The sequence below is a fragment of the Lepidochelys kempii genome, chromosome 6 (assembly GCF_965140265.1).
Source record: "Lepidochelys kempii isolate rLepKem1 chromosome 6, rLepKem1.hap2, whole genome shotgun sequence".
Lineage (NCBI taxonomy): Eukaryota > Metazoa > Chordata > Testudines > Cheloniidae > Lepidochelys > Lepidochelys kempii.
Window position 1 is genome coordinate 62,001,651 of NC_133261.1, and position 286,511 is coordinate 62,288,161.

General features: G+C 44.5%; 10 protein-coding genes across 29 annotated transcripts; 5 read left to right on the top strand and 5 right to left on the bottom strand.

The window, feature by feature from the left end:
- Positions 1-6,033: 6,033 nt before the first annotated feature.
- Positions 6,034-31,708, top strand: SLC39A13 (solute carrier family 39 member 13). Of its 3 annotated transcripts, XR_012159417.1 has the most exons (11): positions 6,034-6,195; positions 14,039-14,341; positions 14,917-15,030; positions 16,903-17,024; positions 19,124-19,276; positions 26,979-27,068; positions 27,755-27,805; positions 28,072-28,204; positions 28,319-28,418; positions 29,998-30,203; positions 30,861-31,708. XR_012159417.1 is itself a non-coding variant. In XM_073348312.1 (10 exons), the coding sequence occupies exons 2-10, from the start codon at positions 14,071-14,073 to the stop codon at positions 30,071-30,073; spliced, it is 1,110 nt and encodes a 369-aa protein (XP_073204413.1). In that variant the 5' UTR covers positions 6,034-6,195; positions 14,039-14,070; the 3' UTR covers positions 30,074-31,708. The 3 variants fall into 3 exon arrangements, 2 of the variants coding, with proteins under 2 accessions (XP_073204413.1, XP_073204414.1); XM_073348312.1 differs by having other exon boundaries at positions 29,998-31,708; XM_073348313.1 differs by lacking the exon at positions 6,034-6,195 and adding an exon at positions 8,554-9,742 and having other exon boundaries at positions 29,998-31,708.
- Positions 31,709-37,701: 5,993 nt separating this feature from the next.
- LOC140912921 (transmembrane protein 178B-like) lies at positions 37,702-58,426 on the top strand. Of its 2 annotated transcripts, XM_073348318.1 has the most exons (4): positions 37,702-38,560; positions 48,202-48,315; positions 50,591-50,728; positions 56,957-58,426. In XM_073348318.1, exons 1-4 carry the CDS (start codon positions 38,182-38,184, stop codon positions 57,199-57,201), a joined length of 876 nt encoding a protein of 291 aa, XP_073204419.1. In that variant the 5' UTR covers positions 37,702-38,181; the 3' UTR covers positions 57,202-58,426. The 2 variants fall into 2 exon arrangements, with proteins under 2 accessions (XP_073204419.1, XP_073204420.1); XM_073348319.1 differs by lacking the exon at positions 50,591-50,728.
- On the bottom strand, positions 50,096-78,488 carry PSMC3 (proteasome 26S subunit, ATPase 3). 3 transcript variants are annotated; one of them, XM_073348315.1, is made up of 12 exons: positions 78,230-78,488; positions 77,959-78,039; positions 66,341-66,466; positions 63,486-63,590; positions 62,712-62,774; positions 61,953-62,090; positions 61,366-61,509; positions 60,563-60,711; positions 59,920-60,016; positions 59,635-59,780; positions 59,358-59,439; positions 50,096-59,190 (listed from the first exon to the last, which is right to left on the bottom strand). In XM_073348315.1, exons 1-12 carry the CDS (start codon positions 78,254-78,256, stop codon positions 59,080-59,082), a joined length of 1,269 nt encoding a protein of 422 aa, XP_073204416.1. In that variant the 5' UTR covers positions 78,257-78,488; the 3' UTR covers positions 50,096-59,079. The 3 variants fall into 3 exon arrangements, with proteins under 3 accessions (XP_073204416.1, XP_073204418.1, XP_073204417.1); XM_073348317.1 differs by lacking the exon at positions 77,959-78,039; XM_073348316.1 differs by lacking the exons at positions 77,959-78,039; positions 78,230-78,488 and adding an exon at positions 75,296-75,387.
- A 185-nt stretch (positions 78,489-78,673) lies between these two features.
- On the bottom strand, positions 78,674-96,472 carry RAPSN (receptor associated protein of the synapse). Its single transcript, XM_073348320.1, has 9 exons — positions 95,450-96,472; positions 93,809-94,058; positions 90,648-90,986; positions 89,053-89,211; positions 88,576-88,674; positions 88,340-88,462; positions 81,351-81,404; positions 80,342-80,541; positions 78,674-79,743 (listed from the first exon to the last, which is right to left on the bottom strand). Exons 2-9 carry the CDS (start codon positions 94,022-94,024, stop codon positions 79,671-79,673), a joined length of 1,263 nt encoding a protein of 420 aa, XP_073204421.1. The 5' UTR covers positions 94,025-94,058; positions 95,450-96,472; the 3' UTR covers positions 78,674-79,670.
- A 4,178-nt stretch (positions 96,473-100,650) lies between these two features.
- CELF1 (CUGBP Elav-like family member 1) lies at positions 100,651-206,162 on the bottom strand. Of its 8 annotated transcripts, XM_073348329.1 has the most exons (15): positions 205,969-206,059; positions 179,910-179,950; positions 146,298-146,485; positions 143,771-143,853; positions 143,260-143,308; positions 130,364-130,498; positions 130,098-130,177; positions 129,620-129,781; positions 128,130-128,211; positions 122,382-122,510; positions 116,520-116,633; positions 116,112-116,312; positions 115,019-115,162; positions 109,966-110,134; positions 100,651-103,581 (listed from the first exon to the last, which is right to left on the bottom strand). In XM_073348329.1, the coding sequence occupies exons 3-14, from the start codon at positions 146,473-146,475 to the stop codon at positions 110,007-110,009; spliced, it is 1,485 nt and encodes a 494-aa protein (XP_073204430.1). In that variant the 5' UTR covers positions 146,476-146,485; positions 179,910-179,950; positions 205,969-206,059; the 3' UTR covers positions 100,651-103,581; positions 109,966-110,006. The 8 variants fall into 8 exon arrangements, with proteins under 8 accessions (XP_073204430.1, XP_073204424.1, XP_073204426.1 ...); XM_073348323.1 differs by lacking the exon at positions 179,910-179,950 and having other exon boundaries at positions 115,019-115,156; positions 205,969-206,162; XM_073348325.1 differs by lacking the exon at positions 179,910-179,950 and having other exon boundaries at positions 115,019-115,156; positions 116,520-116,630; positions 205,969-206,161.
- On the top strand, positions 205,968-212,594 carry PTPMT1 (protein tyrosine phosphatase mitochondrial 1). The gene is made up of 4 exons (XM_073348335.1): positions 205,968-206,523; positions 206,623-206,703; positions 209,284-209,475; positions 212,352-212,594. Exons 1-4 carry the CDS (start codon positions 206,353-206,355, stop codon positions 212,535-212,537), a joined length of 630 nt encoding a protein of 209 aa, XP_073204436.1. The 5' UTR covers positions 205,968-206,352; the 3' UTR covers positions 212,538-212,594.
- Positions 212,595-212,984: 390 nt separating this feature from the next.
- Positions 212,985-224,267, bottom strand: KBTBD4 (kelch repeat and BTB domain containing 4). 5 transcript variants are annotated; one of them, XM_073348330.1, is made up of 4 exons: positions 224,180-224,267; positions 219,732-220,352; positions 215,307-215,413; positions 212,985-214,711 (listed from the first exon to the last, which is right to left on the bottom strand). In XM_073348330.1, the coding sequence occupies exons 1-4, from the start codon at positions 224,196-224,198 to the stop codon at positions 213,851-213,853; spliced, it is 1,608 nt and encodes a 535-aa protein (XP_073204431.1). In that variant the 5' UTR covers positions 224,199-224,267; the 3' UTR covers positions 212,985-213,850. The 5 variants fall into 5 exon arrangements, with proteins under 5 accessions (XP_073204431.1, XP_073204434.1, XP_073204435.1 ...); XM_073348333.1 differs by lacking the exon at positions 224,180-224,267 and adding an exon at positions 224,048-224,131; XM_073348334.1 differs by lacking the exon at positions 224,180-224,267 and adding an exon at positions 223,573-223,745.
- A 105-nt stretch (positions 224,268-224,372) lies between these two features.
- NDUFS3 (NADH:ubiquinone oxidoreductase core subunit S3) lies at positions 224,373-237,181 on the top strand. 3 transcript variants are annotated; one of them, XM_073348339.1, is made up of 7 exons: positions 224,373-224,481; positions 226,402-226,470; positions 227,603-227,700; positions 228,027-228,176; positions 233,132-233,257; positions 235,872-235,991; positions 236,922-237,181. In XM_073348339.1, the coding sequence occupies exons 1-7, from the start codon at positions 224,439-224,441 to the stop codon at positions 237,087-237,089; spliced, it is 774 nt and encodes a 257-aa protein (XP_073204440.1). In that variant the 5' UTR covers positions 224,373-224,438; the 3' UTR covers positions 237,090-237,181. The 3 variants fall into 3 exon arrangements, with proteins under 3 accessions (XP_073204440.1, XP_073204441.1, XP_073204438.1); XM_073348337.1 differs by lacking the exon at positions 224,373-224,481 and adding an exon at positions 224,499-224,814; XM_073348340.1 differs by lacking the exons at positions 224,373-224,481; positions 233,132-233,257 and adding an exon at positions 224,495-224,814.
- A 5,241-nt stretch (positions 237,182-242,422) lies between these two features.
- Positions 242,423-250,529, top strand: FAM180B (family with sequence similarity 180 member B). Of its 2 annotated transcripts, none has more exons than XM_073348342.1 (4): positions 242,423-243,476; positions 243,705-244,001; positions 246,363-246,442; positions 249,322-250,529. In XM_073348342.1, the coding sequence occupies exons 2-4, from the start codon at positions 243,914-243,916 to the stop codon at positions 249,763-249,765; spliced, it is 612 nt and encodes a 203-aa protein (XP_073204443.1). In that variant the 5' UTR covers positions 242,423-243,476; positions 243,705-243,913; the 3' UTR covers positions 249,766-250,529. The 2 variants fall into 2 exon arrangements, with proteins under 2 accessions (XP_073204443.1, XP_073204442.1); XM_073348341.1 differs by having other exon boundaries at positions 243,890-244,001.
- Positions 250,530-253,122: 2,593 nt separating this feature from the next.
- Positions 253,123-276,813, bottom strand: C1QTNF4 (C1q and TNF related 4). Its single transcript, XM_073348336.1, has 2 exons — positions 276,623-276,813; positions 253,123-254,844 (listed from the first exon to the last, which is right to left on the bottom strand). The coding sequence occupies exon 2, from the start codon at positions 254,840-254,842 to the stop codon at positions 253,724-253,726; it is 1,119 nt and encodes a 372-aa protein (XP_073204437.1). The 5' UTR covers positions 254,843-254,844; positions 276,623-276,813; the 3' UTR covers positions 253,123-253,723.
- Positions 276,814-286,511: the final 9,698 nt, after the last annotated feature.

Here is a 286,511-nt window from a genome sequence, read left to right on the forward strand (position 1 = left end):
TTACACCAGCAGACAGTGATTTTGATTCTTTCTTTTATATCTCTAGAACTAGCCAAGTGATAAGAATACACCTAAATTCTTAAAGTACAGGCCTTTGCAGACAGGCCTGAATATCTTTATCCTAACAGCATTCAAGCAACATCTGTTCTTTATCTCTCTGTGTTATCCTCAGGAGAGTGATATCATTCATCTGGTCACCTGGTTGAAATAGGGGAATTTTATTAAGGGGACATTCAGAGGGGACATTCCTGCTGGGCTGTTTGCCTGTGGCTGAAAAGAAATCATCCCCTCTGTTAGGCATGCGGTTCGGGGAGGAGTGAAGCGATCATCCCAGAGAATTGGGTGTGTGTGTGTGTTGTGGGGGCAACCTTGTACCGAAAGCACATGTGCTATGTAATGTTAACAGCTTGGTTCACCGTGAAAGCATCTACCCATTATTCTCTAAAATGTGTCTTTTTAAATACTGCTCTCCCTTTTTTTCTTCCCGCAGCTGCAAATGTTTCCACACTCCCCCTATCATCTCCGTCGCAGAGGCTAGCACAGATAAGAAGGTGAAAAACACGCACTCGCGATGAAATGTTCTCTGAGGTCATGCAGTCCTCCCACACTGAAAGAGCTCAGCAGAATGTGTGGAGGCAAGCAATGTCAGAGTCCAGGAAAGCACAAAATGAACATGAGGACAGGAAGGACCTCGCGAAAGGAGAGGTGGCGGGAGCAAGATGATAGGTGGCAGCAGCATGATGAGAGGAGACAGGATGCCATGCTGAGGCTACTGGAGGATCAAACTGATATGCTCCAGCATATGGTTGAGCTGCAGGAAAGGCAGCAGGAGCACAGACCACCGCTGCAGCCCCTGTGTCATCAACTCCCCTCCTCCCCACGTTCCATAGCCTCCTCACCCAGACGCCTAAGAACGTGGGGGTGCGGGGGGACTCCTGGCACGCAACCACTCCACCTCAGGGGACTGCCCAAGCAACAGAAGGCTGGCACTCAATAAGTTTTGAAGTGCAGTGTGGCCTTGTCCTTCCCTCCTCCACCACCCCACCCGGTGCTTCCCTCCTCCCCGGCTAACTAGGCAGTTATCCCCCCATTTGTGTGATGAATTAATAAAGAATGCATGAATTTGAAACAACAATGACTTTATTGCCTCTGCAAGTGGTGATTGAGAGAGGTCGGTTGGCTTACAGGGAAGTAGAGTAAACCAAGGGGGCGGGTTTTCATCAAGGAGAAACTAACGGAACTGTCACACCGTAGCCTGGCCAGTCATGAAACTGGTTTTCAAAGCTTCTCTGATGCGCAGCATGCCCTGCTGTGCTCTTCTAACCGCCCTGGTGTCTCATTGCCTGTAATCAGTGGACAGGTGATTTGCCTCAACCTCTCACCACACCATAAATGTCCCCTTACTCTCACAGATATTGTGGAGCACACAGCAAGCAGTAATAACAATGGGAATATTGGTTTTGCTGAGGTCTAACCAAATCAGTAAACTGCACCAGCACACTTTTAAACATCCATGTGCACATTCTACCATCATTCTGCACTTGCTCAGCCTATAGTTGAACAGCTCCTTACTACTGTCCAGGGTGCCTGTGTATGGCTTCATGAGCCATGGCATTAAGGGGTAGGCTGGGTCCCCAAGGATAACTATAGGCATTTCAACATCCCCAATGGTTATTTTCCGGTCTGGAAAGTAAGTCACTTCCTGCAGGTGTTCAAAAAGACGAGAGTTCCTGAAGATGTGAGCATCACGTACCTTTCCCGGCCATCCCATATTGATGTTGTGAAACGTCCCTTGTGATCCACCAGTTCTTGCAGCACCATTGAAAAGTACCTCTTTCAGTTTATGTACTGGCTGCCAAGGTGGTCCGGTCCCAAGATAGGGATATGCGTTCCGTCTATCGCCCCACCACAGTTAGGGATTCCCATTGCAGCAAAGCCATCCACTATGACCTGCACATTTCCCAGAGTCACTACCCTTGATAGCAGCAGCTCAATGATTGTGTTGGCTACTTGGATCACAGCAGCCCCCACAGTAGATTTGCCCATTCCAAACTGATTCCTCACTGACCGGTAGCTGTCTGGCATTGCAAGCTTCCAGAGGGCTATCGCCACTCGCTTGTGAACTGTGAGGGCTGCTCTCATCTTGGTATTCCTGCGTTTCAGGACAGGGGAAAGCAAGTCACAAAGTTCCATGAAAGTGCCCTTCTGCATGCGAAAGTTTCACAGCCACTAGGAATCATCCCAGACCTGCAACACTATGCTGTCCCATGCAGCCTGTGCTTGTTTCCCGGGTCCAGAATTGGTGTTCCACGGCATGAGCCTGCCCCATTGCCACCAGGATGTCCAAATTGCCGGGGCCCGTTTTTTGACAGAAGTCTGTGTCCCTGTCCTCATTACTCTTGTCACCATGCTGCCATCACCTCCTCGCCTGCTTTTGCAGGTTCTGGTTCTGAACATATTGCAGGATAATGCATGAGGTGTTTACAATGCTCATAACTGCTGCGGTGATCTGAGCGGGCTCCATGTTTGCCGTGGTATGGCATCTGCAGGAGAGCAGAGTTGCAGCGGTAGTCGTGGCTGACGACAGATGCCACGAGAATAGATATTTATAGAGAACGACGAGAGGACTTGCGAGGTAGATTCATGAGAGCAGGAGAGCAGAGTTGCAGCAGGAGCCCATAACAGCCAACATGGAGAAATTCGCTCTTGAGACAAGAGTAGGAGAGCAGAGTTGCAGCGGAAGCGGTGGTTCGATGACAACTGTTAGCAGTCCTACTGCACTGCCTGCTGAAAGCAGTATGGCGTCCACACGGAAAAAAGGCACAAAACTATTGTCTGCCGTTCCTTTCACGGAGGAAGGGGCGACTGATGACATGTACCCAAAATCACCCGTGACAATGTTTTTGCCCCATCAGGCATTGGGAGCTTAACCCAGAATTCCAGTGGGCGGCAGAGACTGCAGGAACTGTGGGTTAGCTACCCACAGTGCAACGCTCTGAAAGTCAACGCTAGCCACGGTACTGTGGACGCACTCCGCCGACTTAATGTGCTTAGTGGGGACACACACAATCGACTGTATAAAATCACTTCCTAAAAATCGACTTCTAAATTCAACCTAATTTTGTAGTGTAGACATACCCTGAGTGTCATGTGGGGGCAGCTGGGCCAAGCCTTTCGAACACTGAATAACTATGAATCTTACTTTGAAATGAAATGCAAAACCCTCTTATTTGGGTTGGGTTTCTCACATAAATAAATCAATCTTATGTGTGTGAGTGGGAGACAGATATTATACTTGTAAAACAAAAGTATAAATTTGCAAGGCACTCACATAGAGTGAGGTGCATAGTATAAAGATATAAATAGTAGCTAAATTACACATGCTGCTGATGGTTGACTTCCCCCAGTTCCCAGGATTGGTTACGCTCACAGGCAGGAAATCGATGAGATAGGCATAAAAGGAATAGGAGTGAGAGAGTGGAGATGCCAGTCAGGACTGGCTATAGCCTTAGAAACTGAAAGTCTTCCTGAAAATTGCAGGGGTAGGGTGTATCCCCGGGGAAATTATACAGACTGCATTGAAAGATAAATTAGTACATTTGGGCAACTCTATCCCGATAACTTCAAACTAGCTGAGCTTGTATGAGGGAAAATCTCTGTCCTCTTGAGGCCTACTTTCCAGAGGTGCTGAGCACCTGTAGCTCCCAGAGCCTTTGGTGGGAGTTGGAGGTGCTCTTCACCTCTGAAAATCAGACCACTACTAAGGGGGGAGGGTTAAGCTAATGAAGCAGATAAAGATGTCTCAGTGGTAAATATGTGCTAGGATTTTCAAAAGCTTTTGTTAAGATTCCCCAAGATATCCCCTCCTCCTCATTCAGTCATCTTTAAAACTCACCCAAATCCTTGCGAGACCTTTGGATGATGAATCCCAAGAATGGCTCTAGTTATGATTTATTTGTACACTAGTATCATGCAGAGATCCTGCTCAGAATCAGGGCCTCATAGTGGTAGGTGCTATACATATGCCTAAAAGACCGTCCCAGTGCTTACAATCTATTTAGACAAGAGACACAAGCAAAGACAGAGATAGCACACAAGCAAACTGTGAAAAGCGCGTTTTATTAAGTTACATTTTTAAAATATATGCTTAACCCCCCCCCTCCATTGTCCAGGTGCCTCCACCATTTCTGCTCTGTTTCCACAGGGACAGATGCAAGCCAAAAAGTACCCAGCTGGTGTCGCTGTAACTGAAATTTGTAAAGATCTTTCCTGGCCCCACTTTCCTGAATACAGTAAGAATAATAAATTTTAAAAGAACCATCTGCATGGAACTTGTATACATGGGTTTGTATATATCCAGAGCTATAACTAGGCATTTTAGTGCTGAGGGCGAGCAAGCATATTTATGCCCCCTACCTTTTTTTCCATCATTTTTTGCCCCCATGGCTTTGAACCCTGGGCAGATGCCCTGCTCGCTCCACCCTGGTTACAGCCCTGCAACTCTGACACTTGCCTCCTTTGTATCTTGGGCAGATCATATGTTTTGGTGCCTCTGTTTTCCCTTATAGAAGAGAGAGATAATGATACTTACAGAGGATTGATGGGAGGTATAATTCACTGGTGAAGTGAAAGGCGTTATAAGAGTGCAAACTAGAGTAGTTCATCTCTCCAGAATGTGTACATGGGGAAAAAAGGGAAGTTCCCCCATGAACCAGACATCATGAGTTAGGAGCCCTTACAGAAAGCAATATAGCAGTGCTCTGCAATCATGATCTCTAAGGCCAGAGTTTATAGTGTAGTCACTACGGCATTTGGGACCTGTGCAGTAGTATCTATTTTATAAATATTTCAAATATGCCTCTCTGGAACTGAATTCTCCCCACCACTAAAATCAGACTTTAGTGGCTTTCAGACTGAGAATCCATCCTGCCTGCTAACACATGTCCAGCTGAACTGGGATCCACCACTGTAGCTGAACTCCAGCAGGGCCCCTCCTACTCTTGTCAGTAATCTGCCTGTCCCACCCTAGCCCATAGGAGCTGTGCTAAACTGTCTCTTCTGGGAGCTGAGGCATTCGCACCACTCATGTCCAGCAGGCATAAAAACCTCTTCTGATTTTGCCTGATGGATCAGTGTTTTGCTTCCAGGAAAGAAAGTGCAAGTTTTATGGTGAAAGCAATTTCCCTGTCTCCTAATTAATAACCACAGACCAAGGCCCACAGGCTGGGGAGGAGAACAGAGCTTAATTGAATTAAAAGGGGGTCCTAATGACTAGGGTCAAATTAGCCAGCATCACCTTTTCATCCTGGGGAACTGAAATGAAAGAGGATTTTTTATAGCAGGCTCTGGCTCCCACCATACACTCAGCCCTTTTAAAAACATCTCAGATAAAGTATGTTCTTCTTTTCCGCATTTAGTTGTCTGAAGTACAGAAAAGGTTGTTTGTGCGAGGCCTGGGAGCTTCAGTGTAGGCTGCAGTGCCATGTAGGCTCATTATTTATGAGCTGATGGAGGCACTGGGCAGCCAGTTGGTGACATCTGCAAGTGGCCTGTGGCAGAGAATTGAGAGTGGGGTGGGAGGCACTTGGAGATGGGTCAGCCTCAGGGCAGAGAACTCTGACCACCTCCTCCAGCCCTGGGAGTCTCTGAGCGCAGCAGCTCTAAGACAAGACAACAGTGATCAGGGCCGGACAAGGGCAACTTCCCCTGCAGGGGACAGCCATGGGGGCGCCGCTCACGGGGCTCCAGCGGGAAGTCAGGCGGTTTGTTGGGAGTCTCTCCAGCCCCCAGCAGTGTGGCCTCACTTGTGTTAGAACATTCTGCGCCTGCGCGAGTTTTTGCCGTACCGAAATAGCTCTGCGCCGGCGCGATCTGCCCCAGAACTTGCGACCGGAAGTTCACCGGAGTTCCTGTCCCCTATGCGGGTGGGGGGTGTAGCGGGAAGGAAGTGTGCTCGCCTCCGCTGTCCCCCAAGGGAGACGTGACGGGAAGCGTCCGTTGCCCCAGCGCTCCCCGTTGCTGGGAGGCCGGAAGTGTGCGCCGCGGAGCTCTGTCCGGGGGAGCAGTGACTCTGGTTCCGAGAGGGATGGGGCCGACGTGGCTGGTGCTGGGAGGCGGGGCTGAGGGGCCAGCCGGGGAGTCCCGAGCGGCGCCGCGGCTGGATGGCAGGGGCAGCCCGGAGCGCGCCGCCGCACGGTAAGTGGCCGCCCGCGGTGGGGAGCCGGCGGGACGCGGCGCTCCGCCGGGCTCCCCCCGCCCCTGGAGCCCGGGCCGGCGCCGATGCCCAGCGCCCCCACCCAGGGGAGGCGGGTCCCTGCGGCCGGGCCCAGCCGGCAATAGTGATGGTCCTCGCGGAGCCGAGAGACCGAGCTCCCGGGTAGGGACTGTCGGTGCAGCGCGGCCCCCGCGGCTGGGCTGACCGCGCCCGCTCGCTCCTGGCAGCCGCCTGGCACTGGCGGGACTCGCGGGACCTGCCCCGGCCCAGCCCGGGCCGCTGATCTGGTGTCCGGAGCCCCTGAGGGGCAGCGACGGGAGCCTGCTGCAGGAGAAGTTGCTTCCTAAGCCTGACTTGTGCCCAGCCCCAAGGGCTGGTGTCTCCGGCGCTGCGCGCCTGTCCACGGGCCTGCGGAGGTGCCCCTGGGCCGCAGTAACGTTAAACCCGCTTTTACACTCTGCCCAGCGCTTGGCCTCGGATGTCCGGGGGCAGTGAGTTTCACTGGCTAATTGGGTGTTGTGTAAAAATATTTCTTTTTTCCAGTTTTAAATTTGCTGCCCTTGGATTTCATTGGCTGTTATCTTGTTCCCGTGTTACAGGAGAAATGAACAGCACAGCCATACCTGATCTTGCTTCACTGCACCATTCAATATTTTATATGCCTCTTTCAAGAATCCTTTTTACTCATCTCCTTTTTACAGTAATAACTGTCTTTGGCTCTAATAATTTTCATCTTCCATGTCTATTTCTGCTATATCCTTTTGGAGATAGGGTGATGAGAGTGAAACAGTATTACAGGAAATGTATACCACTGATCTATAAATCAGCTCAAATGGCTTAAATCTGGCAAAGTTATAAACAACTGAAAACAGGTCTTAGAGTCAAAGGTATCACACAACTTAATCTATAGTGTGACTACCTTTGTCACATTTAATAATGGAAGTGAGCTGTAGCTCATGAAAGCTCATGCTCAAATAAATTGGTTAGTCTCTAAGGTGCCACAAGTACTCCTTTTCTTTTTGCAAATACAGACTAACACGGCTGTTACTCTGAAACCTAACATTTGCAGGATTTTCAGTACCATACTATCAATCAACTTGTTTGCTTTCTTCACTGCTGTTGTGCATTCACCTAGAGAACTTCATTGCACTGTGTATAGTGACAACACAGCTCTTTTCCCGGAGAGCTTTTATAATTTATAAATTTAATTTATAACCTAGTAAATTGTATGAGTTGATCAAATCATCCTTTCCGATGTGTATTACTTAGATGAAATTCAGTGCTGACAAATTCAGTCATTCATGGTAAGATTGCTATAGATCAGTGGTTCCCAAACTTTAACAACCCGTGAACCCCTTTCACTAAAATGTCAAGTCTTGTGAACCCCGTCCTAAAAATGAATATTTCCAGGGATATTCTCCCTTACCTCAGCATAAATTATAAAAGCAGATCTTGGAAATATAAAATGTGTTTTTATGACATGCTTATTACACACTATTTATTAATTATTATGTATCATTACAGTATTTTTATTACATTATGAAAACAGCAACACTCTTCCAAGATCTCACTTTTGTAGCTTGTATCAGTTTTGATTAAACCTGTTATAAGACAAGGCTCCTATCAGAGGTGCCAGTAGGAAAAAGAGGTGCGGGGGCACTGCTGGAAAAGTGGGGGGCCTGCAGGGGCCACCAGAAAAAAAGGGGAGGGACCTGGGGAGGGTGGTCGTGCTGACGTGGGGGCGGCATGTGACCCTCGTCGCCCCCCAGTACTGGTGCCTCTGGCTTCTATGTTTCATCAAGGAGTATCAGATGTGAAACAGCGTGAAGCCAACTCCGGTATTTAAGAAGCCAAAGAGTTCCTCCTATACAAGCATTCAGGTCTTGAGCAGTCCAGGCAAACAGTGCACATTACAACAAAGCTTAAACTTTTTCTTCATAATAATTTAAAAACAACACTAGCAGTCTATTTAATTTTAAAAACAGCAAAAAATATCCACCTCCCTTTCTATTTCATATAAGGAGTCTTGAAGTTTAAATCGCCTCAGTGTGATAGATATGCTTGCTTTGATATGCTTAGCTCTTGGAACTCCCCAAGGGCTGCTGGCCCCATGCTGCTCGGGGTCCCTATGGACAGCTCTGTCTGCCGTTAGGGAATTTTTTCCTGAGAACCCCCTGTAACATTTTGTGAACCCTCAGGGGTTCACGAACCACAGTTTGGGAACCACTGCTACAGATGTCTCTTCCTTTTAGATAAAAATTGTATCTTCAGGAATGCCATCTAGAGCCTTATGTTCTGAATATATTAGCTAATGTGTTCAAAATCTAGTTATAGTTGATTTTGAACACATTAGCTAATATATTGTAGGGTTTTTTTTTAATATGTGTTAGCTGGTGGAGAAAATCTAGTGGCGAGCTCATGATGATGCCTGTTTATGCTCTAAGATAAATGTTATGAAGGCTCTAAAATACTCTTGCTCCAGGGCCTGAGGCTGATTGCAGGGTTGGGTCAGGAAGAAATCACACCTATCCCTGGGGGGTGAGGTTGATTGCCAAGTTGGTTTGGGAAGACATTTTCCTGTCCTTTGGGGGATGAGGCTTATTGCTAGCCTGGGTGAGGTCAGGAAGAAATACCCCCACCTCAAGCTACTCTATGGTTCAGTTAGGCGTTTTTGTGGGTGGTTTCACCACATTTTCCTCTGAAGATTCCAGTATTGGTTGCAGTTAGAGATGAGATCCTGAATTTGCTGGACCTTGGACTTTTCTGTGTTATATCTTGTGTTCCTAAGCCTGCTACCCTTCTTAGCTGTATGTATGCAGCTTTTAGTTGTGGGTATTGTGATGTTCACATGTATGTATGCTTTGCAGAAGGAGATGCACTCCATAAAGAGAGATGCGGTTCTGAATAGAGCAAGATATTCTTATGTGAGAGATCCTAGGAAAAGGGAGAGTACTGTGAAGTGCTTTGGGCTTCTCAGAAATGGCATGTGGTTTAGAGGTAAACTCCTGAGAGAGAACAAACACTGGGGCAATTAACTGGAAATTGGAGAGCCTGGTAAACCTTGTCAGAAGTGTTGGGGTTTTCAGTAGGAATCCGGAGGTTACTGCAGGGCTGATGGAATGAGGCTTTGGGAGAATTTGCTGGCTGCTGTTTCCATTTCCTCTTTAGTGAAATAACTTTTCTGTTCTGAGCAGTGTTCCACTGTGGCTCCATGAACAGGCAATGGGCTTCCAGGGAAAATAACTATACAAGTTCTTTCCAAGCACATTTAAAGTGTCATCGTGATGGAACGTGGGCTTGTGCCAAAAAGCTGCTAAAGCCGCGTTGTCTGAAAGGGCAGAGCTACTGGCTGTGAGGGGGAGGAGGCAGGCGCAGAGTGAACTCACTGCCACGCACAGACCACTTGAGAGTTGTTTGGAGGTCTGGGATGAACTTTCCAGGTGCATTGCTTGAAAACAGCTTGCAGAAAGAACTAGAAGGCTTCTTCAGCTTCAGCAGGGGACTCCGGCAGTTTCAGGAGCATCTTGTGTAAATATTTGGTTTTATCTCTTCTTCCTTTCTCTGACTTGCAGTAGATTTTTATCTTGGTGTGAATCTGCATTTCTGGTTCTGTTTGCATTTTCATAGAGACTGCTGCAGACTTTGCTTGCTGTATAAGTGCCTGGGGAGGAGGCCAGACTCTAGGCTTGCACACTGGGAGGGGAAATGTGATTCATTTTCATGCTTTGAATTCAACACCCCACCACTGCCAGGAGTGAGTGAATGGCAAAATTTCCACCCCTCTTTTCATCTTTCACTTTCTGTTGTGGCATCTGTTATTCCTGTGCTGGGAATACTTTTAGCTAGTTCAGTCATATGCTCTACAGCTGTGATTGAAAGGGCTAAGCAGAGCTAACCCTCTTCAGTACTTGGATAGGAGACCTCCACAGAACATGTTGGTGTTACAGAGAGTGGTACTTATGATTGTGTAAAGGGCACTTTCTCCTTTAAGGTGGTCCTGACCCCAGTATGATGGGGTGCTGTGCTGTTGGAGCTACTGTCTTTCAAATTAAGTGTTTAAATGAAGCCCTGACCATTTGGGTCTGTTGCATATATTGAATCCATGATCCACTTTTCCACAGGAACAATACAGATCTGCTTTAAATCCCAGTACACCTGGTGCTTTTAAAATTCTGCCCCATTGTCTTGGAGCATCTGAGATCCTCTCTGTCTCTCTAATTGTTTATCTGGCTCCCATTGCTGTGGTAGCTGAGTGCCTATGATAGGGGAAAATCGCAAAACCAGAAATGTGATGTGAACCTGTGACTTTAATGACACCATGATATATCTTCCTCCATTCCCCTGAGCGCTTTGGTCTTAAGGCAGTGTGGGGTTCTGGCTGCCCACTTCGTTGCTTTTAGTGGTATATTTGAGATGACTGTTTAATCTGGCTTTCCCTGTAGGTAATGTGCATTTAGAGACTTCACAGGCATTGTCTGCTCAGAAGTCTATAGCAGTGGGATACAGAATCAAGGAGACTATGGAGCTATGAATAGCAAGCTGTAAAGCAGTGGGACTTGAGGCACTATAAACTGACAAATGCTGGGATTGCTCTAAGCATCTTTCTGGGCATGGAGGTAGATATGGGTCAATTGTTGCGTGCAATCCCTCACTGCTTTGTCATAAATTCCTAACAGCCACCATGTAAGGAGCTTGGAGGAATATGCGGGGGTGCCTGTGCTACCAGAAAAGGGACTTGAGAGCCATGGGCCTCTTCTGACTCACCTGGGAGGATGTATAACTTCCTTCTCTGGTTTTATTAAGAAGAACAAACCCTAAGTCTCAGACAGTTAATTGACATGAGTGGAAGTAAGAGAATCTGGTTCTGCTTCTGTTGTCCCTTAAGCAACTGACATCTCTTCTGGAGAAGCAATTCTAGTCTCCCTAGTCATCTGCCTAGACTTCTTTCTAGAGCAAATCCTGCTAAGAGATCCGCAGTCAGCTGCGATCCATGCTTTGAGCTTTTGGGATTTGCTATTTTCCCCTCATACTCCTGTCTCTAAACAGGATTTTTGTTGTTTAGGCTAAATGGAGCTTCAGGTATCCAATTTATTTGCCATTTGGTCTCGGGCAGATGCGGGACCCTCATTTTGGTGGTTCCAACCCAGTAGGGCCTCCCCTTGTGTGACATGAGCTGTGGTGGCAGCTTCTCTTCCAGCCTGATCTTCTGCTGTGGTTCAAATTGTGACAGTGCACACCCACAGGATAACAACTGTACAGCAGAAGTGGGAATGTAAGGGGTTAGGGCCTATTCCAATGTTCCTCATCCAAGACAACACAAACTTTGATGAAAGCAGTTGTTTTGTTAGGATTGTTCTTTGCCTTAGCTTAGGCCCTTCTGCTTAGTACTGGGGCCAGCCCAGAGCTCTGCTACTTGGGGTCTGCCCAGCATGGCTACTCTCTTGGTATAGGAAGCTATTATTTTCCAAGCTCTCACCCTGCCACTAAGGACACCAGTTTCCATTAGCATAGAATCAGACTGGAAAAGGTGCTGAACACTCTGGCAGTTTATAACAGGAAATACTGTAAATGCAGACTCCCTTGCAGTTGGTTTAGTAGAGAGAAGATTGTGCTCTATACTTCCCCTAACCTCTAGCTATTTCTGCCCTAATGTGTATGAAACCTTCAGCCCACTATGTACTCATGCAATGGGAGGATGCATAGTCAGATACTAGATGGTTAAGGGTTTCAGAGTAACAGCCATGTTAGTCTGTATTCGCAAAAAGAAAAGGAGGACTTGTGGCACCTTAGAGACTAACCAATTTATTTGAGCATAAGCTTTCGTCGGATGCATACTGTGGAAACTGCAGAAGACATTATATACACAGAGACCATGAAACAATACCTCCTCCCACCCCACTCTCCTGCTGGTAATAGCTTATCTAAAGTGATCACTCTCCTTACAATAAGAAAAGAAGTACTTGTGGCACCTTAGAGACTAACCAATTTATTTGAGCATGAGCTTTCGTGAGCTACAGCTCACTTCATTGGATGCATGCCGTGGAAACTGCATCAGACTTTCCTTACAATGTGTATGATAATCAAGTTGGGCCATTTCCAGCACAAATCCAGGTTTTCTCACCCTCCGCCCCCCCCCCAAACTCACTCTCCTGCTGGTAATAGCCCATCCAAAGTGACCACTCTCTTTACAATGTGTATGATAATCAAGGTGGGCCATTTCCAGCACAAATCCAGGTTTTCTCACCCCCCCCCCTCCAAAAACCACACACACAAACTCACTCTCCTGCTGGTAATAGCTTATCCAAAGTGACCACTCTCCCTACATAAAGCTTTCAGAACTCTCCCCTTTTTGGGAGGGTTCTCCAGGCCCCTTAGTTTTACAGTTGTTGTGCAGGGCTGTTGCTGAGAGAGACCTAGACTGTGTAAAGGAAGCCAGATGGCATGGAAGCGTCCCAGATGCATTCCATTGACAACAGGAGGTTTGCATCTACGCAACTGGGGTGGGAACCACATCTGACACAACTTCCTCTCTCTGTAGTCCTGTCATTAACACTTACCCCAAGCATTAGCCAGTGTCTGATCGCTGGGATGACTGTGAAGACCTGACAATTTGTCTGTCCTCAGGATACTAAGCAGAGTTTGTGGATTTTAGATGTGTTGTTTATAATCCTTTGATTCTGCTGGAGATAGTTGTGTTGCATAAATCTCCTCATTGTGATTGCTGAGGGCACTGACTGGAATTCCATCACCCATCACATGGCAAAGTGCTGGCATTTATGCCTGTAACAAGTGAACAATCTAATCTCTAATCTGATTCCCAGTGACACTCCTTGTCAGGGAGAACAGGGATTTTCAGAGTATTTATGAGATAGTTGGAAGGAGAACTTCTCCCTGAAAATTAATACGGTTCTCAGTCTCAAGAGGTTTGCTATCTGGAGATCAGCTATGATCAGAGAAGTTTTCATCCAACTGGCAGGCAGTTTGTTCTTGGAGCAGGACTTTGATCCAGCAGGACGTGAAGCCTTTTGGTCCCTCTCATTATAGCTACTGCGGCCCAGATGTACTAAAATTACTCCCCTTTAAAAGGTGAACTGCAGATAATTTTAAGAAAAGTGCCTCAACTGAGGGGTCTGAGAGCTTTTCTAGACCAGAAAAACTTGCTCCAGTACATTGATGTGCAGACCCCTAAAGTAGACACACTGCTTCAGTGCCACTTATTGCACTAATCTTCTAGCATGTCTCCATTGGGGATTTGCATTTGTGTAGTAACACTGATAGTGCAGTATGCCAGCCCTGCCCCCAAGTATAGAGAGAGCCTCTGCTCCAGTATATCCCTAAAATCACCTCATTACCTTTTTATCTTTATAGCTCCATTATACAAGGGCCTTGTTGGAGCCCACCTGGGACAGTGTATCCTATAGGGAGGAAACTTTGTCTAGGGGTGCAGTTTGAGCAGCAGAGACTCTGGAGAAACCAAGTGCTAAGGGGAGGTGCAGGAGGTTGGACTCCTTCCCATGGCAGGCGGAGACTGAGGGACCAAACAGGCATTTTCACATGTCAAATGATAGAGGATGTCCCTGTCCTCCAGTCAACTGCTCAAATCCGAGAAACTGAAACTAAGAAGAAACAGGAAGAGAAAAATATGGGTTCCCTGTGCAAAGGGGAATATATTTGGGAACCAAGCTACCCAGGAAGGGAATTGAAAGACAGAGGATATATGAGTTTGAGGCCATGATCCCCTCCAGAAGGGGACACAGACTCTGAGGGTTGAGCTAGGGGCCTTGCACTTTCTCTCAGAACTCAGCTTTTCCTCCTTCCTTTCAGAGATTGGCCAGCCAGGCTGAAGCTGCTCAGCGATGACAGGGCAAAGGTTTCTGCTTCATGGGACGCTTGCCTTGTTTCTGCTCAGCGTCCCCTGTGAAGCCCAGGAGCTCCCAGTGGGCAAGGCCACCACTGGTCCCAGTCCTCTGTGTGAGAAAGAGGCCGAGTCCTGGGGAACTTTGTTCAGTGGGGAACGACTGGATGCTTGGATCTTTTCTCTGATTGGCTCAGTTATGGTGGGGCTGAGTGGAGTCTTCCCCCTGCTGGTAGTTCCCCTTGAGACAGGAGCTGCCCTGCAATCAGAAGGTAAATCTTCTTTCTGGCTTTTTATTTCTGATGCCAGTCGTCTTCTCCCTCCCTCCCCCACAATAGGCAGTGACTGAATGGGGCAATGTTTGTATGCCTAACCCAGGAGCTGGGATCTTCCTGGTGCCCTGAAATGCAGGCACAGTCCACTCCTGTTATAAGATGGGTGACTTGTGCCATTCCTAAAAATGGGGCAAGTAGTCCCCTAGCTGAGTGTGGGGTTCTGGGACTTCAGGTGTAGAGCTCATACAAGGAGCATCCTCTAACTTGCATCCTGGGGTGGGGGGATGCTCACATCCTCCTCCACTTCCCTGGAGTACAGACTCCCGTCACCCAGGCCCCTTGAATGTACAGTTCATGCTCTGAGCCTCACTGCCAGGACACAGAGTTCTGAGGCACAACACCACCCACAGCTCGCTCAGGGCGATGAAGTGCCCTGGGGTCTGTGTCACACACAGTTCATTTCCCTCCTCGTGTTCCCTGGTAGTTCAAGCTGCAAGGCCTCCTGATTTGGGTGTCTCTCACAACTTGTCAGGAGTGGTCTGGGCTGTGATTGGCATTTGTTTGTTTTTCAGTGGGATCCAATCGTTTGAAGCAGCTGTTGAGTTTTGCAATTGGTGGGCTTCTGGGGAACGTATTTCTGCACCTCCTCCCTGAGGCTTGGGCCTACACCTGCAGCGCCACTGCAGGTAATACCTGGCGCTGTACTAATGCCCTGAGCACCAGAGCCAGCCCCAGGCACTGGCTGCTATGCTTTCTTGTGAATCTGCACCATGCTGCTTTTCTTAATGTTCCATCTCTCTGTGTAGGTGCCTGATGGGCTCTAGGGAACCTTTGCCTTTCTCCTGGTGCTGCTCCTGGAGCCGCTGTGAATCACTCCCCCTCCATTCCCTACCTTGGTACAACAGAGCCCAAATCTGCTGACCTCCTAGGCTGTGCCTGAGGAGAAGTGGTAGAAATTGACAATCCCTAGAGTTCTTGGGTGGGGAGGAAAGCAAGGTGCAGCTGGCAGAGTTCCAACTCTGCCAGAAAACTGAGCACCACGGCTGGGATGGCCCTGGTCTGCCCTGGGATAAAGCTTGGGACACAACTAGCATAGCCTCCTTCCGGTAGCTGTTTTCTAAAGGGCCCATGGAGACAAGTAATAAATTAGGTTTGCACATGGGCACACTAATGTCATGAGAAGCGGAGTGATGCTGAACCCTATAGGCCAGGGATCGGCAACCTTTGGCATGTAGCCCACCAGGGCCGGCCCTGTTTGTTTACTTGCTGTGCCTGCAGGTTCAGCTGATCGCGGCTCCCACTGGCAACAGTTCGCCATTTCAGGCCAATGGAGGCTGCGGGAAGCGGCGGCCAGCACACCCCTTGGCCCACGCCACTTCCTGCAGCACCTGTTGGCCTGGAGTGGCGAACCGTGGCCAGTGGGAGCTGCAATTGGCCGAACGTGCAGACGTGGCAGGTAAACAAATCAGCCCGGCCCGCTAGGGGGCTTACCCTGGTGGGCCATGTGCCAAAGGTTTCTGATCCCTGCTATAGGCGGTAGCTGCTCAGTAAGAAGAGAAACTTTTCCTGACTCTTCTGGGAACAGTGCTGCAGCGGGCCAGATTTTTGTCATCTCCCACCAAGGGCTGGATTCCCACTGATCTCTGCCTAAGGAATTGTGGAATCCATTCCTTCCTGAGAATGTAGGAGATAGAGGAACAGCCTGGATTTCTCATAATCTGCTATGTGGCACTTAAGTGGTAGAAATTCAGAATTCCTCTGCAAGGCTCTGTTTCTCCCCTGGTCCTTTCCACCTTCACTGCACAGGCAGGATCAGCAGAGCCCGGTGCCTTGGGCCCCCAGTGACTGCACTGTCTCTGCTGCAGCTTATTCACTTCTCTTGTTAGTCTTTTCTCTTGTCTTGAGCTTCCAGGTTTGCATGCCCCGCCTGGGTCACATTTCTAATGCTTTTGCCTGTCCTGTTCCTGGAGCAGTCTTTGCACCTGCAGTCAGGCCAAACAGATAAGGATCTGACAATCTCAGCCCTCATTGAAAGGAACATGTTGTAGCCTTGGGCTAATAACTTCCCCAGGTGTGGTGTGATGGGGAAGATCGGTATTTGGCTCAGCTTCCCAAAGCACAACCTTCATGTCTGTACGTGCTACTCACACAGGCTCAGATGCAGGATTTGTGCTGATACAAGCATCTTTGTAGCCTCCGGTAAGAGATTTCTGCCTTGCCCACCTTTACACAGTAATTTATGGAAGGGAGGCTTAGGAGCTGGGCTTAGAAGGCTCCTGAGAGTACTCAGGAGACATGATAGCCTCCATTGCTGGAGTATTGGAGATGTGAAGCCTAGTTTCTCCCTTGCCCTAGGTTGGATCAAGGATGAGTAGATGAAGCAAATGGGGTTTTCTGCAGGGTCTGTCTGTTCTGTGCTTCTCATAGGACTAAAGGAAATGCTTTCTGCCCTATATTCTTGTCTCAAGTCCCTCAGTCACAAGCTGCATTGTACTGGGGATGAGGCTTGTCATTCAGGAACTCCAACAATGCAAACAGAGATCTCTTTTGCTTTCTAGGAGGTGGGCAGAGCTTGCAGCAGCAGCAGCTTCTTGGCCTCTGGGTGATCATTGGCTTCCTGACCTTCCTGGTACTGGAGAAGATGTTCCTAGAGAGTGAGAAGCAAGAATGGCCCAGCACGGTGAGTGGGTGATGAAAGGGGAAAAGTTTCCATACAAATACTGCACTGTAACAGGGTACACACTGCTCCCCTCTGGATTCAGCCCCTTGGTCCCTCTCCTCCGTGAATCAGGGACACTCCAGTCTGGTGGAACATCCGTCGTCTTTATTCATGATCAGTTTCCCACCACCAGTTTCCAACTATATACAGGCTTTACAACTGCTTGGCCTAGCACAGGCCTGGACAGCAACAGACTTGAAGGCTCCTACTTCCTCTGAGCCTGGCCTCCCTCTCTTAGTTTCTGCCCCCACTTTCTCTCATTTCCTTCCAGCCTTATAGCTCCTGCTAATGAGGCTGGCAAGTGTGGTCAGTTACCAGGCAAATCCATTCTCCCTGATTGGAGCTGGAGTGGCAGGAGCTGATTAAGGGCTTCTCCAGCAGTACCCTGACACATGCACTAAACCCTATTACTCTCCCCTCCTGGTAGGCTCCTCAGGGGAACCTGGAGCTGTGATTTAACTCAAAGCGTGGTTTGGGAGGCCAGCAGTGCTGGGTGGAGACATGTGACTGGGCACTTGCTCCATTCTTCTGGAGTTGGGAAAGGAGACCTTTCATCTCCAAGCTAAGGTTTTGCCCTGTGGGTTTGGCAGGCATTTCTTGCCCCTGGGTTTTGGATTTTTTAAATTAAATCAGATTTATTTTTAAAAGGAAAAAATAAATCTGTTTAAAAAGAAATCTGAATGATATGTTAAGGCTTAAACTTATTATAGTTTCTTTAAAATATTTTAAATAAATATGCTGAATCCAAGAGTATATATCAAAAACTTTTTGAGTTAAAAGCTGCTTTTTTCTATAAAGAAAGAATCGGGGAAAACATATAACGTTTGAGGTCAAGCTTTATAAATATGGCACAACAGTAGTAAATAAGAAATATGTTCACCATTTTCTAATATATTAATTATGTACAATGAATAAGAATCTGAAAATATTATGTTACTACACACATTTATTTAAGCTAATATACCCTCGTAGCGAGCAAAAAAAATCTAGTGTAAAGGCTCTATTTAGTTGTAAATCACCATGTTTTAATGGTTATGTCAACCAATGAAAATGCACCTTTCTTTAGAAAATAACTGAAGTACAAATGGAAACATTGATTAAAACAGATTATTTAAATTGAGGCTTTCCTCTTGGTGACTGATTTAAATCCACCATGGTGAGAAGAAGAGGTTCCCTGGGGTAGTGGGAATTATCCTCACCACCACTCTGGGCCCTTTGACTATGGGATTGGGCTGGTCACAATGGACGGGTCTTGTGATTGGCTTCTTTATGTGACATAGTGGATGAGGCAGGAGTCACCTAGCAACAAAGGGACAAATGGTCATTCACAAAGGGATGAGAGGTCAGCTCCAAAACTATGCAAATGGAGCATAAAGTGGCAAGCCCTTGGCAATCTACAGACTTTCTGGGCGGCATCTGAACTGTGCTGGGCTTTTGTTAGTCCCATCCTTCTAAGTAAGAGAAAATGAGACCACGCACTGAAAAGAGTTTGCAAAGAACAGCTAAATGTGACCCGTAAACCTAAGTGAGTGTGTGGAGCTGATACACCTATCCTGTCTCCTAACTTTCTCCTTATTATGTGGTACTGTGGGGTCTGATGTCCCCCATTCCACGATATACAGCCTTGTTATAGAGTCCCATTATATTCTTTACACTGAGGACCAAATGTTGTTATTTTGATCCCTGGTCCAGTGCACTTTAGCAAACTTCACTGCTCCTGAAGAATTTATATTGGGTTTAGAGTGTTTCTAGCCCCAGCAGAGAGATTTGACATTAAAATAATGTCTTTCAGATTCCTTTCTTGCTTCCACAAGTGCATGTCAATTTTTAGCTCAGCTACTTAAATATATGAATCCCATTTCATAAACTTGAATAAAGCCACCCAGAAATCTATTCCATTTCTGAAGGCTGTGGTTACTAGATTTGAGGCCAAAAACACATTCTGTTTGGGCTTTAGGGAGGGAAGGATTAAGGATAAAGGGAGACTTTCTAGGCCCCTCTTCTAGTCACACTCACTGTTGGAGGTTAGAAGTGGTAACAGTTGTTTCTCTCTGATTCAGGGCAATAATTCCACAGCACCTTCCAGAGGGACTCCAAATGGAAACAGCTTCTCCCTGCAGAAAGTAGCAGGCAAAGTCCAAAGAGCAAAGACAAACATGGCTCAGTGTAATGGCTCCTCTCTCTCATCTCGCCCACCGGACCGAAGAATCAAGGTACATGATCAGCAAGCTGAACCCAGAGTGCAGAAGGAGGGAGTGCAGTGTCCTACACCGGCTCCCAGGTGAAATTGCCGTTATGCGTTGAGGAGGGAGAAGTTTGAAATTCAGCCAGAGTAGTGCAGGGCTTCTGCATTGAGGGTGGCTGAAAACCTGGTCTGGTATATTGTGGACAGAGCCATTCACAGAAAAATGTTGAAAGTTTAAGAGTGAATTGTTTAATTTAACCATATCTGAAACATCCAGGAGCAGACTGTACAACTCTTTCTAAAAATTCCGTACACAGTTACATCAGGGATGGAAAAGGGAAACTCTCAAAAGTCAGGAAAAGTCAGTTCCTTTGTCTTCACAACGATAACGCTCCTTGTGCATATGTTACCCCAGTGCTATCTTCAGTGAACTCATCAGACTGTCTCAAATAATAGTCTGAGAGCATGGGTTTTTTTGACTATCCTCTCATTATTTTCATTCTTTCATACCTGTGTTATTTTTAGTTTCTTTATTGACATACACTTTTTATGTGCTGATTTCTTTTTTCTTAACATCTGTACTGTAATAATTTAGCAATTTGGGGACTGAGGCAATTAACTACACAGCTAACTTAGCTTAGTGACTTTTGATGGTTTACGTATGAAAGAAAATTTTCACTCTTTTATTATTTGTGTTACATACACATCTATAGACTCCAGTCAAGGATCAGGACCCCATTGTGCTAGACACTGTACAAACAGTAAAAGAGCATATCTGCCTCAGAGCTTACAGTTTAAGTTTTTAAGGCAACATGCAACAAATGTTTGACTAACTTTAGAGAAGGAAGTGAGAGGGTAACCATAAGATGTGGTTACATGGGCTGGCTAGTTCACAACTTAATTACACTCAGTTAAAAGCTTCTTATAAACTCTTCCCTTTCCTCTTTTAATTCTGTTTCCTTTTATTTTAAATCTCTGCTTTTGTCTATTTCTTAATTTATTTTGCTGCTCTTTGTTATCCTTTAATATGTAGGATGCTATGTAAATCTAGTTTACTAAGTACTTTTCATGTTCGTGACTTTCACATGCTCTGGTGTGTGCACAGGTTGGAAGATACTACTTCAGTGTGTCTAAAGGTGAAGAAAAATTGTATGATGATGTGCCAATATTTTAAAGGAAATGGGATGACCCGGATATCTACAGGTTGATTAGCTTGGTATCAATCCCATGCAAAATCATAGAAAGGCTGATGTGAAACATAATCAGTAAAAACTTAAAAGATGGTAGCATAGTTAGTACCAGCCAACTTGGTTTTATGGAAACTAGGTCTTGTCAGCAAAACTTGATGTAATGTTTGATTATATCACAAGTTTTATTTATAAAAGTAACTGTGTCGATATAGTGTTCTTCTGTAAGGTATTTGACTAGTCCCAAATGGCATTCTGATAAAATTAGCAATATACAAAATTAATGTAGCCCATATTATATGGATTAAAACAGTTTAACTGATTGATCATAAAACGTAATTGTAAATGGGGAATTATCATCCAGTGGAAGTACAGTCCATCAGGGATCTATTCTCAGCTCATTGTTTAATATTTGTATCAATTATCTGAAAGAAAACATAAAATCATTGCTAGTAAATTTGCAGATGACACAAATTGGTGGAGCGGTAAATAATTATGAGGATAATTTAGTTATACAGATCAACCTGCATCACTAAGTAAGGTGGGCTTATTTGAACAGCCAAATGCAAGGTCGTACATCTAGGAACAAAGAGTGAGGGGTCACACTTAATAGATGGGGGACTGTATTATAGAAAGCAGTACTCAAGGGCCATGGTAGATAATAAATTAAAAATTAGCTTCTGTTGTGGTGCTGTTAAGAGGGTGAACACAGTCCTTGGATCTATAAGCGGGGGAATATCTAGTAGGAATAGGGAGGTGGTATTACCTCTGTATACAGCATTAGTGAGACCATAACTGAAATACTGTGTCCAGTTCTGGTGCCCAGACTTCAAAAAGAAGACTGAAAAATTGGACAGGGTTCATAAAAGAGCTACAGGAATTATATGAGATCTGAAAAATATGTCTTACAGTGAGAGACTAAAGACATTTAATCTCAGAGGAGGTTAATAGATTACTTGATCATGATCTGTCAGTACCTACATGATGAAGAGATTTCTGTTAGTGGATGGCTTTTTAATCTAGCCAAATGAGGCATAACGCAATCTGATGCTTGGAAACTAAAACTAGACAATTTAGGATTAGAAATAAGGCATAATTTTTAATGAGGTTAATTAACCATTGGAACAACTTACTTAAGGATGAGGTAGATTCTCTACCACTTGCAGTCTTTAAATCAAGACTGGATGTCTTTCTAAAAGATATTCTATAGCTCAAACATAAAGTGTGGGTTTGACACACAAATTATCAGGAAAGATTCTTTGTCATGTGTTACAGATGAGATGGTCGTAATAGTCCCTTCTGGCCTTAAAATCTGTGTGTATTGGTTTTGAGAGAGTCTGTGGTCATATTATGAAAGTCCTTGTTGTAGTAATGAGTATGCATAAGGGGGCAGTTAATGCTATATGTGCAACCTTAATTGTGGTGTTTCCTGACTTCTAAATCATATGATTTTAATGTTCTCCTTGTGAGACTTTTTTGTATGGAGTTCCTGTGGTGGTTTTATACGAGTTGTTTTTTGAAGAAAATACTGGCCAAAATGGGGAAAGTACCATAAAAGGGAGATTTGACTCTTCAGGACTCCAAAGCTCTGTAGGCCACAACAAATTGGCAGTAATGCATTTAAATCAGAACTGTAACACTTTATCTAACCACTGCCTATACAACCTCTTCCACCTTAGAAGCTATGTAGATGGGGAAGGTCCTTTACCCTGGCCAAGAGTATAACATGCACAGGAGGGGAACCCTAAGATGTGCAGGATGCCTTCCTCAATAGCTTTGCTCATGAAAAAGTCTTAGGAACACATCCCTCCTCTCCTTATCAGGCCCAGGGGCTGCTACTGATCTGCAGCAATATGTTCCAGTGCCTAGGTACAAGAGAACTACCATGAGCTGATAGTCTTTCTCCAGCTGCGCTCTTCATGAGCTTAGAGAATATCCTGTGGTGCAGTCTCCGGACGTAAGTGTCACAGGCTCATAACTGTCAAATCAAAACAAAGTTTCTTCAGAAAACCCTGGCTTCACTTCTCTTCAATGACAGTTTTCACCCGAGCCATTGACAAGAAAAAGTGGCCATGTTTTAATCATGGGAAGTGGATTTGTTTTCTCTGTTCGTATTTGCTGAGAAAGTGTTGTGTTTTTTTGTTTTCTTTTGTTTTGCTTAAACTTAAATGAATAATTACCACTCCCCTTTGGGCAAAGCCCAATCCTGGAAAATATTGGCTTGAAAAGGAGAAAAAACTTCAGACAGTTATCCATGACTGAAAATGGGATGAGAACAGAAAGTGATTTGCATTCATGATTCTCGAGACACTGCTGCATCCACCTGTTACAGTAATGCACATATGGAACTTGCTTTTGCCTGTTGGCTTTTTCTTTTTTTACACTCTCTTCTTGGCATCTGTGATTTTTCCTCTCTCTCCCACCCCCCCGCGCAGATTTTTCTAGTCTGTGTTTCTATTTTCTTTCCCAGGTAGTTCGTGGGGGTTGATTCTGCTTTTCTCCCATAATTACTTTTATTTTCTTGTTATGTTTGGTTACAGTTAACATGCAAAAACAATCCGTTTTAACCCTGTTTTCACATGCTCATCATTTTCTAAAACATTCATCTTCTGAGCTAAAATTTTTCCAGGCTTGATCTCTGCCCAAATAGGTGTTTCGGGGTTTTTTTTTTTTTTTTTTTATAAGTTTGAGCAAAATCACTTCAGCTAGCTTTGAAATTTGTGTGTTCCACTTTTACTGAAAATTCAACAGCAGAACTTTTAAACCTGGCTGGTAATTAGGCCTCATTATTAACTTCCTACCCCTTATTCTCACACTTAGTTCATATATGTACTGCTCAAAGTTCTGAATATTTGAAAAGACATACTGAGCATGAGTAGTAGAAAATGTCTCTAAATAATTTTTACTTGGAGAAACAAACTTCCTCGTTGCAGAAAACACTACCCGAGAACAGGTGACACTAACCACTTGCTCCCCCCATGGAAGTCTTCCCAGTCGCACACATGTTGAGGCTTGAAAAGCCCTGGGAAATATCCAAACCACCACCTGCAAATCAGATATGTGCCCATCTTGGTTGATGAGAGTCAAAGAACAGTAACTTTGCCCAATGCTAGCAGAAATGTCTGCTCAATGTCTCTTTCAGAGAAGTAAATGTGCCAGTCCTTTTGACAAGCAAAGTTGTTTGCTTGATCCTCAAAAAGCCAGCACTAAATGCAGAAAACCACTTGACCTCCCGTTCCTAGCAAAATTGTTCAAACCAAAAATAACTGCCGAACTCCAGCGTGTGACATCTGTGAATATCCTTGATGTTTCACAACCAGACTTCAGATCAGGACACAGTACAGACACTCCTCGTAGCACTGATGGGCAACCTCTTAGCAAAGGAGAGAGGTCATATCTCAGTGTTCATACTGCTTGTTATCTCTAACATTCAACACAGTTGACCATAAGTTACTGTTGACCTGCTTATATGATACAGCTGAAGTAGATAGCCCACCTCTACAGGACCCAGACAGTGGTGATAGGAATCTGTTCCTCTTCTCAAAAGAGTCTTCACCTACAGATTTCTTCAGGGATCTATCTTGTTCCCTCTCTTCTTAAATATGTACATAAGCTCACTTGGAGAGGTAGTGAGACACCATGGGTAGACTGCTAACTAACAGTACTCAGCTACATATCTAATATTCTACACACACAGCCAGTGCTATCACAGGGGTGTCCCAAGGGCAACAGGAGAGCAGCAGATTGAAATTCAATCCAGGGAGACTGAAGTGAAGCTGGTCAATAGGGGCAATGTTCTGAAGAATTAACTGGGTCACTGGCTTTTCCTTTCATCAAAGGCATCTTCACCCCATTCCTGTCAAGGTGGCATAAAGCCTCAGGGATTTGCTTGATTCATCAGTAACGCTGGATGTACAAGTAACTTCAGCTCTATGATATAACCACATTTGCTCCAACCCCTCAGACAGAGACAAACACCTACAAGATCTCTATCAAGTGTTCTTAGAACTACAGTACCCACCTGCTGAAGTGAAGAAACGGATTGACAGAGCCAGAAGAGTACACAGAAGTTACCTACTACAGGACAGGCCCAACAAAGAAAATAACAGAATGCCACTAGCCATCACCTTCAGCCCCCAACTAAAACCTGTCCAACGCATCATCAAGGATCTACAACCTATCCTGAAGGACGACCCATCACTCTCACAGATCTTGGGAGGCAGGCCAGTCCTTGCTTACAGACAGCCCCCCAACATGAAGCAAATACTCACCAGCAACCACACACCACACAACAGAACCACAAACCCAGGAACCTATCCTTGCAACAAAGCCCGTTACCAACTGTATCCACATATCTATTCAGGGGACACCATCATAGGGCCTAATCACATCAGCCACACTATCAGAGGCTCGTTCACCTGCACATCTACCAATGCGATATATGCCATCATGTGCCAGCAATGCCCCTCTGCCATGTACATTGGTCAAACTGGATAGTCTCTACATAAAAGAATAAATGGACACAAATCAGACGTCAAGAATTAGAACATTCAAACAACAGTCGGAGAACACTTCAATCTCTTTGGTCACTCGATTTATGGACCTAAAAATGGCAATTCTTCAACAAAAAAACTTCAAAAACAGACTCCAAGAGACTGCTGAATTGGAATTAATTGGCAAACTGGATACAATTAACTTAGGCTTGAATAAAGACTGGGAGTGGATGTGTCATTACACAAAGTAAAACTATTTCCCCATGTTTATTCCCCCCCTCCCCCCACCCCCCCATTTCTCAAACATTCTTGTCAACTGCTGGAAATGGCCCACCTTGATTGTCACTACAAAAGGTTTTTTTCCCCCCGCTCTCCTGCTGGTAATAGCTCACCTTACCTGATCACTCTCATTATAGTGTGTATGGTAACACCCATTGTTTCATGTTCTCTGTGTTTATAAATCTCCCTACTGTATTTTCCACTGAATGTATCCAGTGAAGTGAGCTGTAGCTCACAAAAGCTTATGCTCAAATAAATTTGTCCGTCTCTAAGGTGGCACAAGTCCTCCTTTTCTTTTTTCAGTGACCATAAATGCCTCATGCCTTCTTCAGCTTGTTAGAAGACATTGCCTTTTCCTTGGGCAAGGATTTGGACGCAGCAATCCACATAGTGATCAGTCTCCTCCAAAGTGTATTACCATTAACTCTGTGTCTGGTCTTGAAGGCAGAAGTAATGCAGAGGCCCTGTTTTATGCATAATTTAGCTGTCAGACTCAACAGGCTGGGCCACCATCACCTCATGCTCCTGTCCTTCTTCTAACTCTTAATCTGCCTCCATTGCCAATTCAAGGCCTTGGTCCTGATCTTCAAAGCCAGCAATGGATCAGATCCCATCTACACCAGTGACTGCATCTCCATCCATGACCCACCAAGGCAACCGTACTCCTTTAGGATTATACAACTCAAAGTACATGAGAGCAAGAGATAGTGCTCAGTCAAGTGGGTTCAGCTATGGAATGAGCTTCCAAAAGATTTAGACTAATCTAGAGCCTGATCACCTTCGCGCATGCCTTTCCTGTGATAACGTTTTCCCACTAGCGAGATTGAGATGCCTTAAGTGGTTTCCTAGAACCACAAAAGCGCAGAAGACTCCATGAAGTCCACTAGAGACATTGCTATGTAAATCGAATTAATTTGTGCAGAACTTAAATACTATAGTGGTGGGCACTATAGAAAACCCTAAAAAAGAGATGGAGACAAGCCAGTGTGGGGGCAGCAGGTGGGCACTTGCTTGTAGTTGTTCAGAAGTGTTTATCAGTATATGTCAATAGGCGGCAGCCAACCTTAAAGTAGGTCCATCAGAATTGAAATTGACTTCTTTAGGGGCTGTTAGCACTTTCCTTTGATTGGTTTCTTGTTCTTTAAGAAAAAAATCTGCAAAATTCTTGTTTTTAATGTTTTTAATATTTAATGCAATAGTTAAAGTTTTTAAGCCACAAAAAGTAAATTTCAGCTTCCACCAGCAGCATTAGCTCTGCTGCTTTGTACCTCCCATGTCTTGCATGGGAGACATTTGACAAGTTGTATATTAAACTATGCAATTGACTAGAAAACAGACTCTATTTATATTAGAACCCAGTCACTTATGCAAATTTGTGGGCACCATCTGAAATCTGTTGTTGCTTTACAATTGGATTTATTCCTCCAGACTGCCTTCCTGCTCTTCCCTTTCTCTAGTAAGCTTCTTTCTCTTCTTTCTTCTCTCCCTGTCTTTAGAGCTCTTTCTAGGCTTGTACCTCTCTTCCCCTTCCCCACTAAACTGGAATTCTCAACCCTAAGGCTCCCTCTGTCTGCACTAAAGCTGAATGTGGCAATACAGTGTCCTGTCTGAAGCACAGACATGGGGTTTAAGCCATTGACCAGCCCTGCCCCACCATGATTCACCTGCTCTTAGAGTAGGTAATTGCTCGTTGGCTGTACCTGATGCTTCCCCCTACCCTGAACCTCATCAAATTCCCTCACTCATGAATGCCTCTGACTTCCCTCTGCAGATCAGTGGATACCTTAACCTGTTGGCCAATACCATTGATAACTTCACACATGGCCTGGCGGTGGCAGCCAGCTTCCTGGTTAGCAGAAAGGTAAGGTTTGTGCTGCACCCACCTGCCAAACTGGAGATCAGGGGGAACCCTTCTCTCAGCTGTAGTGTGTGCCTGCCTGCCAAGTAAAGGACTTGGGGATCCCTTCCCCAAGGGGTAGCTGCCAAGATAGTGTTGTGCTGGAGAAAACAACAGGGAGCAGCCCTGCTTGGGACATAACTTTTCTGGCTCTAATGTTTCAGATCTGGGAGACCCTTGGCCCTGCACTAGGCATGCATGGGCCAGGTAGTTATCTCATATGTCTCTATAGCAGGGGTTGGCAACCTTTCAGAAGTGGTGTGTCGAGTCTTCATTTATTCACTCGAATTTAAGGTTTCGCGTGCCAGTACTACATTTTAATGTTTTTAGAAGGTCTCTTTCTATAAGTCTGTAATATATAACTAAATTATTGTTGTATGTAAATAAGGTTTTTAAAATGTTTAAGAAGCTTCATTTAAAATGCAGAGCCCTCGGACCCGTGGCCAGGACCCGGGCAGTGTGAGAGCCACTGAAAATCCGCTCGCGTGCTGCCTTTGGCACACGTGCCATAGGTTGCCTACCCCTGCTCTATAGTGAGCACTTTACACAGGGCAGCCAGAGTCCATTCACTCCAGGGGTGGGAGGGCTGTAGTCTCTGCATCACTGAGCTTTGAGACCATTTCCTAATAGACTTTTCCCATCTTCTGCAGGTTGGGCTCCTAACCACTATGGCAATCCTACTGCACGAAATCCCACATGAGGTGAGAAGGGTCTGCAGCCTGCTGCCAGGGCAGCTGGGAAGTTAGGACCTGGTCTGAAGCAGAACAGCAGTGCTCTGTGTGCAGGAAGAGGGCTGGCGGGGTTACCTCTGCTCTGCATCATTCTTCCCTTTCCTTGGAGGATCTGCTCCCTGCCGAGTGTTGGTGTTCACCCATCATGTTCCTAGTCGTGCTATCTCCTTTGTTAATGCTGGTCTCTGTGTTCAGGAGAGTTAGGATCGATAACCACTGACTCTGATTTCCCATAGGTAGGAGATTTCGCCATCCTGCTCCGGGCTGGGTTTGACCGCTGGAGTGCAGCCAAGATGCAGCTTTCCACAGCTCTGGGGGGAATTCTAGGAACCTGCTTCGCAATCTGTTCTCAGTCGCCTAAAGGGACAGGTAAGGCTCACTGGGGCTGCATTGAGGAATGTGTCTGCTTGTGTGCCTACTTTCCTCTGTCTGTTCTCCTGTATCCCTTCTCATTACTAATGGTGATTTTCACTGCATGTGCAGGGGAAACCATAGCTTGGATTCTGCCATTCACCTCCGGGGGATTCCTGTACATTGCCTTGGTAAACGTTGTGCCTGACCTCCTAGAGGAGAAGAATCCCTGGTAAGTGGCTCCATCGTGGTTATTAGTATGCTGGTATGGCATTTCTGCTGTGGTGGTGGGAGAGAACATGGTGGTAAAGCCTCTGTTCCTGGGAGCAGGTGAGCACTTTCTCCCCAAATCCCGTGAGAGGTGAGATGGTATCTAGCAGAGTCTGCTATGCTGTGCCAGGTACTCAGGCTTCGGCCAAAAGCTATCTCTAATATAATGTGCTGGCTCCTGAGCATGTTAGATAGAACAGATTCAGTCTAGGCTGTTTAGCCAAGCGCCTGACCTAACGCTGTCCTCAGGGTATCTACTCCTTCCCCCATCCCTAATTCGGTGCTTTGCTGAATTGACATGGGGGGGTATAAAACAAGCAATCAATGCCAATTTGATACTGAATACTGATGGAATTCATCTGTTGACATGAATGCATTCAGCTCCCAGCAAAGCCAGTGTCACTTCCAATTATTTTTTAACCCTCTGATCTTTGAGAGTTTGCCACTTCAGGGATCTAGGGACCATTCTCTTTCAGAGGATTAGCAGGTTATTGTGACTTAAGATTTCTCAGTCACGTTCCATTATGATGGATTTTTAATTCTTCCCATTGCACTCTGCTCCCTAGAGTTATTAATTTCCCAACATTTGTTTTCCCAAAATATAGTCTTTTGTGCTGCTGCTGTTCGGTGACAAACCCCAAATCTCCATTCACTACTGTCATTCGTAGTACCCATCTTCCATAGAATGATCACTATATCCTTACCGCTTCGAGTAGCCAGCCTTGTCTCCTGTTAGAGTGGTTTCTCAGACCTCTCTCTGCCACACAGAAGGAAGTGTTGTGAATATCTTTCCTACTCCTGGAGGTGGCTCCCTTGCCCATGTGCATGTCCTCACTCAGACAACAGCCCCGGTCCGTGACCATTCTAGAGGGACAGAGTGCATAAGACAGTGGGGGTCAAACTTTTTTTTGCCTGAGGGCCACATTGGGGTTCTGAAACTGAATGGAGGGCCGGGTAGGGAAGGATGTGCCTCGCCAAACAGCCTGGTCCCCTCCCACTTCCTGCCCCCGCCTGCCCCCTTAGAACCCCCGACCCATCCAACCCCCCTGCTCCTTGTCCCATGACCGCCCCCTCCCGGAACCTTCCCGCCCCTAATTGCTTCCCCTGGGACCCACCCCCTATCCAACCCCCCCTGACTGCCCCAACCCCTATCCACACCCCTGCCCCCAGACAGGCTCCCCGGGACTCCCGTGCCTAACCAACCACCCTCTGACCCAACCCTCTCCCCGCCCCCTTACCATGCCTCTCAGAGCACCAGGACTGGCAGCCGTGCCGCCTGGTCAGAGCCAGCCACACTGCTGTGCTGCCTGCCAGGAGCTCGCAGCCCAGCCGCCCACAGCGCTAGCAGCATGGTGAGCTGAGGCTGCGGGGGAGGGGCCACAGCAGGGAATGGGCCGGGAGCTCAAGGGCCGGGCAGGATGGTCCCATGGGCCACAGTTTGCCCATCTCTGGCATATGAGATTGGACTCCTGAGTCCCTGTACTTGTGCAGATTGGGACTGGTTCCTGGCCCATTCTGACTCTCTCTCGTTTCTTCCCCAGGAACTCCCTGCAGCAGGTCCTTCTCCTGTGCACAGGCATTACAGTCATGGTGCTGCTCTCACTCACTACAGAATGACCTCCACTCAGACGACCTCATGCTGCCTCCCAGAGCTGCATTGACTTTGAGCTGTTACAAAGCAATAAGGAACACTAATGTAACTTCCTGTGTGTGCGCTTGTGGGTCCAGCTGCTAGTGAGAGAGGCAGGTGAGAAAAAGAGGGAGTCATTGGGGATGCTGGACTCCGTTCCCTGGCTCTTCTATCCCTGCTCTGTTAAAATCCCACAAACCAGGGCTTCCAATGTTGGTGTTTTATGGAGTGAAAGCTTTTGACGAGCAGAAATGAACCGAGAACCTGTTCCAAGAACAGACTGTGTCTCACCCTGGAGTAAGAACAAGTGTTGGAACTGCACATCTTAAGCTGCTGAGTGAATAGGACAAGATCCCTTTATCTGGCAAAGAAGGATTTACCTGCTAGTCCAGGCCCAGAGAGAAAACAATTCTCCAAAGCAGCAGCAAACCACCAACATTCCCCAGTGCAGCCTACCTAGCAGGAGCAAAGGTACTATCAAAACCACATAGTTAGATAGACGTGAGAAGGCCCCTTCCCACTCAGCCCTCATTTATCAGTAGAAAAAAGGGAAGGTGTCAGCCTGGACAGTCTGCCTCTCTGAGTTCCTCTGCCTTAGCTTTGAAATCAGGCCTAATACTTGAGGCAGGTTGGAACAGGAGGTTATATAGCTTAGCCTGAAAGCTTCTGCCTTTAACCTTAACTCCTCTGTTTAGAGAACCTATCCCCTCCCCTGTTCAATCAGCCTAGGTGCATATTTGAGAAATGGTCAGCAAATGTTTCCTGTCATCCCAGGTCATCAACTCACCTGTATCTGGGGGAAACCTGCTCAGTCACTGCCCCCCTCCTAAGGCCTCTCATCAGCAGGTGGAGAGTGAGCAGGGCTTGGACTCCGGCCGCCACCAGAGGAGGAATGGAGGAGAGAGAAAACGCTGACTGTATATAGAGAAAGGGCAGAGTAGAGAAGAAAACATCATGCGTGTGTGAAAGAGATGGCGAGGGGCAGTGTTTCTCAAGGACCAGTCCATGAGATCTCCCTGACACAGTTTAGGAAGGCAGCAAGCCAGTCCCTGGTAACAAAAAGGTTGAGAAACACTGGAAAGGGGAACCTGCTGGTGAGAAGGATGAAAAGTGAGTCTGAAATTACTGTGGCTGCAAAGCTGGGAGAAGGAATCTGAGTGTGACTGTGCCCTTGAGTTTAAGTCATGTGGTGTCTGGGATCCCATTTGATGGCAGTTTAACCGACTAGTAAAACTAAACCTAAAAATTCTTGGTTTTGGCTGACGGGGATTACCAACTCTGACAACCCCACCTCCTCTGGAATGTCAGAACTCCCTAAACATATGCACAATTGCTTAGGCCTTACCTATAGAAGAAAATTGTACCGATTTGAATTAAATCTGTTTAGAACCAATGTAGTTAATTTAATGCTACCTCCTTGTGTGAGGCACAAAATAAGAGTCCACAACAAGGTGTTCTGAATCCTTCCTATTCCATCAGACATCACATAGGATACAAATAAGCTCTGCCATTAACCAGGGGTTGCATCAGTTTAACTAAATCTGGCTCTAAATTGCTTTTGTTAAATAAATACAGCTTTCTTGTGTAGCTAGGGCCTTTTTGAAAAAGGCTGGCTCCCGCTGCTGTTCAGGACATTTAGAGCTCCAGTGAGTGGCCAGGTTGCTTAGGCAGTAACAAGCCAGAAGCGCGGCCTAGAGCAGGTTGTCCTCATTTCCTTTAGAGCTCTGAAAATTTTGACTATTTCCATGTGATAGCCTGAGAGCTTCTGCTTGCAACATTCTCTGCAGAAGGGCCAGTGACTAAAATCCCTGCAGCTTTCCTTACCTGTCCCTACATTACCAGCTAGACCTGTTGGAGCCATGAGGGAGGCTGTTTCAGTACAATGCTCTGTTTCCCCTGGAAAGTTGCCTTCCCATGACAGCTGCTTCCTATATCATCCAGCTGCTGTGAGCTCCAATCAAGCATTCACTCTCTTCTTTTCAGGCATCAGAGATGACCCCTAGCCCTAAAGTACTCAGAGGCGACAAGATACCAATTCCACCACAGTGTGGCTAGTTTACCTGGGGGTAGGAGCTACAAAACCTCTGATGTGGGAGCCTGGAAGAAGCAATGTACGCCCAGTAGTTCCCAAGAGTTTGTGTTAGGTGAAAATCAGGTTGGCATTTTTTAAGTTGAGGGCCTAGTGCATTGCAGGGCTTAGTGCCTGGGCCTTGGTGCTATTGCATCAGTGCTGGGTTTGGCTAAGAATGTAAACCACAGCAGGGATTCTGCTCAGTGTTCAGGAATGTGCAGTGGGTGACACTGAAGCATTAATCACGGAGCTGTGTCTTTTGGCTGGCAGCCCAAGCCTGGACTGAGTCTGCAGTTCCTGAGAAGCTGCACCCACAGGGGCAGCACAGGGCCTTGAAGAGCGATGATTAGCTGCTCCACTGCATGCTGTGGGAGGGAGGTTGTTAGCCACTCCACTACATTTGTCACTTTTGGAAATGCAGAAAGAATCCTATTTTCTAGCTCTATTTTTTCAGCTACTCTTGTGCATTTTCCCATTCATCTGTATTGATCTGATCTGCGTGGAGACAATAGAGATGAAATAAATGGTTTTGAGTGTGGGTTTGTTTTTCTTGGTATGGAAAGTATTTAAAACCATCCAATGCTCTCATCACCTGATAACCGCGTAGATGAGGGGGTTGACTCTTTCCAGGACTCCCCATCTTGCCCCTTCTGACCTGTCTTTGTTTGGGGAATAGAAGAAATTCCTCCATGAGCTTCTTGCTAAGCTTCTTGGCTCTTCTTACATTCACTGTTTGATGGGTTGCTGCAGGGCACCCCTGTCAGAGTGTGAGGAAAATTGGCTTGGCTTTAATTTTTAAGGAAGGTAAGTGATAATTGGGCCAGAAATGGAAACTCAGGTCACTTCTCTTAACTTTCTATGATTCTCTGGGCTGTGAGCTCAGATAGCAGCTGTCCTGGAGAGGGAGCAGAGACAACATGTACATGAAGCCAGCTATGGTCAAACCACATCCGTGCTAATCCCGGAGTTTCCCATGACAGCAGGCAGATCAGGTTGTTTAAAATACATAAGGTGCTTTCAGTAGCCAAAGCTTTAGGAATAGATCATGGAATAGGGCCTATGAGGAGCCAGGTATAGCTTGCTAACTGCAGGGATATTGCTTTGTGTTCCACTAGCAGTGGAGGAGAGAAGGAGCTGGAAGAGGGTATGGGGAAGAAACTGAGAGGAATTGATGTTGGATGTAGGTAATAAGACTGAGAGGTAGGGTGAGTCTTTAAATTGACTGGTTTAGGAAACACTAATTTTCTGGTCTTCTCTGGAGATTAGAAAGAGCTGCAGATTAAATCAAATGCAACATTTCCAATTCATTTTTAATTCTTGATGTGATTATGGCTTCTGACTTGGCAGGTGCAAAAACTTCTTCATTTGCAGAAGAATGTTAGTCCTGTAATTCCTCTTTACATCTTGTGACTCTAAGGTACTAACAAGAGTGTGGTCCCACCTGGACAACACAAACAACCATTAGAGAACCATGTTAAAACACAATTTAAAGAGGCTGCAACACAATTCCCCAAAACAGTTAGGTCTTGTCTACTGTGCCTGATGGAGCCATGGTATGAGGCAGTGACAGAAGAAGCAGGCTACCCAGTATGGTGGGGTTTATGCTGTGGATAGACCCTTACATTTTGCATTCTGGCTGTGAGCATGCACCTATATTGCCCAGGTTTAGCACAAGCAAGACAATGTCCGATACACACTTCCGTTCCTGAGAGCTGATTTCTAGCCTGAAGATTCATAAAGACCACTTTTTTTATTCAGGCAACTCAAGGATTGCCCAGAAAAGGGTTAAATTTCTCTTTCAGGCCTAGCAAACTGCTGAGTTTCTCCTGGATGCCAGGCTTGCAGAGACAAAGTCTGAACAACTAACTGGCTTTGAACAGTGATAAAGCTGCAGCTGGAGGAATAAGTCCCGTGAAAGAGCCAGGATCAGAAAAGATTTTGTGCCTCTGGAGAAGCTGTATTTAACTAAAACTGAGTCAAGTTAGCTTACTTCTCATTGCATACAATCAACGGGCTTTTTCTGCTGTTTAGGCCTTGTTCCACATTGAGGTGGTAGGGGTGGGGAGGAAGAATCATAAATGATCATAAATGCAGCTGTCCGTATTTTGTTGACTTAAAAAATCATGACGCTTTGTTCCTTAACTTTCTGAGTATTCTCAATGCAGCTCTTCACCATTGGGGTGCTTCTCAGAAGCCTGCCACCTTCTGGGAAGTTTTGACTCTTGGGGATGGGAACACCCATCTTTTCTTTGAGACATGGAATATTCCAGGTTAGGCTGTGTTAGGTGTGTGGATCCTGCACACCCTCACTTCCTTGCAGCCTGGAAAGCAGCAAGTCAGATCTACCTCTACATCCACTCTAGTCAGTTGGCCATTGTTTTTCCCCAGTTAGGGTTTTTCTCTTGATTGTTTTCTTAGCTCTGGCTCTGTAGTGTACTAAAATATAGGTTTAGAGGAAATTTTCCCTGTACTCTTCTCCCCACCACTATCTTATCTACTAAATATGGCAGAATCTGCAAAAAGGATGGGGTTCAAAGAATGACTCACTGGAGGCTCCAATTTTCTCATTTCCTACTAAAGCTAGGCTTGTGTAAAGTGAGCAACTCCATCCCAAGAGTGTGGATTTGTGCTGTGAATTGCCTAAAGAACTCAAATTACTGGTAAGTAACACTTCGAGTGAATTTTCTCATATCTTCTCCTTCCTTAAAGACTATACAATTCAGTTGAAAGTAATGAGCTGAAATGTTAGTTTAAAAGCACTTGTTGCTTTCAGTTTTGAACAGTTCTGTTCTTTTTACAGATACAGTGGGCTTTTACAAAAGTGATCACAGATGAAGTGAGGTAGGGTAGGTGCACTACACAAAAATGAGGAAGCTAGTTAAATGGAGAGTAAAATGAACAGTCACTAGCATGAAATGCCTGCCAGCTGTATGGAAACTATTTAAAAACACCATAATAGAGGTGCAAATTAAATGTTTACCCCCAAATTAAAAAACATAGAGGATCAAAACAATGCCACCATGGCTAAATAAGAGTAAAAGAAGCAGATAGAGGCAAAAAGGCATCCTTTAAAAATTGGAAGTCAGATCCTACTCAGGAGAATAGAAAGGAACATGAACTCTGGCAAGTCGAGAAAGGAGGCAGGCCAAAAAAGAATTTGTAGAACAACTAGCAAGATTCATAAACTAACAGCAAAAAAAATTTTTAGGACATCAGAAGCAGGAAGCCTGCCACTGGGTGATCGAGGTGCTTAAGAAAGACAAAGCTGTTGTAGAGATGCTAAATGAATTCTTTGCATCAGTCTCCACTGCAGAGGATGTGAGGGAGATTCCCACACCTGAGGCATTATTTTAAATGACCAATCTGAGAAGTTGTCCGAGATTAAGGAGTCAACAGAGGTGGTTTTGGAATAAATTGATAAACAGTAATAAGTCACCAGGACCAGATGGTATTCACTCAACACTTCTGAAGGAACTCAAACATTAAATTGCAGAACTACCAACTCTGGTATATAACTGATCACTTAAATCAGCTTCTGAACCAGATGATTGGAGGATAACTAATGTGATGCCAATTTTTAAACAAGGCTTCAGAGATGATCCTGACAATTACAGGTCAATAACCCTAACTTCAGTACCAGGCAAATTGGTTGAAACTGTATCTAATAATTATGTTTCTTACTACGTAAATGAACATGATTTTGTTGGGGAAGAGTCTACACAGCTTTTGTAAAGGGAAATCATGCTTCATCAATCTATTAGAATTCTTTGAGGTGGTCAACTAACTTCAACAAAGGTGATACAGTAGTGTATTTGGACTTTCAGGAAAGGTCTCTGACCAAAGGCTCTTAAGCACAATTAGCTGTCATGGAATAAGATGGAAGGCTCTCTCATGGATCAGTAACTGATTAAAAGAAAACAAAGGGTAGGAATAAGAGGTCAGTTTTCAGAATGGAGAGAGGTAAATAGTGATGATCCCCAGGGATCTGTACTGGGACCAGTACTGTTCATCATATTCATAAATGATCTGGAAAAAGGGGTAAACAGTGAGGTAGCAAAGTTTGCAGATGATGCAAAATTATTCAAGATAGGAAAATCCAAAGTAAACTGTGAAGAGTTCCAAAGGGATCTCTTAAAACTGGGTGAGGAATAAAATGGCAGATGAAATTCAATGATTATAAATGCAAAGTAATGCACACGGAAAACATAATCTGAAATATACATACAAAATGATGGGACTAAATTAGCTGTTTCATTCAAGAAAGAGATCTTGGTGTTTATTGTGGATAATTCTCTGAAAACTTCTACTCAATGGGCAGCGGTAGTTGAAAAAGCTAACAATGTTAAGAACGGCTTAGATAATAAGACAGTAAATATGATGATGGCACTATATAAATCCATGGTATGCCCACACCTGGAATACTGTGTGCAGTTCTGGTCACCCCATCTCAAAAAGATACATTAGAAATGGAAAAGGTATAGAGAAGGGCAACAAAAATGATTACATGTATGGAACAGCTTCTATGGGAGGAGAGATTAAGAAGATTGGGACTTTTCAGTTTGGAAAAGAGACAACAAAGGGAGGCTATGATAGAAGTCTATAAAATGATGAATGGTGTGGAGAAAGTGAATAAGGAAGTATTATTTATCCCAGGAGCCACCCAATGAAATAGGCAGCACATTTTAAAACACAAACTCAACTCCCAGTCTACCTGTAGAAGTGGTTGCTAGGGGATGTGAAGGCCAAAACTATAACCTGGATTCAAAAAAGAATTAGATAAGTTTATGAAGAATAGGTCCATCAGTGGCTATTACCCAAGTTAGTCAGGGATGCAACCCCATGCACTGGGTGGCCCTAGACTTCTGACTGTGAGATGCTGTGGCTGGATGTCAGAGGATGGATCACTTGATGGATTGCCCTGTTCTGTTCATTCCCTTTGAAGCATCTGTTATTGGCCACTGTTGGAAGATGGGATACTGGGCTAGATGGACCATTGGTCTGACCCTATAGGGCCAGTCATACACTATGTAGCATACAAGCTGGCTATACCCATCTGGTAAGGCCCTTCACTACAGACATGCAGTACCCCTATTCTAGATCTAAGTCCTCAGACAGATTTACAGATACCCTTCATGACTATCTTGTAGCACTTGTCTGTTCCGTTCATGGCTCTCTCCAGCTTCACTTGCCTATGATCATAGGATGGTACGGCAGAATGGCTATTCACTAGAGCCTGGGCTATCGCTAGTACCCTAAGGGGGATTTCAAACATGGTTCTCAAAGGGCTGCCCTTGTGCTCCCCTCTTAACTATCTAGTAGCCAAAGTCTGCTGGTGATGGAGCCCCAGAGACTTTTGTAGGTCCGTGTCTTGGGGTGGATCCTGTCGCTGGGTTTAACGTTGTCTTGCATGGAAAGAGTTACGTGGCCTGCATCGCCAGAGTATCTGGCTGTGCTCTGCTGTGGCCACTTGAATTTGGGCCAGCTGGAGAAAAGCACAGCCTGCGACGCCTGCAGCATTTCACACACGCTTTCCTGCCACAGGCAGCGGCAGATGGAAACACGTTTTCTTAAATTTCAGGGGCAGCGTTTCAGGAGGCGCAGACCGCGAGGAGGGAGGGCACGGCAGATGATGCCCAGTGATTCCCTTGGGGGGAGACCGTGTTTAGGGGCCTGCAGGCGGGAGGTACCCAAAGGCCGGGGCACTAACCGCCGTGGCCCCTCCGGCCCTGGGCCGCTCTCCCCGGCCTGCCGCTGGAGCAGAGTGCACGTTGCGCGCTTGCGAAGCGGCCTTTTGGCAGCCAGAGGTTCCCTGTCCCGCAGGCGCCGGACTTCGGTGGGGCGGGAACCCGGCTGTAGCCTCGCCCCGCCGGGGCCGCGCCGCCCGGGCCAGGCTTCCTCCGGGGCAGACGGGGCCGTGCCTTGCTCCGGGCGCCCTTTCAGCGTCCCTGGGGGGTGGGCGGCCGCCCGGCTGCCGGGGACGCGCTGCCGCCCGCCCAGCCGCTCCCCGCCCCCGGCGCGGGTAAGATGGCGGCCGCGGCTCAGGCGCTGAGCGGCTCGGGGCTGCTTTTGGCCGCCGCCGCCCTGGCCCTCCTGGCCGTGGCCATCGGCACCGACTCCTGGTACCAGACGGACGCGCGGCGGCACCGCGAGCGCTGCCGGGGCTTCGGCCACAAGCGCAGCGACCCGCCCGGCTCCATGTCGGCGCCCAGCCCGCACCTGCCGCTCCGCGCCCGCCCCCCGCGGGCCCTGCTGCCCGGCCACCCCCCGGCCTCGGTCCCGGCCCCGGCCGCCGCCGCCCTGGACTCGCACTGCGGCCGCCGCTTCAACTCCACCGTGTCCGGGCTCTGGAGGCGCTGCCACCGCAGGGGATACGAGCCAGACAGCGAGGAGCTCATCCGGACAGGTGCGGGGCTGCGAGCTGGGGGCGGAGTGAGGGGGCGCTCGGGGGAGGCTGGAGGGGGAGGCCGGTCGGAGGGGGCCTGACAAGCGGGTCCGGTGGGGGGGCAGTCCGGGGTGCTGGGGGGGTTCGCGGGGGGGCCCGAAACGGGGGTTGGGGGGCGGAGTGGGGGGCAGCTGGGGGCTCTGTCCAGTTGGGAGGAGCCCGCGCTGCCCTTTCCCTGGGCTGCCCCCTGCCGGTAACCGGGTCCCCTGTGGCTGAGCTGAGCATCTCCGGAGGCTGGAGCAGCCGCTGTCCGCGGTGCTGAGCCCTCCTCGCTCCCAGTTGAGCCTCAGGGAGCTGGCGCCGACCGGCCGAAAAGAGCCGTTGGGAAGGGCTGCGGGACTCTGTCGCCCACCCGGCGACCGGGGCTCCGCTGCCTGCTGGGCCGGGGCCGGTTCTGCCCCCTCAGCCTCCCACCTGGCTGCACCAGCTTCTGGTGTGGGGGTGGCAGCAGCGCCCAGCTGCTCTGGGTCCGTCTCTTTGGGGGCGGGGGGGGGGGGCAGGGAAGCAATGCCACTGCCTGGTGGATAGTGTAGCTCAGGCAGCCAAGGAATTGCAAGGGGATTTGACACCTTCCCTTGAAACTGGAAGGGAGCACTGGTGGCTCCAGGGGACGGAGCTCACAGCCCTGGCCAGGAGTCTGTGGGTGACTGTGGCTTTTCACAGCCAGGTAGCTTTAAAAGGTTGTTATATGTATGTTGGAAGACCGGGTGGCAGATGCCTACCCCATGTAGCACTGCTACAGCTGTGCTGTTGTCTTGGCCAGGCCTGGGTCTGATCAGGTTGCTTCCCTCCTTGTCATTGAAAACATTTAGGCAGCCCAATTTGGTCTGCAGGGCTTTTCCCAGTCTATTTTATAAAGTCCCCATCATTGGAACTAGTGCCATTGTCTCGAGGAGACCCTTCCATATATCCCCTGAAGGGATTTTTCCTGCCTCATAACAAACCTATGAATTTGCTTCATTGGGTCAGTATCTTTTTGGCAGGTAATGGCCAAGAAAAAGGTGAAATATTCCAGGCATGGTCTTATCTGAGCTGTAGAGAAAGGGGCTAGCCCCTCCTATTACATCATGTGAAACTTCCATGTATTTTAATAGGTATGTGCCCTCTCCCACTGCATGATCATCCCTCTGTTATGCCCCAATCTCTATGGTGGGGATAGAACTTTGATCCTGCTCCACCCGCACAGGCCCCTGCTAGGTGAGTTAAGATTATCCTTTAACAGGGCATATGACACACAGTTGAGCAATTGTTTGAACATTATAGTATTTTATTCTGATAGTGCAAACAGTGTGCTGTCTGACTTAGACAGGTATGAAGACAGCCCCTGTCCCAATGTGCTTACAATCCAGATAGACAATCTACAGAGAGTAGTTACGAGGTGGGATACAACAAAAATTCTGTTCTAAAGAGCATGATTTACTGACCCAAGAGAGATTTATTAACATGGATGAGTGAGGGGTTGGAGGAGAAGCTCTGTGACTTAGGCACAAAATGAAAATAAATAGCAAAAACCAAATGTTCCAGTAGTTTTTGATTGTGTCCTCCAGCTGTGGTTCAAGTCCCCATAGCCCCTGTACAACAGAAGATGGAATGACTCACTGTGGAGCTGGATTTCATCTCTGAATCCTCTCTAATGTGCAGCTGTGGCTCCTGTTCCTAGAAATGCCATTACAATATAAATTAGCTTCTTTCTCCATTTAATCTACCAGGATCCATTTTCATTTATATTTCCATGTTGATTTCATTCCACTAAAAGGCAGTTCATTAATTTCATTTTATTAATTGACCTTGCCATTTTAAAATGTCTACCTCTGTTTCTGCTTCCTATTGAACCATTCTGCTTCTACTGAAATTACTAGCATTTCCCTCCCTCAAAGTCCCCCCCCCACACTACTTCAAGTCTCACTGTATTGTTCTTTTTTTAAACCTTGCCAAGAGTCCATTCCCATCAGCCAGAAAAGTGCAGGGTTTTTTTGGCACAGGAGTGGTGGTTCTCTGTCTAGTGCTTGATCCACTCACCTCTTTACTCATGGAAGTAAAGTCATTCACATCTGTTAGTATTGCAGGATCATGGATTTAAATGGATCTGGCTCTTTTCTCACTGTTTCCTCCTCATTCCCTGCCTTGCTCACAGCCTCTCCCCACCCAACTTTCCTGTGGCTACAGTTTGTAACCAGCCTCTTCAAGTCAGTGGGGAGATGACTTTTCATTGTGCTCTTTGGTCAAGGACATTATTATGTTTGGGGAACTATAGGCAAACATTTTCCCTTGTTAGGATCTGCAGGTTGTTACAATTTATCATTGCAAGGCTCTCTTTCTCCTTGCTTTGCAACAAACCCAAATCTGAAACCTTAATGGGGACTACTAATTGATTCATGGAAAAAGAAGAAATTTCAGAGGCCCGCAGTGACAGAAGAATAAATGACCTTCTAAGATTTCAATAGATTTTCTAAAAAAATTATTAAGGAAGCAGTCTAGGAAGGGGGAAATCCATTGTTTCAATTCCTTATGGGCCTTTCTCAAGGTTTGAATAAACTAAGTTGACCCTGCCTTTATATCATTATTTACCTATTACTACTAAACAAAAACTGATAACAGAAATAGTGTCTGGTAATTTGGATGTAGTAACTTGCATTATTACATGGTAATATGATTTTTATAGAGACTTTCAAGCATCTCAACCTTTACAGATGAAAATTTCAGAACGTAAATGTACAATAAGGTAGAGAAGCTGAAAAATATCATGAGCAAAATTTAGCTGAGGAAATATTTAAACATAAGAGGGAATTATAATGGAGGATTGTTTTAAAATGCTTTTATTAAATGCCCCAAAACCCCACACTTTTTCAATCATGAAAAGATTTCTTGGATAAAAAAATTTCTGAGTAAGAGGGGAGGTGAAAGAAGCAATATAAAATAAAACAAATGGAGAACCTGATGGCAATGAGTGCCATCAGGAAATTGAGATAACTTCTCTTATCAGTTAAAGGGATCAGTGGAAAAAACCCCTATGGATAGCAGACTTAAAAGACACTAAGAAGTTACTTAAATATAATCTGGAACAAAAAAATCCTAGCAGTGGTATAGGACCATGTAAAAAGGACTGGGGCCTATTTTATAGCACCTTCCTTCTACCAGACCAGGCTTTGATCTTGCTGAACCAGCTCACTTCCTTAGTTAGTTCTGTCTGAGCTCTCTACAGGAATCCAGGGAAGCAATATCCATGAGTTAGTTTTATTTTAAGCCTTCTTACCAAACAAATCAAAACTTTGCAGGCTCTTTCCTCAAAGTCTGTGCAGGCTAACTGGTTGCTTCCCCAACTCTGACCCTCATGCTAGTAACTTCAGTAATTAAGTAATTTACTTGCCTCAGCAATAATGGACTCCACACAGTCTCCCTTCTGTCTATTTGGTCTCTGGAGCAATAGCTCTCTGCATTAGCCCCTGTAGCAGTGCACTGGGAGCACACGCCCTGTGGTCCCTCAGCTTTCTGGAAGATATTGCAGTTCTTTCCTCCATGTCCTACTCTTTTTCATGTGCAACAGGCAGGGCTAGTTAACTAGTTAGTTAGCTAGCTAGGTGCAGGCCTCTGACCCCAAAGGAATGGTACCCCTTATACTTTCACAGTCCCATATGAGAAAAGGAAGGTAAAATTATCAATCATCATACAGAAAAGGCAGTAGTAGAAAATAAATATTTTTTTTCTCTGTACTTAGAAATTAGCAGGAAGATGTAAGTGATATCATAAAGTGATAATGAAATACATACTATCCCATCAGTAACGAGGGAGAATGTTAAATAGCAACTGTTAAAGTTAAAACACTTTAAAATTTGCAGGACTGGATAACTTGCACCCAAGGCTATTAAAGGAATTGGGAGAGGAGCCCTGTGAACAATTAACGTTGATTTTTAACAAATCTTGGAACACAGAAGATTCCAGAGGACTGGAAAAGCCAGCATAGCGCCATCATTTTAAAAGGTTAAACAGGATTACCCAGGAACTTTAGGCCAGTTACCAGGACATAAATCTTAATCAAGATTGTGAGAGACTAATATGTGATGCAATCAGTAAAGAATTAAAAAATGGTAGGATGATTAATCCAAATAAACTTGGTTGTATGGAAAATGTGTCTTGTCAAAAACTTTTTATATATATATTTAAATTTTCGATGTTTTAGCCGTGGAATATCAAGCAAGACTAGGGGCTGGTATTTCCTCTGTATACAGTACTGTATTAGTGAATACTGTGTTTACTTCTGGTGTCAACACTTCAAAAAGGATGTTGAAAAACTGGAAGGGGTTCTGAAAAGAACTACAAAAATTATTTGAGATCTGGAAAACATGCTTTATAGTGAGAGACTAAACAAGCTTAATCTATTTAATTTATCCATGCGAGGGTTAAGAGGTGACTTGATCACAGTCTACAATTGTCTTCATAGGTAAGAGATTTGTGATAGTTAATGGCTCTTTATTCTAGCAGAAGGAGGCAGAACGTTATGCAATGGTTGAAAGCTGAAGCTAGAAAACCTGACTAGAAATAAGACACAATTGTTTAACAGTGAGAGCAATTAAACTTTGGAGTAATTTACCTAGGGATGTGGTGGATTCTCTAACACTTGCAGTCTTTAAATCTAGACTGCATATCTTTCTAAAACATATACCATAGCTTGACTAGAAGGTATGGGCTTGATGCAGAAATTATTAGATGAGGTTCTTTGTCCTATGTTATGTAGGTGGTCAGACTAGATTATCATAATGGTCCCTTTTGGCCTTAATATTTATAAACTTCAAATTCACCTTCAGGGAAACACTTCTTGAGATAGTATCTTCTGTTTCCACCCTACATTTTACAAGACTAGAGTAAATTTTAAACCCTAAGAGAGAAAGTAATGAACTTAACATTTTGAAACCAGATGCATATTGGATTTATATTCTAAAAACATTTAAACCGTCAGGTTTAAATAAAGAGCTGGTGCATCTTTGTTTTAATTAATGGAGTTTTAACCAATGAGTCCTTCGTTCAGATCCCTTGGGACATAAGTGATCAATAAAGCAAGCTATGCTCTTAAATTTTATATTTATATACTGAGATAAAAATGTAAAATTGCTTCTCATAGATATGTGATGGTACCATTATTCTTTACAGTAGTCTATCTAAAATAGGTTTTACCTTTGACAAACCCTGCCTAACTCAATGTAGGAGGTAAATCATAGAGTTTGTTTTTGGGTCTATATTGCAATATCTGTTTACTAATGTGACACTGATTTTTATAAGATTTGATTAATGTGGATGTTAGTTTTGTATAGAATTTCTAATTGTATAATTGTATTATAGCTAAGGCTACGTTTTAGTCACGGGTATTTTTAGTAAAAGTTACGGACAGGGCACGGGCAGTAAACAAAAATTCCTGGCCTGTGACCTGTCCATGACTTGTACTATATACCCCTGACTAAATCTTGGGTGTTCTGGGGCAAGGGGTGGCCCGCTGCTGCTCTCGGGCAAGGGGCAGATGCACTGGCCACTGGAGAAGTCACGTAGGTCCCAGAAAGTCACAGAATCTGTGACTTTGATGACCTCCATGACAGACTTGCAGCCTATATTATAGATTCCATAAAAACTCACACCAAGAAGCTAGATCTATAACAGGGGTGGCCAAACTGTGGCTTATGAGCTGCATGTGGGTCTTTTATCTTTAAAGTGCAGCTCTTGGAGTCCCCCACGCCATCCCCTTTCTCCACCTACTAGACTGGAGGGGGAAACTTGGGATCTCTGCCTGGTGGTGGGCTAGGGGCTTCTGCCCTGCAGGGAGGGGGGTCTTGAGGACTCAGCCCCATGGGGCACACCTGCTGGGGCTCCGGGCTTTAGCAGGAGCAGGGCTGAAGACCGAGCCTCGGTAGGTGCCATCTGCGGGGTTGAAGCCCTGCCAGGTGTGCCCTGGCTCTTGAGTTTCTGAAGATTGTCATATGCGGCTGAGAGGGTCAGTAACTTTGGCCACTCCTGATCTATAAGATGTACACACTGAAGATTCAACCCTCCCCTATAAAGTGTTTAGTATGGTAAATATTAATAATTGGATAGGTAATCAGTGATTCACGATGATTGGGATTACTTAGTTAATTAGATACCATGATGTGGAGGATGTGGCCTAAGTACTTAATTCAGAGCTGTACAAATCTTTTGTGAATGAGACCTGATCCCATTGAAGTCAATAAGAGTTAGATTGAGTTCTGGGAGTGGACAAGAGGCATCCATACAGCAAAATCCCCCATATTACCTCTCTGAATTAAGTCTTTATTAACAAAATTCAATTCTTGTTTCTCTGTCCTTGTTGATGAGAGCTGTATAAGGACTTAGAGAGGGAGCACACTCTGGAATCTCCCTCTTTAGTGTGGTTTTACAAATCTACGCACTCAGATTCAATTATAAAATAAATTAAAATCAATAGTCTTTTAGCATGTGGGAAATTGAGATCACCTCTCTCCCATCCCCTTCTCAATTTCTAAATATCCCCGGACTTAAGAGGGCCCCAGGTACTTGCCTTTTTTTCCTTGTGAAGTCTGTCCCTCCCCCAATACCCAGTGGAGCCTGGTCTGTGCTGAGAGGTTACTGTCCCAATGAATCTCATGAGAGAAGGAAATAATAAGAACATAAGATAAAAATGGCCAGACTGGGGTCAGACCAATGGTCCATCTAGCCTGGTATCCTGTCTATGACAGTGGTCAGTGCAAGATGCTTCAGAAGGAATGAACAGAACTGGGTATTTTAGAGTGATCCATCCCGTTATCCAGTCCCAGCAGTTAGGACACCGAGAGCATGGGATTTTATCCCTGACTGCCTTGGCTAATAACCATTGATGGATCTATCCTCCATGAACTTATCTAATACTTTTTTGAATCCAGTTATACTTTTGGCCTTCAACACCCTACTGCAACAAGTTTCACAGGTTGTCTGTGTTGTGTGAAGAAGTACCTTCTTTTGTTTGTTTTAAACCTGTTGCCTGTTAATTTCATTGGGTGACCCCGGCTTCTTGTGTTCTGTGAAGGGTAAATAACACTTCCCTATTCACTTTCTCCATAGCATTCATGATTTTATAGATCTCTTTATAGATCACATCCCCTTAGTCATCTCTTTTCTAAGATGAACAGTCCCAGTCTTTTTAATCTCTCCTTGTATGGAAGCTGTTTCATACCCTTCATCATTTTGGTTGCCTTTCTCTGCACCTTCTCCAATTCTAAAGATGATCAGAACTGCATGCAGTATTCAAGGTGTAGATGTACCATAGATTTATATAGCAGCTTTATGATATTTTCTGTCTTATTATATATCTCTTTCCTAATGGTTCCTAACATTGTTAGCGTTTTTGATTGCTGCTGCACAATGAGTGAATGTCTTAGAGAACTAGCCACAATGACTCCAAGATCTCTTTCATGAGAGGTAATATCTAATTTAGACCCCATCATTTTGTATGCATAGCTGGGAACATGTTTTCCAATTTGCATCACTTTGCACTTACCAGCATTGAACTTTATCTACCATTTTTGTCGCCCAGTCATCCAGTTTAGTGAGATCCCTTTTGTAATGTTTTGTAGTCAGCTTAGGACTTAACTATCTTGAGCAATTTTGTACTGTCTATGAATTTTGCCATTTCACTGTTCACCTCCTTTTCCAGCTCATTTAGGAATATGTTGAACAGCACTGGTTCTCACCACAGATTCTTGGGGACCCCACTATTTACCTCTCCATTGTGAAAACTGACCATTTATTCCTGTCCTTTTGTTTCTGGTCTTTCAACCGGTTATTGATCAATGAGAGGACCATCCCTATTATCCCATGACAGCTTAGTTTGCTTAAGAGCCTTTGGTGAGGGACCTTGCCAAAGGTTTTCTGAAAGTCCAAGTACATGATATGGTCTGGATTATCTTTGTCCACATGCTTGTTGACCCCTCTCTCAAAGAATTCTAATAGATTGGTGAGGCATGATTTCCCCTTAGAAAGCCACATTGACTCTTCCCCATCATATTATGTTTGTCTGTTCTTTACTATACTTTCAATCAATTTGCCTGGTACTGAAGTACACTTACCAGCCTGTTATTGCCAGGATTGCCTCAGGAGCCTTTTTTAAAAATCAGTGTCACATCTATCCTCCAGTCATCTGGTTCAGAGGCTGATTTAAGTGATAGGTTACATACCACAGTTAGTAGTTCTGCAATTTCATATTTGAGTTACTTCAGAACTCTGGGGTGAAGATCATCTGGCCTGGTGACTTATTTAATTTATCGACTTGTTCCAAAATCTCCTCTATTGGTACCTCAATTTGGCAGAGTTCCTCAGATTTGTCACCTAAAAGAATGGCTCATGTGTGGGGATCTCCCCTATATCCTCTGCAGTGAAGACTGATGCAAAAAATTAATTTAGTTTCTCTACAATGACCTTATTTTCCTTGTTTAGCACCTCAATTGTCCAGTGGCCCCACTGACTGTTTGGCAGGTTTCCTGATTCTGATGTATTTAAGTTTTGGGTTTTTTTGTTTTTGCTGTTTTTGTATGCTTATCTTCAAATTCTTTCTTGGTTTGCTTATTATACTTTCACACTTGTCTTGCCGGAATTAATGCTCCTTTCTATTTTCTTCACTAGGATTTGACTCCCAATTTTTACTGGATTCCTTTTTCCCTCTTTTACCCCGCTGTTTAGCCATCATGGCATTTTTTTGGTCCCCTGTTTTATTTATTTGTGGTATAGATATAATTTGAGCCTCTATTATGGTGTTTTTAAACAGTCTCCATGCTGTTTGCAGGCATTTCACTCTTCTGACTGTTCCTTTTTAATTTCTGCTTAACTAGCTTCCTCGTTTTTGTATAGTTCCCTTTTTTGAAGTTAAATGCTATTGTGGTGGGTTTCTTTGGAATTTTGCCTCCTACGAGGATGTTAAATTTTAATTACATTATGGTCACTGTTACCAAGTGGTTCAGCTAATATTCACCTTCTGGACCAGATACTGTGCTTCACATAGGACTAAATCAAGGATTGCCTCTCCCCTTATGGGATTCAGGACAAGCTGCTCCAAGAAGTAGTCATTAATGGTGTCTAAAATTTTTATTTCTACATCCCTTCCAGAGGTGGCATATACCCAGTCAATATGAGGATAGTTGAAATCTCCGATGATTACTGAATCTTCTGCTTTTGTAGCTCTCTCTAATCTCCCAGAGCATTTCACAACCACTGTTGCAAGGAGCTGAGCAGGACTGTTCCCTAGTATGCTTTTACAAGTGTTTTGTTCACTCCCAAGCAATGGGGCTGCCTTCTCCTTCAGTGACTATGCCACACTCACCCCCTCCCCTTTTAATCGCAGGTCACACTTTGTGCGCTCATCCCGAAACTCACTTACAGTCACAGTCCCTTTTTTGGTTACACTTGTTCTGTTGCTGTCCTATTCATTTGCTGGCTTGAGTTAGTGGGTTAATTTCGAACTAAGACCATCATGTGTCTGCCATGCTAGACTGGCAAACTCTGCTTCTTAGGACAACAGAGGGAAGGAGGCACTTCCTAAAGTCAAGCTAGGTACAGGGATTTCACTTGGACATTGATCTTTCTGTCTCTTTCAGGAGTTATTCAGCGCTGCACTGCTGTGAAGTACCATTACACCTCATCCTCTCTGCCACGCAACTTACCCATCAATATTACCAACATCATCCGGCAGGACGAGTGGCATGCTCTCCGTAAGTAATCCAGACTCTTACCAATGCCATGCACCCTTACTGAGCAGAGTACAAGCATATTCAGAATCTTTCATATCTAGGTCACTGCCATGACTTCAGTACCGAATGGGGCACTGATGCAGAGATCAGTGAATGGTATCTAGAGCTAAAATGAACCTTAATTAGGGAGGCTGGAGACAAGCAAATTATGTTAATAGAAAGTTAATAGAAAGTGACACAAGTGTAGAGGACATTTGGAGTGGCTAGTGCAGGGGCCATATAAATTGGCAATAATGGTGTAGATCTGCTAGGGTGTGATGGAAGTGTCAGTGCAGTTTATTGAATACCCTCTCAGCGGCTAGGTGTTGGTCAGACTCAACGCTGAAGCACAGATTAGTCAGGGTTATACACTTATTTGATTTGTACAGTGCCTGCCATGCTTTCTCTCTACATCCCAAATGGTGCATGACCTCTCCTCCCAGAAAGCATGCTAATTTTGACTTTTCCACAAGCTCATCCCTGCATGCTCCTGTTCATAGATTCATAGATACTAAGGTCAGAAGGGGCCATTATGATCATCTAGTCCGACCTCCTGCACAACGCAGGCCACAGAATCTCACCCACCGACTCTTGCAAAAAACCTCTCACCTATGTCTGAGCTATTGAAGTCCTCAAATTGTGGTTTAAAGACTTCAAGGAGCAGAGAATCCTCCAGCAAGTGACCCATGCCCCATGCTACAGAGGAAGGCGAAAAACCTCCAGGGCCTCTTCCAATCTGCCCTGGAGGAAAATTCCTTCCTGACCCCAAATATGGCGATCAGCTAAACCCTGAGCATATGGGCAAGATTCACCAGCCAGATACTACAGAAAATTCTTTCCTGGGTAACTTGGATCCCACCCCAAACCCCTCGCACCTGCCTGGTCACCTGCAACCCACCTGAAAGTGCTCCACTCTCTCTCCTTCCTCACCTACTTCCCCTATTTGTCCTATCCAAGTTCACCTTGCCTTCTGGGGTTCCCTTCCTGGACTCCTGAGGATAAGAGCTACTAGGCAACCCAGCTTCCTCTGCTGATTTCTACCCTTTTTTACTTACCAGCACAAACTTAGGTGACTTTTTATGCAATTAATCCAACATGACTGAGATCATGCTGTAGCCTCACACATCTGCATGTTCATAGAGGTGCTGCACATGGATGCTGTCACAAAGAACTATGGTTAGAGAGACATACAAGAAAATGCTATAGGGCTTGACAAGTCTGTAGGTGTTGGGCTCAGAACATCAGATTCCTACATTCTGGTCTAAATTTTGAAAAGTGGTTAGTGATTTTTGGTGTGCCCAAGTTGAGACGCATTAAAGGGGCCTGATTTTCAGCAAGTGCTGAGCATCAGTCCTATGAAAATAAAACCTTTTTAGAGTGATGCAAGTTGGGCTCCCAAACTCATTATCATTTTTTAAAAGGTAGCTCTCCGATCCAGCAAGATCAGAGACAAGTAGGTGTACTACAGTGAGGAAGAGAGGAGCTGAGCTCTAGATAGCATTACCCAGTGTCCCTGATGCCCCAATACACAGGGTACACCCCATCCATTTCCCCAGCCCCATTTGAGCTCAGGGAAAAGAGAAACTGCCAGGAGAAGCCAGCCAGAAACTGAGTTGACGGCAGCAGCAGAAAGAAGCAGGGTCCTCCACATGTTGAAGACACCAGTATCTGGATTTTTTTTTTTTTTTTACAGCTTTTACTATGGACGGTCTCTCCCCTGTTTTGATTAGCTGTTTGCTCCAATACTCTTCCTCCTGTTCCCTCAGTCTCTTCACCTCAGCCTCACTACACCTGCCCTCCATACTTTTCCCCATTTCCTTTACCCCCTCCTTTCAGTGTCTCCTTTCTTTTGCGTTGTGTCTCTGTCTAGCTAATCATCTCCCAACAACAACAAATAACCCTAGTGTAACAAAGCAACAAAAAGTTGTGGTTTTAACAGGTTTGCAAACCATCAGAATGTTTATGTTGTATCCCTTCTACCCATCACCCTCTGTCCAATTTGTCTCTTGCACTTCAGGACAGTGTGTAGTTCCCAGCACAAAGGGGCCCTGGTCACAGTGTGCCTAGACACTACTGTAATGCAAACAATTTCTTTCTAAGAGGGTGCAGTAAGGGAAGCCCCTCAGGGATACTAACTTTAGGGACAGTAGACCTAATAATCTCAATGGATTGTGTCTGTTCTCTCTCTCTCTGCTCCCCACAATCCTGTCTTGGTGTCTCCTTTGTTTCTTCCCCTCTTGCTCCTCTCTCTTCTCAGATCTGCGGAGAATGACAGCTGGTTTCATTGGCATGGCAGTCTCCATCATCCTGTTTGGCTGGATCATTGGTATGCTGGGCTGCTGTAAACAGCACGAGCTCATGCAATATGTGGCAGGGCTGCTCTTCCTCATGGGAGGTGAGAGTCTCTCTCTTCATTCTAATATCAAACTTTTGATAGAAAGCATTAGAGCCACATCCCAAGCAGATAGAAGTACAATCAGCCTCATCAGCAAACTGCACAAAGCCATTTATTAATGCAATAGTTGATGTAACAGAGGTTGAAATTTTAGACACACGTGGCAGGAGATGAGTCAGGGTTCTTCTTTGCACCTGTGTCAGTGTAGATCTCACTGTAGGCATGCATGCAAGATCAGAGGCTTCTGAGTAGCGGTGTCCATCAAGGCTGTGCATGTCCCCTGTACCACCTCGTGCTCCTGCGCGAGGGCATAAAGGGCGGGGCAGTAGTGACCCTCCCTCAGTTCCCTCTTGCTGCCCATGGAAGTGAGGCAGAATCTAGTGACTGCTTGACCCACTACACACTTCAGTCCATCTGGTGAAGAATTATGTCCCTATACTTTCTCTAAAGGACATTTTTTTTTTTAAATGGCAAATTGATATCTCTATGTACAGCAAGACAAGGGGCTTAGCGCCAAACACCGCACCTCATGGCAGAGTCCACTCTGGGTTCGAACCCTACCTATCCTGCAATGGGCTGATCTCCCTCAGGGACGGATACAGACGAGGCCTCTTCTGTCTAGGAGAGCTACCTCCTGAATAAGTGCTTTTTATGCAAGTCCTTCTCTGCCACGACCCACAAGTCCAGGGAAGTGGGACTCAAGCTACATTTGCTTGAGCAGTCCATTTGGGTCACTCTAGTTGTAACAGTCACCTCTGGGTCCAGAGTGAGGATGGATAAGCCAGCATTGACCAGTGCTCATTTAAGGACTTAATGCTTCGGGATGGGGCAGTGGAAAGTAGAGAACGCTGGCAGAGTCGGCGCTGAACACTTCAGTGTCAAGTAAGACCTCAGCATGGGCACCTCAACTGCAACAGTCCTGGCATTGATTAAATCAGCATGAACAACTCCAGCTCCCATACCAACTGCCCTGACTCAGGCAGCACAGCCAGCCCATGCCCACTCATAAATAGCATACCAACTTGTGTAGTTGGTCTGAGCATCCGTGTAACTCTGACTGAGGGGAGATCCCGGATGGAAGACAAGGGAATACCACTTCAAGGACAAAACTCCTAATCAATCATGCAGAACAAGAGACCCGGTTGCAGTGATGCTCAGCTCTGTCATGAGTAAGAGGCTCAGGTATTCTCCGGAGATATCCTTGTCACTCCCAGAGATGTTCCCAATACTGAAGAGATGGCTGGTACCAGCCTTGTACCATTACTGAGCATCACCCTGGAATGAGGTGAGAGATTCCTCCTCCCCATCACTGATGTAATTCTTCTTGCCAGCGTCGAGCAGAAAGTCTGGTCTCCTGTCATCAGAGAATGACCCAAGGAGGCTATCTAGGAGCGCAACCAGCAGGGAGTTGTCAGTAAGACCAATATGGCATGCCATACAGATATTGGCCACACTGGGCCAGCCAGCCCTAATGTGGCCAATATCTGTATGGCATGCCATATTGGTCTTACTGACAACTGTCCTCCCACATGTCAAGGAGCAGATCACCTTCCTGCACTCCATGCTCTCTGGCAGCTTTTTTGGCGGGCCAACCACACTAGAACCAGACATGGGCCCAAAGAAAAGGAGACTAGAGGAAAGCCCCCAGCATCCTCCAATGGCAGACAAGGCAGTAACACTATCATTTGCCTCAGCAATAGAAGACTTTAATACCTTCCAGGACTTCCTGTCCTGAATGGTAGAGACCTTGGACATTGAGGTTAAGTTCATGTAAAGAGTCTCACAAGCTCTTTGATATTCTGAGTGCGATGACCCTCGTCAACATCACTCTCCCTATTAATGAAAGGATCCCAGAACTGGCGAAAGAGCTATTGCAGACCCTGGCCACTCTTCCTCCCACCTCCAGGAGTGTGGAGAAAAAGGTATCAGGTGCTACCAAAAGGTTCTGAGCACTTCTGTGCTCACCCAAACCCAGGTTATTGGTCATCTGCAGTGTAAGAGAAATCAAAGCCTAAGAAGGGCACGCCTAAGAATAAAGACCCACAAAAGGCATCTTCATGAGGTGTTGCTTTGGGTGGTGAATTACCAAGTACAATTACTTCATGGGGGAAAGAATAGCAGGGATAACATGAAAGATCATCAAGAAGGAGCAGATGGTTCATGGGAACATTGCTGCAGGTAGCAATGGATGCCTCTGATACGACTGCAAGACTGATTGCTACAGCCCTCGCTACAAGACAGGTCTGCTGGCTCCAGGCACTGGGCATACCACAAGTAGTACAGGCCATGATAAAGGACCTGCCTTTCGAGGGAATGGCGCTCCTAAACTAGTGGACAGATGAAGTGCTCCACTTCCACAAGGATTCAAAGGCCTTGTTAAGGACCCTGGGATTTACACATCAGCCCCCTACAGAAACTCTTACAAATATGAACTCCACCAATGGCAGGGGAGGTTGTCTTACTTCTAGGGCCAACAGCTGGAATATCAGCCGCAGGGGATGCCCATCTTCCACCTCTTTGGCCAACCCAGCTTCCTCTGAGACAGCAGATTTGATGGGAGGGTTGAGAGACACAACGGTACTGATCTAAAGTCTATAACTACTTCAACTATTTTGCTCCATTCCAACAGGCCTGGGTGGTTGTCACAGGTAACAAAAGGCATTAGACAACATTGCCCAAGGCTACCCTGTATGGTTCTACTGACTACATTCTACCTTCCCCATCCGGTGACCTCTCTCATAAGAGCCTGTTAAAACAAAAATGACCTTGCTTCATCTGGGAACCATAACTGAGATACCCTAGGAATACGGATATTTCTTTATCCTGAAGAAGAGAAGGAGCAGTCCTATCCCAGGCCTGAGACAGATTCAGGATGGTAATATTTTTCTCCATCTCTGCAAGCAACGGACTGGTTCATGGCTCTCAACTTGCAGGATCTGTACTTCCATATCCCCATCCAGCTAGCACACAGGAAGTATCTAAGATTCACGGTGGGGTCAAACTATTACCAGTAGTAGGTGGTGCTGTTTGGACTCTCTGTGGCCTGAAAGTCTTCACAGAATGCCTAACAGTGGTAGCAGCACAGCTCAAAAGAAAAAGCATCCACATCTATCCTTACCTGGACAATTGGCTGATCAGTGGTGGATCTCAGCAGGAATCTGCAGCACAACTGAAGTTCATCATCCCTCTCCCTGTTCTCTCATCTGGGACCCCTAGGTATGTCTGCATGGCCCACTCCTTTTGGTGTAGAGTACCGACCCTACATGCCCTGCTACCGCAGTGCAGTGCAGGCGGTGAGACACTGCTTAGGAAAGTAGAGTAAGGACACGCCTAAACCCTATTGGTACATACCCTACGTGCCCAAGCAGTGCCTCCCTTGTCTATAGTGCTGTTTTTAGCAGTGTAGTGTCCTGCTGCCTTCATGTTCCTGGAGTCTTTCCCCACCACAGCGAAAGGCTCGAGCAGTGAGAAAAGACTCTGTCAGGGGAGGAAACGCTGCAGCAGTTCCCCATTGTTGGAGCCTTTCCCTGCTGCAGGGAGCTGCCAAAGCCTTTCCCCACTTTCTTCCCCCAGCCAGAGCCTTCAACTGGCACGTGTAGCTACACACCGCAGTGTGGATATAGCCTGCTTTTCACGGCTGCGTGTAGCTGCACATAGCCTATACACTGCTGCTAGTGATGTGCAGTGTAGATGTATCCCTGGTGAACTATGAAAAACAGTCTCTCCTCCCATCACAGACGATAGAGTTCGTAGGAGCCCTGATTCCAGTTTGGCGAGAGCATCCCTTCCTGAAGAAAAGTTCATGCCCCAGCAATCACTGGTGCTCAACTGCAACTGTATGAATGTGTCTGGGGCTGCTAGGCCACACTGCTTGGCAGACTTCACCTGCGACTGTTCTACCTTTGTCTCAGGTAGCTGTATTCCCCAACAAAACACCAGATGAACAAGAAGATGATGGTCTTACTGCAGGTTGTCACAGAACTGAGCTGCTGGAAGGAACCTGAAAAATGGGCTTGGAGGCGTTACCATTCTGAAACCCCCCCACCCACACCCCCCTTACTATTTTAATCGCACACACATCAGGTACAGATTGGAAAGCCCACTGGAACATCTACAAATGCAAGGAACTCAGGCTAGCCCACATGGCCTTTCTATCTGTTCTTCAAAAACTCTACAGTGCAGCTCCTAATGGATAACACCTTGTGATGCACTACATAAACAGGTAAGGAGGCATCTGCTTGGCTCCTCGCTGCCTGGAAGTCATCAGGCTCTAGCCCTGGAGCCAACAGGGATAACCCTAATGGGTTTTCACCTCGTGGATTTCTTAAGCAGAGAATCAGTAATCACTTAGGAATAGTTGTTTCATAAATTCCAAGACTAGAAGGGGACCATTGTCATCATCTAGTCTGACCTCCTGTATAACACAGGAGATAGACCTCTCCCAAACTGATTCCAAGCATGTAGCTTTAATCTTCCTTTAAAATGGTCCATGATGGAGTGTGGTGGAAGTCCCTCATTGATCTGATATTCCTATGTTGCACCTTCACTAAAAACCACAAAATGTGAAAATTGGTAGTTTAGGTCAATAACTAGGGTAAAGGGATTTCAAGCCATGTCAACCAAGGTTTCTGAGAAAAGATGGCCTGGAAAATGAGCTATTTTCCAGGATGCAAAAGTATTCAAACTTTTTTTTTCCCCTGTGAAGTGGCAAAAAAAGAAAGGCAGGAGACATGCAACATAGTTTACTAGCCTACCCTAGCTGAGAGATTGTGCACAGTGCAAAATTTAGTGGAATGAGATGAAGATTTGGCAAGCTCCAGCACGTTTAGCGCATTGCTAAATGTGGCAAAGGCAGAGCACTCTGCTTCCTTTACAAAAAAATAAATTCTAGTCTTTTACCTAGCAATGAGATCTTAACATAAAATCTGAACCCAAGAAGGCTGGTCAGTGGAGAGAATGAATGTTGGTTTGTAGCAAAAGGTTCATAAGAGGACATTTTACTTTGTACCTAAGTGAGGGAGAACAGGGGAAGCTCAAAAGGGCCAGATCTAGGCTACAAGTATTTCCTGAGCTGGGAGGCAGGGAGACTGCCCTAGTTGGAGGAGTCTGGGTATCTGCTCTCCTCTAGTCCATTGAGGGAACCGAGAAGGCCACTGTTGGTAGTTGAGTCCAAAACAAACAGTCCCCCTGGAGGCTGAGCGGCACAAAGCGCTCCACTTCCAAAACAGCAGCACAATGTTCTGGCTTCCCCGCATGAAGGTTGGCTGGCGTGAGAAGTGTCACTTTAACTCCTGGCTTTCCAACACTCTGGTTTAAATGACCTATCCAGGACATGCGTGGTGGATATAGCTACAAACTTAAATTTGTTGGTGCATAAATATTCAGCACAAATGTGTGCCAGGTGCTTTAATAGCAAAGGCTGCACCTTTACCAAGCCAAGAAAGGCTTCCCTTAAGCTCTCTGGAAATGGGTGAAAGAACAGCTGCAAGTTTACTATGGAGGCCTGCCTAGCTCTATTGAAAGTTTGGTGAGCTGAGAGGGTAAACAGCATGTTTGTAGAAATCTAGCTTCCCATTTCAGCTAAGGTCACTGACAGGAAATGAGTGAAGTTAGCAAAATACAGCAGAGAATGGGAGAAAATTAATCTGAAACAGCTCCTGGACAGTGGGGTATAGTTGAGACACGAGTGTAGGAGTGAGCATTAAGGCCATGTCTACACTAACTGCTGCTGCAATCAATGCAGTGGTGTTGATTTAGGGGGTCTGGTGAAGATCTGCTAAGTCAATAGCAGAGCACTCTCCCATCAACTGTGGTACTCCACCTCCTAGAGGAGTAAGGTAAGTCTGCAGGAGAACATCTCATGTAGACACTGCAGTAAGTTGATCTTAGCTACATCAACCTGAGTTACGTTATTCACATTACTTGAGTTATGTAACTTAGGTTGACTTACCATAGTAGTGTAGACAAGACCTAAGTTAGGCAGGTAAGTGTAATGGTGGGAGGGGAAGCTGACCTGAGCAGCTGGAAAATGAAATGCAGTGTAGTGGAGTTGTAGGCTGTGTTTTGGGTGTTTTTAAATCATTTTCTGTATGATTTCACTGTAAAGAATAAAAGCTCATCAAGAGGCTGAGGCTTGGGGAGGGAGGAAGGAAGGAAACTATGGATACAGCTGCATTGCTTTGCAGGCCTGGTCAAAGGCCTACTATTCTTTTTGCTTTCCTCCTGCAGGTACATGCTGTATCATCTCACTCTGTACCTGTGTGGCTGGGATTAATTTTGAGTTGTCTCGCTATCCTCGCTATGTCTATGGGCTGCCAGAGGATATCAGCCATGGCTACGGCTGGTCCATGTTCTGTGCCTGGGGAGGCCTAGGACTTACTCTTTTGGCTGGATTCCTCTGCACGCTGGCCCCCTCACTCAATGCCTCTCGTACTGCTGTACAGAAACCCCGACAGGAAAATGGAGCTGTGTGACCTTGAAGGGTGCAGGAGAAGAGACTCCAGCAAGCACAGCCTATGTAAAACTGGGTTAACAGCACCATGGACATTTCTGCCCCATTGCTGAGGGTGGTGCACACCTGTGGAACAAACTAGGGATGGTAAAGGTTTTTAGCCAAGTCCTGTGGTTCTCTTGCTACAAAATTTCTGTCAGACTCTGCAACAAGCTGGGGTTGACGTCTCAGTGATTTGCTCATTGATTTAAGAGGAGTTTCTTTTATATACAAGGGATTATCTCCTGTTTAGTTGAAACACTAACTGCAGCTCTTTTGTTCTAGTCCAGTTGTGGAGGATTCTTGTCCATTATAAATGTATAGCTGCAGAGTTTGTGTAATGCTGACCACCCTTCCAGCTGGCTTGGCCTCCAGCAGTTTGGCTCAGCCCTCCATTTTCCAAAAGAGCCTGGAGATCCAAATAATGGTTCAGGCAAAGGGCAATTCATCCATCCTCAGTATTGATAGATCTGCTGCTGGTGGCCACTACTGAACTTGCTTGGAAAGACAGCAGGAGTTAAACAAACCAGCCTTCCCCTTCTTCAGGGACGGGGGGAGTTGGTCCACTGCTCTCCACATCAGGCCCTTCCTGCAGTTGAAGTCAGTCACTTCTTTGCCAGTTAATACACATGACCCTAGGAGCTACAAGCAACATTCATTCACTGTGGAATTGTTCCACAAGGGGAGAGAGGTGCATTTCTGTGGCAGTGGTTTCAGCTCCTGGGATCAACCTCAAGGACCCAGCCTACCTGCAAGGAAAGAGCTCTCTGTGAAAAGAGTTGATAGCTTTTACTGTTGAGCTTAGAGGGAGACACGCTGCCACCAGGAAGATAGAGCAGTAACAGTAGTTTGTTGCAGTATTACCGGAAGATTTATTTTCCCCAGAAAGCTTGGCTTATGCTCCTTTCATACACTGGCCCTAGTTGTCCATGTGGGATATATCAGCTGTGCACAGTTCAGTTGATTCCATGTCCTGTAATCAGCACTAAGGCTAACTCAGGAACATGAGCCAAGCTACATGTAAAGTTTTCTTTCATACATACCTCCTGCTGCTCCCCCACGAGGTGCAGTGGGAGAGGGATGTGTTTCTCTAACGCAACTGAGTGGCATGTAAGATAAGCAGTGCTAAAGTCAGTATATTTATAAAGTGTCATTTTTAAATGGAGGCTGTGATTCTCAACTGGCATTAAAGTACTGAAAAACTTGAATGGCTTGATGAGTTATTTTGCAGAGCAGTAACTATTCACTCCACTTCAAGCTGTATACAATAGCCATATATTAACAGGTTGAGAAAGGGGTGCAACAGCCACCAAGAGGGAAGGATCCTGGGTGGAACTGGGAGCAAGAAGGTAAGAACATTCTTTTGCAAAGGAGAGGTAAAGAGGCTTGTGGTATGGGACAAGTACATGACCCTAACAAAAGACTGCTAAAGCTAGTGTAGCATTAGACAGGCTCTGCTTAGCTGTTTGCCTCCACTGGCTGTAGCAGTGAAAGAATTGTATATGTGTTGAGGACCTTGTTGCCCAATGGTTTATTTGGATTAAATATATTGTCACTCCTACTCCACAGCAAGTGGCTCTAAAACATAAGCAATTACTCCCACCCTAAGATGTAAGACTTCAAAGCCAATTTCACATTCATGGAGGGGATTAATTATTTTCCCTTCAAGCTGTAGCATTATGAACCTTATCTAGCCAAGAATGTTTTTTTTTTAAAGGAGGAAAAAAAAGCTTTATTTTTTTTCCAGCACATAATATGACCAAACAGTCCAGTCTTAACCATCCTCTGTTTAGTCCAGTCCTCTCGAATTCCAGCCTGTCCAATTCTGCCAAGGCCACAATACCTGATTGCAGTGTAGAGATTAGGCATAGTATTGCAGATTGGCTTTTTTCTTGGCCTGAACCTCCAGGATTCCTTCCATGTAGTCCTCATGGGTGAGCTCTGTGGCTCCACGCCGAAGTGCGATCATCCCCTACCCCAATGAGAGAGAGTAGTTAAGGGACTGAGGGCATGGGCTTGGCACCAGATCAACCTGTCGTAAATTACTCCATCCCACCCCAAGCTTGCCTCTTTTCACCTTCTTAACATCTACTGTGGAAGTCTGAGGGGGCAGGAAACAGGCTGTTAAGTGATACTCACCGCTTCCACACACACAGCCTTGCACTGTGCTCCATTGAAGTCATCTGTACAGCGAGCCAGCTCCTCGTAATTCACATCAGGGCTGCAACAGAGAAAAAACAAACCCATAAAACCCCACACTGCCATTCCACAGCAAGGTGTAAAGTGTCCTTAAATCACCCAGCATCAAGCTCTACACAGGGGAGGGAGCACCTCCAGCCTCAGGCTTAAGGAACAAAGATTTATGGTACACTTTCCATAATGGCCCTCAAGGAGCTGGGCTTCTCCTCTTTCATACCTGACGTTCATCTTGCGTGAATGGATCTGCATAATCCTAGCTCTGGCCTCCTCATTGGGCATCGGGAACTCAATCTTACGATCTAGGCGTCCAGACCGGAGCAGAGCAGGGTCCAGGATATCCACACGGTTAGTTGCAGCAATCACCTACAGAGAAGCAAGAATACCAGCCTAGCAGGATCCACCAGCTCTCTTGTGCCATGAGATCACCTTCCTCGGGAAGGGCTTGCAACCCCCCACTGGGGCTTGATAATACCAGGGCTGCCTCTTGAAGGGAGAGAGTTACCTTGACTTGTGTGTTGGGTTGGAATCCATCAAGTTGGTTCAGAAGCTCCAGCATGGTCCTCTGCACTTCCCGGTCACCAGCCTTCTCGCTGTCAAATCTGGAGAAGGAATACAGGAAACTGAGTCAACTCTGCTCATGCCTGTAACTCCCCCAGGTGCCCTCATACCACCTAGAATAACCCAACACCAGCCTCCCTCCCTCTCTTTCATGTTTTGGTCTTCCAAAATGTACATGGGCATCATTTGGGTCTCACTGGGCCCAAACCATTTGCATTCAAGCCAGAAATTAATTAATTTGGTTAATATGGTCTATGCCAGCATGGTAGGTGTTAATAGCATTAGTAGGTGCCCGCTAACAGTGTTGGCAGTATTGATTTGCCCTGAGGTAGAACCACTGTTTACTGGTAATAAAAAGGAGCCTTATCCTTGTGGCTCTCGCTGCCCAGCCCCAATAGCTGTGCAACAGACTGAGCTGGCAGGAAGGATCAAATTATTCATAAAGGAAACAAATAGGCTTTTGAAATGACCCCACCCATTAGATTGGGTTTACTGCACGCAGGTAGAGCCACATCCTAAAACTCCCCACCTACCCCATGATCCTGGGAGTTCACTCCAGTTCTTACAGCATGGCCTGCAGCTCTCACCTCTTGGTGCCAATGGCATCCAGCTCATCAATGAAGATGATAGAAGGAGCTTTCTCCTTGGCCAGTGCAAAGGCATCTCGCACCAGCTTGGCTCCATCTCCAATGAACATCTGTACCAACTGTGGGCCAGCCAGCTTCAGGAATGTTGCCTGGAGGGTAGAGAACAAGTCAGTTACACAGCTCCTTCGCCCACATTGCATCAACTCTCTGCTCCCTTCACAGCACAGGTTGGAGCCTATCACGCCTTACCCTAGAGCAGGGGTTCCCAAACTGTGGCACGAGGCATTTCTGGGGAGCATGCGGGAGAAACTACATAACGGTGGATTTTATTTTATTTATTGCATTTTCATAATAGGCTACTCAGCTGAAGCTTTAAAACTCTGTGGGAATTTGTTACCTAAAATACAGTAGTTAATTTACTTCAGATGTACCAATGAGAACACAGATCCACAGAGATGCTGACATCTAGCCTCCTCACCTCCAATCACCGGACAGTGCAGGTTCAGTTGCCCAGCAACTGTCCAGACTAACTGAGCTCATAACTTGGTCAGGGTTTTTTCCTGATGGTATATGTCACACTATATCTGTACTTGAGAGTGAAATATGGACAGATGGCTAAAGACAGGTAATGTTAAGAAGAAAACACAAAGTATCAGTGAGAAGAAGGCTAGGAGTACATTGTCAGCTGGTAGATCTGGAAGGGGGTACGCAATAAGTAAAGTTTGGGAACCTCTGCCCTAGGGGGATTCTGTTACTCAGATGACACCCTAGTGGGGCAGGTCTGTGCACTCAATCCCTCTTACCTTTGTCTGGGCAGCACATGCTCTAGCTAAGAGGGTCTTCCCTGTTCCAGGTGGCCCATACATGAGCACTCCTTTGGGGGGCTGGATACCCAGGTTTTCAAACTTTTCCTTATGATTCATTGGCAGGACAATGGCCTCCACCAGCTGCAAGAACAGAAAAACATTAAGAAAAGAAAACTTTTTCCATCAGAGTCTCTACCTCTGCTGCTAATCCAGCCCTGAAGCTAAATCCCTAACCTCCCATGCCGTGGATCTAGACTGCCTCAATTTCAAACTCAAATGCGGGGGGGGGGAGAAAAAAAAAATCTACCTGTAGGGATCATGTTATTCACAGACTGGACTCTAAGTACTTTTATGACCCCTATTACTCATAGTATCTGAGTGCCTCACAATCTTTAATGTATTTATCCTCACAACATGCCTATGAGGTAAGGAAGTGCTATTATCCTGACGATACATATGGGAATCAGAGACACAGAAAGACTAAGTGTCTTGTCCAAGGTCACACAGGAAGTCTGTGGAGGAGCAGAAAATTGAAAGTGGGATTCCCTGACTAACCACTAGACCATCCTTCCTCCGCTTGTCACCTCTTGGATCTGTTTATCCAGCCCACCGATGTCACTGTACTGCTCTGTGGGCCTCTCATCCACCTCCATGGCTTTCACTCGTGAATCATATTCAGTAGGTAGGGTCTCCAGGATCAAGTAAGAATCCTTGTTCACACCCTGCAAACACAAAGGCAATAACTTAGACTGAAGTTTTCGATAAAGGCCCTTTCAGGCAACAACTAAGGAAGATAGTTCACCTACAGATGACTCACCGGGTCAGGATATTATAGAGATAAATAGCTCATGCATCAGGACTCAATAAAAAAAAAAAAAAAAATTAATGATGCAGTTCTGCGACATGACAGGTTCTTAAGGCCTGGATGAGTTAAAAAGACTAGTAAGGCGTCTAGGCTTTAACTTGACATGATAAAGGCAAGGGGTTTATCAAGGTATTCAGGTGCCTAAAAATGCACATACACACCTAGTGGGATTTACAAAAACAACTAAACAGGTTATGTGCCTAAGTCCCATTGACTTAAATGGGAGTTAGGCATTTAACTGCATATTTAGGCACCTAAATGCCTTTGGAAATCTGGCCCAGTGTGCCTTGTCTACACTACTTTTCAAATGCATTAGTTAACACATGCTAATAACTCACCATTAAATCCTTGTCCAAACAAGGCCTTAGAAAAAATCTGCTTAGATCATTTCTTCATGAGAAAGTAATCCAGCCAAATACCAGATTCCCTGGTTAACACCATGTGATCAATATCTGACAGTTACATTGCAACCACTCACCACTAGGTCTCCAGGCTTTAGCTTCTCTGCATCAACTAACCCGATCACGGGCAGGAAATATGTCTGTGGGGAAGGAATCAATGTAAGCACAGCAACCAAACAGGGCTGGGCAAACTATGGCCTGTGGGCTGGATCCAGGCCCTCGGGACTTTGGATCCGGCCCTCAGGATTGCCACCTCTGTGGTGCCACGCTGCTCTGGGAAGCGGCCACACCATGTCCCTGCAGCCCCTGGGGGTGGAAGAGCAGAGAACTCCACACACTGCTCTTGCCTGTGGGTACCTCCCCCAAAGCTCCCATTGGCCAGGAACAGGTTACCGTGGCCAATGGGAGGTTCGGGGGAGGTACCCACAGGCAAGGGAAACTCCCAGAGCCCTCTGCGCCCCCTCGACTTCCCGGAGTGGAGCAACGTGGCTGGGGATGGGGACAGCAGCCTGCCCTGGCCCCAGTGTGCGCCGCTGCCACCCCGGAGCTGCTCTAGGTAAGTGGTGCCGGGCCGGAGGCTGAACCCCTCCTGCATCCTGCACCCCAACTCCCTCCCCTGAGCCCCCTGCCGCATCCCGCACCCCAAGTCCCTGCCCTGAGCCTCCTCATGCACCGCTCCTCTGCCCCAACCCCTTGCCCTGAGCCCCTTCCTGCACACTGCACCCCCTCCCACACCCCAACCCCCTGCCCTGCAAGCAATTTCCCCACCCAGATGTGGCCCTCGGACCAAAAAGTTTGCCCACCCCTGCCCTACTATCACTCCCCACATCTACACAAGTTCAGGCTCTCACCTGGCGTGTGGAGGTTTTAATCACAGCACACTTGCCCTTTCTCTGGGAATCCAGATCAATATTTGCTCCATCCTCTTCCTGGTCATTGGGGTCAACATCAAGTAGCTGAAGACCAGAAGAAAAGATATCATTAGAAACAGAATCAGGCCCATCTAACCATCCCACTCCTGGATGACATCTCAAGGCGTCGGATATTGGGTTCCTAGCTCAAAATCACACAAAGCAGTGGAAACTAAACATCCCACTGTCTACCATCATCCACCAATGGTAGGATTATGCCTGTAGTTAAATCCCCTGGGAGAATTTAGAGCTTCCTGAGTAGCAGAGCTCCCTGTCATAGCAACAAGGCAACAGCACAGGGGAAGGCACTGCAAAATCCTGGGGAACAGGAGTGGTGGCTGGTGGTGCTTAGCACCCTCCCCATTCCAGTATAACAAACCAATGCTAGTATCACATAAATTGGTTGAAACAATATTAAAGAATTATGAAACACTGAGAAAGACAGATAGCACAAACTAGCACAACTACTGGAAAAGAAAATTATGCCTCACTAATCTATTAGAATTCTTTAAGCATGTCAAAAAATTACAGATAAAGGAATACCAGATGATATAATTTATTTGGACTCTCAAAAGGCTTTGACAAAGTCACTCACAACAGTCTACTAAGGAAACTAAGTAGTTGGAGTGCAGGTCAAAATACTGTTGTGAATGAGAAAATGGCTAAAGGGACAGAATTGTAGTCTGGAGGAGTCCAAAAATCAGAAGACAAAAACATGAATTTAATCTGTCTTCGGGCATCTGACTCAGTTTTTTAACTGCAAGGGGCTGAAGTAATGGAGAAAACAGAAGAGCAGGAATAAATTATCAGATTCTTCACAGCAAAAGGTTAACAAGGAATCCACAAAGGTACCATACAAGGACCAGTTTTATTTAATATTGATCTGGAAAAGTAGGTGAGCAGAAAGGTGGCAAAATCCAAAGATAAAATTATAGAAGACTGCAAGGAACTTCAGAGAAACTTAAGGCTAGGTCAATGACATTCCCCTTCACAAAAAATTCACAAAAATTGTACTACCAACTATACACAGTTAAGTGATAACCTCCCTAAAGTGGATGCAGTTATACCAGTATAAAAATACTTATATTATTATAGCTTATTTCCATAAGAGAAGGGGAATAAGGTATATCAGGATATGTCTAACTAGAAACATAGCAGCATAGTACAGTTGCTACTCCTCAGGGCGTTATACGCCAAAAATTTAAAAATTCAGCAAAATTTGTCAAATAAATGTGGAAGCTCCAGCATGACACTGAGGAGCATAGGCCATTGGCTTCACAGAGGTGGGAGATCACTGTGCAGCTCTCACCCCCAGCAGTGAGGCTGCACATAACCCTGACACAGTGCAAGGACCAGGCCTGCCACAGAAACACCCCAGGGCCCTGCCACTCCGTGGCAGTGCACCAGGTGTGGGCAGGCAGGCTCAGCAAGGCAGGATCCAAGTGTGGAGGGGCTGAGTGTGGGGGGATCCAGGTGTGGGTTGAGAGGGTTCTGTGCAGGGCAAACTCGGTGCGGGATCTGGTGGGGGGGGGGGGGGATCTGGATAAATAGGGGCTTGCTGTGGGGTTCTGGTTGCAATGGTAATGGGACTCTGCAGGGAGGTCCAGGTGAAGGTGGTTGGGGCTAAACTAGGGGGTGGGGGGGGGCTCAATGGGGAGTAGGGTTTGTTGGGGTGGTCCAGAGTGCGGGGGGCAAGGGGGGGGGGATGAGGCTTGGTGGGAGGGTCTGGGTATGAAGGTCTGGATGCATGGGGGTTGGACAGATGGGGGGGGCAGCTCCAGGTACAGGGATCCCTCCCGCTGCAGCTGAGTGCAGGAAGCAGGGGAGTGGGGGGAAGAAGAAGAGGTTAAGGTGTTTCCAGAGCTTCCTGCAGCTAGGGGAGAAATCTGGGGGTGGGTCTGACCTGGCCCCAGATGCCATTCAGGAGAAAGGGAAGTCACGTCCTCCCCAGCCCAACCGGGACTAGCAGCTGAGTCCAGCACAAGGTAGGAGCCACCAGCTGGGTCTTCCCCAGACCCCACCCCCCCCGTCCCGTGCCCTGGGCACCCAAAACATACTGCTGGGGAGGAGCGCATGACTGCTCTTTTGGCTTCCCTTGGCTTCCCTGTCAGAAAGTCATTTTTCTGCGGGGAAGCAAACAAATCTGTGGGGATATAAATTCTGTGCATGCGCAGTGGCGCAGAACTCGCCCAGGAGTAAGCTGCGTCGCTGTAGTGCTTCAGCGTAGACAACTGCTGCAACAATAGAAGGAATTTGTCTGTTGCTGCAGTAAATCTACCTCCGAGAGGCAATAGGTAGGGTTGACTGAAGACCTAGTGCGGTTTGACCTAGTGCGGTTTGACCTAGTGCGGTTTACACCATGGCTTAGGTTGGCTTAACGACATCTCTCGGGCTGAATTTTTCACACCCTTGAGGGATGTAGCTTGGTTAACCTAACTTCCTAGTGTAAGCCAGCCCTCAGTATAATCACTTTTATACTGAGGGAATTGCACCTGGTACCACAAACTATTTCAGTTGAAAAATTACACCCCTAATCAAAATAGTTAAATCAATACAAAAAGCGTGTGTAGACCAGGCCTTACACATCAGTATCTGCTAACTGTTTCCATTTTACAGATTGAGAAACAAAAGGAGGAAGTCACTGGTCCCAACTCACATGGATTCACTACATACAGTCCTCTGCTCCAGCCACTGACCCCCTGCCTCCAATTAGCGAAGGCACCTTTTAAAGTTAAAAGCTGTGCTCCCAATAGGGTATCACGCCTAACATTATTCCAAAAGGGCACAACACTCACCTCGATGACATTGGAAACGAGGTAAGGCAGGGTTTTGTTCACTTTGATCTTCTCACTGTTCTCTTTGATCTTATCTTTCATGGCCTGCAGCTCATGGGTAACTCTCAGCACCTCGCTCTTCATTATCTGAAATCAGCACAAGTTAGGAATGTGCTAACATTAGCAGAACAAAGCAACAAATACATACATGCATCACACAATCAGAAGATCAGAATGAATCCCACGAGGCAGTTTGGAAGAAGGAGGGGAAAATGTTAGCCTAATCTGTTTTGCCCTAAGTAGTGTGACTTTAGGGATTGAGGTATACATCAGTGCCCCAAAAATCATTTCCTCCTGATGCCATCTGAAGAATTCTAAAACTATTCAGGAATTTGAATTCCTTCTCACGGGAGGAGGAGACTTTGTTTTGGAAGAATCGTTTTCAGATCTTAACTCTCATCAGTTGGCACATTCAAGCACCACACTTGTTCCTGCATTTAGGGATTAGAGAATTTGCAAATCACTTTTAAAACAGCTTCCGGATGCTGGAAAAGGTTAATGTTGAGAAGCCTGGATCATCAGTCCTGCCTCTTGCACAAAACTCTTTGAAGGCAACTCAGATCTCAGTGAGTGCATAAAAATTGGAAAAAATGCTTAAAATAAAGATTAATACAACTTTGGTTTGGATTGTAGCTAACAAAATAATCAAATTCTGCCTTGCTATCTATAGTGTGGTCTTATCTGCTCACTTTCTGCCCCCAGAGGAAGAGGCTCCTATCCCTGGAAAACACCATGATATCGACTAATCTCTCCAAGGGAGATTCTACTTAGATCTGAATTAACTGATTTCTATCCAATGGCAAACTCATGCTTCCCTCAAATTCACCGTCTTTCACCTCTCAGGGAAAGGAAGTTTCCTTTGACATTTCTACCGTTCAGAGCACAACAGTGCTCGACATCAATGATAATTTTTAGGGCGATCAAGCAATTAAAAAGTTATTCGTAATTAATCATACTGTTAATAATAGAATACATTTACGTATTTGTGGATGTTTTCTACGTTTTTCAAATATACTGATTTCAATTACAGACTACAAAGCGTACAGTGCTCACTTTATATTTATTTTTGATTACAAGTTTTTGTACTGTAAAAAAACAAATAGTATTTTTCAATTCACCTAATACAAATACTGTAATGCAATCTCTTTATCATGAAAATTGAACTTACAAATGTAGAATTATGTACAAAAAAAACTGAATCCAAAAATTAAACAATGTAAAATTTTACAGCCTGCAAGTCCACTCAGTCCTACTTCTTGTTCAGCCAATCGCTCAAACAAGTTTGTTTACATTTTCAGGAGGTAATGCTGCCCGCCTCTTGTTTACAATGTTACCTGAAAGTGAGAACAGGTGTTCTGATGGCACTGTTGTAGCCAGTGTCGCAAGATATTTATGTGCCAGATGTGCTAAAGGTTCATATGTCCCTTCACACTTCAACCACCATTTGAGTGGACATGCGTCCATACTGATGGCAGGTTCTGCTCAAAAACTATCCAAAGCAGTGCGGACCAAGACATGTTCATTTTCATTATCTCAGTCAGATGCCACCAGCAGAAGGTTGATTTTCTTTTTTGGCAGTTCAGGTTCTGTAGTTTCCACATCAGAGTGTTGCTCTTTTAAGACTTCTGAAAGCATGCTCCACACCTCGTCCCTCTCAGATTTTGGAAGGCACTTCAGAATTTTAAACCTTGGGTTGAGTGCAGTAGCTATCTTTAGAAATCTCACATTGGTACCTTCTTTGCGTTTTGTCAAATCTGCAGTGAAAGTGTCCTTAAAACGAACATGTGCTGGGTCATCACCCGAGACTGCTATAACATGAAATATATGGCAGATTGCGGGTAAAACAGAGCAGGGACATACGATTCTCCCCCAAGGAGTTCAGTCACAAATTTAATTAACACATTTTTTTAATAAGCGTCATCAGCATGTCCTCTGGAATGGTGGCCAAAGCATGAAGGGGCATATGAACGTTTAGCATATCTGGCACGTAAATACCTAATAATGCTGCTACAAAGTGCCATGCAAATGCCTGTTCTCACTGTCCGCTGACATTATAAAGAAGAAGAGGGCAGCATTATCTCCTGTAAATACAAACAAACTTGTTTGTCTGAGTGATTGGCTGAACAAGAAGTAGGACTGAGTGGACTTGTAGGCTCTGAAGTTTTACATTGTTTTGTTTTTGAGTACAGTTATGTAACAAAAAAAATCTACATTTGTAAATTGCACTTTCACAACGAAGAGATTGCACTACAGTACTTGTATGAGGTGAATTGAAAAATACTATTTCTTTTCTCATTTTTACTGTGCAAATATTTGTAATAAAAAGTACACAATTTGATTTCAATTACAACACAAAATACAATGTATGTGAAATGTAGAAAAACATCCAAAATATTTAAAAATACCAACTGAAATTTAAACAGTGTGATTAAAATTATGATTAATTGTGATTAATTTTTTGAATTGTGATTTTTTTTTGAGTTAACCGCATGAGTTAACTGCCATTAATTGACAGCCCTAATCATTTTCTAACACTGTAGGATTATGCTACAGTGAATCTACAGAAATTTGCTTATGACATGATACAAGCATAGGTGCTGGAACTAGAGGCGCTGCCGCGCCCACTGGCTTGTAGTGGTTTCCATCATACACAGGGTTTAGTTTGGTTCAGTGGCTCTCAGCACCCTCACTATACGAACTGTTTCAGCACCCATGGAAACAAGCACCTGGAGACATGATTTAGAGAAATATTAAAAGAAACAGTAGGGTGGATAAATTTTTTTTTATTTTGTTATTTAAGTTATAGTAAGTTTTCTTTTTTTAAATAAACCTGTTTAAAATGAAATCTGAATTTAAACACAAAATGTGTTAGACTTAAATTTATTATAATCTCTTTAAATATTTAAATAAAAATTAAATATGCTGACTCCACGAGCCTCTACCAAAAACTTTGCATTGAAAGGCTGGTTCTCTAGATATAGAAAGAATCAGAGGAAAAACATCTAACTTTTGAGATAAAAATTTATAAATATGGCACAGTAGGTCATATACTGTATTAAGATCCTGTGGGGGACCCAGGAACTGTATTACTGAGAACAAGAGAGTCGCAAAGTCATCACAGGCATTGGAATCTGGTCTCTCACTGCAGGAGACACAGTCATGTATCCTTATCAGGATCATCACTTTGCCCACCTGAATGGTCTCAGACTCCTATTTTATAGCTTCTTCCTACCTGATTTCTGATTGCCTCAGTTCTCAAATTAGAAATATCTGACTCCATCCACCATGGAAACTTACTCTCCAGCTCATTGAAAGACACTGACTGATCTACCCAGTAAATAATAGCGCTTGCTTCTGGATGATTCTGGACACGTCAAGTAACTGTTTCCTTCAATATCTACTAGACAGATACAAACAGAAATCCATTAATTTCTCAACTGCCTCCATCTTTGTGGTTAAATAAAAAAAAATATCAGTGTAAAAGGCATGTGAGTTATATGAGCAGAAGTCTTGGTCTGTTGCTAGTTCTTTTGTTTTTCAGAGGTAGGGGAGTTATGTAACAAGGAAGGAGCAGCAGCATGTGCAACCAGAGAGGAGCAACCTGGTGTCAGAGCAAGAGGCTGTGGTAAGAAAAGACAACATTCTTCAGAGTAAAGGAGTACTTGTAGCACCTCAGAAACTAACAAATTATCGGATGCATTCGATGAAGTGAGCTGTAGCTCACGAAAGCTCATGCTCAAATAAATTGGTTAGTCTCTAAGGTGCCACAAGTCCTCCTTTTCTTTTTGCAAATACAGACTAACACGGCTGCTACTCTGAAACCTGTCAGTCTTCAGAGTGTGGCCTCTAGTGTTGATTTCAACACCTGAGAACTGGAGGAAAAAACTGCCATGGCTGCAGGTCATAAAAAAGACCCTATTTGGGAATGTTTTCAAGAAATTACTGTACCTCTGGGTAAAAAAGGAATATGTGCCAAGTGTAAACAGTGCAACAAAGAAATACAAGGCTGCTTGTCAGAGTGAAACATGAAAAATGCTCCTCAAAAGGCAGTGACTTTGAAGATGATGTGGACATGTCTGAACTATCTGTATCAACCTGTTAGTAATCTTATTTTTGCATAATTCTTACGGCTTGCCTACTGTGTCTTACTATGCTAATAAATGATAACAGACTATGATAATAAGTGTGTGTTTTGGGGGTATTGCTTATGATTGTCAAAATGTTTGTGTTTAAAATATAATTGGTATGTTAGTTTGTTGTGGGAATATTTATCAATTACATTTTACTGTTATTGCTGGACTTCTGAAATGATTTTTTTTATTGCTCAATATAATAAAATATCCTAGCTGGAGATTTCCCATTTAGAAGTCATGTTTTATTAGGCATTTATGAGTTTTAACATTTAAAAATGTAGGTCCCCCCCAAAGCTGTTGGGTATGTTGCTAGGACACAAGAGTTTAAATAGATTTAAATTATCCTTATGATTTTATAATAAAAATATCATTTTAACAGTGGTACAAACAGATGCAGGAGGAGGAATCTTTCATTTACAATCTCTTTTTTTTAAAGCAGTACACTGAGTAATACTCAATGATTAAAAGTGACTTTTTTTTTTTTAAAAAACCACACACACCATTTTGTTTCAGGAGCCAGCTTAGATGTATGGTGTTATGAACATCCAACATCTGCAATGTCTAATATTTCATAGCAAGAGATGTTAAGAGTAACAAGAAGGGTTTCTTCAGGTATGTTAGCAACAAGAAGAAAGTCAAGGAAAGTGTGGGCCCCTTACTGAATGAGGAAGGCAACCTAGTGACAGAGGATGTGGAAAAAGCCAATGTACTCAATGCTTTTTTTGCCTCTGTCTTCATGAATAAGGTCAGCTCCCAGACTACGGCACTGTGCAGCACAGCATGGAAAGGAAGCGACCAGCCCTCTGTGGAGAAAGAAGTGGTTCGGGACTATTTAGAAAAGCTGGACGAGCACAAGTCCATGGGGCCAGATGCGCTGCATCCGAGAGTGCTAAAGGAGTTGGCAGATGAGATTGCAGAGTCATTGGCCACGATCTTTGAAAACTCATGGCGATCGGGGGAGGTCCCGGACGACTGGAAAAAGGCTAATGTAGTGCCCATCTTTAAAAAAGGGAAGGAGGAGGATCTGGGGAACACCACGCCAGTCAGCCTCACCTCAGTCCCTGGAAAAAAATCATGGAGCAGGTCCTCAAGGAATCAATTCTGAAGCACTTAGAGGAGAGGAAAGTGATCAGGAACAGTCAGCATGGATTCACCAACAGCAAGTCATGCCTGACTAATCTAATTGCCTTCTATGACGAGATAACTGGCTCTGTGGATGAGGGAAAAGCAGTGGATGTGTTGTTCTTTGACTTTAGCAAAGCTTTTGATACAGTCTCCCACAGTATTCTTGCCAGCAAGTTAAAGAAGTATGTGCTGGATGAATGGACTGTAAGGTGGACAGAAAGCTGGCTAGATCGTCGGGCTCAACGGGTAGTGATCAATGGCTCCTTGTCTAGTTGGCAGCCGATATCAAGCGGAGTGCCCCAAGGGTCGGTCCTGGGGCCGGTTTTGTTCAGTATCTTCATTAAAGATCTGGAGGATGGTGTGGACTGCACCCTCAGCAAGTTTGCAGATGACACTAAACTGGGAGGAGTGGTAGATACGCTGGAGGGTAGGGACAGGATACAGAGGGACCTAGGCAAATTAGAGGATTGGGCCAAAAGAAATCTGATGTGGTTCAACAAGGACAAGTGCAGAGTCATGCTCTTAGGACGGAAGAATCCCATGCACTGCTACAGACTAGGGACCGAATGGCTAGGCAGCAGTTCTGCAGAAGAGGACCTAGGGGTTACAGTGGACGAGAAGCTGGATAAGAGTCAACAGTGTGCCCTTGTTGCCAAGAAGGCTAACGGCATTTTGAGCTGTATAAGTAGGGGCACTGCCAGCAGATTGAGGGACGTGATCATTCCTCTCTATTTGACATTGGTGAGGCCTCATCTGGAGTACTGTGTCCAGTTTGGGGCTCCACACTACAAGGATGTGGAAAAACTGGCAAGTATCCAGCAGAGGGCAACAAAAATGATTAGGGGACTGGAACACATCACTTATGAGGAGAGGCTGAGGGAACTGCAGAAGAGAAGAATGAGGGGGGATTGGATAGCTGCTTTCAACTACCGGAAAGGGGGTTCCAAAGAGGATGGCTCTAGACTGTTCTCAGTGGTAGCAGATGACTTGGATATTAGGAAAAACTTTTTCCACTAGGAGGGTGGTGAAGCACTGGGATGGGTTACCTAGGGAGGTGGTGGTATCGCCTTCCTTTGAGGTTTTTAAGGTCAGGCTTGACAAAGCCCTAGTTGGGATGATTTAGTTGGGGATTGGTCCTGCTTTGAGCAGGGGGTTGGACTAGATGACCTCCTCCCAACCCTGATATTCTATGATATGCGACCAAACATATGTCAGACAGTAAATTACCAACATAATCATCCAGTAAAACCATGGATAAGTTTGTAATCAGAACCAGCAAATTCCAGCAGAGCGCCATAGATTGCTCAGTTGATTTATGCAACAAGTTCTCCCTTTCATCTTGTTTAGAACAAACATTTCACCGACATGGTTCAATCATTACAGCCAAGCTACACTCCACTTGGCACAGCAGACATTGCTAGATAGTAGCTGGATACAGTGTATGAGAAGGAAACTGAACAGTGTACAAGATGATATTGATGGAAAATTTGTTAATCTGAGTCTTGATAGGTGGAACAATGGGCACAATAATCCAGTAATATGTGCTTGTGACACAGAAGATAGGGCTTACTATTTTACAGAAACAACTGATACATCAGGAAATCCCCCTACCCACAATACAACAGAATACATAAAAGAAATAGCAGTAAAAGCTATAACAAACTGTGAACAAAAATTCAAGTGTCAAGTGCATAGCTTTGTCACACGCAATGCGGCAAACGTATCAAAAATGAGAAAAAACATAGAAGAAAATAATGCAGAGAACCTGAAACTTATAACATATGGGTGAGGTGTTCATTTGATTAATCTTTTAACCGAAGACTTAAAAGTACAACTCCAGGAGTAAAGGAAAATAATGCTGAAATTGCAAAATACTTCTGTAACAATCATTTTGCCTCAGCATCACTGAAGACAACAGGAGGGTACAAACCAATTCTCCCCGAAGATGTATAATGGTATTCAGTGGTTGATTGTTTCAGCCTATTTATTAAGAACTGGCCTATTCTGATGACAATTTGTGAAGATAATCATGACAGAGATGGAACTACCACAGCCAAAGTAGTCAACATTGGACTAAGGAGAAATGTAGAAGATATGCTGAATACACTAAACCTATTTCCATAGTCATGGAAAAAGTCAGAAAGATTGCTGCTGTATTGATGATGCTGTTGAAAAATTGAAAAAACTTCAAGAGACTGAAGACAGAAATACCCTGCAACAAAGTTAAACTACAGGCAATACCGAAGTGGACTGATCAAGCACTTACTCCACCTCATTTTCTCACTAATATTCTCAAACCAAAGTACCAGGTTAGAGGCCTAACTGCGGAAGAAGATGCTGCTATGACACATGCATCTAATAATCACCCATTAATCAGGCCAACATAATAAATTGCAGGGTTGGAGGTGAACCATTCAAGCAGTGCATGTTTGCTAATATTTTAAAGAAGTGGTGGAAGTCTAGAATTGGTGGAAGTCTAGCTAAGCACATGAAACAAGTGTTTTTGAACTGCTAAACCAGCTTTTGACAGCAGTAGCCTCTTCTGAAGGCACAGAAAGAATATTTTCTCCATTTGGACTAATTAGTTTAAAATAGAGTAATTGACTAAGAACTGAAAAAGCAGGAAAAGTTGTCTTGCTCTTCCAGCATCTGAATAAAAACAAGGAGGGAGGGGATGAGATCTACTAGTAACTTGGGAGACTGTCATCTCATATTCAAGAGACATAAGAGAGTAGGAACTTAAGCTCCAATCACATTCTCTTAGACATATTTGAAATTTTTTCCAGGCGGACCTGAAATAATCAGTTTAATTCACTGACTACATTTAATCCCTCTTGTTCCTAGTTGTAAATATGAAACACATTTTGATCAGAGACATTTGTGCATCCAAAATATTTAAGGTTGCTTTCTTTCATAAAAATAAATGTTATATGATGTTTTTGCATGTTTACTTAAATTCCAGTTACCATCTGGATGCAACATGACAAAACATAAGCATAATATCTAGTAAATAAGCATCATTCACCATTTTCTAATATACTGGAAGTGTACAATTGATAAGAATCTGAAAATAATAAATGTATATAGTCACAGTGTACCTTTCTAGTTAGCAAAAAGATGCAGTAAGTCTAGTGTAAAGGCTCTGCTCAGTTGTAAATCAACATTTTAATGGTTATACCAACGAAGGAAACTGCAACTTTATTTAGAAAATAACTAAAGTACAAATGGAAAAGTTTATTAAAATTGATTATTTTAATTGAGGTTTTCCACTTGGAGATTTAAACTGCCTTGATTTAAATCAATCCACCCTGGAAAATGGTATGCTGAGCATTTTGTGTAAGAGAAGTAAGGGCTCGATGGAGAGGTTTCTGCCACCTTAACATTGGTGGCAATATTCTGATACACAGAGGACTGTTTAAGCTCCTCTTTACTCTGTTCCACAATATAAGCACAAGGGACACCAAAATTAAAAGTGGCAAAGTTCAAATGGATAAGAGGAAATGCAATCAAAATCAGAATTAATCTGCAGAACTTGAAATATCAGGAGGCACATTGGAGGCATATGGGGGCATGTTGTTTTATAGGTTTTGAAAGAGAATTTGACATTTATTTCAACATTCCTAGCACTTCACAGTCACAACAGTTGTGCTAAAGATACAAGGACTCTTCGTCCACGTGTTTTAGTGCACATATTGATCAGCACTTCGGGTCTGGAACAAGCATCTCCCCCCTGTGGTACAGTAGGGCACATCTAGGAGCACTAAGCAGGCTTTTATGACTTCTTCTGAAGCACAGGAAACAAAGGATAGGAATAAATGATCAGTTTTTACAATGGAGAAAGATAAATAGTGGGGTTCCCGCAGGATCTATACTGGGACCTGTGCTTTTCAACATATTCATAAATGACCAAGAAAAGGAGGTGAACAGTGAGATGGTAAAATTGGCAGACAATATAAAATTACTCAAGATAGTTAAGTCCAAAGCCAACTGTGAAGAGTTACAAAGGGATCTCACTAAACTGGATGACAAAATGATTAAATTCCATGTTGATAAGAAATAAATAATCCCAACTATACATACAAAATGATGGGGTCTAAATTAGTTGATACCACCCAAGAAAGAGATCTCTGAGTCATTATGGATAGTTTCCTGAACACATCTACACAATTTACAGGGACAGTCTAAAAAGCTAACAGAGTGACAGGAATCATTAGAAATGGGATAGATAATTAAACAGTAAATATTATAATTCCACTATAAAAATCCATGGTATTCCCACACCTTGAATACTGAGTGCAGATCTGGTCATCCCATAAAATACATTTAGAACATGTTGTAGAGAGGGTAACAAAAATGATTAGGGGGATGGACAGCTTCCATATGAGAAGAGATTAAAATGACGGGACTGTTCACCTTAGAGAAGAGACTACTAAGGGGAGGGAGGCAATATGATAAAGGTTTATAAATTCATCAATGCTATGGAGAAAATGAATAGGGAAATGTTATTTACCCCTTCATATAGCACAAGAACTAAGGGTCACCCGGTGAAATTAATAGGCAGCAGGTTTAAAACAAACAAAAGGAAATACTTCTTCACAAAATACAGAGTCAGCCTGTGGAACTCATTGAAAAAAAGAATTAGACAAATTCATAATTGCTATTAGCCAAAATGGTCACAGATGCAACCCCATGCTCTCGGTTGTCCCTAAACCTCCCACTGCCAAAAGCTTGGACTGAATCTCAGGGGCTGGACCACTTGAAATTACCCTGTCCTGTTCACTTCCTTAGAAGTCCCTTATACTGGCCACTGTCAGAGTAAGATACTGGTCTAGATAGACCATGGGTTTGACCCAGTATGGCCATTTTTATGTTCTAATTCAAGCTGCTACTGCAAATGAAATACTGAACTGGAACAGCAGTCCCCAACCTGACAATGGGGCTGAGGCCAGCAGCTTGGAGTGGAGCTGAGGCCAGCAGCTTGGTCCCCAAGCCGGAAGGCATGATGCCAGCAGCTGAGAGGCGCTTCCTCCCTGTCCCCTGCGGGGGCTGGCCCAGGCTCCCCCAAACATTCCCACCCCACAGTTTAAGGGCCTTTGAACTAGAAGAACTACAGCCTTTTCAAACCCCTTGAACTACGACAAACTCCTCAACAATGTCTCCACTTTTTATCTCCCTCAGCACTCAAAGTCTTTTTACTTTGCTGTTCTCAACTAACTATATCCTATGTGGTACACTCATCTCTGCACCTAGAATCTGCTCAGAGTCCTTTTTGAAAATGTACTTCTTCCAAAATGGTCTACAAGCCCAGGCCTTCCTCCCAAGTGTCAGCAAAATACTAGAAGATAATATTTTAAAATTCTAAACAACATTAATAGCATTAGCAACCCACCTGCTAATTCCCCCTGCCACAGTTCCTCACTTGCTTACTATCCATTTATATCTTATAATTTCCAGGGACTTTGTGAAGTACCAAGTGGGGAGAGCAACAATTTGCTTCTAATGAATACAATTCCCACGTCATCATTTCATTATAAAACAACATAAATTCAGTCCTGGCTCTGGGTCTCCCAATACATCTGCCTTTATCTTTGTCTTTACACTGCAGACTCCTTTTGAATCTTGTGTACAGCAGAAGGCAGCACAGCACATCAACAGCACTTAACAGAAATAAAGAAGCAGTGCAGGCAGCAGTAGGGCCTGGGAAGTGGTATATAGGGCAACCGGGACATACTCCATGGCCTCCTGTGGGAGCAGTGGGTGTACCTATGGGGGAAGGCAGAGGTGCAGGGATGCTCTGGAAGGCAGTGGGAGAGGCTCGGGGAACAGGCAAGGGGCACCAGCCTCTTCCTGGTGCGTGTAGGGGGAGGCGGCTGAAATGGACCAGACAGTAAATTATGGGGGCTGTGCCCCCTTGCCAATAGGCCCGGCCCAGCCCCCCTCTCCGTGGTTCCGCCCCCTGGCCTGGTCGGGGGCCAAAAGTTGGAGCCGGGCATGCTAATGCAGGGCACTGGCTGCTCAGGAGCCCTTAAGAGCTACCTGGGCGGGGGACCCGGCTCCAGGCTGGCAGAGCCCTGCGGGAGCAGTGACCGCAGAGGGCTGGGCCCAGGAGCCCCGGGATCTTCCACCGGCCCTAGGCGGCGCGCCCCAATCTGCGGGGACATGGGCAGGGGGCTACTCCGGGGCCCCGGCTGGACTTCTCTGCTGCTGCGGCTGGAACTGGGTGCCTGGCCAGCAGCCCCCGCTCTCGCCGCTCTGCCTTCAGAGCCGGGCGGGGGAGAGCGGCAGCGCCCACAGCCCCCTCGCCGCCCGCTGCCACCTCACCTTGATCTCGCTGTCGAGCAGGCGGGTTCGCTGCACAATCTCCTCCGTGGACATTTTCAGCACCTCCTCGCCCACGCCGTCCTGCGGGGACAGAGTCACCGTCACCGGCCGCCAGGCCCCTCACGTCCCGGCCCGCCAGCCGAACTCACGGGGAAAGGACACGGCGCTACCCCGACTCGACCGGGGCAGGGACCGGGGTCCCAGCGCTGGTACCCCCGAGCTCGGAGTCCCGCCCGCTCCCCAACCTCCCGCCCGGGGCCCGGCTCCTCACCTCAGCCTCATCCCACACCGACGCCATCTTGGCCTGGACGAATGGCCGGGGAGGTAAATAAGGCAGCAGTCGGGGACAACAGATTCCGCCCTCCCCACGGCACGATCCCCGCCCCGCCTCTACGCTCAGACGCTTCACTCTCCCTTGCCCGCCCTCACTCGAATCTGTCGTGCAGGAAAAAAAACCCGCAGCCTCCGATTAGTCACGTGACAGCACCCAAATCTGCTGAGTGACATCCTCACCGCCATCCTCGTGCGGGGCAGGGGCGGGGCCCGCGGCCTGGCGCCCCGCCCCGGGGGGTGGCGCAGGCGCCGTGCCCAGCGGGCGGGCGGGGAGGTGTTCCCCAGGGCGGAGGGAGTCGCTCGTGTGGCCCCTCCCCCCGGGCACGAGCAGAGCCAGCCGGGCGTGAGTGCAAAGACTTTATTTGCAAATACAAACAGGTGGGTGTAAATATAGCGCGTGCGCGGCCCTCAGGCGCTTGGGCTGGGCTGGGCACACACGAATCCTGCTCTGCCCCGCAGGGGCCTGCCCAGCGACACCGCCGGGCGGGCCACGTGCCCCTGGCAGCAGCCGAGCACCTTGAAAGTAGCCGCTGTTTAGGAAGACACCTTGTTTGCACAGAGCTCCGGGGGTAGCGTACACAGAGTCTTGCGGCCTTAGAGGGAGGGTATTGCATTAGCACAAAGAGGGGGATTCAGGCCTCAGCAGAGGGCATCCTGAAGACAGTAAGGCACTGAGGAAAGAGGAAGACATGATGGCACAGGACACCATCAGTCATGCCTTGGGTCTGTTCTCTCTTTAATACAGATTTCTGAATTAAATCCATTTTCCAAAAACTGGGTAGTGAGAGTAAATTGCTAGGAGGGATCCACTATAATGCAGGAGTAGGATCTAAATCCTGTTGCTGAAGAAAGAGAGCCCAGAGAGTAGACTGGCTGCATTTCCAGCTGTGCATACTGAGAATGGGGCTGCTGCTCTAACACGGACAAGGGTGCTGGGCTACATCTACCCAGGACCACTGGCCAGTCCCCAGCCTCAGTTCTCACGAGGGGCAAAAATAAAAGCACCAAAGAAAGGCAAGTAAAGACAATAACTAGCCCTGGTGGAGCTGACTGAATAGGAGCAAAAACAGGGTGTGAACTGGCACTGGAGAAAGTGTCAGGCAAGTCCTAGAACAGGCATGATAGAGTGTGAAACTGGCTCTAGAGAGGTGGTTCCAGAGGGACTCCAAGATGACTGCTACTTCAGAACACAGGTAAAATGTCAGGTTAGAGTAAAAGCTCAAGGTGCACTTGTTGCATCCTGTGCAGGAGACCTCTCCACCTGCAAATTAGGGTCCTCCTTTCAGGCTGTGCACGCTGAATGATTTTCCAGGGTTCTGTCTTCTGGCCTCTGCTGCAAGTTGGAATATGAGCTCTCTCAAAATGACTGATTCAGCACGTCACACGAATCCTGGCTTCATTGATGAACGACGGCAGTTGGGGCAGCCACGAGTCCCATTGGTCTGGAGGCATCTGCAACAGGAAGTGGTCATTTCTCACAGTGCAAGTCTACAGAGAGAAGTGCAGGGGGTTCTGATTCACAGACCTGGACTCCTATCCCAGAGGTGGGGAAGGAAGTGGCTTAGGGACTCACTACACAAATCACCTTAGATGGGTTCATACCTCTACTCTCCATTCCTACAGTGAGACTTAGGGAGTCCTATGTGCTATTACTTCCAACAGTCAAGGACGGGGAAGCTAAACAGATCATTAAACTTTTTTTTTCTTCTTAGTAACGTTAAAGATTAGATGGTGGGTGACTCTTTGTAGAGGAGTCATTGATTTTGTATAAACAATGGCAGGACACTGTGAGGAAGTATGCTCTGTATTTAAGTGATTTGCATATTCAGACTGCAGAGAACAGTTCTACTCTGGACCCTAATAAAGCTTTTCTATTACTCTTGTCCCTTCACAGATCTCTCTCTAGCCCCAGCCCTCTCCCATAAATCCCTGCTGAACTCCTGCCTTAACCTATTCCCCCTGCAGGAATCCCTCTCTAACCATCTACCTCATCTCCCCACCTCCATTCCTCTCATGTCCCCCACTCTGCCCTATCCCTGGTGCTCATTACTTTAAATGGAAGAAATGGGAGCAAGGCAGCGCCTGGAGCTGGCTGTTCTTCTCCCCAATGGACTCTCCACACATGCCGCAGTACAGCTCCATCTCCTCTACACACTCGTGGAACTTCACCACATGGTCACGAAGTTCCCGTTGCTGTCCCTTTGTGCGATAGATTCCTTCACCCAGGCAGTGAAGCTTCAGCAGGCCAAGCTGTGCACAGAGGCATGAGAGAGAGGATGAGGCAAGGTGAAGGAGGACCAATAGCATGGGGAGAGCACTAGAAGGAAGAGGTCTTCTCCAGCCCCACCAGCCATCTGGGATACACATGAGCCTCACCACAGAAAACGCAAACTTGCCCAGGGGTCAGGGTTTATCTTATGAGCATCTAGAGGCCCTCCCATCTATCCTTATCCTTTTGTCCCAATGTGCCACTAAAGGGGAACCCAGGTTTGCTGCGCTCCAACCATTCTGCATCTTTTCATAGAGCTGGTTTTCCTAGGCACCTGCATGCCCATAAGTCACCTCTTCACTTCCCTCTAGCTCCTAGCTAGTATGCAATGTGTGCACTGTGCTCAGCATATACTAGCAGAGTATCCCAGAGGCTGGCTGGCCGGCCAGTAAATTAATGCCATGTAGCTATTTGTCAGGGAAAGGATCCTTAGTCCTCCACTTCTCCTCACTGCTGCTGTTTTCCTGTTTAACATTTTGGCTTCCTCTCCTTCCCACTTGTTTAACCCACTCTGGCTCCCCACTAAACTTTCTAAGGGTCTCTCAGTTGCCATCATCCACCCCCCATGCTCAGAATGCTCCCCAGCTACTGGCTCATACCTGAATTAAAAACAAACTCAGAATGGTTCACATTCTACACTTAAGACTCTCAGCATGAGCCTCAAGGACCTATTGGTTAACATGGGCTTACGGAGGATAACGGAGCAATGTGAGGCTGGAAGATAGAGTGGACACTTAAATCCCTATTAGAGGGCTCTGGACACTGGTGGAGGGGAGCTGTGAACTCTTACCTTGTTCCCCAGTCCCTCTGCCAGCTCTTCTGCCTTCTCAATGCCTTCCAGTGCCTGTAAAAGAGAAAACAGAGACCCCACATATCAGCAGATGGCCACTTCTTTTGCCAACTATTCAGCACCAGCTCTGCATGGTGAGGGACCTGCTGGGAATTGAAAGGCTAAGGAACAAGGAAGTAATGGTATTAGGGTTAATAAAACATTCCTACACTCCACTCCAGTAGAAGCAAGAAATCTGTGGTGGGATGTGCACACTCACAGTGTGGCCTCATAAAGCTCAGTGAACTGCCTGCTCACTGAAGGGTCATAGGGATGCAACAGGGACATTCCTATCCGAGATGCACATTGAATGGGAAGTCAGAGTGCAGGCTTGACAGAGACTGGTGTTTCCAAAGGGAGTGGTTATAGAACTAATTAAATTCCAAGGCAGTAAATCACTAGGGCTGGGCTTAAGCATAAGCAAAACAACTAGCTGCTGCTAAGTGCACCAAAGATACTCTCTCCTTCCCCATCCGCCTCCCCAGTCTTTGGGCCATTTCAGTCTCTACTTCCACTTGGACAAGAGAGGCAAGAACAAGGACCAGCATTGCTAACAGCACCCATGGCTCCCAACCAACTTGTCCTACCTCTGCTGCCCATGACCCCTGTGCTGGGGTATAGGAAGGAGCTGTTTCCCTGGCCTTGCCAGCCTGAAAGGAAGTAGCATCGTTCTAGCAGTCGCTATTCTGAGTGAGTCTTTACAGCTCCCCTATCCCTCAGAACAAGAAATAATCAATGCTGATAACTAGCCTCTGCCATCCAGGGTTATTGAGCAACCGACTTCAGGGTTTCAGCTGGCAGTATGGGAGAAGGGGTTTCCCATTAAACAGGATTGTATAATTAGGTTTATTATGGGATTTCTACCTTCCTAGAAAGCATTGGGCATTGATTGCTTTGGGAGCTGGAATAACAGACTCAGTGGACTTTTGGCTTATTCCAGTGTGATGGTGGAGTTAGCAGGAACTGATGGAGATGGACAAAATAATGAAGGGTGTAGTGAAGTTGCTTCCTCATCTCTGTTGCATTCCACAAGGAGAACAGAGGGGTCATTCAATGAAATTAATAGCTGATTAATTTAGAAATTATAAAAGGAGAGATTTCACTGACAGCCCTAGTGAGTGGGGAACTCCTGGCTGCAGGGGCCAGAAAGCCTAATACCACACAGGATTTTAAAAAAATAATTGACTTATTGAACCTAGATTCTGTGCCAAACTAACTAAAATCACTCACCTTTCTTCTGCAGCACAAAACAGGCAGAAAGCCATCTTAACCAGCTGGTTGGGGATTCCCTCAGTGTAGGGGGAAACACCAAGTGCCACTGGTCCTACACCCCATACCATATACTCCAGCCGTTGCAGTTGGGCAAGTTTGGTGGGGGTAGGAACAAGAGTGGGGGGACATGGTTGCAGTTCTTTGGAGATCCCTAGCTAGCAGAATGGTCTTTTGGGGGCTGTTAGCAGCCAGCACAAATTAGTCTTAAGACAATTTAGAGCAGCCTTAAGTATCAGAGGGGTAGTCGTGTTAGTCTGTATCCACAAAAACAACAAGGAGGCCGGTGGCACCGTAAACACTAACAGATTTATTTGGGCATAAGCTTTCATGGGTAAAAACCCCACTTCTTCCATGAATCCGAAGAAGTGGATTTTTTACCGACAAAAGCTTATGCCCAAATAAATCTGTCTTTAAGATGTCACCGGACTCCTCATTGTCTAAATTGTCTTGTAAATGTAAAGCCTACTTTGGCTCCTGTCTCATCACCTGTACTCAGCACAACTTGGCCACAGCTGAGGATTCAGATTATAGGCAGAGCTGGTAGCATCACATGTTATTAAGGTTGCCAGACACTTCCCATTACAATTCCCTTTTTTCATATATTTCTAACTTTGCCAAACTTTAACAGTGTAGGCTGAAGTTTTCCATGCTGGGTGTCTGCCTCAGGCAGACTTTATTAGAAAAATATGAGCCAAAATGATTCTGCCATTTCTGAAAATGAGGGTAGGGAAAAAATAGATTGTTTTGACCACGTTAAATTCTGGTGATCTCTTATTGTAAAAGCTCTAGTGCCCCCATTCTTTCAAGTAGGGTGTGATGCTGTATGGAATATGGGAGACCATTTATAATATTATTGATACCAATATTATAAAATTGCAAGGAATCTGACCAGGTATGCCATGTAATATATCTGCAAAAATGTTATCATTTTCCAAATATTATAGTCTTGTTTATATGTTTGTATCACCTTTGTATTGTGAGTTATAGATATGTATGGTATATCTGTATTTCCAAACTTGTGCTGTGTTTCTGGGTGACACGCCCAGACAGATTGGCATCAGCACTGCCTAGCCTGTTTGATGGCCCATCAAGGGTCATCAGCTGTACAATGAACCCACTGAAGGGAGCCAGGGGATACACCTTATGAGTAAGCAAGGCATGTAGGGGCAGGCCTGTGGACAGAGAACTCTAAGGCTTTGTCTACACTACACAGCTTTTAGCGACATAGCTGTGTTGCTAAAAGTCAGGCAGCATAAACGCTGTTTGTCCACACTTTTGCAGACAAAATACTTCCATCCCCTTCGAGCAGGGTTTGCGTTGTCAACAGGAAAGTGCTCCTACGGACATTGAGCTGTTTACACTGCCACTTGCGGCAAAACTTTGTCTTTTGGGGTGTATGTGTGCACGCGCGCACGTGTGTGTTTAAGCACTTGTGACAGACAAAAGTTGTGTTGTTCAATTGGTAGTATAGACAATTGGTCTACACTGGACTTTCATTGGTAAAACTTTTGTCATTCAGGAACGCCCGAACGCCAAAAGTTTTACCAACGAAAAGCGCTGGTGCGAAGAGCGCTTTGTCCACTGACAAAGCTACCAATGCTTGTTCGGGGTGGAAGTTTGTCATCGTCGGGAAAGCTCTCTCCTGCTGACAAAGAGCAGCTACACTTAGCACCTTTTAGTGGCACAGCTGTGTTGCTAAAAGGTGCATAGTGTAGACATAGCAAAAGGCTTTCCCATGCCACATGCTATGAAGCTTGTGTTTGGGATACAGAAAGTACAAGCTACATCACAAAAGAATATAAAAGGCAGCTGCATTATCTTCATTCCTGCTTCTTACCTCTGGAGTACATTTCCACAAACTGAAGCTCTGAACAAAGGATTGAATGACCCATCCAAGCTGTGGATATGTTCCAGAGGGACTTTCAAGCCAGCAAACGCACGAATATTGCTAAGAATCTGATATATGGACTTTGAAGTCTCTGTGTGTATCTGAATGCTTTATCATTTAACAACTCTCTTCCTGTTCTCTCTCTTTTCTTTATAATAAACCTTTAGTTTTAGACACTAAAGGATTGGCTGGCAGTGTGGTATTTTGGGTAAGATGCAAACTAATATTGACATGGTAACATGTCCCTTTGGGGTCAGAAGAACATTTTGTGTATGTGAGCAGAATTTTTAAAATATCTTCTCACTATATTGGACCTATGTGCTGATTGGGAACCAGAGAACTAGAATGCAGTAATGGGGCTGTGTGATTTCTTTTTTAGCTTCTTGATAACCAGTGTAGGGGGTCAGAAGTACAGTTTGTGACCGGTTGATGAATTTAACTTCCATGTTGACCACCAGTTTTGGGAGTATCTTCTCTCCCTTTTGCAGCCTGCTCTGACCTTGGCATTTTCAGTGATTGCTGCCCCAGGCACGGGTCACATAGGGAACTGAAAGTTTGCATGGTGTGATAGCTTTCTATGTACCTTTTGCCATCCTCCTGAAAATCCACTCAAATTTGGCCACACTATAAGCCTTTGAAAAATTGCAGTTTGCGCACACTCAGTAGACTTTACATTTTTAGCAGCTTAAGTCCCCCAAAATTCCATCCACACTGGGCATGCTCCAGCCCAGGGCTGAGCAGGACATTCCCTGCAATAGAAGCTCTGTGCTGCGGCAGGCCATGTGTGGTACAGATCAAAGCACCTGAACTGAGAACATGTCTCTCCTGTGCTCTCAATGCCCACCTTTGCTGGGAAATGGCAGTGTGGAGGTGGAAGCTGCCTGATTTTAATATAGAGGGGCAAGCGAAAGGGCAATGGATTGGGGCAACGAATATGGTGGGGTGGTGGCAGAAAATGAGATTGAAGGGTGTCAAGAGGGAAGGAGGGAAACAGGCTGGGAGGAAGGGAGAATGAGACTGGCTGAGCACGGATAGTGCGACTGAGAACTAGTGGGGTGAGGGAAGGAGGTGAGTGGAGAAGTGACATCATTAATGAGAAGTCAAGATAAAGAGCAGAATTAGGAATGGTTGGTCAGAGAGACTGGCAAAAGGAATGGGGGATGACATTGATTAGACAAGAATCCCAGGGAGAGTGATTGAGACTGGGAGTCAGTGAGGGAAGGGGCAACTGGAGGCTAGTGCGGTGGAGAGATCGATCTGGTAAGGAGCCTGGAGCAAGGAACTGGGATCGGCTGGGCAAGGAAACTGGGATCAGGAGCGTGGAGGGGTGAAATTGGAACTTGCTGGGGAGGGAGACTGGCATGAGAAGTCTGAGGGTTAGAGACTGGGAATGTCTAGGTTGGACAAACACCTGTCAGGGATGGTCTAGGTTTACTGGATCCTGCCTCAGTGCAAGGAGCAGGACTTGATGACTTCTCGAGGTCCCGTCCAGCCCTACATTTTTATGATTTTATGATTCCTGAGTCTCACCATTCCTCTGCTGTCTGTGAAACTCACTAGCAAAATGCCTCACCCCCCTCTATGCTGATCCACATAGAGGATGGCATCCTACTACTGCTGTCAGTATTCCATTAGTTCAAGTGGCAGAGGGTCTGTGTGTGATGTTCCAACCTGCTGATGAACCATGCTGGGTGGCAATAAGATGCCACATGATGGAATTTGGATTTTTTTTCAGTTAGGAAATTATACACAAAAAAGTACATTGCAACCTTACTAATGTTGTTTTAAAGTCAAGCACTCATAAATTAGAAAATGCCACAATTAAGATTGTCTGTGCAATCTTAATTCAGCCCCCTTTTGCGTATGTATTACAATATAGTCGTTGATTACATGATCACATACTACTTTCTCCACAGAATCCTTGGCTTACTCAGTGCACAGGGTGGGGATGAATCAGGGTTGGGTAGTGAAGGAGGTTGTAGTCTGTAGGATCCCTGCTTCATTTGTTTCAGAAGTTGGAAGGTGCACAGTGAACGAAGCAGGGGGTTGTAGGAAGAGAAAGGAGGGTCTTATGGTTACAGCAGTTGAAAGCTGCCCTAAGGAATTGGATTGTATCCCTGCTTCTTCCAGAGTTCCTATGTGATCACTTCAACCAAACTTCTTACATATTTTGTCACTAGTTGCATGATCTTCATTTTCTGAGTGCCTGACTTCAGATCCTGAGGTCTAAGTTGCAAAAGTGCTGCGTGCTCACAACTGGAACTGAAGTCAATGAGAGCTGTGCTTTGAACATATGAAGTGCTATATAATGCTAAGTATGCTAAAAAATTAGGTCTTGGATAACTCAGATGGAGCACCCAAAATTAATGGATACTTTTACTTTAATCTCTCTGTGCTTCAGTTCACCATCTGTAAAATGGTGGTAATAATCCCCCCTCGTTTCACAGGAGTTGTGAAAATAAGTTAGTTAATGTTTGTGAAGCACTCAGATACTGTAGTGATTAACATCACAGAAAAGTGCAGAAGGAAATTAATAATTCTGTCTTCAGAGCAGGTTTTAGATGGTGTGCAATAAATAAGGTCTAGGGCCAAACAGTGAACAATGAGGAGAAACAAAATACTGAATAGTTGCCCATTAAGTGAGCTCCCTCCTTTCTGTGGACTGACTGAGGCAGCAGTCCTGTAGAAAAAATACGTAATTTACAATTAAAAACTATCATAATGCATATGGGGTTTGAATTAAGGTTGTACAGGCAATCTTGATTCTGACATTTCCAAACCTTTGAGTGCTTCACTTTGCAACCTTAATATTCTTCTTTTAATGTAATTTTTGTGTGTGTAATTGTATTATTTTAAAAGAACTAACATGCTGTGTACATAGTGAAAACAAATATCCTCATGGGTCTGTACAGCGTAATCTCCTGCCCATTCCCACTTCTTTGTTTGGTACCATCTCTCCCTGTTCCATGCTATATTTTATCTACCCCAGAATCTAAGCTTCTCTAGTCAGCTCTGTGTCATATGTTTGTCTGTAAAGCACTGGATGTACCTATTGGGCTGTATAAATAATACCACACTCACTAATACTAATTATACAGCTAAGAGAGTCAATCAGATTTGCATCAGAGTATAAGATAGGAGGCAGGAAGTGACCCCTCTTCCCATTCCTTTCATTGTAGTTATCTCTGTGCAATATGTGTTTTCTTGTGAAGCATCTGGTACTGGCCACGTGACTTTGTAGACCATGGATCTGATTCAGTATGAATGTACTCAATTTATGACAGCTTCCCAACTTCCCAAGCATCAGGGCTGGAGCACCCCCGGGGAAAAATTAGTGGTGCTCTGCACCCACCGGCAGCCAAACTCCCCCCACACTTCACCTCCTCTTCCCCTGAGCGCGCTGCATCCCCCGCTCGTCCACCTATTTCCCAGCTTCCTGCCTGGCCGCTGCCAAACAGCTGTTTGGTGGCGTGCTTGGAGGGAGGGAGAGGAGCAGGAAGATGGCACACTCGGGGGAGGAGGCGGGGCCAGGGCAGGAATTTGGGGAAGGAGTCAGAATAGGGGCAGGGAGCGGGACAGTGCAGGGTTGAGCACCCTCCGGCGGAAGCAGAAGTCAGCACCTGTGTTCCCAAGTTGGATTATGTAGAGAAATATCAGTAGTCAAGTACCAGATCCTGTGTGTAGAATAGAGGAGCATGGGACTCTGCTCTACACAGGTGTGTACAGTTCGGAATGAGGTTGTCTATTTCAGAGAGGGCACCAGTTTCCTCAGGAATGGCTTATGACTGACCTTGTCTAGCTCCTTCTGGATCACCCAACACTTGGCCACTCCCAGCAGTACCTGGATCTGTCCCAGGCGGTTTCCAATCTCTGTCATGATGCTCATGGAGGAATCATAGCGAGGAAAGGCTGTCTGCAGCATGAGATAGATAGTGAGACACATTTAGCTGTGTCCAGTCCTGGTGTTCTCTTTCCATATCTCCTTTCCATCCCCGACTCCTCCCTTCAGTCTCCCCTTGCTCCCACCTGTATGTCTGCTCGGCTACGGTGGATATCAGCAAAGCAGAGTAGGCACAGTGCCTGCAGTGGCCGGTCCCCATGCTGCAGAGCAATCTTCATTGACTCCTGAAAGAAAACACCTCCAGTAGGTACAAGAACCTTCCCCAGGCCCAGCTGGGATTGAAGCCCTCACAACACCCCAGCCTGCCTCAACGGCCAGCTTCAGAGAAGTGACACACCCTTGGGGAAGAAAGCCTCAACAACAGTTGTGCAACGCATATTTCCAGCAGAGGACATCCCTGGCATACAGCTCCTGAGAACAGCTTTGGCTAATGAAACCATGGATGTGCTTTATTTATGGGTGGGAGGCAGAAGCGGTATCTGGGGAACCAGCTGAATGTTGCTGTATCTCTGTACCCCCTAATCCTGACCTGCAGAGACCTCTCCCCTACTCCAGCATCTCTCTGCCATGTTTGGCCCAGTATCTCTACCTCCACCTTGTACCTCACAGCATTCCATAGCATCTGCCAGGTGCCCCAGCTTCCGATAGGCCACTGCCATGTGGTACTGGCTCATTGCTCGGTACTTCAAACTCCAGCCCTTTCCATAATCATTCACCAATTCAGCTGCTTTACATGGGAAGAACAAGGCTTTCTCATAGTCCTGGAAGGCAAAGAGACAAGCAGAAGGACAGAAATAAGTTAGAGAGTTAGACTGCCCCTGCAGTAATAGGACCCTCCAGCATTTCAAAATAAACGTGTATCCAGCTAGGGAAGCTAGAATTGCCACATGGTAGACTCCATTTTCCCCAGCACATGTCCCTAGCAGGTCCAGAACTTAAATTATATGCTGGGGTGCTTACATGGTCCGCTCAGGGTGACATCCATAAGGAAAGAACTCTGCTTCTCATTAGAGAGATGATTTACCCTCCTTATGGCCAAAGCCTGGTTCAGAGCCACCTGTACCTTTACCTGCTCCTCCATCATCTCAGCCTTCTACATTCTTACAGAGCCTTACAACTTCAGAATGTTTTCCACCCAATTAACCCTCACATTCTACACCAGGTGGGTCAGAATCTCTCTTGGGTCTGGTTGGTTATGGCAGTAAATGGGGGGGAGGGGGAGAGAATCAGGGCTTTGTCACAGCCTTTTTTTTCTCTTTTTTTTTTAAAGGAAAGATCATGGCATCCAATATCTTAATAATTTTGTTTATTTTAGGAAATTATGAGAAGTCAAATAAATCTCCTTTCTTTAACGATAAAAATAGTGTAAAATCATCATCATATTTAACTAACAATATAAAACCACTTAAAAGTGACCTGCAAAAGATTAAAACACAAACCAACCCTACCCTTGTGCCATTTTTTTCATTCTTTGTGATGTGTAAAGGAGATCAAAGGTTTTTTTTAAATTTTTCCTGCTTGATTTTTACCTTAGAAATATCAGGGATAGTTTTCATTTCTCTGGTTTTGTTGGAGGACCAGTGGGAGATACATTTGTTTGTTTTATCATGAGTTCATAAGACCTCAGTTGGTGGCCAACCAGGGTGACAGAAACCAAGACTTTGTATGGAAAAACCCTAATAATTATTTTGTCATAGAACTCATAGCTACAACAAACGCTGGCCTTAGTCACTATACTTATTTTATGGAAACTGAGGCACAGAAGGGGTAGGAGACTTGACCGAAGTCACATGGTGAGTTGGTGGCAGAGCTAAGGATAGAACCCAGGCCCAGGAGTCGACTCCCGGTCCCATGCCTAGACCACACCACATCTCTGTGGCTGTCCAGGTTCTAGAGCTGTGTGCGCTGTACACCAAAGAATCACACTTTCTACCTTTGGGATGCTGTGTAAATGCCCTCTATTGATCCTCTTGACTTAAGCCTCAAGCAGAATAGTCATTAGTGGCATTAGGAGCAGAGAGTTAAAACCTTCCCAGAACAACCCTCTCTCCCTCGAACTCCATGAACTACTTTCTGTATCCAAGATATAGGGTGAATCCCTGCCCACCCTGGTTCTTTCCTGTATCCAAGATAGGGGGAAATTTTCCCACTGTTACTTCCCATCCCCCAGGTCACCAGCAGAGCTATCTGTCCGCACCTTGATCTGTGTGTAGAAACTCCCCAAGCTGCAGCAGACGCGACATTCCAGCATCTTGTCGTCATTGTTGTGTGCATAGCGCAGGGCTTTCTCGAAACACTCCAATGCCTTCTGAAAGATGCTGAGGCCCAGGAAGGCATTGCCCATACTGAGGCTCACCTGACCATTCAGTTGCAGGCTCACAGTGGTGCCCTGCATGTTCAGGCATGTCTTACAGTAAGAGATGGTTTTCTGGAATTCACAGAGTTTCTCGTTGCTCCGAGCCAGGTTCAGGTAGCTCTCCATAAGGTAGTCAGGGTCCTCTAGCTCCCGAGCTGTGTCAATCTGCACAACTGCAAACTTTCAGCAGAGAAGAGAGTGTTTATAGAGGGTCTCTCTGTAGGAATAAAGCCTGTGCTTCCTCGGGAATTGTACCCTGCACAGGAGAAGTTACATAGCCTGTGGTCAGGACAAAAGAGTCCAACAAGATAGCATTGATTGATAAAATACCCAAGTGGGCAGGCCATGAGGTGGGTTAGACAGCATATAAGTAGACAGGAGAAACCTCTCTCTGTATTCCCTACCTTTGGCAGAGAGAAGAGATCTGGGTTGGAAATTGCTGGAAAGAGCTGCCAAATGGTCATGGAAAGAGGCATCAGCAGGAGAAAGACATTTCTGCACTGTACAGCTCAGCTTTTCCTACACTACTCCTCCATTCCTTATCCCCATACACCTCAGCACCTCCCAGAATTAACTCTGAGGAGGATTTAAGATTTTATCAAATATTCTGCAAAACAATAGAAATGACTTCTATCAAGATTCCTTCACCCATTCATTCTATACTTCTATTGAAAAGCAATCCAATTTGTCTGACAAGGTTTGCTCTTTATAAATGACTTGTTCATTGCATATGGTTCAGTTACCCTAGTCTAAGTCTCTTTAGACTGCAAAGTATTCAGGGCAGGGAATGTCTTCTTCTGTGTCTTGTGATGAACAAAGCACAATATATGGGCTGAATTAATAATTGCAATACTAGTTGCTTAGTATCTTCTCTCTGTGTTTGTTTCATTATTTTATTAGGGATTAAAGGTAGATTTACTGGATGATAATTCTCAAGGGTCACTTTTCTTTTCCGCTTTGAAGATTGGAACCACACTTATTTTTTTCTAGTCCTCTAGAACTTTCCCCGTTCTCCATGAAGTTTCAAAAATAATTGTCAGTGTTCTGGTTGTCCACTAATTCCCTTATGCCCTGGGGAAGTGTGCTATGTGGACTCAGGGTCTTGTATAAGTTCAAAGTGTTCCTTTACCTGATTTTTACAAGCTCTTCCTTGCTTCCTAATTGTCCAAGCCTCTTTTCTTTCATTTGCCCCTTAAATACCTTTTCCCCCAAACGAAGTTAAGCATCACAGCCCTTTTAAACTTTCATGCCTCTTCTCATTCATTCGTATACCTTCTTATTTGTTCCCCCATATATCTGTAAAAAGTCCCCTTACATCCTCTTTAATCCCTTGGCTAGTATGAACTGTTCTGCTTTATTGAAGTCATGCTCTTTTCTCTGTGTTACAAGGATCTTGGAGAAATTTCAAGTACAATGACCCTGTTTTCTATTTTCTTTCCAGGTTATCAGTGTGGTTTTGATTCTATCTAGTTTTCCTTTACCTGTCTCATTTGTTCCCAGACACCTCGAAACATTCTCTTCACACACCCATACCTTATCTCCTCTCCTCATTGCCCTAGTCTTTCTCCTCCCCTATCACCCTGCAACTCCTGCCACCTATCCCATCTCCTCTCAGAGCATCCCACTTGTCTTCACATACATCCTAACTGCTTCTCACCCCCTTTTCTCCTTTCCCCCTAGTATTTGCTATGAGGATAGGACTCTCAACACACCCAATACTTTACTAATTGGAAGTGGCACTCAAGTTGCTTCAAATGGTGCCACGTAAAGCACTTGAATTAGAAGAGTTTATAAACAATCATCAGCATGGAGAAAAATATCCTCTGATCCCAGATACAAACTCAGGGTCTGGCACCCAAGAAACGTCAAGGACTAGCACAGCAAGACCCCTTTTCAGGCCTGCATTGTTTCTTACCTTGGAGTACCAGAAATGTCTCCTGTGTTGTCTCCCAGATCCTTGACTCCTCCTTCCAAATACTCTCTGCTGATCCAGATGCACCCAGCCCTTCTTCAGAGCCCTGCACTGGCTTCTCTACACTCACCACATCAAATTAAAGCTCTAGTCTTCACCTTCAAGGCTCTGCACAGTTTAGCTTCAAGCCTCTCTCTGCTCTTCTGTTTTCCTCAAGCCACACAGATGCCCCTTTGGGTCCTTCTCACCCTCCGTGCTGCCCACAACACTGGGAACCCCCTCCCTGATCTTATATCCCAGGCCTCCATCTGCTCCTCATCCAACATCCTCCTGAAACACACCTCTTCCAAAAAGCCTATTAATTTTTCCTCTCTCTTAGCCTGACTTCCCATCTTTCACAACTAGAGAAGTGTGAACAAGTATGTTAGACTAAGCTCATCACATCAGTGACTGTGTTTGAACAGCAATGTTTCCTGGATGTTTGAACAGTGCTGAAAACTTTGTGGGAATTGCTGCAATACACATAATTATAATAAAATCCAGTAATAGAAAATCTATTTAAGATATCAAAAATTGTGGAGGTAGCCAGATAGATACTAACCCCACTGAAACACATCACTACTTGTCCTACATCATCCCCTTTGAATTTTTTTGTACTCATTGTGGGCAATTTTGGGAGAGACTTCACCTCCAAAATAGCATGTGAAGTGCCCAGCTTCAACGTTTGTGAAAAATAACTAAGAATCTCCAAAGTTAAATGCTTTGGGCTAGTACTCCAAAATTTCTTAAGGATCAGCACTACAGGCCAGCAATCTGAGAAAACCTGGGGACTGGGTCCTTAAGAATCTTTGGGGCCCAGAACTAGGAAGCAGGAATGCAGAGTGACACTGTAAGGACCCCAAGAATTAGACCCATAAATCAGCACTGCCACTTGTCCCAACTGGTGAAGGCAGCACATTGTATTCATCAAATGTCTTATGCACTTTGCTCCAAGATAGATGTAAACCATGCTTTTACAGTATAATCCCCAGCTGCTCCCTGTTGTGGGTATGATACACAGTGACATGCATTCAACTTGGGATCACTTTACCTTTAGCATATCCTTGTATCTGCCCATTTCCGAATGAGCAGTGATGAGGCAGCCCAAAACCCGAAACCTGCCAGCAGGATCCATGGTCTTTTCCAATACCCTCATCCAGACTTGCAGGGCCTTTTCTGTCTGGTTAGACTGGTAGAGCTGGAGTCCTTTCTCTATCTGCTGCTTCGTCTGGTCCTGACCCATCTCCTTTGCACCAAAAAGCCTCATATACTAACCTTTTGGGACAGCAGCAGCAAGGAGCCTGAGAGAGAACATAGAGACTGTCCTAAAGCAGGAGAGTGGATTTCATATTCTAGAGGGTTGGGGCCATAAAACCCTCAGACGCTTCAGGATGCAGGAATGTCAGCAGGAGATGGTGAATAGGGGGCTGAAAAGCCTTTAAGGCAGCATCCCAAATCCACTAGGCAAACATCTCATGTACTGATGCCCCATCAGAACATTCTGCAGCCCAACCCCACGAACAAAGAGGAAGGAAAGAAGAAAAGTGCAACAGGGAGAGAGAAAAAAATCGCAAGTGGCTGGAGTGAAATTCAATCGGAATGGCCACTCCTGGGCTCCCCCTCCCTATTGGCTACAGCTGTGCCTGCCAGTCCTGTCATGTGGCTTCACAGGAATGTCAGTCAGTCTTAGTAATGCCAAGGTCACAGTGAGCCAACTGCTCCCACGTCCTGTCCGCCCCAGCATGCAACATATATAAATACCCCAGAGAGAGACAATCAGCTGCAGTGATAGGGATGTCTCAGTAATCTTTCTCCCCTCTCCCATCACTGGGCACTTCGAAGTCTCTCTGGAGATTTAGTACTCCTGCTTTTCTTATTGGTACCCATCATCTTGGAGTGTGAGACTCTCAGTATCATAAGGCACAGATGCAGACACTTCCCCAGATGCTTTTGGTGACTGGGATCTTAAAGTGGCAGTTGCTATCTTTTCCCTTCAAGTCCTCATGACAAGGTTCAGGAATAACCAGGCTGTCAGAAGCCTTAACTCTTGGTGACCTGGATCTATAGGTAGATGGGGTATCAACAGTCTTACCCCTTGAAGTTCTGAGAGACCATAATCCGAAAGTAGATGGGGCAGTATGTACATAGGAGTTTTCAGAGTCCTGGTCTGAAGCTGGTTTTAAGGCTTGCTCCACCATGGGAGCCTGAACTTTATCTCCGTGTTCTTACAAGGTCTGCTTTTAAATGAAGTACAGATTGTACACTTTGAGGAAATATGGGTATCCTCCAGACACTCATCGAGTGTGTTATTAACTGGGATAGATTCCTGGCAGGAAAGACATTTAAAGCCTAGAGATCACAGAGTATCCCAGAAATTAAGAGTCTAAAGTGACCCTGCAAACAAGGAAAAAAACAGAAGTAGAAAGGAACTATTTACAAACTATAAACTAACTATTTAACAACACTGAAGGACCCAGGAGAAGCAGGCACACTAGAGGCAGTTGACAAGGAACTGAGGGTGGTTCACCCCTGCAGCCCTGTTATATCCTTGGTACAGGGTATGAGGATGTGTAGAGTGCATGCGTGCGCTGAACAGGCACCGCTACCAAAAATCTCCAATCAAAGGTGCAGAAGCAAATACACACCTGAAGTAGAGTACCAATGGGGACACTACTCAAAGAACTTCACCTACCAAGTGAGAGAAACTGCATCCTGTATCCTTGACTTGCTATCGGTTTGTTGTGATGGATCATCTTGCACTCCAAAATGTAGGATTCCTTCACCTTCTTAGGAATCAGAATTTTACTGGACAGAATTTTACTGGGCTAGTGAGAGGCAGCTTTGAAACCCTTTCCTATAGAACTCCTAAAAAGGACAGGAATGGAAATTAGATCAGTTCTTTTAGGAATCAAGTTTTTAAACACAAGGGACATATCTCTTCTGATCAGCTGCACCTTAGTGCCTTGATCTAGGAAGTCCCTGAATAGTCTGTTCCCTTTCACTAGAAGAGAGGGATCCTGAATTTGGCAGGCCAACAATTGCTAGGTCATGGGCTCTTCTCTCAACCAGATGGCCTGTCATAGATGGGGTTCCTAATCTGACGGAGCCTTCTTGTGCAGCATCATGTCAGAAAGTGGACATTAGCATTCACTCATACACCAGATTGCAGAATACAGATCAGGATATAGGAGCCATGTCCTGCAGAGAGGGAATACATTGAGGCTCTGTGTTGTTAATTAGACATTTTTCAAAGAGCCCCACCCTTCTTTTTATCGAGAGCATTCTTAGAGGAGATAAAGACTTTCAGTGGGGGAGAATTGGCTGGGGCCCCTTTAGGGGTGAGCCCGAGGGTGAGTCCCGTTTAGGGAGTTTATATAACCCATCTGTGGTGTTCAGATCATTGTATTTGCCATCTTGTTTCTCCCAGATGGAATGCACTGGAGGAACCTCCAGGGTCAGTTATTTTTTGTCAAAGTCCAAATTTCTTGGTCAAAGGTATTGTCTAGGTCCAGTCTCCAGAGAAAATAATAAAAAATACCCCCCAACAATAATGATAATAAGTAAATGAAAATATTTAAGCGTCCGGTGGTCCAGATTTGGCCCATGGTCTGCCTATTGACTACTCCTGCTCCATCCTATGTGGCTTTTGTATGCTTAGAGACTACTATAGAAAAAGCTAAGGTAGACAGAACAACTGTTCTTCCTCAAAAAGAAAAGGAGGACTTGTGGCACCTTGGAGACTAACAAATTTATTTGAGCATAAGCTTTTGTGAGCTACAGCTCACTTTATCGGATGTGGAAAATACAGTGGGGAGATTTATATACACAGAGAACATGAAACAATGGGTGTTACCATACACACTGTAACGAGAGTGATCAGGTAAGGTGAGCTATTACCAGCAGGAAGTTGTTCTTGTCAACTGCTGGAAATGGCCCACCTTGATAATCACTACAAAAGGTTCCCCCCCCCCCCACTCTCCTGCTGGTAATAGCTCACCTTACCTGATCACTCTCCTTACAGTGTGTATGGTAACACCCATTGTTTCATGTTCTCTGTGTATATAAATCTCCCCACTGTATTTTCCACTGAATGCATCCGATGAAGTGAGCTGTAGCTCACGAAAGCTTATGCTTAAATAAATGTGTTAGTCTCTAAGGTGCCGCAAGTATTCCTTTTCTTTTTGCGGATACAGACTAACACGGCTGCTACTCTGAAACCTGTTCCTCCTCAGGCACAGATGGCTAGGAAGGGGTTAAATAAAAGGGCTTTGACAGCCTGAAACTCTCACTCACATTTCCCCCTTAGTATTCTGTATAGCTGCCTTAGATTCTGGGGCATCTATGTAAGATTCTGGGGTGGGAGAATGGCCCTTCCTCATAGTGCTTCTGTATATGATCCTCTTAGAAAAAAATATGCCTGAGGCCTTTTGAGGGGAAAAAATCTCTTCAGATTCCTGGATCTGGAGACGCAGCTAGTTCTGGGATGGGGCAAGGCTGCAGGCTTCACCCACTGGATAGGGGCATCAGGATAACAGCCACCCAAGTGAAAGCAAGATCGTTATTTTCTCTGCTAGAGCAGATGCCCTGTAAAATTTCACTCCACAGACTAAGAGTCACTGATTCAGCAGAGCTGCTCCTTGCTGCTTTTGGACCACCGTACTCGGGCACTTCTCCCCCATTAGTAACCATTGCTTTGATGTTCCTGTGAGGAAGACGGGGAGGCTGTGGAATACTTTGCCCCCTCTAACAAAGATAAGTCCCTGGCTGCAGTAGGGACAGAGCTGTCCTACATTTGTGGCCATAAACCTGGTACCTTTTTAGCTTTGGGTTGGACTCTGTTCTGCTGAAAGCCAGAGCCTCACAGACCCAGTTGCAGCAACTGGCCCAGCAGCTAAGGAATTGGGGGAAAAGTACCAGGAAATGTGCTGAGCTGACTGCCTGGTCAAACTGAGAAGAGTCACCATCAAGCTCAACCTGGTGAACTGAGGAAGACATACACATACTCACACGCAACTTACCACCTTGAAGCCAGTGTGTCATAGCTGAGGGCAGGCAGATAGGTGGAACCACCTTGGTCTCTTAGAGCCTTACCATCCAGGGTTTCTCTGAGAAACTAAAGACTTGTATGGTCATTACCAACTTGCTTCTTTCTTCCACGCCCAAAAAGAATCCATACACATCTGCCTTACCACACCCTCACAGTCCACCTGCTTAGCTGCCCACTGCTCCTTAGGCACCAGTTCATCCTCCCTCATTACACATACCCACTTTTATGCTCGTTGCCTTCACACTTTGTGCTCCGCCAATTGTATACAGTGCAATTGAATATGAGATAGTCTTAAATGTTTTTCATTTACAACTATGCATGAGGCTACATGTTGTAACGCAGAGCAGAATTTGGGCCTTAGTGTGTAAATTGGTTAAGGGATTTCTTAGAGCATGAGAGGGGGACTAGCTTGTTAACTTGTCTCCAGTCTGCTAGCATTCTGCCCTCTCTGCTACTCCTGATGCTGAGGTAAACCTGTGGGTCTGGTGGGCAAAGAAGGGATCAGGAAACTTCAAATAAAAGTGAAGTAGCTTGAGGTACAGGTGACTGCTATAAAAGGAGCAGGAGAGAATTGCTCTCACTCTCTGGAGATGAAAAAGGAAACAAGCAGTGCGTGGGGAGGACAATCAAGAGAATGCAGGACCTGCCTCCCTATGTCTAACATCTGGGTTGAATCTACAGGCTCCAGGCTTTTTATGTAGATGTTAAAGTTTACAAGAGTCATGTGAAACAGCCAGATGATTATCAGAGATTGAAACATAGGCTGTTATCTTTAGCTTAGAGGCTGCTGAAAGGTGGTGTTCTGTGTAAAGCAGACACAGCCCCTTCTACGCATAGGGTTCTAATCTGAGTTTCCACAACCTGCTACTGACAACGGTTGTTTGGGATTTGCCCTGCACAGGCATAATCTACTTTGCTGTGTAATCAGGAATCTTTCATCTCACATGAAGAGATGAGTTTCCTGATTCAGCTCCTCCTCCTAGTTTCCACCCTCACTCCCACCTCTAAGTTTGTCTCCCTAGCCTCCCTTCTAAACAGTTGCTAATTAACTGCACGTATGTTAGTGCATCACACAACAGGTGGCACAGCATCTTGCTCTATGATTGGCAGGCTGCACTGGATGGAACACAGGACTGAATTATCTAATGCTCACGGCTGCTGTCAGATTTACAGTCGTTATAGGAAGTACTGGGTGAAGTGGAGTAGGCCAAAAGAGAGGAAGGACACATTGGAAATGGAGTGTGCTCCCCTACCCCAAGATTGTGACAGTTTGAGTAAGGGACTTACATATGAGTCAGCAGAAGGAGGAGAGGTGAAATTATTTTTGAATTTTAGAAGTCTTTTAAAAAGACTACAAAGATACTCACTTGCTGGGTTTAAACTTCCACAGTACTTTCCCCAAGATTTAGGGATATTAATGTTAATATCCTGGCCAGATTCTAATTGAATCACATTCAGTCTACCCAAACCCCTCCTTCTTACACAACAGATTTCACTCCAAAGCATTTCACAGTGCTTCACAAGCAGAGAACTTCACACACCACTGAAACAGTGGAGAGTAACGCTACCAAATAGGTTAGGACAGGAAGTGAATCATACTGTATTCAGTTGAAGCAGCCAGAGAAATTTAGGGAAGGAGAATATATTTTAAATCAGTGGTTTTCAAACCATGGGTCATGACCTGGGACTGGGTTGCGGAATGGGAGGGACTGGGTCATGGGAACTCTGGTCAGCACCACCGACTGGGCCGTTAAAAGTTCCGTCAGCGGTGCTGCCCGGCTAAGGCAGGCTAGTCTCTACTTGTTCTGACATTGCGCTGTGCCCCGGAAGTGGCCAGCAACAGGTCTGGCTCCTAGGCAGGGGAGAAGGGGGCCACAGGACTCCATGTGCTGCCCCCACCCTGAGCACCAGTTCCCCACTCCCATTGGCCTGTTCCCCAGCCCAGAGCCCTGACCCCCTCCCACACTCCAACCCCAAACCCATGCCCCGAGCCCCCTCCCACATCCTGAACCCCTCATTCCCGGCCCCACTCCATAGCCCTCTCCCCATCCCTCTGCCCCAGCCCTGAGCCACTCCCAAACCCCTAACCCCTCATCCCCAGCTTCGTTGGGTCATGGACATCAACAATTTTCTTCAACTGGGTCGCCAGAAAAAGAGTTTGAAAACCACTGCTATAAATAACCTCTGTCTCCTGCTAAATATTATTTGGGTAAACACCTCTCCTCTACAGAAAAATGCCTCCCGTGTGTGTGTGCAGGAAATGCTGTGCACCATCCCTCTGTGAGCAGCCAGCTGTTCACCTTTTGGTGTGTGTTAGGGGCCCCAGGACCCTGTATCCCAGTTTAGAGAGACAGCTGTATGTATGAGGAGTCCTGGAACACTGCACCATGGGTCAAGGCCCAATCGTGCTCCCACTGAGTTAACAGTTTTGCCAGCATGGGGGAGAAAGGGTAAAATTCAAGGGAACATAGGAGAGCTCCCAGGAGAAGAGAGAGAATGAGAAGGACCAAGAGAAAGAAAAGCATCACTTTAAGTTAGTGAATCAAGAAATATTCAGAAAAAAATAATACAGAAGAAGAGAAACTGGAGGGCAAGATAAAAGGATAATAAACACTTGCCAACATCTATTCACAGTAATAGATTCTCACAGTGGTGAAACCAACAGCTATTTTATGTACCCAGAGAGAGTGGCATATCATGAACATTTTGTCATACATTGCCTGGCTAAGAAATTGGAAGGTATTCCTCCATGCCCCTTTCAATCCCAGGTGGCAGAGCCCCCTCTCCTCACCTGCACCCATTTGTAGAGTAAGAGATTGAGATTCAACACAGAAATGACACAAACAGACTCTTCTCAAACAGTTTAATAGCAAATAAACAAAGGAAGGTACCACACTTGGCATATACAAAATGACTTGTTGGTGTGTCTGTGCAATTAAAACAGCTTTAAGTTCCCCATCGGGACAAAAAGAAAAAAAAAATACACACAAAGGAAGAAAATTCCTTTAACACATACTCGCTCGTTCCAAACTTGTAACAAATCTTTTCATGTTTAAATCCACTACACAAACTCTGCGATCAGATCAGAAAAGCAACATGTGCTCCTCTGCTTTTAAACCTTTAAAGTAAAATCCATAATTTTCTACAGAGTACAACACAATTTCACACAAGAAGACATTTTGTTTTGCAAATCAAAACAAGAAAAGGAACAGCTCAAACAAGGTAAAGAAAAGCATTTCTACAACTGAATCACGACTTTGAGTTGATTAAATCCTGTTACTGCAGAACAGACTCTACATTTGGTCATAGTGGCAAATTGTTTTCTTGTCACATTGTGAATCACTTTACATTGTTTTCTAGTAGAAAAGGCAAAAAACTGTACAAAACCCCTAGTGTTAAATACAATGTTTGTACCAATAAAAAAGCCCACAGGTTTGTCTCCAAAATGTAAATTTTCTTTTTTAAATTATTCACAAAAAGCAGCCAAAAATCAGAAAGGCAGCTGCTGCTCCACTGTCTCAAATCCATTAAAACCACCACAGAACAATTAAAACAACCAAAGGGAGAAAAGGAAGGAAAGGAAAGGAACATCCAACGTTTGGCATTTTGGTTTTCTCCAGAGATTTTTCCACAGGTTTCCCCAGAGTTCCTCATGGAACTGAATGCACATTGTATAGAAATGTATTGGCAAAATTACTCAATACACTGGGGAGGTCTCAGAGCCCCAAATGACAGATGGCCTGATACATTCAGACTGTGGGGCTAACAGCAGCCATCTCAAAATCCTATCTCAAAATGAGTCTCTACCTTCTTCTCATACAGCCTCGTCCCCCAAGTCCCAGATCTATAAATCACAGCCAAAAATAAATGTACTGAGAAGTAGTGAAATCCGCAGACAACTCTGGGATGGGAAAGAATAAATCGTCTCATTCCCTTTTCACCACCCCAAGCACAGGGTAACCTACACAGCCAGGAGATCAGTCTCACATCCTTTGCTCTTTCTAACCTCTCTCCCCCTAGGATTTTACCTCATATTCTTTTCCCACACTAGGGTCCTTCACCAACTCACCTCCCTTAGTGACTAGGGTCTCGCCGTAGCCACAGTCTTGCAGGTGCTTCCAAGTGCCAGTTTCTAGCCATGCAGTCTCACAGCAGATGGTTTGCAGGGCTAGGGGAAGCCAGCTGCCCTTAGAATAGTAACCTGTCCTGCAGGGCAGGAACAGAAACTGCTTGACTCTTTACCCAATTAAAGACTAAACAAAAACAAAAACAAAACAAAAAAACACCCCACCTCTATAGAGATTCCCCAGCTAAGGCCCCTGAGAAGAGGACCTGGGGTTGGTACCCTGTTCAGGTAACAGCGTAAGAAGCTGTTGTATTGTGCTTGTCATTTGGGGTAAGAGCCAGCAATTGCATGACCAGGCTTACAAAGGCCTTCTCTGGGATAGTCTGAACACTCTATTGCCAGTGCTAACCTAGAGCCACTAAGCCTCCCTCCACCATCTCATTGACAGTTTTAAACTGGGGCTGAACCTCACAAAAATTTTGCCCCAAATTACATAAAATAAAATTTAAGAATGTATGAAGGGAGCCCCAGTTCCCTGGAATTTTAGAAGCAGAATTACTGCAAATATCCCCCAACTTACCTGCTTCCCATCTATCCTGGTCTACCAAAATGCCTACTAAAAACAATGCAACAAACCCTACTCCTGGGAGCCTCTGACAGTTATGGAGATGGAACAAGGCCCAGATGCTGTGTCAGGCAGACAGTCTAAGTGCACAGGTAGATGCCTCAGGTGGCATCTGATCAGAAATTTGTCACACCAAAAAATACCAATTTAAAAGGATACCTTTGAAACCCAGTAAATTGCTCAGTTTTTGCACAAACTATAGAAAACAGAGAGGTGAAGGTGATATATTCAAGGGTGTGAAGAAAACAGCAGGAAACATGCACTATCTGAGTTTGGAAGAATAAAACTAAAACAATCACATTTTGCTGAGGAGATTGTAGTTACAAAAACAAAACAAAACAAGCATGCTGGAGTTTAACAAAATACAACATCAACTTGGATCAAATTTTCACTGCAGACAAAGGCTGATAACTACACAGGAAAGGAAAAAACAGTAAGTGCCAGGGCAAAAATGCCACTACAATCAGGAGAAAATATAGTTCAAGTGTTTTGTGCTGATGCCACTCAAGTCAGAGTTTGAACTCATAAAAATACATGCTATCTCCTCAAGCACAGAAACCATTTCAGCAAAATGTGACCAGAAGCCTCCTGAAAGTCTAAGTCGCATCAATCAATTGACTTTTTTCTTCAGAATTTTGTTTTTAAAACTAAGCACACAGAAAAAACTAAGCCGAGAAAGTGACTGGCTGTATGTTCACAGAAATACAAATACTCCACGAGGTATGCTAGCAAGGCTGCTCTGAAGACAAATTACAAAGAATCAGAATCACAAAATCAAGTGGTTATCTTACGAAGTTCTAGAAAAATAGAATTTTTTTTTATATTCAAATGCAAGTTTAAATATTCTCCTTCAGCAGTCTTTCTAGCAAAACCAATTTGGCAGCACAAACACAAAAAAAAACAAACAAAAAAAAAACCAAAGAAAGAAACAAACATAATAAAAATACACATCAGCATCAAAGGTCAACACAAGGTCAAAGGTGAGAGTTCAAGCATCAGAGAAGCTGAAGAGACAAGGATTTGGACGATGTACTTGAACGCCACATCGACATGCTTTAGGCACAACGATGAACAAACGGCAGGAATCTAGAAAAAAACAAACCAGAAAGAGGGAGACCCACTGAGTTACACAGAGCAGTACATCCAAACAAGGAGAGAGAGAACAGGAATGGGCACTGTACAATGAGACCTCTTGGGGAGGGGAGTTGACAGGGAGGGCAGCACATGCCAACGATGGACAAGTAAAAGTCAAGGTACATGGAGGACACCAAGTAAACATCAAAATGCCAGAAATAAAATGGAAGCAAAGGCCTGGATTTCCCTTTGGACACTGGTTTTGTGGGACTGTTGCGCATTCACCTTTGCCCCATGCCCAGTGTCCCTGCTAGCTCTGCTTGTGAGAAAGACAACAGAGCAAGCCCCACCCCAGGAGCCCACCTCCAAAGATACAGCTCCAGGATTAACACCCACTCACAGAAATTCAGACAGCAAGAGACAGGACAGAGGACACGGGGGTGGTTCACAGGTGATTTGACAGTTGAGACCTTTTTATGTCTTATCAAGGGAAATGCTTAGGCAGTGGTAGCCCAGGAAATCCATGCTCTTTGCTTCAGCTCCAGTCCCTTCCCATCCCTTAGGAACCCACAAAGTGGGAGAGTTGGTTGATTTTAGAACCAAATGAAAAGACTGTACAAGACAAATAAGCGGAACCAAAAACCCCACACAATACAGAAGAATTCCTTAAGACTTGTCCTAGCTGAGCCCTTTTCACACAGTTATACCTGGGCAGAAATTTTCCTTTCCCAACCCTTTCAATAGAAAGCCCCCTGCACTCTGATTTGTGAGAAAGGGATTCTGGGCACTGAGAAACTCTACAGTCACTGTTGCCAGTTTGGAAAACTGGAAGATATTTTGTCTGAACCTTTCTTGAGCAGACTTTTCAGATCTGATGGGATCCCTACCAAGGGACGCTAACAGCTTTGCTGTCTTCTCTTGGCTACCAAACTGCAAAAGCCTTTTAGAGGGAATGTGGAAAGTAGAGGAGAAAGGGAGGTATCTTTTAGGATTCCACTTTACACCCAGTTGTGGTGTCATGTCCTTCAGTCTCTCAAAACTGCTTAAGCGTTGCTGGTGAGTGATGTGAAGCTTTCAGTATCCCTGTGAGTGAACCTGATGATTCCACAGCACTTGCAGCTAGCTTGAGGAGCTGAAGGACCCTCCTCTGAATAATGGGGCAACAAAAACATGTTGCCACAGGCTGGCTAGCACTGGTGGTTTGGGTTTTCTCCCCATGCTTACCCTTCCGGAGACAGAACTGAGCAAGGAGACTGAGTGAAACCTCAGCTAGCAAGAGACACTGCAACATTAAACATTATTTCTATAGTTCTAGCTTTTTTTAGGTGCTTGGCAAACAGCTACAAGGACCAGGTCCCTGTCCCAAAGAGCTTACAATCCAGAAAGGCAAAGTATCAGTGGAGAAATGGGGCATGGGAAAGAACAAAAGCTAAGGTTTCAAATGACATTTAGCAGACATCATAGGAATTCCTAGTGTGGTTTTGTCCTTTTTTTTGGTAGATATTTTCAAATGTCTTCTCTGCCAACAATTTTGAGGGAAAGACTGATTCATTAGAGGCCTTTTGGAAGAAGTGTCTAAAGGAGAGATTTGGATGAAATACTGGAGGGGTGGCAGGTTGGGGCAAAACACATAATGACATAAAGAAAGGGAGACAGTTATTTCTGTGTCCTTGTTTCTCTCTCACATTAGTGATCGATAACATAATACTGAAATTTTTCTGCATTCCATATTTTATACTTTGTAACATTTCCGCTTAGTGATCCACAACATCCTTATATTTGTTTACATCAGGAAAATCCAAATGTACACTGTGACCATCTGCGCTCTTGATTTGTAATTTTTTTGCTGTGACATTGTTCAGGTGAAATAGTCATGTAAAAAAGGTGTTTCACTGAGCTGTTTTTAGATTGCTGCTGATTTTTGGTTTTATTTCAGGAGGAAGTCAATGGGTTCACAAGTATGCAGAATTCCCTCTCCTCTTCTATACAGCTATCAACAAATGGAATTGCCTGAGTTAATTCTGCCTTGCACATAGGCCAGTTTCCAGTATACATTTTACTGTCTAGATTAAGGGGTTTTTATTTAAGGATTTAATTGCCTGGTTGGAATTTCCCATGGTGATAATTGTATTTTCCAGATAGATTTAACTTGTTTGATCTATTATCTCATCATTAAAACATAAAAGATATTTCCAACAATTGTTTCGGACTCTTTTGGAAAGTTCTAAGCCTAAGCAAAATGAGGGTTGATTTTAATGCATATTTATCAAAAGCATTTTCTAATAAATGCAAGCTCTGCATGCTGGTAAGATAACTAAGCTGTAAGAAGACATCTAATTTTAGACTCTTATTTAGGTGCTGAAGAATCTAATCAGAGTAGTCTTGCTACAGCTGTAGATATTAAACAGTATCAGGCTAAGATCAATTACAGCCTTACCTAATTCTTTGCTTTTAATATGGAATGCCAAGTAGAATCCAATGTCTTCTGAAGTCTGCAAAGCAGGCAAAGACTTCCCCCTTGTTTCTATGATGCAGATTATTTACAAGGATCTGCAGAGTACACCTGCAGTCTGGAGTTCTGTGGTTCAACAGAAATCATACTGGATTTTGTTGTAGAATCTCTTTGGAAAATCCAGATTCTTTAGATTATGAGCATACAAAATACTTTGCCCATCTGGCTACTTAAGCAAATCCTTCTGTAGTTATTTGAACAGAGTCAACTCTTATGCCAATATCAATGTAACATTAAGACATTTCAGAGAAGTGCATTGATTATAACCAACTTAAGTATTTTGAGATAGCTTCCAATATTTAAGTATTTCAGAATGGGTCAAGTCTGTCCCAAATAATTTTGCCAGTTTCAATTACGTAAATTCTTTTCTTCTCCCTTCCAGTCTCAGCTTTAATAATCTTTGGTAGCATACAAAGTTTTTGTTCTGGGGACAGTTTCTCATTTGGATTATTTCTAAAGAGTAGTTCAAAATGATTTTACCAGATTTTTGTCACAATGGGCTGCTAATTCAGAGTGTGCTTTTATGTTTAGTCAATTTATTCCAATGGTCCCCAAAACAGCTGACTGATTTGATTTGCAATAGAATGAGAGCATGAGAGTGATTAAAAAAAATACAGGATTTCCTGCCAAATTGTGAGGAAGAAAACTCTGTTCAAATCTGGAAGGAATGAAGGAAGAGGCAGAAAACCCTAGTCTATAGCAGCTGCCACCAAGCAGAAATAAACACACTTATTTTATACAATCAGCTGCACTGCGCAGCAAAAAAACCTTCACCAGTCAGAGACTTGATGCATTTATGAACTTTGGCACCACATGCCTGGACACACCAATAGACTGAATGAAGCTGAAACAGACACACACTTAGGGTCTGATCTTTAGCTGGTATAAACTAGTGTAGCTCAATTACATTCAATGGAATTGCATCAGTTCAGAGACGCTGGGGATTAGGCCCTTAGAATTTAACCTGCATAGATTTGTGTTGGCAATACTTGCGTTATAGTCATGCCAGTAAGGCACAAGAGCTAGCCCAGGTTAGGCTTCTAGTAAAGATAATCAAATTATCTGGGAAGAGTCATAGGGTTAAATTCATCCCTGGCATAAATGGGTGAATCTTCCACTTAAATCAATGGAAGTTACACCTGTCTACAACAGGGCAAAGTCTGGTCAGTACTGGAAGCATAGTAACAGGATGCAAAGGCTAAAGATATAAGTACAGGGCAACTGAAATGACTACTTAAAGGAACAGGCCCATGTCTGGGGTCAATGGGGAAATGGAGCAAGGGTCTCAGCAGTATGTAGCATACTATATAAGAGTGACTGTAGAGACCACAGAGTACAGCTATCCCCCCTTCAATGCTTCACAGCATTAATCCTTCCTCATTTAGCAGTTAGTCAGCCTGCAAACAGGCCACTGAAAATCAGTAGTTTCAATCATGCACATCATTGTATGTGTAAAACAATCACATTCAGGATTCTACAAACCCTGGCCTTTTTTCCAGTGAAATAATTTAAGTAATAAATATTCTCCACCCTGGAGCGGTATAAAACTTCTATAAAAATAGAAACAACATTCTTGGTTACAGCAGGTCATGCTTGGAGCGGTTGCTCCCAATCATGATCTTTTTTCTTTTCTTCTTCTTTTTTTTTTTTTTTGCAAAGTATATTTATAAAATAATCCCATTATGACCTTAGCGGCCTTAACACTCCAACACTTTCTTCTCAGAAAACCAGGACACATCTCTCCCAGTGCACAGAATTCAAGTGTACACGGTTCACCTAAGAGTGTGTGTGTGTGTGTGTGCGCGCGCGCGCGTGTGTGTTTATAGAGACCCAAATAGTCAACATGAAAGGGTACCATATGCCAGCATAAATGGGAATTTGGCAGTCTGGGCATTTAACCTTTTGTCACCACAATATTCTCTGTATAATACTGACAATTTCTCCTACCCATCTGCCAGGATTACAGACAGGTTGGCACCAAAAAACTATTTGAGTTTCAAACTCATCAACAAAAGGGCACTTTACCCTGGTGCTCTGATGCTATGGGTCAGGCTTTATATTTATGAGGTTTAAGAGTCCAGGGGACCCAGTCCCTGGATATGCCTGACTTTCCCTATGGACCATAACAGAGTATCTGTAAACACATGCACATTCTAAACAACATTTCAGGGGCTTATGGCTCCTCCTGCTAGAGTAGAGAAGGAAGTAAACACCCTGTGTCTGACCACACATGCTTCCTACTTAGGAGCCAGCTCCCAAACACAGGATTGCAGTGTTACTTGGTGGGCTGAGAAAAAGCATCACTCCAAATTGGGAACATAAAGGAGAAGAGGAAATAGAGAAAATATGAGGTAAATGGAATCTCTATTAAAGATATACAGAAACTGTAAACTTCCCATGTGACAGAGGTGGATTTTGGTGGTTAGAGCACTAGCCTCTACTGTGACTCCTTGATGTGCTTCAAGCCAGAGTCTCAAAGGGGCTTTGAGCCTCCTAAAATCAGTGTATACAAAAGCCCCTGTAACACACTGGCAAATTCACAAATGTGCAAAGAACGTGTGTGTTCAAGAGAGGGGAGTGTCTGCTCTTCCTTCAACATACTGGGTGACAGCCACTGCCAAAGGCAGAAGAAGACTGGGTGGTTCAAGGGTCTGCTCTAGTACACTCACCACTTTCAAGGAAAACTGCAGTGTAAAAAGTAAATCTAATTACTATACCAAATCACATCACAGAATTACTAGTGAACAGGAAATTGCCTTTGGAAAAGAGTATGACTGAGGAAGTAGCTCCCACTTGGATGTGCAAGGCAGCAGAAACCTCAGAAGCTGTTGTAAAGTATGCTGTATTATTTGTTGTTAATTTAATAGCTTAATAATAATAAATTAGCATTTAGATTGTGCTTATTGAGTATTAATTCAAACACCTGTGAGATGGGCATTATCATCATTGTACAAATGGGAAAACTGAAGCACAGGGACGGGAAGAGATTTGACCAAGGTGACACGAAGTCTGTGGCAGATTTGGGATAAGAACTCAGGAGTTCCTGGCTTCCAGCCCCAAATTTATTCCTCCAGACCACAGTGCCTCTCTAAGCCCTAGCACAATTCCCAGCTGATAAGTCAAGAGTAAGATTTCCTAAACACTGGGAAATTCAATTAATTATTCAATTAATATGCAACTCTAGATGGACTATGAGGTTTTCTGGGCAGGGATATTGTCTAAAATTTTTTTATAAAGTGCTGTATACATTCATGGTGCAACAATAAATACCACTTTATATAGTAAAATAATCACTGCAGTTTTCCTTTAACCCATTAACCTCTTTTCTCTTTTAGATTTTTCACATCTCTAGAGACAGATTCAGCTAGGAAATTCCCACAGAAGACATTTAACTAAGGAAATACCAGAGCATGGGGCACGGCAGAGGCTACATGAAGTCTGCTCCTTGCCCATCTCAAGGTGGTTCTCCCTCCCCACCTTTCTTTTCCTCAGTGCTGTCTGGTGTCAGTTCTGCTCCTCCTTCTTCCCTCTGGTGTGGTGTCAGTTCTGCTGCTCTTTTTGTATTCCCGCCCCCTCCCTGCCCCCAGGTAGCTGGCATTGGTCCTTCTCAACACACACTGGATACAAACACAGCAAACTTCAAATAAGGAAAAACAACAACAACAAAAAAACACCTCAGTGATATGGCACCTAAACTCCAAAGTAAAATACTGGAAACAAAATCACAAACTTGTCCTCCATCTGAAGCAGAAATCCCAGCAGATGTTGCAGCTGAGTCTTCAAGGGCAAGATGTGCCAGCTAGAATGGCATGGATCAGCATCCAAGACTGTAAAAACACAGCCTTAGGGCTTCGAATCACTAAGTGCGCTCCTCCCCAACTTACCAGAAGATCCTTCTCCCTCCAGTCCCAAAGGGGAGGGGCACTCAGTATGGCTTGCTGTCATTCTTAGAGCGCTTGAGCTGCACTTTCAGACGCTTCATGCCAATTTGAAAGCCATTCATTGACTGGATGGCAGCCTGTGCAGAGACAGGATTGTCGTAACTTACAAAACCTGGGAAAAGGAAAAATACATAATTACAGCATGCTCAAGATCCAAACAGACAAGTGGATAAGACCCTGCTTCAAGAGCTGCATGTACCCAGGTTATCTCAAGGTAAACAAGTTTGCATGAAGTGCCATTTTCAAAATCTCATAACTTCACTAGATCACTCAGGCACTTCTCAAAGGTTCCTGGCCAAATTGTAGCTTTTTACCCCAAGCCACTTTGGCATAAGAGCGGTTTTAAAAAAAGAGTACTACAATTTTTTTTTTTTAAAAACAGACAGAGAAAGGTTTTTCCACCAGTCTCGTCAGATTCAAACATAGCTTACTAATTTTTTGCTCAAACTTTACAAAAAACTCATCCCTGGGGAGAGACCAGACTTGGAAATATTTAGTCCAAAAGATGAAAACTTTGGAAAGTTATAAATAACTGCAAACAGGAGCTCAGCATGGAAATTCTCATGTAACCTTAACTATAGCTATTGACCATGTTCCAGTTATGAGAACAAAAACTGATTTATTGGGCATAACTGAAACCTAGCTGATAACTTTTGTAACAGGAATGTCAGTATAGGAGAGGTAAAAGGGGAAGAGAAGTGGCATTGTATATTAGAAATATTTACATGCTGAGGCACTATGATTAGACAAACAGTAAGTATATTGGTAAAATTCTTTGAATAAGGCCACAATGAGGAACAGTGGACATTTGCTCGAGACCCCTAAGAGTAGAGATTAGGAAGGTGAAATGAGCCAGCTCTCAGGGTACCTGGGACCACAGGATACTGTACTCAGAAAGGCTTAACCACAGAGATCTCCACTGGGTAACAAATACACCTAGCATGTTTCAAAGAGGTTCCTTAGTTATTCAGAGAAAAACTTTACTATCATTAAAGTACGGATTCCAACCAGTGGAGAAGATGCCTTGGAGGACCACAGTATAGAGAAACTGACAGGGAATGAATGACAATAGGTGAGCTTTGATATCAGTGAGCACAAACTACTTTGCATCCAGCATAACAAAGAATGGGTGCACACAGAATCTAACAGTATAAAGGGACTAGATCTCAGAAAGAAGTCTAATAAGACGTAAAGAAGAGGAAGTGTTAAAATACACCAACATAGAAGATGGCTGTGTAATTGAAAGACATGATACCTAAGGCAAAACAGACTATAACTTTGTTGAAAAAATAATATAAAGTAAAAGCAGCAGCCAGGGTGGTTTCATGAGGAATTATCTGCAATCTGAATTCAAAATAAACAAATTACTGGAAAAGGAAAAAAGAGGAAGGCAAAGAAAGACGTTTACAAAAGTTAATTAAAGCTGTGAGTGGACAGGGGGAAGTAAGAGGAGCCAAAACGTAGAATGAAATATACTAACCAGGGGGACTAAGGAGAATAAAAATGTTCTTACAGATATATAATCAGGGTAAGTAGTACTTGGGAGAAATTAACTGTATTAAGAAGTGAGGAAGGAGATGAAAATTATCCTAAAATAGGCAAGATAATTAACTCCTTTTTAAAGTTTGCCTTAGAAAAACATTAACAAGGAAAGACAATTGGGAAGTAACAAAGATATATAGCAATAGATATTGACTAAAAACATAAGGGAAAACGTAAGTATGTTCACATTTTCTTAGTAAACGAGGTCAGATTATGTACATCCAAGGATTTAGTGGAACTAACCAAAAAAATTACCAAACCACTCACTTATTTTAAAGTATTATAGGTAACTGGGGAGAGATGAGAAAATATAAACATAGTCCCAATCTTCAAAAAATGAAATGAGGCATCCTACTAATTACATTCCTGTTAAGTCTAAAATTCTATCCCTACTAAAATAATAGAACAAATATTAAAAGAAAAAACATTGCTAAACATTTAGAGGATAACGGTACCATAAGCAACAAAAACAGCATTGTGGATTTTCAAAACACAAATCTTGCCAGACAAACTTGTTTAGCTCTTTTAATAGGATTACAAAATTCGTTGACAGAAGTGCAGTTTTAGATATTTATTTTTATCAAGCAGACATTTTATTCAAAATAACTTGAATATGAACAATAACATGCACAGAACACTAGCCAGCTGAAAATACTGAAGTACTGAGTTGGCGAAATATTTCACGGAGTACCACAAGGAATCTGCTAGTTCTGGACTCGCTAAACATCTTTGCTCATGATGTAGAATACAGAGCAACTAGGACATTACGGATCTGGAAGGAGATGGAAATACTAGTGAAGACAAAGGAAGATACAAAAGGAATGTAGAGAGGATAAATATGTGGGCAGAAAACAACAAAATGTGATAGCTTTGGATAATGCAGATAAACACATCCTTGGAAAAATAACCAAAATCACAGTAACCGAAAAGAGAGGGAGAAACCAGGGAAGCAGTAATACTATGAGAGACTCAAGAGCACTGAGGGACATGAAATTAGACATAAGTTTCCAAAGCAAAAATGACCAGTGCAAATTTTGGGTTGAATACTACAGTCATCACAGTGCAGGGAAAGAGTAGTCCCATTCCCTAAGGCTCTAGTATGACTGTGCACCTCATTACCAGAAAAAATATCGACAAATTGGCAGGAGTTCAGAGACAAGAAAAATTGTTAGAGAACTTCTGAGGAAAAAATCAACAGAACTCTACACAAAAAGCACCATGTTAAGATTGCAGAGTTAAAATGACCATAAATTAGGAGATACAAAAGTTATCTCCTAATCAACGATGATTTGACCATAAATACTCTACATCCTGCACATGTTATGGAATATGTTTAAAGATCAGTTTATATTAATCTCTATACATTTAACCAGGAAAAGAAGAATGGAAAATAGTATGTATGTTCAGTTTAGTGGACTTAACACAGCTGGTGGAATCTTAACCTTAGTATTTCCTTGCTTTGTTATTTTAACATTGCAAGGTCAAATTTATGTAAATGCAGGGTTGTTTTTTAAGAAAAACAGAAAATGCTACACAGCCTTGCTTAATAGTGTTAGATTTTATACAATCCAAATTAGGCTTTGAAATTCAATCTGGGCAATACCCAGATATCAGAGTGATTGGCATGGTATAAAAAATAAATAAATAAAATGAACTGCCTCCTTTGTTGCTGCTATTTGTCTGATTGGAGGAAGTATTTTGCAAGTTGAGTTAACAGGAGAGCAGTACAGCTGTTTACACTAGAGGGCTGGATGAAAACGCAGTGTGTATAGATTGTTGTTGAAACACCTTTGAGACTGCAACATCCATTAAGCTTTTTCACTCTCACACTGCTCTAGTTTCTATTGTTAAGGCAGGATCTGAGAGAATTTTGCTGTGCATAGTTCAGTGAGATGTTCACAATCTCTCTCTGCAGATTTTCCCAGGGCCCTGCTCAGAACAGGCATAGAGAACATGCAGCAAAGCCACAAAATGAGCAAGGCTCTATTATGTTCTATGTAGACTTAAGCATGCTCAATATCGTCTGCTAAGAGATAATATTTTCTTCCAAATCTAAGATGCAGCAAATTCTGAGGGAAGGCTTTTCCCCACACATATCCTGTAGTTCTGTTTAAAAATCAGGATTTTCAGAAGAACCAGATTCTCTGCCATCTTCTACATAGGAAAAGTGGTTCTATCTCAATTAAAGCTTTAAGGACTTCGGCTGAACTTTAAAAAATCCCCTTCAGACACAGACCAAGTATTGGGAATTTCAGTATGAGATGAATGTTTCACAAAGATACGTTTGATAAGACAGGAAATTATAATGGAAGCTATATTGCAACCTTAATAATGGATGTGAGTAGAATCCACTCTTGCTTGGCTAACCAATAACAGTCAGGATGGTACCATAACAACAGTCTGCAGATTTTTCAAGGTGTAAACACTAACGATGATGAATTATTTAGGGCAGTATATTGTGGCATAACTAGGAGTAATGGGATGAAATTCAAAAAAGGAAAATTCCAGGTGAATATCAGGAAAACCTTCCAGATAATGAACTGTATTAGGCTGTGAAATAATCTCTTAAATTAAATGAGGTAATGCACATCACTTGCTCAAAACTAGACTGGAAAAAGCACTAGAAAAGAGACTGTGAGGAACCATCTGTCATATGCGCCAGTAGGATCAGCTGCAGTTATCCCAATATGCAAAGGAGGCCCAGTAGATAACAGGATTGAGGGACTCTACTATAAGTAGGGACCTACCAAATTCACAGTCCATTTTGATCAATTTCACGGCCAGGGGGTTTTAAAATTGGTCAATCTCACATTTCACAGTGTTGTAACCATGGGGGTCCCAACCCAAAAAGTATCCAGAAGTGGGTTTGATCCCCCCCAGAGCTGCCATGCAAGGGAAGGACAGGTCCTGTATCTCCCCAGTCCAGCAGGGGCTTACAGCTGGGAGCTCCCTGGTTGGGGTGCTTCCAGGAGCAGTGGGAGGCACTTGGAGGTGGATCTGATCTCACCCCTGCCCCCAGCTGCCATGTAAAGGAAGGACAAGTCCTGTCCCTTCCCAACCCAGCAGGGAGGTTCAGCTAGGAGCATCTTAACAGGGGCACTCCCAGCAGCAAGGGCGAGATCAGATTTCACGGGGAAGGGCTTATTTCACATTCTATGACATGTTTTTTTCACATGAAATTGGTAGGGTCCTAACTATAAGAGTTGCCCACACCCACATTATTTCAGCATCACCTCAGGCTACCAGAGTCTGAAGGCCAGGGTTTTCCTAGACAAACTGACTATTGAGGTCAAAGAATAAAGAAAAATACTTCTGCCTATCTGACCACCATGTGCAACTGTCCACCATCCCTCCATGAAAACCTCCACCCAACTTATTTTCTCCCAGAGAATGGCAGTGATACATCTTCTCATTCTTCACCCCCTGCTACTAGCAGTGACTGGAACCAACATACCAAAACACTTGCTTAGATTGGTCTGCTTGTCAATGAAAACCTTGGCGGAGACGACATTCCCAAATGGCATGAACATCTGCAGCAGGTCCTGGTCCCCAAACTCCTGGGGGAGGTGGTAGATGAACAGATTGGCTCCCTCTGGACCTTCAAAACATCCATCGATCAGAAACACAAATTCAGCAAAAACATGGGAGGTTGGGCCCTAATCTCAAAGCAGAGAGCCAAGAGCCATTCAATATAATTAACTTTGCCCCTTCCTCCCCGAGAAAGCAGTAAACTTCCTGCTAGGAAACTGAACCAACTTGATTTCAAAATAAGGCAACATGGTCTGTTGCTGGGATCAAATATTAAAAGTGATTTTGGCTCCTTCCCCAGTGCCTTTCTCTGATTACGACACTTCCTGCATCACACTGAAGTCAACACTGGCTCAGCAACACAGATCTCCTTGTTTGCTGCTGCATGGGAGACCTATGGGTATGCATCAGCCCAGGGTGCTGACTAAAACAAAACAGGTACTTATGCCAAGTCTGCAACATGAGGAAAACAGCAAATTGAATATAAAAACTAAAATGCTCCTGACAGCCTGTATATTGGCAATGCCCTAAAACTCTCAGGTTCTGTTTCTTGCCTCTGAGTCAATCCTCCTCCTCATTCCACCTGCTGCCCACAACACAGTCCCATAGTCCTCATTCTTTCACAGTCTTTCACTCTACATGCTAAATTAATTCAGTATCTGAAGTGTAAAAATTCCAGTGACAGGGACTGTTCAGAGTGGTAACAAAAGGCAGAAATACAAGTAATGAAATGAAATTAAGAAAAGAAATCTCCCTGACAGTGATACGTGTCGGGCTGTAACGACACTTCCCCCGAAAGGAATGTTTAAAACTGAACAAAGCCTCAGAGAAATCAACTATATGGAACAATTCTGCAGTGGTCCCCCCAAATGGAGGAACTATAGGAGAATGCTCACTCTAGCTTCTATGATTCTAGGAAGCTAAATGCTGTGCATGTGGTATGTGTATAAGGCTCAGGACTTACTCTTCCTCAAACCCCCACTCAAGCACTCAAGTCCTCTGCATAACTTCCCACCTACCTTCTTTTTGACTTCCTGCTGCACCAATACTCTGCTGTGTTAACAGACTCTGGTTGTAGAGAGTGGGCAATGCAGCAGCAGCGTATTGCTGAATCCCAGAGTACGCCTGAGTGAGAGCCTCCATTGTGCTACCCGTGCCATTTGAGAGGCCACCGCTGCCAAGTCCACTGCTGCCAAGTCCACCATTTAAGGCTGCCATCCCTATGCAAGAAAAGGGAAATGAACATTTAATAACTGAGTGGTGTGTCTGAGCCAATGCTAGTCAACTTTCAATACACTTCACGGCTGTCAGAAACAAGCAACCGAGAACAAGCAGGAACAAAGAGAATGGCTTATCCAGGGAGCCGCGGCACAACTACAGGAATTATAATCAGTCATTTTTCCCTCCCTTCACTACACAGCGCTTACCTGCTAAAGAGCTGACATTGAGGCCTGCTGTAGCACCTGCTAACGTCTGCAGCGCTCCAAGAGAGGCCATTGGGTTAACAGAGGAGCTGCTACTCGAGCTAGGTGAGGAACCTGCTATTAAAATGAGAGAATTAAACACCAAACAATAACTTCTGCCGTTTAGCATTCAAATCCCTTGTTAACCCATTTTTACTGCAATGCCGAGTAACTAGTAACAAGTAACTAGTTGACAAGTAACTAGTCAACTAATAAGGACTAGAGCAGGGCAGTTGAGAATAGTTTACATTAAAAAACGAACAAGCTGTGGCCAGTCAACCCACTGATTGATGTGCATGTAGGAGGAATCCCTTTCCTGCATTTTTTAACTGTTTTTGTCTTTTCATAGCAAGACCTCTTTGGGGGCAGGGATTGTCTTTGTGTGTCTGTACAATACCCAGCACATTTTGGATGCTACTTAATATAAAACAACAACAACACAGTTAATAATACATTAGCTGCAGAGTATCTAAGCCAGGTCTGGATGCAACCAATGCATGATAACCAGCTGGGGTCTCCACCCCAATATAAAAACCAGTCGTGCTGTTATGTGGAATAAAAAAGTATCCGAGACTGTATTACTATCCATCCTTGGAAATCACATGCAAGATGTGAGAGAGAGAGAGAGAGATCCTGGAGAGATTAAAGAAGGCTCCAGTCAGACTGAACACAAGGTTTTCCCTTACAGATAGAGCACGGAGAACAGATGCCTAGAATCCATTCCGGCAACTGAAATCACTTTCCACTATGGAATTCCTGCTGCAGCAGCTGGGGCTGAAGTCAGGGCCAGGAACAAGTCAGAGAACAAATATCTCCAACACAAACATTCTCCTCCTCCATTGCAAGAGTGTGACTGCTAACTGCTAAGCAAATAATCAAGCAGGTTATTTATTAATCAGGCGTGGTCTCTAACACACTCGCAGTCCACACTGAACCCAATTCGACAACAGATAGAGTCACAAGAAATTGGATAGGGCAGCTTATAGGAAGCAGCCTGTCTCTTTCACGTCAGTAGTGTTTGAAAAGAGAGATATTTTTAGGGGAATAGAGGTTCAAACCATAGGTCATTTGTACAGGTTTCAGCACTGGTGAGAAAGAGGAATCATTCCGTTATTATAGAGTTATCTCAGAGCCACCTTTTTGGATGTGACAGATCACAAGCGTACACAGGCTGACAAGTATCAGTGAGCGATAAATCCTCTGACATTTTAGCATACTCTACTCAGTTAATCTCTTATGTTTCAATTGCACCTCAGCCAAAATGTTCTCAATGTGGTTTACATATTATTAAAGCTAGTTGACGTTTTTCAAATTTTTGAAAAAATATTTCGTAAAAATTGTCACTATTTTTCATCCAAATCTATTCGACACAATTTATGCATTAATCATTTCACCTGTCATCTGACACTCAACCACTTCTGGGGCGGTATATTAGCTATTTAATAAGGCACAGCAAAGCTACAAAACATTTTAAGGCAGAAATAAACAATCCTGTAGCCAATAAAAACTAGGGGAACACAGGAGACCAGAATTTTAAAATCTGGATTTCATTTTGGCCATGATACCTGGTCAACAAGACTACTCGTTATAAAAGTTCCAGAGAACCTTTGGAGTCTAGTTAGAACCTCTATTTTACATCTCAACTAAAATAATCTAACAGCAGCATCCCTTCCCTAATGCTAAGCTGGGTTACTGTTTCCTTACTGACTCGGAGGGAAGAGGGCCACCTAACAGTTCAGAAATGGTATTAATTGTGTTGTGTCTAAAATGAGATTTACTTCTACAATGGTTAACTACTGAAAAGCTTTGTAGAAGAATGTGCCACAAGGCAGGATGTGAACAAAGTCATTTGGAGCACAAGAAAGAGAATATTTCAAGAACAAGGAGTAGCACAAAAAAAGGAATGAAGCCAAGAGTGGAGAAGGATACAGAGGGAACAGACATGAGAGAAGGGAATAGATGCTTTGTCTATATAAAAAAACGGCACCACTTTAACTTAAGGTGTAATTTTAAACCGATTTGAGTGCAAAAGGTTCTGTGGACATTTATTTCAGTTTAGCTTAGTCATTGAGGATCTGTCTAAGCTAAATCAAAATAACACGTCAAACTGAGATAAGTGAGCCCACACGGGGGTTTGCACTGGTTCAACTAAACTGATGTAAAAACAAATTTAAATTAAATCACATAAACAAGGCCAGAGTGAAGGCAGGGAGCCGTGGAATAGAATTAGGGAGAAATGTGAGCAGAGATGTAGAGAGGAGTGATGTTGTGCACAGCTTCAAAGTGAGGGACCATGAGCTTGAATTTAACATGAGAAAAGGGGAGCCAGGAAAGGGCTCTAAATAAGAGACTAGCATGGCCTGAAAGGTGTTAAAATCATAACACTATTTAGATTTTACTATTACACTTACTATTTGTATTGCAGTAGTGCCCAGAGGCCCCAGCTCCATTGTGCTATGTAAACTCCATTGTGCTATTCTGTAAACACAGAACATAGACAGACCCTGCCCCAAAGAGCTTACAGTCTAACAAGTATCACTAACTAGGCCTCATTCCACTAGCTTGTAGGAATTACACAGCCTGTAGTAGGTAATCCTCCCACTGAACTCACCACAGGTGATCTTCTCAAAGACCCTCCCAGTGACAAATGCAAATTAAAAAAAAGGAGGAGATAATAGTGGAGATCAACTAACTGATATGTCAGTGGTGTCAAGACTCAAAGTTATGTGATTAATTCTGAGGAGACATACCATGACACTGAACGTTGTTTATAGGGCTTTACTTCTGCTTTTTTCAAAAGGATGACAGTAAATGGCATACAAGCACAGTACAGCACAGGATTAAAATTGAGCCAGATTTTGCTAGGTCAACAACCCCAGCAATCTTCTTGGGGCTGCTATCTTGTTCTCTAGAATCACAACTGTAATTTTTTAAGGTCTTTAGCCTTTGCAGTTATGCAGAAATCCCTGAAAACATGAAGCAAGTGTAACTGATGCAGTAATGTCTGCCTGAGTCTGCTGAGAGCCTGAAACAATAGCTTTAAGAGATGTGAATTCCCCCATACATCTCCTTGGGATGGTCACTCAGATGTCCAACAATGATTGTTTAAATATCAACATTTAACTATATTACAGTAGAACCTCAAGAGTTATGAACACCTTGGGAATGGAGGTTGTTCATAACTGAAGTGTTTGTAACTCTGAACAAAATGTTCTTTCAAAAGTTTACAACAGAGTATTGACCTTATACAGCTTTGAAACTTTACCATGTAGAAGAAAAATGCTGCCTTCCCTTTTTTCTTTTAGCAGTTTACATTTAACATAGTACTCTATTCTATTTGCCCCTGCCCCCCATCCTTTTCATCTCTGCTGCTGCCGGATTGTGTACTTCCAGTTCCAAATGAGGTGTGTGGTTGACTGGTCAGTTCGTAACTCTGAAGTTATACTGTATGCTATTAAAGCACAGAAAAAAGGATAAGGAGAATCAGAGATCTGCACAATCTTCTCTCAGTGGCATCTCATTTTGGCACTAGGAGTGGATGGCACTTGCGAGAAAACCACTATTTTTCCTTTCCAATATGACCCATGGAAAAAGGCCAAAGGGCAGGAGCAGAGCCCTGGGATGCATCTGAGCCTCATCAAGTGGATGATATTCCTGCATAACATCTAAGCTCCACTGAAGGGAAGCCAATTGTAGAGAGCCCAGTGTGGCACTGAAACCCTACAGGCCAGTCCCATTAAGCAGCAAAGACCAGCTTCTATTCTGGGGTAGATATGGGACCCTGGATGGCTACTGTTCCACTCTGCTGGATGGAGGCTGTCTGCAGACTCACACAAACACCACTGTACCAGTTACACTAGGGCCACATTCAAGTTTTTTCTTCCTTTGCACGTGAAGATTGGAAACATGTTTTTAATGAAAGCTTAAATTCTGACATCTTAACAACTCTGGGAGTCAGGCCTTAGCTGTGTGTATATATACACCTTACTTTAAATCTTACTGAGTAAGAACCAAGCCTGACTAGCCCAACAGAGCCTGTGTGATCATATTGTGAGCATCTGTTGTGTGTGGAATCTCATTTTGGCATCTCAAATGAGTTGAGCTTGAGAGAGTAGAACCATTCCCTACAGTTCAAGCCCTTCAGTGCAAGGAAATAGCTATGTTCTTAGACTATGCGCACTACCATGTTTTTATCTAGGGAGGGACTGAAGCAGAGGACCTTGGGAATTCTCTTTCTCTTCCCTTCTATAGCCTGAACTCTTTGATATGGATTTTAGGGTAAACATTTTTACTATAGGGTAGTCTGACAGGCAGCCAAAGTAACTGAAAGAGTAACTGTCAACTTTGGTGAACCCACACCTCTCAGTAAAAAAAAATTATGAGAGAACTTCTCTGACAACGCATCCGATGAAGTGAGCTGTAGCTCACAAAAGCTTATGCTCAAATAAGTTAGTTAGTCTCTAAGGTGCCACAAGTACTCCTGTTCTTTTTTCTCTGACAACAGGCGTTCTCTTGAAGGCCCTTTGAGCTTGAGTCTTCTTTAGGGACTTCCATAGATAGGGGAAGCCTTCTGATTTAAATCAAAACCAAAAGGTCCACAGTTTAACTTCTGACCTTGCAACATACCTTTCCCATACCAAAGTTCCCAACCCAAGTTCCCATAAGTCTTCTTCTCCAATACTAGCCATCTGGGCCTGCTGAGAAGTACGTATCTGAGTCAGTACAATAGTAGATTGGTTTGGCAGACAGAGGTAAGATTATCTCCTCTATAGATTGTATATTAGAGCTGGATGAGCAATTAGGCCTTTCCATGAAAAGAAAAACTCTCTGCTACAGACCAGTAAAGTACAGCCCTCTCTCTATCAATTTTAATGATGATCAACGGGGGTTGAAATCATGACAATTCAAAGCAAGAAATGGGCTCTATAAATAAAGGACCTCTTTCTTTTACCGTGTCAGTGGTTTAGAGTAGGCAGAAGCAGCTGGCCCAGGCAAAATTTTGGCTTACTCTGGTACTAAAATAGAGCGTGGCTCATATAATCTAGTTTGGGTGTATGTTTTTGCTTTGCCATTTGTTATCTTTGTTAATTTGGATGTCTAGATAATCACATTTAACAAGAAATTAACAAGACAGTGCTTAAGGAGATCTTAGATGTTCTAATTTCCCTGGTATTACACCCATAATAAAGATACCTGAAAGAATAAAAAGGGTAAGGAGAATAAAATAACTTTTTCTGTATTTGCATCCCTGCATGAGCAGCTGAGTGAGATAATGTCTCCTCTCCCTAGCCACGCGACAAAATATACTGGAAATTAGAGCTATGTTAGTTTTAGAGGAAACGTGATTGCTCCTCAGGCTTTAATGAAGATAAAGCTGTGTATGGATTTTCTTGCATACATGTGTGCTACTCCATGTTCCAGGGCGTGTCTATCGCCAGAAAATTTGGGAGAGGCCACAAACCCTACAGCATCTGCCTAAAATGCTGCTTGAGTAGTGATGGACCTTGTGACCTGCATGTACTAGCAATGACTAGAGAAGTGCTGCCTTCCTGTGTTATGGAAATCCCAACACTTCCTTTTACTCAAGATTAAAGTGAGCCCCTGGAGAAAATAACCTCTTCACACAAAAGCATACCTAGCTTAACAAATACTAGAGAACCTCATTGGACAGGTGAGAAAAAGACCATTTCTACTGGTTACTACTGTCTACCTACTGAAGAATACACAGAGCATTAACTATGGACAGAGAGAGAGGGTGGCATAAACGGACTCCAGAGCTGACCGAAGCCATGCAATAATGCACAATGCAATAAATGACCTTCTTACCTGAACTGGTGAGCACACTTAGGGGACTGCTGGAAGAAGTGAGTGCAGCGGTGCCACTTGGTGTGTTCTGAGCTGCACTGGCTGCAGCTGCTAATGCAGCCAGGTTCTGTAACTGCATCGCATTCAACCCTGCAATACATTAAGGAATGCACAGGATTTCTGCTCTGATATAATTGTCCATTCAAGCACATTGGACCAGCAGCCTACCCCACCCCGCATGGGGAACAATGGCAGCTAGGAGGAGCTTGGAGGGAATAGACTATGGCAGTAGTTCTAAACTTTTTCCATACTATGCCATCTTGTTACAACAGATAATAAGTTTCCATCTAGCCATAAAGGAAATGCATCATGATCCCTCTGGACCTGTTCATGAATCCCAGTGGGTCACAACCCCATGGTTCACAATTCACTATAGAAATTCCCAGATAATCAGGGCTCTTTTCCCAGAAGAGCCAGCACATCAGCCACAGCCAAGAGTGCAACAGGTAAGTCAGGGACTTTGGCTCACCTGTACCTAACCCCCAGGGCCAAAGGAACCTGCCTGGGCATAGTGACCTCCCTACACACACTCCACATAGTACAGCAGCAGCCAGAGTCTCCAGACATAAATCATTCACACAACACTGGTATAACTGCTGTATTGTCACTGGTTGCTAGTCTCCCTTCATCCCACCCCTTTTTTATTACACTAATCCCTCAGGTGCCCAATCCAACGTTCCCTATATATTTTGCTTCTCATCCCCTTTTCTTCCGCCCATCTACTTTTACCTACTCCTCTAATTCCTTCCTCTCCCCTCATGTCAACCCCAAGTAACTCATTCCCAAAATCCAAATCAATATAAAATTAAGTTATGTTCTTGTTTGTCGTACACTTGCACTCAGATGCCCGAGTCAGGTTTGGTGCCTCATTGTGCTGTGTACATGGTATCAGATATTTCTTGCCCCAGAGAACTCTGTTTAAATTGTTTTTTTAAATACAAATATATAAACATATTTTAAAAAGTGCACATAGAACAAACGATCCTCCTGATCTCTTGAGGATAGGTACTAAGCAGTTTGTGACATTTAGATTGTAATGGGTTAAAAACTATGCACATGCTACAGCTAGTGCAGAATGCAACAGCTTGCCTGCTTCCTGGAGCAGATTGTCAGGAGCATATTATACTTGCATTATCCTTTTACCATACTTACTTCCCATCTACTTCCAAATGGGATTAAAGATTTTTGTTGTATTAGTCTATAAATCTGGACATAAATTTGGAACTTGGATACCTGATCATCTACCCTTCTCCCTGTACACTTCAAAGGAGATGATCTTCAGGACTGCGTGTTCTGAATGAAGGGCCCCAAACTGGGGAATCTGCTTTCAGTGCATGAAGAAAGGTTACTTGTTTCAGCCACACCTTTGCCACATATATCTAAACCAGAGGTTCTCAGACTTTTTTTTATAATATGGACCATAATTTACTAGACAAAGAATCTTCTGGACACACCACTCCCATTCCCAATTGTACAAGTCCACTTTGCTTCTTAGCCTCTCAATTCCACAACATCCTTGTGGCAATGATGGCAATGTTTGTGGGCAGCTAGGGTGGCTCCTCCTCATTTTCACCTGCTTCTAATCAGCACCAGTGATGAACAGCATGTGCTCTGCAGACCACATTTTAGAACTACTAGTCTAAAACAAGGCATTTTCTTTCTCTGTTCTTGTTTCTTGGATGGTTAATAGAATGAAGGATCAGTAATGCTGCCAACTGTGGGCAATTCTAAATAGATGTTTGCATCCTGGTATGTCACACAGTGGCAATGGGCACACTATAAACTATAAAAATAAAAACAATTCAGGCACAGGGTTTATACACAAAAGAGACCTTCTCAACATTTCCTTTAGCTGCACTCACTCAAGCCAAACTTCGACTCTATTCTTTGAGGACTGTCTCCTCTCAAGCCCTGGGGATACTTCACTGGGAGAAAGCCCTAACACTGGCTCTAGGACAGATGTGGGCAAACTACGGCCTGCGGGCCACATCCGGCCCACAGGACCATCCTGCCCAGCCCCTGAACTCCCCGCCGGGGAGGCTAGTCCCGACCCCTCCCCTGCAGCCACGTGGGCAGTGCTCTGGGCGGCAGGGCTGTGCACTTCTGCAGGGGAGCGCGGCAGCGAGTCTGGTTCTGGCCCTGGCTGGGTGACACGGCTGCCAGACATGCTGTTCTGAGCGGCATGGTACGTGAGCTGGGGGGTTGGATAAGGGGCAGGGACTCCCTGGGGGCAGATGGGGCAGAGGTTCTGGGGGGAGGCAGGGGACGGGAGGGTTTAGATAGGGGGCGGTTAGGGGTGGAGGTCCTGGGAGGGGGCAGTCAGGGGACAAGGGTGGGGTTTGGATGGGTGGGTAGTTCTGAGGGGGCCAGGCTGTTTAGAGATATGTCCACAGCCTTCCCTACCTGGCCCTCCATACAGTTTCACACTCCGATGTGGCCCTCGGGCCAAAAAGTTTGCCCACCCCTGCTCTAGGATCTCAGACCCTGATAGGAAGTGAGGAAGGAGAAAAGAGAATATTAGTTAAGCTGATCAGGTAATTTCTATGTCTGTTGATGAATCTCAGTTAACTCATGCGATTAACTAAAAAAATTTAATCGCGATTAATCGCACAGTTGAACAATAAAATACCAATTAAAATTTATAAATATTTTTGGATGTTCTTCTACATTTTCAAATATATTGATTTTTGTTGCAACACAGTATACAAAGTGTACAGTGCTCACTTTATATTATTATTTTTGATTACAAATATTTGCACTGTAAAAATGATAAAAGAAATTGTATTTTTCAATTCACATTATACGTATTTGGGGTCGGGAAGGAATTTTCCTCCAGGGCAGATTGGAAGAGGCCCTGGAAGTTTTTCGCCTTCCTCTGTAGCATGGGGCACGGGTCACTTACTGGAGGATTCTCTGCTCCTTGTAGTCTTTAAACCACGATTTGAGGACTTCAATAGCTCAGACATAGGTGAGAGGTTTTTCGCAGGAGTGGGTGGGTGAAATTGTGTGTCCTGTGTTGTGCAGGAGGTCAGACTAGATGATCATAATGGTCCCTTCTGACCTTAGTATCTATGAATCTATAAGTACTACAGTGCAATCTCTTTATCCTGAAACTGTAACTTACAAATGTAGATTTTTTTTTGTTTCATAAATGCACTCAAAAGAAAAAAAACAATGTAAAAAACTTTAGAGCCTACAAGTCCACTCAGTCCTACTTCTTGTACAGCCAACTGCTAAGACAAACAAGTTTGTTTACATTTACGGGAGATACTGCTGCCGGCTTCTTATTTACGTCACCTGAAAGTGAGAACAGGCGTTCGCATGGCACTTTTGTAGCCGGCATTGCAAGGTATTTATGTGCCAGATATGCTAAACATTTGTATGCCCCTTCATGCTTCGGCCACTATTCCAGAGGACATGCTTCCATGCTGATCATAGAATCATAGAATATCAGGGTTGGAAGGGACCATCATGATAGTTTAAAAAAAAATGCATTAATTAAATATGTGACTGAACTCCTCGGGGCAGAATTTTATGTCTCCTACTCTGTTTTACCCGCATTCTGCCATATATTTCATGTTATAGCAGCCTCGGATGATGACCCAGCACATGTTCGTTTTAAGAATACTTTCACAGCAGATTTGACAAAATGCAAAGAAGGTATCAATGTGAGATTTCTAAAAATAGCTACAGTACTCAACAGCCAAAGGTTTAAGATTCTGAAGTGCCTTCCAAAATCTGAGAGGGACGAGGTGTGGAGCATCCTTTCAGAAGTCTTAAAAGAGCAACACTATGTTGCGGAAACTACAGAACCTGAACCACCAAAAAAGAAAATCAACCTTCTGCTGGTGGCATCTGACTCAGATAATGAAAATGAGCATGCGTCGGTCCGCACTGCTTTGGATGGTTATTGAGCAGAACCCACCATCAGCATGGATGCATGCCCACTCAAATGGTGATTGAAACATGAAGGGACATACGAATCTTTAGCGCATCTGGCAAGTAAATATCTTGTGTCACTGGCTACAACAGTGCCATCAGAACACCTGTTCTCACTTTCAGGTAACACTGTAAACAAGAGGTGGGCAGCATTATCTCCTGAAAATGTAAACAAACTTGTTTGTCTGAGCAATTGGCTGAACAAGAAGTAGGACTGAGTGGACTTGCAGGCTGTAAAATTTTACATTGTTTAATTTTTGGATTCAGTTTTTTTTGTACATAATTCTACATTTGTAAGTTCAACTTTCATGCTAAAGAGATTGCATTATATTATTTGTATTAGGTGAACTGAAAAATACTATTTCTTTTGTTTTTTTACAGTGCAAATACTTGTAATCAAAAATAAAGTGAGCACTGTACACTTTGTAGTCTGTATTGTAATTTAAATCAATATATTTGAAAATGTTGAAAACATCCAAAAATATTTAAATAAGTGGTATTCAATTATTGTTTAACAGCATGATTAATTTTTTTAATCGCTTGACAGCCCTAGTAATTTCTTGCTTCCACAAGATGGTGCAGACTGGTACCGTCAGGTTCATCACGTCTTTAACTAAGAGCTGTGAAAAAACCTAGAATGGATAGACTGGACTTTACGTACCTCAGAGTCAGAGCCTAGGGTTAGAACTGACATACTGTGGTTTAAGTCCAACTTTCTACAAGATGCAGAAGGAACTAAAATATACTATTTTCCATAAGCTCCTTCTCATTAATGTGTTAAAGCTAAGTGTATGCACACACAAATCAGGACATTCAAAATTAATTCACATTGTTAACTTGGCCTCTATTCACATAATGCACACACTGTTTTGCATGACTGTACAGTATATGGAGGTAATTATGACATGTAGCCTCCAGCTTGTAGGATCTGGCAGGGTGGTTGGTGGTACTAAGATGGTTTTCATTATTTTTCTTCTTCCATGAGGGCACTGGCTGCCAAACCACTTTCAGTCAGAATTCAAGATCTTTTTCATTATCTACAAATTCCTAAATGGTCTAGGACTCAGCTCCCCACAGAACTCTTCTTTATGACTCCGCTGCAATAGATGGGGATCCTGGCTACAGCCCCCAGTCAGCAATTTGGCTCATTTTATTAAAACATGAGACATTTCCCTCCTCTGTAGCTGTATTGGCTCTACAGAGAGATATCAGACAGGTGACTCAAATGCATGAGTAGCAGATATCCTGAATGAAAGGTCACTTTTACAAGTCACCTTTCTTACAATAGCATTTCCTACATTTTATCCATTTAATTTCTTTCTTACAAGAAAATAATTTAAATTAAAAGCCACAGAGAATGTTCCATCAATGAAATATATGCAGTTGTGTTTATTTCAACATGTGATGCTTCAGACACATGCCTACTTTCAAGAAAATCTGGAGTTCCAGGCCTCTCTGCTCATGAGGGAAGACAAATATTTACTCAAAAACATGCCCATCAGAGGTAGGGTGGATCCTGAGAGCACACCACAGTTTCCAGGGAACCATTGCTAACTAAACTCAAAGGAGAATATCTTCACATGCAGATTTGTAACTGCAGGGCTGGATACCTCATAATCCCTCTCTCACCTGTGCAGTGGTGGGTAACTCAGGACTATTCTGCACAAAGGAGGTAGATATGTCAGCAGCCCTTTGGCTTCCTTCACAACTAGACCACCACTGCTGATCCTCTATTTTGGTACTGAACCTGTCTTCAAGTGAAACACTCACCTCCCATTGGGTGGAGACTGCTCAGTGTGTTCAGGTTCCCAGATGAGGCAGCTGCTGTCTGCTGAAGGAGCTGCAAATAAAGCTAGACATTACACCAAAAAACAAAATAAGAGTGAGAGTGAGGGCTGGCTCTGCTTCTGGGAGAAACTGCACCGCACCACAGCCAGAGTGCCGCCATAAGGGGAATTCCCATTGCCCATGCATCATGCTACAGCCAAAGCACCAGCATAAGAAGAATTCCTCACATTCACTACAGCCAGAGCACTGTCACAATGGGAATCCCCAATGCTCACGCACCACGCCATAGCCAAAGATCATCACAAAGAAAGCTTTCCTCCATACACTATGGGCAGAGTACTGGCACAAAAGGAATCCACATCATCCATGCACCCAGTCCAAAAGACTGGCATAGGGATGTGTGTAAGGAGAAACCTTAACTACTGCAGCCACCGCTAAGGGAATAACCCCTCATGCCCCACACTACAGCTAGAGTGCTAGCACAGCGTGACTGCCAACCACACAAAGACATTACACTGAAGCCAGAGTGCCAGGGTGTGGGGAATGCCCTCCACATTCTTCAGCTACAGCAAAAGCACCATCATGAGGGGAATCCCCATCGTGTACTGACTGAGCCACGGACAGAGTGCCATTTAGGAGGAATTCCTGCCCTTTTCTCCATAGCTAGAGTGTTGTCACAAAGAAACCCCACTCCAGCAAATCCAAAGCAATAGCAAAAAGGGAAATTTCCTCCACCTCCTGCATTACATCACAGCCAGAACGAGGTGAAAATTTTGCCCTTCTCTACCCCCCACACTGTAACAGCAAGAGGAGAAGCCCCCCAATCCCCTTGAAGTCCCACACAAGAGCCAGAGCACAGTGATGTGAGAGACATTCCTCCTCCCCTGTGAACCCAGGAATGCCAAACAACTGAGAAAACTGGTGAAAGTAAGCTTGAACAATTATTTAGTTTGTCATTTTTTGTTATAAAGCTCTATATATGCTGTACCACTATTCACTACATCTAGTCTCTGCCTGCCTGTTTGTTGGGGTTTTAAATTGTGAGCTCTTTGGGGCAGGGATCAGACATTCTTTTCTGTTTGTACAGCACCGAACGTTTGTGGGCGTCAATTATTGTGGAAATAAATAATAAGAGTAATGTAATAAATGCTGGAGAAGAAAGAGTGGGAGATGAATACAACAACTTTGATGGCGGACAGAACTGAAAAGCGGCTTGAAATTACACACATGTAAAGTACTCAAGAGAAGTTAACCTAAGGAGAAAATCTTCCCAGCAGGTGACTTTGGGCAAGTTATAGTATCTCTATGCCTCAGCTCCCCATCTGTAAAATGGGGAATAACATTAAGTCCCTCACAGGAATGTAGTGAATATAAATACATTGAAGATTGTGACGTGCTCAAATAGTAAGATGAGGAGGTCTACATAAGCATCTTAGATAGGCAGATTGGTAGAACCCACACAGGAAACTCACTGCTAAGTATTGGGGTCCAAGTGTGTTCAGACCAGCCAGGTTTCCCCATACAGAGGCTGCGCTTATCTGTTGCATCTGCTGCTGGAGTTGCTGAGCAATACGTTTCTGCTCTTTGTCCTTCTGCGTATCTGCAAATTTCACCACGATGGGAGAAGAGCAACCCTGAAAATAGCAGTTCACATAGTTACAACCTCCCAGGCAACTGCGTAAATATGGCACAAACCTATGGGAATGGAGTGCTCTCGCCCCCGCACATATAAAGGTGCCATTCCTACCTCAAATGTTCAAAATCTCAGCTGCTTTTCACTTTAGTTTGTATTGACTTTTGCTATTTGCTAAAATATTTAATAGATCTTTCAGTCCAAGACGCACTGTCAGGAAAACTAACTCCAAAGATCTCCCCTCCCCCTGCCCATCAAGCTTTATGATCTCTGAGTGGTGAAGCCTATCCCCCTGTCCCCAAAAAGATTTATCTCACCTCCATGGTCTGTGCTTGGTGCATTGCTTTGATTGCTGTTTGCGCCATGGCTCTTGTTGTAAAAGTCACAAATGCACAACCTGGGGAGACAGCAGAAAGAGTCAAACTAACCCACCAGATTCATCTCAACAACTGAAGACAAACAAAGGAAAATACCCCCTGGTCTGAAGCGCCCTACCAATCAATATAGACAAAATCTGATCTTGAGGTGCAGGGGAAAGAGTCCAGAGGAAAACCCTGAACTGTTAGGGATGCTTTGTGCTTACCTCGGCTCAGGCCATCTGGGCCCCGTAGTATCCTGCATTCCTCAATCTGCCCAAAGGAGGAGAACATCACCCGGATGTCATTTTCATTGCACTTCTTGGAGATCATCCCAATAAACAGCTTTCTATCTTCCACAGCTGAGGAATCAAAGGAAAGAAGCCTTGGCATTACAGTAAAGTAGCACTCACATCAAGCAGGGAACTCGAGAGCTCTCATTGTTTCAGTAGGCCTTGATCATATTACCCAGCTACTCTAGTGGTTGAAATCAGAGGCTGAAGGAGCGCAGTGTTCCTGCGATAAGAGATACTCAGGGTGATAAAGCACTGAGTACCAACTCAGAGAAAGAGGTTAAAGGGATCAGCAATTAGATTGAGGAAGACTACTAGTTCTCATTTAGTTAAACCCCTCTCCCCCTCATTGGACAGTGTGGGATTGTTCCCTGCAGCAGAAAACTCTAGGGATTTGTCCAGTCAAACTCCCACCTATTCCAAGTGATGAGATTTTACTCATTTAAGAGAATGCTCATAGGACATTTCTAGTGAACCTGAAAGGAGTCTACAAGTGTTTTATGCTTTAATTACATGAATAAATAGTAATGTGCGGAATGCTTGCTCCTCCCTTCCAAGCCCTTTGAATGTGGAGGATGAACTGAACTCTTCCAACAGAGAGAGCTTGGCTGAAGGGGATATAGATATATTCACTCATTCTGCCATGCCCGCTACTGGTCTTGGGTCGTTCTGCAGTGCCTGTCCTCAGTTTCCATCCTCCACGGAATGCCTCAATACAATGCCTCAAATACAAATACAATGCCTCAATACAAGGCCTCAAATAAAGCTAGACATTACACCAAGAAACAAAATAAGAGTGAGAGTGAGGGCTGGCTCTGCTTCTGGGAGAAACTGCACCGCACCACAGCCAGAGTGCCGCCATAAGGGGAATTCCCATTGCCCATGCATCATGCTACAGCCAAAGCACCAGCATAAGAAGAATTCCTCACATTCACTACAGCCAGAGCACCGTCACAATAGGAATCCCCAATGCTCACGCACCATGCCATAGCCAAAGATCATCACAAAGAAAGCTTTCTCCATACACTATGAGCAGAGTACTGGCACAAAAGGAATCCACATCATCCATGCACCCAGTCCAAAAGACTGGCATAGGGATGTGTGTAAGGAGAAACCTTAACTACTGCAGCCACCGCTAAGGGAATAACCCCTCATGCCCCACACTACAGCTAGAGTGCTAGCACAGCGTGACTGCCAACCACACAAAGACATTACACTGAAGCCAGAGTGCCAGGGTGTGGGGAATGCCCTCCACATTCTTCAGCTACAGCAAAAGCACCATCATGCCAATACATGCCAAGTCACGTATTAGCATTCCTTCTCAAGCACTAGTTTGTTAAAATGAGAACTTAAAAACAGTGTTTCTTCCCAGCCTCTTGCTGGTGTCACAGTTCCACCTCTCTGAGGTCTGGCTATTTTACAGTTTCTACTCTTGGGGGAATTCTACGTCACTGTGCTTGCACAGAATTCATGGCCCTTGCAGATTTCTTTGCTTCCCTACAGAAAAATGACTTCTGATGGGGAAGCAAAGGGAAGCTTAAAGAGCAGTCATGCACCCCCTACATGGCAGTGCAGGCAGGTTGGTTTGGGCACCCAGAGCAGACAGTAGAAATGTAAATCACCACAGGGGTGGGAATGGGGGTGTTGGGCAGTCGTGTGTGTGTGTGAGAGAGAGAGAGAGAGAGATTCTGTCCCTCTCATTTGCTATTGTGGCATGCTTGGCGTGAAGGGACAGGGTTTTGGGGTGTTTCTGAAGAGGTAGGCATGGGATAGGCTCTGTTCCCTCAGGCAGAGCAGAATGTAGCAGCCTGCTTACTTAGTGAATTGTTCCACTGTTCTTAGTGAATTCCCCCAGGAGTATAAAACACGTGTAAAAATTTTAAGGCTCCTTTACATTGCCAGAGTGGTGTAAATGAGCCTTATTGTAAACAACAGTATGGCCTTATAAATGCTTATGGTGCTTTAGTGATTAGAACTGGTCTAAATTTTTGGACTGAAAAAAATTCTTATCAAAATGTGCTCCATGAACTGTTTGCTACTGACCTTTTTGGAGATGGTCAGTAGCCAGTATAAATTATGAGTTTGAGTCCCCAGCCCTCACTTGCTCTTCAGTTGCCTATGATGTAACACTGAGCATATGGCTGCATATATTTGTTGACTAATAACCGGAAGTAAAGGGTCAATACTAGCTACATTACTATTAGACAAAGCGGGTTTGGTGATTTCCTCCAATGCTCCCCACTCCCATTCTCCATCCATTGTACTGTAGTTTAAATAAATTACCAAAATATTTGAAACCAGCTTGATTATATTGCGTTATTTTGACAAAAATATGCAAAATTTTAAAATATTGTGCACAGCATTCCCCCAGGAGTAAGTTTCAAACAGTCTCTCTCTTTTCAGTCTCTGTCTGAGGTCTGTCTTCAATTGTTTCCAACTAGTCTCTCCAGCTGTTCCCTGACTCTCTCCTCTTTAGAGTCATGGAGTTACCCAGGCACCTGATCCTGGCTCTGTAGTCTCTCTAAACTTTCAGGCTGCTCCTTGAAGGCTTAACAGACTGCTTCTCTCAGAAACTCAGCCCCAGCTCTCCAGCTGGTCCTGGCTGTCTGCAGTAGCACTCCATCATTGCTCCCGACTGTTCTGAGTTCTTCTCAACCCTGTTTATAAGGTCCTTCCTAATTCTCTCCCCATAACTGGGGTCAATTATAAGTAAGCCTCCCTAACACCTTCAACTGGGGAGAGATCACTTGATCATTACCTGTTAGGTTCACTCCCTCTGGGGCACCTGGCATTGGCCACTGTCAGCAGACAGGATACTGGGCTGGACGGATCTGTGGTCTGACCCAGTTTGGCCACTGTTATGTTCTTATGTAAGGTGTTTGATTTGGTACCACACAATATTTTGACTAAAAAACTAGAATGATATAAAATTAACATGGTACATATTAAATGGATTAAAAACTGGCAAACTGATAGGTCTCAAAATGTAATTGTAAACAGGGACTCATCATTGATTGGGTGTGTTTCTAGTGGGTCCTGCAGGGATCAGTTCTTGGCCCTAAGCTATTTAATATTTTTATCAATAACCTAGAAGAAACATAAAATAGTCATTGATAAAGTTTACAGATGACACAAAAATTGGAACAGTGATAAATAATGAAGAGGACAGGTCACTGATTCAGAGTGATCTGGATTACTTAGTAAACTGGGTGCAAGTGAATAATATGCATTTTAATACAGCTAAATGTGTACATCTAGGAACAAAGAATGTAGGCCAGCCTTATAGGACTGGGGACTCTATCCTGGGACGCAGTGGCTCTGAAAAAATTTGGGGGTTGTGGTGGATAATCAGCTGAACATGAGCTCCCCATGTCACACTGTGGCCAAAAGAGTTAATGCAATGTTGACTCTGTCATTTTCTGCATTTACTGGTCTTGTAATAATATGCTGATGGAGTATCTGTGTATAAATAAACAAATTTCCACCATGAAGAATTTATTATTTATACTGCGGTAGCAGCTAGACACCTCAACCAGTCTGGGATCATACGGGGCCAACCACTGTACAAATATACAGCAAGTGATAACCTCTGCCTTAAAAAGCTATTTAGGCCCCAGTTTCATCTTTCTTGTAAAGCAGACACACCTTATTAGAGGAGATTTTACCTCTATATTTGGCACTGGTGCAACTGCTCCTGGAATACTATGTCCAATTCTAGTGCCCACAATTCAAGAAGGATGTTGATAAATTGGAAAGAGTTCATAGAAGAGTCATGAGAATTATTAAAGGATTAGAAAACATGCCTTACAGTGACAGATTCAGAGAGCTCAATCTGTTTACTTTAACAAAGAAAAGGTGAAGGGGTGACTTGATTAGTCTATAAGTATCTACATGGAGAACAAATATTTAATAATGGGCTCTTCAATCTAGCACAGAAAGGTATAACATGATCCAATGACTGGATGTTGAAGCTAGAAACATTCAGACTGAAAATAGTTTTGTTTTTGTTTTTTAAAAACAGTGAGGGTAATTACCCATTGGAACAATTTACCAGGGGTCCTGGTGGAGTCTCCATCACTGGCAATTTTTAAGTCAAGACTGGATGTTCTTCGAAAAGAGATGCTGCTCTATGAATTATTTTATGGAAGTTCTATGGCCTGTGTTATACAAGAGGACAGACAAGAGGATCACAATGGTACCTTCTGACCTTGGAATCTATCACTGAGCCCTGGACTACACTACAGGGTTAGGTTGAATTTAGCCACTTGAGGTCAATTTTATAATGGATGCGTCTCCACCAGCAACCCCATTCCGTCGACCTAAGGAGCTCTTAAAATTGACTTCTGTACTCCTCCCCAGCAAGGAGAGTAGCGCTAAAATCGACCTTGCTGGGTCGAATTTGGGGTAGTGAGGATGCAAATCGACGTTATTGGCCTCCAGGAGCTATCCCAGAGTGCTCCAATGTGACCGCTCTGGACAGCACTTTCAACTCCGATGCACTAGCCAGGTACACAGGAAAAGCCCCCGGAACTTTTGAATTTCATTTCCTGTTTGGTCAGTGTGGCGAACTCAGCAGCACAGGTATCCATGCAGTCCCCCCAGAATCGCAAATGAGCTCCAGCATGGAGCGAACGGGAGACATTGGATCTGATTGCTGTATGGGGAGAAGAATCTGTGCAGGCCGAACTCCAACCAAAAGAAGAAATGCTAATATATATGCCAAAAATCGCACAGAGCATGATGGACAGAGGCTACAACAGGGACACACAGCAGTGCCACATGAAAGTCGAGGAGCTCAGGCAAGCCTACCAAAAGACAAAGGAGGCAAACAGTCACTCTGGGTCAAAGCCCCATAAACATGCCACTTCTATGATCAGCTGCATGGCATTCTAGGGGGGGACCCTACCACTACCCCACCACTGTCCGCGGACACCTACAAGGGGGGAGTCTCATGTGACATGGAGGAGGATTTTGTGGATGAGGAAGAGGAGGAGGAGGAGGAGAATGCACAGCAGGCAAGTGGTGAATCCATTCTCCCTGGCAGCCAGGACCTTTTCATCACCCTGGAGCCAATACCCTCCCAAGGCGGGACCCCCGACCCTGAAGGCGGAGAAGGCACCTCTGGTGAGTGCATATTTGTAACTACAGTACAGGGTTTAAAAGCAATAGTGTTTAATGTCTGATTTACACTGAAGACTTGGGATGCATTTGCGGCCAGTACAGCTACTGGAAAAGTCTGTTAACGTGTCTGGGGATGGAGCGGGAATCCTCCAGGGACATCTCCATGAAGCTCTCCTGGAGGTACTCTGAAAGCCTTTGCAGAAGGTTTCTGGGGAGGGCTGCCTTATTTCGTCCTTCAAGGTAGGACATTTTACCACGCCAAGCCAGTAGCAAGTAGTCTGGAATCATTGTAGCACAAAGCATGACAGCAAATGGTCCTGGGCTTTGGTCGCATTCAAGCAACATTCAGTCTATATCTTTCTGTGTTAGCCTCAGGAGAGCGATATCATTCATGGTCACCTGGTTGAAATAGGGGACTTTTTGTAAGGGAACAGTAAAAGGACCCCGTTCATGCTGGGCTGTTCACGCTTGGCTAAAAGGGATCATCCCTGAGAATAGCCACATGGCGGGGTGACGGGATCATCCCAAATAGCCATGGGGGCGGAGGGGAGGGGAGAAAGAGATGTGTGCTGCACATCCCCCTGAAAACCACAGCCCCTCCTTTTAAATGGCAAACCTAACCGACTTTGCTTGCTATGGGAAAGGAGGACGCTGCAGTTTGAAAACATTCTCACATGTTATGAAGGCGTTAGAAGCCAAACCCGCGTACCCTTTGACTTACCATGGCTGCCTGGAAACCGAATTTTGTTGCCCAGACATGGGTGATGTGTCACCATACCAGCAGGCGCTCAATATAAAAGGCAAAATGTGACCTTGTACCTAAAGCACGTGTGCTGTCTGCTGTGAATTGCCTACTTCACTGTGAAAGAGTCTCCCTTTTGTTCTCAGAAATGTATCGTCTTAACTTTTACTCTCCCTTTTTATTCCCTATCAGATGCAAATGTTTCTATGCGCCCCCATCTCCATCCCTGAGGTTATCGCAGATTAGAAGGCGAAAAAAAGCACTCGCGATGACATGGTTTCCGAGCTCATGCAGTCCTCCGACACTGACAGGGCACAGCTAAATGCATGGAGGCATTCAGTGGCAGAGTCCAGCCAAGTGTTAAGTTAGTGCAATAAAAGGCAGGATGCAATACTGAGGCTAATGGGGGAGCAAACGGACATGCTCAGGCATCTGGGGGAGCTGCAGAAAAGCCAACAAGAGTACAGACCGTCACTCCATCCACTGTACAACCGCCTGCCCTCCTCCCCAAGTTCCATATCCTTCTCACCCAGAAGCCCAAGAATGCTGGGGGGGGGACGGGACCCCCCTCTGGGCACCCAGCCACTCTGCTCCAGAGGATGGCCCAAGCAATAGAAGGCTGCCATTCAAACAGTTTTGATTTGTACTGTGGCCACAATAAGCAATGTGGCCTTGTCCTTTCTTCCTCCCCTACCCCACCCGGGCTACCTTATCAGTTATCTCCCTTTTTTTTTTTCAATTAATAAAGAAAGAATGCATGGTTTCAAAACAATAGTGACTTTATTTCCTTTGCCAGCTGTGATCGAAGTGGGGATGGTGGCTGGCTTACAGGGAATTAAAATCAACGAAGGGGGAGGGTTTGCATCAAGGAGAAACACACGCAACTGTCACACCGTAGCCTGGTCAGTCATGAAACTGGTTTTCAGAGCCTCTCTGATGCGCAGCGCATCTACCTGTGCTCTTCTAATCGCCCTGGTTTCTGGCTGTTCAAAATTGGCAGCCAGGCAATTCAACTCAACCTCTCACCCTGCCATAAACATCTCCCTCTTACTCTCACAGATATTATGGAGCACTCAGCACACAGTAATAACAATGGGAATATTGGTTGTGCTGAGGTCTAACCTAGTCAGCAAACAGCGCCAGTGAGCTTTTAAACATCCAAAGGCACGTTCTACCACAATTCTGCACTTTCTCAGCCTACAGTTGAATAGCTCCTTACTACTGTCCAGGGTGCCTGTGTATGGCTTCATGAGCCAAGGCATTATGGGGTAGGCTGGGTCCCCAAGGATAGCTCTAGGCCTTTCAACATCCCCAAGCGTTATTTTCTGGTCTGGAAAGTAAGTCCCTTCCTGTAGGTGTTCAAACAAACCAGAATTCCACTGTATCAACCAGCCCAACTGCCACCATGATGTCCCAATTGCCACATCCCGTGCTTTCAGGAACATCTGTGTTCATGTCCTCCTCTCAATCGTCCTTGTGCTGCCGTCTCTTAGTCAGGTTCTGCACATACTGCAGTATAATGCGCAAGGTGTTTAAATGCTCGCAACAGCAGTAGTGAGCTGAGCTGGCTCCATGCTTGCCGTGCTATGGCATCTGCACGGGTAACCCAAGAAAAAAGGTGTGAAATGATTGTCTGCAGTTGCTTTCACGGAGGGAGAGAGGGAAGGAGGGAGGGGAGACTGATGACATGTATCCAATACCACCCGCAACAATATTTTTGCCCCATCAGGCATTGGGAGCTTAACCCAGAATTCCAATGGGCAGTGGAGACTGCGAGAACTGTGGGATAGCTTCCCACAGTGCACCGCTCCATGAGTTGATGCTAGCCACGGTAGTGAGGACACACTCCGCTGACTTAATGCGCTTAGTGGGGACATACACAATCGACTGTATAAAATCGACTTCTATAAAAATCAACCTAATTTCATAGTGTAGACATACCCTTAGAGGGCCAACCAGCTTGTGACATGGGGGAATTGAGCTTCCCCCCACCCCACACCAAGCCTGGTGAAGAGAGGGCATCTAGCTCCACACTGCACCCCTTACTGTCTACAATTGAACCTATTTATACTGAAAATGTAAATAGAAAAATCACCCCACCAGGATTCTGTTAGGTCCATTTGGTCATATTCTCCATCAAGCAGATTACTTCAAGTTAATTTTGCTTATTTCCCCATACTCCTGTCATGACAGGGGGAGCAACAGCAACCGCTGTATAAGCTAAGTTTTGTATGTATCCATTCTAATGTCATTTTAATAATGACATAGAAAATACCATCCTAGTTCCGACCAGTGCACCATCCAGTTACAATATCCTGTGTGACAGTACCAGATATAGAGGAAATTGCAAAAAATCTTATAGAGAACAGTTAATCTGCCCAGGGGAAGAAAATTCCCCTAATCTGTCAGTTAGCGGATGGTTTTCAACCTTTTTTCATGTGTGACCCCTAAAAAATTTCAAATGAGCTGAAGACCCCCTGGGGTCTGTGGACCACAGGTTGAAAACCACTTCTTTAAGTCAACAGGGTATGATATTCCTATGTCTTTTTTTTATCCTACCGAATGTAACTGTAGATGCGTTCATTATCTGTGTAACTGTCTACTCCTTTTTTGACTCTTACTAAGCTCTTGCACCCAGTAATAACTAATTACAGGAGCTCCATAGGTTATTTATGTATTATGTGAATGCCGCACAAAAAAAACAAAGACCAAAATCATAGACACGTCCCTGTTTGTTTTATCAGTTATAAATTTGTTGGTTTACAGTTTTATCAAATGTCTCCTTGTTTTTGCATTATAAGAGAGGGTAAATACGATTTACTTTCTTGTTACTATTTATTATTTTATGCACCTCTATCATGTTTCCTCTCATTTACCTCCTCTCCTAACAGTCAATCTTCTTTTCAATTTCTTTCTTAATACAGCAGTGTTTCCATACCTCTAATCAATCTCGTGGTTCATCCGTAAATCTCCTCTATTTCTGCTGTGTCCCTTCGAAGACAGGTGATAAGAATCCAAAATAGTATCCCATATGAGCACATATCATTAATTTATATAGTCATACTGTAATCAGAGCTAATCAGAAGAGTTCACTTTTTTTGCAAAATTTTTATTAAAGTTCAAAACAATTTTCATTCCAGTTTTTGAAAAGGAACAATTTTTAAGGTATTCAAATTTTTTTCATGAACATTTTTATTCAAAATTTTTTTTTTGTTTTCCTGAAAAAAAAATCTGTTTTTAGTTTGGAACTTTTCATTTAAAGACAGAAAATTTTGAAAACCCTCAAATTTCCTTTAAAATTTTCGTATCAAAGGAAAGACCATTTCTGATGAAAAAATGTTCATTAGAAAAATTCTGAACAGCATTAATTATATTTTTAGTATAATTTTCTGTCTCTCTTTTTGCATCCTAACATTTTGTTTGCTTTCTTCACTGTCACTGTGTAGTGAGTACTACTGAGCTATCTGCCATCACACTGCCCATTTTTTATGTCATGTACAAATTTTGCTCGCTCATTGCTTACCTGCTTTCCAGACCATAAATATATATATATATAAATACCAAACCTAGTATGGAACCTCAAGGTACCCCACTGTTAACCTTCTGCCACTTTGAAAATTCACCATTCATCCCCAACTCCTTGATTTTTTTTTGAGAGTTACTAATCCATGGTAGAACTCTCTCTCTGACCTCATGACTAGACACCAATAACTTTCTAAAACATTTACCTTTGGGCCTGAAACAATTTTGTGACAGGACTCTAACCTGATGGTAACTTTGTGTGTGAGAGAGATAGTTTGAGCACACAAAGTTCAGCTGATTTTGTAAATGAGAGGAAAAAAATTCATTTCTCATAAAGAAATCATGGCTCCCTTTTTCTGAATCTCTCTAGTGCTGAAACAATGAGGCATTTAAATGTGGCCTGTAACTAGCCATCAGAGCATCAGGTGAAATTTGGTCTTGATTTGATTGAGTTAAACAAAGCCCCTATGTAATCTACTGTGATCTGGACCTACATTTTACAGAAGGGTTTTGCTACACTCTGGAGGAAATTCTCAAAATTCTGCACCAGCTTCAGAGAATTTTTAAAATGGATGATGTTATTGAGTTAAATATGAAAATGGATAACAATACAGTGGCCTCATGTTATTTACTTTTCCATAGTCACACTGTATTTTGTGCTGTCCTTACATATTCAGTTTATTATATACCACAGATTGTCATCTTTAGGTTAACAATCCATTTAAATGAACAGAGTAGTTCATGTTTCTCAGGGCTATTGCTCCAGACTGTCTGCAAACAAGCAGAAATCACTGCAGTGCATTACATTTTCAAGGCTTTCTTCACAATCACAATGGCCAGAAACATTTAAAAAAAAAAAAAAAAAAAAAAAAAGGCCAAAAGCTCAGATTCTGGAGCACAATTCTGTGACAAACTCTGCTGTTATGAAAAATCAGAATACATAGGTCGCTAGTTACAAGCCCTTTAAAAATGCATGTTATGCACAGTACTTTCTGAACAGGGTTTGTTACAGAGCTCCCAAAGCGCTCAGCAAAGGAAGGCAGCACTCTGGCTAATTTACACGGCCAGTGAAAGTGTAGGAAAGGCATACCTGGAAAGGTTCAAAGGTGGGAACTCTGCTCTTATTCACCTGAGTCGTTCCTAACACATACAGGAATGAAGCTCCCTCCTGTGGGCTTTCTATGGTGCTTTACAAGAATGTTCCAAGCAGCATCCAACCAAATAGTTTCAGATTACAAGATTTTCTCAGGTTCTTGCCAATCAGTTGCAGCCAGCACAGCTGCAAAATCTGAAATTATTCTTTATGGTTTTTCTAGTCACTTTCAGTTACATGAATCTTAGCTGTTACTTGTAACAATGTAGGTTAATTTTCAGACAGAAGTGCTATTTTTAATTGGTTTCCCCATAAACTCTTTGTCCTTGCCTTCAAGGCTCAGCACAACTGCAATATGGCCTACATCTTATACCCTGACTCATGCAAAACCTTCCATAACTCCTACTCCGCAATACTGCCAAGACCTGAAATTCCATTTGTTTTTTATTCTCTCTCTCCAATCCCCATATCTTTTCCAGGTTGCTCCTAATTTATGTAATGACCTGCTAATCTCAACTGAGTCAGTCGCCAATCCCTCCTCATTCACTTCTTCCATGTCTAGAAGTAGTGAGTTAACTCTGTTTATATATAGAAATAACCCCAACTCCAAGTTACTCCCTTCTCAAGGGTGTCCAATGCATCCTGTCTTCTTTATGTCTGTCTTTTAAATTATAGGCTCTTTGGGGCAAGGATTGTCTTTCCAAGTCTTATACAGCACTGAGCACACAGTAGTTGTAACAAACAATCAATCAATATACTGGTCCATGAAGACAATAAAATTAGGGTAAGCATAAAAGAATGAAAAAATACTAAACCCTATCCTGATATAACAGGATCTGACATAACGCGTATTTGGATATAACGCAGTAAAGCATTTCCCCTCCTCCCCCCTCCCTCTCAGGCTTGCGGCAGCATGCTCAGGGGAGGACAGGGAGCGGAGGTGAGCTGGGGCGGGGCGGGAGGGCGTAGCAAGTAATGGGGGGCGGGGTAGAGGAACCGCTTCCCGCCCCAGCTCATCTCTGCTCCACCTCCGCCTCCTCCCCCTCCTGAGCATGCCGCCGTTCCACTTCTCCCCCTCCCTCTCTCCCTCCAAGGCTTGCCGCAAATCAGCTGTTTGGCGCAGCAAGCCTTGGAGGGAGAGAGGGAGGGGGGAGAAGCAGAGTGGCGGTAGCGTGCTCAGGGCAGGAGGCGGAGTGGAGGTGAGCTGGGGCGGGGAGCTGCCGGTGGGTGCTCTGCATCCACCAATTTTTCTCCGTGGGTCCTCCAGCCCCGGAGCACCCACAGAGTCAGCACCTATGGCTGTGGCATGTTAAGGGGGCCAGGGGTTTGGATAAGGGGCAGAGAGTCTCGGGGGCAGTCAGGGGACAGGGAGCAGGGGGGGCTGGATGGGTCGGGAATTCTGAGGGGTAAGTAGCTGGGGGTTGGATAGGGGGTGGGGCCAGGCTGTTTGGGGAGGCACAGCCTTCTCTACCCAGCCCTCCATAGCAAGTTCGATATAACGCGGTTTCACGTATAATGTGGTAAGATTTTTTGGCTCCTGAGGACCGTGTTATATCAGGGTAGAGGTGTACAAGATGCTATATTACACATTCTTACCCAAGGCTGTTGAACTACTGTATGTTGTTTTATTGTATTACTTGAGAAAGTCTATGATAATGTAATTAGATTATTGAAATGTGGTTGTACGAGGAACAAAAGACAAAAGTAAGGGGTTACATGCAACCTTAACTCTGGCATTTTCTGCATTTACTCGTCTTGTAATGATATGCTGATGGAGTATCTGTGTATAAATAAACAAATTTCCACCATGAAGAATTTATTATTTATACTGCGATAGCAGCTAGAGACCTCAACTGGTCTGGGATCATACGGGGCTAACCACTGTACAAATATACAGCAAGTGATAACCTCTGCCCTAAAAAGCTATTTAGACCAGTTTCATCTTTCTTGTAAAGCAAACACAACTTATTAGAGGAGATTGTGAATCCAACACTAGTTATGGTGGACTTTTCTCAAACCAATCAACCAGCCAAGTACATGGATAATGGTGTTGGGGGTTAAACAACAGGCAAGTGCAGAAAATAACTCACTGAATGCCTTCCCAATTAGTATAACTGTTGTGGGATAAGCAGCAGCAGGACAGAGAGCATGATTCCAGGAAGTTTAGAAACCTCACCCTTATTTATTTATCCCTTTGTGGGCATAAATTCCTCCCAGCTCTCTAATTCACAAACTTCACCACACACATAGACGCTCTGCTGCCCAGAGACCACTGCAAGAGGGATGGGATCCCTTGAAATTTCCCCATCAACATTAACAATACCCTAAAAACCAGACTTTAGTACAACTTACCATTATTTTTTTCACTGTCAGCTGGTTTCATCTGGATGGGATGGTGCATCTGAAACCCAAAGAAGAGCATCTCAAACTTGATGTATTCACTCTGTACATAGCTGAGTCACATTACCCCACAGGAACCACTAAGGACATGGAGGGGAGCCAACACAGCTATTAGAGAAGGGTGAGATATAACCCCACAGAAATTTCTAGGAAAGGATCCCAAGGAGTGTTCCCCATATCTTTCAACTGATATGCCACCATTCCCCCTGGGTACTTCATTGTGTTCCCCAGAAGCAGCGCACACAATTCCCTGCCATCCCTTTCCCCTCAAAACCTCTTCGAGATCTGCTGCCGTGACTTGCAGCTCTAGGCCCCTCCCTTTGAATTCATGTTCTAAAATAATCATGCAGAAGAGCAAGGCAATGTTTGCGCATCAGTGAAGCCAAAGAGCTTAGAACATGGGTAAATGGCAGGACAGAAAGACAAGCAGAAAAGATGCTTGAAAGAGCATGCTGCCTCTTACCCCTGGGAGGATCTTCATGTTGTGGAGAGCATTCTGTGCTTCTAGTGCAGCTTTACGGGTATAAAATGTAACAAAACAGCACCCTGCAATGCAAACCCAAAACAAGCAAATCAAGGATATTGAATTCCTGTGTGACAGACTGGGATACACAGTGCACCACTTCTACCCCTCAAACACAAACTCTTTGATAGACACAAGGATCATGGATGGAAACAGATGGCAATAGCTTAATATTGAATCTATTTAGAATAGGACTTCTGCCAAAATAATATTATATAACATGTGACGTCTTCAATGACTAGGCCTAACAGCCCCTGTATCACACTCAAAGGTTCACAAGAGCTCTCCTCTCATCCCAACTGGGCTTGCCCAACAATACGTTTCTAGAGACATTCTCATTTTTGCGAATACAGACTAACAAGGCTGTTACTCTGAAACCTCTCATTTTTCCAGTAAGCATGGTATTTTTCTGCCAGTTCAAGTAATTGTTCAATACTGTCATCACCACTCTCAAAGACACCTAGCCCAATGAGTGCTAGCTCTTAGCATCACGAGGGCTGAGCCTTTTGTATACAGACTTTTAAATGCTCCACTTATCACTGAGAACAAATAATGAACATTCTCTTTGCCCACTTAATCAGACTTCAGCCTTGGGCATCAACTCAAGATGGAATCTCTCTCCAGATGGACTTAGTGTGCAAAAAAATTACACTCAACAGTTCTCAAATGACTGTAGTTATTTATACAAAAAGTTACAACTCCAAAACTTAACCAATAACGCATAATGCCCACAGGGTTTTTGTCTATAAAAGTGGATATAGTTACAAATAGGATAGTTGTGAAACACAGACAACAGAGTTCAGCTTTATGAGCAGTCCTTAGCCTCTATTATTTCTGTCTCCCTGAATGCAGCTTGCAGACTACAGAATCCTAGAAGTTAGAGATAGAAAAAAATCTCAGTTTTTCTAGTCTGTTTACTCCTCCTTCCTCAAGCCTCTGGGGGAGTGCAGAATTGCAGGTCTCTGTGTTCTCCCTCACTCCAATTCCTTTCTCCCTCTTCTCTTGTCTTTCCATCAGCACAGCCTCTGGGGGACATTCGTGATTTAGGACCTGACCACCTCCGTTTCCAAACCTATAACTCTACCCCTTTTCTGTGCAGACTAGGAAGAAATTGCCCATACTCTTGTGAGAGCATGTGTCATTCAGAGAGGTGTTAAAGAGTAGGTTACTGTATTCTGTTTTGCTAGTCTCAAACAGGTAGCTACTCTAGGGGATGGATATAAGAATTAGAAGTTAAAGATGAAGAGTGAAGCCCTCTTAAGAAGGCCCTCACTCTTACTACTAAGTTTCTTCTCCATTCCCCTGGAGCCAAGACAGGATTGTTCCCTATCTGTTCAGTTTAATTTTAAACATCAACAGCAATTAGGCTCTTGCCACGTCCCGCAAGTGACATTTCCACAACCTAATCAATCTCTACAAGGAAGTTTTTACTGATACTCGGCAAAATTTACCCTTTCAAGAAATTTACCAGAAATATTAAATAAAATGCATATATTAGTCACATGTAAACATCTTATAGCAAATCCCTTCTCTCACAAGCTATGTGAAAAATACTTATGGTAGACTACGTAGTTGGCATATACAAAGCATATCTGTGAGCTGCATCTGAACTTTCCTTCTCAAAGTGTTTTACAAACTGTCATTACAGGCATGACTAACCACCTCTGAAATGGAGCTACCCCTGGGTTGAAACACAGCAATTGTTTGACAGTGTACAGAAAGTCTACAAAACAGTTAAAATAGGAAGACAAACATATTGTATCCATCTCAACTGCAGGAGAATGTAATTACTTGATACGAAATTTGGCAAGGACATTGGGGTTAGCAACCTCTTAAAAGAGTTCTATGCGATCTTCAGCTGGCACAGATGACCAAGACCAGTTGTTCTCAAACTGGGTGTCGGGACCCCTCAAGGGGTCACGAGGTTATTACATGGGGAGTCACGAGCTGTCAGCCTCCACCCCAAACCCCACTTTGCCTCCAGCATTTATAATGGTGCTAAATATATAAAAAAAAAAAGTGTTTTTAATTCATAAGGTGGGTCGCATTCAGAGGCTTGCTATGTGAAAGGGGCACCAGTTCAAAAGTTTGAGAACCACTGACCAAGACTTTGGTTTTGAATCTCATCCAAAATATTACAGCTCCATTATTACAGTCCTTCAGAAGGGAAATCTAAACCTAACAAATGGGCTACATACCTGAGACATCCATTTCCCTTAGTGGTCTCCCATTTGTCCGATCACCCTAGCCCAATTTACACAATGAGATCACAGACCACAGTACAGCCACATATGAATGCAGATGCACTTATAAAGCACAAAGATCAGGTCTGTGTGTGTGTGTATGTATTTGTATATCTACAGTTAACTCCTTGGCATGTGAATAAGCAGAGAGATGAAGCATGACAGAGTGCAAGTGACTATAGCTGGGAACCCAAGTATCAGCTGAGAAGGACAGAAGTGCTCACCTTTGCTCTGAGGAGGGTTTTGGCTCCTGTCCCTCAGGACGTTAATTTCGTAGACAGCACCATACTGTTCAAAGAGTTCTCTCAGATCCTTCTCACACCAGCTCCGTGGAACCTGCCCCACAAACATCTTGATGGCATCTAGGTCAGGTTGATCTGGGTGATCCAGTGTGCCATTCATTTTCTTTGAGCTGCACAGGACAGGGAGGAACTTCTGTTATATCATCACCACCACCTTGTCTAGATTAATCGTTCTCCCTAGGTACCAACTAATGTTGCAGCTCCTAACAGCCTGCTTATGATGCTGTGGAAAAAGGTCTCTCAACAGCAGTATTTTAAAAGGACTCCTGCACACTCCAAGCAAACTAAGAGAACATTTAGATTTAGCCATCACTTTCACTATAGAGCTCTGGGCTTGGAGACTGTCTCTCCCCTCCTAGCTCCTACAGTATAATCAGCAACCTGGATTTGGGACACCAAAGTCTTTTGTGTAAAAGATTGAAATGTCATTGCCCATCACTGCAGAACTGGACACAAGGAAAAGCTGGAGTGGGAAGGAGCCAAAAACCAGGTGGTATTAGCAAACTTACTAACAAACTATAAAAATGATTGGGGAGCAAAAAGATTTTTATTTAAATTTGACAATCTACAGGTCCCTCTTAAACTAAAGAAAAGTGACTAGAATGAAGACACTAAAAGTTCCATAAGAGGTTCACATTACAGTAAGAGTCTCATGGGTCCAGAGAACTCTGAACAACATTCTGGGGAAAAAACAAGGTCAGGGTTGTGGCTGAAAATGAACACATTGGTTTTGTACACTATTCGGTCCCAGAGGATGATCAGGTTGATTTATCATTCATCTTGAAGTACCATCATTTTGAGAAAACTAATGGAATACTACTGGGGGCCCAATTAGGGAGGAGGAATCATTTTTCAGAATACAGTAGACAAGATTTTGAATATGGGGGGTCTTCAACAGGCTTCTAGGTCTTCTCTCAAACAGAACCCCAGCAAGTGATAATCCACACAACAATCTGCATTGGTTCCTTATTGTTTAGCTAGTGCAAGATGAGTCTTACTATTAGTATCAAAGACCTTAAATAAGACAGGTTCAATTTCTCTGGGGGACTGCCTGAAATGATATCCTGCTACAGCAGTGGATATTAGCAGGGTGAAACTGCTGACAATCCCTATGTATAATCTAGAAGTGTGGGGAGAGGGGACTTATGGAATGATTCCCTCCCACACACAGTTGAAGGCCGTGAGTGGCCTTCTGGGCCAGCCTTCTTATTTTAGTTTTTTTACTGGTCCTCTTTATTTACTGTACTTCAAGAAAGATACGTCCAAGGTGATAAAACACCTATTTGTGGTTATGTTCTTCCACGGTGTTTATTAAGAAGCCTTTAAGCACAGGAATTTTTAAAAACAAAATTACTAGTCAAGTTCCATGAAATGTGGACTGGATATTTATTGTGTGTATTCTGGCATCTCTTTCAACTTGCAGCGTGCTGGTTCAGACACATAGGAAGACAACTGTTGCCATAAAATGTTCCCACATTCTAAGAAGCGTTTGCACAAGGATGGGAAGCATAACGCTCTTTACTGGGAAAAGGCAAGGGGGTGACATAACGCCTTTCATTCTGCCAGAACTCCCACTGCAAGGGATTGATGCCTTTCAGAGAATCCAGAAAACCCAACTCCCTTTATTAAGGGGTGAACTACACAATGCCAGAATTTTGAGAGGGGAGCAACTGATAGGTATACATTATCCTGTGACAGCTGGTCCCAGCTCTGGTGTCACTCCCATGAGAAGCTCCAAGAGGGCAGCATGTCTCCTGGTAGCTAAATCCACATGGTCACGATATGACTTCAGAAACAGTTCAAAGATCATTCAATTTCTGTCTAAAAGAGAGCAGTCCAAAGCCATTCAGAAGGAAGGAATCAGTCTCCTAACACTGCACTTCAGTCACTGGTTTCAGAGCATCAGTACAGTGATTTGTACTGGATTCTGTAAGGAGTGCCACCAAGTAGCTCTACCCCAAAGGGGTTAACTGATTTCAGAGGGAATGAAGATGCATTCTGAGCAGGAGAAAAAACTGTAAACAACTTCCAGAATCTCTTTTAGAATGCAGCTCTGAGACTGTCCTGCCCTTTCACCTTTTCCTCCAACAGGAGTAGTTAGCTAGCAAAGAAATGTCTAAAGAGGCAATCCTAAGCTAAGAGCATAAGTAAAAAAGCAGATATGAATATACAAAATACTTACACAGGACTGGTATTCAAGGAACAATGGTCCACCATCATCTCTGGGAGGAAATCCAACTTAAACGCAGCCATCACCTCTGTCTGCCACAAACCACTAACACTAAGTCAATGTACTGTCTAACCCCCAAACAAAAAACTCCACTTCCTAGAGTCCTGCAGGTCTTAACACACCAAGCCACACAAAAAACAAACTACAGAAACAGGAGCTCAGGGAGACCAGCAACAGACATCAGAGAAATAGGCTGGACTGGAAAAGGGACATGGAGTCGTGGATTAAAAGGGGGATGTGACCATGTGAAGGGAGGCTCAGCTCATTACACAATGAAAGTGCTGATGCATTGGGCTTGTTTTGTGCAATTTTCCCTGGCGAAGCAATACTGAGTGCTCTGTCAGATAAACAGAGTGTCAGATCAATGAAGATAGCAGTGGTTGACAGAGCAGAAGGAACACAAACTCTAACCTCACAGCCTTCAACAAACTCTTCACCCCCAAAAATGCCAGCCCTAGGCCTTGAGGTCCGCTAATAGATAGGTCCTGAACCAAGACTCTGTTTCAGCACCTGAGTGTTGATACCTCACAGGGTCAACACAAACCAAAGTGTGGCTGCTGTCTTTCTTCACGAGTTCTAGTAGCTTGCTGCTACAAGGAGGCTTGATCACTCAAAACCTCCTTATATATGAAGGAGTGCCTGCTCCAACGACGCTCCCTCTATTATGGGCCAAAACACATGCAGTCTCACACAATAAAAATAATACTTGGCACATACATGCAGAGTACATGAAATGTGAGGGCAAGAACAGGATCAAGTGTCTGGTGGTCATTGCAGGGAATAGAGTCAACACTCTTGGATTCTATACTGACCAATGCTATGGATTCATTGAGTCCTCTTGATAAAGTCAGTTGATCACGGTGCACCAGCTTCCTTATAATTAAAACAAAGACAATACATACTGACCTACTGAGGTAAAGAGGTTTATATGTTTGTAATGCGCTTTGAGATTCTGGAGAGAAAGATGTTACAGATATGCACAGAACTACTACAAACAGGAAGACAAAGGACCCCTGTCTTCAACATGCCCAGTTTTCAACATGCTGGGAAAACCAACCAGCAACTAACTTGAATGGAAACGATATTTAAAACCAAGTGTTCACCAATATTACACAAGAAACAGTTGCACTCCATTACTGTGTTAACAGCTGTCCCCTAACACCTTGCAAGGACTACATCCCTCTGTGAAATGATGAAAAAAGAAATGGTCTCAGATACATCAGTTTCCTTGTTTGGGAACTGCAGACTTCACATTACCTTACACTCAAACAAAACTGCTCTCTAAAGTTTGCTTCACTTTTGAGACCAGGAAGCTCTGCAGAAAATAATGTGGTTACACAAGGGGAAGATGTAGTGGTGATTCTTTCCAAGGTTTATGTAGTTCTGTAGCTTTGCGCTGCAGATTCCAGGTCTTACCAGCCAAGGGATAGCAGAACACCATCAGAACAAAATACTTCCATCCAGCCTTCCCAAGCAGCGCTGCCTGGCCTTACAGTTGAGCATAGGATGGAGGGGAGCTGTTCTGGCAACAGATTCTCCTGGAAGATGGATTTTACAAGGGGTACTGAGATTACTGAGAACATTTCACAGGAGGAGTTTGATAATCATTATGGGTGTCTCCTGCCATGCCTTCCTACTCTTCTTTCCCAAAAGAAAGTCTGGCTTCATTTTACTGAACATAAAACAGGTAACAGTTTAAAGGCAAACTAGTTTTAAATCCCTTCATTGGCTCCCTAATGATTTCCATGTCAAGTTTAGATTTTTTGGTCTTACCTTCCAGGTTTTGCACAATTCTGCTTCTCCCTATGTGCCAGTTCTAACTCTCTTTACTCCCACTCACACCTTTCAATCCACCCAAATCTCCCTCCTAGTATTCTTCTTCCATGTTCAAACATGTTCAAACTTGGTCTACACTACGAATTAGGTCAACCTAAATTGACCTTCATCAACCTAGTTGTGCACGTGTATACAGTACACCAAAATTTGTCTCTCGCTGATGTAAGCGCCCGGTTACAGCAAAATGGTAACAATTCCTCCCTGAGCAACACAGAACCATTGTCAACCTACTTAGGTCAATGCAAGACAAGTGTAGACGCTACATTACTTGTGTCAACCCTAACAGTCCAGCAGCAACTATTGCATAATGTCCCCGTGACAGTGACCTCTCAGGTCACAATTTTGATCTCCACTGCCCAGCGGTCACAGAGACCAGAAGATTGCCCCACCACCAACCTTTAAAACCCCTCGTATGTTTTTGAAATGCCTTTCCTGATTGCTCACCTTGGTAAGCACACCTACCAGCTCACCTTTGTTGTGTGTATCCGACCATGCCAGCTCTATGGACGCACAGAGCTAATATACACGCTCCTGCCTGGAGCAGGCAAAAAGTCATGGATATCCTCATTCTGTGGGGGACAAGAGGCTGTGCAAGGACAAGTATGGAGCAGCCATAGAAATATCAACATCTACTTGCATATTGCATGTGGGATGCTGAAACTCGAGCATTACAGGGATGAACAACAGTGCTGCATGAAAGCAAAGGAACTTCACCTGACATGCCAGAATGTAAGGGAGGGCAACAGGAAACCTGCTGCTGCTCCAGAGATCTGCCACTTCTACAACAAACAGCATGTCATACTTGGAAGTGATCCCACCAGCATCCCACTTTCCACTCTGGACACTTCTCAGGAACCTGAAGCAGAGACAGCAAGATGGGCGAGGGGGCGCTGTGCAGGACTCAAACCGTGCCACAAGCTGTTTGAAACTCCGCCAGAGACCAGACAGTTCTGTCAGGTGAACATAGATGAGCCTATAGAACAGGAAAGCTTATGCTCTCATAAATTTGTTAGTCTCTAAGGTCCCAACAAGTACTCCTGTTCTTTTTGCAGAATACAGACTAACACAGCTGCTACTCTGAAACCTGTCATAGATGAGCCTGCTGATGAAGGGGAAGGGAGCTTGGGTAAGTGTGTACGTGCATTATTCCTGATAATCATTTTTTCCCTTTTTGGTGCCTGAAACCTCATCTCTCCTGCCCTTCTTCCCCATTTAAAAATGGCACCCATCCCATATCCAGGGTTAGAGGACAAAGGCATTGATTTATGATTGCTTACTTTAATGGTATAATGTTAGAAAATAAAATATTAAGACAAATTCAAAAAAGTAGTATGATAGTCCAATTATACCATCCATATCAGATCAGTGTCTGGTGACTGGGTAGAGGTAGAACAGACAGAGGTAGAGTTGCATCCACTTTTAAATTCTTTGGTTTCTTGGGCGAGGCAGAGGGAGCCATGCCAAGCACTTGGTTTATCTGAATAGGGATGTTCCTTTTATCCTCTTGAGCGATCTCAATGGAAATTTCATGGGGATACTCTGCAATACTTTCCCGAATTTCTAGGTGTGGCAGCCTTGTTTCCACCCCCCGTGATATGAAACTTTCCCTTGCCACTCTGCAATGAGTTTGGTTGGCACCACTGCAGTAAACAGACTAGTAGAATTAGGGCCCAGGTGGCTTCAGGATGCCAGTAGAAGATGGTTTTCTGTGCCTTTGTTACCCCCAGGAATTGGATTCAGCCAATATCACTACTGCCTGTAAGAATATTGCCAATATTCACTGCACTTTTCCTATACCTATACCAAGGGGTCTCCAGGGTTTAAAGCTTCCAAGGAACAGAATCCACTCCCACCCAACACTAGCGTAGGCCATATTCACCATGGTTTGAATTGCAGAGCAGTACTATAATGAGGCACTCCAAAGCTAAAGTGACAATTCGCATTTCTTATTAAAGGTATTTATGGGAATAATGTAATGGAGTTTTGAATCCTTCCCTTTCCATTGTGACTGTAAATCAAATGGCGTGTCTGTCTGCTTTAATTGCCCCTCCAGGCCTGCTGAATATCTGACAGAGATCAAGAAGAGAAAGAAGAGGTCTAGGGAGGATATGTTCTGCAATATCCTCCAATCCTCTATGGCCTTGGACCATAAACACAGGCCAAGGTAGGGCCACAGGACCATGACTATAGGGAAGGACCAAGAATAGAGAGAGCAGTTGCTACAGCAGAGGGCACGCAGGAGCATCAAGAAATCCACCAGGACATCATGGATTTGCTCAGGCAACAAACTCAGATGCTGTAGAGCAGTATCGACACACACACTCCAGACTCAACAGCTTTTCCAGTCCTTGGAAAACTCCATGGTCAGTGCATCCTACACTCCCCAACACAACAGGTGGCAGCATGATGTACATCCTTACCCCTACCAAGCCACATCAGGAGAAAACAAAAACCAGAGCAACACATATACTGACATGCAAAAACCACAGGATCAGCCACAACTTACTACACTGTAGTAAGTTTTACATACATGACATGAATGTCCACTGTTTACTTCCATTTATACTTGAGGTTTTAAAGTATGGTTAAGCCCTTTCATTAAACAGATTTTTACCGAAAAATTCCCAGGTTTTACAAAAAGTGTTATTCAGTTTTTTCTGATTTTCATCCTACTTTTGTATCATTCAAAAATATATTTAAAAATACCATTTTATTAGGAAAATACAATATATTGGATGAGATATATGTATTACAAGAATACATTAGTCTGGGCATATATGCAAAGCTGCCTGTTGAAGTAAGGCTATGTATTAGTCTAGAAGATACACACAATAAACAAACAAGCACACACGCAAACTCTGAAGTGCGTATACATCTGAACATACTGATGAATCTCAAGCCTACCATGTACACATTTCAAGCTGCTGGCAGATAACTGTTTAAAGATTTGACACACTAAAATGGAAAGAAAACGAAAATATGTACCAGAACACGTTTCAGAACACAAGTTTAAAAAAAAAAAAAAAAAACAGGTGAAAAGGATGAAGTTGAGTGTATGCGCTGCAAATGGTGTAGTCAAATTATTAAACGTAAATATTTATAGGCTAATAGTTCTAAGTCTACAAGAGTAAACTGTTTATTGAAATGAAAAGTTTTATTTAGGGATTAGATATATTTTCTTAAACTCAGAGGTGACATTGTGTTTTGAGTTCTGTTTTAGTTCTGCAGCAAACCAGATTGATGAACGGAACTCTAAGCATTAATCTACTGAACACCTTTTCCCCCCGGTCTTTCCATCCACCAAAATAAACCCAAATTTTTCCCCCGAAAAATTATTAATAGTTTTTTCCATTGATTTTCACTTGTTTTTGTTGTTGTGGTAATAAACACTGATAAAGTCCCAGAAAAATTAAATAAAAACTGAAAACAAAGGGCCGTAAGTATGGTTTACCCTGTTACAGTGTTGCTAAATGGTTTTTACCTTGTATGTTTGTTTGCACTTTAATTTTGTTGCAGTTTCTTTGCACAAAATAAAGTTGTATTTTTGGAAACTCAAATTATCTTTGTTAGTTTACACCACACTTTACAAAATTCAGCAGAAGGCAATAACCCACCCATATTCAATCACCGTATACATGAGACGCACTATTTCATAGAAGCATCAGACAACACTACTATGGTTGACTGTTAAAATGGCCTTTTCAGGCCTCCCTCAACCATATAGCTCCACAGTTGGCTCTTCTAATAGACCTTGTGTCTGGCTGTTCAAATTCAGCAGACAGTCCACTTTGCTGCTTCACCCTGGCAGTAGCTTTTCCCCCTTCACCCCGCAGGTATTATGCAGTACACAACATACAGCTATAAGGATGGGCATGTTTGCCTCAGTGAGATCCAATCTAGTGAGTAAACAGTGCCAGTAACTCCTCAATCTACCAAAAGCAAAAAATCTGCCAAAATCTCTTTGGTGCCATCAAGGTGGCCAGTGTGTGGCTTCGTGAACTAGGGGAGCAAGGCATAGGCTCGGTCTCTCAAAATTACTACTGGCATTTCAACATTGCCAATGGTAACGTATCAGTCAGGGAAAAATGCCACTGCCTGCAGCTTTCTGAAAAGTCCTACGTCCTTAAAGATGTGAGCATCATCTACCTTCCCTGACCAGCCCAGATTGATATCAACAAAGCTTTTCCGGTGAGCCACTAGCATTTGCGTAACTATTGAAAAGTATCACTTTCCATTGATTGATGTGCTTGGTGGCAGGGTTAGGTGGTGCCAGAAAAGAAATATGTGGATTATCGCTTCACCACAGTTCAAAAAGCCCACTGCTGCAAATCCATCCCCTATTTCCTGCACCTTACTGAGAGTCATAGTCTTACACAGCAGACGACGCTTAATGGACTTACATATTTGGATGACAATGGCTTTGACTTTCCAACTCCACACAGATTGCCCACTAACCAACAGCAATCCAGAACTGCAAGCTCCACAGTGTGATCACCACTTGTGTTTCCACTGTCAACAAAGCCTTCATTTTGGTGTCCCTGCACTGGAGGTGTGAGCAAGTTTGGCACAAATATCCAGAACATGGCCTTGTGGCTGCAGACGTTTGGATGCCATCCTTGTCATCCCAAACCTGCATTATGATGCGATTTCACCAATCTGGGCCTGAGAAACAAGCTCTGAAATGGCAATCAACTGTGTGGAGCTGCTCCATGAATGTCAGCAGCAACCTTGCATCTTTTTTTTTTTTTTTACTGTGTCCATTAGCACCCAGTTATCGTGCTTGAACATCTCTGCATCTTCCTCCTCACAGTCCCCGTTGTAGTAGTACTCATTCAAGTTTTGCGAATAGAGAAGAACTATGTGGCCTTTTAAAAAACAGTGCAAAAAGTATGGAATGGGGAAAGCATTATGGGATGGAGAAGTGGCATGATATGGACTTGACCTCTAGCTCCCAGAAATCCCGAAGCCAATCAGCGGTATTCCATAAGAACACTGCGAAAACGTCCCACAAGGCATTGAGCCAGATAGTGGCATGGGGCACAATGGAATACTCACCCATGGTGCACCACATTTTACCCCAACACAACCACTCATACGGTGTACGCACAGCACTGACGCAAGCACCCAAGTAAGCATGCCCTCGAGTGATATACTACAGTCAATGGCTGTACCATGATGGAACTTGCGTTGATTGAACTTGCTAGTGTAGAGATGGCTTCACTTTCATCCCTTCTGCCATGTTGCTCCTCATGACTAGAGCAGTTTCCTTCTTACTTTGAATCCTACCTTCAAACTAAGTTCCTGATAAAGCCTTTCAATGAAAACTGCTTGACACCTGGGAAAAATGCTTAGGCCTGAGAGTGGATTTTTACTTAGCAAGCTGTATATCACCACCCAATCTACACTGTAAGCCCCTTGGGACAAGGATCATTGTATTCTAGGCATTGTACAGTGTCAAGCACAATGCCATCTTTAAAATTATAACACTCCATCCAGGGTGTAAAAATGTGATGTCACTATTTAAAAAAATAATTAAAAAATTATTTACAAAACAGGAATGCCACCTGCCTAGCTACTGGCAATTTGTGGGGGGAAAAAGTGTTGCTCAGTATTTTAGTACACAAGAGAACAGAGAAAATTTCAGAGATTTACGGCAATTTCTACTGACTACTGATCTTGCATTATTAGTAAGAGCTTTAGATCCTTGTGTTTGATTTCACCTGTTGTAATGTGTGAAGTGTCAGTTGCATGATTGCATTTGATAGGCCACAGATGCCTAGAGATCTGTGTTCTGGGCATTGGCTTGCACATAAATTGGAGAAGAGAAGTGGTGGATGTTAGGAAGCCAGCTGATGAAGATTGGAAGGTGCAGTAGAGGCCCAGATAAGGGCAAGTGCACTCAGTATCTCTGGGCACATTACTATTGGAGAAGAGAATGGTGGTAAAACTCTGCTAAAGTAGCAGAGTCCACGGGCAGGTCTTCACTACCAGGTTAAGTCGACCTAAGTTACGCAACTTCAGCTATGTGGATAATGTAGCTGGAGTCAACATAGCTTAGGTCGATTTACTACATCGCGCTGGGTCAACAGGAGAAACTCTCCTGTCGACTTACCTTATGCTTCTTGTTCCAGTGGAATACAAGAGTCGACAGGAGAGCGATCTGCAGTTAATTTAGTGGGTCTTCACTAGACCCGCTTAATCGACCCCCGGTGGATCGATTGCCACAGCGTCATCCATGGTAAGTGTAGGAATGCCCTTAGGCTGCAAGTGGGAGACATTTAACATATTTTAGGTGAGGCATAGAGGTTGGAGGGAGGTAATGTCTATGGCCTGAGCTTGTGTTGATACAAAGCACCGTAGGAGGGTTCCATTTTGTTTACTAATGGGAGAGGGGAGGGTAGCGTTCCTCTTTTGGGTGTTTCTCATTAGTTGGAAGGAAGCTGTATCAGTTTTTGGAATTATACCCATTGTAACAGTCAGACCTGTTCTTTATCTAGGACAAAAAAGCGGGAGAGAAACTAAACTAATGAGAGGAACTCTGCATGGATACAAAATTTGCATCCTCATCTAATCCACGATCCACAAACATGGTCCACGGATATCTGCAGATATAAAGTGGATATCAGCAGATTTGCAGGGCTCTACTAATGAGCCTGATAAACAGCCTTTTAAGCTATGCTCTAATTCCAAAATCCTGCTGATTTTCAGTTTCCTGGTAAGGGTATGTCCTGTTCTTTGTTGCTGTTGGGAGAGTAAATTAGATAATTTGGGAAGTTACTAGCCTCAGTGACTATAGATATATGCCTAAACTTGGTCTTGAAACATGACAAGACTTTGACATAAGAAATCCCATCTACTTTAGGACAGGCCCCACGTAATCCATGATTCCACAGCAGAATCTCAGCTTTCATTTATAATGTTGTTTCTATATTTTGCTGTTGTGAAGAAAACCTTGAAAATGTAAACTTATGCACTGATTTCTTTCTGTATCTGCAGACAACCTGAAAATAGTAGTCTGAGAGGTATGAATTGTCCAATTCAGTTCAATGGACTGTTAACTCTGAAACCTAAAGATAATAATATACTTGTCAACACTTAACTATGTCACTGCTGATCATACTAGCAGAAACATGTAGCTAATGTGCTTATTCTGAAATTCCAAACTGCTTCCCCCATGCTCCTTCAGGCACAAAAAATGCCCTTTACCTAGCTGCCAACACATTCTGTTCCTTCTCCTGCTCCTTAACGTCTATGATATAGTTATGCATTTTCAATACAAAAATCTGTGATGCATTGAAAACTGAAAATAAGGAGAGCGTACAAAAATAGCATCACAGAAACATAAGCCTGGAAGGGACCTCGAGAGATTGTCTATTCCATCACTCCAGGTCAAGGCAGAATTAAGTATACCTTGACTAAAAGAGTCAATTTTTACTATAAAAATAAACGACAAAGCTACTGTACCAATTGTATAATTCATATCAACTTAGTTGAAAACCTCCTTTTAAAATTGACATGAAACTCCCACAGAACTTCCAATCTCTGGCACAAGAATGCCACAAATTTAGGTCTACTTTACGTGTGCGTGTCCTCCCACCTCACAATTGGCCAGTTGCTCCCTCTTCATTTCAGCTAATGAAATGAGAACTTGTCAAGGAGGGTAATCTGAAGTGGGAACTAGTGCCTGGCTGAAGAGTTTCCAGAGCTCCTAGCTCTCTTGCCAGTAGGTGAAGCAGTAGCTCTTGACAGGAGAACAGGCAAGAGTCACTTACCCATTTTGCCTCTACAGGAAGATTTTGCCCCCAACTCCTCTAAATAAAGAAGGGTAAGATAACACCCAACCATCAGCTCATTCTTTCCTTTGGGGCAGAAGGGGAGGGAAGGGAAGACAGATAAATAGTACAGATGAGACAGTATACAAAATCTATTTTCTAAAATGGAGGGAGCTGCACCAGGTTACCATATATACTTTACTTCTCTTAGACTGGAACAGAGAATAGCACAGAACAGATTTTTACTTGTTTATTGTTGTATGGAAATCTCTTCACCTTATGTGTTACCAATGAACTCATTTTCTGTAACTTCCCTGAAGGTATAACTCACAGTGTAGGCTGAAGAGACTTTTCAAACACTTAATTTCACTAACAGGTCACACAAGAAGCCCTTGAGTCAGCAGAAGCACAGAAAGAACCCATTTTGATCTTACTCTACTAACAGCCAGTAAAGGTGAAAATCCTAACATGATGCCCCAATATCAGTGGGATACTGGGCAGCCCAGTGTTGGCTGCCACATGTTCACCTGTCAGCAAAAGATGTGCCAAGACTCAATGCTTCTCCAGTCTCTGGCCCTTAAACTACGAGCATTACAGTAAATGCATTTACTTAGAACGATAAGCTAAGATGCTGCCATGCCCCATTCTCTCATGTAGTTGACATCTCAGAAGAGACTTTTTCCCATGACAGTTGTAATTGTAACACTACAAACTGTCCTAGTTAGCTCTTCACATAGAGTTCCTCTTCTCAACTCTACAACCAGACACACCAATCCCTTCCCTGCAGGTGCTTTGGCCAGCCCACTTCACAGGCTACCTCCACTCATCTCATATTGCCAGTTAGTTGTACCGTACAAACAATAGTTTATTTTTAAAATGCCAAACTTTTAAAGTAATTTAAAACTTAATGTTTGTGAAAGGTATTGAAGTCATGGAGATGAGATTTCTGTTTATGAATTTACTTGTGAGGGCATTCTGTGACAAAAAATTAAATTTCTGTGCACAATATTTTAAAATTCTGCACATTTTATTTGTCAAATAAATGTGGAGCCTCCAGCATGGCACTGGGGAGCACAGGCCACTGGCTACAGAGAGGTGGGAGATCACTATGCAGCTCCCCCTCGTGACACAGACTCAACAGTGAGACTGCACCCAACCCTGACACAGTGCAAGGATCCAGCCTGCCCCAGAAACACACCAGGGTCCTGCCCCTCTGTGTGAACAGGCAGGCTCAGCGAGGCAGGATCCAGGGGGGAGGGATAGCTCAGTGGTTTGAGCATTGGCCTGTTAAACCCAGGGTTGTGAGTTCAATCCTTGAGGGGGCCATTTAGGGATCTGGGCCAAAAATTGGGGATTGGTCCTGCTTTGAGCAGGGAGTTGGACTAGATGACCTCCCTGAGGCTCTCCAGGCTCTAGACACAATGAACTGTTTCTCCCTGACTAGAGTCCCTTCCAACTCTGATATTCTATGATTCTAAGTGTGGAGGGGATTCAGGTGTGGGGGCAATCTGGGTGCGGGCAGCTCAGTGGGGGATCCAAGTGAGGGGGGATCTGGATGCACAGGGGCTTGTTGGGGGGTCCAGATGAAGGTGATTGGGGCACAGCGGCGGGTGGGTCGGAGGGGGATTGAGCTCGGCAGAAGGGTCTGGGTGTGGGGGCCTCAATGGGGGGGTCCAGATGCTGGGGGAGTGGGGCTCAGTGAGGTGGAGATCTGGGTGTGGAAGGCTCGCCATGGTGGTCCAGGCACAGGGGGTGTGGGACTCATCGGGGGTTGGGGGTTCTGAGTGTGGGGGTGTGTGTGAAGCTCGGCGGGAGGGTCTAGGTATGACGGGGTCTGGATGCACAGGGGTGGGCAAATAGCGGAGCAGCTCCCTGTACAGGGATCCCTCCCCCCTGCAGCTGAGAAGCAATGGGTGCAGTAGAGTTTTCAGATTTTTCTGCAGCTGAGGGAGAAATCTGGGGGTGGGTCTGACCTGGCCCCGGATGCCACGCAGGGGAAGAGGAGGTCACGTCCTCCCCAGCCCAGCCAGGACTAGCAGCTGAGCCCGGCGCAGGGTAGGAGCCACCAACCGGGGTCTTTCCCAGTCCTTCCTCCTGCCACACAGTGATTTACCTCTCTGCCAGCTGCCCTGGGCACCCAAAATATACTGCTGGGGAGGGTCACATGACCGTTCTTGTGGCTTCCCTTTGCTTCCCCATCAGAAAGTCAGTTTTCTGTGGGGAAAAAAAAAATCTACAGGTGACATAAATTCCACATATGTGCAGTGGTGCAGAACTCCCCCAGAAGTATGAATTGTTACTGCACAGATTAGGGTGTCCATATTTCCCAAAGGAAAAATGGTACACCACGGCTACATCATGGATAGCCTGACACCCCCCTTCCTCTCCTCGTGCAGGGGTGGCCCGAGCTGCTTGCCCAAGGTTCTCCCCCCCCCCCGGCCCCCGGTCCTCCCGCCGGGCTGGCATTGCTGCTTGTCCGAGCCCTGCTTCCCCACTCTGCGAGGTTGGGGCTGGAGTTACCACTCACACCACCCCCACATATTCCTCCGCACCCCACTTTTTTGACAAAAGTGGGCATTTGTCCCATTTGCTCTTGCCAACTGATCAAGTTAGCAAGAGCAAATGGGGCAAATGCACAGTTTTGCCAAAAAAGTCAGGATAGCTGGGACAGGGCTTAAAAAAAAAAGGACTGTCCCAGCCAAAACAGGACATATGGTCACCCTAGCACAGACAGTACCAATACACATTTCCTCCTCCTCTAGTGTGCCTCACATCTGCTCTAGAAGTGCCACCACTATTGTCAAGAGGTAAATTCAATCTGTGACACACTGAATCATTGGCTCCCTGCTGAGATTGCCAACAAGTGGGACAACTAGTGTCAAATTGGGGTAGTGCTTTTATGTGAAAGCTTATCTACTAGGAAATGGATTAAATCACCAATTCACTGCACACAGGCCAAACAGCTATCAAGACCCAATTTGCCAGTGACCTAAATGTCATTCCTAATAACATGAGCCATTCAGTCTCAACCCCTCCACACTAGAAAGATGAGGTTCATAAATTTCAGCAAATGTTCTCAAAACAAACTGTTTGCAATCCCTCTTCAGGCACACATACTCGCCGTCCCCCCCATCCCCGTCCCCCGCAGAAAAGCAGCCAAAGGGAGCATGCAGGAGATGTACTCAATCACCACCGACTGGGGTTGCAGGTGCTAGAAAATTCTACAACTCAATGGACCCCAGGCTCTAGACACAATGAACTGTTTCTCTAGTAAAAAGCAGCTGCAAGACTTTACCCAAACATTTGCTTTCATGGTGCACAGATTGCAGTTATTAAAGCAGCCTTAGGCTGCCAGCCCAGCACCTGACCTGCTACAGCTGTGTTTTCTATTTAACAGGTTGCAGAGTAGCAGCCGTGTTAGTCTGTATTCACAAAAAGAAAAGGAGTACTTGTGGCACCTTAGAGACTAACAGATTTATTTGAGCATAAGCTTTCGTTGAGCTACATCTCACTTCATCTCTAAGTTAGTCTCTAAGGTGCCACAAGTACTCCTTTTCTTTTTTCTATTTAAGTGACTAAAATGACAAAGGTTAAAAATCACATGGATGGGAGTGAGAAACTCTCCCTGGCAGGTCTGAAACATCTGCCAGTCTATCGTCACACTATTTCCTTACTGCACAACTACTAAAAAAGTAAACTCAGAAACTGCTATGCTGAGAATTCCTTCAGCTTCTCTCAAAGCTTAAGTTTGGGAGGATTCAAATCTCCTTCCATTGCTCTTTGGCTATATCACCATCATCATTTCCAGCACCCATAGCTCCTAAGTCTTTGTCTAAATGAGGGCAGAAGCAACAAAAATGTTCTCTTAGCACTGCACTCCCCGACAGTATCACTTAGAGAGTGAAACAGTCAATAAGAGCAACTGAGGAAGAAACCAGAGAAATAATTCCCAAGGGCAGCTAGCTACTCTCCATCTTGCAGACTCTGTTTTCTAAAGGGTTTTTGGACAGAAATCAAAGAGATAATTATTCACTGAATAGCATAAGACACAACTTAAAACTTTTATGAGATAGAGGTTACTAACAAGAGAGAACAGTGATCCTGGTCAGCAACAATCTCCAAGTTTTAATTTAAAACTTCACACCAAATTAAGAAAATCAGAAGACTAAAAACAGAGATGCTACAAAACACTGCAGAGGCTCAACAGAAAAATTTTAAATGCAAAAGGTGAAATCTTTGTTAAAACTTCTGTACATATCCCATTACTGGAATGCATGGGAACTACCCAACTTCTCTTTTGAGTCTAATCATTTTCCACCAGTACCTGGTTTCCTGATAATAAATTAAACACTTAACACGTTTCAGTGAACCTTCCTGATGACTCTAACCTGGATCATTTTGATCCTTTCCCAGTAAAGCTCTCTTCCTTTTGATAGCTTTAGAGGTTTTATTTTGGTTACTTAAGGTTAAAGATATATTGAAGGAATTACCAAAAAGTCAAATATCAAAGTTACTGGCCCTGAAAACAGCCACCTAAATTTGCCATAAATGTTCCAGTCTGTCCCAGATTGATAAATTTTATTTCTCCATTTTATCTGGCACATTTATTTACACCTCACTGACCTAAATAGGGGTGGGGAAAGCCTGTGTTGTCAGCCAATTCCTTTTGTTACCTCTTTGTCAGATGGTTAAGGAGGGCATTTAGCACAGAGGAATACTGAAACAGCTTTATTATATCCAGAATAGGTGAGTCTTGTATTATGGGATATCATACATATTTGATACACAAAATACAGCATAAATCTTGCTGAGGATGACTATAAGAAGATGACAACAGAGAGACATAAAACTGGGAGTTAATGGGGACAACTAGACACCACATAGGTTTGCTAGGGTAATTTATTGTGTCAAATCTTACAGGAGTAATAATCACACGTTTATCCTTTTCAGGGAGACATTGAAATGATGAAGAAACATTGCTATACGAACCCAAGGACAGTTGCATTTAGAGCGGAGATGTATTTATCTGTAGCTTTTACATTTCTCCCTGCCTTTGATTCACACCTACAGACAAATTAAGGTTAGTATGCCAAAGACAAACTGGGTTTGTGTCCTTTTTTGCTTCTTAGAGATAGAGAAAGAGGACGTGAAAGAAGTGTTGTTTTTTTTTAAAAAAAAAAATTATATACATATTCAATTTCAGGTCCTGCCTAAGCTGAAAGACTATTTGACAAGTATACCACCAGGAATTCCAGCAAAAAATTCCCACTGGTGTTACCACTAGTCAGAATCCCAGTATAGACAAGGCTCTGGCAACTTTCAGTATTTTTACCACCATATTAGTTAAACCTACTGAAGAGTAAAATGGAAATTATGCTACCCAAAAGGAGAAAAGAATACAAATTATGAAATTTTGCAATAGAGTCTGAAACTAGGGCAAGAACTGGGTTTTAGAAGGGATATAAAAATGAGGACACATGGCGCACACAAAAGGAGAAGGAAGCAGTCATAAAGTGGTATGGTAGCAAACAAGACAGCAGGAGACAAGGTAGGAAGTGATGGTAGAGGAGATAGAAGCATGAACAGAGCCTTAAAAGTGAGAACAGAGGCTGAACTTTCTATGGAAAGAGATGTTTCAGAGTAGCAGCCGTGTTAGTCTGTATCTGCAAAAAGAACAGGAGTTCTTGTGGCACCTTAGAGACTAACAAATTTATTAGAGCATAAGCTTTCGTGGGCTACAGCCCACTTCATCAGATGCATAGACTGGAACGTGTAGTAAGAAGATATATATAGATATAAATATACATACACATACAGAGAAGGTGGAAGTTGCCATACAAACTGTAATTAATTAGCCTCTTACAGTTTGTATGGCAACTTCCACCTTCTGTGTGTGTGTGTCTCTCTCTCTCTCTCTCTCTCTCTATATATATATATATAGAGAGAGAGAGAGAGAGAGAGAGACACACACACACACACACACAGAAGGTGGAAGTTGCCATACAAACTGTAAGAGGCTAATTAATTACAGTTTGTATGGCAACTTCCACCTTCTCTGTATGTGTATGTATATTTATATCTATATATATCTTCTTACTACACGTTCCAGTCTATGCATCTGATGAAGTGGGCTGTAGCCCACGAAAGCTTATGCTCTAATAAATTTGTTAGTCTCTAAGGTGCCACAAGAACTCCTGTTCTTTTTATGGAAAGAGATGTAACTAGTGAAAGTATTGGCAGTTTAAGCACAGGAGGAGACAAAGATTATTATTTTAGTTACTGAATGTTGAATAGTGATATAGCTAGAGTGGTAACTTTGAAGCTTGCAGACTCATATTGAATGCTTCAAGAGAAGAGAATCAGAGAGGCAATGTTCGGCAAGCTACCTCAGATTTATCATGGGTGAGTTTTATTCCACATAATGTACCCCTGGATCCTGCCTGAGTCCAGAAAAATGATGCTTCTTAGAGTCCAACAGAGGCACCGCTAATTCTCAGGGTTCACTGCTCCCTAGTATTTCATCTGAATAAAGCTCTGTGTTGATAGGAAGCAAAACAGGAAAGGACACCTGAATTCCTTAGGTAATCCTGTGCAACAATGCAGGCCCCTCCACAGCCATTATTTTCCAGACACTCTTCAACTATGTAAACTGCAACACAGAACACAAGCTACAGGCCCAGAAACCTAGCATCAGAATGGGACTGCCATGTACTGCCTTTTATCCCTGTTAAAGGAACCTGCAGTTCTTAATTCAACTACAAAGGTAGGACAAAAACAAACATTCAACAGTCTTGACAATTTCTGGATAAACAATTTCAGGACCAGAAGCTGTACCACAACATTTTATATTTTTTGTCTCCTGTTAAAATACAACTAAGAAACTAGTCTCTAGCCTAGTACCAACAAACCTATAGTCCAAGCCAAAAATCCGACAGAGTACCACTCTGTATAACGTAGTTATATTTACACATAAAGTTGTCTCCATTCTAGTTCACTTGACTGAAGGAAGCCTAGAACAGCGGCTCTCAACCAGGGGTCCAGAGCCCCCTGGGGGTCCCCGAGCGGATTTCAGGGGGTCTGCCAAAATAAACCAGTGAGGGGCCCATGTGAGACTCACTGTGGCCCAGGGCAGAAAGCAAAAGCCTGAGCCCCACCACTTGGGGCTGAAGTTGAAGCCTAAGCAACTTAGCTTCACGCGGCCTCCTGCAGCATGGGGCCCTGGACAATTGTCCTGCTTGCTATCCCCGAATGCTGGCCCTAGCTTTTAATCTACTGGATATGCAGAAAAACAGTTCTTACGGCACAAGTGGGTCATGGAACTTTTATAGCATGTTTGTGGGCTGGGGGGGGGCGGGGGGAGGCAGAAAGAAAAAGGTTGAGAATCCCTGGCCTAGAGAACATAGCACCCCACTGTATGAGACCTACATTGAGAACCAAAACTCTATTCAAAAGAAACACACCTTAGACCCAGATCTAAGCTTTAAAATGAGACCGTGGCCTAAATGTTCACTTTTTGACTTGTGGTTTTTAGGTAGGTTTACCTTAAAAAAAAATTAAAGGGACATCATATTTTTAAATTGGATAATTACAAACGTCCATTTTCTGATAATCATCCTTTAAATAGCCCAATCTAAGTTATGTTTTTATAAGAATTTAAAAATGTTAAAGAGGTTTTTCTTTCTTCCCTGATAATGTCTAGAAGATCTTCTGGGCAGGATTGAGAGCAACAAGTCTCAAGTTTCCTCCTTCCTTGCGGGCATCAAAACAACCATACAAGCTGTTTTGAAAAGGAGTTACTCATTAAACTGTTTCTCCAAATTGTCCCAAATGTAACACAGAACCAGTTAATTTTATAGTAACTTACAAAATCACCCATTATTCCAGCCAATTTTTATAATTTGTTTGCTCTCTTATCCTACTGAAATCCTTGCTTTGTATCTCTCTCTAGAAAGGTATTCATTTGTCAGTCCTCCCCAGGCGCACAAAGCCACTTCTTAATAGAGCAATGCAAACCATGCAGTTACAACACTTTAGTTTCGACAGACCTGTGCTAACACTTTTAACGCTTCAACTTACACCATTAAACAGTACAATTTCCCATGACGCTTCGCCAGAGGTCACGAATGCAGCAGGAAGATCTCCAGCAGTGTTCACTGAGGGCTTGTCTACACTTGAAACAGTACTGCAGCTGCACCGCTGTAGCGCTTCACTGTAAACACTGCCTACGCCAATAGGAGGGGTTCTCCCATCAGCATAGGTAATCCACCTCCGCAAGAGGTGGTGTTGTCTACAATGGGGGTTAGGACAGCTTACCTATATCATTCGGGGGTGTTAATTTTTCACACGCCTGGGTCATTTTTACACTACACTAACTTTGTAGTGTAGACCAGGCCTGAGACAGAGTAAGAGAGAGTAAGATAGGGGCTGAAGTTTTGATGCAGTAAGAGCAACTCAAGCTCTCAGACACATGCAGCTTAGGAAAGAATACAGATAAGTATACTGCCTGGTTCAAATGAAACAGAGACCATTTTAAACAAAAATTCTGGATATGGAGAATTGTGTAGGAGGCGGCCCAGTGGAGAAGATGGACCCATCTATCCAAGGAGTGAAGAGTCAGACGGCAAACTGTCTTAAGCAACATTTGAAGGGAGCAAACCTTGAGAACTGGACCACCTGCATGCAAGTGAATATTTGCTCCAAGAGCCTCAAGCACATCGGAACTCTCATGGAAGGCTGACACTGCAGACTGTGGCAGAGGTAGCGAATCACCTGAAAACGGTCCATAGACAGAAATGCTCTTGAACTCAGAGACTATTAGGGTCCCCCCCATGAACTGTATTTTTCAAATGGGAACCAAAATTGACTTCCCAGTGTTTAGGATGAGACCCAGATGGTCAAGCAAGCGCAGCAGTGTTGATTTGAGAAAAGACTTCTTCTCTGGATCTGACCCATAGTAAACAGTCATCCAGATAGGGGAAGATATGGTTCCCTTTCTTTCTGAGATATGCTGTGACAATGGCCATGCATTTCGTAAAAACCTGAGGGGCAAATGAGAGGCTGAAGGGAAACACTTTATACTGGAAATTGTGCTCCACCAAGACAAACTGAAGGAATTTTCTGTGCTAAAGCAAAATCGCCACATGAAAGCAGGTGTCCTGAAGGTCCAGGGAAGCAAGCCAGTTGTTCTGAGACAATGTGGGAAGAATAACTGATAGGATGACTATGCAGAAACTCATATATTTGATAGGTTTCAGAGTAACAGCCGTGTTAGTGTGTCTTTGCAAAAAGAAAAGGAGTACTTGTGGCACCTTAGAGACTAACCAATTTATTTGAGCATGAGCTTTCGTGAGCCACAGCTCACTTCATCGGACGCATACCGTGGAAACTGCAGTAGACATTATATACACACAGAGACCATGACACAATACCCCCTCCCACCCCACTGTCCTGCTGGTAATAGCTTATCTAAAGTGATCATCAAGTTGGGCCATTTCCAGCACAAATCCAGGTTTTCTCACCCATACTTGATATATTTGTTGAGGACCCAAAGGTTGAGAATGGGTCTTACCCCTCATTTTGGTTTGGGCAACAGAAAGTGCCGGGAATAGAAACCCTGACCCTGGTGATCTGTCAGAACCTCATCCACCGCTCCCAGCACCAGCAGAGAGCAAATCTCCTTGAGAGCAGTATCTCATGAGATGGGCCCTGAAGGGGGACAGGGAGAGAGGATGGGGAGGAGGGATGGAGAGGAACTGGGTGGCACAGCCTGATCTGATCGTGATTAAGACCCAGCTGTCAGTGGTGATCCAGCCCCAAGCATTGTGAAAGCGGGTCAGCCTGTCCCCAAACAGTGGGGATATGGGGAAGGGAGTGACGAATGGAACACTGCTCTGGACCAAGGAGTCAAAATGGGCATTGGAGGGGTGCTGGGGGAGGTCATGTGGACTGTTCAAATCCGACTGCTTCCTCCTGTGAGATCTATGCCCCTTTCTGTCTCGGGTAGTCCCGCTGTCTCAGAGGAAGGAAAGGCTACCCGAACGTGAACTGCAGAGGATACTGAGGCCGCTGTTGAATGCCGTAGTGGCATCTCTGCATCTCCAGGTATACACCCCCAAGGACCAAAGAGTAGCCCTAGAGTTGTTGAAGGAGTGCTGAGTCTCAGTTTTATCCAAGAATAGTGCCGGGCCATTGAAGGGCAAATTCTTCATGGCCTGCTGGACACTAGGGGCAACACCTGAATTCTGCAGCTAAGACCTACTCATGGTCACCACAGAGGTCATTGCTCTGGCTGAAGTATCCACGACATCCAACTTGGACTGCAAAGCCACCAAGCAACCTTTGGTAACAAATGCCCAAAATCCCTCCCTCGAGGCATCAGGCAGCTGGTCTGTGAATCTGGACATAGCTGTCCAGTTGACGTAGTCATACTTGCACAGTAATGCTTGCTGATTAGCAATTCACACCTGCAAGGAAGAGAAGCTGCCCACCAGCTCCATGTACTTAAGAGGAGTCCTCCTTGGAAGTGGATTTAAACCTGCCTGTCTGGCTCTACTGTTCACCACAGGTACTACCAAGGAGCCTGGGGCTGGATGGGAATAAAAATCCTCAAATCCCTGCATAGGATTGAAGTAGCACTTTTCCATGCGTTTAGCTGTAGGTGGTACCTAAGTCAGCATGCTCCAGAGGACCTCAGCAGGCTCAAGGAGCGCATTGTTAATAGGGAGGGTGACTCTCCCAGGGGCAAATGGCTGCAGGACATCCACTAACTTATGGTTGTTCTCCTGGAGGAACTCTGCTTGAGTACCTAGGAACGAGGTCACGTGTGGTAACAGGTCCTGGGCACCTTGAAATCCTCTGGTGCTAATGGCGAGGAAGAGCCCAGCACCGCAGAATAGTCCAGGAATGAAGATGAGCCAGTTAAGTGTGCAAGGGTTAGATCCTGCTCGAGAGCTGACAGGCCCGGGTTGGCTGACTCTCATAGACTTTAAAGTCACAAGGAAACATCATGATCATCTAGTCTGATCTCCTGCACATTGCAAGACACAGAACCTCACCCACTCCTGAAATAGACCCCTAACCTCTGGCTGAATTACTGAAGACCTCAAATCATGGTTTAAAGACTTCAAGTGACAGATCACCACAACAGAGCGGGCTGGCAATCTCTGCCTGGAGTGGGATGAGGAGCAGACCTCTGCAACTGAGGAGTGTCCCATGGATTCCATATGGATAGGGAAGTGGTAGCCAGTAGGCACCAGCCCATGGGCCTCCATCCTGACCACAAGACAAGCGTCAACTCGGGTACCCATAGAGTTCCATGAATGGCACTCGCTCAGCCAATGGGGAGCAGGAAGAGGAATCTCCTGCCCTGGACACTGAGGGGTCCTGGGCTTGGTGGGATAGCAGTGGGGCCAGCCCTGAGGGTGTGAACAGCTGGTCTGATGTGTCCATAGCCCAGACCGATGAGGAGCTAAGCACCAGCAGTGGAAACAGTACTGCTGGCACCGAGTATGCCTCAGTAACTTCCTGTGCTAGAAGCAGTGTTGATCCCAAAGTCGGCATCAGAACTGAAGTAACTGAGGGTGCCGAAGTGGAAGGCAGTGACTGCCACCGTGGCAATATTAATGGTGCCAGCCGCAGGGATACCAAAGTTTCCAGTGCTAAGGAGGTCCCTTGTGCTAGGGCTGGCCCCAGCCTCGTTTCCATTGAGCATGTAAAGGAAGCATTGAGGTGCAGCGCCGACAGATCCATAGGTACAGTGGCTTAGCCAGCCAATGGGGCAATAAAGGACACAGCCCTGGCAAAGTCCTGTACCAAGGGAGAAGTTGGGACAGAAACACAGAGGAGGTCCACTGTTGTCTGATATGCTGCTGGCACAAAAGCAGCCAGTGCTGGAGTCACCTTCGTCGTTACAGGACTCAACAGCTGCTTCACAGCTGCAACTGGAGTCAACAGTACGGGGCCTGGGGCCTCTGACCTCTCTGCACGTTGCTGCGGAGCAGTTGACAGGACTTGCTCCATCCTGCGCACGAGCATTCATCATTTGAGGATCCACATTTCTTCTAGGGGAGGGAGATAAAACCCAATGGGACCTGGAGTGCCCTTGGTCAGTCTTGTATGACCTTTTCCTCAGCACACTTGACAGGGAACGACTCCTCCATGTCTTGGGAGAGGTGCCAGCTCCAGGATGTGAAGCGACAGCACTCTCAGCACCTGAGGGGTAACCTCTGATCTGATGAGGGCCTTAGTGCAAAAGCAGGCCACGTGGTCTGTTTGAGCAGACTAAGATCCCTTGGCACTATGTCGGTTTCATGAACAACCTGCAAATCAAACAGCATTCCTTGATTTGGGCTTCACCTAAACATAGCAAGCACCATGTGTGGAGATCATTAGCTTGGGCTTGTCCCCCACCCCAAATGATGGACAATATTTAAACCTTGGTGAGGGCATCACCAGAGAAAACAAACAACTCACATGCACTAAGTCTAACTAACTATACTAGGGGTGCTAATTAATATATACAATTAGAGAACAAAGTCACTACAGTAGAACCAGAGTTACAGACACCTCGGGAATGGAGGTTGTTCGTAACTCTGAACAAGATGTTATAGACGTCAGCCACAGAGAGGTTGGGGCTGCAACTGGAGAGTGTGTGGGGGAGTGCGGGGGGAGGTGTCAGGGCTTCCCAGAGTAGACCATGCTATGTCAACAGGAGGGCTTCTCCTGGTAACACAGCTATCACGTCTTGGGAAGGTGGAGTACCTACTCCTGTTGGCATGGGTAGAGTCTTCATTAAGTGGTGCAGCTGTGCCACTGTAAGTGTAGACAAACCCTTAGAGTATCTTTCCCAGACCTGAAGAAAAGCTTTATGTAGCTCGAAAGCTTGTCTCAACAGCTGTTGGCCCAACAACAGATATTACCTCACCCACTTTGTCTCTTTAATTACCAGAGGAATCTGTTATCCCCAGAAAGAACAGTGTTCAGAGCCCCTCATTGATTCACTGTGTTCCAGCTGGTGGTTTCTGTGCTGTCTTTTTTCTGGTCTCTAGATTGAAATAGGACCTGAATGAATCCTCTCCATTATCCCCACCTGGCATCTGACATAAGAATCACTCTACCTCATTCACTAATGGGTGGATCTCTTCAAAAAAATCTGATCCTGAGAAGAGACCCTGGGAGCACTCATCAGAGCAAGTTGGGGGGAAAAAAGCTATCATCCATACGCAATAAGAAAAAACGTTCTGTGGGATGGTAAAATGGGAGCGAAAAGATAAACCTCCTTTGGAAACTTATTCAGATGGAACGCTGTTCTGTTTGTTCCTGATTCTCTGAGTCTAGAAATAAGATGGTGAGCTGGTTGTAATGCTCTAAAGTGAAGCAGATGATAGTTTCATTCATGTCATGACCTTTCCACGGGTTACTTGAGACTGGAAATGAAATAATGCTGTTCCTATGATTCTTGCCCAGCTCTACTGAGTACCCCATCTGGGCAATATCCAATAACTTAATTCTGATGAAAGCTACATTTGCTCCCAAATGGAAAGAGCCTGGCACCAACTGAGCACTAACCCAGATAGGGCTGACAAGGAGACATGTGGATAGTTCTGAGGCAACTGACAGCAGCTACTGACCTCACAATCTGCACTTGCTCTAGCTACCAAAATGTAAAGTGATAATTTTTTCTAATGTACTTCAGGGACTGTTTCAACTTATTCCTTTCTATAGTGTCTGGCAGAAGCAAGGACTGTAAGTCCACTTTTCCGATGACTCTGAATAGCCTCAGCTTCCCATAGTTTCACACTGTATCACTAAGATAGCTGGGAACTGATTTGCCTGAGCATCTGTTCCTGAGGACCAAAGCCCCATATAGCTGCATGAAACAGATTTGTATTACACTATCTTTATCAAGGAGATGCTCTTAAGGCCATGGATTTGTAAGCTAAGAGGGACCACGTTTGCAATACTGTTCACCCATGTTAGCATTCCTTATGAAAGCATGCAGAGGCATTGAGGGTGATAGATAACAATTTGTGATTTTCTTGTCGGCTAGTCTGATGCCACCAATAAGTTTCCATGCCCCAAGGAGGGGGTTGAGGTGATGCCTGACTGGACTATGCTGACTGTGTAGGACCTATTTAGTGAGAAGACCACTCTAAATAAAAATCTCCCTCAGCTGGAAACGCTGAGTCCAGGACCACTACAGGATATAGCCACATTTACTTTTGGTAGTGACATCAGATTGAATTTGGACTGGTGCACACCAAGAAACCTTCTGGCTTTACAGGATAGAGACCAGTGGAGCTGAAAAAAAAAACAGATGGTGGGGCAAGAGGCTCTTTACTGCCTGCTTGTTCTTCCACATCTGGGCTTTTCTCCCTCTCATCACTCCATTGCTAGTGGCTGGGGGGTATGGGGGAGAAGGGGAGAAGAGTGGTGATGATGAGATAATCTGCAGCAGAAGCTGGGAACAATAATCCTGAACACTAGGGCGTGGTGTCCCATATCAGCAGCTGGGAATGACAGCCCAATAATTAGGGCATGGCTATTACACAGCAGGAGCTGGTGATGACAGCCTGATACTTTCCCAGTCTTTCTAGTGCAGCAGGAAACCCCCATTCATTTACTACATCTTTCCAGGGAGCCTGAGGAGGGATATGCAGCTCCAGCTTGATTAGGACAGCTACAGAAATCCTAAAACTAATTTCACAGTACTCTGCTGAAAGAGTTCATACTTTTGTTGTTGTTTAGTTTTTTATATATATGTACTATATAAAAATAAAGAAATCACTATTATTTTATATATGTATGTGTGCGCACACATACACGCCCAAAGCAATCCATACATGTTCATGGCCTGGCCTTTTCTTCACTGATCTGCCACTACAGCCTGGGATATCAGTAAGTATCCCTTGGAAGGGCTGTTAGAAAGGTAGTGGGGAAGGGAGTTAGGTCTAACAGCTACTGTACTCTCTGATGTTTGCTTTGTCATCCATGCTGTGTCCATAGCCTGAGGGAAGGCAAAGGAGGAGATGGCTGAGCTCCACAATCAGGAATATGGCTGCTGGTGTGGGCTATAGGGACATAAGTGGGATTCTCCATCTGGTGCACTGCCCTTCTAGCTTCACCCCCCTCTGGAGGGGGGGGTGAAGGGGGACAAGATGCTTGCCGCCAGAGACAGTTTTCCAAATCTTGCCTGGGAAAAGGGTGCCAAGGCAACTTCACCCAGACTGAGCTGACAGGAGGGGTTGCACTCTGCCCACAGAGGTCCCCAACACGACACTCAATAAGGGGATGAAACAGGTGACACAGACCTTTCCTTTCGACTCTGGCTCTTATTGGTCTAATTCTCTCCCTGAGGCTTGCAAAGGCATCAGCTGCTGCAAACACTGCACCAGGGGAAGCACAGCTGAAGTGGAAATCTCCCCAAAAGGCAAATGCAGCCCTAGGACACAGCTGGAAATATTAAGCCAAACTGTTAGTCAGAAATCTGAAATCAAGTCTGGAATTTCCCTCAGAAAAGCCTTGCAGCCGAGGTGCCTTGCTGAGCTGCTAGCCACTGGGAAGAGGTGGTTACTCACCCTGTGCAGTAACTGACGTTCTTCGAGATGAGTGTCCCTGTGTGTGCTCCACTTCAGGTCAAGGTGTGTCCCAGCGCCTTCGATCGGAGGTTTCTACAGCAGTACCCCCACGGCTGTGCACGCACTGTGCCTGCCTCTTGAGCTGACAGTGTTCTAATAGAGCGTGCACAGCCCGGGCTCCTCAGTTCCTTCTCTACAATGAAGTGTGTTAAAAATTCCGAAGGGGGGGGGGTAGTGGAGCACCCACGGGGACACTCGTCTCAAATAACATCCGTTACTGCACAGGGTGAGTAACCTCCTCTTCGAGAGAGAGAGATGTCCCTGTGGGTGCTCCACATCAGGTGACTGAAAAGCAATATCCCTTAGGATCACTGGGACTTCAGATGAGGCAAGAAGGCTGTTGACAAGACAGCTTTAACCAACCAGGTGTCAGACGCTGCAGTGTGGATGAGAGAGTAGCGCTTAGCGAAGGTAAGGTTCGATGCCCAGGTGACTGCCTTGCATATGTCAGACAGTGGGACATTACGGAGAAAGGCTGTGGAGGTGGAGACAGCTCTGGTAGAGTGTGTTCTAATCTAATTGACATACGAGGTTGTATTTGCCTGAGTTGGTAACAAAGGCGTATGCAGTCAGCAATCCATTTGGAAAGTCTCTGTTTAGAGATAGCATTTCCTTGTGAGTGCTGAGTAGTAGAGACAGAAAGTCTGGGGGTTTTCCTAAATGGTTTTGTTCTATCCAGGTAAAAGGATAATGCTCTGCGAACATCAAGAGTGTGTATTGTCGTTTCAAAGGCATTAGCGTGAGGTTTTGGAAAAATGTTGGAAGGTGTAGGTAAGAACCTTCGATGCATACGGAGTGTGACCTTATTGCGGAAGAACGTGGTATACGGAGGGTCTGCCATAAGCGTCCCCATTTCTCCTACTCGTCTGGCAGACATGATTGCTATGAGGAAGGCGGTCTTCATGGATAGGTGGAGAAGGGAGCAGGTAGCCATTGGTTCAAAGGGTTTATCCATCAGGGCTTTGAGGACTAGGTGTAAATCGCAAGGTGCAGCAGGCGGTTTCACATCTGGATATAACATCTGGATGCCCTTCAGGAACCTTTTGGTGATTGGATGGGCAAAGACCATTATGTTGTCAACCTTATGGTGGAAAGTGGTGATTGTTGCAAGGTAGACCTTGAGTGAGCTTGTAGAGAGGTCAGATGTTTTAAGGTGTAGTAGGTAATACAGTATCAGTGGGAGCGAAGCAGAAACTGGCGAGGTCTGTTTGCCAGCGCACTAAGATGTAAACCATTTCTATTTATGCAGGTAGGTAGTGTGCACGTTGTGTGTTCTGTTGTGTAGCAAGACAGTGCATACTTGGTCCGAACATGTTAACTCCGCATTAGAGAACCATTGATCAGCCAGGCCCTCAGGTGGAGACGTTGTACTTCGGGGTGAAATAGTTGTCCCCTGCATTGTGATAGGAGGTTGCTGAGTGGTGGAAGGGGAATGGGAGGCTTGACCAACATGCGCAGGAGAAAGGGGTACCACATAAGAACATAAAATGGACATACTGGGTCAGACCAAAGGTCCATCCAACCCAGGAGCCCCAGAGGGAGTGAACTTAACAGGTAATGATCAAGTGATCTCTCTCCTGTCATTCATCTCCACCCTCTGACAAACAGAGGCTAGCCATTCTGGCTAATAGCCATTAGTTCTTTTAAACCCTGTTGTAGTCCTAGCCTTCATAACCTCCTCAGGCAAGGAGTTCCACAGGTTGACTGTGCACTGAGTGAAGAACAACTTCCTTTTATTTGTTTTAAACCTCCTACCCATTAATTTCATTTGGTGGCCCCTAGTTCTTACATTATGGGAACAAGTAAATAACTTTTCCTTATTCACTTTCTCCACACCACTCATGATTTTATATACCTCTATCATATCCCCCCTTAGTCTCCTCTTTTCCAAGTTGAAAAGTCCTAGCCTCTTTAATCTCTCCTCATATGGGACCCGTTCCAAACCCCCAATCATTTTAGTTGCCCTTTTCTGAACCTTTTCCAATGCCAGTATATCTTTCTTGACATGAGGGGACCACATCTGTATGCAGTATTCAAGACTTGAGCATACCATGGATTTATATGAGGGCAATAGGATATTCTCCGTCTTATTCTCTATCCCTTTTTTAATGATTCTTAACATCCCGTTTGCTTTTTTGACTGCCACTATGCATTGCGTGGATGTCTTCAGAGAACTATCCACGATGATTCCAAGATCTTTCTCCTGATTTGTTGTAGCTAAATTAGCCCCCATCATATTGTATGTATAGTTGGGGTTATTTTTTCCAATGTGCATTACTTTACATTTATCCACATTAAATTTCATTTGCCATTTTGTTGCCCAATCACTTAGTTTTGTGAGATCTTTTTGAAGTTCTTCACAGTCTGCTTTGGTCTTAACTATCTTGAGCAGTTTAGTATCATCTGCAAACTTTGCCACCTCACTGTTTACCCCGGTTGTCTGGGCCACGCTGGGGCTATGAGAATGATGTTGGCTCTGTCTGTTTGTATCTTCTGAATTACTCTGTGCAATAGAGACATTGCTGGGAACACGAACATGAGAGTCTCGGTCCAAGGGAGCATAAAGGCGTCCCCCCATGAGTGTTTCCCCAGGCCTGCTCTGGAGCAGAATGTTGGGCATTTTTTGTTTGTTGCTGTGGCAAATAGATCCAGTTGGGGATAAACCCAGGTCTGGACAATGTTGGAAAGAATGGTGTTGTTGAGTTCCCACTCATGCTGTAAGGAGAACGATCGGCTGAACTCGTCTGCGGTGGTATTCTGAGAACCTGGCAGGTATGATGGGGAGATATGGATGTTGTGTTGAAGGCACCAGTTCCAAAGTTTTACTGTCTCTGTGCAAAGGGAGTGTGATTGGGCTCCCCCCTGTCTGCTGACATAAAACATGCATGCGATGTTATCAGTCATGATTCAAATTTGGTGGTTTTGTATGATGGGAAGGAAATGGAGGCAGGCATTGCATACGGCCTGGAGCTCTAGCAAATTTATGTGAAGCCTGGTTTCTGAAGTGGCCCAGAGACCCTGAGTGGTAAGGTGGCCGATGTGTGCTCCCCATCCTGTGAGGGATGTATCTGTGGTGATGGTAATTGAAGGGGGATCTTGTCGGAAGGGAATCCCGGTGCAGAGGCTGATGGGAGAGGTCCACTACAGAAGTGAATCCTTGACTTTCTGGGGCATAGTTAGTAACCTGTTTAGCCTGTGCTTGTTTGGTTTCTATACCGTGGCTAGCCAACCTTGAAGGCATCGCATGTACAGGCAAGCATTTGCGACCACAAATGTGCAAGCAGCCACATGTCCTAAGACCTGTAGGGAGTCTCAGACTGTAGTCTGTGGGCTGGCACGTATCTAGATAATAAGGATGCCCATTTTGTGGCATCTGTCCGGGGGGAGAGATGCAAGACCGGTGGCGGAATCGAGGTGGGCACCAATGAAGTTGATTTGTTGGATAGATTGTAAGGTAGATTTGTTTTTGTTTATTTGCAGGCCCAAGGTGCGGAAGCAGTGAAGGGTTGCAAGAGTTGCGTGGCTCACTTCTAACTGAGTGGGAGACTTAGGAGACAATCGTCCAGGTAAGGAAATATGAGGATTCCTTTTTTTCCAGAGATGTGCTATTACAACTTCTAGCACCTTGGAGAAGACATATGGTGTGGTGGAAAGGCCAAAAGGGAGGACCCCGTATTGGTAGTGTTGCGCTCCCACAATAAACTTGAGGAAACGTCGATGGACAGGGTAGATAGAGACATGGAAATATGCATCTTGGAGGTTGATGGTTGAAAACCAATCTTCTGCTCCAGCGTCGGAATTATCATTGGGAGAGTAACCATCCGGAATTTCTGTTTTTTGACGAACTTGTTCAAATGTCGAAGATTGAGGATAGAGCGTCAACCGCCGCTTTTCTTTTCCGTCAAGTAGTAGTGGGAGTAAAACCCTTTCCCTCTGTGTTAAGGGGGCACCTCCTCTATTGCTCCGAGATATAAGAGATGTTGTACCTCCTGACAGAGCAATTGTTTGTGAGAGGGGTCCCTGAAGAGGGACGGGGAGGGAGGGTGAGTGGGAGGTAAGGAGAGGAAGGGGATGGCATAACCCAATCTGATAATTTCCAGGACCCAGCTGTCCGTAGTGATGGTTTGCCAGTTGGCCAGGAACAGACGCAAACAATGTCCAAAAAAAATGGTTGGTTGGCTTTGGCACTGGAGAGGGTGAGAGGTTTTCCTATACCCTTGACCAAGACTTCAAATTTGTTTATTTGGGTAAGGAGGGTGGGTCGCCATTGTTTGCAGAGGGCGATGTCGTTAGTTCCTGGGCCTATGTCATTGTTGTGTATCATATTGTCTTAAAGGTGGATGTAGCGCAAAGGTATGGTAACGTGATCATTGGTATGGCTGATATCTATATTGTCTCTTCTTTGAGGCAGGTGTTTGGATGCCTAAGGATCGGAGAGTGGCACGGGAATCCTTCATGGAGTGAAGGACCTCATTGGTTGTAGTGGTGAAGAGCTTGTCTCCATCGAAAGGGAGATCTTCGACCCTGCTGGAAGTGTGACACCAAGGCAGCTGTGCCACGTGCGGAGGAACCCAGAGGGGAGCAGCTGCGGCCCTGGGCAGTTTCCCTCCACTCGAGGCTCTTGAGAGGGGCGCCATTGGAAACCAGGAGGGGATTTGGCACGCTGCTGCGTAGGGATGATGAGGTCAGACCTGCGGAATGTGGTGTTTTGCATGCAGAATCTTCCCCGAAGATGGTGGTCAAAATGAACTGCTCATCACTGAGGAGCGCTGGACAAAGCGCAGCAAGCCCCCAGTCCCGCTCCATCGGAGCCCCGGGTGAAGAGCAGCAAACCCCCTGGTCCCGCCCCCCTGGCAGGAGCGCCAGGCAGAGCACTGCAAGCCCCTGGTCCTGCTACCCCGGCCGGAACGCTGCAAGCCTCCAGCCCCGCTCTCCCTGCTGGTCCCGCTCCCCCAGCCGGAGCATGGCAAGCCCCCAGCCCTGCTCTCCCTGCCAGAGCGTGGCAAGCCCCAAGTCCTGCTCCCCTGGCCGGAGCTCGCGGGCTGGATAAAAGCAGCCCGCAGTTTGCTCACCCCTGGTGTAGGTAATCGACCTCCCTGAGAGGTGGTATCTAGGTCAATGGAAGAACTCTTCTGTCTAACTATAGCGATTTACACTGGGGATTAGGTCGGTACAGCTACGTCTCCCAGGGTGTGGATTTTTCACACCCCTTAAAAATGTAGCTATCCTGATGTAAGTTCCCAGTGTAAACCAGCCTTAGACATTTAGGTAGCTGGAGTCAGAGTGGAAGGATTTACTCTCTGTAAAACTATTCAGGTTTGGCTCCATTCAATCTTCAGACTGTATCATATCCCCATGACCATCCATTCTCACCCAATTTGTCAAAAAGGGAAGTTGTTTTATTAGAGGATCAGTTTCAGCGCTTCACAAACTTGACAAGGAATAGAACAAATCTCAACAGATCTTCATATTATAAAGCAGCAACATTTTCCTTCTTACCCTTTATTTCTCTAAGATCATTAAACCCCAAGCTGCACAGAAGCTTGCTGCTCACTTGGTACTCACAGTCCTAAACAAGTTGGTTCTCCCCGCCCCCACCACAGCATGCACATAGCAAACTGTCAAAAGCCTAAGCCCTGGTCTACACTGGGGGATGGGGGGATTGATCCAAGTTATGCAACTTCAGCTACGTGAATAACTGAGCTGAAGTCGATGTACTTAGACCTACTCACCGCGGTGTCTTCACTGTGATGAGTCAACTGCTGCCACTCCCCCATCAACTCCGACTGCGCCTCTCGTGGAGTACAGGAGTCAACAGGAGAGTGCTCGGGGCTCAATTTATCGTGTCCAGACTAGACGCGATAAATCTACCCCCGCTGGATCAATCGCTGCCCGCCGATCTAGCGGGTAGCATAGACATACCCTAAGGTTCAGGGGGCACTGCTCTTTGTAAGGGAAAATGAACACTCACTTTACTAAAGGCAATAGAAACCTTGCTCTAAAAAGGCATCTAAGAGAAAGGTCCAATAAGCAACAGAGAGGACCTGTATTTGGTTCATACCTGTAGCTATGCTCCTTCCTCTAGAGGTTCCAGTCTTCACTCTAAAAGACAAGAATAAAAATAGACACTGGGTGCTCCGGAGCTACAAGAAAAGATACCATGAATCATCAAGTAAGCTGCACTGTAAGTCACCCGACACAGGCGTAGGACTGGGGGATAGTAAAGTGAATTTCTAACCATAGAAATCAGCATGAGGTACTCACCATCTTTTACAGAAAATGTTTGCACTTTTTCAGAACTGGCAACCTTTTTTGTTTTGTTTTTTAACCCAGAGTGACAGACATTTATAAGCCCCGCAGAGGTGTCATGAGTCCAAAGGTATAAGTTTGTGCTACTTAGTTTTAGTAAGGTCTGAAATAAGCAACTCACTGTGCTTACAAATGTTGCAGGACATGATATTATAACTTCTCAGAGGTTTCAGATATGTCTCTTCTCAAGCCAGATACAAGCATGTGATCTCTGGAGTATCAGTATTAACATTTTGTGTAAGTTACAAACACTGCCACTAGTCAGAGGAACCATGACACATGTGGGCACCACTGATGAAAACTCTCTCTTTGTACTATTCAGGTATGTAGAACAGTGAAGGCTCCAAGAGTAACAAACAGATCTGATACAACCACCTCTGAGAGATCTGGGGAACATTCCTGCAGGAAGCATTTGTCAATATGGCCGGTTTTAACCACATTTAGAACCTAACTATACAGTCCATTTTATGTAAGTTTATGCACCAGATAGGCCTTACAACTCTCTCCCTTCTCAAATGAAACTAGAATTCAGCTTCTTATGCTCTGGTAATGCACTGTTCCTGGCAGGTGCCACTTTTCCTCTATTCAAGTGTGCATGGGGTATCAAATTCTGTACAACTGGCAAGGAAAGATCTTGTGTTCACTGAGGATTTACCCCATTATCAGTCTTTGGTGGCCAACCACTGTTATAGCTGCATGGGTAAAAACACCTACTAGAGACAGGAAAACATAAGCTGCAACTTGCATCTGTAGAGTTTACTCTGGTGTCGAGCAGTGGTGAATTACACAGGTACAAATTGTGGCTGAGGGCTTGTCCATACAAGGAAATTATTCCAGAATAGGGCAGAGTGTGAATTTAAGGCAGAATAGCTATTCTGGAATAACTTCCATGTGTGGACAATTTTACTCCAGAATTCCAAAGTGGATTAGGCTAATTCAGGAAAAGGCACTCTTATTCCAAATATTTTTCTGGAATAGCTATCCTTGAATAGCTCTATGTGTAGACAAGCCCCTTACAATCGTTTACTGTATCTGTGCAAAGGGTTTGGATCAGTGCAGTTAAACAGGTGGCTGGCCACCAGTGTCTGAAATTCCCAGTGTAGATAAAGTATACATTTGTCACAGTGCTCAGATTCCAAGATTCTTTGTGTTATCTAGATCCCTGTGACTCATGTTTTTTTTAAGCTTCACTGCCAAATAAATAGCATCACCACAGGGACATATTTCACCACATCTCTTTTTGCAATGAGAAAAATTCTGCTGCTGCCTTCCCCCTGCAAGGGTGTGCATTTGGGTGTAGATTCTGTTTCCAACCTCCCCTACTGAGTATGTGGGGGAATTCTATTACTGTCCATCTTTCCCATGAAGAGGAATGAAGACTATACTACCTCATATTTCATGCAATGATGCAGGAGTGAGAAAAGATATGACTGCAGATGAACAAACTGTTGCCTCTAATGGGACACCAGTTAGATAAGATTGCTGCTGCTACTGAAAAGAATGGCTCAAGGCCTTGGCCCCCAGAACATGGAGTTAAGAACAGCTGCTTTATCAACACCTCTACATGGCACACTAGTCACATTTTCCAAATTCTCAGGCCTGGTCTATAGTTAAAGTTTAGTTTGATATAGCTACCTTACTCAAAGGCCATACCCCTGGGCAACATAGCTATGCTGATCTAACCCCAAGTATAGATGAAGATATGTCAACAGAAGAATGTTCCATCTACTGAATTGCTGTCGCTTAGGGAGGGGTGCTCCTACACCAATGGAAAAACTCCTTTCCTCAGTGTAGGCTGTCTACGCTACAGAGTAATGCTGCCATAGCTACAGTATCACAGCTACACTGCAATAGTCCCCAGAGAGCAGACATGGCTTGAGTCATGTTAACACACTGGCATCCCTACAGAAGACAGTCCCTGCCCAGTGAGTGTACCCCTACCCATTTAATGCATCTAACCTCCCCGACTAAGGGTTTATATTTAGACTTGACTCAACTTATTTCTGTTTGTTCCAGTAACAAATGTTTATTAATTAGCATTTATAATCTTATTGGCTAACTAACTAATAGCCAATCAATTAACTTGAGTTAAACCAGGACCACAAACTCTAATTTAGACAGATATGTGTTAGGGGCCCAAAATATTCTTAGTTAAAACAGTATAAATTAGGGCTGCCGATTAATCGCAGTTAACTCATGTGATTAACTCAAAAAAATAATCGTGATTAATCACACTGGTAAACAATAGAATACCGATTGAAATGTATTAAATATTTTTGGATGTTTTCTACATTTTCAAATATATTGATTTCCATTACAACACAGAATACAAAGTGTACAGTGCTCACTTTATATTATTTTTATTACAACTATTTGCACTGTAAAAATGATAAACAAAAGAAATAGTATTTTTCTATTCACTTCATACAAGTACCATAGTCCAATCTCGTTATCATGAAAGTGCAACTTACAAAACAGATTTTTTTTTGTTACATAACTGCACTCAAAAACAAAACAATATAAAGCCACCATTCCAGAGTATGTGTTCATGCTGATGACGGGTTCTGCTCGATAATGATCCAAAGCGATGCAGACTGATGCACATTCATTTTCATTATCTGAGTCAGTTGCCACCAGCAGAAGGTTGATTTTCTTTTTTGGTGGTTTGGGTTCTGTAGTTTCTGCATCGGAGTGTTGCTCTTTTAACTCTTCTGAAAGCATGTTGCACATCTCCTCCCTCTCAGATTTTGGAAGGCACTTCAGATTCTTAAACCTTGGGTCAATGCTATAGCTACCTTTAGAAACCTCACATTTGTATCTTCTTTGCATTTTGTCAAATCTGCAGTCAAAGTGTTCTTAAAATGAACACGTGCTGGGTCATCATCCGAGACTGCTATAACATGAAACATATGGCAGCATGCGAGAGCAAAACACATACAGTTCTCCCCTAAGGAGTTCAGTCACAAATTTAATTAACTAATTTTTTTTAAACGAGCATCATCAGCATGGAAGCACATCCTCTGGAATGGTGGCCGAAGTATGAAAGGGCAGACAAATGTTTAGCATATCTGGCACATAAATGCCTTGCAATGTCGGCTACAAAAGTGCCATGCAAATGCCAGTTCTCACTTTCGGGTGACATTGTAAATAATAAGCAGACAGCATTATCTCCCATAAAAGTAAACAAACTTGTATGTCTGAGTGATTGGCTAAACAAGAAGACAGACTGAGTGGACTTGCAGGCTCTAAAGTTTTACATTGCATTGTTTTTGAGTGCATTTTTTTTTTTGTACATAATTCTACATTTGTAAGTTCAACCTCCATGATAAAGATACTGCACTAAAGTACTTGTATTAGGTGAATTAAATACTACTTATTGTTTTTTTACAGAGCAAATATTTGTAAACAAAAATATAAAGTGAGCACTGTACACATTGTATTGTGTTGTAATTGAAATCCGTATATTTGAAAATGTAGAAAATATCCAAAAATATTGAAACGTATTCTATTATTGTTTAACAGCACAATTAATCACGCAATTATTTATTTTAATCACGCAATTGTGATTATTTTTTTTAATTGCTTGACAGCCCTAGTATAAATCTGAATTTACTGTATATATACACACATCTTAGTAGTGCCAACAGAATTTGGCCTAATATGAGACATAAGTGTACAGGATCCGTGCCTCATTCAAAGTCTAATCTGAAGCCAAGCAAAGTTAATGGGAATCTTTCCATTGAGTTCAATGAGCCATGGCTGAGGAAGCTTAAGAAAACTATACCAAGCAAACTATAGCCAATTACCCTGCAGGAGCATAAAGGGGGGCTGGATAGAAATAGCATGAGATCATGTAATTAAAGACTTCAGTAATGCATGCACATAAAGGGACACAGTTAAGGTTTTGTGTGTGACTAACTTTGGCATTCCCTGATTCAAATGTTTCATTCTGCAGCCTTAACATTCTATTAATAGTTTTTGTAAAGAACTTCCTAGGGCTTTTTTAAAAAAGAAATCATAAAAAAAAAAATCATCACGTGCAACTATTTGCTAGACAGCAGCAGAACAGTCTTTCTGCAAAGCTTGGGATGTGTTTTGCAGACAAAACATACCTATTTTTAACTCCTGCAGATGTGTCTCATTTTAAAAACCAACAGTTTAGAGAGAATGAAGAGCCAAACATGGATTTTTTTTTTTTTTTTACGGCTCAGTATAAATTTAGAGAATGAGAGCTTCAGGGGTTTTTTTGGCCAGATTCATCCTTTATTTTCTCAAGAACTTTAAAGCACTTAAATCAGAGACATTCAGATTCTCCTACACATAACTTTATTTATGCTTTATTTCTAAGAGGCACAACTCAATAAGATTTCTTTACTGATGTTCCTTTACATTCTCACTATGGATGATATACTGCAGAGAATGCTTCTTCCACATCTGCCAATAAAGAAAAGCAAAACATCCCCAACGGTTTGAATTTTCTTAAGCTGCATAAAATCATATTTTTTGCTGGTGTAAATAGATGCAGCTTCTTTGACTTGGATGGAGTTTCACCCATTTACATTAGTAGAGAATTGTAGTCATACCGAAAAGAGTGAATGCTGATTAAGATGGCTTCCAAAGCCAAATCCATTTCTTAGGGCATTTCTGCCTATTAGGCAGCACCATACCTCTGGTGCTCCTGTGGGAATAACAACTTTGGAATTTCCTGACTTTTGTGCAGTTAAAACCTCATCATTGGCACTGCAGCAAAGGAGGATTTTTTCATGTTATTAAACTGTAATTTTTCCCCGTGGGCTTCTTGGCACTCCTGTTTTTCTATATTTTTTTCCCCCTCACTCAACAATTATTTATATAATGTCCAAAGTGTGCTAAGCACTTGTACAAACATAAAAGACCCATGGCCCAAGAATTTACAACCTAAACAGAGGAAAAAAAGATAAAGGGTGTAGGAAGGTGTAACACATACAAATGCTACATTTCACCCAGAACCACCTTGGCTTTACATCATAATCAAAAAGGCTGACAAAGGAGGTGCTGTTGTCATCATGAATAGGTCGGAATATGAACAAGAGGCTGCTCGGCAGCTCTCCAACACGAGTTTCTACAAGCCATTACCCTCTGATCCCACTGAGAGTTACCAAAAGCAACTACAGCATTTGCTCAAGAAACTTCCTGAAAAAGCACAAGATCAAATCCGCACAGACACACCCCTGGAACCCCGACCTGGGATATTCTATCTACTACCCAAGATCCATAAACCTGGAAATCCTGGGCGCCCCATCATCTCAGGCATTGGCACCCTGACAGCAGGATTGTCTGGCTATGTAGACTCCCTCCTCAGGCCCTACGCTACCAGCACTCCCAGCTACCTTCGAGACACCACTGACTTCCTGAGGAAACTTCAATCCATCGGTGATCTTCCTGATAACACCATCCTGGCCACTATGGATGTAGAAGCCCTCTACACCAACATTCCACACAAAGATGGACTACAAGCCATCAAGAACACTATCCCCGATAATGTCACGGCTAACCTGGTGGTTGAACTTTGTGACTTTGTCCTTACCCATAACTACTTCACATTTGGGGACAATGTATACCTTCAGATCAGCGGCACTGCTATGGGTACCCGCATGGCCCCACAGTATGCCAACATTTTTATGGCTGATTTAGAACAACGCTTCCTCAGCTCTTGTCCCCTAAAGCCCCTACTCTACTTGCGCTATATTGATGACATCTTCATCATCTGGACCCATGGAAAAGAAGCCCTTGAGGAATTCCACCATGATTTCAACAATTTCCATCCCACCACCAACCTCAGCCTGGTCCAGTCCACACAAGAGATCCACTTCCTGGACACTACAGTGCTAATAAGCAATGGTCACATAACCACCACCCTATACCGGAAACCTACTGACCACTATTCCTACCTGCATGCCTCCAGCTTTCACCCTGACCACACCACACGATCCATCGTCTACAGCCAAGCTCTGCGATACAACCGCATTTGCTCCAACCCCTCAGACAGAGACAAACACCTACAAGATCTCTGTCAAGCTTTCTTACAACTACAATACCCACCTGCAGAAGTAAAGAAACAGATTGATAGAGCCAGAAGAGTTCCCAGAAGTTACCTACTACAGGACAGGCCTAACAAAGAAAATAACAGAACGCCACTAGCCGTCACCTTCAGCCCCCAACTAAAACCCCTCCAACGCATTATTAAGGATCTACAACCTATCCTAAAGGATGACCCAACACTCTCACAAATCTTGGGAGACAGGCCAGTCCTTGCCTACAGACAGCCCCGCAACCTGAAGCAAATACTCACCAACAACCACAGACCACACAACAGAACCACTAACCCAGGAATTTATCCTTGCAACAAAGCCCGTTGCCAATTGTGCCCACATATCTATTCAGGGGACACCATCACAGGGCCTAATAACATCAGCCACACTATCAGAGGCTCGTTCACCTGCACATCCACCAATGTGATATATGCCATCATGTGCCAGCAATGTCCCTCTGCCATGTACATTGGTCAAACTGGACAGTCTCTACGTAAAAGAATAAATGGACACAAATCAGATGTCAAGAATTATAACATTCATAAACCAGTCGGAGAACACTTCAATCTCTCTGGTCACGCAATCACAGACATGAAGGTCACTATCTTAAAACAAAAAAACTTCAAATCCAGACTCCAGCGAGAAACTGCTGAATTGGAATTCATTTGCAAATTGGATACTATTAATTTAGGCTTAAATAGAGACTTGGAGTGACTAAGTCATTATGCAAGGTAGCCTGTTTCCTCTTGTTTTTTCCTACCCCCCCCCCCCGATGTTCTGGTTTAACTTGGATTTTAACTTGAAGAGTGGTCAGTCTGGATGAGCTATTACCAGCAGGAGAGTGAGTTTGTGTGTGTATGGGGGTGGGGGGGATGTGAGAAAACCTGGATTTGTGCAGGAAATAGCCCAACTTGATTGTCATGCACATTGTGTAAAGAGTTGTCACTTTGGATGGGCTATCACCAGCAGGAGAGTGAATTTGTGTGGGGGGGTGGAGGGTGAGAAAACCTGGATTTGTGCTGGAAATGGCCCACCTGATGATCACTTTAGATAAGCTATTACCAGCAGGACAGTGGGGTGGGAGGAGGTATTGGTTCATATTCTCTGTGTATATATAAAGTCTGCTGCAGTTTCCACGATATGCATCTGATGAAGTGAGCTGTAGCTCACGAAAGCTTATGCTCTAATAAATTGGTTAGTCTCTAAGGTGCCACAAGTACTCCTTTTCTTTTTGCGAATACAGACTAACATGGCTGTTACTCTGAAACTTGGCTTAGTGTCATCCCTAACATAGACTTTGTCTTGTTTGAAGAAACGTGATTTGGCAAGAAAGTCACTTGAAAGTCAGCTACTGAGTATAGAGGAAAAAACCTTTCGGTCTTTGTTGATTTAAGCTTCCTTTCATCCACAAACAACACCCATGGCCAGCCCTGGGCCTGCCAAACATCCCCTCTAGTCAAGCTTTCCTGCTGTGATTAATGTTCACTGACAACTGTGTCAGGGCACTTTTACATTCTCTTCATGATTCTATAACGCCCTGCCAGATTTCCCTGCTGTGCTGGGTCTGAGTCTGTCACCTGATTCAAGACATTCATGGAGGGGGATTCAGAGTAGCAGAGGTAGATGATTGTTTACTGTAGTGACCCATTTCAGAGTAGCAGCCGTGTTAGTCTATATCCGCAAAAAGAAAAGGAGTACTTGTGGCACCTTAGAGACTAACAAATGTATCTGAGCATAAGTTTTCGTGAGCTACAGCTCACTTCATCTTTTCTTTTTGTAGTGACCCAGTGTCTTTGCATTCAACTGCTGTCATGGTTCAGAGATTGCCCATGCACTTTGCCAAGCACTAGAGATATTCAGCACTCATTTGAAGTTTCATGCACAAGTTTTCAGTCACTCCTCACTTATCGTTTTCTCCTTCTCTTCTTTCCATTCACTCTTCCTGCAGGGCATAGTGTGACATTAGCTGTATTCCACTGTTAATAAGAGGACACTGGACAAATTTCATGTCAAAACAAGTGATATAAATATAACTATTGGCTGAACATCTTAATGAGGAACCAAAAAAAAATAGCTACAAAATCCTCTTACACCTCTTGTAGGATTCTAGGAGACCCCATATATCCTGTCTCCTGAATAGAAAAGGGGTCAAGAATCCAGGTGTGGTGATACGCATGCCATAACCCCTCCCTCTCTACTCCCATGTCAGCAGCAGAGCTCACCTCTTTTCCCAGAACTGTCAGCATAGTCGCATCACACATCAGGTCAGTACTCAATTTACTATACATTTTGAAAAGACAGTTTGTCATTGCATATTCCCCTACATGGAGGTTACATTCACAGTAAGACTGCAGGTATCACACATTAATCCCCAACGCCTCTCATTCAACTTTGGGGCGCTTTACCTCAGAGAATGAGGGAGGTCAGTGCTCAATAAAAGATGAGACTGAAGAGGATGGGGAAGTAATGACAGAAATAAGCTAGGAGTATCAGTGTTCATAGCTATATTATCTACAGTCCATTCTCCCTGAATTTACCCTGTTTAGTTTTAAAACATCCCAAGTGGTGAGGCTTCCACTATTTCCCTGGAGGAAATATTCCACACTGTAATAAACCTAACTGTCAGAGTGCTGTCTCTGATGTTCATCTTTTTGTTATCCTTTGCTCAGTTTGATTCCACTATTGCTAGTTATACCTCTTGGACAATTCCTCATTGTTCCTGGGCTCTCTTTTTAAATTTACAAACAATCAGGACCCCACCATTGGCCAACCTATATTTATTTAGTTCCTTTAATATTTTCTCATCTGAATCCTTGCAGCCTTCATTTCTGTGTGTTGGATTAATCTTGCATCCTCCATCTTGAATCTAATTATTTTCCTGCTCATATTTAACCTATCTTTGTCTTTCTGGCGTGTGCCATCTGTAATAGTAAATCAGCAACATTTGTGAATTATATTAACATGTTGTCTACCTTCCCTTCTAAATCATTAATGAAGATGTTGAATAAAACTGGACCTAACTTCTATCTCTACAATACCCCAACACACTTCCAATCAATCCAATACATCATTGTTTACTATTACCCTTTTTATCAGTATGCAGGAAAAAATAGGAGTTCCTTAATTTTAGGAGGATAACAGTAACCAGAATAAAATCAGAAATAAGCTGTCTCCTAGAACTTTTAAAAGTATTATTTTAAAGACTGATAGGCTAGATTAGATTCCTCCTCACCTCCAATCCTGCTTTGGTGTGCCAATCCCTGTAAACAAGGTATGAAAAAACCTTTTTTGTGGGTATAACATGGATTTGTGGGCCATCTCCCTTTGGACTACTCAAGCTTACAGTATTTTTCAGGTAGGATTTTCTGATCACCAATTCCTACAGCATCATGTTATGTGGTATGGCTCCCTTGAGCCAACAGGAACAGGCATAGCCCCAAGGGGCTCCCTTTCAGCCATCAGGATATAGCAGCAAGGCAGATTTTATTGCACTGAAAAATGCATCAGCTTTCCAAGAAAGGGAAGTTGGAGTGATGTTCTGTCATTATTAAACTGTGTAAAAGATGGCAGGTTCCATCTAATCTCCTCCTGCCATTCTATGGCCAGGATGTATCGTACTCATTGGCTTCAGTGCACCAGATGAACATACGTAATCTCCCCAACATGCTACCCATATATTCTGACTCCTGTCACAGAGTGGATTGGTCAATGAGAATTCTGTCAGCACTCTTTGCCATATTCTCATATATATGCTTTCCAAGAATCATCTCATATTGACTATTCCTACTCTCTCAATAGGGGTGCTGGCAAAGACAGGGAGGGTATTCCAAGCATTCCAAAGGCCAGGGAGGAGTGACGTAACCATGAAGTACCTGGGACAAGCAAGTTGCATTGAGTAATGACCCAATTTTACTTTTAATTAGCATTTTAAACTAAGATTTGTTCAAATTTAATCTCTGCTACTCTGCTCTTGCTGGTGCACATAGAAGAGAGTATGCCTGTAGGGGGACACAGAATGGACAAGCAGGAATGAGGAGAAGCAGAGAGCACTGAGAGGATGTGGCAGTATCTTTGGTATTCTGCATGGGCTTGCAAGCAGGAGGGTTTGAAACTCCAGAAACCACATATGCAGTGAACGTCACAGGACTACCAGATGAAGGAGGAACAACTGTCAGCATGTGTCTACATTACAAAACCAACAACAATGTGAAATCAGCCACACAACATACAGCTACTTGTTAAGCAGACAGTCCTAGAGTGAGATGTTCCTCTGTCACACAGATCTATCAACTTCTTCTATTCTGATCCCAAATATGTCTACAGACACACCTGTGGAGACTTGACGCCCCCATTTAGCCCCATAACCTGCTTGTTTCCTCTGGGAGGTGATGGGTCTGACCCTGCTAGTTGCAAATATTTGTAATATTGGAAACATGATGGGGATACTGCAACACTAGGAAAAAAAGTCAACTCAGACCAGGTCCCTAGAGCACTCAGGAAGATTGGAGTGAACACCTTTCCTTTTACTTTCCACACAATCAGCAGAAAGCGTTAGTAACCAAAATCCCAGAGGGCCTGATTTCCAGAGGTGCAGAACATCCATTGCTCCAGTTGAAGTGAGTAGGAACTGTAAGTGATCAGCATCAAGATCTTTACCCTTGTCTATCCTGAGGAAAAATTTTCAAAAGATCACACCAGTGCTAATGGTTGGTGCAGTTGCAACCACTGTTTTCAGCATCATTCCAAAACCCTGCTCAGAGTAAGTCTTATCAACACCGTGTTTACAACAGTGTCTGCAGCTGGTAGCCAGTGTAAACTAGGCTAAACATCTGCAACCCCACTACAGCTGAACTTGTATTAAAGGTAAGACAATTTTTAAAAACTTCCCTGGTGTAAATAGGGTCTTAGTGCGAGGTTCATACAAATGTGCAATCAGAGAGAACAGAGTTAAGTTTCTAGCTCTTCCTAATAAAAGATATTTCATGAAGGCCCAACCTCCAACATCACCTTCAACCTGCACTCACCGCCTCAAACCAAAAAAAGGCAGGGCAGGATCTATTCCCTTATTAATCCTGGTTAACCACAAGTGGCAAAGAAAGCATGCAGCTCATCAGATAGAGTATCTACCTTTCACTAATCCTCAGGGCAGTCAGAGTGAGAGCAGCTCTTCTGGGGCAGAGTCTAATACCAGTTCCCAAGGCAGGCAGGGCCATCAAAGCCCCCCAGAGAGGAGCAGCCCTCTTTTTGGAGTTTGCAGCATTGCTGTTTTAGTGTGATTACCCGCCCACTGCGCTCTTTCCTAGTAAGGGAACTGTATATCCATCTCCACTCCCAGTCCTAGATTCACAACTTTCATGGATTGTAACTTAAAAGAAAACCACCACAAACAGATCATCTTTCATGTGGAAATCAGCCCTCCCCAGAAACAGAAAGATGGATGGACTCAAGGACAGAGACTGCAAGCTCTGGCTCACAATTCTGATCAGCAAATGCCAAGCGTGCACAAGACCAGCCACACCGCCTAGCTAGCTAATGTGCTGTTGCTGTACAAATATAGAAAGCAGAAAGTGGAACGACAGCTTCAGCAGAACACATTCTGATCAGCTTTCTCAGAGGGAGGAGCAGAGAGTTGAACAGCTTTACCCATACATGGTTGATGAAAGGGGTCACTGCTGAGACAAGTTTCTTCTCTCTCATTCATTCACCGTCAGACTGCGCTGGAGAAGAAACAGAATTAAGCTCTACCGGGGTGGGAGGGGAAGCACTCTATGAACTTTGCTTTAAGTAAGGTTTGACAGAGTCCTTTTCAGTAATTTCCAGTACCTATATCCAACAAAATCCTGACAGTACCAAGTCTGACATAAGGGGAAACCTTAATGTCCAGAAAATCCTAAAATTTATCCACATTCCTGCGCTGCTGTCTGATCTGCACAGGCCATGCCTTCACAGTTGCTTCCAGAAGCACCTGCCCAATTACCTACTCAGACTATCTTTAAATTGATTTATAGCAATAATTTTGATCCGGATTTTTTTGATACATTCCTAAACTGGCTAATACAAACTTTCCCATTGGTTGGTATAAACTGAAACATGTTAGAATTCTTGATCTCCCTACTAGGTTACTACAGCTTAAATATTTAACAGATAACATTCTCACACAACGTAATTTTTCATATTCTTTTTACAAAAGGAAAAAAAACTAACCCAGCATTGAACTAACATTCAAGTCCTTGTTTTAGGATCACAGGAATTCTGGCATGGAAATACAGCAGCAGTCTAATTCTATATCCAAGGCCCCATATGCTCCACAGCAAACATGATATAAGTTCTGGGCCCTGATCCCTGGATTCTGGTGTGTCAGACTGCAATTTCTGTGGCAGCTTCATTTATATTTTGAAGTGTATGTTTTTTATTAAATATTAAAATAGTATAATCAATACAGCAGCCTCAGTTATTTGGTTATTAAATTCAATTTATTTTATGCTGTCTTGTATTTTCCATATGCTGCAGATTTTTGTACTCGTACTGTAGAAGTTATTAGGGACAAAACGTGATGTTTTGACAGATAAGTATGTGGCAGCTGAAATTTTAGCATCAAAGGAGGCATGGGAGCCAATCTGGAACTGAGATAAGCACATCAAATGGATATTTCTATTAAACAATCAGTAATAAAATAAGAAACAACGCTGACATTTAAACTCCTCTTTCGGTTCAGAGGTAACACTTCATTAAGGTGAATGGGATACTTCACATCTCTTAGACAGCTACTGCTTCAGACTGCCTGCAAACTTAAGAGGATAACTCTGCATCAATTACATACCGGCCACATTTTCAAGGTTTTCTTCACAACAAGGGCTACCATATAGGCTCTGATCCTGCTCCTATTGAAATCAATAGTAAAACTCCCATTAACGTTAGTGGTGCAGGATCAGGCCAACGTTTTAAAACCTGAATTATGAAGCACAATTCTGCACCAAAGGATGAATTTTGTGGCAAACACAAATGTGGAAGACACAGAACCCTGTCTAGATCCTGCCTCTGATTATCAAATGTCAGGTGATTCAAAGGAAGGCACTTATGACATCTAATACAAAAGGAAATTCCAACTACAAAGTCATATATGAGAATCCAGCCCATGAGAATCAGGAAATTTTCATTTAAGGTTCCCCAATTCATTTTAATTATCTTCTCTTTGTTCATGTATCACTACAGTTGTTTATTATTGAGCAGTCAAAACTGCACTTTCTGCTTCAAAGAAATAAGAAAGAAATAAACAAGACCTTTCTCTGAAGAGCTTTTTTATTATTAATCATGTTTATTACAGTAGAACTTAAGGATCAACCAAGAATGAGGTGCCGTTGTGCTAGGCATTGTACAAACACAGAAAAGTTGACAGTCCCTACTACTCTGTACAGTGCCTAACAATTTACAATCTAAACACATGAAACAGATAGTGAGGTTTATAGATAAGAAAAAGAGGGAAGGAGAAAGGAATAAGGGCAATATTAAAAGATAACATGGTTCCTCATTAAGAAAAATGCATGCCTTGATGACTTAAATTAGCTTTTATTAAAAAAAATTCAGTTCTCATAAGTAACGACAGAAATGAGTTTTTGGGCAGAATATAATAAGGAACATAAGAACGGCCATACTGGGTCAGATCAAAGGTCCATCTAGCCCAGTATCTTGTCTTCCTACAGTGGTCAATGCCAGGTGTCCCAGAAGGAATAAACAGAACAGGTAATCATTAAGTGATCCATTCCCTGTTGCCCATTCTCAGCTTCTGGCAAACAGAGGCTAGGGACACCATCCCTGCCCATCCTGGCTAATAGCCATAGATGGACCTATCCTCCATGAATTTAGCTAGCTCTTTTTTGAACCTGTTATAGTCTTGGCTTTCACAACATCCTCTGGTGAGGAGTTTCAGAGGTTGACTGTGCGTTGTGTGAAAAAATACTTTCATTGTTTGTTTTAAACCTGCTACCTATTACTTTTATTTGGTGACCCCTAGTTCTTGTGTTATGAGAAGGAGTAAATAACACTGCCTTGATTACTCTCTCCACATCAGTCATGATTTTATAGATCTCTATCAGATCTTCCCCCCCATCCCCATCATCTCTTTTCCAAGCTGAAAACTTATAGTCTTATTAATCTTTCCTCAAATGGCAGCCATTCCATACCCCTAATAATTTTTGTTGTCCTGTACTGAACCTTTTCCAATATATCTTTTTGAGAAGGGGTGATCAAGTCTGCACGCAGTATTCAAGATGTGGGTGTACCATGGATTTATATGGACGCAATATATTTTCTATCCCTTTCTTAATGATTCCCAACATTCTGTTTGCTTTTTTGACTACTGCTGCACATTGAGTGGATGTTTTCAGAAAACTATCCACAATGACATTTAAAATGTATAGTTGGGATTATGTTTTCCAGTGTGCATTACTTTGCATTTAGGAGAATGAAGTTTACGGAAGGTGTATTATATACGAGCTAGTGATGTTTAAATTATGGGGAAGTAAGATTTTTATAGCAATTTGCCTTCAGAGAGCATTCAAACAGAACCGTATGCTGCGTTCTAAATTCCTTCTCTACTACTGGAAGAGCACAGAACGGAGCACCCTCCTACCAAATGCAGCAGCCATTGATACTTGAACATCCAGCCTGTAAAATTTTGCAAAGGTATGAACACTGATCAGGTGGCCATTTTGCAGAACTACTAACTGTGGTACATAATCTATCATTTAAATCAGCTTCTGTACCAGATGATTGGAAGATAGCTAATGTGACACCATTTTTTAAAAAAAGCTCCAGAAGTGATCCTGTCAATTACAGACCAGTAACCCTAACTTCAGTACCAGGCAAATTGGTTGAAACTACAGTAAAGAACAGATTGATCAGACACAGATGAATACAATTTGTTGGGGAAGAGTCAACATGGCTTTGGTGAGGCATGATTTCCCTTTACAAACCTATTAAAATTCTTTGAGGGGGTCAACAAACAAGTGGACAAGGGTGATCCAGCGGATGCAGTGTACTTGGACTTTCTGAAAGCCTTTGACAAGGTCCCTCACCAAAGGCTCTTAAGCAAAGTAACTAAGCATGGGATAAGAGGGAAGGTCCTCTCATGGATCAGTAACTGGTTAAAAAGCAAGAAACAATGGGCAAGAATAAATGGTCAGTTTTCAGAATGGAAAGAGGTAAATAGTGGTGTCCCCTAGAGATCGGTACTGGGACCAGTGTTGTTCAACATATTCATAAATGATCTGTAAAGAGGGAGGTGGCAAAGTTTGAGGATGATACAAAATTACTCAAGATAGTTAAGTCCAAAGCAGACTGCAAAGAGTTACAACAGGATCTCACAAAATTGGGTGCTTGGGGAACAAAACGGCAAATGAAATTTACTGTTGATAAATGCAAAGCAATGCACATTAGAAAACATAATCCCAATTATACATACAAAATGATGAGATCTAACTTAGCTATTACCACTCAAGAAAGAGATCTTGGCATCATTGTGGACAGTTCTCTGAAAACATCCACTCAATGTGCGGCAGCAGTCAAAAAAGCTAACAATGTTAGGAACCATGACAAAAGGGATAGATAAGACGACAGAAAAGATCATAATGCTGCTATATAAATCCCTGGTACACACATACCTTGAATACTACATGCAGTTCTGGTCACCCCATCTCAAAAAAGACATGAGAATTGGAAAAGGTACAGAGAAGGGCAACAAAAATGATTAAGTATATGGAATAGCTTCCATATGAGAAGAGATTAAAAAGACTGGGACTATTCATCTTGGAAAAGAGACAACCAAGAAGGGATATGATAGAGGTCTACAAAATCATGAATGGTGTGGAGGAAGTGAATAAGGAAGTGTTATTTACTCCTTCATGTATGGGCCCTACCAAATTCATGGACAAAATCAGATCTCCCCCATGAAATCTAGCTATTTTAGGGGAGGGGGAGGGGCTGAGGGTGCCATAGCCAGGGGCTCCTACCATGCACTGGGCTCCAGCTGCTGGGTCCCGGGCAGGGTTGGGACTTCATCTTCCCTGCATGGCCACTCTGGGGCCGAGATCAGACCCACCTCCAAGAACCTCCACCAGTTGCAGGAGGCTCTGAAGGCAATGCAGAAGTGAGGGTGGCAATCCCGCAATACCCTTACAACAGCTTTGCGACCCCTCCCCACAAGTCCTTTTGAATCGGGACCCCCATGGTTATAACACCATAAAATTTCAGATATAAACATCTGAAATCATAAAATTGGCTATTTTTAAAATCCTACAACCATGAAATTGACCAAAATGGACCATGACTTAGGTATGACCCTATTCATGTTACACAAGAACCAGGGGTCACCCAATGAAATTAATAGGCAATAGGTTTAAAAAAAAAAAAAAAAAAGGAAGTATTTCTTCACACAATGCACAGTCAACCTGCAGAACTCATTGCCAGGGGATGTTGTGAAGGCCAAAACTATAACGGGGTTAAAAAAAAAAAAAGAATGAGATAAGTTCATGGAGAATAGGTTCACCACTGGCTACCAGTCAAGATGGTCAGGGATGAAACCTTATGCTCTGGGTATCCCTAGCCTGTGACTGCCAGAAGCTTGGAGTGGACAATAAGGGATGGTTCTCTCAATGACTGTCTTTTCTGTTCATACCCTCTGAAGCACCTGGCATTGGTCACTGTCAGAAGAGAGGATACTGGGCTAGATGGACCATTGGGGTTTGACCCAGTATGGTCATTCTTACATGGTGCACAAGATCCTGCAGCCCAGAAGGCACCACCAATCTCAGCACATAGGCTTCGATACTGGTTTCTAAGAGAGACTTTTTGACTTGCAGCTTCATGATTAAAATGCTTTCTTTTTTTTAAAATGGCTCTTAAGGGCTCTACGGACGTTCAATTTATGCCACAGATTCTCTTTTGAATGACAGTTTTGGGCAAAAGGAAGGGAGCATGATCTCTTGGACTCTGTGAAACTCTGTGTTAATTTTGGAGATAAAGGTCTGGTCTGTTTGAAGAACTACCTTATTTTGGAATGTCCAGTACTGTCCTTTGAAGGGTAAGGCCCCCAAGCACCACCATCCTCTGGGCAGAGGTGATGACTACCAGGAAGGCCATCCTTGATGGGGATGAAATACATGGACACCTTCTGGAGGTAGTGAATGCTCTAATGAATGCTCAATCAGGCTGTTGCGCTCCATCATGGAACTCAATATGGTTCTAATGAATCCTAAGACAACTTATAAGGATGCAGCTCTAAAGAAGTGCATAATATCCAAGCATGAAGAAATCCTTTGCCTGTGAAGAAAGTACACTAGATAGCACAGCAACTTGATATTATAACATTGAAAAGGTGATGCTCTTATTCAAACTTGCCCATAAGAACGCCACAATTTGTGACAGAAAGCACAGAGCACTCACGTGTACTGCACCACTCGCTCGAACGTGAGCCAAGTTCTAGAACAGGAAATACAGTACAACCTCAGAGCTATGAACAACTCAGGAATGGAGGGTTTACGTAACTCTGAAACATTTGTAACTCTGAACAAATGCTTATGGTTGTTCTTTCAAAAGTTTACAACTGAACACTGACTTAATACAGCTTTGAAACTTTACTATGCATAAGAAAAATGCTGTTTTCCATTTTTTTTTAGTAGTTTACATTTAACAGTACTGTACTGTATGTGTTTTTTTTTTTGTCTCTGCTGCTGGCTGATTGCATACTTCTGGTTTCAAATGCGGGGTGTGCTTGACTGGTTCAGTTCTTAACTCTGGTGTTCATACATACCTCTGAGGTTCTGCTGTATTAGGTCTAGTCTACATACAAAGTTGCACTAGTTTAATTGAAGGTATTACTTTAAGCTGATTTAGTTAAACCACTGCAAAATACAGCATAGTCGTGTTCATTTAAACTTGGCTTATACTGGTTGAACTTGTTTTGATAAATTAACTGGCACAAGCTAAACCAATATTTCCTGTTTTAAACCGATGTGTGTGTCCACAAAGGGTTTTCATTGGCTTAAAATGTTTTAAAAATCAATTTAGTTAAGTTAAACTCAGGCCTCATGTGTGCAACCTGAAGTGTAATTTTCCTAGATGCTGGTAGAGTGGAGATGACACCTTCCAAGTATCCTCTCTCTTTCAGTTGAGAGCTCAAAACCAGGCAGTTAGTCACAGGTGCTATGGGTGACAAATCCTGAGCCAAGAGCAGATCATGTCACAAAGAAAGGAAAAAGGTGGGTCTGAGCCATGTTAAGAGGACTAGTGAACCATAGCCTTCTTGGCCAATACAAAGCTACTAATACTATTTGTGCTTTCTCCCTCCTTATCCTCTGGGAAGATCTGAATACCAAGGGGAAAATGCATATAGCAAGCCTACTGGTCTCCTATGGGAGACAGCATCCGTGTCTACTGCCCTTGGATCCCTCTTTTGGGTGGAAAAGAAGGGAGGAAATCATGCAGTTTGTACGTGATGCAAATAGGTCTACCTGCAAGACCCTGAATTTCCTCAGTTGGAGTTGAAACACTTCTGGTTGAAGACTCCACTCCACTTGATCTAATTGTTCCCTGCTTAGCCAGTTCATCCCTTTCTTTCCCTGAATATGTAGAGGTCAGATGAACTAGAAATTTCACTCTGCTGAGAGCATCAAAAGGTGCACTCCCTTTTGCAGGGATGACAACTTTGTCCCACTCTGCTGACATACGCCACTGCATTGGTGTTGTCCATCACAATTAAGACATGGGAGCTATTCACCCATGGGAGGAGAGCTCTGAGTCCATAATGAATTTCCCTGAGTTTTAACCAATTTATACTGTTTCCTCGCTGCAGTCCAAGTTCCCTGACCTCACCTCTGTGTTAGCTCCCCATCCTTTGAACCTGGCATCAGTATAAGCACCATCCTGCCCAGCTCAGCTATAGGAAATACCTTCACAAGGTTTTAGGCAGTTTATTATGCTCTGAATGAAGCTGAACTCTCCTGGTAGAAAGGGACAGGATGTGCAGAGTAGGACAGCAGAAAAGATTGGCGAGCTCTCAAGTACACTAGGGCTTACCTTAGTGTGTCCACACACAACACAAAAATCCCCAAAACAACAGGGAGTGGACTGCAACATCCTCGAGGATTCTGACCACCTTTACCAATAAAACTAGTCTGTTTTGTCTCTCCTGAGAAATAAAGATCATTGGAAATGTTGGTTGATTTTCATTAACATGTGTGCTAACCATTGTGGAGGGGAAAGTGTCTAAGTGGCTTCCTTCCCAATGCACAGCTTCCACTCCCTGCCATGATCGGGACTGTTCTCAGAATGTCTTGTTCAGCTTTGTTTCTGGGTGAATCCCTTACCAACAGATCAATGACGAGTGGACAGAGATGAACCCCTTTTCTGCCTGAGGGCAACTGCAAAGATAACATCTTTGTAAATAGCCAGAGGTAGTGATGAGCCAAAGAGCAACAATCTGTAATGGAAATGATGAGGTTGAAAGGCAAAATGAAGAAATCTGTTATGATACTGATGAATGGGGATGTGGAAGTCTGCATCTTATAAGTCAACTGAGGACAGAAAATCATCTCTGTAGTCAGGGTGACTCTGGCATTTCCATTTTGAATCTGGACTTCCTCAGGAACTTTTTGAGATTCTTCAGGTTTATTGCCCTGTTGCTGCTTCATTTCTTCTTGACCAAGAATAAATCCAAATACAAGTCTTGCTCCCTTTTTGGGGCTGGGACCCAAAGTGCAGGAGATGAAGAACAGCTAATTACTTTTGCCCATGTTTTTGAGGGTTCTTGAAGGAAGAAAAGTGGATAAATCTGGAAGAAAGGGAACGAAGCAGATCCAGTATATACTCTCTTTCTGACACCTCTAGAAACCACTTATCGGAGGTGTTTCAAGGCCAACAATCTGCAACTGGCAGAGACAATCACCTACACACTAGTCCATCCCAGCTAGTTACAGCAGCAGTCATATTATAAATTGGAGAACCAGATGGTCTTGTGGAAATCACCCCCGAAAGACTGCCTTTGGTTCTAGATCACTCTCTTCTAAAGTAGCTGGGATTATCTTGTCTCCTAAGCCTGATGTTCTGGAAAGAGTGCTTGTGTCTGGAATAGACTCCTGTGAAGAGTAGCAAGGAGCCTCAGAAACTAAGGAAAAAATGGGTTGGGACAGGAGTCTGAAAGTGGGGGAGGGATTGGACTAGAAAGAAACAAAGGAATTGCCACCAGATTGGTGGTCACTGCCACTTGCTTCAGAGGAAGATGCAAGAAACCCTGTAGTATACACTTACGAAAGAGTCTGCCTATAGAGAAGTTTCTTACTAACCATTGTCAGAGGCTGTCTTATGCCCTGAAACCTGAAGGTTTACATCCCTTCTGTTATTTTATTTCCTACTGAATGTAACTGTGGATGTTCTCATTATCCATATAAACATCTAATTCTTTTTGGATTCCTGCTGAACTCTTGACCTCTATAATATCTTGTTGTAGTGACTTCCACAACTAAATTAGTGTAAAAAAATATTTCCTTGGGACCCATTAATCTTTTGCCATGGTAAAAACTGAGTGAGTCATTCCTACTTTTTAGTTCCACAGCCAGCTTCTAACCCATTACTGTACTTTGTCTTTCACCCCATGATTATTTAGCTTTTTTAACAGCCTTTTCTGAAGGACTTTGTCAAAGGCATTTTGAAAATCCAATTATTCACAATATCAACATGTCTAAAAATGCTAACAGACTACAGTATGACTTTCCTTTGCAGAAGCTATGCTGGTTAGTCCACATATCATACCTATATGTTTTAATTCTATTTTTAAATATAATTCCTATCAATTTAGCTAGTATCAAAATAAGGTTTATTATTTTGTAATTCCTTGGATTGCCCCTAGCAACTTTTCTAAAGATGTGTTGCCGTCCAGCTCTCTGGTATAACAACTAATTTTGATTAGAAATGGCAGATTTTTCTTGGCAGTTCATTAAGTTTCTTCAGAACTCTTGAATGTATAGCCTCTAATCCTGGTGACTTGCTGCTATTCATCAATTTGTTCCAGCACCTTTTCTTTTGATACCTTAATCACGATCAGTATCTCATTTTTATATCCTGAAAAGTGCAGGTCCAGGGTAACCATTTAGCTAATCTTCCTCTCCATTCATTAGCACAACCAGAGTGCACTGAGCCATGTACTGCTGCTCTTGCCATTCTGTGTTTATGCCCTCCAGCTTTGAGATATCTGCCCAGGTTTTCCCAGAATACATGGAAAACCACAGGAAGGCAAAGTGGAAGATATGGATGCCCAAATAACTATGATGGCAGAAAAGCTGCTGTATGAACACAAACTGAATGGTAAAAAGAAAAGGAGTACTTGTGGCACCTTAGAGACTAACCAATTTATTTGAGCATGAGCTTTCGTGAGCTACAGCTCACTTCATCGGATGCATGCCGTGGAAACTGCAGCAGACTTTATTTATGCACAGAGAATATGAAAAAATACCTCCTCCCACCCCACTGTCCTGCTGGTAATAGCTGGTAATAAAAAAACTGAATGGTGTTACTTGTAACTAGCTAAGGTTACCATACCTCTGACTGGTTAAATCATAGTTAAAAACTGTAGGATATGCACAGCTTTGCATGGCTTGTAACTGTTAGGTGTGGACCGTAGAAAAGGCTTTTTTAGTGTCATCTGGGTGTTGAACTTCACACCTTACTGAAGCGAACAGAATAGGAAGGAGCAAGTCCCCCTACCTTACTGCTGCTGGTACCGGCTGGAAAAAGTTTTCTGTAAAGCTGATTTAACAGAATAGGCATTGTTAAAAGACAAAAATACTGCTAAAGGCAAGTTACGGCTCTCTAGAAAAGTAGGAGGAGGAATAATTACAGATTCTCTCTAAAAATGCAAGACTCCATGATTATTTCATGCCTAAGAGATTGCCCCTTCCCCTAACATCCAATCTGGTACTGGCTGTTTCAAAATGGCCACACTCAGTAGCATCTATGGCAAAAGAAGAGAGGTAAAGGAAAACTCCATCACAACAGAAGAGATATTCCAATCATTCCATCTATCAGAAAGAAGAAAGTTGCTAAAAAAGCATGTCTTAAAGATAGTAAAAAAAAAATATAATTAACTAAGAAGCTACCATAGTGATAATCTATAGCTTACAATGAACATGTGGGGAAGAAATGGCCTGTACTTTACTGAAAGGCAAGTTCTACACTTTTACATCACTGTAGACAAAGCACTTAAAAAGTAATCAATTTTAAAACGTATATCTGAGCTTTCAACAGCTTTTATTATTTAAAATTGGATAATTTGAAAGTGATTTACTAGAATTAAATTTAATAAAAATATTCAGATGTTTCTTCCAACAATAGTTACAGTTCCTGCTTTCTCAGGAATTCAAATACAAGTAAGGCCCTGATCCTGCAGACACTTATGCATGTAAATAATTCCAGCTGGTTTAATGGGATTACTCAGATGTATAAATTTAAGCATATAATTAAGGCTTGATCTACATGTAAAAGTTATAGCAACATAGCTATGTCATTCAGGGTGTGAAAAAAAAAATCCCCACCCCCTGATCATCATACCTATCCTGACAAACTCACTCCCATTCTTCTTCCCTCCTTCCCTCTCTGCACTGTAAAAGAGGGCCTCTGTCACAGTAGCTAATGTTGTTCAGGGAGGAGGTACTCCTACACTGACAGGAAAACTTCTATTGATGTAGGCCGCGTCTACCCGAGGGAGCTAGGCCGGCGTAAGCACTGTAACGTGGATATAACCTACATGTTTGCAGGATCAGGGCCTCAGTCCTACTCTCCAATACAATATTAGAATCTTGTGCCAGGAAATAAAATGGCATCTATAATCATTGTGGAAGAATGCAGTTACATTGCAAAATATCGTACCATTTTTCAGCACTGGTACTAGCAACAGTTTTAAGTGCTCCTGTAGACTGGGCTCAAGCGTTTTTTGCACTATGTCTTGAAGCCCCTTATCAAGTAAATAGTTAAATATCCAGATTCTAGTGGCTAGATCCTGCAACTGGATCCATCTAGGTACAATCCATGCACCTGAGTGAGTAGATCCCCTTTGACTTCAATGGGGTTCTGTGTTGGCAGACCTGCACCTGGGCAGATTCAGATGCGGAATATAATCCTAAGCCCCACACAACAGGAGCTTGCCTACCACAGGCAGCCAGGTGAGTATCAACTTCAAATATCTGACACATTAGGGTACAGGGCTCTCATAACACCCAGAACTGCCAGTGCTGCACCACTACTGGCTGCTCAAGATTTGGGTCTTGAAACAGCTCTGGAAAGGACAACAGAAAGTTCTTAACAGATTCCTAATGATTTGTAACATTTTATGTAAGGGATAGATAAGAAGATAGAATATATCATTATGCCACTATATAAATCCATGGTACCCCCCACATATTGAATACCGTGTGCTGTTCTGGTCACCCATCTCAGAAAAGATGTATTGGAACAGGAAACAGTGCAGACAACGGCAACAAAAATGATTGGCGAGGCAGAACAGTTTCTTTCTGAGGAGAGATTGAAAAGACTGGGACTGTTCAGCTTAGAAAACAGAAAGCTGAGGGGGGATATGGTAGAGATTTGTAAAATCATGGATGCTATGGAGAAAATGAATAGGGAAGCGTTATTTATCCTTTCACATAACATAAAAAGGTGGGGTCACCTGATGAAATTAACAGATAGCAAGTTTAAAACTAAACACACAGTCAACCTGTGGAACCCATTGTCAGGAGATGTTGTGAAAGCCAAAAATATAATTGGTTTGGGAAAGAATTAGACAAATTCACGGAGGATAGGTCCATCAATGGCTATTAGCCAAGACTGGTCAGGGATGCAACTCCATGCCCTGGGTGTCCCTAACTTCTGACTGCCAGAAGCTAGGACTAGTCATCACGGGATGGATCTCTTGATAATTGCCCTGTTCTGTTTATTCCCCTAAGTCATCTGGCACTGGCCACTGCCAGAAGACAGGACACTGGGCTAGATGGACCATTTGTCTGACCCAGCATGGATCCTCTTATGTTCTCACGTGAATATTTGATGTTCTTGAACTAAAAAAAAAAAAATCTACACAGCTGCCTACAGCATCATTGAGAGCAAGCACACTGAGGATTTAGGATGTTCACACAGTGTCATAAACCCCATTTGTTAAACTGAGCTACAAAAAAGTGTTACTGAAAGGTACTTAAAGGCACCTGTAGTGAGTTTGGCAATTACTGCAGTCACTGGTTCTAAGATAGTAAAACTCTCAAGCCCAAGAAAAAAAGATGAGCTCTGCAACACTATCAGGTTATCAAGTCCAAGTCCAGCAGACCAAAAGTAGAAACACATTAGAGTCAGAGGCCCCTCATACATAACTTTCTGCTTTCTCTTTTCTACATCCAGGGAGTTCCACCTCAAGCACATCTTGATCGCAATTGGGACAGTACAGCACAAGGAGAGCAGTTTAGAAGTTTCCCTTACACCTACCAGCATGAGGACTGAGCCTACAATTTTACATATGAAAAACACTAGCACACCCCATTCCCTGAACTTAGAGAAATAGAAGTTCTTTAACATATTTTATCGTACCATTGTCTTTCAGCTTCCAATTCATTTGTTTTTTTCTAAATAGCTTACTCTTTCGACAAGGCTTTTGTTACACCTTGTTTTCTCTTCTCTTCTCATTCTAGGTTTTCTTTCCTATTATCTATTACTTCCTCTTCCATCTCTCCCCCACCAAGTCTTTATATCTTTCTTTCCCTGCACTATTCTCTACCTTTTCCCCTGTATTGCCTCTCTCACACATATTTACCCCAAAGAGGTCTCCATTATGTACTTTCCTTCCCCTTTCAGATTCTCTTACTCCCTTACCATTTACCCACCCTAAATGAAAGCCTATCATCCGAATATGACATCTCATCCAGCTTCCCACCACTGTAACACTTCACCAACCCAAGAAACTAACAGAACTGAGTGAGCCAGCAGAGAGATATGAAAAATGGATTGGAGCGGAGTATCTGTTGGACACCAGCTGGAGACCGCAGAGACATTAAAGGACATCAGCCCCAAAATGATATCAGGACGGCGATTCTGTTTCCTTTCAGCATTTTCAAGGGATGTTCTCATGAAATGTAGCCAAAGCACGAACCCCTAGAGGGAATTTGCTCACTTCGTAGCCAGAAACATCGCAATCCGTGCGAAGTGCCCCCTTCCCCATAGACGGCGCCATTAACCTGTTCTGGAGCTTTACGGCCTCTGCCCCAATTAGCGCAGTTAGCCCCAGACAGGGCACACGGCGCGGCACCGCAGGCTCACACACCCCATTGGCGCTTCTAGGGAGCTCGGCCCTAGCCCACACCACAAATGCGAGTTATCGGGGGACCTGGGTGCCTGCGAGACGTTGTGAGCCGCTCAGCCAGCTCCAGGATCACCGCAGGGCAGGGCACGGCGACTCCGAACAGCAGGCAAGCGGGGGGGCTGCCCCGAACGCCCCGGGGACCGGCTCTCGCCCAGAACCCTTTCAGTGGGGTTAGCGAGTCCCCATCCGCCCCACGGGCAGAGACAGAGCGGGGGAAGCACCAGGCCGGGGACCAGCCGAGCAGGTAGCTCCGTACGGGGAGGGGACCAGAGAGGCCCGGGATGGCCCCTAGCCAGGGACTCAATGGAGGGGGAGGCCAGTCCCGTTACCCGGGATGGGCGGGTCTCACTTACCGTTGGCTCCGCGCTGTCCCTGCCCGGCCCGGGCACCTCCTGGCGGCCGCCGCCCTCACCTGCCCTGGGGATCCGCCCGCGCCCCTCTCCGCTCCCTCCGCCTCAGGCCGGCTTCGCAAGATGGCGGCGCTTCCGGAAGAGACCATGGCGGGCCCGGGGGCAGCGAGACAGGAGAAGGGGCAATCCAAGGCCCCTCCCGCCTAGTGAGCCTGTCCGGCTCTGACCGACTCCCCTCCGCCCGGGCGGTGAGCCCGTCCGCCCCCCAGCTCGCACTCCCAGTGAGCCGGTCCGCGTGCCCTCGCTCCCCCAGCCCAGTGAACTCGCCCACCCTCCTCTCACCCCTCGCCGCCGAGCAAACGCGCCGGCCCGGCTGCGGCCGCCAGGATGGGGGTGGCGGTAGTGCTGGGCTACGGGGCCGCCCGGCTCTTCTTCTACCCGACGCTGCTCTACACCCTGGTGCGGGAGCGGCTGCCCGGCTCCCAGCGGCCCTGGTTCCACCGCATCGACCGGGCCGTGCTGCTGGGGGCGCTGCCGCTGCGGGGACGGAGCCGCAGGGTAACGGAGCACAGGGCGGGAGGGTCTGGGCGGGGGGCGGCGCGGGCTCTCACCCGCCTGCCCGCGCCCGGCCGGCTCTGACTCTGTCTCCCCCCGCAGCTGGTGGCGGAGGAGAACGTGCGCGGGGTGCTCACCCTGAACGAGGAGTATGAGACCCGCTTCCTCTGCTGCTCCGCCCAGGTGAGCCGGGGCCTGGGCCTGCCCCGCACCTGTGGGGCCCTCTGCTCCGCTGGGTCGCGGGGCGGTGTGAGCGGTTTCGTCGGGAGCGTCCCCGTCCCCCGGCAGGGCTGCGGTGTGGCTGTCCTGAGCCCCTGAACTCCTCCGCCCTGCCAGCTGGGTGGGTAACTTTTCTCTCTCCCTGGGCAGAATGGCCTGGACCGTTTAAAGGCAGCTGCCTTTCAGCCCAGGAAGAGCTGTTACTCCCCTGAAGGGAGAAGCTCCCAGTTCTAATCCCCCGAAGGCTTTCTAAACCTGTACTCGCTGTGCAAAGTTTGAGCGTTTTAAGACGATTTCTAGTTGAACAGAGCTAAGTGCTATATAGTAAAAGCTAAGAGCTTTTCCTAATAGCTAAGAGCTATATAGCTAAGTGCTATATAGTTTGCTGGGGGGAGTTTGGTTTGTGGAAAGGGAGTATTCAGTCCAGCCCTTTATTTAACACAGGAGTAATAAATTAATTTAGTGCTGGAAAGAGACAGGTCTAGTATAAATTGTCAGCCTAAGTTTCTATGGGTTGCCCTGAAGAAATTCCCCATAGAGGTTAGAGAGGTGTTTGGTCTTGTGGCCTGTTTACTTTTGTGCCTCTTCTGAAAATGCCTAGCAGCAGGCCAGTTAACGTCTACTGTAACCATGACATCTAACAGAAACTGGACCAACTGTCCTAATCTGGCCATCACTTATTAAAGGTGTGCAGTCAATGTGCTTGGAGCTGTACAGCACACAATCCCTGCAGCCTGTTAGAGAAGACAGTTCAATCTTTCATACTACCTGATGAGGTGAAGATCAAATCTCAAACCATTGTGGACAATTCTAACTCTTGAGTTCTGTACTTCTCTGGTGGGTTGACTTTGATAGACTTTGTTCACTAGTGACTGGGCCAGATTTGAAACTATCTGTGAAAGGCTGTTTATGCCCTTGCCAATCTCTAGAGGTATCCAAACTTGCCACATTAATGAAGCTCCAGAGAACCTCTATATCCAGAGAAGCTAGGATATAGAGTTATGCTCTTTTTAATAATTTCATCCCTAAGGGATGGTTCTGCTTGTACCGTGTGCTCCTCTGTACCTGTCAGCTTTCCCCCAGCCCTTAGTTTAAAAAACCCTCTACAACCAGCAGTCTGGTTCCATTTTGGTTTAGGTGGAGCCCATCCTTCCTGTGTAGGCACCTCCTTTCCCAATAGGTTCCCCAGTTCCTAATAAATTTAAAATCCTCCTCCCTGTACCATCATCTCAACCATGCATTGAGACCCCACGGTTCTTCCTGGCCCTGCACATGGAACTGGAAGCTAAGCTTTCAGATAATGCTATCATGGAGGTCTTGGACTTCAATCTCTTAACTAGCAGCCTAAATTTGGCCTGCAGGACTTCTTTTCCCTATGTCATTGATACCTACATGTACCACAGCCCCTGGCTCCTCCTCAGCAGCCTTCACACCTAGCAGGCAATTTACCAAGCAGTTTTTCTGATAATCAGAAACACAACTATCTGTGTTTATGATAATCAAATCCTCTATTACTGTTATCCGGCTCTTCCTAGTAACGGGTTCTTGTCTCAGGAGGGGTATCCTCAGTGTGAGAGGATACCATGACACCATCTGGAAGGAGGGTCCTAACTATTGGATTGTTTCCCTGTGCTCCAGCTTGATGATATCCTTCAAAGACTTTCATCCTCCTTAATAACATAGAGGCTGTCAGAGTGGGGATGGGACTGTTCTATTGTGTGGTGGAAAGTCTCATCTATGTACCTGTCGTCTTGATCTCCTGGAGTTCAGCCACTCTGGCCTTAAGAGCCTGTGCTGTGTCTCTGAGGACCATGAGCTGTTTGCACTCCATGCACACTCATTTCACCTCCCCAAAAGGCAGGTAACTGTACATGCAAGCAATTAACTGGATAGCCCCACTCTGCTGATGGACTTCTGCCTTCGTTATTTTTACTCTTGCAGGCTTTTGCGGGGTCAGGTTGGGGGATGGACAAAGTGGGGAGTAATTGGCTTAAGTTTAAAATATGTTCGTTAAGTAAATCTGCCCACTTCCTCTCTAAACTCCCCTGTTCGCCGCTCCCCTGGCTTTTTAAACCACTGATCTCCCTGAGTCAGCCCACCCCCTTTTTCAAGGGATCCTAAAGGGGTCAGGGATTAAAGGATAGCAGGCTAGAGCTTCCTGAGTAAGCTCGCAGCCTAACCTAGCAGGCTGCTTGGTTTAGCACACAGCCCCCACAACAGACCACAACACAAACTAATTCACTCATACATCCTAAGGGTTATTTAGGTTTTTTTTTTTTTTTTTTTTCACCTGGGAAAACTCCCTCACAAAACTTGTGTTTCTAGCATCTAGTCTACACTCCCTCAATCCTTTTTACCCTCTGATAACCATGACAAAGATTTTTCTCACTTCCGTTATGTCTCATTTGTTCCTGTCTTGATTTCCCCCCACTAACCTCTACTCCCTTGCACTGCCAATGTACCTCCCTTGCTATCTTGATGGGGCCCACCCTCTCTTCCACCCTAAGCTTGGTGACTGATTCAGTCCTTCTGTGTTCATTACAGGAGTGGGAGGCAATGGGAGTAGAGCAGCTGCGTCTCAGCACCGTGGACCTGACTGGAGTTCCCACATTGGAAAACCTGCAGAGAGGTGTTGAATTTGTACTGAAGCATCGGGAGTGTGGGAACAGTGTCTATGTGCATTGCAAGGCAGGACGCTCCCGCAGTGCCACCATGGTGGCAGCATATTTAATTCAGGTTAGAAGGCTTCTGTACTTAAAGGGGGCACATTTATACCCCAGGCTCCCTGGATAGGCAAACTATTGCTGAGATAAGTTTGACAAGTTGCTTCCATTCAGTAAAGTCAGCTGAGTGGATGACAAGGGAAGCTGCTGCTACATGGGCAACAGGGTACTTTTGATGGAATTCTGCACCCAAAAATTTCTGCACACTATTTTAAAATTCTTCTAAATTGTGCATATTTTATTTGTCAAAATAACACAATATAATCACACCAGTTTCAATTATTTTGGGTCATTTATTTCAAAATACCTGTCAGCAAGTATGTCTGTAACAATACAGACAACAAAAAAGATTCAGGAAATGTTTTTTGATAAATAGATTCCTTACTAGGCATATTAATACAGAACTCTGAGTTAGAATTCATGTAAACTACAATACAGAACCATATTTCCCACACCCCTCAGAAGCAGAGTAAAAGCTTGGGGGAATCAACGGAAATGGAGGAGCTGAGGCAGAGGGAAATAAATTTCTGGGAAGGAGCCTGGCTGTGAACTTGGAGGGACTGTTGGTTATGGGTGGGAAAAGTATGGAACAGGTTTTTTGGTGGGGGCAGGGAGGGATTGTTAGGGAGCTTCCCCTATGCAGACCCTGACTGACCCCTAGCCTTTCCCAGTCAGGCACATCTGCTCCTCTCCCCATGTGTGTCTATGCCCTTACCCAGCCACTCCCCTGTCCCTATGGAGCTCTGCACCCCTCCCCTGTCCTTATGTGTCTCTGCACCTCTCTCCCCCCGGTGGCCCTGCCCCAGTCTGTCCTCCCCCACTAGCCCTTATGAGCCCCTCTCTGACCCACAGCGCCTGCCTCCTGACCTGGCCTGACAAGCACTGGGAAGGCAGCTCTCTCCCTCACTGCGGGGAGCTACGACTTTGTTCCATAACCACAGTACCCTCTGGTGGGCAAAAGGCAGAACTGTAGAAGTTATTTTCTGCGGGGCGCTACTGCTGTTCTTGTGCCACAGCGCCCTCTGGTGGGAAAAAGGTGGGACTGCAGCAACATTTTGGCAGAAGCTTTTTTTTGCATGAAAAATTAGAAATCTCTGGGGGCTCATTAAATATGTATGCGTGCAGTAGTGCAGAATTCCCCTGGGAGTCTGCTCAGTGTCCGATGCTTCAAGAGCTAATTTCAAATGTCACTGAGTCTAGGCTGCATAGCCACTTGAGAGGGAACGTTAGAGAATGTGGCTAGACTCCAGGCTCACTGTGGATGAGCTGTTTGCCAGACACTCCCTCTGCTCATGTTGAGGGGGTTCGTAAGGGTGAACATGTAAAACTGCTAGATGAACTGGAACACAGGCTTCCTTTGATATTCCAGTTCTCTGTGCACATTGACACTAGTGTTGGAATGGGTCTCCTAGGGTTCTCAATTTCACCTGCCCTAAGGACCCTGACAAATCACTACTTGCTGGAAGCAAAGTACTAGCACATGTCACAATGTGGTTTCCATCTTAAGTAGTCTAGCTTGCTTGGCACTCTCCTGTACAGTTATGCCTCTGGCTGCTCAGCTGTCTGCACAGACATAGGCAATGGAAGCTGAATGGGTGAAGTGTTTCTTGATTTCATGTGTAAGTGGACTGCAATTAAATGTGTGAGGCAGCTGACACCTTTAATTTCCTAGATTATTCTGGCAGATTCTGTGGCTACTAGGCAGAGGACCTAGTGTGTACTCCTTGCTGTAATAAATCCTGACTGGCTCTGCTTCCCTTGGCACCTACCATGGACAATGAAGAGTGACTCATTGTGACTGAGCAGCTAGCCCGTTGAAGAAACTGGAGCTCTCGGGGGCAAGAAAGAGACCTTGCAGGGCTCAGGCTGATGGGAAGCTTAGTCTAACTAGTAATTGCACAGTTTAACTTTCTTTTAAATGCAAAATAAAATGCAGCATTATGGGTAAGAACAAACTCAAGACAGAATAAAGTTGAAGTTCCCACAAACTGAGGCAGATTCAGAACAGCAAAAACTGAAAATATGAGTGCAGCTATGAAACCCTTTGGCATTTCTACATTTGTGCAGGAATCCCTTAGTACTGCATTCATTAGTGTTTGCTTGAGCAGCGGAGGGAAGCCCGAGTAGAGTCAGTCTTTCACCTGTATTAGGAAAGCATATCACATAAAGTAAAGCTGCTGTGTCTGTCCAGGGGTGCTGTTATGATCAGGGCAGAAGAAGCTGTCCACAAAAGCATGTGAATTTGAGGACAGGGATAGGCCCTACCAAATTCACAGCCATGAAAAACACATCATGGACTGTGAAATATGGTCTGTTGTATGCTTTTACCTTATACTATACAGATTTCATGGGGGACAGAGCATTTCTCAAAGTGGGGGTCCTGACCCAAAAGGGAGTTGTGGGGGGGGTGTTATTGTATTGCCACCCTTACTTCTGTGTTGCCTTCAGAGCTGGGTGCCCAGTTCTGAAGGCAGTGCCCTGCCAGCGGGAGCACAACCCCCCAACTCTTTTTTGGGTCAGGACCCCTACAATTACAACACTGTGAAATTTCAGCTTTAAATAGCTGAAATCATTAAATTTACAACTTTTAAAATCCTATGACTGTGAAATGGACCCAGATGGACCTTTGGTAGGGCCCTGGTCATGGAGCCTCAGGTAGGCATTTGCATCCTTCTTGTTGAGGGAGTATCCTCTCAGGAGCTCCTATTGAGAGCTGGATGTCTCTCTGAGGTAGGCAGCAGATGACATTTCAGTACAAGGAGGGGTAAAGTGAGCCACTTTCCTTGACCACCTAAACTAGGCTCTGGAAGAAAGCTAAGCCCTCCAAATGCCTGTGTTGACCCATCTTTAGACAGGATGAATTTTCATTCAGAATTTCTGCCTTTCCAGCTCTACCAGTGGAGCCCTCAGGAAGCAATAGAAGCCATTGCCAGGATCCGTCCCCACATCCTTGTTCGCCCCAGGCAGGTCCAGGTCCTGGAAAGATTTCACAGGAATGTGATTGCTGAGGCAGCTGCAGAGAGTCAGCAAGAGCTACCAGAAACCATCCATCAGCTCCCCACAACAAGTTCCTAGTGAACTAATAAGGAATGGACTGCTGCACAACCAATAAAGAACTTTTCAGACACATAACAGCAATGGGGAGTGTTTTTTTTTCTTAACAATTTCTGGCGTCATGTCCTTACACATACAATACCTGACCTTAGGGTTACCAACTTTCTAACTGAACAAAACAGAACACCCTTGCCCTACCGCTTCATCCAGGCCCCACCCTGCTCACTCCATGTCCCGCCTTGCCCTCCATCGCTCGCACTCCAACACTCACTCACTCGCTCATTTTCAACAGGCTTGGGAGGGTCTCTTTTCGACCAGGTGTTCCGGTTGAAAACCAGACACCTGTTTCTGCTTTCCCCCCCACACACACCTCAGAGCACCTGTAAGGGTTTGATCTTCCACCCCTCCCAAGAGAGGTGTCTTGAACTCTTCTCACGTTAACACCATCAGCAAAAAAGAAACCATATCTTTGTCCCACCAGACACTTTTATTCAGGCTCTCACCTCAAGGGCTACAGTGCCAGTAAGGAAGGGTGTGAGAAAATAAACTTCAGTTTCATCTTTAACCATCGTACAGCTCTGTGGTATAATGTCAGCAGGATGGGAGCCCCAGTACTGGGGCTAGAAACCAGCATTGGCACAATAGTATTGTAAGGATAGTTTTCCTCTTTGTGCTGGGTGGCAAAGTAGGAGCAAGCCCATCCCTGGCCTCTGCTTCAAGTCCAGCTGCCCTAGGTTAGGGCAGAGCACAACCAAGTCAGGGCCTTGGACCCACCTCTGAAATCAGTCTACAGTAGAGTCCACTTTAGTCAGTGCTTCTGGCCTGAAGTCAATCCTGTAGCCTTAGCAAGGAACAGTCATATTAGAGCCCCATTTCAAACTGCATAGAGCTTTTTTAGGGAGTGTACAGGGTGGCCATTCCCTGTGACTAGTGATGGCAGCAGCACATGCAGCCTCCTGGGCTCTTACACTAAAAGGTTGTGACAAAAGGGTTTATCTGCTCATGCTAGGGCTTGCTGGTGCTCGATAGTTCTCGGCCTAAGAAGTCTATCTGCTGCAATTTGAGCTTGAAACACAGCTTCACATCAGAGGATCACAGTAACACTATTTAGTCCATCTGGGATTTAAGATGCTGTAAGTCAACTTGGAGAGTATAGTGAAAGGGAAAACAGCCTTACATCCAAGAGACTCATACTGCCTGCAAGCAGGGCTAAAGAGGAGGGGGCACTCTATGGTGGTGTGAGCTGGTCTTGCTGGGGCAAGTGGTAAGGAAACTGGGTGCCTCTAAGCTGCTTTACAGAATGTCAATATTGTCTTGTCCGTGGGCTTGTCACCTCAAGCCAGCACAAACTGCAGGTTAGTGAGCAGCACCTTGATGCCACTGGTGACAGTCACCACAGAGGTGGCTGGGTTAAGTTTGAAGGTGTTGGCATCTCCCTTCTTGTAACGATCCCGAAAGACATAGATGCTGCCATTACAACTGGCAATTTTCCAGAGGGATGGTACTGAGCTCCAGGCATCTGGCAGGCAGAGTCGGGTGAAGCTATCCAGGAGGGGATTATAGCACAGCAGCGAGTCCCCCTCAGCCACAATGAACACTAGGTCTTTATGCACAGCAGCATGCATGTGCCCTGCAAAAGGCAATACATAAGGCTTCACGTGGCACTTTTCTGTATTGGTGTCGTAGCACTGAATGAGCCGGGAGGGCTTAGTGAAGAAGTCCAGATCATTCTCCTCCCCACCCAGCAGGTATATGATACCATTGAGGTTGGCACCTGCAGCTCCAGAGACAGCTACTTCCAGCTGGCTGGTCTCTGTCCACACATTGTCTCGCACCCTGTAGTATATGACAGCATTGGAGAGAGTGTCCTGCAACGTCTTGCCCCCTAGTGAGTATATAGCATCCTTGCTGGGCACAGAGACAAGGGTGTGTTGGAGCCGGTCACGGGGCAGAGGAGCACACCATTCCCAGTCTACAGTGGCATTGTTACATTTCCACATGCGCCGTGGAATGGAGCCCCCTACGACATACAGGTCACTGCCATGCTTGCAAGCTGCAGTGATCTGATGGCACAGGCTATTCTGGCCACTCACACTGATTGAGTCATCATCAGCGCAATGCAGAGAGACAGCAAGTGAGTGCGTACGCGATGACTCCTTCCCGATAAGGTAGATGTGAACGTTCTCCCCAATCTCCTGAGAGAGAGAAGGGATTTTTGTCAGAATCCAGGTATGAGTTGTGTCACAACACATGTGCCAGGAGCAGCCAAAGTTCCATTTCCTTTAGGGAGTTTTGGGGCCCACTAGCTCTGTGTTAAGTCATCTCAGCCTCACTTGACTATAAGGTCTCAGGCTCCTACATCATCCACACCCTGTGCTTCAAGCCTTGTCTAGGCACCTTTTATCCCTGACTTGGTACAATGAGCAGTGCCCTGCACCTGAATCTACACGGTCAGGCTTCAGTTCAGTTAAGGGCTAGGAAATGCTCAGGGAGAAGAATTAGAGCCATGGGAATGCAAAGTTCTAGGCTTTCTAAACTGGCCTCTTATCTGTGTACCTGGAGAACACCAGGCCAATACCACTGATTAGTTAACCCTATTGGCAAGACCAGCCTCAAGGCTGAGGCCATTGACAATACCTGGGGTTTTCTACCTGTGTGTGTGCATTCCTGGTATTGAAGCCACAGCTTTTTCAAACACTGAGAGGTCACAAAGGAGGGCAGGAGCCCTTCCTCACTGAGTAGGGAACCAGAGCAGTATGATAACTGCATTAACCACAGGGCCATCTATACCTTCAGACTGGATCGCAGCACCGCCGAGAAGCCTGCCCGCTCCTCTTTGTTGAAGTTGATCCAGGTTTCTATGGCAACTGTTGGATTCTGTGAACATGGAACACCATCTGTAGTTTCAGAGAGAAAAGAATTTACAATAAATTGACATGCTATTCTCAAGGCATGAGCTGAACAACCCTCTTCCGCATAACCTCTTTCCCCGCACGAGGACACCAAAAAACCCCATCCTGAGCAAGAGTGAGACTGAGGTTTATAAAACCTGGCTAGTATGGCCAGCAGGAGCAACTAGGCACCTGTATCAAGTCTACCTGTTTCAACATCAGGAGACATTGCTTCCTGGGTGACACAGCAAATGTTCTATTTGAGGGGTCCTGTACCGTAAGTCAGAAAGTCAGTGAGCTAATGTCACAGATCTTAGCAAGCACCCATCAAGGGCACTCACTAGGACTGCCGAGAGAGGAATCCAAGCTTCTGTGCTCTGGATCCCCTGGGATGCATTAAGCTTCTGGAGCCTCAGCAGTGTGCAGCACTGATTCTTCCCTGGGTACCTCTGGCCCCATTTCCTGGGCACTGATTCTCAGTCTCCTACCCCTTCCTGGAGATGGAGCTCCTCAGGCCATCTGCCATAGGCCCCCAGGACCAGTGCTCACCCCCAAGATACTCCAGTTACTTAAACATGTCCCTTTCCCATAACACCACCCCAAAGGCATGAAGCTTCTGGTTTACAGTTTAACTCTCAGGGGCACGCAGCAGTTGCGAAGCAGTGAACACACTCACACACTTTGCACAGAGTCTAACACCTTTTATGCTCTTTTATACTTAATCAAATAAAGAACAAGACAGTAGAGATCACACAAGACAACAAACGTCTTCAACACCTCAGTCCCTCACTTTCTAGCTCACCCTTCCCTTGCGAGTCCTTAGGGATCATTGATGTCCAGGCTGTCAGGGAACCCCCTGCCTCACACTAGTTGTTACGTGGTGGGTGGTCTCTCCTCTGTGGACTGGAGAAAAATGTCCCTTGAAGCAGAAAAACTTCTGGACTTTTTAAAACCCATGTCAGCTTCTCCATATGAGCACAAACCCCTGCCAGGTTACTTGTCCATTGCTCAATCAGTTCTTCTGGGCAGGGACCACTCTGGTCTAGAGTGAACAGATTTCCAATGACTGGGAACTCAGAGTCAACTAGTCTTTATTGTTCTTTTGCCACCAGTCTTTGGAATCTCAATTCAACATGGAAGCAAACAGACCACCGAGAAAGAAAAAGCCTGCACATTCAAAATGGAGTCTGCAGCTTGCACAAACACAGAGGGTGCATAGTCTCACACAGAATTCATAAACTGTACAGATATATTCCCAACTCATCACACCCTATGCCTGCATCACAGAGTCAGTGTGGGGAAGGAGGGAGACATTGCACCATGATGCTCAGAGAATAACAAACATCTCCTCACTTAGGCAGAGAGGTTTGCACCTACGGGACTTTTAGATCTCTTGCTGCTCCTGGAAGCCCAACAGACATGGCCAGCACCAGCAACACTTTTCCTCAGCCCGTATTTAGCTAGACAACTATGATCTTTCTTCTCAGATCTGGACCTCCACTTTTGTTACATACAGGCAGGACTGCTGCAACATGCTCTTCTTGAAGCTTGCCTACTTGTGCTGAACCACAATACACCTGTACTTAATAGGCTGCACTGGTTTTCTATTTGCTTCCACGTACAGTGTTAATCCTTGGTTAAGCCATAAACCCTTGTATCTTTAGTAAATTGCCAACAGTGTGCTAGGTGCTTGCATATAATTTCAGATGTGACTGCCTGAGAGATGATCGCTGTCCCTATGTGGAATCCTCTCTAGATTCAGCTTTGATTGTGTGAGACATGACATTCCTTCTGAAGGTTCCTTGACTCTGAAATCTGCTTCCTCTGGGCCTGACAGAGCCCCAAGTTAGTTTGCATTCAGTGCGTTAGACAAGACCCACCTATTTGCTCATAATGGGGGAGTTTTTTCTGTTTAGGATTGATCCATTATTACTGGGATTGTCTAAATCACTGGCTGTAGCAACCAACACACAAGTTAAATGTACAGTTTTATTCTGGAAATGTGTCCAATGGCCCAGCAATGGACAAGTTTTATAAATAAATCATCATCTGCATTACATTTGTTTTAATGCTCATCACTAACGCTTGCTTATTTTCCTTGGGCTTCCACTAACTGGGTTGTAGTACAGGGAGTGTTTAAGCTAACACAGCACTTCTGCCAAACTGCACTATGGGTGTATTTCTGTTTGGGGCCCATTTTACAGGCCTACCTGGGTAACACAATTGCACAAGGGGAAAAAACCCACCACAGGTGCCTTTAAACAAAACAATCAAACCAACCTAATCTTGGACAACACACATTAAAATACCATTATCCTAATCCTATGGTTATTGCATGGTGTCACTAAACAGCCTTAACTCTGCCCTTTAAGTACCTTAACTGTTTTTTTCTTACCTTAACATGTTTGGATTTCTTTTACGTGTAACCTTAACTCTGAATTTCCTAGGTTTATAATGCATGTTTTCAGGGTAATTACAAACAACCTGTAGGTTTTCTGTACCCTTGAGTTACTGATATACACTTTCAACCTTAACTCCATCTGAACATAGTTTGTCTGTGGATTTCTTAAGTTTTTTTTAAATTAAAAAGTTTCATACATACACTAAACCAGAAAATGCTACCATGCGATATTTCTAATGATTTGTAGATATTCAGTATCAATCTTTATTTTTTTTAATTTTAACTTTTATGGATAGATTCACTAGTACCTCCAAAGCAGTGCAACCTGCCGGTGAGGGTGGGTTCACAGCTGCTTTGCCTCACTGGAGCAGCACAAAGCACCCAAAGATTCTGGTGAATCTGGCCCTTAATTTGCAGTTGACTTATTGGAGGGCTGCATTAATTAAAATACTGCTAAGCAAAGAGCACCAGGGAGAGGTCAATCCCCTATTCCCAGTATCACTGAATTTTAAGGACTCCCCCACAGTCCTACCTGAATTACTCTGGCAGTGCTGTCTCAATACATCGTAGAGCCATCAGAGCAGTATCATGGGGAAGCCTTTCAAGCACTGATGCCCAAGCCAGCATCAAGCCATAGAATTTTTAAAGAGCAGTGGCAGATGGGCCAAGCAATCTACCACTGAGAACTCTTGACATGTGTCCACTCTTCTTCATACCACTGAGTCACTGCAACCAATAACTCCACTTGAGTTACCTGTCTAGTGTATATAATCGATACAATCAGATACAATTATTTATAACTACACTAAAGTTATACCCTACTTTCTTCAAATATGGCCTATGCATAAAATTTCAATTAATTTTAAGTATATGGAAAGTTTGAAGAGTCTGCATTATTCTTCTTCTATTGTTAAGATCATTCAGGACAAAGAAAAGGCAGATTAAGAAATGTAACAAAGAAGCACATCTTTAATTAATTTTAAAACAAGCAAATTAACAGATTTACTTGTAAATACTTTGAAAATTCATTCTGTAGTAGCAGAACGTCCTGTAAAGTTGGGGATGATGTAATGTATTTTTCACACAAACAAGACATTGAATCCCTGCTTTAAGTGAAAAATGGTACCAACCTTAATTATGGAGTCACAACCAGCATCTCCATAATACCAGAAGGAAAAAAACAGTAGGCAGAAAGCATTAAAAGAGAATGAAGGGGCTGGAGACATTCCAAAAATCTGAAGAAAAGCACGTACAATTATAGGCTCCCCTACACCAGCTATATGGCTTGATTGCCTACTGAAAGCCCTACAGTATGAGTGGAGCAAAGTGTCTTCTATAGGAAACCAACTTAATATGACACAACATGCGTTTGGCGCTTTACAGACAAAGAAGTCCAGCTCTGAAATGCTTTCTACTGAAATTGACAATTATTTGAGGAAACGCATAATATTATTTAAAATACTACATAGGATGGCAGCTCAACAGATCCTTGAAGGTTAATAAACTACACCTGAGATATCAGTGAGCAGGGACCCCCATAAGGTTTAATGCCAAGCATCCCCTGAAACCTGTGAGGTTGGAGGTTGTTACCCTTTCCCCAGGAACTGCTGTGAGATAGACAATATGGCCATATTAATAGCATCTTTTATGTTAACATGGCTATTGCTCAAAGGTTGAATGCTTCACTGCCAGATGCAGTTACCAAGGCTTCTTTGATTAAGTTATGCTGGATAGTTTGCTGTAGGAAGACTTGCTTTGATCAGCCTCTGAATAAGATAGTTGGATCCCCTGAATCCCATCCTCCTGTCCTTCTTCAAAGCCACTCTGCTGGTTGTTCAGATAATCCCCACAACCCTCTCAGTCACCCCAATTTTCTCTCCACACCCACATCCTGGCTGGTCTCATAAGCCCCCTGGTGCCTACCTGTAAGGATGTCTGTCAGCAGGCGGAGAGGTAGGTGCAGGAACTCCTCTGTGTCCTGAAGCTGTGACAAGTGTGACTTGGCACAGTGCTTTGCAGCTGTGTAGAGCTCCATGTCACTGTGTTGATCTGCCAGCCACATAACCTGAAGACAGTTCCTCACCTGCACCGTGCGGGCCAAGAAACGGGAGCACTCCTCAAAAAGGGAAGTCAGCTGGTACATATCTGCCACCTCATATGTTTCCTGCAACTCTTCTGCCCTCAGCTTTACAGTCCCATGGTAAATATAGTCCACCAGGAGCTGGAAAACACTCTCACTAACATCTTGCAGCTCAATCACCCGGTTGTGGGCCTCCTTCAGGTTGGAAGTGAACATGGAACGAAAGAAGCAGCTCTGAGCTGAGAGGACTAGCCGGTGCAGCTGGAATTCTTTGCCTTCCACTGAAATGGTAACATCAGCAAAGAGCTCATCCTCCAGGCAGAGCTTCATAATACCCTGAGCTACGCGGCCTGAGTGAGAACGGTCAGTGAAGGTGTAGTTCACAAAGTAGTTCTCTTCTGTGGAGGAGCCCCCAGTCTCCTCCGACGAGTCCATGTTGCCGCACAGATCTGACCTCCAGCAATCTGTAAAACAATGGCAGTGAGCCTCCCCGCCTCAACTAACAAGATCATGCAGCTCAGGGTACATGCAACTCCAATAGCCAAGAGAAGTTGGTGGGTAGCCAAGCAAACTGCAGCCTAAGTAACATAGCTACTAGAAACTTCCACCTGATCTGCAGTGCTTCCTTATAAGTGCAGCACATGAGGTGCTGTGATTAAAACTGCCACAGCTCTCGCTCCAGTGGTAGCCTCATGCAACGGTGGAATCCCAATATTCCAATCCCTGGAATTAGCAAACACAATGACCCTTTCATTCCCATCTCAGCACACTAGTGAAATACAGCAAAGGCGATCTAAGGTATGTAGGGGAAATATCTAGCCACCCAAATCATGAATCTCCCCTTTACAACAGAGGGGGCACACGAAAGAAATATCAGAATTTATAACACTAATAAAAAGTCAGATTCATTCTTCTCACATTGCATACTCCCCACCTCCAGTTTCATAACAGGGATTTCTGAAACCAATAAAGCAAGGAAAAGATGGTAATATTAGTGTGGGTAGGTCAGATGCAAACAAGGTTGAGGCATGGTGTGCTGGCAAAGAGCAGAAGCAGCAGTTAATAGCATGACTAGGTGCTAATTACCATATGAAAATGAGGTGATGTATGTGTAGAGGTAACATGTATTGGGAGTTTATTTTACTGAAAAAGAAGTGGCAGAAGAATCCTGCCAGAATTGACCAGAAGCCCTCAAACTACCCAGATGAGAAATTTGCCAAGTGCCTTACGGTTGCATGAAATCTGTATGAAGTGCCCTGCATCTTCAATATGAGATACAACCTGTAGAGACTACTCCTCCCAGGCAACTTGGATCAGATAATCAAGTACTATAGAAAGGCTTCACATTTCAAGCCAGATGGTACCTGCCAGATGTTATTAGCCGTAACCTCCATTAGCAGCAGGGTAAGGTCAAAAGAAGCAATTGTGTCTCTTTGGCAGGGATTTCCTCAGGGGCAGGAGGAGAGATAGGTCTCTGCCACAAAGAAGAGCTGCTCCAGAAAGGGGTGGTAGCTACCTCTTTACTTCACTGATGATGCTATTGTGCAACTGCAGGGTTTTGGCATCAGCTGTAGATGCCTCCCAGCAATAGCAGAACATAGACAAGCGTCTTACAATTGGGACTATGCTCACTCAATACTCATTTTCACCCCTCAGCGAGAGACTAAATTTCTAGCCCCAAGTGTAGTGGTCCATAATGATAACATTCAATCTTAACCATAGCAGCTATCTCTGATGCCTCATTATTCAGTGATTTCAATAGGATGAGTTCATCCAAGAAGCTTGCAATTGCTGTACTCCTTCAGTTGAAGATACAGGCCCACAATTCTTCAAGTCAGCCTGTAATTTGGAAGAATTCCTGGGGATTCTTTGCTGAAACTAAAACACATACACAGCAGCGACCATGAGCAACACTTTCTATCATCTCTGGTTGTCAAGAAGATCCTCTATTCTGAACAATAACAACCTTGCCTCAGTTATAAGCGTCTTTGTTACTTCTCAGGTGGACTACAGCAGCATAACATACCTGGGCATGAAACCATCAAGCTTTTGGTATCTCTAACTAGTACAGAACTCAGTACACCTCTCCTCAGCAACACAGGCCACCACAGCTACATCAAACCTGTCCCCTGCTCTCTACAGTGTCCTACCATAGACAATTTCAAGTCAAATTCGAGGCTTTGTTCCTTATCTTTAAGGCACTCAACAACCTGAACTTAGGATACCTAAAAGATCAACTGAAGTGCCAGGATAAGAACTGTAATCGGTAAAGTCACTCTTCAGGCACCATGAACTTTTACTGAAAGAGTAATGCTCATCTGTGCTGGAAAAGGACCTTTCTCAGACTGTGGAACAAACTCCTACAGGAGCTAAGGACCGTCACAAACCTCATCACCTACTCCAAGTGTAAAGTCAATTTTTTCAACCTTGCCTTCTCCAATATGAATACAAAGCAGCAAGTTCTTATTAAAAAGCTGTACCAAAACAAAACACTGCAAGGCACACACAGCTTCCTTCTTGGGGAGAGAATAAGAAAAAAAATGAACTACATGTGACAGACGCTAATCATGTCATTTAATGCACTATTGGAAGGTGTTCAATTACTGCAGTGATGAAGGTGATTTACCTATATAGAAAATAAAATAGATTCCAACAGACATTTTCCTTTTTCTCTTGTCTAAAATAAAGAATCCAACAGAGAAACGACAGCTTAGTACTACTATTAAAAACTACAGTGAAAGCAGAATAAAGGCTGCAAAAACAAGTGCACAAATTTTGATAATACTAAAAGTGACATTTTCCTCATAACATTAACTTGACCACATGTCTTGTGCAGGATTTTTCAGAGATTGGAGAGTCATACAGTCTTCAGTTCCCTCACCTCTAAGGGAGCAAATAAAGGCTGGTGGTAAAACAAATAATGGGAGGATCCACTTTCATGCTTTCTTCCATACCACGTGCTCACGAGCATTATTTCTTAGCATCACTCAGAGACCTCCAATAACAATTTCAATTTCCATCTCTATGGTGAGGATACTCAGATCTACTTCTGTCTTTTCCGGTGTAGGGCAGTTTGGCTGGGCAGGTCTGGGATCAGTTGCAGAGTCTGTCTCTCCCACATTTCTTCATGGATACCTCAAAAATTTAAGCCTATCTTTCCTCCTATATATTCCCCATGTCTCCTATTCTCTATCACAGTTGACAACACCGTTGCCTATATTACTTACGTGATCAGGGAGTCATCTTAGGTTCCTCCCTCTCCCACCACTTTGTCTTCTGTCCCAACAGCTAACACACTTTTACAAGCCCTGATTATTTCCCAATTTGATTACTGCAACCTCCTCCTCTTTGGCCTCCCTACTACCCACATCATTGCTCCCTCCAGTGTATCCAAGTTGTGGCAGAGAGATTAATGATTTTATTGAATTTCATATAAGTAGCTAATTATGCAATCAATCCAAGGAAGAGTGGGATGGAGCTACCCCCAAGAAGGGGGAAAGAAATGATGAAAATAGAAACAAAGGAAAAAGTGATGGAAAAGTGGAGTGGTTCAAAGGTTGTTTGATGAAGAGCATATGAATTCAAACGCAACAGAGCTTTACTTCTTGTGACAATGGATAATTGATCACATCAGGGAATAAAGATCACATCTTTCAAAATGTTTGAGTCTTTTGTATGCCGTACTTCCAAGACTCCCCAATCCATTAATGGTCCAATTCTGGGAGTGCGGAAGGCGCCTGAAAAAGCAGTCCCCTCCCGGGATCTCTCCTGCCTCCTTTCACGCAGCCCCTCACCACTGACTGAGGTTTACCTTCAAGTAAGCCCTTGGACAACACCAAACGAGCTTGCACCCCGCTGTCCTCTGCTGCCCTCCCCTGCCCACCGCCTCCTACCCCAGGCTTCCCCTGCGTGCGCGGCAAACTGCCCCACAGGCCTGAAATACCAGCCCCAAACTGGCCTCAGGCCGCCCCTCCGCTCAGATCCCGCCCAGAAACCTGCTCCTTCAGAGTCCCCCCCGCACCTCCCGCCAGCCAAAGCCCCGCGCCCGCTGGGCCAAACCGCGGCCCCCACCCTCCCCAGCTCCTCCCTTGGGGCAGGAAGGCTCCTCCCCACAGGCTCGGCCCATCCCGGACCGGAGCCAGCGCCCGCCGCTCCCCACCGAGGGTGCCCAGCAGCCCGGGCGAGGTTCGCGGCTACAGTCCTCCCGCGATGGGGAAGGGCGGGGGCACGATGGGAAAAACCCCGCGCGGACTTAGACTGGGAAACGCGCCCGCCCCGCGAGGGCGCCCACCTGCGGCTCCTCCCTTCATGCCACCGCCCCGGGCCGGAACCTCCCACCAGCCTTCCGGGGACCCTCACCGCAGCTGCACCTTCCTTTTCCGCCTAGCGACGCGTCCGGCACTTCCCGTCACTTTACCGGAAACTCCCTGCTAAACTGACGGCTGTGGCACATTCTACTTCCGGTCTGGGGAATTTAAGCGTGGAGGCGCCTTCCGTTTCCGGTCTGTGCCCTTGTCTGTCCGTGTCCCCGGCTCGCTGCCCGGGGCAGGATGTTAGCAGCAGCGCTGGGTCTGGCCCGGGCTGGCCTTAGAGGTGAGGCAATGGGGCTGGTGGGGAGAGAGTCGGGGCCCCCGTGACCCCGGCCCCACGTGAGTCGGGTTGCCTAAGCGAGGAGCCCCTCGGTAGGGCCGGCCTGTGTGCAGCCCCCTTTGGCTGGGGCAGGAGTCACCGTGTCCCCTTCCAGCCGTGCCGAGAGTGGTTCGGTGGCAGAGGCTGTCTTCCTGCCCACTTCTCCTCTGCCTCGCTGGGTCGCCTCGTGCCGCCTTCGGGGAAAGATTTTACTTCTGTGCAGCTGAATGGCAAATGTCTTCTGTGTCTCACTGGCCCCCCGCGTCTCCCTGGTGTCTCTGGGCCTCGCTTCTGTTGGTGAGTCCAGGCTTAGTAAAAGCGGCAAAGAGTCCTGTGGCACCTTATAGACTAACAGACATATTGGAGCATAAGCTTTCGTGGGTGAATACCCACTTCGTTGGATGCATGCATGTATTCACCCACGAAATCTTGAGACACCATCATAGGGCCTAATCACGTCAGTCATGCTATCGGAGGCTCTTTCACCTGCACATCTACCAATGTGATATATGCCATCGTGTGCCAGCAATGCTCCTCTGCCATGTACATTGGTCAAACCGGACAGTCTCTACGTAAAAGAATAAATGGACACAAATCAGACATCAAGAATTCTAACATTCAAAAACCACTCGGAGAACACTTCAATTGCTTTGGTCACTTGATTACAGACCTAAAAGTGGCAATTCTTCAACACAAAAACTTCAAAAACAGACTCCAGTGAGAGACTGCTGAATTGGAATTAATTTGCAAACTGGATTCAATTAACTTAGGCTTGAATAAAGACTGGGAGTGGATGGGTCATTACACAAAGTAAAACTATTCCCCCCCTCACATGTTCTTGTCAACTGCTGGAAATGGCCCACCTTGATTATTGCTACAAAAGGTTCCCCCCTCTCCTCCCTCCCCGCTGGTAATAGCTCATCCTAAGCGATCACTCTCTTGTTACAGTGTATATGGTAACACCCATTATTTCATGTTCTGTATGTGTATATAAATCTTCCCACTGTATTTTCCACTGAATGCATCCGATGAAGTGAGCTGTAGCTTATGAAAGCTTATGCTCAAGTAAATTTGTTAGCCTCTAAGGTGCCACAAGTCCTCCTTTTCTTTTTTCCAATATGTCTGTTAGTCTAGAAGGTGCCACAGGACTCTTTGCCGCTTTTACAGATCCAGACAAACATGGCTACCCCTCCGATACAGGATTAGTAAGACTCTGCCTGTTCACGTGCAGTAAGATATCTGCTGAATTAGCGCTTTTGGGAGAAGGCTTGAATAACGTGGTGGTGAATGTGATATAAACATCAAGAGAGAAAGAAGGGATCTCCAAGATCCGTGTTATATTTGATCTGTTCTTTCTGTTAGGCAGGATATCACTGTGTTACTGTTTGCTCTAGTATATCGAGCACTGTTCACTTCTAAGTACAATAGTTGGGCATATGGTTTAGATATTGCTGTAGGAAATTGAGTGATACATCCTCCACTCCTAAAGTGTGATTAATCAGATTTCTGGTTTAGGAGAGGAGGGTTTATTGCTTCGTATGGAAAAGGTATCACCATAGCCTTTGTTTCTGCATAGTACTTAGTGGAGGGAATAGGCCTCCTTGGTAGAATTTGTGTGTGTGAGTAGCACTTGTCTGCTGGACTGCACATTCAGGATTTCTTTTGGGGGTATTTTCACTACACTATATGATTATTGTTTTTGGGGGGGAGGGGGGGCAAGGGAAGGTCAGACTTAATTCCCATATGTTAAAATGAAGCTCACCTCGTCAGGATGGGACAACATGAGGAAGTCTCCTGGTCTCTGGAGAGGAGGAAAGAAGGCATTCCTCCTTAGAGGAGAAATGGAGTATGTGATACAGTTTCATCTGTGCTCTCTCTTTGTAGCTGCTGCACGCCCGGCAGTGCTGTTGCAACAAGCTCGTTTTGAAGGGAGCTCCACAACAGAGACCCATCGTAAGTCTGAGTTTATTAGTATTTCACCAACTCCTGGAGTCTGTAAAGTGGGTCTCATTTAGAATAACTCAGTAAGGTGACCATATTTTCAAAATCAACCCAGAACGTTTTTGCAGTGACATTTAGATATATAAAAGAAAATGTATGTGCTTTTTTTTCCCTAAGTGTGCTGGTGCTGCAACTGCCAGCTTCTGACTCCACCATAACACTTGCATATTTCTCAGAGAGGAAGAGGATTTTTAACTTCGGTAGCTTTGTCTTCTGAATTGATTTATCATAAAATACTGAATAAATGTTAACAAGCATTTTGAGCAAAAGAACAGTTTTGGTGTCTACACTCATGAAATTTCTCTCTTCAGTGTAATGTACAGCATTTGGAGTGAATATTCTTTCCATTAGACTGTTTCTGGTGATCACCACAGATCTAATTCTGTGTTTCAGTAAATCTTGAACAACAAAAAAAATAAACCAGACAGAATGAAAAAACAAGGACACTTCAGGTGTTGTGAAAGAAATTGCTGAGCTGCTAGAACGTTATATGGAAAATGGGCACTGTCCTTGTAAAACTAAGACATTATGTGCTGGAGAAACTGCTTTCCTCTTATCAGGAATCAGTCTGTTAAATCCCTTTAGGATTTAGGAAATCAGGAAATGTTTGCTGATGTTCAGTCTAAACTTCTCTCACTTTATTCCTTTTACTGAATTATAACATCCCCGTACTTTCTACACCACTTTTGATTCCGCCCAGTGTGATGCAAGCAGTTTCATATTCATGGTGACAGGATGCTCTGTTGTCTGACACCTGATGGCTGGGCACTGGAGTAGATTTGCCCACTTACCAAAGTCTGTTTCCTAAATATGCTATGCATCTTGAACATTAGACTCTATCCATGTTCCTCCTGGTGTTGGTAGATAGCCATTTAGTTCACCACGTTGTGAGGTGCCTCCCTCTCATTAAGTTGATCTTTACAGTCATGGCTTGTCTCCTCCTACCTAGCTGCTCCCTGCTGGGGGACAGACCTATGGCCAAGCTGACTAGAGTCATGCTGAGCTAGTGTGGGGCTGGGAGTTACTGCTCCTCTTTCTATGGCTTACCATTCAATAGCCCTGAGAAGTCTGTTGTTCTTTCCAGCTACTGTTCGACCAAAGGATGAAGTGGCCCAGAACCAGCTATGTGCTTTTGGAGAGTATGTGGCTGAAATTCTGCCCAAGTATATCCAGCAAGTCCAGGTAGGTATTACCAATCAAATCATTCTAGCTTGGGGTATGTGTAGTGAGGAGCTGGCTGGTAGAGCCCTGCGTGGATACAAAATTCATATCCGCATCCAGTCCACAAACATGGTCTGTGGATATCTGCAGATGTACAGGGCTCTGGGTGGAAGAGAGCGATAGAGCTGGCTAAAAAACATTTCTGCTGTTGAGTTCTGATGAGTATCTGATGTGATATACCTGATCATGTGGCCCCAAACCCTCCTGATCTGAGTATCCTGCTTTATTCAATGCACTGCTCAGTCCCTTCAGCTTCTATACAAATTTGCTTTCTGTCCTTTCCACAGGTGACCTGTTTCAATGAATTGGAGATATTTATCCATCCTGATGGGGTTGTTCCAATTCTGACTTTTCTTCGAGATCACACCAATGCCCAATTTAAATCCCTGGCTGATTTGACTGCTATTGATGTCCCAACTCGACAATATCGTTTTGAGGTAGGAACTATTCCTTGAAGGTACAGATCTGCAAAGAATTATAGAAGATGATGGTGTTGAATACTAAGATAAGCAGTTATTTACAGCTCTGGCCATGCATTGAATGGTCATTTGCATTCTGTGACAGTTATGCTTATCTGCTCTGAGAACTTCAGGTTTTGCTTAACCCACTGAGCATAGAATCAGTTGTATCACTGACATATTATTAACACACCCAGTTAAATAGTGACCCTGAGGCCACTGCCCAATGCAGGAATTCATTTTTCCCCGTAGAATTAGTGCTGCAGAGCTGCTGGCCACCATTAGGGGCCACTGGACCCAGCAGAGCTCCAGCTCCCAAATACAGGACTCTGTTCGAGGGGAGAGAGCTGGAGGGTTCTGGGCTGCTGCAGTTTCCAGCACGCTGGACCCAGCAACAGGCTGTTTCTCTCTGGATTCCTGGGCTCTGGGGGGTAGGGGGTTTGGATGTCTGGCTGTGGTGTGCCCATCAGCTGGTGTCTGGGCTGGGGGGTGCCCCCAGCTGGGTTCTGGAGGGGTTTGGGGGTGTGGATGTCTAAGACTGAAAGGGCAAAGTTTTCCCCCCAGATGTGCCCAGCTGGTATGTGAGACCCTAGACCGAGGCACCTGACAAAAGCATTACAGAGAAACAACAACTGGACTCTTGCAGAGGTTTCTTTAACTCTCTACTCCTAGGGGAAACTTTTTTTGTCTGTATTGTTACAGACATACTCGCCGACAGGTATTTTGAAATAAATGATCCAAAATAATTGAAACTGGTGTGATTATATTGTGTTGTTTTGACAAAATATGCAGAATTTTGCAGAACTTCTAATTTTTTGGTGCAGAATTTCCCCAGGATTAATACTACTCTTTGGATCTGAAGCCACTGATTTACTTTGACCATGACTCACAAAACTTTCTTCTCCATGTATTCACCAACCACCTTCTTTCTGACGATGTCCGCTCCTTCTGCTTCATCTTCCTTGCCCTCATTGCAGCCTTCAACTCTGAACAGCTCCATTCTCCTGGGTGGCCTCTGTAGGTAGGCAGACTTCTCTAGTTATTTAGCACTGGTTGTGAAGTAGCACCCAGAAGCCCCAAACAGGATTTGAGGCACCATTGTGCTAAGCAGCATACACATACATAACAAAGAGAGAGTCCCAACCCCAAAATGTTTACAGTTTCATGTCTCGGCTCTGCTCCTACCTAGCTGCATCTACATCTATGCTGAAGGTGCCTTCTTTGTTTTAAAATCCTCCATGGCCTTGCTTCACCTAACTTCTTATGCCTGATCTCACTCTCTCACACACACTTTTCTAGTACTAGCCTCTGTCCCGCCATAGAATCTGGCAGTTTCTCTTTTGCAGTTTACACAGTCTGGTACAACATCTCTCTCTTTTACCTCATGGGGTTTCCATATCAGATGAAAGGTGTATTCTAAAACAAAAAACTAAGAATTTGGGCTGAAACTGTTTTATTGGTATCAAACTCCTAAAAACAGTATTACCCTTTCTTTAGGCTTGGTTTATGTTCAAAAAATTTGCAACAGGGTAGCTAAATCTATTTAAAGTTGATCTAATTACACCAGTGAAAACCCTTTCTATATAAACACTAAACTCCTATTGCATATAACCAACATGAAATATATTTTTAAATCTCTTCTTAACCACATAAGAAAGTTAAAGCATTTGAAACTTAATTTATCAACTTTCTTTTTAATAATAATTTTTATTTGAAGTGACTTCCTTGTATTAATAGCTTTTTATAAACTGTAGGAAATAATTAGTTATAAATGGTAGGTGGGATATTCAAAATCACCTAGTGGATTTAGGCATCTAATTCCCACTGACTTTCAATGGGAATTGGCACCTAACTCCCTTAGGTGCTCTTGAAATCCCACACAGTAGCTTTTCAGTTGTTTCAAAACACAGATGCTCACACACACACAAAAGACAAGAAGGCACAGCTTCTCTCTTTCACTTGTACCTCCTCTGAGACCTGGAAGACTTTTACCAGTGTTAAGGCATTGGTTTTGTTTGCCTTTTTGGCCACAGACTCTCAGCAGTGGTGTAAGGATGGACGTGTCTTGGTTAAGCTGGTCTGTTAGGCAAAAAGAGAGAGGTAGGGGGAGTGGTAAAAGAAAAGCTGGCTGAAGTTGAACCTAAGCAAGACAGAGGTGATGCTAGTGGGCAAAGAAAATGATTTTGAAGAGTTTGCAGCCACAATGCAGCCTCATATGGTTGAAGGCAAACACCCACAATTGGTCAATTCAGTCCGTAGTCTAGAAGTAACCTTGGATTCATCGTTGACACTGAGGTTTCAAATGGCATCACCTGTGAATATTGCTTTCTACCATCTTCAGTTGGCCTGGAGACTGCATCCCATCCTGGTGGATGAAGACCTGGCCTTGGTTATTTGTACCTTTGACACCTCTTCACTGGACTACTGCAGTACACCCAGGCATGAAGGCTTCAGCCTTAGGAAATTCTGGATAGTACAGAACATTGCAGCACGTCTCCTCAGCAACACAGCCTACTCTGAGCATATCAAACCAGTCTTCTGCCCTCTACACTGGCTTCCCTTAGAATTTTGAACCAGGTGCAATGTCTCAGTCCTTATCTTCAAAGTGCTCCATGACCTGCGCCCAGAAGAGCTAAAAGACCACCTAAAGCTCCAGGGTAAAGACTGTGGTTGACAACTATGCTCTTATGGCACAGTGGAACTCTCAACAGTAAGAATAAGGCTCACCTGTGCAGGAGACTGAACTTTCTCTGCGGGGCGGTCCAAGACTGGCATGAACTCCCCCAAGAACTAACAGCCCTCATAAACCTCACGACTTTCCACTACAAGTGCCAAGCGCATTTTTTACCTTGCCTTTTCTAATGTAAATACATAAGAATAGGTACATTCAAACAAGCAAAGCTACCAAAACAAGACACACCACTGCACGTGCTTCTCGCTGTGGGGAGAGGATGAGAGAGTAACTCACACATAACAGCTCTGTAGTTACATTGCTTAATGCACTACTGGAAAGCACTCAGATACTTCAGTGATGTGTGGTATATGGACCTATATAGAAGAGAATACGAGGGAGAGGGATGAACAGGGAAGGAAACTTACATACAAGGGAGGGAATAGCAGTACCTAAGTTTCACGCTTCAGGTATTGTTCAGGATTTAGCTAACCTTATGGACATGGAGATGTCACCTGGTTGCTTCTCCTTGCCCATTCTGGTCAGGACATCTTTCAGGATGGTGGCCAATGAAGGCTAATCAGTGGGATGGTAGATTCCTGGTTCCTAGTATGTGACCATACTGGCAAGACTGGTTGGCACACAGTAATGCATCTTCCTAATGCATCTTTCTAATGCAAAATCATCTTTTGCACTCTCAGCAAATTTGCGGATGATACTAAACTGGGAGGAGTGGTAGATACGCTGGAGGGGAGGGATAGGATACAGAAGGACCTAGACCAATTGGAAGATTGGGCCAAAAGGAATCTGATGAGGTTCAATAAGGATAAGTGCAGGGTCCTGCACTTAGGACGGAAGAACCCAATGCACAGCTACAGACTAGGGACCGAATGGCTAGGCAGCAGTTCTGCAGAAAAGGACCTAGGGGTGACAGTGGACGAGAAGCTGGATATGAGTCAGCAGTGTGCCCTTGTTGCCAAGAAGGTCAATGGCATTTTGGGATGTATAAGTAGGGGCATAGCGAGCAGATCGAGGGACGTGATCGTTCCCCTCTATTCGACATTGGTGAGGCCTCATCTGGAGTACTGTGTCCAGTTTTGGGCCCCACACTTCAAGAAGGATGTGGATAAATTGGAGAGAGTCCAGCAAAGGGCAACAAAAATGATTAGGGGACTGGAACACATGAGTTATGAGGAGAGGCTGAGGGAGCTGGGATTGTTTAGCCTGCAGAAGAGAAGAATGAGGGGGGATTTGATAGCTGCTTTCAACTACCTGAAAGGGGGTTCCAAAGAGGATGGCTCTAGACTGTTCTCAATGGTAGCAGATGACAGAACGAGGAGTAATGGTCTCAAGTTGCAGTGGGGGAGGTTTAGATTGGATATTAGGAAAAACTTTTTCACTAAGAGGGTGGTGAAACACTGGAATGCGTTACCTAGGGAGGTGGTAGAATCTCCTTCCTTAGAGGTTTTTAAGGTCAGGCTTGACAAAGCCCTGGCTGGGATGATTTAACTGGGAATTGGTCCTGCTTTGAGCAGGGGGTTGGACTAGATGACCTTCTGGGGTCCCTTCTAACCCTGATATTCTATGATTCTATGATTCCTTCCTGTAAGGTTAAGCTAGTAGCCAAGTGATGCCTTAATAATGCAATGCCTAGAAAGGGATGACATCCTCATCCCATCAGAATTAACCAATCAAAACATATCTAGGGTTCTACGCTGGCATTTCCTGTCATTCTAGCAATATCTTAGTCTAAAACAATTGGTGACCTTGCCAAAAGCTTTGCACCTCCCTGATCAGTTTTTAGTGTAAATGCATCCAAGTTGTAATAGTAGTTTGTCTCCGATTTCTGCTCATTTTATAAACTGGTCAAGTTAAACTCTTATTACTTTTCACATGCTTTGGACAATGTAAAATATTAATCCACGGTATAGACAGTAACACTAAATGTGGCCAGTTAAGTTTCAGGAGAATTGGTTTGTTTCTGGGGAAATTAGAGATGGTGGGGTTTTTTCTTTCCTTTTTTCATAAATTAGGCTAATAATAGGAAAGTTAGCTTGAACTTTAACTATGGAGTGGCTACCCTTGTTCCATAGGTATGAAGTGCTATCATGGTCTCACTGGAAAACTCATCTGAAAACCTCTCTTCTTCCTTGCCCGTGCCCCTTCAGCCGGTATTTCACTATAAAAATCTCAAGTCATTCCGGGAGACAGTTTATATGTGAGCTAGGACACAAATTGGTTGCTTTTTCTCAATTCCCTTTAGATTGTTTATAATCTCCTGTCTCTGCGCTTCAATTCTCGGATCCGGGTGAAGACGTACACAGATGAGCTGACACCTGTCGATTCAGTAGTGTCAGTGCACCAGGCAGCAAACTGGTATGAAAGAGAGGTGAGCTCCAGTGTGCTTTCCCAAGGGCTTTGTGTTTGGGAACAGGATCCATGTGGGGGTTGGAGGAGACCATGTTTGAGTGAAACCCTATTCCTCTGGGAACTGTGTAGGAGGGAGTGGTGTTGCCCTTGGGAATGGGAGAAGAGGCACTTGACGTTCTTCTGAGGGCTTTGAGCAAAGGTATAACAAGATCCAATGATTGGAAGTTGAAGTTGGACAAATTCAGACTGGAAATAAGATGTAGATTTTTTTAACAGTGAGGATCATTAACCATTGGAACAATTTAGAATCAGACACGTAGGATTGGAAGGGATCTTGAGAGCTCAAGTCCAGCCCCGTGCTGAGGCAGGATCAAGTAAACCTAGACCATCCGTGACAGGTGTTTGTCCAAAGTGTTCTTAAATACCTGCATAGATGGGAATTCCACAACCTTCCTTGGTAGCCTGTTCCAGTGCTTAACTTCCCTTATAGTTAGAAAGTTTTCCAAATATCTAACCTAAAATGTCCCTTGTTGCAGATTAAGCCAATTACTCCTTGTACTCCCTTCAGTGGACATGGAGAACAATTGATCACCATCCTCTTCTTGCCCGGAACTTATTTGAAGATTATCAGGTCCCCCTCTGTCTCCTTTTCTGATGACTAAACATGCCCAGTTTTTTAACCTTTCCCCATAAGTCAGGTTTTCTAAACCTTTTATCATTTTTGCTGCTCTCTTCTGGACTCTCTGTAATTTGTCCACATCTTTCCTCAAGTGTGAAGCCCAGAATTGGACACACAACTTCAGCTGAGCCCTCACCAGTGCTGAGTACAGCAGAAAAATTACCTCCCATGTCTTATGCACGAGACACCTGTTAATACACCCCTGAATTATATTAGCTTTTTTTTTTTTTTGCAACTGCATCACACTGTTGACTCATTCAATTTGTGATTCACTATAACCTCAGATACTTTTCAGCAGTACTACTGTCTAGCCAGTTAGTCCCCACTTGATAGTTGTGCGTTTGATATTTTTCCTTCCCAAGTGAAGTCCTATGCATTTCTTTATTTAATCTCATCTTGTTGAATTCAGACCAATTCTCAATTTTGTCAAGGTCATTTTGAATTCGAATTCTGTCCTCCAAAGTACTCGCAATCTTTCTAGCTTGGTGTCATCTACAAATGTTACAAGCATACTCTCCACTCCATTATCAAGTCATTAATGAAAATATTGAATAGTATGGGACACCAGTAGATATATCCTCCCAGTTGGAAAGCAAACCATTGACAATATTCTTTGAGTACAATCTTTCAGCCAGGTTGTGCACCCACCTCATAGTAATTTAATCTAGGCCATATTTCCCTAGTTTGCTTATGAGAATGTCATGTGGGACTGTGTCAAAAGCCTTCTTAAAATCAAGATATATCACATCTGCTACTTCCCACCATCCATTATGTGAGTAACCCTGTCAAAGAGGGAAATTAGGTTGGTTTGGCATGTTCTTGACAAATCTATGCTGGCTATTCCTTATAAGGTTGTTATCCTCTAGGACAGTAGTTCTCAACCTATTTACCATTGTGGATCACACATGTGACCCATAATATGTTACGTGAGCCGCATCCAATACTACCTGTATTGCCCTGAGGATGTCACATGGGCCGCAGCTCTGTGCTAATTGGGCCACAGGTTGAGTAGTGAGGATGGTGGTTATTCCAATGGTTAATGACCTTTGGTGTTAAAATTTTGCATCTTATTTCCTGTCTGAATTTGTCTGACAATTTTTAAATCAAGGTTGGATTTACTTTTTTTAAATATAAGCTCAAATTCAAATGGAATTATTTTGGGAAAGTTCTAAGGCCTGTGTTGTACATAAACTTGGAAGGATTAGATTTTTATCAGTAAATGTTGGAAATGTCGATTTTTGCCAAACTGGTGGAAAAAAATATTTCCGATGATGATGATAGAATTTGACAGACAAAGTAAGAAAAATACTGCTTGTAAGCTACAGGTTGATTTTAGGATATTGACTTTCTTTTGACACGTGATGTTGACAGTTTGTGTTTTAACAGTGGTAAAGCTTTAACTTTTTGAATCTCAATGTCTACTGTCATTAAATAATTGTCCCCCCTATAACTTCCCACAGCTGTGAACATTTAAATAGATTCAAAATTGGAAAAATGCTTCTTAAAACCCATAATTTGCACAACTGTGGAAACTTAAATTGAGGGGGGAAATGCTTAAAATAAACATCAGTATTATCTGTCTAAATTGCAAATAAATAATTGAATTCTGCCAAGCCTCCTTAAAACCCATAATTTTATACAGGAGGTCAGACTAGATGATCTCAGTGGTGCTTTCTGACATTAGAATCTATGAGCAGTGCCCCCGATCAACTGCCCAGCCACTGCACTGTCCAGGCATCCAGCCTACACATTGTTAGTACAGTATACGCCGGGGGTGGCTTCTTTTTAGGGTGAGAAAGAAAAAGGAGGCTGCGCAGGCCTCTTTGGGAAGAGGTTTTCTTTGTTGGGTTGGTCCCTCTTAGATGAGGTGTGGAAGTTTTAAGCTTCTGAGGTACACTGAGGGGCTTTTCTAGGATGGGGTGATGTGTGGCTTGTTTGGTTTCCTTTCTTTTAGGTTTGGGACATGTATGGAGTCTTCTTTGCCAACCACCCTGACCTGAGGCGAATTCTAACAGACTATGGGTTTGAGGGCCACCCATTTCGGAAGGACTTTCCACTCTCCGGATATGTAGAGGTATGAAGAATTCTGGTTCACTCTGCATTCAGAAAGCCATCTATGCTTCAGAGTTGGGCCATGGCTGTTATGGAACTCTGAAGTGTTTCCTTAATAATCATTTCAATTTTCTCAGTCCCTTTCAGGCACTGTGTATATCCCCCCTAGAATTTAGCCAACACACCACACCCTGCTTAATAGGGGAATTTGGGGCCAGAGACACAGGGTAAACCTTTCCTCTTACACAAGAGTAGCAAGAAATTTTGCTTTCATGGCAAAGAAGACAGGACTGTCTACTTTTAATGCTCCATCCAAAACATCGAACTCATTCCCACGGAATGGCTGAAGACTAAGTTTAACTCCCTCAGAGGGTTTAATGATTGAGCTGATCTTTCTGGAACCTCTGTTTCCAGGGAGTCAAGGTGTTTCAAATCTAATGGCAAAGCAACAAAGCCATCACGTTTAGCTGCCTCAGTTTTCTTCACACATTCCATTCCTCTAACCTAGATTTTTATCTAGATTAAAACACAAATGAAATGAGTTTGTTTGGTCTCCACCTCGTTCCAAGTGACTGCATCACAAAGCTTAGTATTTTTGCACAATTGAATCTGGGGACTAGAAAAGGGACTGCAGGTCAGGATTAGGTGCATTAACTTTGTTTTGAGAGGTGGAACAGAACTGGAATAGCAGAAGGTGCTGTAGGAAAGGACATCTGCAGAACTGAGGTTGGGAAATCAGGACTGGAATAGCAAGGGATCAGGCTTGATGTGTGTGACAGAGCTGGATGGTACACACCTGCACCTTGCCTGATTCTCCTTATGCCATGTGTCCTGAGCTCTCATGAGCTTTGAACTAAAAACTGGAGTGAGCAGTTTTATTTGGCTAACAGAAGAAGCTGCTCAGTGGCTGGGAACAAGCCATGGTGACCAGCTGGTTTTTGCCCCGTTGCAGGTGCGGTATGATGATGAGGTGAAACGGGTGGTGGCAGAGCCTGTGGAGCTGGCTCAGGAGTTCCGCAAATTCGATCTGAACAGTCCCTGGGAGACGTTTCCTGCCTATCGCACAGCTCCAGAGACCCTGAAACTAGAAGCAGGAGACAAGAAAGGAGATGCAAAATAGCAGCAGGACCAAGAGGATGCTGGGAACTTCCTGTGTGGCACTGACCTTCCTGTTCTACCTTCATATTTATATGAATAAAACCTGACATGAGACCCTTGTCTGTGAACTCGTGAATGGAAAATACAGGTTTCTAATTGGCTGAACAGCACCTGGGATTGTTTGTCTTTCATTAACTGTAAAATGTAAAATCACTTACAGGAAAAAAAAATCATAAACTGTGTGGGACTGCTATGAGGAAGAACTAGGGCGGGGACTAGAGCATAGAAAGGAAAAGGGGAGCAGATAATGCAGAACTCAAATGTCCTCTTTCTATTTAATTAACTGATGTGGCAAGAACATAACCTGTTGATATGTTAAATGGATTGAAAACCAGCTAATTGACAGGTCTCAACAAGCAATTACAAATAGGGATTTATCAAGCGAGTGAGTTTCTAGTGGGGTCCTGCCAAGCTCAGTTCTTGGGCCTATGCTGTTTAACATTTTTATCAATGTCCTGGAAGAAAATATAAAATCATCACTGACAGTTTGCAGATGACCCACAGATTGGGGGAAGTGGTAAATAATGAAGAGAATAGATCACTGCTACAGAGTGATCTGGATCATGTGGTAAATTGGGCACAAGCAAACTACTGTGTTTTAAAACTCATAATATTAATGTGAAGTTCTACACCTTGGCTTACGTTCTTTGTTCCTTTCTTATAGGTTGGGGGACTCTATCCTGGGAAGCAATGACTGGAAAAATAATGCAATTCTTGAATGTGTAAGGAGGGGAATATTGAGTAGGAAGGCTATATTAGCTCTTTATTTGGCACTGGGTGAACTGCTGCTGGAATACTCTGTCCAGTTCTGTTGTCCACAGTTCAAGAATGATATTGATAAATTGGAGAGAGATCAAAGAAGAGCCATGACAATGATTAAAGGATTAGAAAACATGCCTTATGGTGACAGACTCGAGCTCAATCTGTTTAGCTTAAGAAAGAGGTTAAAGGGTAACTTAATTACAGTCTATAGGTACCTATGTGAGGATCAAAATATGATAATGAGCCCTTCAATTTAACAGTTGGAAGTTGAAGCTAGACAAATTTAGACTGGAAACAAGGTGAAAATTTTTAATGGTCTTGATAATTATCCATTGGAACAATGGAAGATATGCTTTCTTCCCTACTGTATGCTCGTGAGCATTGGTTTTGTTTTGGCTTTCTTTAGGCTGCTGCAACTCCTTGTGTTTGGGACTTGACTTAGAGCTGCCTTGTCTAGTGAAGGACAGTTGTCTTCAGTATAGTCATGAAAAGTTATGGTTTTTCTTGTGAGAGGGAAGCAGTAGTCAGAGCAGTCAACAGGCCTTCTAGGTTTTATACAATTCCCAGCTTTGCTTTAAGCCTACACATCCCATCATCTGAGGTGATTAGGTAGAAAATATTCTTGTGGCCACTGCTAGAAACATGACCTATAAAACATGACCTGGTGCTATTGTTTGGTGGGAATATAGAAAGCTATGGGACAGCATGTATTGTGCTAGAAATAGTAGTTTTGGCAGTTTATCCATTATTGCAGATAGAACTTCATAAAGCATGCTCCCTGCTGCAACCCCACAAAGTTGCTTGGGGCATAGTACCATGAACCATAGTACATGTAGCCTTTTGATAATGTGACTGTGATAAGCCAGAAAAATGAGGGATGGTCACTGAAACAGAAGGAAAACTCTTGCGTGAGTGGGGAACTTGAGTGAGATGGGCAAGAAGTGCAGGGCCCTGCCAAGCTAAGACACAATGCTAGGACTGCTAAAGGAAGTGGTGGTAGAGTCCAAACCACTGTCCTAATGGAGTCAGAGCACAGCACTTGGCTTAAGGACAAGGTCTTGGCTACCCACAGATTCATAGATACTAAGGTCAGAAGGGACCATTATTGAGTCCTGTACAACACAGGCCACAGAATCTCACCCACCCGGTCCTGCGAAAAACCTCTCACCTATGTCTGAGCTATTCAAGTCCTCAAATCGTGGTTTAAAGACTTCAAGGAGCAGAGAATCCTCCGGCAAGTAACCCATGCTACAGGGGAAGGCGAAAAATCTCCAGGGCCTCTTCCAATCTGCCCTGGAGGAAGATTCCTTCCTGACACCAAATATGGCGATCAGCTAAACTCTGAGCATATGGGCAAGATTCACCAGCCAGATACCCAGGAAAGAATTTTCTGTAGTAACTCAGATCCCACCTCATCTAACATCCCATCACAGGCCATTGGGCCTATTTACCATGAATATTTAAAGATCAATTAATTACCAGAATCATGTTATCCCATCATACCATCTCCTCCATAAACTTATCGAGTTTAATCTTATCCAGAGTATTTACTGAGGAAACTAGGGTTATGACTGGGGCCAAATTCTTTCTGGTGAGAGAAAGCTGGGGCTTTATAACAGTGTAAAACCATGCCTGTAGCTGCAGCCTACTCACTCATCCATGCTATCCTTGGAGACTACAAGGCCTCACTTAGTGCTGCTCAGACTAGTGACTAAAGTGCTGGTGGAGCTGGAAGGGGTAGTATGTAACAATAAGGGAGAGGAGTCATGACCTAATGTTGGCTGGACCAATGAGAGATGGATTTGCATTGCCTTGAAATATTTCAAGTTCTGTGGGAAATGTACATTTTTTTCCTCCAATGGAGAGCATGAACCCAAAGTTGTCCATGCTCAGGTGTCTTCAGAGCCCTGACTGGTAGGGACTGGTAGATCCCACTGGAGGAACAGACCAACTTTCCTCACAGCAGCTGTTTGAAATGCTTTGGGATTGCTACTGACCCTGACAAATGCTAGCATGAATTAGCAGAGCAAGGCCCAGTGCAGTGATCTGATCTACTTACAGATGCACAGAAGAGGAGCAGCCAGAGAATGCTGATAGCTTTACCTGAGTTTCTGCCTTAAAATCAACAAAGAAAAAAATATAAATTATAACTAAATACCCTCCTGCGGCAGTGGTTCTCAAACCGATACGTGGAGAATTTGCTGGTGCTCCACAGGTAACTGCCTGATCACATACTGCCAACTTCCACCCCAGTGCTAAATTGCATTAAAATCACCTAAATATTTTCCTAACACTAATTTTGTATGCCAGCAACTGCTGTAGTTATTGCAAGCAGAGGATGTAATGGCAAAGGGGAGAAGGGGAGGTATGCTCAAGACAATCTCTACTACAATGTTCACTCTTCAAAAATGGTTGAGAGATCCCATCCTAGATTAAAGGGTTTAACAAGGAGTAACTGGATCTGAAGCAAGTGAGGAAGAGTAGCCTGACTTCAGAAATCCAGGGCTATTGTAAAAATACAGCCTCCTTTTCTAGCCAAACTATAGGCAAAAACAGTTTCCCTTAGGAGAGAGATTCAGAGCCTCCCTATTCCTAAGCCACTGGACTTTCTGTGGATCACAAATACCTCTTCCATTGGGTGGTATCTCCTTTGTAGCTAATGCAACCATATTAACTGCCAGTGGCAGCCCTAGGCCCATGCAGCTGCATAAGGCCCTGTGCTACATGCTCAGACCCAAACCACCAGCCAGAGCATTAGCTCTGAGCCTCAGTACAATAGTCTAACTGATTCTGGTGGCAGCATATACATCAGAGTGGAATCTTCTGTCCTCCTGCTAAAAAGGTGTATACTTCAGTTCTACCTCCTGTCTTCCTAACCTAGGTTTGTTTGTTTTTTTCCAGAGGTCACAGAGCCTTAGCATGAGTGGGATTGTAAATGAGGAAAGAGGCTGTCAGGGGTGCACAGGGGTAGAGACCTGGTAATAGCTGGGGAGTGATCTAGGTGGGATTTTGTGTATATATAACTACAAAACTCAAGGCTGGTATTGTTTATTGAGATGAAGAAGTCAATCACACAAGTGGACAGTGAGTTAACTGAAGGCTGATTAACCAATTTATTTGAGCATGAGCATGAGCTTTCGTGAGCTACAGCTCACTTCATCGGATGCATACCGTGGAAACTGCTCCAACCCCTCAGACAGAGACAAACACCTACAAGATCTCTGTCAAGCTTTCTTACAACTACAATACCCACCTGCGGAAGTGAAGAAACAGATTGATAGAGCCAGAAGAGTTCCCAGAAGTCACCTACTACAGGACATGCCTAACAAAGAAAATAACAGAACGCCACTAGCCGTCACCTTCAGCCCCCAACTAAAACCCCTCCAACGCATCATCAAGGATCTACAACCTATCCTGAAGGATGACCCAACACTCTCACAAATCTTGGGAGACAGGCCAGTCCTTGCCTACAGACAGCCCCGCAACCTGAAGCAAATACTCACCAACAACCACAGACCACACAACAGAACCACTAACCCAGGAACTTATCCTTGCAACAAAGCCCGTTGCCTACTGTGCCCACATATCTATTCAGGGGACACCATCACAGGGCCTAATAACATCAGCCACACTATCAGAGGCTCGTTCACCTGCACATCCACCAATGTGATATATGCCATCATGTGCCAGCAATGCCCCTCTGCCATTTACATTGGTCAAACTGGACAGTCTCTACGTAAAAGAATAAATGGACACAAATCAGATGTCAAGAATTATAACATTCATAAACCAGTCGGAGAACACTTCAATCTCTCTGGTCACGCAATCACAGACATGAAGGTCGCTATCTTAAAACAAAAAAACTTCAAATCCAGACTCCAGCGAGAAACTGCTGAATTAGAATTCATTTGCAAATTGGATACTATTAATTTAGGCTTAAATAGAGACTGGGAGTGGCTAAGTCATTATGCAAGGTAGCCTATTTCCCCTTGTTTTTTCCTACCCCCCCCCCCCCCAGACGTTCTGGTTAAACTTGGAGAGTGGTAAGTTTGGATGAGCTATTGCCAGCAGGAGAGTGAGTTTGTGTGTGTGTGTGTGTGTGTCCCCGGGAAAAGCGGGGGGGAGGGTGAGAGAGCCTGGATTTGTGCTGGAAATGGCTCACCTTGATTACCATGCACATTGTAGGGAGAGTGGTCACTTTGGATGAGCTATTACCAGCAGGAGAGTGAATTTGTGTGTGTATGGCGGTGGGGGTGGGGTGAGAAAACTTGGATTTGTGCTGGAAATGGCCCACCTTGATTATCATGCATATTGTAGGGAGAGTGGTCACTTTGGATAAGCTATTACCAGCAGGAGAGTGAGTTTGTGTGTGTGGTTTTTGGAGGGGAGTGAGGGGGTGAGAGAACCTGGATTTGTGCAGGAAATGGCCCACCTTGATTATCATACACATTGTGAAGAGAGTTGTCACTTTGGATGGGCTATTACCAGCAGGAGAGTAAGTTAGTGTTGGGGGGGGGGGTGAGAAAACCTGGATTTGTGCTGGAAATGGCCCAACTTGATGATCACTTTAGATAAGCTATTACCAGCAGGACAGTGGGGTGGGAGGAGGTATTGTTTCATGATCTCTGTGTGTATATAATGTCTGCTGCAGTTTCCACGGTATGTATCCGATGAAGTGAGCTGTAGCTCACGAAAGCTCATGCTCAAATAAATTGGTTAGTCTCTAAGGTGCCACAAGTATAAGTAGGGGCATAGCGAGCAGATCGAGGGACGTGATCGTTCCCCTCTATTCAACATTGGTGAGGCCTCATCTGGAGTACTGTGTCCAGTTTTGGGCCCCACACTACAAGAAGGATGTGGATAAATTGGAGAGAGTCCAGCGAAGGGCAACAAAAATGATTAGGGGTCTAGAACACATGACTTATGAGGAGAGGCTGAGGGAGCTGGGATTGTTTAGCCTGCAGAAGAGAAGAATGAGGGGGGATTTGATAGCTGCTTTCAACTACCTGAAAGGGGGTTCCAAAGAGGATGGCTCTAGACTGTTCTCAATGGTAGCAGATGACAGAACGAGGAGTAATGGTCTCAAGTTGCAGCGGGGGAGGTTTAGATTGGATATTAGGAAAAACTTTTTCACTAAGAGGGTGGTGAAACACTGGAATGTGTTACCTAGGGAGGTGGTAGAATCTCCTTCCTTAGAGGTTTTTAAGGTCAGGCTTGACAAAGCCCTGGCTGGGATGATTTAACTGGGAATTGGTCCTGCTTCGAGCAGGGGGTTGGACTAGATGACCTTCAGGGGTCCCTTCCAACCCTGATATTCTATGATTCTAAGTACTCCTTTTCTTTTTGCAAATACAGACTAACATGGCTGTTACTCTGAAACCTGAAGGCTGATTGGCTTTTGTCTTTGTTGTCTGACAGATCATTGTACTAAACTTTCCCTCCAGGGAGGTTTCTACAGTTGAAAGAATGACCTTTCCTTTGTCGGCCTGTATATCTTGGATGCTGTTGTCCTGCTGCGGAGCCTATACAGGCTGCCAGCCCCATCCTGCTGTGACATTTCAAGATTGTTTTTGAAATTCCAAACTCAGTAAGTGGAAAATTTAAAAGAAAGCCAAGGAGCTTAGGAGAAACATCTGGGGGGAGGGTATCTACACTCTACAGTGAAATTAGATTAAACTCCAGTTTGTCATGTGTTTAAATGGAAAATCCCTTGGAATTAGAAACTTCCCATTAAAATACTTAGGTGGGAAAAAATCAGAATTTGGAAAAGAGGCTTTAAGAATTTTGCCAAAAACTAAACAACAAAGTCTTAAAGTTTCCAGATTGCAATGGAAAATACCCTTTGGGAACAGAGAATTCAACAGCAGGCCCTTCCCAGGACTGGAGTCAGGGAGAGGGAGAAGGGAGGATCCATTCCAGCAGAGGCTGCTGTGATCAGACAAAGGGAGGAGAGAAGCCACAGTAAACAGCTCTCCCTTCACCCAAGACATTTATCTACAGAACAGGTGGGGACCCTTATCTGCCATGGCACTCCTGCTCCAGCCGCAGCTCAGAGCCTGGCTGTGGACAGCACTGGTCTTCTATGTGTTTGCTGGATCCTGGAGGCAGACAGGTAGGAGGTGCACCTGCAAGGGAGGAGGCTGCTCTGCAAAACAAATGTGTTTGGGCAGTTCCACTGGTGCTGGATTTTACCTAATTCCCCAAATAGGCCGGTGGGCTGGCTGTCCTGACAACTTTCTGTGAGAGAGCAAATGAATTGTGCTCCATGTTGGACTCTATTCTGACTGAGGGAAGAGGGATGGCAGAGTTTGTCTCCAGAGAAGTTTGAGAGTGCTCTACTATTTATTTATACTACTTATTTGTCCCCCCAAATGCCTTTTATGCCCTTACAGTCTTTGTTGACACTACATCTTTCAAAATCAGAGGGTCACCTGCTGAATTGTTTCCTATGAAATACCCAGCTGTCCCCGGGTGAGAGACCCACTGCCAGTTAGTGTGAGGCTGACCTGCCATAACTCTTGGAGGCAGAAGGACAGACTCCTTCAGCCCCTGCTGAAGAAAGTTTTTCCAGGTGCCTTTACAAGGCTGTTGATTAGAAAAGACTGTGAGGGAAACCTTGTGAGAAGTTTCCACAGTATGCATCCGATGAAGTGAGCTGTAGCTCACGAAAGCTCATGCTCAAATAAATTGGTTAGTCTCTAAGGTGCCACAAGTACTCCTTTTCTTCTTGTGAGAAGAGCTTCTATTTCTGAAGAACATTGGGCCAATTATTTTCATACATTTCTTGTTATGTTTTATTTATGTATGTTTTACTCTACCTTCTACACTGACACTGGAATGTATTTTTAAAATATTAGTAAGAGTGATTAGGGGGTTATTCTGTTGGTTCATTGAAACCCTGCAGTTGGCTGGATGTCCCCAACTATAGAGATCTGTGCATTTAGCTGTGATCAGAATAGGCAGAAGGTGAAATGGGAATCAAGTAGCCACTAGAAGTCTAGAAAAGCAGCTCTTAGAGGGTGCAGTATCTTTACCTGAGCTACAAGCCTTGCTGGAATGTGCACCGAGGAGACGGAAACAGCAGCTCAAATCCCAGCTAACATTCTGAAAGCACATCTGGCTTTGATCAGGCAGCCTGCAGCTGTGCAGAGAAATGAACCTTTCCTCAGGCAGAAGGGAAAGCAGTATCCATCTCTGAACAGCTCCTACCATCCCCAGGGGGAGCTTTCCTCCAGAATGGAAAGTTGGAAGCTGGTTTTGATAGCAGCACCATACAACTAAAAGATTAAATCACATTTCTGTTTGTTATGTGCACCTGCTAATTTTAACACTTCAGATCCCACAGAAAGATATGCTGAGTACTTATGACTAGTTTACCCAACATCAGCTCTGCCTCCTTTCTCCTCACATGAGAACCAGAAGATTCCCTCCCCGCCCAAAAAGACAGCCAGCCTCCCATTCCCTATCTCCTGCTGCCAGCACTGCTTTTCTGCACACAGAAATTCTGTGTTCCATGCTGGTTGTCTCCTAATCCTGACCCACCCAATGTGATCCTGCTTCCTCCTCCCTGGCCTGAAGGAGTCTGGAACTGGTAGAAGGGGAGTTAGTATACATTAGCACACAGGCCAAGAGAAGAGGGAGGGCTGTGCCTCAGAATCCTAGTTTAGTGCTACCTTCCAGTGGTCAGAAACTCTCCCTCCCTGATGCAGCATTAACCTCCCTCAGCTTAAATCCCCAGGTGACATCCATCCAGGAATTAGCTGGTCTCCTAATGGTTAATCATTTCACTGCACAATATGAATTCCTGGAGGCTGATGCTACAAAACAGTCATGGAAGGAGATCGATTCAGAATCTTTCTCAGACCAAATGGGACAGATACAAATCCCAGCATGGAGGGTTTTCCCACAGGCTTACCAAAGCAGATACTTTTGCTCGCTAACATCGCAGGTCCAGAATGATACTGGCTAGGAGTAAGGAAGGGGTCAATGTCCTGAAACCTTCCTTTTCCTTTCTTGAACTTGCTTTATCTCCCTGATAAAACCCCAATTCTGCTCCCCCAAATCCAACGGTTAGACTATTTGGCACTTAAGGTACATCTACACAGCAGCTGGGAGGTGTAATTCCCGGGGAGGCGGGGGGTAGACATAAACATGTTAGCTTTGTTCAAGCTAGTGTCTAAAAGTAGCTGTGTGGCTCTGGCAGTATCAGGGATGGCTAGCCTGAGCTGCTGCAGCCATGCTGCTATTTTTAAGCACTAGCTCCAGGAGAGCTATCAGCTGTATGTCTACACATGCTGAGAATTACACCTGTATAAATATACAGCTGCTGTATATTTATACCTTTAAATACCACAGGCATAGGCACCTCAGAAATATCAAAGATAGACAGACAGACATGGTTACTGAGACTCAATAGGAAGGGTGCGCTAAGCTGTTGCTCTCTGAAGCTCTGTGGCTCTTTAATGTTTTCCAGATGGGCAGCTTCACACCGAGGACCATGCTGATGTGAATGTGTTTCATAACAATCTGGAGGATGCCAACGTCATGCTAGAGGTTATTTGGGTTATGCTGTGGAGCTTGTGGGAAAGGATGAGAGTGTGTGAGCTCCTGTCGGGAGACTCTGCCCAGTCCAGCTTTAAACACCCAAATGTTCCGCTAGTTCTCATTGCTTTTCTATTTCAGGAGACTCTAGAACAGGGGTTCTCAAACTGGGGGTCAGGACCCCTCAGGGGGTTGCAGGGTCATTACATGGGAGGTTGCGAGCTGTCAACCTCCACCCCAAATCCCGCTTTGCCTTCAGCATTTATAATGGTGTTAAATATATAAAAAAGTGTGTTTAATTTATAAGGGAGGGTCGCACTCAGCGGCTTGCTCTGTGAAAGGGGTCACCAGTACAAAAGTTTGAGAGCCACTGCTCTGGAAGATGCCTTAGTGTACATCTCGGCAAAGTCACTGCCATATTGAACGAGACGAGTGAGGTCCAACTAGTCCAGCACCCTGTCTCTGTTGGTAGCCAGCACCAAATGCTTCAGAGGAAACCCCACAACGGATAATTATGGAATAACTTTCCTTAACCCCTGTAGTTACTGGTTGGCTTATGCTCTGAGGAAGGAAGGTTTAATTATGACATGTTTAGGGGGGTGATAAGTGAATGGGACAGGTCATTCTGCAGTAGCAGTGCTTATTCAAATGAACTGCGAGAAAGCAGATAGGAAGAAGCCCCCTGAGCAAGGACAGAAGGTAGCCAGCTTGGTGCCAGGGTTAAGGGGTAGACTTACCTGAGAGTTCTGGCTTCCTGGTCAGCCCAGTCCTTGAACTTCTTGATGGGACAATAGGGGATACCCAGGGTTGCAGGAACCAGAGTTGGTCCCAGGATATTATAGAGACAAGGGGGGGGGAAGGGGGAGCTAATATCTTTTAATTCACACAGAGTTTTCTTCGGGCCCCTCTCCCCAGAAGAAGTTGGTCCAATAAAAGCCGTTACCTCCCCTTCCTTGCCTATCTCATAAGGTGTACACAAAAGCAAAGCTTCTTGTCGTCACAACACGTCCCACAAGGTGGCGCCTTTGGGCTGATCCTGCTGATGGTGGCTGGATGAATAAACGCGCCGCGGGCGGGCGGCCGCTGGGTAGAGCCTGGGCCTGGGCAGCGCGCAGGGAGCGCGAGGGCGCTCAGAGCTGCCGCGAGCTGCACTGTATTTCCAGCGACGATTGTCCCAAAGGGCGGTCACCAACCTCGGGGCTGGCCTGCGCCGGGCACCGCTGTAGCGAAGTGCAGACTCCCACCGGGACTTGGGGCACTGGGCAGCTCAGATCGCGAGGATCCCCCCCTCTCCCCCAGGGTGACCAGATTCAACAGAGAAAATAACGGGACACATGGGGGGAAGCGCAAAAAAAAAAAAAAAAAAAAAAAAGCGGCTGGAGTTGGCGAAGCAAAACAAAACACGCCGGAGCGGCCAAAGCCGCGATATCGGGACAAATGGTGCCCCGACTGTGCATCGGTCGGGACGCGGGACGAAGACCTAAAACTCGGGACAGTCCTGATTTTACCGGGACGTCTGGTCACCCTACCCCGCGCCCGCAGCGAGGACGTAGCTTGGATCAGGGTGCTTAGCCCTGTGCTGCCTGTTCCTCTCTGCCAGAGAGCCGGCGGGGGCAGGGGCCCAGGCCCGCGTGATGCGCCCTGCCCTGCTGTTCTGCTCCCGAGGACGGGGGACAGGCAGGGAGATGTGAACTCTGCCCGGGGAGAGAGGACACAGCTACAACAGAAAGAACATCCAGGGGCTAACAGCTGGGTGCCTGCTGCGCCCGACGTAGGAGAAAGCAGCAGATGCTGCCTGGCTTCCCCGAAGCTGAGGGGAAAGGCCAGATACAAAGTGGGGGAGGAGGAGGACACATGGAACAGGGATGTAGACAACTGGAGGTTTGAGGAGAGGCAGCCATCTCCCACCCCCAAATGTAGGGATTACATTAACAAAGGCAACGCTGAATTTGGAACAGAAGCTTATTAACAGTGGACAAATTTAGTCGCTACAAAACTCATGAAAGCAATATTCAACTGTCACAGTGTTTTTTTCTCTCTGGCTCCCCCATATGAAAAAAATGGTCTTTGCCCCTGTCGAACACAGAGAAGTGCCCTGCAAGAGACAGAAACAGGGAACTTCAGGGAGCAAGTTAGGGAAGGAGGGAGGAGAGCTGGCCCTCAGAGGGAGGTAAGAGGAGTTGCTGCCCAAAGATGTCAGATGGGGCTAAAGCATGGCCAGCCCTTGTGATACTACCCTGACTCATGATTCTGGGGGCTGGTTTTAAGCTGCTCAGGATCCTAGCAATAACTTCTCTGTGATTTCCCTTCTCCCCTCATAATAAAATTAGCCACCCTCTCCCATTATTTTGAATGGTTTGGAAGCCAGGCTATCCTTGGGTAATATGATCAGGCAGGCTGCTATGAGGAGCAAATGAAGTGAGGAGTGAGGGAGGGGGATAAAGAGGTTAATGTAGAAGCCTGGAAGAGAGACCAAGAAGGAGTCAGACATGTACAGGCTGGACAGAGATGTTGTTGGGTATAGGGGAATGTGGGGAGGGGAGGCAAGAGAAGAGCACCATAGGAGGCAGGGGAACTATGGGATCAGAAAGGAAGAACAGGGCAGATGAGAGGAACTGGTTGGGGAGGTCAAGGATAGGGTGGGAGACAGACATGCTGGAGCCTGAAAACAAAATATAATTTGTTTGTTCAAATGTCCATGGTTTTACCTTTAGCAATAATCTTTGCCTATTGTACTGCATACCCCACACATCCCCCTCCCCGACCTCCTTTATACAATCCTGGATTTGCTAGGGGTGGCAGATCTCTTCATAATCCCTGCAGGGGACCCTCAATTGCGGGACAGTGGTTGGCCCTAGACTTCCTGCTCTCATAGTGCCCTTCTCTTTCAGTTGCTCTGGGAAGGACTGGAGATTGAGGCTAACAAGACAATCAGGCTGCAGGATGAGGAACTGGCCTCTCTGCGCCCAGCAAAGCGATTTCTCCAGATCTTCCAGCACCAGGTTCCCAAGACATCAGAAGGGATCAAGGAGCAACTGAAACATCTTTCACAGGCAGATGCCCCTCTGAGTCTAGTAGAGTTTGATCAGCTTCTCTTCACCAGCGTTTACTGCGCTTATCAGATTCGCTCAATTCAGGGCCTGGACAAAAATCTCTGGATCAGTTTCTTTTCTCAGCTAGTTGATGAAATCCTCCATGATCTCTGCAAGGGATTCTGCCCTGCAAATTCCACTCTCCTGACTTCCTGGCCCTGGAAGGAGAAGCCTTTTTATTTAACCTCACTGAAAAAGTCTTATCATTCCAGCCTGGCCATGATGAAGAGAGGCACTGAGTAAGGAGGTTGACATGAGGAGATTTAATTGCATTCTTATTATTATGAGTGCTGCCAGTCATCCCAGATTATGCTGGTTAATGTGCGGAAGTGCCACCATTCTTCCTCTTTTGCTTTCTGTATTGTACTGGCAACATTCTAGGCATTTATCCAACCAGCTATTGCCCCATCTTTAAATGTGAAACAAAGCCTGGGATGTCTTTTTAGGATCTCCATAGAAGACACACTTCTGAGATGCACTTCTGCCTTGATCACTGATGGCCATTAGAGATGTCACAGCACTTTTTGCAGAAGTCCAGGTATTAGCCTGTAATGGCTGAATTCCATTTCAGGTAATTCCATTTTGCCTCCCTAAATTCCCTGTGGTTGCAGTTGGATATAGTATTTTTCCTTTACTACAATAACTCACTGTATAGCATAGTTGTGCTGTTTATACAGCTGCTGTGTTCCACTTCATAGGTGGCTACACTCTGTGGTGATTCATATTAAGTTCTGACTCATTTTATGTCATCCCATGCCAGGTGCCTGGAACAGTTTCCCAAGTAATGTGCACCCATTTCCTTCCAAAAACTCCTGAAAATGTACTGATTCCATGAACCCTTCTGGTATAGATATCGTTCCCCATTTTGTATTAATACAGAGTGGGCATTTGCTTGTATCTCATCTACTAAACTTTTGAGGGTAGGGATCCAGTTATTTGTTCATCAGATTTTACCTCTTCTAGAGAGTCTTCTTGTACATCTGTGGCACTTTACAAATAAAGTAATTGGAACAATACTGTATATGTGCAATCATTATCTTTATAATCAGGAATTCAATCAATGTAGAGCTCAATTATGCTTCTTTGTCATACTCCTTGCAGCATGGTATTAGCAACATAAATTCAGTTAGTCCAGGTGAGTTTTATTGGTTTCTTGGTTTGTGCTGGGGCTCCCATTTACACTGTAGATGCACTAACCCTGAGCTTCTACAGCCTGCGCTTTGCTGGTTAGGGTCATACTTCCCACACAGTTTCACTAGACCAGAGGTGGGCAAACTGTGGCCTGTGGGCCACATCCGGACCGTAGGACTGTCCTGCCCGGCCCCCGAGCTTTGCACTGGGGAGGCTAGCCGCTGGCTCCTCCCACGCTGTCCCCCGTCCCCGACAGCCAGCACTCCGGGTGGCAGGGCTGCGCACTCCTGCAGGGCAGCACAGCAGCGTGTCTGGCTTCGGCCAGGCGGCGCGGCTGCCAGACATTCTGCTCTGAGCGGCATGGTAAGGGGGCTGGGATCGGGGTCCGGGGGTTGGATAAGGGGCAGGAAGTCCCAGGGGGCAGTCAGGGGACAAGGAGCAGGGGGCAGTTGGATGGGGTGGAGGTTCTGGGCGGGGGAGGGGGCGGGGGCTGGCGGTCAGGGGACAGGAAGTTGGATGGGGGTGGGGTCCTGGGGGGACGGTTAGGGTCAGGGGGTCTCAGGAGGGGGCGGTCAAGGGACAAGGAGCAGGCGGGTTGGATGGCTCGGGGGTTTTGAGGGGGGTAGTTACGGGGCGGGAAGTGGGAGGGAGCAGATGGGGGGGCGGGGGCCAGGCTGTTTCGGGAGGCACAGCCTTCCCTACCCAGCCCTCCATACAGTTTTGCAACCCTAATGTGGCCCTCGGGCCAAAAAGTTTGCCCACCCCTACACTAGACTCACAACTTCCACAGAGGAGCCACTTTCAGAAATGCATGTAGAGAATGACATTCCCAACAGCAACAATTAACTTTTGACCTAGTTTATATTTTTCGCTCTCATTATCTGACAGATGGAGATGAAAAGCAGTAACCCAATAATGAGAGGCCCAGAAGCAAGATGTAGGTTTTGGGGCACAGAGAATGATTTTAAAGGTCAGAGTTACAGTTTTACAGGAGAACAGGGAGTTTGCAAAGCATAGATCTTGCAAAGCATGTAGAAATTGGGACCAGGGTCTTATTTGCATTCCAACTCCCGGAAACTGGGTATAAAATATAACTGCTGCCTCATGCTTTAATCGTACACTTCTTTGTATATCCCTAACCCTAACCTTTCACCCATTTATGGAAGTCACTTAGTCTTTTAAGGGTAAGATCTTGGTGGGGGTCTTGCAAATGAATGTAGTTGGGGTAGAGAACTTGAACATAAGGCTGGGTTTGGGTTTCACAAGACGGTGAAAGATTTGAGACCACAGTATTGCTAAGGCTTGAGTAAGGCTTCCAGGTGAGATGCAACTTTCTTGGTTGAGACTATGGGATTTGATATGAGGACCTCAGATAAGGAGGTACTGTCTGGGATTAGAGTTTTCACGGGTGGTTAGGGCAGAGGTTTTGTCTTCTCTTGAACAAAGACTGCCAATGAAGTCAAGTTGATGCCAAGTTTCAGCCAAAGTTTAGGCTGAGACCTATGAAACCTTATTGAATTTGGGAGCCAAGCCAACGTTTGTCACACAAGACATTAATCCCATAGCTCTGAGGCGCTCCCTAATAGCCATTGCTCCGCTGAACTCTTGGGTTCCCACCACCTCTCACACTACTGTGCTACCACTGCCCTGAGCCCCCTGCAATCTTAGTGCCATCCACACTGGTCTCTCTATTACAGGAGTGGGGCTCACTGAGACACAGTGTGGAGCAAAGGCAAGGACTATGAGAGGATGGACACTGAAATCACCTCTTAGAAGTACAGTGGTGGCTTCCGCCTAAGGCAGGGTTAGGTAGAGCAACAAGGAAACAACATGTTGTGTTATGAAGTCTAGCCACACTATAATGTTAAGAGTGCCCATTTCTTGGCAATGGTAGAGTTCAATACAGGCAGTATCACCATGCACATACTGACCTTTGCCATCCCCTAATGTTCAAAAATCATGAGCCAGGCACCTCCAAAATCAGGAGATTTTTAAAAATCATTCACATTTTGGGTTATTTTTATTTGCCTTCTTGTTTAGGAGCCTTTAGGATATGCTTGGCTCATGTTTTCAAACTTTTCTCCATAACCACAAGAGCTTGAAACGTAGTGGAGTGTTTTTGTTATGAAAGCCGAGATCACAGACAGACAGAATCTGTGAATTCCAGCAGCTGAAGCTTTAAGCAAAACACCATAGAATACCAGGGTTGGAAGGGACCTCAGGAGGTCATCTAGTTCAACCCCCTGCTCAAAGCAGGACCAATCCCCAATTTTTGCCCCAGATCCCAAATGGCCCCCTCAAGGATTGAACTCTCCACCCTGGGTTTAGCAGGCCAATGCTCAAACCACTGAACTATCCCTCCCCCCAGTACTGTATCATGAGATACTGTATCATGAGATTCACAACAAAATCATAAGAGTTGGCAATACTGGATTCCTCCTCCCACAAAATACAGACACTCTGGCACAGTGACATACAATCTAACTCTGTTTAACAGTCTTCACAACACAAACACATACATTAGTTCACACATTATCAGAGCCTCTCTCCTGTCCAGAATCAGTGTCACAGGCAGTTATATACACATAAGTCCAGCATCTTGTGAAACAATGTGTGTCTCTGCAAACCCTGCACATTTTATTTTTTTACTTTTATTAAATTAATTTCAATTACATTTTCCCTCCCCCCGCCTCCCTTGTATGTGCAAGGAATGTCACCAGGTGCTGTGCCTTCTTGGTGGGGTTGTCTTCAGTAGGTCTCCCAGCATTTCGGCAGTGGCTCCCTGAATCACAACACCTCATTTCACTGCCCATGCCCCCAAACTACCTTATGCTTTATGCTTAAATTGAACAGTAACACTGGACACACACTACCCCCTGCAAAGATCATTCTACAGATAAAAGACAGAAACAGCAATGGCCCTGCAGCCAGGACATGAGTATGCAGCATAAGGAAAGCACTGGATATACATTAGCATGCTCTTTAACATTGTAGAGGGTGACATCCAACCAGGACCTGCACCCAAGTCCACTGCATCTTGGCTTCTCTTATGCTCCTTTCACACCTGCATTTAGATTTTTGACCTCATGGGGGAACTGGGACTTGGGGGTGGCTTTGGCTGAGCCTCTGGATAGATAAGGAACCCCGTGAAGGTGATGTACTTGCCATGGTTGCTGTAGGCACCGTAGCCATCATGCTGGTGGCTGTAGAGCCAGACAGTGTCTCCATAGTGCAGAGGTAACATAATGCTCTGGCTCTGCATCTCCCGCCTCTTGGAGTGGTTGTCATCATAGATCATGGCCTGAACCTCATTGTGGTTTTTCATAAGTTTCACTGACATGGTCTTAAAAGGCATTTTACCAATGGTGAAGGAGAAGTAATATGCACCTGGCACGCGGCATAAGAAGATGCCCCTTGAGGAATTGAAATCCCTTCCAATGTTCACAAACTCTATGTCAAATGTGATTGGCTCATGCTGGGTTTGCTTCTCATCTGTTCCCAGGAGGCTTTGTGAGCGAGCAACAGAAAATGCAGAGCGAGGATCTAGTTCTCTGGCTGGCTGATCGGACAACATGTGTCCCTCTGAAGCTTCATTCTGTTCTCCTGAAAGCTGATGAATAGCTGGATGGGGCAGCCCTGCAGCTCCCCCCAGCTCCTGAGAGACCACACCATTTTGGAAGTAGGCAGAGGTATCTGGATAGATAAGATACCCATTGAAAGTTGTGTATGGGCCTGCATTGCTGTAGAGCGCATACTTGGGGTCCCCATGTAAACGCAGCCAGACTGTATCTCCATAGTCCAGCTGAAGCATGGCACTCTGGCTAGCCAGTTTCCGCTCCTTACGGTGATGCTCATCATACACAATCACTTGCACTTCATTCTTGTTTCTCATCAGCATAACAGACAAGTTTTTCTTGGGGTATTTCCCAACCGTGAAGGAGAAGTAATAGGCCCCAGGGATCCGACACCTAAACAACCCAGCCTTGGGATCAAAGTCACTGCCAATGTTCACATAGACCTTGTCAAAGGTGATGACCATCTCAGCGCTCCCTTCCATGCTGCTGGTTCTAGCCACAGAGAAAGCGGAGCGGAACTCAGTCCCAGGATCGGTGGGGTAGCCATACACAAGGGTACAGGCCACATAGCACAGGAAGCTAAACAGGAGCTTATCTTTCAGGGCCATCATCATATCTGAAGAGAAAAAGGGAACACATTTTAGCGCAAGTATTTTCAACTTATACACCAAGTGAAACCCAGAATTGTACCTTGTTACATAGACTCCAGGGCCTGTCAGGCTTTGATGAGTCCTGAGTCCTATCTCTGATCAGTGTGAGTGAAAACAGACGCTCTAACTAAGCCCTGGGACCATGACTCAGTTCAGATCCCAGGGCTGTCTGCAGTCAGAGGTGAAGCTTCTAGTCCTGAACTCAGGGGCCTAAAAATCCCTTTTCTTTGAGAGCCTGGCAGCCTTCAGTGGTAACTTCATGGAGCCCTGCTGCTCACAGTGCACAGAAATCTCAACCCTGATCAGGATTCTGGGAGGGCTCCTTCTGGAAACACTTTTATTTACAGGACTGAGATGCTATGATTAGGAAGCAACATTACCCTACATAAGCCTTGTACTATGCTAAAATGCAGCTGAGGAACATATGGTCTAGAGATTACCATGCAGATGTCACTGGGCAAGATTAGCCAAATGGCCTGATACAGCATTGGTTGCTTCAAAGGGTGTAGGAACTGTAAGCCAGGGAAGTTGGTGGACCCTGTTAATTAGACATCCTGCTTATGTCTACACTGCAATAGGATAAGCATAGGGTTCAAACTCAGGCCCTAACTCCCATTCTCGACACATAAATTGTGCTAACTCATGGCTCAGACCTAAAGACCCAGGACCCCATGGGGTGGAGGGTCTGAGCCTGATTCATGCCAGGACCCAGGGTTCAAGCCCTATTGCTTTGCAGTGTAGATGCAGTCACACTGGATTCATGATCTAGGAGTCCACCAAAAGTATCTCACAATCCCACAGGCCAATTTTCTTTGTCCTCTAGACAGTCAAGTTTAGCAGACAGTCAAGTTTTCCCACACTGCATCAAGAACATAGGGTTAAAGCAGCCACACTTTGGGAGGGCACAAGAAAGTCTGGGATATGAGTAGTTGGACTCAGGCCCACATAATGCAGTGTAGATACTGGAGCCCCAAGCTGGGAGCCCAGGTTTAACAATTCCTAATCTGGGGTTACAAATAAGTATAGATGCTCAAATCCTATGTTAACAAACCCAGGGTCTGCTAACTTGAGTTCTACTAACCCTGGGCTTACATTGCAGTGTAGATATACCCTTAATGTTGTTTACACTGCAGTACCACCTGAGTGCTGTACAGACATAGAAGAAGAGACACTCCCTTCCCTGAAGTGTTCACAAATTAACAAACAAAGGGAGGTGAAAGAAAGACCATGAACTGTACAATGCTTAAACTGATGATAGGCCAGGGTTAAATAGTTTTATTAAAATAGATATATTCATTTATCTTACATCAATTTGTTATATATATAAATTATCCCAAGCTGCCCCCCAGACTTGCCATTGGTTAATTATTTCTTGTAAGCATCATAGTAGAAGTTAGTTTCAAGTGAGGGATTTGAATGCAGAGAGCATAGTAGCTGTGGGAACCAGTTCAGGAGAGCCAGGGCTCAGAGCTTGTGCTCCAGCCTGAGCCCGAATGTTTACATTGCAATTTTATAGCCCCCCCGCTTGAGCCCTGCGAGCCTGAGTCAGCTGACACAGGCCAGTTGTGGGCGTGTTATTGCAGTATAGACATACCCCTATACACAGGTTGTGTAACTGCACTGAGTACCATGATGACTATGGCATCCATACTGGAATTTGGAATGGGAATGAAAGAAATGCTGAATCCTTTTCTGTCATCAGCTACATTAACCAGCATGGTTCTAACGTTCTGTCTTTGCTTCAAGGCTGACTCAGTGCATTTGGGAGTCAGAGGATTGGCTAGTGACAGCCCCCCTGGCAAAAGACACACACAGGGACTTTATCAGTTTAATAAACTCTTCAGTGAATTCTGACCTTATGTTGCCTCGAACAACAACTGACCGATTTCAATTCCAAAGCAGGTTTCAGAGTAACAGCCGTGTTAGTCTGTATTCGCAAAAAGAAAAGGAGTACTTGTGGCACCTTAGAGACTAACCAATTTATTTGAGCATGAGCTTTCGTGAGCTACAGCTCACTTCATCAGATGCATGCAGATTTCTCTGTAAAAAGGTCACTTTGGACACAAGGGGAAAGGGTTTCAGAGCCCAGGATCCAGCCCAAGCCCAAAATGTCTACACTGCAATTTTATAGCCCCTAAAACCAAGCCCCAAGAGCCCGAATCAGCTGACTCAGGCCAATGACAGGTCTTTTATCACAGTGTGGACATAACCAGCTGCAGCAGAGTTTCTGATTTCACTTTATTAGCTCTTCCCAATAACTCACTAGTAAATTATTTAAATAAAGAGGTTAATTATGCTGTGTTTCCAACAGCATGTGTTATTTCTGTGACAACTCCCACTCACCACTCTCAGGATTATTTAGGTTACTTTTCTATTTAAAATCATTTAGAAAGTGTCTGGAGGGCACTGATACCAAAATACTAATGGCCAATTAAGCTGGAACACACCTCCCCCATATCACCTTGACACAATCAGAAAGTCCTCAGCCAGCTACAATGCTGTACTAAACAGAAATATCTTGCATCCTTTCTTGAACTCAGATGCTGTTGTAGTAAGAGTCTCAGCTAGGAACAACTAGAAGGCCCATCCATTATTCCAATAGGTCTTCTGATGTTTGTTAAATTTAAACCCACATTGGCATCTCTGTCTTGAACTTTTCCAGCAGATTGCCAGGGCAGTGCGTTTCAGTTCCAGCATGTGAAGCTAGTGATAGGCACTGCAGTTGCTGCCTTCAGGTCACTTTATGATATAGGCTCTGAAACTAAGGAGTAAGATGAGCAATCCATAGTAGGAATAGAACCCAGGTCTCCAGAATGGACCACACAAGCTCTATCTCCAGGGCCACATAGTCTGTCTACTGCAGCACTCTCACTGCATTTGGGCACCAGTCAGGATTCTGGCCAACCCACTCTGCCCTCCCTTACCGCCGATAGCGCTGGCATATGTGGTGTCACCACAGAAGTGCACCATGAAAACCAATCAAATACAGGGGGACAAAGATACAGTGTTGCTTTGGAGCAGTCTATCCCACTAAGGAACAGTTGCCCATGGGGAAGAGTGGGAGAAGAGGCTTGAGACACCATAGCGTGCAACAGGAATGAAGAACATGAAGACAAACTAAACTGCACAAAACATGCTCCAATTTCTAATTTTAAAAACACCATAGTAGAGGTTAAATGTATAACCCAAATTAAAAAAAACAGTAAGAACACCAAAAATGCCACTGTGCCTAAACAACAGAGTAAAAGAGGTGATTAGAGACAAAAAGACATCTTTTAAAAATTGGAAGTTGGAAAATTGGAAATCGCAGTGAGAAGAATAGAAAGGCACAAACTCTGGCAACTCAAGTGTAAAAGTATAATTATGCAGGTCCAAAAAGAATATGAAGAGCAACTAGCAAAAGACTAAAAGTAAAACAGCAACAAAAATGTAAATACATAGCAGAAGCAGGAAGCTTGCTAAAAAATAAATGGGGCCACTGGACAATTTAGATGCTAAAGGAGCACACAAAGAAGACAAGCCCATTGCAGAGAAGCTAAATTAATTCTTTGCATCAATCTTCTCTGCAGAGGATGTAAAGGAGATTCCCACACCTAAGCCATTCTTTTTAAGTGACAAATTTGAGTAATTTTCCCAGAGTGAGGTGTCAACAGAGGATGTTTTGGAACAAATTAATAAATTAAACAGTAATAAGTCACCAGGACCAGATGGTATTCACCCAAGATTTCTGAAGGAACTCAAATATGAAATTGCAGAACTACTATCTGTGGTACGTAACCTATTGCTTAAATCAGTCTCTGTACTAGATGGCTAATGTAATGCCATTTTTAAGAAAGGGTCCGAAGGCAATCCTGGTAATTACAGGCTGGTAAGCCTAACTTCAGTACTAGGTGAACTGGTTGAAACAACAGTAAAGTACAGAATTATCTGACACATAGATGAATGCTATTTGTTGGGGAAGAGTCAACATAGCTTTTGTAAAGGGAAATCATGCCTCACCAATCTATTAGAATTCTTTGAGAGTGTTGTCAAACATGTGACCAAGGGTGATGAAGTGGATATAGTGTACTTGGACTTTCAGAAAGTCTTTGACAAGGTCCATCACCAAAGGTTCTTAAGCAAAGTAAGCAGTCATGGGATAAGAGAGAAGGTCCTTTCATGGATCTGTAACTGGTTAAAAGGCAGCAAACAAAGGGTGGGATCAAATGGTGAGTTTTCACAATGGAGAGATGTAAATAGTGAGGTCCCCCAAGGATCTGTACTGGGACCAGTGCTGTTCATAAATGAGCTAGAAAAAGGGGTAAACAGTGCGGTGGTAAAGTTTTCAGACCATACAAAATTACTTAACACAGTTAAGCCCAAAAGCTGACTGCAAAGAGATCTCACAAAACTGGATGACTGGGCAACAGTCATGGCAGATGAAATTCAGTGTTGATAAATGCAAAGTAATGCACATTGGAAAACATAATCCCAACTCTACATACAAAATGATGGGGTCTAAATGAGCTGTTACCACTGAAGAAAGAGATTGTGGCATCATTGTGGATATTTCTCTGAAAACATCTGTTCAGTGTGAAGCAGCAGTCAAAAAAGCTAACAGAATGTTAGGAACCATTAGGAAAGGGATAGATAATAAGACAGAAAATATCATAATGCCACTATATCCACTGCATGACCACATCTTGAATACTGCATGAAGTCATGGTCACCCCATCTCAAAAAAAGATATATTAGAATTGGAAACTGTACAGAGAAAGGGTAACAACAAAAATGATGAAGGGTATGGAACAGCTTCCATATGAGGAGAGATTAAAAAGACTGGGACTGTTCAGCTTGGAAAAGAGACGAGTAAGGAGGGATAGGATAGAGGCCTATAAAATAATGAATGGTACGGAGAAAGTGAATAAGGAAGTGTTATTTGCCCTTAACATAATACTAGGACTAGGGATCACCCTATGAAATTAATAGGCAGCAAGTTTAAAACAAACATAAGGCAGCACTTTTTCACACAACACACAGTCAATCTGTGGAACTCATTGCCAGAGGATGCTGTGAAGAACAAAACTATAACGGGGTTCAAAAAAGAATTAGATAAGTTCATGGAAGATAGCTACATCAGTAACTATTAGCCAAGATGGTCAGGGACACAACCCCTTTGATATGCTCTGGATGTCCCTAACCTCCGATTTCCAGAAGCTGGGACTGGACAACAGAAGATGGATCACTCAATAAACTGCCCTGTTCTGTTCACCAGCCACTGTCAGAAGACAGAATATGGGGCTAGATGAACCACTGGTCTGACCCAGTATGGCCATTCTTATGTTTTTACACTCAATGCTACCCAGTTTTCGTATTTTAGATGTCAAGAGTAGCAGGAAGGGGGAGATGAGCATTGCTGTGGGACCATCTATGTCTGGTATATATGAATGGGAGTTTTCAGAGGTCGTTGGCTGAGGTTAAGCAGTCAGAAGGATATATCAGGAGGTTATTTCTATGTGGCTGGAGCAGCCAGATGATTTCCAAATGCAGCTGAATTACTGACATTAAATTAATAATCTGAAAGGAAGGCACCAAAGTGGTAGTGACTCACACAGCAAGATAGGCATTTCAAACCATTTTTTAAAGGAATGAGAAACACTTCACCCTTTGCCTGACCTGGGAAACATCATCAATAGCCTAGTGCTGGATGGAGGTGATTTTTCTGACCTGGGAACAGTATCAACCCATAAATGGAAGAAGAGTTAGCTTTATCCTTGCACCAATATTAAGAACATTAAAAAGTCTTCTGTAGACACAGAAAGGTGACCCCATTTCTACATTGTTAGGCAGATAAGGATTTTTCTCAAAATATTAATAAGGGGTTGGATTCTGCAGCCCTTACTCAAGAAAAATCCCCTTTGACTTCAATGGGAATTTCACTCAAGTGAGAGATGAAGAATCAGACAGAGTTCGAATGACATGCTGCTGCTGGATTGAATATAATAAAAGCTTCACAGAATCATGCAAGCTGCAAGAGAGAAGACTAGCACTTTCTAGCTGACTACACTGAACACATTGCTTTCACCCTAATATTAAAAGACAGCTGCAAGTGTCTCAATTATCTGAATCATCAGAAGCCTGTGTAATGAGCAGCCTGCCTGCCCTGTGGTTAGCAGGGATATGATGAATCTATTTCTTTTGATTTGCCCAGATATACTTTCTGTTCCACTCACTGGCCACAAAAATGAGTATCAGATAATGATGCAAACTCATAATTTCTTACAACATCAAGGAAAAGATTAATTGTAGCACTTCCTTAAAAGCAGAAATGGTGTAAAGGGTCCCATGTGGAAGTGCCTAAGGACTCACTCCTGTCTTCAGATTTTCTCTGCTTATGATGGATGAGGTTTTACTGAACTCTAGGACAATACTCACTGGAGAGACATTACCAAGCTTTTCTCTGTGAACTACTTAGGATGCTTTCGGGGAAGTATAATTAACATTTTGAAATGCAGAAACTACAATGAGCTAAGATAGGGAGTCATTCACCTCAAATCTTTACTTTAGTCCATGGAGTCCATTAGTGTAATATATTGGCTTCCATATGCTAAAATATCCCTGGAGGGACAACAAACCCTTTGAAGTTCCCCAACTGCAGCCCAAGTTAGGAAAAGGAAGTGGAGAGATTGTGTTTTGGCAGAAATGTCATCACACCTCTAGAGTGATGTTGCATTTCAGAATATTAATGAAACCTCTCACACCTCAGTTTAGAATCCCAAAGGGTCAGGGATGTCTAGACTAGGATGAAGTTTTTTGTTTGTTTTTTAAAAGCTCAAACACGTTAGTGTAGACAGGGCAAGTTACATTTTAAACACGCTGATTGAGGTAAACCCTAAGTGGGAGCCATGGGTTCGCCTCAACCAGCTAACATGAGTTCAACTACAGCTTGCCCTGTCTACATTATTTTTAAAGTGTTAGCTTACAAAACAACCAAGATACAACCTTCAGTCTTTTAATCTTATTCTACACATATCTAGAGACACTAAACTCAGGCACACGAGAACAAGAACCCGCTCATGCCCATCAGTCTTGAATACTAGAAGGAAAAGGCTCTCAAAGCAGAGACGTTTTAAGCACATTTTCTGAAATGATGCTGAATTATTGTTGCATTGCCTATACTTGCAGTTAAATCACACACAGCTGATCAGGTGCTGAATGCATTGTCAGTAATAGGTAGCAAAAAAAAAAAAGTTACCCACTGCTGACAATGGGTTTAATCCCAGTTCAGGGGTGCATGATTTAGCTGCAGGTGTAGATTGCCCCAAACAAGTTATGAGCCATAATCTGAGAAGGTCACAGGCATCTGTTACGATGTGAAGTTTAATTAATGCTATTGCACTTCCCCTTTGTACACATGAGTGACTGAGGTGGTGTCTACACTGGTTTTTTTTGGACTGGTGCAGCTACATTTGTGCAAAAACAAAAACATCCTCTCCACTCACCAGGTTAGAAAAGTCTCACTTCTATTCTCATTCATGTGTGTGAGCGCGTGCACATACACTCTTTTCTAGACTCCCTCTCTCCCCAGCCAGTGTGGGAGCTGCTATGGCAATATGATCAGTAGGCCATCGGGGAAGGTCACGCTGGGGAGTAGAATCAGATGGGAGAGGCTTGTCTAGAGCATGACCTTCTGATAAACAAATTAGGGAAATACAACCTAGAATCTAGGGCCTAGGTCCTAGATGGAGCTACCCTAAAGGGGATGCATAACTGGCTGGAAAATCATTCCCAGAGAGTAGTTATCAGTGATTCACAGTCAAGCTAGAAGGGCATATTGAGTGGGGTCCAGCAAGGATCAGTTCTGGGTCCAGTTCTGTTCAATATCTTCATCAATGATTTAGATAATGACATAGAGAGTACACTTATAAAGTTTGCGGATGATACCAAGATGGGAGGGATTGCAAGTGTTTTGGAGGATAGGATTAAAATTCAAAAGGAACTGGACAAACTGGAGAAATGGTCTGAAGTAAAAAGGATGAAATTCAATAAGGGCAAATGCAAAGTACTCCACTTAGGAAGAAACAATCAGTTGTACACATACAAAATGGGAAAGGACTGCCCAGAAAGGAGTACTGCAGAAAGGGATCTGAGGTGCATAGTGGTTCAAGTTAAATATAAGTCAACAGTGTAACACCGTTGCCAAAAAAGCAAACATCATTTTGGGATGTTGTAGCAGGAGTTTTGTAAGCAAGACACGAGAAGTAATTCTTCCGCTCTACTCCATGTTGATTAGGCTTCAACTGGAGTATTGTGTCCAGTTCTGGGTGCGACATTTCAGGAAAGATGTGGACAAACTGGAGAAAGTCCAGAGAAAAGCAACAAAAATTATTAAAGGTCTAGAAAACATGACCTATGAGGGAAGATTGAAAAAAATTGGTTTGTTTAGTCTGGAGAAGAGACGACTAAGAGGGGACATGATAACAGTTTTCAAGTACATAAAAGGTTGTTATAAGGAGGAGGGAGAAAAATTGTTCTCCTTAACTTCTGAGGAGAGGACATTGTGCTATACAAACACACACAGATAAGGGTCATCTCTATGCTGGAAGGCTTACAACCTAAAAGACAAAAAGGTTGATGACAGGGATAGACTGTACAAATCAAATGAATATAGCAAAGAATTGGCAAAGTTTTGTTCTTGTAATTATACCAATATAAAGTAGGACAGGGAATCACTGGAAAAAAGCAGTTATTAATCTGTTCTGTAACTGTCATTCTTCAAGATGTGCATTTCCATGTCCATTCCACTTCAGGTGTGTGTGCACCCAGTGGACCAGAGCCAGAGATTTTTTCCTTAGCTATTGCAGTCAGGGCAGCACATGTGCCCTTTGCCGCCTCCTGTTACTGCACCCTGGTATAATGAATGGAGCCACACAAGATTCCCCTAAAAATAAGTTTCTTCTTATTGGGCAGACTCCAATACAAATGGGAAGGAGGGTGAGTCGTGGAATGGACATGTGCAACACATCTGAAGAAAAGTTACAGAACAGGTTAGTAACCACTTTTTTCTTCTTCAAGTGATTGCACATGTCCATTCAACTTCAGGTGATTCACAAGCAGTTCAAATCAGAATCTACATGAAAAATGACTGAAGGACCACTTGTCCAAACTTGACACCAGTTCCAAGAATGCTGAGATATAGCCTAAAGCTTTGTCAGGAATTCTGGATGCAGATGTAAGCATACCTTGTCCTTATTAAAGAAAAACTGTAAGGATGATCAGCCACCAACATTTGTAACTCTGCCAAGTGCTCCTTTCACAGATAGATGTAGCAAAGAAAAGGTAACCAACTGTTCAAAGGGTGGACCCATCAGCACTGTTAGCACCAGATTTAAGACCCAAGGAGGGATGGGTTCCAACCTGTTCAGAGACTTTTAGAATCTGAGATCGGATGAGAAAAAATTTGCTCAGTGGCCCTCAACTGAAGGGTGGAAAGCAGAGACAGCTGCCAGGTGAACCATGAGGGAACTGATGGATAAACCTTGTTGTTTCAGGTGGAACAAAAAGTCTAAAACATGCTAGACAGAAGCCAGGTCTAGCAAGACACCCTTCCACTGTGACCATAATAAGAACCACTTCCACTTTAGCAGGTAAGTGCATCTTGTAAACAGTTTTCTTCTGCTCAGGAGAACCTACTGCACTTCATGGAACACTTCACCGCCTGAGATATTAACCATGGAGCATCCAGGCATTAAGACAGAGAGCAACCAGGTTGGGATGCAGAAGCTGGCTAAGCTCTGGGAGATCAGGTTGGGTTCTGGAGGAAGTGAGTAATATAGGAGCCTTGCAGGATAGGCTCAGCAAACTAAAGACCCAATGCTGGTGCAGTGAGGATCATGCAAACACAATCCCAACACCTTTGGAATTAATGGAATGGGAGAGTAGGCATATAGCAGATTCTCCTTCCAAGACAGAAGGTAACCATCCATCAGAGCTCCCTGATTGTGGCCTGCTCTGTTATGAGAAGCAAAACAGATCTATGTGAGGGATCCCCAGGTCTAAAATGTGAATGTAATGATGTCCAGTCTGAGACAACTCATGATCTCTGCTAAAGTATCTACTCAGGTGATTTGCCAAGCTGTTCTGAACACTAGGAAGATGAGAGTGTGGCATTACACCCCATATTCTTCATAGGTATATTGTTATGATATGATTATGGCATAACTGTGATGTATTTTATGCAAGCTGGGTAATGTGAGATATTGTGGGAAAGGTTATGATTTACTGATTATGATTATCCTATTTGTATGCATGTATCATTTTTGTATCTGAAGTTAGGAATGTTGTCTATGCATCTATTACAAATGTGTTTACACCTGGGGAACGCCAACTAGGCAAAATGCAATCAGTCTAGATGTCTCGCTGGGAAGAGCCATTAGGGAAAACAATAGGTGTTTGAAGATGCTAATCACCCACTGAGAAGTCTTCCTGAGGATTCTACAAACAGCCTCTGAGTCACCTGGTTCTGGACTCCATGATACTACTAGTATTTTTTCACTGACCAGGGTGGGAATCACACTGGGAGACAAAGGAGTCCCGCCATATGCAAAAACTATTGAAGGCAGAGGAGTGACATCATTGGGGTTCGTTCTTCACTAACTCCCCACTCAAGAAAGAAGGCTGCTGGAAACACTTGAGAAACAAAAAGACTGAGCTGGGGGGAAGGGCTGAGCCCAGGCTAGAGGGTGTCTGGCCTATGAAAGGAATATCTGGAGTTTTAAGCTGCAAGCAAGTCTCTGCAATCTGCCTAAAACATCATTTAGGGTGAAAATTTGCTACTTGTAACCAATTTCTTTAGTATATTAATCTTAGGTTGCTTTTTGTTTTATTTGCTGGGTAATCTACTTTGATCTGTTTGCTATCCCTTATAATCACTCAAAATCTATCTTTCGTAGGTAAAAAACTTGTTTTTGTTTTGTCTAAAACCCAGTGTGTAGAATCCATGACTGGGGGGCAAAAAGCGGTTACATATTTTTCTCCACATTGAGGGAAGGGGTGAATTTCATGAGCCTATGCTGTGCAGCACAAGATGGTACAATTTTGGGTCTACTCTCTAAAGGGGGGTGTGCACTTGAGTACTGGGCAATTCCTTCGCTGAGCCTCCCCATGCAGAGCTGATAGTAGCATCTGTGTGTACAGCTGCAGCTGGGTGTGTCCCTACCTGTATGTGTGCTGGTAAAGTGCAGTCTGAAGCCTGAGGGAAGGCTTGGCCAGCTTGCCTCAGCAATACAGTGTGAAGGGAGCCGAGGGTGGGTCAGGTGGGCTGAGTGTACCCCAGTTCCAAGTGACACCCGGGGGGGAGGGGACCCATCACCGAAAGGTTTTGAGATAATTACACTAATGAATCAAAGCTCCCAAACATGTATTGTCTCTTGATGAAGATGGTTTCCGAACTGACCCCTCCCTGTCTGTTTACATGGAATGTTGCCGCAGCCTTGTCCATGAGAATTTGTAGCGTCTCTCGCTTAATGTTAGGGAGAAAACCTGACAGGGTAGATGAATGGCCCTTAATTCCACCGTATTTATATGGACAACTAAATCTTGAGGCAACCACAGATCTTGAGTTCGTAAGTTCCCTAGGTGAGCTTCCCACCCCAGAGAAGTCATGTCCATAATGAGAGTTAATGTGGATAAGGAAGGGGCAAAGGGAACTCCCGCACACATGTTGGCCAGATCCATCCAGCAATTTAAGGAGGCTAGTACTCCTGCAGGCACTTGAATCAGCATGTCCAACCAATGACAACCTGGGGAGTTTACTGACTTTAGCTGGCTTTGTAACTTTGAGACAAAGTCTGGTGTGCCAAACCACATACATGCAGGAGGCCCTGTACCCCAAAAGTCTAAGGTGATTTCTTATTGTTGTGGTTGGATGCGTTTTTAGGTCTGTGGAAGTGGTTAACATTATCTGGAATTTAGATTGAGGCGGAAAGCTCTGGCCACTGTAGAATCCAAGACCTCCCCTATAAATTCTATCCTCTCAACTGAGGAGAAGACTGACTTGCCCTCACTGAATGACAAACCCAGAGCACTGAAGGAGGACTGGATTTTGGCCATACTAAGTTCTGCCTGGTTTTTAGACCAATCTCCCACCAGCCAGTCATCCAGGCAAGGAAATACTTGTACACCTGCTTTTCTTAGAAATGCAGCCACCACAACCAGCCATTTTGTGAATACTCATGAGCCGTGGAGAGGCTGAAGGGCAGGACAGTAAACTGATAAGGGGTGTTGAGCCTTCTGTACTGAAGTGGATCAAGGCTATACAAGGCTATTCTTGAGGTTACCCCTTTGTACTATATTCTGTATGGGGGACAATATTGTTAGCCTCCTCTGCTTGGGGTTCTAGAGAGAAGAAGAGCCATGGAGGACCTGGTGGTGATGGGAAACCCCACAGGTTCCAACCATAGGGTATAGGATTCCAACTCTTACCATCCAAAGATCTGGGTCCCTGGACATCTGCTGGTTACCTGGAGTGGAATCCTCACAGCACAGGTGAATGTAGTCTCCTATCCTGGGAGTGAGAGGCATTGGAGCCTACCTCCAACTCTGAGGAAGATCCTGAGTCACCTGATCAAAGAGGCATTGTACCAGGCAGTGCCAAGGTCTGGTGGCATGTCTCCAGAAATGTCAACACTGGAGACAGCATGCTAGGTTTGCCTCTGGATGGCACCGGGCGAGGAAGCACTGGATGGTCTGATGAAGTCTGCCACAGGACTAAGGGGTGGGCCTGTTCTGCATGTAAGTCTGAAGGATAAAGCAGTATCAGATAGTTTGTTTCTTGCAATGCTGGAGAATCCGGTTCCGAAAGAGAGTGCAGGTCCCAGACTGCGGCATATGCTTCTGGTGTTGTCAGTACCAAAAGATTTGTTGTTGCATCAAAGGGGTTGGCCTCAATAGCACAGGCACTGGTGCTGGAGTCAACAGCCACACAGGAGAGGAGCATCTCTTCTCCGAGGACACTCTACCCTATCCTCCAGCTTCTTTGCTGATGGACGGTACTGGGCCTTGATCTTTTGAAGGAGCTTGGCTCCTTCAAGGGATGTTGTCTGTGCTTCTTCCTTGGCACATCAGAAGGGGATTGGTGTTGAGAATCCACAATATCTAGAGGGGCACTTCTAACTGAGAGATAAGTATTTGGTGCGCACCCTGAGCGGAATGGTACAGAAGGTGGACGCAGGGAGGCCTCCATGAAATAAGGTGACACAGTCTGATCTTCCTATCCCTTTTCATCTGGAGCTTAAAGTCTCTGCAGATTGGACAACGATCATGGAGGTGACCCTCGCACTTTAGGTGCCTAGAATGAGGGTCATTTACAGGCATAGTCTTTTTAAGGCTTAAAGCCTGGAGACCGAAGCACACCCCAGTACCAGGCATCAGTACTCAAAACAAGTGGGAAGCGACCCTAAGAAAAGCAACAAATGAAACCTACACTAAAGTTACTAACAAATATGAAAAACAAATACCACTAACTACATACAAGAGATAAACAAAGTCTCTGGAAAGGGAGAACGTTGTCAGCAGGAAGCTAACATGCTCAGACTACCAGTCATAGGCAGTAAGAAGGAACTGAGGGGAATCGGTGGTTCCACCCTTACACCATTGGAGAAAGGATGAAGAAGAGAGCACAAGGAAGAAGAGAGATATACGCTACTGCAATGGGTACTGCTAAGGGAAAAAATCTCCAGCTCTGGTGCACTTGGTGCGCATACACCTGAAGTGGAATGGACATGTGCAATCACTTGAAGAACAAGTTAGTAAAACTAAATGAGTGGGGGGAGAGGGGGAAGGGTCATTTTTCATCACCTGCCTAGTTATGATCATCAGGCAAGGTTTTGTTGGCATCAAAGCAGAGGCAAGTTTTAAAGGAGGAATATGAAGGAGGATAAGATAGTGGCTGTACAGATTATATGAGAGATATTTCCCCTGTTCCCCATGCATAAGGGGCAGCATGGGAGAAAGCCTGAAAGTGTCTGTGGGAGAAATTGGCTGGTGGGTGGAAAGGCTGGGAACACAGACAGAGTGGAGATAGTTGTTAGCACCACAGCCTTTTCTGGTAAAGTTCTCAATAAAAGTTTGGGAAGGAAAAAGAGAAACTTTCTTCACAAGAACTAAGATGGCCTGGCTGCCTGGAGGCAGCTAACTGCCATGGTCCCTAGAGAGGTAAGTGTGTAGTGGAATCTGGGCCTCCAAAATCCAAATTATGACAAATCACACTACACCAGGATTCAGAGCTCCCTGGGGTGTATGGCAGTGGGACTTGCTCTGCACAAATGCAGCTGTGACTTGAGTTGCAGTGGGACTGAAGGCACTACAGGTGCGGAAGACAACTGAGGGTATATCTGTACTGGAGAGGAAAGTTGTAACTTCCAGCTCAAGGAGATATACCCATGCTAGCTCTGATCAAGCTAATGTGCTAAAAATAGAAATGTAGCCACAACAGCCGGCACAAAGAGTGGGGTGGCTAGCTAGTTTATGCCACCACTCATGCCACTGCACCTATACTTCTATTATTAGCATGCTAGACCCATCAGAGCTAGTGAGGGTATATCTACTTGAGGTGGAAATTATACCTTCCACCTCCAGTGTAGACATACACTAAGAGGCCAGTCAAATAACCACATTAAAACTAGGCCAAATTTTAGACTTCCCTTGATGAGGGGGCAGAGGTGGAAGTGGTACAGAAAGAGTTCTGCACTAAGGACCAATAAGGAAAATCTGCCTGGTACGAGCCCCAGTGAAGAGGCCAGAGATGCAAATGGATTCAATTCCTTGTTCTCCTGTCCATCTGCCTCTTACATGTCATCTTAGGCCATTTTAACAGGAAGCAACACTGCAGATCCTGCCACTTCCCTAGGATCTCTCTCTTACTGGGGGAAAAGGGAGCTCTTTTATATCCTTTTCCAACATGCATGGCTGCTTTGCCTATACCTTCCAGAATTCTTTGTTCTGGAGCCAGAGCTGGAAGCAGGTTGCTCTGGATCTACAGTCTCTTTAAAGAGCCAGCACCCCATCTTAAAATACTGTGTTGGGGAACATCAGTACTATTCATATATGGTGGGTAGGGAGAAGAGACAAAAAACATCACACACACACACACACACACACACACAAAGCAATGAGTTAGTATTGATTATTGAAATGGTCAGTCCTTCAGGGATTGGGATGGGGGATGATGGAGTGAATACATTCTGCAGTATATAGGACACCAAATGATCAGTTTTCTAAATATATTCTTATTTTTCACAAAGTATTTATGCTCCACTGAAAGGAGAGGGGGGAAAAGAGCAGTCAGAGCTTATACAGTATTGGTTGCTCATTGTCATACTTTGTACTCACAAGTCCCAGAGAATGATCTTAAACACTCTGTGGATAATTCCACTGAAAGAATATTTCAGCCACACTGGATTTCAATGCTAACATGCCACAGTTCATTGAGCAAAGTCTCAGTGAAAGCAGCCTTTTAAATATCAGAGCCTAATTCTTCCATTTTCTCCTTGTCCTGTGCATTCAACACGGATTCTTTCCAGCAGTCGCTTTTTAGCCTTCTGGTCCCAGAGAGTGTCTTGTTTTCATATTTAGAGATTCCCCAGTGCTTGACTGGTGTAAAAATCGTTTCAACTCCTTTTGCTATGTGATGATCTTTACCTTCTCTTAGAGCTTTTCTTTCGTCTAAGTGGAAATGTTTAAAACCTGGGGACAGAAGAATCTTTCTCCCTTCAGAGGATTTAAAATTCTTTTTGTCTGAGCTCAGAGCATGCTCCATCTATTCTAGTCAGCATCTTATACTGAGCTCATCACCATGGCATCTGAAAAAAAGGATCATGATTCTTCTTATTTTTTGTACCTGTCTCCTCACTGGGATCCAATAGCTTTTCATCATACACAGAAGAATGTTCCATACTATTTATGTTATACATTTGGGCACTGTCGTTTCCATAACAGCTACATAATCCAGTTTTTCTCTCCTTGCTGGAATGCCTAAAAATGTCTATTGTGGGACTGCACTTCATTTTATAGTAGTTTCTCTCGTCTCTCTTGCATGGCATTGTTTTTAGCGAGGGCTTTGCTCTGAGCTGTGATGATACTAGTATAGGGCAGAGGCTGTGTCTTCGTTTCAGACTGATTTTCTGGTTGTTCCATCTCATGTATTATTTTCTCCCATTTCATGCTTTTTAGCATTCACAGACTCAAACATCTGCTCTAAGGACATCAGAGAGGCTTCTTGTTTATGCCTTGTCCAGAAGGGAGTTCTTTCAACATTCTTCTAATAAATGGCTCCCTTTCTTTTATCTCCACTTCCATAAGTGTTGCACTGTGCCTGCACTATGTATGAGGTATTAGGCCAAGATTTTAATAAGTCCAAAAGGTGGATTTTCTTTAGTTTTGCTCCCACTAAGGACTACCGCCCTTGTTTGGGGGAGTGGCTCAGAATAAAAATATCAAAGCATTATGAGGTTTGCATTTCTATTTGTTTAAAGGAGTTTTAGTTGTTCAGAAAATGAAGTTTACCCAATCTGTCACTTCTGGCTCCTGCTCTGCACCCCCACCACTGCAAAATTTTAAATTGCTCCACAACTGTCCAGAATCTCAGATTTTATTTAAAAAGAAATTAAGTCTGCAGCCCTTATGTTGCAAATAAAATCTTTAAAACATAAAGTGAATGTAATCCAATTCAATGATTTCTGCCAGAGTCTACAGGCAACATGAAATAATTGCTCAGAGAAGTGCCAACAGCCCCATTCATCGCTATAGCATGTAAACACTGTTCTCCTTGATGTCAGTTTAAAATGTTGACAATTATTTCACTGCTGAATTCTAGTAGAAGCATCCAGGTAACATGCTTATTTGTCAGTGTTGGATGTAGCAATGGGAGGGATGGAGCTAGGTAGCTAATTGCTTTCAGATTTCTGGGGTGTGGAATGAGAACTTTAAACCTCCACTCCCCACAGACTTAAAGTCTCTTCTGGGAAGAGAAGTGGGAGAAAGTCGGTGCAAGCCTTCCCTAGTACTAAACTCTTCAGCTGCCTCCTTGTTACCAAAAGCTACAACCAGCTCCTATGCATTTCTGGGTGCTAGAAGCTCCATCTGCCCCCCTCTCAGCTGTTAGAACCTCCAGCTTTTTCCCAACAAAGTCTATAATGCAGTTCCTCATCAATAAAAAGATCTGCCACATAGTGAAAATGTGAGTCAGCATAAAATAAGAGTATTTTAATATCCAATTACATCAGTAACACAAGGGATACTGTACTGGCTAGCCTGGTGGGCAGTGAGGAAGACAGAGCCTGCTGAAGGGACTGGGCAATGCTGCAAAATGGTGGTTTTTGCTCTACAGTTTAGTTCTGGAGAATCCCATGGTTCTTATAGTCCTGGAGAGCAGACTGCAGGGAACATGGCTCCTTTGGATTCAAAGGAGGGAGGACTAGATGGAACCTAGTAGGGCTTACAGCTGGTTTAGCAAATCTGCCTGTCACAGGGTAACACTTGCCCTGTAAGAGTGAAGAGACCAGTGCACCTGAGACTGGTCAGCTGACCCCAACTGGTCTTGAAAGAAGGCATGTGGACCCTGCAGATGTAAGACTAGCAAGTGAGAGCTGCCAGAGACTAGGAGATTGTAGGAGGTCCCTGGGAGAAGGCTGAAGGCAGCAGAGAGGTTTGCCAGCTGACCTCCCCAAGCCAGAGAGCTAGGACTAGAGAGAGTTGAAGTTAGGGGAGCAGTGGAGAAACCTTCCTGCTGAAGCCTTCATGCTACAGAGCTGTCACGGGGGGACAGTGGAAGTTCCCACCTGAGACAAAAGAGTTAAATGTACAGGGGGAGTGACTGATGTTCCCATTGTGAGAAACAGCTCCCAGCAGAGAGGTTGGAGGAAGGGGGGTTTCCTGCTGGGAAGAATAGGTTGCACTCCAGCTGGAAGGGCTGGGATGACTGTCCTGGCAGAAGGACAGGAGAGGACTGACAAAGAGCCAGGTGCGGCTAAAAACACTGCAGTGTGGTATGTGGGGTGTTGAGGGACTAGATTTTGAAGACTACACACACTGCAGATGGACTATGTTTTGGACTTTTATTATAGACTACCATTTTTGTAATAAACTGGCCCCAAGAAAGGGTATTATTGAGGCAAGAAAGCTTGGATGGAGATACTGGGGACTCTGAAGGAGAAAAACTGAGGCAGGCACCACCTGCATGTTCTGCTGCAGGAGAGCACTCCAGCACTGCAGGTAAGGTTGCCCTATGACACTGCCAAACCTGCAACCCCCTCCCATATTGCAAAAGTGGGGCAGGTGGGAGGGATTGCTTGCAGGTGCAGCAATAAAAAAGGTTTTGCAGGGGACCCTAGGCTGGCTGTAATGGGCCCTGCTTTTCCATCTCCGACATCTATGAGATTCTGTTCATTCCTATCTATCAGCACCAGTCCAGCCACCCTCCACATATCTCAAACCTTAGTAGCTCAAGCAAGCACTGTAGCCAAAGGAGAATCCATCTGCCTTCCTTTTACCCACTTTTTCAAAGGCGCCATCCCATTAGATGACTGAAGCTGGATGGTTAAGTCCTTGCTCCTGCCACCCACAGTCTCTACATTCCCTTTCACTTAACTAGCAAAGGGTTTTCTGGTAGATACAGGTGCAGTCTGAGCCACTGCCACAGTAACAGCTATCTGTGGGATGGATGAGCAAATTGCTGGGGGACAGAGTGAGGTCTAGCCTGTACAACTTCCCCCATGGAGCCTTTGTAATCAATTACCAGCCTCTGGATGGATTTCTCTGCTGCTCAGTTCTGTGATAAATTCCTGCTCCTGGTTGGGTTCTCTCTGCTGGAAACCTCAGCTCTTTGATTAGATGCAGCAGGAATCCCTCTTTTGTTCTCTAACCTGACTGAAAGAAATGAGCAATCTACAGTGGGTATATGGGGGCAACAGAGCACTCTGGGGGACAGACTGACAGGAGTGTGAGGGGCAGGGATGCTGTATGTGACTAGATTAAGTCAACTGGGAATTGGACAGTCACAACAGATGAATCAAAAACCAAGGGATTAATGAGATCTATGTAATGAGATCTATACTAAACTCCTGGATGACAATCAGGAGGGAAGAACTGAGGCATCTCTTGTCTGAGCTGGAGAAAACATGGGAGCTCAGTCAGGTAGGCTCTGTTTGAACAATGAATGATGGAATGTTAGCTGATCCTTAGAACACCACATAGAAACTTGCCCTTTTAGGCCATGCAACAAGCTTTCATTCCACTGCAATGAGAATTTGATCCTGCAAGGGAGGACTTTGCATCAGGGGGACAATGTGCAACTCATGTTAGAAATCATATTCTGAGAAATTAAAAGGTTTTGGAGTTTTCAGGAATAAATTACAAAGTAACTCTGAATATTAGACCTCAGCATCTGGCATCCGATCCCTGTCCAAAAGGAGATGGAACAGGCTCCAGGGCCCTGTTTTGTGAACAACATTGCTCTCATCTTGTAACAAAGGGAGGAAAGAGGATAGAGGAAAGAACACAGGAGGGAGGGGAAGGACAAACTTTTGAATTCCAATGTCTCAGATGCTCACCTCATCTTGGTTATCCATGATTTTGTCACCTTGAGGCTGGTTCACTGCAATGAACTGTACCTGTGTCTAACTGCTCATACTTTTTGCCTAGTGCACCCACCAACAGCTCGGGGGCTACCAAGAGCTCATTACACTTCTGCTCTGCACTGGCTGCCAATTCACTTCCAGGTAAAACTAAAGATGCTGGTTACTAGCTACAAAAGACCTAAATGGTTTAGGTCTTTTCTACCTTAGAAATAGCTTCTCCCTATTTGTATACCTGTCTTATAGGAGCTGGAAATCAATAAATGGCTCTTGTTGCTGGAGTTTGCTCCTTTCTGGAATTATGTTTAACCCCAAACCGGACTGAATTTAGAAACAATTGTAATACAACTTTTCCAGACTTTCCTAGGATAACTGAACTATGGATATTTGAGCACCTACCTGATTAGAGCATCCCTTCTGCACTTGAGCCAGCTGGCTGCAGTGGGTTTATCTGACTTATTGAGTCCAGATATTCAGAAATGTGAATAGTTCCCAGTTTAGTAAAGTGTCCAGATCCCACAGTAGTGAGGGTGGTCCAGATGCTAGCTGATCAAACTGAAATACACATGATAGCTAATAAGATTCCCAGTTTCACCACTGACTCACTCACTTCCCACTTCTGTGCTCATCTCCTCCTCCTCTGTTAAATAGGGATAATATCCATGATGTGTTATCAGGATTAAGTCAGTCACTAACTTCTCCACCATTGAGACTAACTGTGCCTGGGAAAGACCAACTTTTCCAGAAAGTGAATGGTCATCAGACCAAGTTCCAGAAATATGATTCCTTATTTAACCCCAACCCCATCATAATCCATCATGTTTCTTTGTGATGGACTATGGGGAATGGGATGGACACCCTTGATGTACTCAGAGCCCCCACCCCCACCTCCCTCCACACAGACACAGTAATTTCTCAGGTATCAGTTAACCATTAGCTCCTTGACTATGGGTGTGCGAGCAAACAGCTGCCGTGTAGATGGATGGGATCATAGCTTCAAAGACAAAGTATTTTCAAACCTTGTTACACATTCAGCTCTGTGGAGGAGACAAGCTGCAGGAAGTTGCAATGGCACCAGGATGAATAATTGAAGCAAGGCACATTCAGTATGTGCATAAACAGAAGGACCAGAATGCTGCCTCCGAACCGGCTGGCAGTTCAGAAACTCACAAATTGTCTTATGGATATGTTATCTGGAGAGGCTGACCCATTTTCCTAGGAGCTGGTGGTGGAGGGGAGAGGAAGTGACAGTAAGATTGTCAAACACACGAGGGAGATTTGTTCACAATATCAGGCACAAAATTACACTTTTCAGAAGTCAATGGAGTCACATAGACTAATCCCAGGAGGAGCCATGGGGCTCAACTCCCCCAGGAAACCAACTACAGAGAGACCATACAGGCTTAACCCTCCTTCCCTCCAAGAATCTGACCTCAGGGAAGTACTCTGAGGTGTAACTCCCTGGAGAGCAGGGCCAGGACTCACAGATCCTTGCATCTTCCGCATAAGCTTAACCATTTTATACTGAAAGGCTGGGATTTATCAGGTATGTCATTTTAATCTATTTGCAAGTCTAACCTCTTACTCAGGACAAGGAGTGATCCCAGCCCCACAAAGAAAGGAGGCAGAGAGCCCCAAGGGGCTGAGTGTCATGGCAAGTCGCACCCTACAGGAGTATTACAGCACAGCACCTGGGACAAGGGGCAGGGAAGCACTGCACCTGAGGAGAGGGTTGCCTGGAGTGGCTCTTTCTCAGAGTGTTTGTGGAGCCTGCTCCTCCTGAAGGAGCGAGGCTGGGGGCAGACCATGACCAAGATGACATTTTGGAGATCTAGGTAATAATAATCAGCTTGTTCCCCCCCCCCCCCCCCCAGACTGATGCAGGGGTTAAACCCCCCGGGTCTCCCCCTCCCCCATAATACTCCATGTTGCTCTCCATCCTACCCTCCCCCCCAAGATAATGCCACATAACAACCCTACAGCCCCCTTCCGCGACGCCAACCCCCTGTGACCCGTTGTCTTCCCGAAGGAAGCTTCTCCGGGCTTACCCCAGCCGCTCCCCTTCCCCCGCCGCCCCACCCCCCCGGGCCTGCAGGGGGCAGCAACCCGGGTGCGGCAGACGGCGAGACCGTACCTGCTGCTGCTGCGAGGCACTGGCTCCGCCGGAGCCGCGGGCTGGACCTGGCCGTGTAAGTAAGTGCCTGTGCCCGGAGCCCCGGCCGATGTGTGCGCACTGACAGCGCCGGAGCCGTCGCCGCTGCTGGAGGGGGACTGGGCAGGGGGAGCTCAGACACCCCGGGCTCCAGCACCGAATCAGTGACAGGAGGAGGGGCGGCCGGAAGGGGGCCGGGGGAAGGGAGTGGGGGGGACCTGGCACAGTACCGCTCATGGCAGGGCACCAGCTTCACAGCCGAAGGGTTCCGAAGGGCAGGGAGAAGAGGAATGTGACAAGAGACGCGAGGGGAGTGGAGCGGTCTAGGCCAATGCAGCCAAGCTCAGGAAGCCTCTCTGGGCTCCCAGTCACCTTCCCTCGGAAAGAGCCGAGCTGACTCTGCACCATCACTCAGAGCTTTATGACAACAGCATGTGCAGCGATCCCCATCAAGATCCGTGGATACCAGGGAATCAAATCCCCAAATGTGCTGCACAGCCCTGGGCTGAGCAGCTGTTGAGCGTATTTTACCTACCAGATACCCAGTCTTTCCCCCCTTTATGTTGGAAGCTCATAGGGCGCTTGGTGTGTCAAAAAGAACAGGAGGACTTGTGGCACCTTAGAGACTAACAAATTTATTTGAGCATAAGCTTTCCTGAGCTACAGCAATGAAGTGAGCTGTAGCTCACGAAAGCTTATGCTCAAATAAATTGGTTGGTCTCTAAGGTGCCACAAGTCCTCCTGTTCTTTTTGCGAATACAGACTAACACGGCTGCTACTCTGAAATCTGTCATTATGCAATGGCGTATCAAAGAATTTTGACAGCAGTTAGGATAAAACTACAGGGGACTCCAGATTTTCATTTGGGGGGGGAGCACCAATTGGTCAGGAAAGAATTCTTGTCCCTGGTATTAAATGGCATACAGGTTCCAAATGACACATTTCAGATTTTTGGTTGTTTTTTTGGGGGGGAGGAGGGTGGGCTTTAACTGATTCCAGGGGCTACTTAGGTACCTGAAAACTATAGGGTTTTTGTTTGTTTGTTTTTTAGCAAATAACTTAGAAATTAGCTGATAGGAGCACTGTATCTAATTCCTATATAAAAAAGAGAATTAAATAAATATTAGAGCCACTCAGCTCTAATACTAACATGTTCTCACGTCTTGTGTCAAGTCACTTAAGGGACACTGGTTAGGTTTAAAATTTTAATGTATATTCTTACGTTGTTAATAACTCCTGAATATAACAATTGAAACAATTGTAGAAAAATCTAGATTACTTTTAGGCGGTTCACCAAGCTTGGAATAGATCATTTAACTTTGGAAACATCCTACTAGGGCAAGGCCCCATGAGTTTATACTGCACCTGCCTGGGGCTCTAGGGATATTACCCCACTACAAATAATAACTAAAAACTGACTTTAAACAGGAGTGAAATTGAAGTCTTTCAAGTCACTTTCACTGTATTGACATTCCCAAATGTTCAAAAATCATGAATCAGGCTCACCAAAAATCATGAGAATGGCTTTAAAATCATGAGATTATGTAAAAATAGATTTGGGGTTCTTTTTATTTGCCTTCTGCTTTTTGAGCTTTAGGGTTCACTGGGGGTCATATTTTGAAGCTTTCTCCATAGTCACAAGGGCTAGAAACTTCGTTTTTCTTTAAGAATGAAGGCTGAAATCATCACCTATCCACTTGACTCCAGGAGCTGGCGCTTTAAGGAAAACAATAATTATCATGAGACTCATGACAAAATCATGAGAGTTGGCAACACTGCTTTTACTTCTGTTTAAAGGCTAGTTACTTTCCAGAAGGCTCCTAAACACAACACTACAGCGACTGAGTTGCAATTCTTACAGGAGAATATTTAAAACCAAACACCAAGAAAATTCCACATTTTAAAGTTGAGAGAAAAAACAACAGATTTCTGAGGTATATCATGGCCACTGCAGGCAAGAAAGGAAAATAAATAGACACAGAAGCTCTGGGCAGCTCTTCCTCTTGACAGGAAGTTGGAGGGTCAAATCTTCTAGTCCTTAATCCAGTAAAACTTCTTCTGCCATCAGCACCTCCACTCATAGATGTTAACATGTGCTTAATAACTATACACTTCATACTTAAATATCTGAGCCACCTTACCCAGGGCTACACATTTTATACACAGTGACTAAGGGACTACATTTTCTGGCATATTCTGAACAGTGCTGAACACACAGATGGTGCTCAGTGAATTATACAAATCATGATGATAATCCTCAACTTTATGGACTCTGTGGATGCAATTTCTGTTCTTTGTTCCGGAATTGGCATGGATACAGCTGAAACCCTAAGAATTTGAAGCATAAACAGATCTGATACTTATATGACACTTTCTGATTCCTTCCTTTTCTTGAACTCAGAACAAAAAAAAAAAGACAAAACAAAATGGTTTCCAGTTAAAATGTAAAATTGCACAGCAGCCATTGCTCTACAAGTCAGCATGGGGCAGAATCTGCCATCCCTTGGGAGTTAAGTGATCTCTCATGTGACTCTCATTCGCCATCCTTCCTAACCTCTGTGCTGCTTTCCATGCTGTCAACCGTGACATCCATCCCAACCTCCTGGAACTGTTTGCTGGAGTCTTAGAGAACTGGCCGCCTTGGTTTTGCTCCCATCTATCAGAGTCCTCCCTTTTTGCAGCATGCAGCTGAGAGATAGGCTGGTCTGCTGGATAGGGAGCTAGCTGGGTTCTACTCCCACCATGGACTTCCTGTATGATTTCAGGCCAGTGTCTTAAGGACAGAGTTTAAAAATCTTTTAGGCACCCAAAGATGCATCTAGGGGGGTTTACAAAGAATCTAACCTTCTAGGCACTTTTGAAAATCCCACTAGGTTCCTAAATACCTTTGTGTGTACATCAGTGCCCCATCTGTACAATGGGGATAACAGCACTGCTCTACTTCACCGAGGAGCTGGGAGGAGAAATAGGTTAGACATTGTGAGGCACAGCCTCAGATACTATGGTGAAGGGGCCACATAAGTACCACAGGTAGAGTGGGAACTTCTCTATACCACTGCTAGCCCTTCCCTTGGTTTTGGCCCCTTCTTTTCACCTATGCTCCCAAATCTCCCCCTTTTCTGAATGTAACCTTGGCTCAGAAGGCTTGGACTCTTCCTGGCCATCTACAGGGGGTCCCCCTGTATACATCTCTCCCTTATCTGTTATTTTGGATATCTGTCACTCATCAATAGGGGAATGTGTTCTGATTTATGTTCGTCCTGATCCGCATATCCATCATTTGCACGGATCGGGACTGACGTGAATTGGAACATGTTCCCTTATTGTACAGTACAGTACCGTACTTAAGCCTTGAACGTGGCCAGCGGACGCATCACCTACAGAGGACATTCTCCATGCTGATTAAGGACATGGCAGGTGAAGGAAAGTCCAGTGTAAAGGATTTTTGGAACATCTTGAAAGGCGTGGAAAACATTGACGCATCATGGGAAAAGGTCACTTTGCAATGTTTGAACGGCGTTTGGTGCCATGCATGGCCAGATGCTGTCCACAGCTTTGTGGGATTTGATGCTGTTCCTGCTCTCGAGCAAAAAATTGTCAAGTTAGCAAAGGATATCAGCTTTGAGGAGGTGGAGAAGGAGGATGTACAGGAATTGTTGGAGTCTCACACTGAGCAACTGACAAATGAGGAACTGATTGAGCTGGACCAACAACAGATATCTGAAGAAAGCAAGGACATAGGGCCGGAAGCCAGGAGTCTGATGACAAAGAATCTCTCCTGTTTCTCTGAGGTGTTAGATGAGATGACTGAAATCATACAGAACTGTGATCCTTTTCATGAACGGTCTGCCAAAGTCTCCAAGTCTCTCAATGATTCAGTGGCTTGCTACCAGGAGATCTATCATTCAAAGATTCATGCAGGAGAGCAGACATTGGTAAGCTCCTTTTTAAAAGACTTCTTAAAGCAACCAAAAAGCCAGCCACGGAAAAGCCAGCCCAAGAAAACCCAGCCGCCACACCTACCTAAGTTTAGAGTAATTGACACAGTTTTATTCTGTATTTACTGTATTATAATGTTCTATGTGTTTGAACAGGGTTAGTAGGGTTCTACATTATTTTATTCAATGTTTTATGTGTAAAATGTGTATTGTATAACCTGTCATTGTACACTGTTTAGGTGAAAAGAGCATTGTCATTGGTGAGTGTGGTGAAGTTGTGAACTCATCCCCCCACCTTTATTCCATTATTTCTTATGGGGAAAAATTCCCCGGTATACATCGTTTTGGTATCCATCGCCCTTTTCAAGAACACAACCCCAATGTATACAGGGGACCCCCTGTAGTAACACTGAGATAAAAGCTCTTAAGATGGGCTTTCAGAGAGAAAACATACACATGGAATTATTAAAGAAACCTACCCTAGCAGGCACTGTAGACCCCAGTACACCCATCCCAAGAGATGCCAGAGCACTTCCCATTCCCCCTTGTGCTCATCCCAGAAGATGAACTCCCACTTATCTAGTTTTGCAGACACCAGCCCCCAACCCCACACATAGTCAACCATTCTGGCAAGTGGCTGGGCTCCCATACACCCATTTGTCAGTGTTTAGGGACTCATAGAATCATAGAATATCAGGGTTGGAAGGGACCTCAGGAGGTCATCTAGTCCAACCCCCTGCTCAAAGGAGGACCAATCCCCAATTAAATCATCCCAGCCAGGGCTTTGTCAAGCCTGACCTTAAAAACTTCTAAGGAAGGAGATTCTACCACCTCCCTAGGTAACGCATTCCAGTGTTTCACCACCCTCCTAGTGAAAAAGTTTTTCCTAATATCCAACCTAAACCTCCCCCACTGCAACTTGAGACCATTACTCCTTGTCCTGTCCTCTTCTACCACTGAGAATACTCTAGAACCATCCTCTCTGGAACCACCTCTCAGGTAGTTGAAAGCAGCTATCAAATCCCCCCTCATTCTTCTCTTCTGCAGACTAAACAATCCCAGTTTCCTCAGCCTCTCCTCATAAGTCATGTGTTCCAGACCCCTAATCATTTTTGTTGCCCTTCGTTGGACTCTCTCCAATTTATCCACATCCTTCTTGTAGTGTGGGGCCCAAAACTGGACACAGTACTCCAGATGAAGCCTCACCAATGTCAAATAGAGGGGGACGATCACGTCCCTCGATCTGCTGGCAATGCCCCTACTTATACATCCCAAAATGCCATTGGCCTTCTTGGCAACAAGGGCACACTGCTGACTCATATCCAGCTTCTCGTCCACTGTCACCCCTAGGTCCTTTTCTGCAGAACTGCTGCCTAGCCATTCGGTCCCTAGTCTGTAGCGGTGCATTGGGTTCTTCCGTCCTAAGTGCAGGACTCTGCACTTATCCTTATTGAACCTCATCAGATTTCTTTTGGCCCAATCCTCCAATTTGTCTATGTCCCTCTGTATCCTATTCCTGCCCTCCAGCGTATCTACCACTCCTCCTAGTTTAGTATCATCCACAAATTTGCTGAGAGTGCAATCCACACTCTCCTCAGATCATTTATGAAGATATTGAACACAACCGGCCCCAGGACCGACTCCTGGGGCACTCCACTTGACACCGGCTGCCAACTAGACATGGAGCCATTGATCACTACCCGTTGAGCCGGACAATCTAGCCAACTTTCTACCCACCTTATAGTGCATTCATCCAGCCCATACTTCTTTAACTTGCCGACAAGAATACTGTGGGAGACCGTGTCAAAAGCTTTGCTAAAGTCAAGAAACAATATATCCACTGCTTTCCCTTCATCCACAGAACCATTAATCTCATTATAGAAGGTGATTAGATTAGTCAGGCATGACCTTCCCTTGGTGAATCCATGCTGACTGTTCCTGGTCACTTTCCTCTCATGTAAGTGCTTCAAGATTGATTCTTTGAGGACCTGCTCCATGATTTTTCCAGGGACTGAGGTGAGGCTGACTGGCCTGTAGTTCCCAGGATCCTCCTCCTTCCCTTTTTTAAAGATTGGCACTACATTAGCCTTTTTCCAGTCATCTGGGACTTCCCCCGTTCGCCATGAGTTTTCAAAGATAATGGCCAATGGCTCTGCAATCACAGCCGCCAATTCCTTTAGCACTCTCAGATGCAACGCGTCTGGCCCCATGGACTTGTGCACGTCCAGCTTTTCTAAATAGTCCCTAACCACCTCTTTCTCCACAGAGGGCTGACCATCTACTCCCCATGCTGTGATGCCCAGCGCAGCAGTCTGGGAGCTGACCTTGTTCGTGAAGACAGAGGCAAAAAAAGCATTGAGTACATTAGCTTTTTCCACATCCTCTGTCAATAGGTTGCCTCCCTCATTCAGTAAGGGGCCCACACTTGCCTTGGCTTTCTTCTTGTTGCCAACATACCTGAAAAAACCCTTCTTGTTACTCTTGACATCTCTTGCTAGCTGCAGCTCCAGGTGCGATTTGGCCCTCCTGATTTCATTCCTACATGCCCAAGCAATATTTTTATACTCTTCCCTGGTCATATGTCCAACCTTCCACTTCTTGTAAGCTTCTTTTTTATGTTTAAGATCCGCTAGGATTTCACCGTCAAGCCAAGCTGGTCGCCTGCCATATTTACTATTCTTTCGACACATCAGGATGGTTTGTCCCTGTAACCTCAACAGGGATTTCTTGAAATACAGCCAGCTCTCCTGGACTCCTTTCCCCTTCATGTTAGTCTCCCAGGGGATCCTACCCATCCGTTCCCTGAGGGAGTCGAAGTCTGCTTTCCTGAAGTCCAGGGTCCGTATCCTGCTGCTTACCTTTCTTCCCTGTGTCAGGATCCTGAACTCAACCAACTCATGGTCACTGCCTCCCAAATTCCCATCCACTTTTGCTTCCGCCACTAATTCTTCCCGGTTTGTGAGCAGCAGGTCAAGAAAAGCTCCCCCCCTAGTTGGCTCCTCTAGCACTTGCACCAGGAAATTGTCCCCTACGTTTTCCAAAAACTTCCTGGATTGTCTATGCACCGCTGTATTGCTCTCCCAGCAGATATCAGGAAAATTAAAGTCACCCATGAGAACCAGGGCGTGCGATCTAGTAGCTTCTGCGACTCCCATGTATCTGTGGCAGCAGAGGCTGTGCACTTACATGTCAACATGCCTGAATAAGGAGCTATCAGGAATCCCCACACCTCCATCCCAGCAGGTACCAGATGACCCCCCAGGTACCAGTCCTGGTAGCTGCCAGCAGACTTATGAATTTAAGTTCCAGGTTCACCTTTTGAAGGTGTTGTGCAGGTTTCCTTTGAGGATGAGGACTGAGAGGTCAGATATGGAGTGATCACTTTGTGAAAAGTGTTCACCCATGGGTGGTTGTAACAGAGTCCGCAGTGGTTCTTCCATCAGAAGATGGGGGAACCTGACCACAACCAGTTACCTACATTTGGTGGTCCCATCACAGGCCTTACTACTTACAAGGGAGGGCTCGTGCTTTGTGAGCCTTCTTAAGCCTCTCCAGATGGGGGTCAAAATGAAAGTCACAGACCTCAATACATTCGGAGATACTCTCAGTTGCCCCAGGAAAGGGGGAGGGGCAACAAGTCTACAGTGCTGCCAATGATCCAGCACCAGCATGGTGGGTTTTAGGGAAGTTGCTTCTGAGTCAGGCTCAGCCTGTCTGTCTTACCCAGGAGTCTGCTGTACTCTCCTCAGGGTCAGAGTGAAGCTCTGTTGGTTAGGGGTTTCCTCTGCGGCTCCAGGAGTCACTCCTACAGTCTACTGCTTAGGGCAATCCTGATCCTCCCTGCTCTGCTGACTGCAGTTTCCTCCCTTTCAAAGGCCTCCTCCCAATCATATATGATTGACAGGGCCCAAGGGGTGGGGCTAGCCCTATCGCCAGGGCCTCCTTGGCACCTTTCTTTTCTGTGGGAGGTCTTTACACTCCATCAAATACCCTCCCCTTCAAAAACGACACAGGGTGTCGCTCCTTGTGGTGACCACGTCCTCTTTACTCATGACAATATTCATACTCCATGAAAAGAAATCAGCATTAGTGTTAGCCCTATTGGCTTGATGAAGTACCTGGAATCAGCATGGCTGGAGGGCCAGGTACCAGTGCATGATCCTTGCATTTGTGTCTTTCATTGCGTGTAGCCATCAGAGGGGTGTGTGGTTCATGAGGAGCAAAAAGGGGTTCCGCAGCAGGTAGTAGCACAAAGCATCAAGGTCCACTTCAGGGCGAGGGTTTGCTTTTCTATTACAAAGTAGGCTCTTTCACGCAGGAACAGCTTTTGACTTAAATGCGATATGGGTTGTCCTCTCCCTCAGAGATCTGGGAGATCACCGCCACCCTGGCACCTTCCTTGTCTGTGTGGGGTCTATGTGTCACGTCACAGTAATATGGTGTTTTTGTCTTTTATCATTTTTCTGTGCGAATTCAAGAGTGTAGTGAGTGTCTGATTTCACCCACATAGTTGTTGAGGCATCTGAGGCACTGGATGAGGTACACCACATGTTGTGATAGGCCTCTGATCATGCCTACCAGATTGGGGCCCAGGGGTGAGATACGCTAAGAAGCACTTATCTCCCCTTGATTTATGGATTGCTTTGGGGCTTAGATGGAAGATAGGTGCACAGATGCCTAATGCGAGGCAACCACCAGCATGTCCAGAGGCAAAAACGTAGGCCCCTAGGGAACGTTTACTATGAAAATTTAGGCAGTTACTGAGTTTAGGCATCTATAGGGTTAGGCAGCAGCAGAGCAGGGGTTTTGTGGATTGTAGCACCACCCCAAACTGGGTCTTAAGTTCCTATGTACCTTTGTGGATCTGGGCCTGAAGTATTTACCTTAGCTAGGAAAAATTGCAAATAAGGAGGAGACAAAACTGAGTATATCAGTCCTCCAATCAGAGCAGATATAACAGTAACTAGTATTATCACTTTTAAAGTGAGAAATGTCAAATAAATTTGGCTTAAAGATTCAAAAAGATGTCCCATGAGTACTTGAAGGACAAGGGATAGGTCCCACTAAGTAGTAGTGGGATAGTGCAAGGCTAAGAGACAAAAAACAAAGATAAGTGGTCAATTTGTACCATGATTAAAAAGGTAACAGTTCTGTACTAGGATGGTTTTTAGTATACTAACCACCACTCTGGGAAAGAGAATGGTCAACATTTTGCCATCTAATGGAAAATGAAATTCCCCAAGAAAAAATTAGCAGGAAGCACAGATATGTGGCACCCCAACATCCACTCTGAACAGAAAGTCATCCTGCTGGAGAGACTGAAGGATAAGACAGGGGGGTTTCTACAGAGAACTGCTACTTTCACAGTCACTTGCTGAGGTGACACCGACCTAAAATGTGGCAAAACCCATTGGGACATTTTCAGAAAAAGAATAAAAGGAATGCTGAGAGTAAAATTTTCCACCCTCCTCCCTCAGAAGGGCTGACCTGATGGCTTTTTTGTAAAATGAGTCTAGAACTGTCTGGAGAGAAAGGGATTCCAGGGCTAATGAATGATCTTAAGATTTGAGGGTCTGAGGCCTGTGAGAAAGTCTATGGAGCAACTGACAGTGACGACCTCTTGGACCAGGCTTAGGAGGCTCTGGCCATTCCTTTGCAAACAGTTGCAAATACCTATTACTTGCAGTTGACCAGTTATGGGCAGAGGTGAAAGTAAGCCGGTATGCCCCTGTACAGCGTACCGGCAAGAGCTAGTGCACCATACTGGGGCAGCCCGGCTTTCCCAGGGGGCAATTTAAAGGGCCAGGGGCTCTCAGCAGTGGAGCCCTTTAAATTGCCCTCCAGAGCCCCGCTGCTGGAGCCCTGGGGTAGCAGCTGCGGGGCTCCAGCAGCTATTTAAAGGGCCCGGGGCAGTAGAAGAAGGGGAGCTGCAG

What these genes read in the sequence shown, in the direction of transcription:
- RAPSN (XM_073348320.1), bottom strand. Translation starts at nt 94,024, where the DNA reads ATGAGGCTTTTTGGTGCAAAGGAGATGGGTCAGGACCAGACGAAGCAG. An exon ending in GTTTCTACACACAGATCAAG is followed by an intron (nt 89,212 to 90,647) that starts GTGCGGACAGAT and finishes TTTGCCTTCCAG; the next exon opens with GACTATGAGAAAGCCTTGTT. An exon ending in TCCAGAAGGAGCTAGACAAG is followed by an intron (nt 81,405 to 88,339) that starts GTCAGTCATAAG and finishes TCTCTTTTACAG; the next exon opens with GCACTGGAAGGCATTGAGAA.
- SLC39A13 (XM_073348312.1), top strand. Translation starts at nt 14,071, where the DNA reads ATGACAGGGCAAAGGTTTCTGCTTCATGGGACGCTTGCCTTGTTTCTG. An exon ending in GCTTCCTGGTTAGCAGAAAG is followed by an intron (nt 27,069 to 27,754) that starts GTAAGGTTTGTG and finishes CATCTTCTGCAG; the next exon opens with GTTGGGCTCCTAACCACTAT. An exon ending in CTAGAGGAGAAGAATCCCTG is followed by an intron (nt 28,419 to 29,997) that starts GTAAGTGGCTCC and finishes TTTCTTCCCCAG; the next exon opens with GAACTCCCTGCAGCAGGTCC.
- NDUFS3 (XM_073348337.1), top strand. Translation starts at nt 224,745, where the DNA reads ATGGCAAATGTCTTCTGTGTCTCACTGGCCCCCCGCGTCTCCCTGGTG. An exon ending in CTCCACAACAGAGACCCATC is followed by an intron (nt 226,471 to 227,602) that starts GTAAGTCTGAGT and finishes TGTTCTTTCCAG; the next exon opens with CTACTGTTCGACCAAAGGAT. An exon ending in AGTATATCCAGCAAGTCCAG is followed by an intron (nt 227,701 to 228,026) that starts GTAGGTATTACC and finishes TCCTTTCCACAG; the next exon opens with GTGACCTGTTTCAATGAATT.
- C1QTNF4 (XM_073348336.1), bottom strand. Translation starts at nt 254,842, where the DNA reads ATGATGATGGCCCTGAAAGATAAGCTCCTGTTTAGCTTCCTGTGCTAT.
- KBTBD4 (XM_073348330.1), bottom strand. An exon ending in GCTGACAGACATCCTTACAG is followed by an intron (nt 215,414 to 219,731) that starts GTAGGCACCAGG and finishes CTGAAACTACAG; the next exon opens with ATGGTGTTCCATGTTCACAG. An exon ending in TGCTGCGATCCAGTCTGAAG is followed by an intron (nt 214,712 to 215,306) that starts GTATAGATGGCC and finishes TCTCTCTCTCAG; the next exon opens with GAGATTGGGGAGAACGTTCA.
- PSMC3 (XM_073348315.1), bottom strand. Translation starts at nt 78,256, where the DNA reads ATGGCGTCGGTGTGGGATGAGGCTGAG. An exon ending in TAAAGCCTGGAGACCTAGTG is followed by an intron (nt 62,091 to 62,711) that starts GTGAGTGGTTGC and finishes TTGTGTTTGCAG; the next exon opens with GGTGTGAACAAGGATTCTTA. An exon ending in TCACGCAAGATGAACGTCAG is followed by an intron (nt 59,440 to 59,634) that starts GTATGAAAGAGG and finishes TCTCTGTTGCAG; the next exon opens with CCCTGATGTGAATTACGAGG.
- CELF1 (XM_073348321.1), bottom strand. Translation starts at nt 206,114, where the DNA reads ATGGTCTCTTCCGGAAGCGCCGCCATCTTGCGAAGCCGGCCTGAGGCG. An exon ending in ACATGAAGATCCTCCCAGGG is followed by an intron (nt 143,309 to 143,770) that starts GTAAGAGGCAGC and finishes TTTGGGTTTCAG; the next exon opens with ATGCACCATCCCATCCAGAT. An exon ending in AGCAGGAAGTCAAAAAGAAG is followed by an intron (nt 115,163 to 116,111) that starts GTAGGTGGGAAG and finishes GATGTTTTGAAG; the next exon opens with GTCCAGAGGGAGCCAATCTG.
- LOC140912921 (XM_073348318.1), top strand. Translation starts at nt 38,182, where the DNA reads ATGGCGGCCGCGGCTCAGGCGCTGAGCGGCTCGGGGCTGCTTTTGGCC. An exon ending in GGACGAGTGGCATGCTCTCC is followed by an intron (nt 48,316 to 50,590) that starts GTAAGTAATCCA and finishes CTCTCTTCTCAG; the next exon opens with ATCTGCGGAGAATGACAGCT. An exon ending in GCTGCTCTTCCTCATGGGAG is followed by an intron (nt 50,729 to 56,956) that starts GTGAGAGTCTCT and finishes TTCCTCCTGCAG; the next exon opens with GTACATGCTGTATCATCTCA.
- PTPMT1 (XM_073348335.1), top strand. Translation starts at nt 206,353, where the DNA reads ATGGGGGTGGCGGTAGTGCTGGGCTACGGGGCCGCCCGGCTCTTCTTC. An exon ending in TCCTCTGCTGCTCCGCCCAG is followed by an intron (nt 206,704 to 209,283) that starts GTGAGCCGGGGC and finishes TGTTCATTACAG; the next exon opens with GAGTGGGAGGCAATGGGAGT. An exon ending in TGGCAGCATATTTAATTCAG is followed by an intron (nt 209,476 to 212,351) that starts GTTAGAAGGCTT and finishes CTGCCTTTCCAG; the next exon opens with CTCTACCAGTGGAGCCCTCA.
- FAM180B (XM_073348342.1), top strand. Translation starts at nt 243,914, where the DNA reads ATGGCACTCCTGCTCCAGCCGCAGCTCAGAGCCTGGCTGTGGACAGCA. An exon ending in TGGATCCTGGAGGCAGACAG is followed by an intron (nt 244,002 to 246,362) that starts GTAGGAGGTGCA and finishes AATGTTTTCCAG; the next exon opens with ATGGGCAGCTTCACACCGAG. An exon ending in ATGCCAACGTCATGCTAGAG is followed by an intron (nt 246,443 to 249,321) that starts GTTATTTGGGTT and finishes CTTCTCTTTCAG; the next exon opens with TTGCTCTGGGAAGGACTGGA.